This window comes from Haemaphysalis longicornis, unplaced genomic scaffold (genome assembly GCF_048455015.1).
Source record: "Haemaphysalis longicornis isolate Haplotype H1 unplaced genomic scaffold, Haemaphysalis longicornis Haplotype H1 scaffold_9, whole genome shotgun sequence".
NCBI classification, from domain to species: domain Eukaryota; kingdom Metazoa; phylum Arthropoda; class Arachnida; order Ixodida; family Ixodidae; genus Haemaphysalis; species Haemaphysalis longicornis.
The window spans coordinates 129,888,672-130,154,968 of NW_027526460.1; the positions used below are offsets into that span (position 1 = coordinate 129,888,672).

The 266,297-nt window shown below is 48.2% G+C and overlaps 2 protein-coding genes across 2 annotated transcripts; one reads left to right on the top strand and one right to left on the bottom strand.

The window, feature by feature from the left end:
* Positions 1-8,426: 8,426 nt before the first annotated feature.
* Positions 8,427-152,236, top strand: Mitf (transcription factor Mitf). Its single transcript, XM_077685539.1, has 7 exons — positions 8,427-8,798; positions 32,940-33,195; positions 36,960-37,166; positions 122,382-122,646; positions 133,096-133,171; positions 137,080-137,245; positions 146,123-152,236. The coding sequence occupies exons 1-7, from the start codon at positions 8,650-8,652 to the stop codon at positions 146,519-146,521; spliced, it is 1,518 nt and encodes a 505-aa protein (XP_077541665.1). The 5' UTR covers positions 8,427-8,649; the 3' UTR covers positions 146,522-152,236.
* Positions 151,632-162,367, bottom strand: LOC144153811 (uncharacterized). Its single transcript, XM_077685540.1, has 7 exons — positions 161,998-162,367; positions 155,376-155,446; positions 154,943-155,071; positions 154,205-154,291; positions 153,475-153,521; positions 152,990-153,077; positions 151,632-151,948 (listed from the first exon to the last, which is right to left on the bottom strand). Exons 1-6 carry the CDS (start codon positions 162,134-162,136, stop codon positions 153,041-153,043), a joined length of 510 nt encoding a protein of 169 aa, XP_077541666.1. The 5' UTR covers positions 162,137-162,367; the 3' UTR covers positions 151,632-151,948; positions 152,990-153,040.
* Positions 162,368-266,297: the final 103,930 nt, after the last annotated feature.

Genomic DNA, 266,297 nt, shown 5'->3' on the forward strand with positions numbered 1-266,297 from the left:
TTCTATACAAGCGGATGGGTTCTGCACCTCACGGTGTTTAAAACAATATGAACTGGCATAATTTATTACCAGCGGAGCTGTTTAAGCTTGATCTTGGTTCGGTACCGTTAGCAAAAATAACTAGAAAAAATTCACGCATCTCCACGAAGTGAATCATGACGAGTGGGCGAAGCACTGGGGATCGTTCTTACCGTAAATCACTCGTGAGGGTGCTTACTGCCGCTAAAACTATTTCCAATCCAATAGAATTCAATTTAATACAATCCAATCCAATGCTCCTCGCGCAGCACGGCTCTCCAGGAGCGCTCTCTCTCCCCCCCCTCTCTCTCTAACCTTCTGTGAACCTTTTACTTTGTTCTTGTTAGCCTTTCATGAACCTTTTGTTCACAGATGTTTCGATTCACACGGTGCTGCGCGTCTTTTCCTCTCCCTCTTCTCTGTCTCTAACCTTTTGTGAACCTTTTATTTTATTGTTGTTAACCTTTTGGAAACCGCTTGCTCACAGATGTTTTGATTTACACGGTGCTGTGCCGTAAGTACGGACGGTGGACGCTGGACGGACAAGCCTCGGCCTTAAGGTGCTTCGCCCCTAACAAGTGCGCCGCCTGTAAAGGCTGCACCACCGCATATAGGCTATTATAAAAGTGAAGCCGGCTTTCGTGACTGCCCCAGTGTGACAACAAGGGGCGCATGAGTATGAGCACCTCTTACTATACCATTTTAAAGGTTATAGTCCTTCGGGGGCTACTAAAACGCAAAAAAAAAAAATGCCGCAGCTTGCACTAGTGGTGCAAGGCTAGAGAAATAGAGGAGCTGTCACTGGATCTGCTTGGATCTGCTGTCAGTGTGGGGGGACACACTGGAACAGCCTTGTAAAATCTGGCTAAACTTGGCCTCACCGCTCAGCACCTAGCCTATTCTAGCAAGAACATTGCAAAACTTAACAAAACGTAGCGAAACCTAGAAAAATCTAGCAAAATCTAGCAACACTAAGAAGCTAGGTCGACTCCCAGCTCCCAGGTTTCTTTTTTTTTTTTGCAATTGTATCACACCTTTTCAACACCCTACAGAAAACCAAAAGTGTTGCAGTGGGGCAACACCCTTTCACAAAAAGGGTGTAAAGCTACTAGTTATCGATGTCGATTAAACGGTCCGTGCAGCCAGCGCTGCAGGTCTGGAGGGCAGGGTGGAGGTCGGTTGTACGAAGGTTCCGCAGTCGCAAGTCCTGGACGGGTCCACAGAAGATGCCGCATATTCCCGTTCAGTATGACGGAATCGCAGAATGCCGTATTCGCATGTTCATAACTCGTCCACGACTCTAACACGTAAGTAAGGTTAGTGGGGGAAATTAAAAAAAAATTACGTCGATAATATCCGGCAGATGAAAAAGCCATGACACCACGTGCCGGGCAGAAGACATTTTATTTGACGCACGCAACTGTACCAACGAAACTTCCTTGTTCTTCATAAACTTGCCTATCTAGCTCCTGCTGGCCTTACAACTCGAGTGACAACATTCCAATTGTTTGCGCCATCACCTTCATAATTTCAGGCATGATGGGCCATTGGGCCAGTCGCTGCACCTTCATGTCATTTGCCAGGATCCTTAAAGTTTTCGAAAACCTCCGTTCTCGCGGTCGTTGGAGCCGTGCATGAAAATATGGTTATGGTACGCCAAAATTTACTCACGATGGTGACAGATTGTTTTTAATTAGATAGAGTTGGATTTCGGGAGGAGTCAGTGTCCATGATGATGCTATATTGGCCTATTTAAAGTCGATTTCGGTTTTGAGCCCGATTGTATCGCGCACAAAAATCTAAAGGCTATTTTAGCGAAGTAAGGTGCGCGTTATAATCGTGCGAATACGTCAGACAGGTTGAGTCGTATGATCGCGGTACTGCGATGGCCCAGAGAAAGTCACAGGCGGTGTAAGGACCATCCCAGCGCATAGATAAACCGCAAATATTAGGGGCGAAGACACTTAGGGGCTGGGGCTGTTGGCGTTTCCTGTCGTCGTCGTCGTAAGCGCCGTCGTAATCGTCGCCTAATGTAGTCACAGTACTAAACCGCCTGGAAACTCGCTTACGCCTCGCGCTACAACGTAACGCGTACTAGAAAAACACCGGGACACGCGTTTACGCCTCGCGCTAGAGAGCTTCGTGCTTAAGAGATATGATACGCTTACAGCAAAGCTGTATACCTCTACCCCCCCCCCCCCCAATGGTTTCATCTCCGTTGAAAAAAAAAATGCCAAGGCGCCAAGAATGCACTTATACACTCCATGCATCGCCCCTCCCCAGGTTTCACGTTATAGTGGAGATGGCCCGGGATTTTTTCATACGCCCTCAACGCACTGTGGTTGGTGCACGAGAGACGTACTATACTGCAGCGCCCAGGTGAGACTTATACTACCAAACCACAGAATACGACATATGCCGGCTCCAAGCAACAACAAAAAAATCATGATCTATTCCCCTCTGTGAAGGTGGGTGACCAGTGAAGCTTTTTGGCGCACGACATAGAGGCGACGCGATATTTGGGCAAAAGGAGTGAGAAAAGTTTATTTACCTTGAGTGTTGACGGCGGTCATCCCCAAGAAAGAGTTTCCGTCTCGGACGCAATACATTCATGAAACCGTAGGCATAAATTTTCCCGCGGTTGAACGCGGTTAAACCAAGCTTGTCTAGCGGTGGCTCCGTCTTCGCGCCGAGAGCGCGCTGTGAACTCGCTGAGAATTTAACTCAAAGCGCAGACACTGCTCGGTACTGTAGGCGCGAACGCGCAGTGTATTGATGCAACCAGCGCCATTTTGTATCATTTTCTGGTGGCACGCGTCCTTGCTCTTTCCCTGTTTATTCCACTAGAATGAACGAGTGATTAGAAGCTTTCACTGCGCAACCCACGAGGTGCTGCCTTGACCTTGGGCCAGCTTGAAGGTCAGATTGACGTTACGAGGGACGAGCCGTTTGCGGGTTCGACCTGGAGTAATAAGTCTCCCTTAAAATCAGCCAGTGCAGATACAAGTTTTTTACAAGCCGACATATTCCTCACCATCTGTCCGACTTACTACTCACCGCGAGGAGAAGATGGGGGTTAAAACCATGCCGCTCATGCCGTCCATTCCCAGGTTTCGCACCTGTCAACAGGAGATGGCGCCAACGCATGCGCACATGACCGCCTAAAATTGTTTGACGACAGTTGTAATGAAGCTTTCGGCGTCAAGAAGTCCCATGGTTTCCAGCGCGGTGCCCTGGGCGCGGCCATGTTGGGGACATGATGTCATTCGCCATGGCTGCCCTTTTAGAACGCGTTTCTCGGCGTATTCTTCACTGGTGCTCGTACGCATGGCGAGCGGCGGCGCCGTTTCATGGAGGAATTTGACTTTTTTTGTGTGTGTTGCTGTCCAAAATAAAGCTGTCTGACGGCTCATGTTCCTTCTATTCTTGCGTAATTACAGCAGCAAAGCCCAAGGGATGTAACATCACTCAATATGACATTTCTTCGTGTATTAAAAATTCTTTAAAGCTTGTTTTGAAACTTCCCTTTCAAGTATATACGCTAGATATCATCGGCGGCGGATGCACGGGCTTATGACAAGCAACGGCTGAAAAAAAAAAAGCCCTGCATGAATATAGAAAATGAATGTTTTTCCTTTACCATTTCTTCGTGTTTCAACTTCCGGTGAGGAAAATGCTGCAGTGCTCAGCGTTAAGCGTCGGCTGCCGTACAGCTGTCGTGATCAGCCTTGTTACCCTTTTCGCGTTACCAGCTGCTGCCTGCTCGATGTGTGCGGTATCTCACGGATGTATCAGCACACATGTTGCCGCATATAGTGGACGGAGAAACCGTATATGAGTCTCAAATGATGATGTGAAGCGCATTCGTGCGCTAATCGCGGAAAAAAATATACTTGGAGCCTACAGTGAAGCTTCTAAACGCTCAAGTAGAGCGAAAAAGCTTTGTTAGCACATGGAAATCTTCCACGGAGCTGACACATAAGGCTGTTGACGTGAGCTTTTTTTTTCATTTTTGTTTGTGCATTACCGTACTGAACTGGCGGCATCATCACAACTTTTGGCCGCCCTTACGTTTTATATGCGAAGCATCTCAAGCTCGGGGCTGTCTCCCTCCCTCCCTCGTTGTCGTTGTCCGCCGCCCGCGCTTTACTGCGCATGCGCGTCTCTTCAGCCCCGCCAGCGTTTGGGCTGACGTCAGCGCAGTACACTATAAAAAGAAACAGTTAGGCGGCGCTCGGTTTCGATCTCACGACTCTCTCGTCGCAACGGGAGGTACGTGGCGCTCTTCCCACTGCGCTACAAACCGAGATGGGAGCATGTGCTACGAACGACCCTTACCTCCTTCACTCATTCAAACTACGTCAAGAAGCTACTGATACAACGAAGGCACGCGAAGCTGAACGTCAACGGAAACGACGAACTGAAAACTAATGGGAACTTCAGTCGCCTCTGTGGCTGCTTCGCATACTACTCCGGGTTCCCCTACGGGAAGATGGTGTAATTTTTAGGTTTTGTTAACGGCCGGACGGTCTCCGCGAGGCCCGCGCTCACGTGCGTGCACTCGGCAATTTCTTGGCATTTTCAAGTGCGGACACTAAAAATTACGATTTGCTGAACAGCGTCGCTGTTAAAAAACTTCCAAGTTGGAATGCTGTACACCGAGCCTCTTTAAAGTCGACTTCACTACACGCACGCTGTTGCGATGCCGCGAAGTCATTTTTAAGGCGCCATTTTCAAACGCTACAATTCTGCTACCTTAGTTTGCACTTTATTAAATGTCAACGGCGCCGAAATTTTCCCTGGGTCACATTTATGTTGAACGTGCAGTACTCACCACCAAATCAACTGAAGTTTTACTGTCTCCATGAACGTCCCCATCAATCGATTAGAAGTGTTCGAAATAGCTTCATAGCAGGCGCCGCTGCACCTGTCGGCGGATCTCGCAGTCATAAAGCGGAGATGACATTCCTGTCCAGTCTTAGCGTTTCTCACTAGCTTACCAAGAGTGGAAACCGCCGCTGCAATCGTGTGCCGTCACGGGGATTGCGGGTACCGTGTGAATTGGCGTTATAAGGCTAGGGACTGCGCCAGAAATTGGGCTTCTCTGAGGCTGTTTGATTCTGTTTCCGGTCTTCACCTGCGCGTCAGCAGTTGTATCTCCAAGGCATCAAAGCGTGCTTGCGAGTTCCCTGTCTTTTGAATTTTGAGTGATGGAGCTAATTTCCCAGTGTAGCGATGGGCACGGTAAATGCATCCCGGCAACGTACCGTATATGCACGATTCTAACGTAGGATCCAGCACGCCCGCCCGAAACCGCAAAAACAATTTTGGCGCCAATTTTGTCATTTGGCGCCAAATGACAAAATTGGCGCCAAATAATTTCATTAACAGACTCTTCAAAATTGCGCAAAATTGGACACAAAATTGCACGAAATCGGACATGCATCTGCCCACGCTGTGTGCAGGCAAAGCTATTCCGTTGAGCTTAGCACTTAAAAATGCTGTCATTTGTTTTTGCCACTCGCGAATACACGACTCCCGGATGCCTTATGCACGGACGCTACCCGGTTCCCTTCCGCTTCCGTCAAGATGACTAATTTGCGTTTAAACGAAGCCTGGATCATTCATCAAGCCGCTTCGTTTCGGTTTAGAGCGCCCAGTTTCGGTTTCGAGGTTTTTTTACTTTTGAGCCCGATTGTACCGCGCAGGTATTTTGGAACGCCTATTATCATAAAAATCGTGCAGTGTGCCGATTGCAGGCCTCGGTGAACGTTTATTTCATTTATTTGCTCCTTAAAGGCCCGAAGGCATTACATAAAAGGGGGGGGGGGAGCAGGGGGGCTTGTGCCAAGGTATAAGAATACACACAGTGAAAAAAGCAACAAGAAGAATAACACAACTGAAATCTACATCAATTAGGAATTGCGAAACTATTGCGAAACTCACATGATACCGGACAGGCTGCGTGGCTACGCATGGAGACTGGGTAACTTTTCTGCGGGGTTATGCTTCGAGCCTCTTCGGCGTGGTGTCGTCATTAGCCCCTCAAAGAGCAATGAACACTATGTTATTAAAGTATGTACAATGTACGCGAGCTTGAAATAACTCTGGATCTTCGCCGGTGTGATATATTGGACCGATCGTTGTCGCGTCCGTTCTCGAGTAGCTGCGCGGCGACCTTCACGCCACGGTTCCCTTCTTCAGGAGTTACGCTCTTCAGGAGTTACGCTGTCTGCAGACAGCGCGTGCTGCAGACGCCCAGTTGGCGACGCCAGTTGCCGCCCGTTCTAGCACCTGCTGATGCGTTATACTTTGGGAGAAATGTGAAAGCCTGCGGACAATACGAGCCGGGCCCGCCAGTCATGCACGAGGAAAACAACGATGTAGATGGGTATGACGATGACTACCACTACCACAGTGAAAAGCGACGGCGGTACATGTAAATAAACAATTTCAAACGTAATGAAACGCGTGGTGGTGTGTCCTTCAGTGCTTACATGGAAAGAAATCCACCGGCTTCGCTATGGTTCAAGCCTTGCGCGACTTAGTGCAAGCTTCGTCAATTTTTATACCTTAGCGTTCTTTGCCGAGTACCTCCACATCGATCCAGGACCGTCTATAACGACCTGCGAGATTTGCACGAAAATGCATAATTGGCCGAGTCAACACATTCAATCGTAATAACAGCGTAAATACAATCATTGGTCGAACGTAACTAAAAACAACAAAAAACAAGAGAAATGAAAAAAAAAAAATGAACGAAATACTGCAATGAAGGAACGAAATCAAAGACATGCATCTTATACATCCCCTCCAAACACGAAGACTAATTAAAAAAGAAAGCTCGGAAAAAGACGTTGGAAACACGAACAAAAATACCGATCGAAAACGGGCTAAAGCTGTCCAATTATTTAGACAAATATTTGGACAAATATGCATAATGGGCGGGAGTAACACAGTTATCGTTATAACAACGCAAATTAAGATGATTGGGCGAACAGAATTAAAAAAAAAAAAAACAAAACATGCGAAAAATAGAAAAAAGAATAATTTTATGAAAACGAACTAACGAAATCAAATATATGCATCTTAACCTCTTAACCCCAATTCCCAAAAAGAACGAAGACAAAAATAGAAAATCTCCAGAGAGAACGGCGGAAACAAACAAAAATATCGTGAAAACGGACCAACCGTGCCATTGCATCTACGCAAAAATAATACGAAATTGGCACGGTTGAGGCAGTTAGTCGCTGTAATGGCGTAAATTTACATTATGGGCAAGGAAGAAATTAGCGAAATTTTTAAAACAATACAACAAGCTAACGTATTTGGGTACTCATAACATAATCTAACTACAAAAGACCCCGATGAAGACAAGCAGCGTAAAAATTCTGCGTTTTATTAGACAATGTTTTGAATTTCTGAACAATTGTAATGATTAATTCTTCAATTAAAATGGTAAAACATGTGCATTTCCCGTCTTCTATTGTATTCTTGTTAGTGGGATGTTAGTTTCTGGTTAGTTTCTTGTTAGTGGGACTGAGCGCGCGGTCATTCCGTATTAATTAACTGCGCGACTAGGATTCCGTTTCTTACACAATGGTTTCCCATTATAAAGGAGCGGGATAAATTGTCCCATTACACCAAATGACGCGTTCTAAACCTAAGCGCTGTGTTATTTTTCAAATACTACGGAGTCAATGAAAAGTTCCGGTCTTCGGCTCTCCTGAATAGCTGCAAGAGAGCCTCCCGCCTCCGTTTTTTTTTTTTTTTTATTGCGTGTGGACCCTGAGATCTTCTTCAAATGCCCGCGAACGGTAAGAAATCACCGCGACCGTAGCTGCGCGTTGGGGATAAACGGCGAAGACATGAGCGGCCGCCGGCGTTTGGACTGAATGAGTCAGTGGTCTGTAGTAGAGAATAGTGTAACGAACGAGCCCGTTTGGACTGTCTAAAACGCGGCAGGGTCGAAAAGCACAGAAAGGAACCGGATAAAGCGAGCCCCCTATCTTTGCGACTTCCAGATCAACCCTGTTGCTTCTTGACCTGTTGCGCTTTTCCCGCGCTTTCCTATCAAAGGTGCAGTAGGCACACCAAACACGAATTGAGACGGTTGCTGCTCGCTTTCATTGGTCAGCTGTAGTGGAACAATGCGGTTGTGCTGCCATCCTTTGAGCACATTTGCAACCACAAAACAAAATAATTATCTGTTTTTTACTTTAATTTTAAGTTAAAAGAAAGGCGTCTTGCGTATTAGTTAATAGTTTTTAGTAAATATATTTATAAAAAAATTAGAAATTAAGTTGTAGGTAGTAGCTTTAATTTTGCTGCGCGAAACTATAAAGCTAACAATTTGCTACAGAAGATGGCACTACCATAGCTTCATGCCCACCCGCGTCTTGCATCAGCACAGCAGTTGCAGCGCAGATTTGTGCACAGGCTGCTATCGAGCGGTCACACTGAGCAGTTTAACTAGCCCAATGCCTCGAGGGGCTTGGGGACGTGCGAAGAAACGTCGCAACAGATGAAGTCCGTCAGAGAGGCGATTAGATTGAACGGTTTCGAGTGGGGCCCAGCCTTCGGTTCGATCATTACTTGGATGGTGCCGCGTTGACGACGAGCTCCTCGCACATGTCGCAGTTCTCCAAGGAGTCAGGTGTCGACCTGAACTTCGACGAAATCATGGCCTCTTCGCTGACGCTACAGGACACCACGCCGTACGGCTTCTATGAGGTGAAGCTTCGCACCGTCGGGTCGTCGCTGCAGTCCGAGTGCGCGAGGTAAGCGCGATAAGCCTAATACACGCGCCTGTTATTGCCAGCGTGCCTGTCAATCCCCCCCTTGTGCTTGCCGGGGAATAGACGGCGCCAGGTCGGGCGTTTTTTTTCTCCCGCGTGCCGTGGCGATCGGCACAACGGGCGCCTGGAGACAGCGGGGCAACCCCGGGTTGTGCGTGTCATGACGTGTTTGCTTTTATTCTTTGCGCCCGGGGCGGCGAGGAACCCCGCGACGTCTTCGCTCGCGCGTTGCGCAAGCCACGGCTAAGCGTCGCCGTCGTCATTGATGTTGTTTTGCTCACGACGCGGCTGGCCCATACAAACGTTTTGCGATCCTGCGAACCATGGTGGACAGTTAACAGCTGACCACTGGGCGCACGCCAGATTTTCGCTTTCCGTCGTGCTGTGCTGCGGTTTCACTGAGCGGCAGCAACGTGACGGTCGCTCGCCGCTGCTTCCGAGTCCGATGGAATGACTAATCGCGAATAATCGTGCCAGCGACCGACGTTGACGTGCGCTCGCCGCTACGTCCTGTGTGCGGTCGGCTCTGTTTCGCCGTAGTCGGTGCTGTGTGCGGAACGGAGATCGTGTGTGTTGTGTTCCGAGACCGCAACGCAGCGTCTTGTCGCGTTGCGCGTATACGCGGAATGTTTTTGCTGATTCGCTCAATGTTTGTATGGAAAGCCACCGATATGTTTCAGGAGCAAAAGATAATAACGCACTGAGCTAGCTGCCTTGCATATTTCAACGCTCGTTGCGTCGAAGGCCACCTTGTTCGCGAGGTGTTTCGGCAGAGGCCTGCGTGTTTGTTTCGTATTTGGGGGGAGAGGGGGTAAGTGCGAGGGGCGAGAGAAAGTGAACTTTCGTCAGGGGCGCTGTCTTCCGCGAAACAAACGGCAGAGGTGAACGATCTGCCGCTGACGCTGTATTTACATCCTGGCTAGCTTAAAAGGAGCGGGCATTAAAATTCCACGCAGCGAAGCTCTTCGGCGTTGTCAGTTGTCAGGCTAGTCTGTTTCTTGAGCCGTTTACCCAATGAGTTTTTTTTTTCTTTTCTCTTCCGTTTTGTAGAACCGGAACTCAGAGGCAGGTTGTGGTTGATTGTATGCGAAGATTGATGTGTAGGGATGCTTGATGAGTGGCTTTAAATAGCGAGCAAGCGGAACGTCTATACAAGGTCGTGTGAAATCATGAAAAACAGATTAAAAAAGTATTGTCGCCACGTGTGTCTTCCAGCTTCTGTGCATAAAGTGAAGCTGTTTGAGTGTATGACAAGATATGCTGCCATACAGAAACTAGCCTTTGGTGCATGTCGGTTCGTGCTAGCAAAAGGGAGAAAAAGTAAATGTTTATGTTGGGCAAATGGAGATTGTGCTCCTCAGTCCAGGTACCATCGGTCCTTCGATGCACCATGGCCACGGGTGACCAGGAGTACCGGATGGCCATCAGGTCCATCCACTGCTCACTAGAGGGGGTTGAGAGCTAAGGCGCGGAAACAAACCCATACTATGTGGTACATGGGGTCGAGAGTAGGCCGTTAGCAGCAGGCAAGGGGTAAAAAGATGGGGAGATGTTTTGTAAGATTGGCGTGTTGTAGGAATCGCTTGTTTGAAGGTGACGCCATGTGTGTGCTTCTTTCTCAGTCGATGTTTGATGTGGAGGCGGAGGGTGCATTCGATGGCGGTGGTAATGGCAGGGTATGCCGGTGTATCTTGAAAGTGCAGGGGCGGTTAGCGAAGGTTTGCCACCGAGAACTGCACCTATGGAAAGGGAGGCATGCGGAAAAGCGCGGCCGCGTCATCTATGCCAAGTGGGCTTCAGGGAGGGTGTGGGGAGAGGTTGGGAGCTTCAGCGGGGGGTCGAGGTGCATCCCATGGGTGAATCAGTTGTGATGGTGACATATTTGGAGCAGGCAATAGTGACGAAGGCAAGGGCTGTTCATTTGGCAGTGGAGGTATTGTTCGTGGGAACAGTGAGGGATCTGAGAAGAGAGCCCCGCGGTTGAATGAAAGCCAGGACAGTAGCTGAACGTGAGGAGTACTGGGATACATTAAGGGATTGGTGTTGGAGGGATTGTGGTATTCGAAGTGCTGGTGGGTCACTTAAATTTGTCTTCTGCCTTTGATGAAAGAACGTTGCAGACGATGTTTGAAGAAACTGGGATGCATGGATCGATGGGAGGGTTCGAGGCCGAGAGGGTTAGGAAGCATTGAGTAGTCCAGTGTTTGGAGAACGTGATGGCAGCTTGTAGGGGTCAGCCATATGCGAAGGAGTTGAGCTTCTAAAAGTTTGACGAGAGTATCGCGAATAACATATAATTATAAAAAGTGGGCAGTTGAGGCTGTGCATTTTTGGAATTGTGGCGCTTGTAATGTACGGTTGAGCTCGTGTTCTCAAAAAGAAAAAGAAAAAAGACTACCCATAGAGTAGTAGCACATGCCCACTCAAGGGGTATACGCCAACACGATAAAAATGACTAATCAAGTTATTCTAATCAGGCAAGCATAGTAATTTTAGTCGGTCAATAATCAATAATAGCTTCACCCTGTGATAACAGTGGTCGTCTCCCAAACATGCCCATAGAGTGGTCTTGTCAAATGCTTGATAACACACCAAACAAAAAAAGATTTCAATCAGCAGTGTCAATCGGTCAGCCAAAGTTTCAGCCAACCAGCAGTTTCAGTGAACAATGAATTCAGCTGAGCCCTGAAATTTGGGGCGCTCCTGTGTAGTCCTTAAAATGTTCAGTTTATACGTACGTAAGTAGTTGCGACATGCACATTGTTGTACACTTGTCTCTTTAACCCTGTGCATGTCTTTTGTGCTATGAGGATTTTTACTAGCCACCAACATATCATGCAGGGTGGATTTTTTTCTTCTTACGGGACAGATCACAAAGCTGATGGTTGTAGCTTCGGTAACTACAGATGGGATTACCAAGAAATTTGTATTGAACTTGTCAATGAGGATTGTGAGGAGGCATTCACTGAAGACGGTTGTTGTGTAAAAGGAATCGTCATTCCTTGCTGCAGCGCTTTAGCCCATCGTTCTTCTTTAATTCATTTTTGGCCGAACGAAAGCAGACTAACTGTCGCTGCATTCCTTTGCCCCGGTGACCCAATTTAGACAAGCTTGCCACATTGTTACTGCATCCTGCCCTCAGAAGAGGGGTAATTAATTTGCGTTCTTTTCGGCATGTTTCTCTGCTGCGCCTTCATTGCTCCCGGCCTACCTCAGCAGTCTTAAATTGCCGACAGGTTGTAGCCAAGGCATTAACATGCAAAAACGGACCAAGGCTTACCGCTTTCGGGAAAGGCTCCCTTTATCAGGAGCTGGTTTGTCGCATGTCAGTCGACCCCAAAAAATGATGACACACCTCATTAGGTCAAAGGGCAGCTGTTCTATTTTGGCAATTTGTGTTCAAGCACCCTAAGCGCCTTTTTGTTAACGCCGGGCTCGCGGTGTTCGTGGGGCCGAGTTGCTTTTGACACCTTCAAAGCACCTGCTGTGCTTCCTTTTATTTTTGCCGTGTTTTTTTTTTGTTTTTTGTTGGGAGAGGGCTTTGAACGTGCCAAGCAGATGTGGAGGAGGGTCCACCCCAAGTGTGCAGGCATACTTTGGAAGGTAACTGATTGTACTGACATTAGCAGTGATTGGCGTACGATGAGCAAGTGATGCATCTTGAACCGTATGAAATGGGGGACCTTGATGCCTCGGGTCAGGTTCTTGACCTTTCGGGTTCAATGAACTTTCGGCCTTGCCAAATTAAGTTCACCACCTGCTTGAAAAGTCCCCTACTTCAGTTTGTTCCCGTTTACTTAGGTTCTCAGCTCCCGTGGCTCTACCAGATAGTTCTGGTAAATGTTCCTCCATTTTGTAGATCTTTGTAATATAAGCCTGTCAGATAATCTCCACAGAAACATTCACTTTCACAGTAACTTTGCTCGCCTGTCGTTTTTCCCCGCTGAACCGTCAATGAACCCTTGGACATTTTTCTTTCCACCTCTGGCGGCACTTTGAAGATAACTGGCCACACCTTCAGACCTCTGAACGTTGTCGGAGTAGCTTAAATTGAGAAATGTAAATGAGGTCACAAACACTGCTTTTCCTTTTGCACTGCAGTCGACGTAACCGGGCGATTATTGTCTTGAAATTGCTACTTCAGCCATTTGTGGATTACTTGACTTGTTCGTATGAAAGGCATCTCGGCATACCGGTTGAGATCCCTTAATAGTGCTGCAGTGGCCTCGTAGAGTTCAAAGAAAAAGTACTCCCACGTTTGGTCTTGCCTGGTGATGAGCAACTTCCGTTGTTTCCGTTACATTGGCTGTATCGGTGCAGTTAAGTTTGGAAGTGGTAGTTTTAGTTTTTGTAATAGTGAAACTTCAGCTGTAGTAAAATTGGGTCTCCATTGAGCTTTTATGGCATCCTAGGCTTAAAGTTGGGGCTTTAAGCACATTACCTGGGCTACCACGTTTAAAATATTGAGAGACAGCCACACTGGTGATGCTAGTATCAGCGTTAAGTGTTAGATACTCTGCTCCTGCATGTCGTAGTCATTGCAGTGTTGAGTTGTATTTACAGTCTTCAATTCTCTTATTGATGCTGGATACCATAAAAATAGAACCAAACTTCTCCCTGAAAATTTTTGGTGTGGCAAGCCACGAAGACAAAGTTGCCCTGAACCTCAAAGTTGTGGGAAAGCTAGCGCTGCAGGCTCTTTTGTTATATTAACATCACATTAACTTGACCCTCCTCCCCTATAATGAATACATTCGCACGCTAAAAAACGGTCGCCATATACAGACTACGTATCAGCGTAGCCGTTACACCCACTCGAGGTTGCATGTAGAACCCAGAAGGATATGATTCAGGGGTAAGCAAAAACAGTGGCATTTTGCGTAAAGAAATCGCGGACTGAATAGCCACTGTGGCCAACTCCGCAGTAGCCTAGGTGGCCCTTCTCAGGATATAAAACCACTGGTTCTGAAGGTACTCTGGAATCTCTGGGAGAAAAAAAAGAAAGCATTGGACAGCCAAACAGATAAATTGCACTTGTAGGGCCAAAAATAGGTAGGTACATTACGAACAAAATAATCGCGCAAGAATATGTTAGCCATGTGTTATGCTGAGTATTTGAAAGCTGTTCATAAGTAATTTGTGGGGTGGCGAAACAATATTTGTTTTATTTTTATTGAACATTGACCGCAGGCCATCTACTCAAGGAGAGAAAACATGTTAAAAGATATCTGTAGTAATGAAAGCTCAGTGTGGGTGAGCTGGTACATGGTACAAGAAAACGGGGACACAAAAGAAACACATGCACCAACATGTTGTCGATTGGCGGTTGTTCTTGTACATGTTTCTTTTCTGCCCTTGTTTTCTTGAAGCATTGTTAGCCACAATAATAAAATATGCGAAGCAGTTCAGGGCGATTAGAAAGGCAACTGCGGAGAAAAAAAAAAGAAGAAAAGACTGAATGAAAACCAGCACTGGTTGCTATGTGCAACTAAACACTTGCTTCTAATTCAAATTTTTTTGGGGTTTAACATGGTAAAGCTACCCCAAGGCTTGGGGTGCACTGTAGTGAAGGTTTCTGGATAAATCTTGACCACCCGTTTAACATTCGCCAAAGTTTCGACACACAGGTGTTTTTGCTTTTTGTCTTCATCTGAAAATGAGGCAACTCAGCCAGGATCAAGCTCGCGGACTTAGACTCAGCAACACAATGCCTTAGCCACTGAATCATCCGAGCGCGTCTAAACATTTGCTTCCATCCATTCAAAAGACTAGAGACGTTGTTTCGGTAAACTGGGGCAATTTGTTGGAATTTTTGAATAGTTTTATTCACTGGATTCCTCAATAGGATTGTGCAGTATTTGATTTGCAATTCTAGACTTTTGAACGTTTGCCCACCCCTGGAGTTGATTCTCTATTGTTCAACATGCAGAGTAATGTTTTGGACACAGCAGTACCTCCTCAAAGAATCTTGGCAGCTTAAGAGTGCTCTGTTCTATTGATATTCCTTTCCTTCTTTCATGTGGTGAATGAGCCCATTGTTGAGCTGTGAAAGCGAGTCTGAGGTATATATAGGCAATCTGAGTTATAATATAAAATTTACAACAGGTACAGTGTGCTGGGAAAGAACAAACCTAGGCATTTTGAGCTTTGATGTTTCTTTTTTTTTTTAAGCTGTTTAGCGAATTGTTATTTTTCGTGTCCGCAGTTAAAAATACCACGAAAATGCTGGGCATACCCACTTAGGGAGATTGTCCAAGATTGGCCAAAACGAGCATACTCAAGTGGCCAAGATTGGCCAAAAAAACAAACAAATCCAGCATTCGCCGTAACTGTGGCAACGATTGCTCGGAACGAGAAAGATACGTCATAGCGTACGCCCCTCCAAGGTGACGTCCAATGATTATCACTTCCAAAGAAATGAAGGAAGCTCACACTTATAGCAACAATGTTGGAGTAAAGGTAGTTGCGGCCGCGAAAGAGAAGCAAATCGGCTGCAATCGTGGTTTTAAACAGTCGTGATTGTCGTGAAGGTTGTGTAACAGCCTCGCTACCTTCAAGTCTGGTGCGTAGTGTGAGCTTCCTTCATTTTTTGTTTCGTCAGGTCATTGTCACAGGCAGGCTTCAAATCATTTTACACATTCGTGTGAAATTAGTCTAGTCGTGGAGTTCATTTGCATGTTCTGGCAGCAGCTTGTTTGCAGTCACTTGTTGCGCACTAAGCAGACCCTCATTTGGCTGGGAAGCTTATCACCTTCTCGTAACAGGCACTATTAATGGAAGAAAGAAATGAGGCACTTGCCACAATCGTGAGGGATTTAGGCCGTCGTTGGTCATCTCTTCCGGGGGGCTGTTTCTTAGTGTGTGCATATCTCCGTCTCGAATGAACAGCTAGATAAAGATCCCTCAGGGGATTCAGGCCCTCTCATTAGTGAGAAGCAGGATTACATACCTCTATTTATTAATTGTTACAGGTCAATCCATAATCCTGCTTCTTATCTCATGGTTCAGCCCACTTATAAAAATACATGTTATGACAGTGTGTCTAGGGTCCTTTGTTTTTGTCTGAAACCAGATATTGCCTTCTGTCGTCCCTGAAAGTGATGTGTGTAAATCAGGTGTAAACCAATTTCTCCTTTAAAATTTTCTGTCTACATAAGCTTTTATGGTTTCAGAATGGGAATGTAGCCTGATGCACAATTTTTCTGATCCAGAAAGAACAGCTAAGAACATGAAGCACAGAGCTGCCCTTAAATCTTTAAGTTGAGCCTGTGCACAAACGTTTGAGGAAGGGAAAAAACCTTTGTTATTTCATTGACAGCCTGTGAAAGCCCGCATTGAAGTGATGTTTACAGGTGCGTGACTAAGGGAATGGCCTAAATCTAAGTGAAGTTGAGAGAGAGATAGTGAATCCACGCTTTGACTCTACTGTACAGGAAATGCTTCATGTGAAGCCTTAATTAGCCACCAGATGGTGCCATGCGGTTGTTATAGTAGCTTACATAGGTTGACGACATGCCAGGAACTGCTGCAGAGATTGTGCACAATGGAAAAGCGCTCTTCTTTTCTGTTACGAGTTGTTCTATGAGCATTTACTGGGTCGACGTATTTTTTGTTAACTTTGGAAAACTGGCTTGACTCAAAAAAGCAAAAACTATGCATGACTATTTGCTACGTACGTGGTTTGCGTTGTAACTGACGAGCTAAACAAAAGCAGGGCTAATAAACTAACTTCAAAGTATACTGTCAGTGCTGACGAGTATTTTTCTTGTTCGCTATTGAGAAGTACAAATGACCAGTGCTCATAGATGGTCATCCGATATATGGGCCACAAGGGTGGAAGTTTCAGGACATTTCTCCTCAGCGGGGTGGCTAATGTTAGTGTTCTGAAGGTTTAAACATTGGCGGTTAAACAAACATTTGCACATACACAGGAGTCAATGGGAGGGATGCAGTAATGAAAAGAATTTTCCTAAAACCGTCTGTAAACTTTTGCTGTAACTGTCTGTTTGTAACATGTTAGCTGTAACATGTGTGAGCTAAACAATTTACTCCACTACTCTGGTGACTTCAGTTTTTTTTATACGGGCTGTTTGCTTTGGAACAAAAACATTGGTGAACATTTTTAGAAACTGGCAGAAGTTCGTGAAAGTGCAAAAAAAGGAATGTCACTGTAAACATAGTGCAAGGGAAATTATGCATTTTTATTAAAATAAATTCTGATAAGTTTAGGGAAAGGAAATAAATGCTGAAAAGTCGATTCAGTAATAATTGCAGTTCGGGTGCCATCATTTGTTCTAAAGGCGTGATTATCTTATTAGCATTAGAATTTTCTGACACATGACAAGCAGGAAAATTCGGGGTGAATTCCTTTTTCGAAGGAGTTGATAGGAACACACTTCATGGTGGCAGGTATGTTCATAGATGCAGGCATGCGTGCCTGCACACTTTTTCAGTGCGGTATTTACATTAAGCGAGGGGCGCATGCAATTGAATGGGGAGGGAGCTACTAGCGTGCCATTTTACATCTTGAGCAGCGAGTGACGCATTCCAGCAGAATGAGGATTTATCTTGTCAGGAAGGACAATTGTGTATCATTGTACTGTAATATTCGCCCACCTTTTACTGTTGTAAGGAGATAGGTCAGAGGTCTCATTTCCACGTCCTGTTCCCCTTACCTTGGTGCAGTGGTTATCCCCCAGTTAGTGAGGCTGGTATCTGGGGTGAAGTGGTTCTCTGGTGCCAAGTAAATGTCTTGTTCCGTGAAAAAAATTTACTGGTAAGGAGTGGGGGTGGAAGTGTTGTTTATAAGAAACTTGTGCAGCACAAGCTTCAGCAGTCATTAATGCTTTGCAGCTTTAGGTGCTTCACCTGAACAAAAGTGTGTATAGAGAGATGAAATTGTGATTGAGGGTGTGTGCGTGTTCAGGTGAATTTTTTTGTCAGAGAAAGGCGGACCTCATACTCTGTTGAAAAGGAAAGAAAAATTAGTGGTCCCGAGTAAAACAATGCCGCGAGAGCTTCACATTAATGTTTGCACACGAAACATCTCCTTGGGGCTGCTTGCAAAGTTGTGATTGGCGAATAAAAGCAGGGCATTGGGCATTTCCTACCATTAGTGCCCATATTAGTATGAGTTACCGCCGTGTTTGCGTCATTACAGGATTCAGTCGGGGGGGGGGGGGGGGGGGGTGAAGTCAGTGTCAGACGACATGCAATATCACATGAATGCACGGGGTGTTGCGACGCTATCGCAGGCACTTCGAAAATGGCGTCCATGCAAAATGGCCGTCGGTTCGCGTTGGAAAATTTGCACTAAGGACGCGGAAAATGGTCTCCAGTGTACGTGGCGCTGTCGTTGACCCAAGGAGAAGCCAAAGCATGCCCTCAGCAGTGTGCGGAAGTGTGGGTGCCTTGGCAAACAGAAGTAAAAGCCACGGGCGGCAGCTTTTGCAGACAGGGCGCTATGCGCGGCCTGGCACAGATAGGAGGCGGCAAAAACAGCGCGGCCCTTATCCTGGGGGTTGCACCATACTGGTGGGCCTGTGCTGCTTGTTGTGAAACGTGCGCTTCTTCTTGTACACCCCGCTTGCTTGCGTTTTTGCCGTTTTGAGTGTCTTGGGTTCTTTGGCACCTGGCCATTTAAGCAGAGGGAAAGCTTGAGCCAGCGTTTCTGCCTGGGCGTTTTTTGAAGAAGCGTGACAATACCTTCGGGTAAGGAATCTGCTTTGGCAGCAACATCTTTCAGAAACATTTCTGTTTTAGTTTTGTAAAAAGATTACCAGAGAAAATGAGAACAATGAGAGGGGATTTTCGGGATAAGGAAACGATTTCCCTTAGAAGTGAAGGTTTAAGCTGCTAATTCATCGTAATCAGCACACAGTTTGGAAACTCGGGATTGCTTTAACCAGTCTGAGTGGGGTAATTCATTTCTGTGATGTTTCTTGAGCGAACAATCTGGAACTATTTTTGCCCGTAAGAAAGCTGGTGGCCGTGTGAGCTTATTGACCACCTTCGAAGTGGAGTGCCACCTCGGGCATCGAAGAAAAACACCGGATGTCTCCCTTGGGGAAAAGTTGTTCTAATTCATTTTCTAAATGTACTAGTAGGTAAGCGCCGTTGCCATTTTTGGTTCTAAACAAAATAGGCCACAAAATGTAACCTTCATGTAACGTGTGAGCGTGAACTTTGGAAATGCAGGTTTACCAAGGAAAACATTTTTATTTTTTTAACAATGCCGATTTATTGTCGTATTGTCCTGTATCTGGTGTGTTGCATTCTCGCTAGCACAAGTGCACCAAGGCGGGGCATAATCGGCATACTCGCTGCCGTTTTAGGAAAGAAAATCTGGTTGCCAAGGCAACCAGTGGCACGCAGGGGCAGAGATCAGAGGTCCCCGCACAAACGTTGACCACCGCAAAACGGACATGGCAGCGACGGGCGATAAAATGGAGCACTTATTGCTTTTGATAGCGGCGTGTGGGAGCCTAACAGTTAAGAGATTGTTTACAGCAAGGCTTCCGACCTCAATTTGTTGATACTGAGCTGCGAGAGCATTCCTGTGATTATTTCCCAGTAGCGTAGCAAGCCGGCTAAGCAACCCGACCCAGCCAGTGGGGTGGGAAAACATTAGCAAAGTGATAGCTGTTGGGTGTGGTCTCGCAGTATGCGCGCAGAAAAGCCCATTATTAGTACAGGAGGGCTGGGGAAAATGAGGTCATCCAGCTTTTGCGACATCCAAAGCAACAAGTTTTACAAGAAAAAAATGGACAGGTGGTTACAAATCCTTTGAGTGCCAGCTGCGTGAGTTGTTGGTAGAGGATAGATAAAGTATGTGTAAAAATTATGTTTGGCGCAGTGACTTACTTTGTGACCATTAAAATGGTTAGCGGTTTTCTGTTTTTTTTTTAAATCTGGTATGTCCCATTCGCGCTTATGCCAGCGTAAACCTGTACAGGGCCTTTTGTGTCTCCAATTCCAACCACATACTCAAGGATGCTGCTGTAATGCCCATTTCGATGGAAAGACTCACCGCATAGCCCTGTGTGCTGTACTGGAGTTCTTCATGTATCAGTCATCTTATCTGCATAAATAGTGTGTCAGGACAGAGCAGGAGCTCACTTAAATAGATTGCCACCCATTTACCCACTCACTTACTTACTACTTGGATTAGATTACATCTGGTTAGATTAGATTTGCCTCTGCTCAGTCGTCACCCTTTGTAGTGTCACGTGATGTTACGAGATGGCACTTCCCATCAACAGCTGTTGCTTTAAGTGTATTACAATGCCCTGCTTTAAATGCTTGAAATGCTTTACATGCCCTGCCGGGAAAGATTTCTCCCAGCGGGAAAGTCGTGAATAAATCGGAGAAGGATTAGTACAGAGATAAATTGGGCGTAGGATTCCGAGGAATTTGAAGAATCAGGATTAGTCAAGGTGCATAACATCAGCCTCTGTTTGATAAATAAACATTTATTCTCTCCCTCTCTTGGCAAAATTGATGAATTGGTTTATGTTGAGGAACAGTGGCAAGGGAAAATGGTAAATGCTACAAAAACTTGCCCGCTTCTACGAGGACAAGGAGTGAGTTGGAGGTTTGTGGTATTACTGATCCTTCTCAGCATTTTTGGGATCTTCAATATTGGTTCAAAACTTGCTAGTATGAGAACATGCTATGCTTCAGCATGAAAAGAAAATTGATAGTGCCGACATAATGTGCGGAATGACAGCCAATTAACACGGTGGTTGCACTTCGCAAACAACATCGAAATGGCTTTCCACTGAAATCTTTGCACTGCTCCTGTTTCAGTTTGTGGAACAGTAGCGTTAATAATGCTTAATGCCGGTTAGAAATTTAAATGCTCTGGAACTGGAATAAAAGGGAAAGAAAAAGAACAACAAACTGAAATATGCATTTGCATTTCCATGCTTGCGAGTGTTTGACACTGCCATTATTTATTCTGATTTGCTAAGTTTTCGGGGCTACAGCATGCCAAGCAGCTGGTGAGGCATATTCTGCATCATGCATTTTGATGTGCTTCCCGAATACTTGTAGTGCTCAAGAATATTCAGCTAAAACTGAATATTTGAAGACGTCGGGTATCAAATTGTCAAAACCAGTACAAATGAAGGGACGGATATTCAATCGGTATTCGAAATTTCAAAAAATTTGTAAAGCCTCTGTACACGACATTTAACTTATGAACGTGACCTGATTGGTGCAACCATTGGCGCCCAGAAAACTGACAGATGCCCTGTTCGCATAGGGATACAAACTTTTTTGTTGCTGCTCTTTCTGTGCGAGTGAAAGTGGTCATGACTGGTTATTGCTGTTACCGAAGGTATTGCTCTTTTGTTGCCCTACATTGTTTCCCTGCATTGTATCTCGTTTTTTTTTTCTGCCTTTCTTTTTTTTCTTCAAAACATATCTTTTACCCAGATGTGTCTGGCTGCTGTGTGTGGTCTTTTTTACGTGTATTGACGTATCCCTTGTATGAATAGTATCCCCCCGATGTAATTTGTCTCGGGGGCTTTTAGGGTACTCAAATAAATAAATAAATAAAAATATGAAGAGAGGAACTAGTGTGCGCTGCTCAACGCAGTTAACGGTGCATTTGAGAACAATTGTGTTTGTTATGTTTGAATTCGAAAATAACTGTCGCTTTGACATATGAGGCGACACAGGCTCAGGCAGTCTGGTGGCATTGTTTGCGCTTTCCAGTGCTTTCCAGACTCTTGCACTTTACGTTCAAGCTGTGAGCTCTGAGTTGTGAAAACCTGTGCTCGGGTAGGCACTCCCCTCGTAGTTCAGGTGCAGTTTCGGGGTGTTTTGTATCCTAATTAGGTACTTTGAACTTTAGCAGTGACCTCACTTAGCAATGCCTTGTTATTGTCCTGGGATTTGATGTATGCCCGGCTCTGAGCGAAATATTTTCTGCGGGTACATGCGTCACTACTGTCGTCAATATTGCAAAGAATGCCGACGGACATGGTGATGAGGATGGGTTGTGATATATGCACATATGTGCTCAAAATTGTCACGATGCATTGCCTGTATTATGATGGTGGTTCGTTGTGAGAATGGACATCTTGTTGTCTCGTCGTGATGGGTGGGTGTTCAGTTGAGAAAATGCTCCAATACAACTCCTGGGTAGTACAGTACGACTGAATTTAAAAAAAAAAAATTGCCAAGTTGAGTGAGGTTAGGAGAGCATAGCCCAAGGACGTGAGTTCGATCCCAGCCATGGCGGCCACTTTTCTGTGGAAGCAAAAACGCCCGTGTGTTCGAGATTTCAGCACACATTGAAGATCCCCAGGTGGGCAAAATCGATCTGGAGCCCTCCGCCTCATCGTTTGTGTAGCGTTGGCATGTTAAACATCACAATCAATCAATCAATCAATCAATCAATCAATCAATCAATCAATCAATCAATCAATCAATCAATCAGTCAGTCAAGGATTGGAGGTTGTTTTATTCCTATCCTAAAAAATGTGTGAAAAGGCTTCAAAAGGGTGTATATATGGTGCATGTGTGTTTTCATAATACATGAAGATATGTATTGCGTATCATTCTAAGCTGTTGCCGACTCCTTAGGAAAAATAATTCTTATGAAACTTTCACCAGACATGTAACAAGCACCATCCTAGTACCAAGGCTTTATTTTCCAAACTACACTCTAGTGGTGGGACGTAACCAAAAGTGCAAAAGCAGTAGTTTGGGAAAGAGCTAAGCTAAGCTAATAGGTTTTGAGTGGGGGGGGGGGGGGGGGGGGGAGAGAGAGAGAGAGAGAGAGAGAGAGAGAGAGAGATAGATAGATAGAGAGAGAGAGAGAGAGAGAGAGAGAGAGAGAGAGAGAGAGAGAGAGAGGGGGGGGGGGTGGGGGGGGGGGGGCGTCTGGCGTGGGGTGTCGACATCTTATCAGGCCCAACGGAAGAGCCTTTGAATATTGCCATTGTGGGTTGTCGACACTCGGTAGTAGCCACAGGGCAAGAAATAATACACCACAGTTGCGTTTAAAACTGAACTGCTGTGTTTAATCTGGCAGAAGTGGCGAAGCACTTATGTTTTGTTGTTTAATTAATGGCTTGCTAAGTGGAGCGTGTGCTTACAAGAAGAGTTGGAAAGTTTTCATTGAACTCCTTGTAATTTATCAAAGAGTTGCAGCACAATTTTCCTGGACGCTTGTGCAACGCAAGGATTACAGCTCGTGCTGCGCGATAAAGAGCACCATTCTTGTGCTGATCAGTGAGTTGCAGAGATTTCATGCACTCCTGCGCGACAAAAGGATGTGCCTGTATCTGATAAGGGGAGTCACCTCTTGAGAGCTGCTGTATCTTGTCGAATGAAATTCCTGATGTCACCCTAAGGCTACCTTTCCGTCTTGTGTCAAGGACGGCGTTCAGGAAATGGGGTTGCGATATCGTTGCAATGGAAATGTGATTATAGTGTTCTTGTCTCTACTGCAGGCACAGTGTTAATAGTTACCTCCTGTTCTTCTTGGAGGTCCTGGGCGTGTGTCTGCCGCTAGGCCTTTTTTTTTTTTTTAACCGAACACTGCTCAACCTACAGTGAGTGTGGGCAGTATAAGCTTAAAAAGAGTCCTACTTTGTTGTAAAAAAAAAAAAAAAAAGAGCACATTTGTATTCTTTCTCCAACCAATCTCTTAAAAGACCAGGCATGTCAAAATAGTGCACGCCACTTTTGAAATAAGGCTGAGCATCACACGCCTTCCTTTTTTTTTTTTTTTTATAAACGGGGCCTGGTTTTTGTCATCACATTTGTTTATAGATGCAGCATAAAAATGAAATAATGTGCTCTGTAATACCCTACTCATTCTTCACCTCACTTCACTATGCTGCTTGGTTGCGTAGCTCGTTCATTGGCACCTAAAAACTTTAATGTGTTGGTTCAACTCGATCAATTTTACGGTGTTTTGTACGGCGTCCAGGGGAGTGTTAGAACGGAAGACAGTAGATGTCGTGTTTGCAATTCCAGCTTGAGCACCAAACACCAGTGAGCTTAATTTTGCTACTCATGCTAATTGTGCTACTGACCGGCAATCTTAATGCGCAGGGATGGATACAGTAGCTTTCCTTTCCTCCATGAGTACCTAAGCGCGCGCCCATATTGAAATGTTATGTGCAGAGGGCTGAAGCAAATCAATACCAGATTTGAATGAAGAACAAGTTAAAGTTTACATTATTCGCAGTGTACGAAAAACAATCGGTTGCAATTTGGAATTGAAGCAATGTAGAATGCACGATACACAAAAAATTTGCCCCAAGCTTTTTATTGTGTGTTTGGTTGCTACCAAAGTATTGACAGCGACCTCTTTGGCATATTTATCCGAGTAATTTATGCACCTGCGACACATTGAATTATTTAGAGAGTTGTGGAGTATTGGTAATTAGACATAGAAATTTTTGAGTGCTGTCAGAAAGACACTTCTAGCATTGAAACGAGGAGACCGTGTCATTCATTCACTGCTGTGATATCAGTTAATGTGGAATTAATGCCCCTATCAGAAAAGGGTGATTCCCGGAACACATGGTTCCACATGCGACGTCCAGCTAATCTTGAACTGCTATCTCTCCGTTGCTGTACGGGAGCACTGAAGAGGAGTTCTCAGAAAAGACTCTTGCAGCCCTTTTGTTCCATTATTGCTGTACTCTACGCGAGTCGACATTCACAAAAGTGGTTCATCTCAAAAGCAAAAACGAAACAGGATGTGCCTGTCTTAAAAGAAGATATCTCTTCCATAAGCAGGTTGTTTGATATGCAGGATAAAGTGCAAGTTAAAAACTTCTTTTTTTTTGAAACACAGTGATCAATTTTCTTTCTCCGCACAGCCAGAATTGTTGGGACCAAGCTTGATGTAGTGCTTTCTTTCTTCTTTTTTTTCCAGGGCAGTGGCGTCTGCTACGTTCATTTACTGATTTAGAATGGTTACTTACAATTCGTTGGAGCTATGTATCTTGTCCACTGAGCTCTCAAATTGTTAATTGCACCACAAAAGTAGGAATTGGCACGCTTAGCAAAAAACACGCATTGAAAGCAGCGATGACATCTTTATATTTATTGGACGAAAATTTCCTCCCACTGAGTGAGGTTTCAGCTTGGAAACTGTAAGGAAACAGACACAGCCAAATATAAAAAATAGGGGGGGGGGAGGAGCCAGCTTAAGGGGGGACACGGCTCTCAAAACGGCTCCTTTTAATTTTTAAGCAAACTCTGTGAAACTTGTCAGCCTTGCCGCTTTTTTCCCCACTGATTTCAAATATGGCATTATTTTTTGAGTGAGTCAATTAGTTTACATGATAATTAGAGATAATTAGTCAGTTTTGGAGGAACAATAGACAAAACAGTGTTATTCATAAAACTGTAATCTTTATAATTTCCAATACTATGAACCCTGCCGAGTGCATAAGAGAATCGGTTTTTTGATGCACCGCTTGGAACTAATTTTACAGCTCATTAAGCTTTGGCTGCACCAGTGGCGAGGAAACATTTTGAGTGCCCATTTCAAACACTGAAGTTTAATGAGCTGTAACATTAGTTCCGAGCGGTGCATCAAAAAACCGATTCTCTTATTGCACTCGCCAGGGTTCATAGTATTAGCAATTATAAAAGATTACAGTTTTATGAATAACACTGTTTTGTCTATTGTTCCTCCAAAACTGACTAATTATCTCTAATTATCATGTAAACTAATTGACTCACTCAAAAAATAATGCCATTTTGAAATCAAAGGGGGGAAAAGCAGCAAGACTAGCAAGTTTCAGAGCTTATTTAAAAATTAAAAGGAGCTGTTTTGAGAGCAGTGTGCTTCCTTAAAGTCCAATTCATCCAATATTGGTAGCTGAAAGCCGAATTCGTGCACTGTTGACATTGTGTTGGTCAATTTTTCACACAGTGCTCTGGCTTGGTGAAAGAGCGCTTGCTTTCTTGTTAGCCAGTCTTGACTGTTTTTTTTTTTCTTTTCTTTTTTTCTGCTTAACACTGCTTTGTTTGTGTCTGCTTTGTTTAACACTGCAGAATAATAGTTGCCTGCTGTGCTTTTGCCATTCTGCCGGTAGTCAACAAGGGTTATTTCTTGGCTTTCACAAAAACCAGTGGCCATTACTTTCCTAGTTGACGAAATGCTGTTTGCTTTCTTTGGAGTGATTTAATTTTGTGTGCTCTTTCAGTTGAGATGCCTGAGGTATTGACAAGTGCGGCAAACTGTTATTTGGCAGTCCAGCATAACGGTTTCATGAAATAGTTTCTTCACACTGACCCTTTCGTAATTTTTTGCCGAACACCCTTCATGCTCAGTAAATGGCCATTGTAATTTCAAGCCCCTTTTCTTGGAGGCGCGAGTTTGTGCGTTCATCTCCGTTTTTAACCATACCGGAAGCCACTTTTTTCTTTCTTTTTTGCTTGGGCGGAACTTTGAATGATAAAAGTATTGACGTATTTACACTTATCGGCGGGCAAAGAAGAGGCGAGACGCAGGAATCCTTGGTGCTGTGGGTTCTTGAGGACTTGGCACGCATCCTCTCTTTCCTTCTGTTTGGAACGCGGGCCAAGGCAGCTATGTGATAAGTATGTGCATACCCCAGATCGGCCTTGCAAACAAAAGGAAGGAGCCTCCTCAGAATCTCCAGCCTGATCTTATCTTTATCTACAAACCCCCTCCCTTATCTTTCCACCTTGTGTCCAAGGACGAGAGCACGGGGGCATAGAGGCCTGAGCGTACCGCTTCATCTATTTCTCGCAGAGAATGTAATTGGCACTCTTGGTGGGAGCCTGGACAGCTAATGTTAGTAGTAACCTCTGATGTAGGCGAACGTGTTATTTTCTGTTTTAAGTGCAGAGCACTTTAGGGGCTCGCCTTGTCGTCGTAGCTCGCTCACTGGACCCAAGCAGAGCCACACGGCGTTCCGTCGTAGCGGCTGTTGTTGCGGCGTCCCGCAGAGGCTCCGAAAGCCAAGCGGTTTAATAGTCGTAACCGTTCGAACCTCGTGAACCGCTGGCGCTTGTCATGCATCTCCCCGTTGTTTGGCACAAAGGAAACTGCAGGTACATTTGGGGCAAAATATATGTAATTAACCGGCAGCGCCCGTGTTCATTTAGTTAGGAATGCTCGTTGGGCTGGTTTTTGCAACAGTAAGCAAAAAAAAAGTGGCAGTGCAACGCCGGCACGTGCTAGAGAAAAAGCAAGCACATAAAGAACAAAACTCCCCGCTCGCACAGTTTCAGGCAGGGGGCACGCGGGCACTGGAAGGCAGGAAATTTGAAATGCGTTGGACAAACCTCCGTTGAATTCATCAGGAGAGAAATGAGACAGGGTGGTTAAGAGCGTGATGGGTGGTAAGAGTGAGCGGATAATGGTGCTACAGCCCATTATGGCGAATCACTGCTCTGCACTTCCGACGGCTTTCACATTGAGTGGAACGGCTTTAATTTTTTTTTATATAAGAGAAGTGGAAAGTTCCCCTGGTTGTGGGTGTCAGGAAGGGCGTGAGATAAGGGTACACCATCTCATGGAAATGATTTATGCTATGTCTAGAAGGGTGTATTACGATGCTTGGTTGGAAGAGGCCAGGGATATGAGTGAATGGAAGATATCTGAGCCACTTGAGGTCTATCAGTAATATCGTCCTTTTCGTTGAATCGGGACGAGACATGCAAGGGATGCTTCAAGAACCGTACCGAGAAACGTGTTGTAGGATTAAACATGAATGCGAGTAAGATGAATGTAATGTTAAAAAAATATGCCAGAAGTGCCCCCTTCAGCCTAGGTAGTGGAGTACTGGAAAAGGTGAATTAATGTAACCAATTACCAAAGTAGCATCAACTAGGAAATGAGGTAAGAATTATTACAGGCTGGTGGGCATTTGACAAGCATTTTGAAGTAGTGAATAGTAGGCTGCCTCTGTCACTAGAAAGAAAGGTATACAATACACGCCTACTCACTGTGATGACTTAGGGTGCAGAATTTTTGGGACTTACCATACACGTGGAATGGAAACTTAGTTTGGCCCATTGAGCCATGGAAAGGGGAATGACAGGCGAAACGCGTATGGCTGGGGAACAAGCTAGTTAGATTAGAGCGTGAACTTGGTTGGATAACATCCTAGCTCACATTGAAAGAAGTTAATTGGTCAGTTTTATGGAAAATCCCCAAGGTGGGGTAAGTTTGTGTGAGGGGAACTTACTCCACCTTGGAGTAGGACAAATTTTTCCTCGACTGCGAAGTTTGGATAGCTTTCCTTTGTAGCCGTGCGGCTGCATTTCAGGCGCATGTCAAATGTACCTTCGCAATGAAGGAAGAAAAAAAGAAGTGGAATGCAATGCGGAGGACCAGCAACTGGTGTAGCACCTGCGTTACAGAGTGGCTACGAAAAGATGGGACTGGGAGTAGGGGAAGTCTATTAGTGCGTATTCGGTTGGCCGCTCCGGTCGTCTGGCTCGGAGTTGCCAGATGCCAAGGCGGCTCGCAATCAGAGCGCGAGAGGCAGCGTGCGGTACCAACCGAATGCATCGGTGATCTCGGAGCAGCGCGCCTGTAGCGTCACCGTGCATGGGAAGCCGCCAGTCCGGCCGTGGTAAACCGGGGCATTTTGTGTCACGTGACCCGTCCTCCCGGCCAAATCGCGCCACGCTCTCACTTCAAAGTCAGAGCGGTCGGGAACGCTCCGAAAGAACCAACCGAAGGTAGTTCGAGCGCTCGAATCCTACCAACCAAAGGCGCGGCCGCTTTTCAGTGCACTCCAGAGCGCTCGTAAATGCCCAACCGAATACGCCATTAGTTCGATGGAGGGATGAAACAAGAGAGAGGCAAAAAAAATGTGCTAAGACAGTACAAGACAGCAGCAGTCGGAAGGCCATGGGATGGGAGAGGCCTTCATTCTGCAGTGGACATAAAATCTACTGCTTAGGATGATGGATGACTTTGCCTCAGGGCATTTTTGATTGCAGTGCAGTTGCTGTGTTACTGCCATTTGCATTAACACTCTAGTCACTCTGCCGTATGTTAGCACTGGACCCACAGCTGTCTGGAGAAAGCATGCCATTGTGCGCGTCTCTGGTCCTCATGCTTCGAGAAAGCTTTGCCGCAAGTTGTGTGGAGTGCTTATCAAGTTGGGTGTGCGAGCGAGAGGAAAACATTACAGGCAGAACACAAAAATAACCGAACAAGTTTTGACGAATGGGAGGGCAGGTGAAGAAGGAGTGGAGAAGGGCTGAGAATAGGTTTGCCTCCTCGCTCCTGATGGCTGTGGTTGGGCATCCTTTTGTGATGATGAAACGTGGTGATGGAACACTAGGCCCAAGTTTTCGAAATTATGGTACAGCTTGTGCACGCCACTTTCACTTTTCGTAGCTCAAAATGTAGCCCCGTTGTCACTGCTGTTGAAACGACGTGCTTCTACGTCTCATTGTGCCGTGGGAAGCAGGAAAAAAAAAAAAAAAGAAAAGATGGGGGTTTTCCAGGAGGTTTTGTCTCGGCCGATTAACGCGCACCACATTGGGAGAGTGCGTGATGGGGAAGACCCCCTTTGTTGCTCGCTGTCTCTCCCGCTGAGGGGCCCGGCTTTGTTCCATTGTTCGCCGGAACAACCCGGAGAGCGGACTGCAGGCTGGGGAGCTTACGCACTCGCTCTGCTGACGTCACCGAGGGTTCAGAAAGGGAGTCTGGAGGGGGGAGATGGTTGGCACTCGACCAATTCTGGCACCGTCTGCACGTTTCCATTCATACTCCCCCCAATTGAGTCTTTCTTTTATTTTTTTCGTTCACTAGCTGGCACATGAAAACTCTCATTTGACAGTTTTGCTTGTTTTTCTTTTGGCTGTCATCGCCTCGTTAAGGTGAGAGAAAAAAAGAAGTTTTGGGAAAAAAAGTGTGCAGTTAGAATCGATGTATTGATCGCGGTGTTCATTCGCTGCGAGAGACATCTGCGACGCATGCGGCCGCATGGGGAAACGTTCGCTGTTGTGGCTCAGGCACATCTGTTATAGGATGTGGCACGTGGTTTGCACTGATGGTGCAAGCTTTCTGCTACCTCTGTTTTGATTTCAATCATCTCTGTGTTGTTGTTTATTTCCCGACCGATTAACGCATCAGATCCGCTTTGTTGATCCGACCCCTTTAAGGCACCAAACAGAGGCACGCCCCAGGGATCAATTATCTCGCCTCTTCTGTTCAACTTAACGATGATCAAAATTGCTAAGAAACTGGAAGGACGGGACAAAATTGGAAAAGGCATATATGCCGACGACATTACTATCTGGACGAAAAGCGGAACTTTACAATCTAAATTAGATCTGCTACAGGATGTTATCAACGACCTCCAAGATCCGATCATAAAAAATGGCTTGAAATGCGCTCCTGAAAAGTCTGAACTCATCAGGCTAAGATCGACGAAAAACATCCCTCCAGGCAGCATTATACTGGATGGACAGAACATCCCTTTCTGCCCCGCAATAAGAATACCAGGCATGGTCATTCAGGAAGACAATAAAGCCACAAATACTCTGAGCAAGCTTGGCAAGACGGCTCAACAGCTGGCCAGAGTAGTAAGAAGGATTACAAGAGCTAGGAAGGGCATAAGAGAGGAGGACACCCTCCGCTTTGTTCAAGCCCTCATAATGAGCCGCATTGTGTATAGCCTCCCCTTCCACCGGATGGATCACAAGCAAGAGGAAAGGGCCGATGCAATAATAAAAACAGCTCACAAGACCACTCTAGGCCTACCAATTTACACATCCAACGAAAAATTCCTGAAGCTCGGCGTACACAACACCTTCAGAGAAATCAAGACTACGCTATTAGATGCCCAGAAAGAACGCCTCCTCAAAACCAGAACAGGCAGAGAAATTCTCAGAAGATCTGGACAGGAGGTTCATGTAGCTTTCATTAATAGGATGGTCGATTTAACACCCGCTCAAAGACACTGTATGAAGACCGCTCCAATTCCCAAGAAAATGGACCCCACTCGCAATAAGGGCAGAAGATTGGCAAGAACTCGCTACATTCGAAAAACATATCAGGGCAATCCAAACTCAATCTACACTGATGCGGCAGTAAACAAGCAGGGCAATGCATATAGCTATACCAACGAACATGGGAAGATGCTGGATTTTATCATTACAAAACAACTAAATATTGAAGAAGCAGAAACTGCGGCCGTCATACTAGCAATCAGATGGGCTGAATTCAAGAATAAGGACTCAATAATTATCACTGACTCGACTAGGGCCATAAGGAACTTTATCTGCGGCATCGTCCCAAGGAATGCTGAGAGACTTCTTCCAAAAATTCTAAAACAGAACCACACACTTGTCTAGACTCCCACCCATCAGGGGCTAGAGGGTAACGAGACGGCTGATTCTCTTGCGAGGACTACCATAGACCGCAGAGACCCGGAACATTCGTAAGCCCTCCCAGCTTACTGTCAAGGCACAGACAAATTAACATCCTATAGGCTTCACCGAAGATCAATGCCTCCGCCACACCCCAGCCTAACTGCTGAAGAAGTGAGAAATCTTAGAAAAATACAGACGAACACTTAGTTACATAAGTCCAGACTATCACTTATGTTCCCAGCAAAGTATAATGAGAACTCCAAGCAGTGTCACCAGAAGGCCAATTTATTCCATACAGTCTGGAATTGCTGAATTACTTGGGACAGAAATAGCCACCAAACCTCATTAGAGTCCTGGGAGAAAGCCCTGTTCAGCTCGCACCCTGCACAGCAGCTTGCGCTGCTTAGTAGGGCCAGGGATGGCCAAATAGCTTCTGGGGTCCTGGAATTTGGATCCCACTCTTGATCTCTCCCCCTTTTCCCTCCCCCCCCCTTTTTTTTGTAGTGTAGTAGGCATTGTGTCCTGCCAGGTCCCAATCTGAAAGTGCTGGGGTGGATAAAACTTCGCCTTTTTGTTCATCTCCTTTTTGTGTGTGTCCGAGTTACGATGCCCTTTTGCTTTAAGTATTTCCTGTGGAAGCAGAATACAGCACGCTGAAACAAAAAAAAAGGGAGGGAGGAGGAACAAACGGAAAAGCACATAATCTGTTTTTCCCCCCCTTTACTTCACTTTGCATATATACTTTCGAGCAGACCTTTTTAATACAAGCACTGGGGGCATCTCTAGCACCTTGTGGTTTTCACTCTGGCTGCATTAAGTTTTTGAACTGAAACTTACACTCAAGTTTGCCAAATTTATTACAAATTACAGTTGGTTGGGTGAAAAAATGAGAGCTTCTGTAATCTGAACTTCACATGGCTTACAATTTTCAGCAGCCTACTCCTGTTGGTTCCCTGGTAAATTTTGCATGTATTTTTTTCATCATTTGCTCCAATGAAGTTTCCTTCTTGTGCAGCTACAGTGAGGCAGATTACGTAACCGGCTTGCTCATTTCTAGTGAGAGAACTTCTTTCATTTCCTTTGAAAGCAATTTGTGTCGTCAATGACGGGATGGGTTTGTCAGAAGGGGGTGCGGGAGCACCTATTGCAACTGGAGATGGTGGAGTCGTACAGCTTGACCACACAGGCTCGCTTTGAAACCACCCAGGGTGATTGTGTCCGTTCCGCTTGTTCACAGCTTCAACTGTTCGTATGGCTTGCACTCTCTTGTGGCTTAAAACCTTCGTGTCGTAGGTAAATATTTCAGGAACAGTTATGGCAATCGCCCCTTTCGACACTTATAAAAACATAGTCCGGATTGGGGCTGATCATGGTGGTTTGAAGATGTAAGTGTTTGTGAAAGAAATTTAGGCATCTGTCTTCCCCTGTGGCATCTATTGGGATGAGTGGGAGAGGACGCGGGTTCGATTCCCGGCCACGGCGGCCGCTTTTCTGATGGAGGCGGAAAGCAAAAACGCCCGTGTGCATGAGATTTCGGTGCACGTTAAAAATCCCCGGGTAGTCAAAATTAATCCCGGGCCCTCCACTGCGGCGCGCTTCATCGCCTGCGTTGCGTCGGCGCATTAAAACTTACAATCAAATCAAATGATTAGTGGGATACTGGTCCGGCGTTCATTCTTGCGAAGAGTGAATTAAAGGAATTGTATGTGTTGATGAGCTCCTGGAAAACGGGGCACTTTTTTGATCGAGGTGTGGCTGGGTGTGCTCTTTCTGCAGTGGTGGGAACCAGGGTGGCATTGTCGGCAATGGCGGCGGCAGTGGTGTCGCAATGGGGGGTGGGAGCCTGCCCGCCCGCACCCCGGTGAGCCGCACCAACCTGAAGCAGCAGCTGCAGCGGCACCAGGCGGAGCAGGAGGAGCGGCGTCTGCGCGAGATCCTGGGGACGCCCCCGCAGCCCTCGTCGGCCATCTGCGTCCCGGGCATCCCCGACACCATCCCCGACAACATCCAACTGCCCACCCAGGTGCTCCAGGTGGGTGCAGAGCAGGGTGAAGGGAGGGTAGGGAGGGGCGCTCGCGTCGATGCGACACTACCGCTTGGCTCTTAAAGCAACTTATTTTATTTTCTAAGTACATAAACGCTGTGAAACTTGTCAGTCTTGCTGCTTTTTTCCCTACTGATTTCGAATATGGCATTATTTTTGGAGTCAGTTCATTAGTTCCCGAGATAATTAGAGATAATTAGCCATGCTTAGAGGAACAATAGACAAAACAGTGTTAGCCATAAAGCTGTAACCTTTATGTTTCCCGATGGTATGCACCGCTTGGAACTAAAGTAACAGCTCATTAAACTTTGGTGGCACCAGTGGCAAGGGACCATTTCGAATTCTCATTTCAAACACCAAAGCTTAATGAGCTGTAAAATTAGTTCCAAGTGGTGCATCGAAAAAACAATTCTCTTATTGCACTCACCAGGGATCATAGTGTTGGAAATATAATGATTGCAGTTTTATGGCTAACATTGTTTTGCCTATTGTTCCTCCAAAAGTGGCTAATTGTCTCTAATTATCTTGGCAACTAATTGATTTACTCAAAAAAATGGTGCCATATTTGAAATCAGTGGAAGAAAAGTAGCAAGACTTGGAAGTTTCACGGAGTTCACTTAAAAATTAAAAGAAGTTGCTTTGAGAGCCATGTCCCCCTTTAAGTGCAGAATGAAGACAGCATACAGGTTGGGTCCATTAAGAAGACTGCTTTGTCTTTGTAATAATGATGCTGATTTTATCGCAAACTAATAAAAAATTAAGAAACTGAGAAAAATAGATGTAGAAGTGGCCACTCCCCAGCCACTTTCTGGCGATTTCTCAATGACATCACAGAATCTTGTTTGTGCAGCTAGCAACTGCCGACCAAAGCCACTGCCACGGAACGTGACTGGGCGGTTGCAGTGGGGCCTCTAGTTATGTTTTATTGTATCGCTTGAATGGTGACATGCGGTTAACACAGTGATAACTGCTTTTACTGCTGGTCCCTATAATATTGTCACTTCTGCCCATATCATCTCGCTGCAGTGCGAAATTTCAAAAAAAATTTCGGTTGACAAAGCGTCCATCTTGGCTGGAATGGAACTGACAAAGGCTAATTCTTTCAAATTGAACAAACTTGCATTTTGTCTTCATGTCCCCTTTAAGTGCAGTATGAAAGACCGAGAACAATAAAATAGCGCTGTGCCTGTTCACTGTTCTTGTTTTCTTCCTTGTCCTTTCACAGTGCATTTAGCGACGTCAAGGTTGTTGACTCTGAAAAACGACAACATGCTCTTCTCTAGCAACAAACAAAAGGGCAGTGTACGGAACTGTAAATACACAGTAGGCGACTATGTTGAAAAAATAAACCTTATACATTTAGGTTTAGGTAACTGTTTCCTAAAGCAGAAATACTCGTAAAACGCAAGATGCTTGTCGGTGTTGCTTGACCATAGCATTTCCTGAAGAGAGCGCAACGTTCAAGTCCATTTTCTGCTTGGGAACATGGGTGCTACTGTTATCTGCCGCCCTGCTGCAGTGAAAGTGTAGGGTATGGTAGAACCCGGTTGGTAGACTGCGAAGCACGATTGTCAGCTCGTTTCTGTTTGTAAACAAAGCGATATTCAGCTCAACTGGCCTTGGCTGTGCAATCTTGTGAACGTGTGAACCTATTTATCATGTTGAAGATGTGCTTCAGGGTCCTTTGAATGAAATATTTCCAGTTCCTCTGAAGGCGGCGTTCAGAATTTAGTCCATGTAGGGGTATTTCATATGGCACATATGTATCAATATGTTATTGTTACAGCAGCACAATTAACTGCGCTCTGGAGCAGCTCTACAGCTGTATTCAGGCTATTGTGCAATGCTTTATCAAAGCGAAAGCCTTGTTTTGTACCGTACAGCAAATACGCGTTCTGGGTAGCCTTAGGCTGTAATGAGGGCCTGAAAAACTGAGCGGCCATGAAGAAGGGCTGGCACAAAAAGCGCTCGAGCAGTGAGTTCCAGCCAGCAGCGCATGCGATGTGATGACGATGACTTGTATCACGACAAGCGTTCTCCTTTGTCACCGTCTTCGCTGCATAGCCCCAACCTTATTAAGCGTGTCCTCATTTACAATGCACATGGCAATATGTCTCATCCAATGCAAAAGACACCATCGCACCCTAACGTCAACATGAATGGTAAATAAAGTGGCTGCTGTTGTAAAGAGAAAATTAAAAAATTACAGCCGTTCCACTCAACGTGAAAACTGTCGGGAGTGCAGAGCAGTGATTTGCCATAATGGGCTGTGGCGCCGTTATCTGCTCACTGGTACCACCCAACGCATTTCAAATTTCCCGCCTTTGCATTGCTTGCACGCGCCCTGCCTGAAACTGCGCCAGCGGGAGTTCTGTTCTTTTTGTGCTTGCTTTTCATTCCACACGTGCCAGCACCCTACTACGCAGTTTGGGAGGCGGCATTTTTTTCTTGCACTGCCACTTTTTTCTTCTTATTATTGTAGAAACCAACCCAACGAGCGTTCCCAACTCAATGAATGCAGGGGCTGCCGGTTAATTATATATTTTTGCTTCAAATGTATCTACAGTTTTCTTCGCGCTAAACAAGGCGATCCCCTAAGGTGTTCTACACTTAAAACACATTTGGGTTCATGTAAGATGTGAACCAGGGTCTTTAGAGCAGGAGCCAAGCGCTAACCACTGCGCTAACTCTCCCCATTGCCGAAAGGGAACAAGAGTTGGCATGGTCCATTTCAACTTATGAATAATTAATTAACTATGAATACAGGTAATGACAAGTCAATTAATGATTGATTGGTAGTTGATACCACTGATTATTAAGGTGGGATGGTGGTGGAGTAAGATGTATTAAGGGCAGGGAAATTGCATGGTTGCTGTGTCAACTGGCAGGTATGTAAAAGGTACCCGACACAATAGTACACCAGGGTTTCAATTTTAAAGTGTGTATGTAAGCTTAAGAGCCTGATTATTATTTTTTTTTGACCCTGTAAAAACGGGCTGTACCCTTCCCCTTAACAATCTCATAGATGGACAGACATGCAGCTGTTCGGTGGTTGTCAAGCTCGAAGGAGGGGACCAGTATTGCAGAAGAGATGAGGACGCCATGGGAGATACAAGTGGGCATGTTGACTCAACATGTTGTCAGAGAAATTTGCTTTCGGCTCAGCTTGCCCTCCCACCAATGCAGTACACATCCCATTCTCTCACTGTGAGCTTTTCACTCTGCATCGGTGTTGTGCAAAAAAAACGAACTTAATGCACACTCTGCAGAGAATGCAAGAGTGCATGTGCCGCGTTTTTGCAATGCTGGAAAGCTTTAGTGTCATTGAAACTCAAGAGCAAACTAAGACAAGGACAGGAAAGAGGAGTGACACCAGTGTCGTCAGGGCCATAGCCAGAAAAATATGTTCAGAGGGGGGTAATCGGTTATCGGGAAGGAGTATTTTAACCGAAAGGAACGTGGAGTCTTGGCTTACGCACTCCTGAAAAAAAATTTCAGAAGCGATTCAAACCCCCCAAACCCCCCCTCTGACTACGTCCTTGAGTGTCGTGTTCTTTCCTGTCCTTGTCTTAGTTCGCTAGTGCGTTTCAACTATAGATACCTGCCAACCAGCTCGTATCTCCATTTTGCGAATGGTTTGTGAGCAGACAGAGAATTGGGGAGGCTTCCCTGGTGGCCTCTTCTTTGACCTTTCTTGGGAGCCACTGGGTTTTTAAGCTCTCCGTGCCTGCCTTATTGTGGTGAACTCACAGGTGCAGTCCCGCCTGGAGAACCCCACCCGCTACCACGTGGAGCAGAGCAAGCGCCGGCAGGTGAAGCAGTACCTGAGCGGCAGCCAGCTCTTGGCCAGGCCCCAGCTGCAGCACGTGGCCTCCTCCGTTCCCGGTGGGGACGCCTTCAGCCCCGACAGCCCCGCTTCGCTGCCCCGCAGCGGCTCAGCGGCGACCAGCAACTCCGAGGTCAGTCGTCTTTTATCTCTTACGTGCGCAGCTTGGCACATCACCACCTCAAATCGGGAAAGGGGGGAAGGCGTCGACTTGCATGCGGCCAACCTTGGCCCCAGCGGTCTATCACGCCATGGCTGCGTGCTGTGGCATGTGATTGTTTCAGGCTTTGCGTCGGTGTATGAACTGTGAACAAAAATGTGCTGGCTGTGGTGGGACTGAAATACTCTGCAGGGAGGATTGCCGGTGCGTTTCAGTTCACCACCAGCTGCACCAGATTGCGCTGTTGGGCAGTGCGATGGGGGCCACTTCCAGCCAAACCATGGCTGGAGCCACCTACTGAGTTGATGGATGATTACGGGCGGTAGCTCGCTACCTGTTGCTGTCCGGGCATGCAACCGCAGACTGAAACCAAAACAGTCTGACTGACATCTCCTTGAGGGAGTAATATTCCTCAGAGCTATCTCCATCAAAGCAAAAACATGCACACACTGTGGTGGAGAGGTCACAGTAATAATGAATGTTTATTCTTCAATCGGCTTGTAATCGCTGCCGTGACCGGAAGTGTAGCTCCTGCACCAAGAGAGGAAGTTCATCACCATCATGTGCCGGTCTTCGGTGCCGTGCTATTCCTTCCTTAATGGAAACACAGGTCTTGAAGCTGGACTCCTCGGCCATCTTCCCGTGGCACTCGGGTGAGTACCTGCTGGGGGGTTTGCTGTTATGACTGCTTCGCCGAAGTGGCATTTTAGGTGATGAACAACTCTGTTGTTGGATGAAGGGAGTCTGGAGATGTGCTCTCAGCCACGGCGCGTCAGGGGATATGCTTTCCATGGATAGCCTTTTTGTTTTAGCGGGTGGGTGTTGTTGGTTGAGCCCTGGTGAAGACTCCTCTCAGGACTGCCTTGACTGCACTGGAGTTGACGGGGGTGGCATTGCTTGGACAAGTTCCAGGCTCCTGCCTTTAATTGGCGTAGGCGGAAGCCAGTCTAACATCCCACTCGTTCTTCCATTCCTTTCCCCACGTGTTCACCTGGGACCAACAATGGTCTTGGTCCTGAGTGCTGGGCCCAGTTCACCTACGTCATAAGTGATGAGCTTGCGGGATACGACCGTGACGAAATAGAAGACAGGTGGCTGATGATATCCTGAATTAGACTGGTTCTGGTAGGATAACAAAAAATTGGTTGTTTGAAACATTTATTTCCACTAATTTTCTCGGTTTGTGCTATATGTGTTCTTGTACTGTCTGCTTCACATCGCTGCGTTGTTGCTTGCTCAAAGCTCACTTGTGGAGTGCCGTTTTGGTATTGATAGTCCTGATAAACCTTTCTGCCGCTCTGTTGGCCGCAATGTGGTTGGGTAGGGCTCTCGTATGTTTGATTCCATAATGCCGCGTGAACTTTTCTGAGTGGCATGTTGACTGGGGCGTGTTGTCAGTTACCTTTCCGTTCAAACAGCCCTGAGACGATGTACGTAGAAAAAGGGGGACAAAGGCCACGCTGTGTCGGGCTGAAAATTTATTATGCCAGAAAGACATGTATGTAGATGAGTGAAAAACGACAATTCACCCAGAGTGCACTTTTTTGCACATTAGTTGCAATCAAATACAGGAAAACGAAAGTTACGTGTGCGAAGTTCTCCAAACTGATTGAGGCCTGGCTGACAGGACTGTTTTTTTTTGAAGTGAAATGCTTTCACTATCTCTCGGTGAGCTGATCGCTATGTTTAAAAACCACCGTGACGCAAACATAACAGCTACTGCTTCCATTTCCCCTTGCGCATAGTTATGCTTGCTGCTTGCACGGGTGTGCGGTGCAAACACAATTGGAAACACACTTCCGTCTTTCGTTTCGTGGCAAATTATGACTCCGATACCGTAAACACGAGTTGCGGCCAAGTCCAATGGGTTTGGTAGCGTCGTAAAATGGCAGCGCTTGGCTCTGGACAATCAGTTTTATCGTTGTTTTGAATGCCTCTTTGCATTCTCTAACCTGCCCACACTCATACAGGGGCACTACCGTGGCTGCCAAGTTCCCCTAAAAGCTTCACATAGAAGTTGAGGACTTAAAGTAGGCTCTGAGGTCGGTGACATTTGTTGGCTGGCAAGCGTTCTGAATTGCTTTTGCTTGATTGTCTGCCGCGCATATTTCTTTTGTGGAGACCTTGGAAGTTGGAAATACCTTGGACTACCTTATTCATCGTGGCCCGGACATATTGCGGGCACGCTGGCTGTTCCAAAAGGAAGTCGTTGGAACTCATACATGCCTAGGTGTGTGCTAATCGTCAGCAACGGTTTTTATTTTGCACGGAGGAGTAATTGCTGATATGCCGAGTAAAGGTCTGGCACGCGAAAGACTTCTCCATCTGCGAGCATGAGATACAAATCCTCTGGAAGGAGCGGTGAGTTATAATCAATCTTCAAAACTTCGTATATGATCGTGTTGTAATCGCCACAAGTTCTGAACCTCCCTCCCTCCAGCTTTGGGTGCAGCTACGATAGGTGTCGCCCGCCCACTTCTTGGTACTCTTCTCACGGTGCCGTTAGCTTCCATTTTCCTTTAGTTTTTCACCGAAAGGGTTCTTATTGGCAAATGGAATGAGCCTGGTCTTGCATTACATTAGCTTGCCCTTGGTTCAAGGGCAATTTTGGGGTGCCCCTAAACATTTCAAAAAATTTTCCATTGGACACCCACTTGACTGGCCTCTGCAATGCTGCTTCTGGTTTTCCCATTTCCAATCGAGCTACAGCTTGTCTGACCAATCACATACTAGCAGTGTTGGCAAAGCCTTGCCTTGGTCTTCAACCATGAAACGAGAAAGTGCCTCCTTGCGCCTGTTATTTTATATGTTGACGACAACCGACCCCTCTAATTTAAAACCTCCTCCAGAGTAGGTTCGTAGAGCTGCCTTCGTTGGCTTGCATGTCTCCCGCGTGAAGCAATCATTGTACATTCTTTCCAACATCAAGGTGACGGCCGTGCCTGTCTCCAAGAGCGCAGAAGTTGGCTGCCCTTCGACGTTTATAGAAACCTTGTTGACGCACTTTTCGTCTATTGCACAAAGAATGACGCGATACACCGTGGACTCTTTGGAATCTTCCTCTGACATCTCAGCATTGTTTATCAAAGCGGTTTTCCCCTCCTGACGCATCACTTGCAAATGGCTTGTCTTGCCCTGTCCCGTTTTCGTCATTTAGCGTTGAAATAGCAACACCTGTGAGGCTCGTGCCCTTTTCCGTGATGGTAACAAATGGTTCTTTTCCGCTGGCGACCTTCTTTTCTTCCTTCTGGTGCATGCTTTTTTGTTTTCCCATTTTTTGCGCACAAATTTAATTTCGATCAGGGATGCCTTTTCTGACGGGCAGCTGTCTTGTTTGCCGCGCAGCCAGCTCTTTTTCGAGTGTTATTTTGCATGTGCTTTCGAAAGTAAAGTCTTCCGTGGCAGACGTCACTCGTCGAGTCTCCGGGTCGCATAATGCCAGCACGTGGAGGTCTGTCAAAGTGCTGTTTAGGAATGACCGGAAAATGTGAGAAACAGCGTGAACTAACAGGACGCAGAGTAGAAGACACACACACAGCGCTGACTGACATTTGTCACGTTGCCACTGTTGCAGCTGGCAACAGTGATGAATGCCTGTGAGGCTGTGCATATGCGAGGGCAATTCAGTAGAGGGGGCAAGCTGGCCTTGATGAATGCCTTTGAGGCTGTGCATGTGATTGCGTACTTTCTTGCAGGCAGCTTACTAGATGGCATAAGCGGCCTCAGGTGCATAGTTTGAACCTGACGCATAGGAATGCACCGTATGATAAGAGTGGTGCCATTGTCGGCGCTGTGGATTCTTCGTCGTTCCAGTTCAATTGCTCGCGTCGCACATTGTCAGGCGACACAGCAAAGCTTGGCCGAATGTGCCAGTTCACTCAGTGATGTTGGAAGAATCGCTTATGTGCCCCGTAGTTTTTTAACTCGCGGAGTGTTGTGGGACGTTGTTTGGGGTTTTCGCTCCCTGCGCTACAGGGGAGCCTTCAATTGACGCTTGACTACTCGTAAATGGGCCATATACAGGGTGTCCCAGCTATCATGCACCAAGATTTAAAAAAAGAGTAAGGGTGTAACTCGAAGAAAACCTAGTGCATAATGTTTGCAGTACTGGGGAGAAGCGGACAGTATTTTTTTCGTTAATGAGACTTAATGAATTTATTGTAATTAATTATCTAACTCGAGAAGTACTGTCCTAATCAATAAAGTGTCAATGAGGCACTTGTAGGTACCAACGAGGGGCATCTAACTGCGGTATTTTCAGCGACGGAACTAATTGCGTACTCATTTATTCTGTCTGATAAATAAAACCTGCGAAATATGAAAAATATCACGTGACGGCGCCTCCCCGCGCATCGTAAAGCAACGCCCTCAAGCAGGCTGCCTCTGAGTTAGCCAGAATGAAATAAACAAAAGAAAGAAAGAAGAAATCGCGACCGAGTTTGTGCCTTATCTGCACACGCGCCCCGCGAATCTTGCTGTTGCTGCTCCTTCCATGCATGCCATTATCAAGGTGATGCACTGTGTCTTCGGGCAGGTAACACGCAAAGCAGTTGCTTTCAATCAGCTTATTTGGGGACGCTGCTTTACAATGCGCGCAGAACCGCCGCCACGTGGTATTTTTTATATTTCGCGGGTTTTCTTTATCAGTCAGAGTAAATGAGTACGGAGTTAGTTCGTCGCTGAAAATACCACAGTTAGATGCCCCTCGTGGGTACCTACAAATGCCTCATTGACACTTCAGTGATTAGCACAGTAATTCTCGAGTTAAATAATTGATTACAATTAATTAGTTAAGTCTCATTAACGAAAAAAATACAGTCCGCTTCTTCACAGTACTGCAAACATTATGCACTAGGTGCTCTTCGAGTTACACCATTGCTGTTTTTTTAAATCCTGGTGCATGATAGCTGGGACACCTTGTATACATAGACCATGTCGCATTTGATAGACAGTGGAATTGAAGGCCTTTGGAAGGCCCTCAAAATGGCTGTATTGCAGAGTGTGGTAGTAACCAGTATCGGGCATGCTTCTTGGAAACACCACTACCGCTGGGTCACCATATTCACCTTAGTTTCACGGTAAACTGGTGTCGGGTTACCGCCGCAGTGGCTCAGTGGCTAACGCGTTGCGCTGCTGAGCCCAAGAATGCGGGTTCGATTCCCGGCCGCGGTGGTCGCTTTTTTGATCGAGGCAAAAAGTGAAATTGCCGGTGTGTTCAAGATTTCGGCGCACGTTAAAGATCCCCAGGTGGTCAAAAATAATCCAGAGCCCTCCACTACGGTGCACCTCATCACCTGTGTAGTGTCGGCGCGTTAAACCCCACAATCGACTCAAATCGACGTCGGGTTCCTCATGCGACAGGAAGTAGAAACAGCACCAAAACCAAAAAAAGCAGTAATAAAAAATAGGGAACAATGGGATGATAAGAGAAAAAATTAAAGCCATTCCACTCGATGTGAAAGCTGACGGAAGTGCAAAGCAGTGATTCGCCATAATGGGCTGTAGCGCCGTTATCTGCTCACTGCTACCACCCAATGCATTTCAAATGTTCCGCCTTCGCAGTGTTGCCTGAAACTGCACCAGCGGTAGTTCTGTTCTTTTTGTGCTTGCTTTTCCTTCCACACATGCCGGCGTTGCACTGCCACTTTTTTTCGCATACTACCGTAAAAACCCGCCCAACGATCGTTCCTAACTAAATGAATGCGGGCGCTGCTGGTTAATTATGTATGTTTTGCCTCAAATGTACCTAGTTTTCTTTGTGCTAAACAACTGGGAGATTTATTACAAGCGCCAGTGTTTCGCAAGTTTCGAACGCTTATGACTATATAAACTGCTTGGCTTTCAAAGCCTGCTTGAGCAAGCTGTCAAAGTTTCAAGCTCTCGTATCACATGAAGTCCTTGAAATGTTGGTGCGAGCACGATGCCAGTTTTGCTTTCTCTTTTCTAATCCTAAAGAACTCGGGAATACCTGGAAACTGAAGAGATCGCTTTCTAGGATGATAGGTTCACATGGGACTTTCACTTTCATCTTAATGAGCCTGTTTGCCCTGAGAAGTGCTGGCAAAACTAGCCATAGCGGCTGTCCTGCAAGACTTCATTTTTAGCAAAAGAACAAAAGACAAAGCTTTTGTCATTGCTGCCGACTTTTATACACTTCACAAACATAAACAGATTTGCAAATAATGCAGGGAGAAGTACCGTAATTACCCGATTCTAACGCGCACCTTTTTTCAGGAAAAATAGGTCGAAAAATCGCATGCGCGTTAGAATCGGATACAAAACCGAAACTGCCGAAACAACAGAAATTTCGTCTCGCCCATCGCCATCTCAAGATGTATCTCAAAGCTTTTAGCAACAATTTTTCGGACGCAGGAAGCATAGGCGCCCAGGCTTTTCTATCGGTGTTCACACAAATCGTCAAATCGTTCCACTTGCGCACTTGATAACAGCAATGGCAGCAGCGGCTCTCACGCATTCAAAACGAGTGGTCGGCTGAAGCGTGCGCCTCTGGAGAAGTTCGCAGGATGGGCGTGTGAGGCATGGGCCACGATCCTATCGATCATGGTTGAACGTTCGTTATGAAGTGTGGCATCGCGAACGCGCTTGACGGCACCAAGGCCGAGATGTTGTGGTCAGCGGAGAGCCACGAGGAGGGAGATGGGTGAGATTACTTCGAGAAATAAATCACCCGTTTATCTCGCATTCGTTTTTCTTGCTCACAAAGTTACGTGCACGTTACTATCGGAAGTGCAAGTTTATTTGTTTGTTTTTTTTTTGCCAGGAAAACAGGGTGCGTGTTAGAATCGGGTAATTACGGTACCCTAATTGCGGAAATCGGACCCCAGGTAGCTGCTCTGAAAGTGGAGTTCGGTGCCTCCGATTTGGGGCTGGTTGTGCTTTTCTGGTGCGTCTTTAGTTGCTCTTTGTTATCGAGAAGGACATATAAGGCGTGCTATATAAAACAGGGAAAGCTCCAATGCTTGCTGCGCAACGTTGGAAGCTGTGTTCCAAGACCTGAGGTTGGCACCTCAGCAGACATTGGTCAGCTTGATGAGTCTGAAAACAGGTTTAAGTTGACCGTTGGGACGTTGTGAAGATGACTGCACCTAAAGCTGCTGGTGAATGCCTTGCTTGATGTGCGGCATGTGCACGGCAGCTGATGAAGATACGATGACTTCGGAAGTGCACGAGTGAAAGCAGCGTCAATTTCAAGACCTGCGAAGAGCCAAATGTTTATGTTTATTCACCTTAAGTCTGTTTGAACAAAGCATCTTAGAAATGAAATATTGTAGTGGTACGTAAGGTTACCTTATTAAGTGGCTTGCTTCCATTTTTGGGTGCTTTGCCACGGCCCCTCAATTTGAAGCACCAGGCAGCACCGTTTGCCTGCAGTTGGAACCATAGACACAAAGCGCATCCTTTACACCTCCGGAGCAGCACGTGAAAGAGACCGTCATTCCTGCAGCACACCTGATGACAAGTTCTATAAAAGGTGCAACCATTCTCTCGCTGCACAAAAGTAAGATTTGCCACAATCTGCCAATGAGTTTTGCCACAAGCTGCCAATGAGTTAGCTACTATTTACGCAATGCGTTTACGTTGCATGCATGCTTACAGTTATGTCCCGACTGCTAAATAAAAATCCTTTTCGTTCTCTATAGCTGTTATAACTTTGTGAACAGCATGTTTTATTCTGGTTACCGTTTGCTCGTCGATATACACGCCACCGATGCATTTTGAATATGGAAAATGCCGTCAAATCATAAAACAGGCTGGGTTGATTAGCACGCACATTAATAAAACAACACCAAGAGCTGTTAACATTTGCGTTTTCTAGGGGAAATAGAGACAACTTTCACATAAACAGAATATTTCGGGACAGAGACTTGTGTGTATTCCTTGCTTATGGTTTCATGAATAAAAAAAAACAGCATTTGCATGCGCTGAACTTATGCAGGCTTATGCTTTGGGAGGCACCGCTGACTTGATTGCTGACTTGGTTTGCAATGAACAATGCAGTTTTATCATCCTCTTCAGCTGCCTCTAATACGTGTAGGAAGGCTTGAACAGGCTCATTGGCTTCGTTTTTTCGGGGCAGCTCTCTGCAATTGTCATACTTGCTTTGCAGTTTCTGCAAAGCGGCCTTCTGACGAGCAATTTTCGGTCTTAACCGGTGCTCTGTTTCTCCGTTTTTTGCTTCATTGGTGGCGAGAACGCAATCCACCGTTGCTTGGAACACCTGTTCAGCGAACCCATCGCTTTTGCACGATGCCGAGGCTTCGGCAGCGAACGCTTGCTCTACATCACAGTCGGATAGCACATGGGATTCTCTTGCGACAAAGCTTCCTTCTAAGCCTCCACATTCACGGCCTGTCTCACCCACCCCTCGATAATCGGAGCGACTTATTCGTGGTCGTTACCTTTTTGCTTGCCCATTTTCATTTAGCATGTACTGTGGATAGTTGGTTAACATGGTCGGTACTGCGGACAGAAGCAGTAGCCTCAACTTGACGTTCTTCCTGTAATCATCTTCTGTAAAATCAGGGAGCACACCAAAGATCGATCACATGGTTCCCACTTCATTCTTTTGCAGTGTCCCTGACGAGAAATGTTTTTGAGCCACGCTTCTCGACATTGCAAATCTGTCGGGACCTCGTTATAATGGAGACGTGGTCGTAAGCAGAATTTGCCACATTGATGAATTTGCTGGCAATCTAAGCACCTACTTAAAAGGACTTTCTTTTCTCTTGAATGTGGCTGAAGCGTTTCAAGAAAGCATCCAAAGTCTCTAAAATGGGCATTCAGGCAAAAGATGAATTAACATCTCTCGAAACTCGCCACCATATATTTTGTGTAGGTCGCACAATGTACGGAAATGCATGCACATCCTATGAGGCATCTAAGTAACTCTACAGCGTATTCATAACAACTTCTAGCACTCACCGTCATTCTTGCGTGGCCAAATGATAACCTAAGTGTTCTAAGGAAACAGGGCTCTTATAACACTACTCATAGCAAACCGCTGAAATGTGTTTTCCTCGACAGACTGCAGGGGTAGCATAGACCTGATAATATGCTTCTGTACAAGCATATCAAACTTATTTTGCTGTGGTTATTTCCCAGTCGTAGTAAAATAATTGTCCAGTTTTCCAGTTGTTTTGAGTACTTTCTTTCGTTTATTGTGTGTCCCAACTGTACTGCCCAGGCCCACAGATGCACGGCGTGAGTGTATTTTCTGTTAAGAAGTACCGTATTTTTGCGTGTATAACCCGCACCAAAAATGCGAAAATTTTAGTGGCAAAGTAGGGGTGCGGATAATACGCGGGACTTCTCCTTTAGTGCAGCGTCAGGGCAATGGACGTTGTGCCGTGAAGCTCCTATGCAGTAACACTGACTAAACCTTGAATGGCAGCGATCGCGCAATACATACAACGACAGGGAAGAAAAAACAAGGACGAGCGCACTCTAACAACTGAATTTTATGAGTCAATTGTGACTTTCGCCTTGCAGTCAGTATACTCTACTTCCTAATATACTCTCTTTCTGTCTACATAGTATGTGATGTGTTGCTTGAGCAGTAGCTTTAGTGCAGAGTCTTTCCTGTATCAAATGTGCGGGCACTACGCGAGGATTTTTTTTTTTCTTTTCCAGCGGGCTGAAAGTGGGGGTGCAGATTATATGCAGGTGCGAGTTATACATGCGAAAACACGGTATACAAGAAGAGCGAGAAAGGAGCGCACATTACTCAGAGGAATTAGCATGTATATCGACCAAAATAAAAGAAAAGTTTCTTTAAACTGAAATTGCGTTGTCACCTTTATATGTACCTTAAAGGGACAGACAACCGATTTTTGTCGAGTATATATTCTCTATCCCAAATGAAAGGGCATCACTTAAAGCACCTTGACGAGAAACGGTTTTGCTGATAACGCCCTAGAACTTTTTAAATCGAATTTTTTGATCTACGAGACGTATGTGTCCCTCTCAAAACGAATGCTGGCAACGATGACATAGAGTAGCTCGGCAACATACTTTTGTCTGTATGCGAAATAAAAAACGATATTTAAAAACTTGTTCCCAGCTAAAAAAGTTTGGATCGCAGGCTTTCCTGTTCCTTTATGTGCTTTTTTAATGCAACGGTCTATTTTGCACGCATGCGCCATCTGTTGGGATAGACGATAGGTAGAATCTGGCTTCACGTTGTGGAGGCGAGAAGTTCAATTCTCCCCGGGCGCGATGTTTTTTTTTTTTTTTAAGCTGCCGTAGGTTGGCGTATTTGGAGACTGAAATCAAATATATTGGCAGAACAAACGCCCCTGACTCAGACAGAATCGTCAAAGCTCCTTCGCTGGGTCTGTTTACTGAACGCTGCCGTTGATTCTGGGCATGGTGGCTCAGTTAGCCACACTGAGAGCAACCCAGCAGCGGCGGGCGGCGTGTCTTTAGAATTTTTAAAGTAATGTTTAGAAATACATATACTATTTAAACTTGTAAAAATACTTGTGTTAAAAGGTTTTCAATACGTAAATAAACGTTTCAGCAGTTACAGTAGCTGCTAGGTTTGCAGGTCACGTGACAGGGACACATATTGTAGTGTCAAGTTTCGACACTACGAACCGCCACCCTTCCGATTCCAGGAAGTTCGCTGCCAAATTAAAATTATTTCCGCCAGTTTGTTTAAAAATTGCTTGTGGTTACCCGGCTATATAAAACGTTGGCTTTCGTATGAGCTAGAGAACATATACGCGACAAAAATCGGTTGTCTGTCCCTTTAAAAATAGACATCGGTGCTCTTGGACACAAAGCTCCCTACTCTTCTACTCCTCCGCAATGCTCGCATTTCATTTTCGCATCTCTTCGTTGGCACCCATGGCAAGTACAAGGGTAGGGTTTTGTGTGCTATTCAGTTATATTACTGTTGAGGAATCGTGGTTAATGTGGCTGCATTCAGAGAGAGAGCTTCCTTTGGGAAGGTAGGATTCAAGCACTATTCGAGGAAAGAACAACGGGAGTAATAGGCGCACTATCAGTCGATAGTGTGCCTCGTTTTCGTCTTTATTCTTTTCTCTAGTTGTGCTTGGCACTTATAGGGGCCATGAAAACAGAATGAAAACATTAAGGGACAAGTGTAACATTAAGGGACAAGAAGAGAGCAGAGTGGATCAGGGAACAAACGCGTGTTAAGGACATGTTAGTAGAAATTAAGAAGAAGAAATGGACGTGGGCAGGGCATGTAATGCGAAGGCAAGATAACCGTTCGTCATTAAGGGTAACAGAGTGGATCCCTAGAGAAGGCAAGCGTGGCAGAGGGCGGCAGAAAGTTAGGTGGGCAGATGAGATCAGGAAGTTTGCGGGGATAAATTGGTCGCAGTTGGCACAGGACCAGGGTAATTGGAGATTAATGGGAGAGGCCTTTGCCCTGCAGTGGGCGTAGATAGGCTGATGATGATTATGATGATGATGATGAAAACAGAATACCACCTTTTTCAACTTTAAAGAACTGGCCCTTGGTAACTAACCCCCATTCCGGCCAGGAAAGGCGTTTTTCAACAACCAAAAAGGGCAAGAAATATAAAGAATGTTCTAATCGAATTTTGTGTTGCAGTAACGTAATACGGGCAGGAGTGACGTGATATGGGCCATCACTTAAAACATCAGTGTGTTCAACTGATGCGATGAAATGGAGCTAGAGGACCCACTAGAGCACCCAGCCACGTTTCCTTAGAGTTGCTTAGGTTGGTGGCCACTAATTGCACAAACAAGATGGCATGATTTTATAGAGAAATCACCAGAAAGTGGCACGGGAGTTACCACGGCGTCATGTTAAGTACAGGTCACTTTAGGGGCTCGCCTTGTCGTCGTAGCTCGCTGTAACGGTCGATGTCAAACGACTGCCGAAATCAGGTGGTGCTGCGAGATAACGGACCCAAGTAGAGCCCGGCGTTCCGTCGTAGGGCGTCCCGGAGAGGCTTTGAAAACCAAGTGGTTTAAATAGTCTTAACCGTTCGAAACTTGTGAACCACTGGCGCTCTCCATACACATCCCCGTTGTTTAGCACAAAAAATACTGCTGGTACATTTGACACAACATATGCGTAACTAACCGGCAGCGCCCGCATTCATTTGGTTCAAAACGCTTGTTGGGTTGGTTTGTACGATAGTAAGCAAAAAAAATTGGCCGCGTATCTGCTCTTTTCATTGCAAATGACGTCAAAAGACGATAGTCTTTATCGGCTTTTGCGAAGTAAATGCCTCCCTTCGCCTTACCGCTCACCTCTCATGTTGTTCCTCTTGCGTCGCGCTCCTCCCAAGGTAAAGACGCGAAATGTTTGCTTAAATCATTTTAAATGTCCCGCATTCCACTGCTCCAAACCGGGTGTCTCGATGCGAACGCTGCCGTACGACGAAGACGCGCGTTAATCGAGGCACCCTACTTCAACGTTTATAGAACCGCGTTTCCCTACTCCACGTGCGTTGCAAGCAGAACATGGAACCTATCTAGTGGAACCTTGCGTAACTGTTGCCGGTTGATTTCTTAAAATGGCGCCAGAAGCTATAGTGACGCGGGCGACAGCAGGCGACGGTGGAGTGAATTCTTTTTCTGCAGTTGATGAAGTATTTAATTTCGCAAAAGTCAGGCATGTTTGAATTTTTATAAAAGAACACTGCAAATATCATTTCTGTATTGATTTGTTGTCTCATATTTGCGTAATGTCTTGTTCTTCTTCAACAATGTTGACAAGTATGAACATTACACCGGACAAAGACAGGTAGATTTAGCTGTGACTATATAAGACTATTGCGCAGGCTTTTTTTTGCTTTGGCCGGGTGGCTGAATCGAATCACAGACAGACAGACAGACGGACAGACATACAGACAGACCAAAATTTCTGGGTTTAAGTAGCCCAAGAAAGACTATAGTCTTTAAAAAAGGTGGAAGGGCAACGCTGGCATGTGTAAAAGGAAAAGCAAGCACAAACAGAACAGAACTCCTGCTGGCACAGTTTCAGGCAGGGGGCACGCGAGCGCTGCGAAGGCGGGAAATTTGAATTGCTTTGGGTGGTAGCAGTGAGCAGATAACGACGCTACAGCCCATTAGGGCAAATCACTTTTCCTGCACTTCTGTGAGCTTTCATGTTGCGCAGAAGGGCTTTAATATTTTTTAATATTTGTTTGAAGTTTGCAATAAAAGTGGTAGCATTGTTATCGGGACAAAGCACTCTTTTTAAGGAACCATACTTGTATTTTGTCTTCATGGCCCTTTTAACTAAAATCCTGTCGTGAAGTATTAACTAGCCGGCCTGGACACCTTAATCCAGTTCCTTCAGGAACTGTGATGAAGGGCATTTTCCGGAGACCTCATTAAATGCAGCATGACGTATATCCGATTACAAAATGAGACCTTGTGTCCTCTGCAAGGTTCCGGGAGGGAGTTGGCGTACGATACATCGCGCAGCTGTGAAGCAGGAAACAAAATCACAACTGCATGCTCTCCAATCTGGCGCTGTTTTCAACAGATCAAACAGGCAGCTAAACACGAATGCCTTGTTGCGTGGAAATTGGCTGGCTTCAAAGTGAGTGCTTAGTGGAACCCTTGAAAGTTTAGGCTTCCGGGAATGTATTGTTTGAAAGCTTTGTATGAGGAAAAAAAAAGGGATTGGAAACACAAGTAGCGTAGGCACCAGCTGCACTTGCTTCCGGCTTTACGATGGCGTCAGCACTACTACGTCATTGTCGGTGCTGGCCTGGCCTTGCACTGTGGGTAAACATGTGGCGTATCAAGTGTTATCCTTGTTTTGTTAAAAGGAAATGTTTTGAAGCTCGTCAGCGAAAGTTCTCAGTACCTATTGAACTGAGCGGAATAAGCTCATCACAAATTTCTGGGGTGAGGGGTGACTCTAGTCAATGCTGGCAGTCAATCTTGTGTTCAATTCTTATACATGCAAAGCACGTCTTAGCACACCACCGAGCACTCATTTCAACTCATGAGCACTCTAACTGATGTATTTCTTCCCTTTAAATCTTCCTCGTTTTTTGTTTTTTTGTGCTTTTTTTTGTTTGTTTACGCCGAATGTTGCCAATGGGAAAATCGTGAATTGTGCCGTGATTGTGGAGGCGCACACGCACTGCGCAAGCATTTCAGCAAATCCAGCTTTGTTGCAAGAGTTGACGCTGGTGATCTGGTTTGTCCATCCTTGGTGATATTCGAGACTGGCACTGCCAATGTCAAAATCCAACATTTCAGTGAAATCTTTAAAGTGATGCCATCACACTTTCACAGTGTACACCGCTGTGCGGCATCATCTGCCCACAGCTACCATTTTTATCATTGGTCGAATTCGAAATAATAATAAAAAAATAGTTTCAAATTTTAGAAATTTAGAAGAAAGAAAACTGTTTTCATTGGTCGTGAATGGTCACAGCTTGAACAACCAAAGTCTGCTGCATTCCTTTCTAACCTATGAGAACTCGCGCAGAAGCTCCGCTATTCGGCACATTTTTTCGACGCTTTACGACTTTGTAATTGAAGGTCTTCGGCCATGGAAACTGCAGTCCTCCATTTGGTATCTTGAACTCCGGGGGAAATCAACCGTTATTAACACACACCTAGACTTCGGGAAAGAAACACCTCCAAATATCCTGAATTGTCTAACACAGAGAATGACTTTCATGATGAGAAAGCACAGTGCAGCCAATTGTTTTCGTGTTCACGTCCTCCCACTCTAGTCCATCTCTGTCTGTGTCTGTCTGTCTGTCTGTCTCTCTCTCTCTTTCTCTCCCTCTCCCATATATATATATATATATATATATATATATATATATATATATATATATATATATATATATATATATAGTTAATCAGAATGGGAAATGAGGGGCTCGTTGAACTAAGACGGAAATAAGGGTTGGCAGTCAAGAAAACGTCGGGAAGCAAAGGGGAGGATGTGGTATGTCATTGAAACAGATAAGGAATTTGGAAAGACAAAGGATAATGGAGAAAAAATGCCAGCCGGGTGGGATCCGAACCCACGACTTCCAGAATACGCGTCTGGTGCGATGACTGCTACAGTACCGGCGGGGCTATTTTCCCCTCTACTTTCTGGGGTATTTATATTAAGTTGTTTTAGTTTCCTGCGCTTGGGGGTAGTAGCCAGCGCCACTCGGACTACTCGGTGTGAAGGGGACCTTTTTTTAACCCCCGGGCCGTGACTCGAGTGTCTACGACATGTCGAGAGTGGTCGACCAGCGTTGAACCCTCTTAAGCTCCCTATGGCACCAAGGCTGCCAGAACAGAGGCCCTCGCTATGCACGTAGCGAATCAGAATGGGAAATGAGGGGCTCGTTGAATTAAGACAGAAATAAGGGTTTGCAGTCAAGAAAACCTCGGAAAGCAAAGCACTTTCTTTCTGTCTTTCCAAATTCTTTATCTGTTTCAATGACCTACTACATTCTTCCCTTTGCTTTCCGAGGTCTTCATCGGTGAAGACTGGTCCTTTAGTCGAAACGTTAGTAAACATTTTTGTTTTTTGTTGTTGTTGGACGTGAATCGGACTCTACTTTTTGATATTCCTTCTGGAACACTGGGAACTTTTATTCTTCGACCGTATATATATATATATATATATATATATATATCAGGGTTCGCACAGGTCCTTGAAAACCTTGAAAACCCTTGAATTCAGAAGTGTCAATTTCAAGGCCTGGAAAGTCCTGGAATTTTTAAATGGTCCTTGAAAACCCTTGATTTTTCCTGAGAGAATCAATGGCCCTGTTTTGTCACAAGAATTCAAAGTGTTTGTCATGGATTTTAGGTGTTAACAAATGTGGAGAAACATTGTAACAATCAAGTTTCAGTGTATTGCGTGAAATTAGAAGTTTGGTGGATTTTCGTTATTACAAGGCAACATTGGGAGCAGGCACTTGTCAATCCAATCCATATCACGACACAATCCAGTGAAAGCCAGCTTCTGTTCTCTATCTTGCATCTTCCATCTAGTCTGTGGACGCTTGCTCATTGCATGTTTGCTGTGCCTCATACTATATTCTAGTTCACTATACTCATACGCTCCATCTACGTTTGCTTTTACGTGCAAATGGTGGACGTGTACATAGTTCATCCTGCCTTGCAGCAACACCTGCTCGATTTAATTGCAGCTGATACTCTTGCTGACAAAGCAGGACATGCAGGCAACATTAACTAAGTTTAGAAATCAAACAGCCTCAGCAAAACACAAAGAAAAACCTCTAAATACCAGCCATGAAATAAAAAAATAAAGCTGGGGGAGCATATACGAACCCGTTAGCACCTATCTAAATGTGCACTAATGTGCTTATGTATTGTGCAATAAAAAACTTTTGCATTGTGTTGGAAAAGTTATAAATACAGTCTAGTCCACTTATAACGATATCCAAGTGCCAAGAAAATCCCATCGTTATAACCGATAATCGTTATAAGCGGGTCGAGAAAAAAAAGCCACAAGAGAGATCAAAACATTTTATTAGCATGCAAGTGAGGTAGTGCAACTACTCGTTTGCAGAAAAGCCATAGTCAGTCAGCTTTGACTGCTTCACGCGAAGCTGACGCACATCTTTTTCGAGAGCGTCTAATTGCTCCAGGCAATTAGATGCTCGCCGCAGCGCCGCAGGCGAATCGGCCATGACATCCGAACGTTCAGTCCGACTCCGCAGTGAAACTGGTGAAACGTTGAACGGAGGCAGATGCGGAGAAAAAAAAGCACTCAGTTCAGCGCGCAGAAAAGGCAAGGGAAACTTCCGAGTTGCGAGCATTGCGAGCCGAACTGGCCGAACCAGCCGAACGTTGGTTCGGCCGGACACGCGGACGAGGCCAAAGCAGCGGCTCCGGGAGGGGAGTCGGGAAGAAAAGCTGCTCCTCCTCTCGCTTGGCGCAGTCGACTCGTTTTCTGAGGGGTGGACGGGATGCAAGGCGCGTCGCGTGCTGTCGGCGCCGAGTGCCGGCGCCAGCGCCGGCGGCAGCTCGCATTTTCGGCGCGCGCGGTAAGCGGATTCAATCGCTATATCCGATATCGGGGTTCGGGAGCATCGTAATAAGCGGGTTATTTTACCATAGAAAGCATACAAAATTGGACGGTGCAATCGTTGTCCATCGTTATATCCGATATATCGTTATAAGCGGTATCGTTATAAGTGGATTCGACTGTAATCCCAGATAAAACATTAAATGGGGACCTTGAAAATGTGTTTTCTGGTCCTTGAAAGTCCCTGAAAACCCTTGAATTTTTGCATTTGAAGCCTGTACGAACCCTGATTGATATATATATATATATATATATATATATATATATATATATATATATATATATATATACTATCGGCTTGGGGACGTGCCTTTCCTTGTACTGATAATGTTATCACCTCTCGTGTCTGCTGACTGATAGAAATACAAAGCGCATGTCGGCAGCGGACTTTGCTGATAAGATAAGGCTAAATAAAGTTTCTTTATCTCTCTCTCTCTCTCTCTCTCTCTCTCTCTCTCTCTCTCTTGTTTCAGAAAAGCTTGCAAATCCTTTTTGATTGACCGACGAAACACAAATTAAAGAAAAATGGAGGGAGATTGTATCGCGCGGAAGTCATGGACCGTGTAGGAGGCGCGCCAAAGTTGAGGGCTCCGGATTAATTTAGTGTACCTGGTAATTTTGACGTGGGCCGAAATCTCGCCACGCGGGTGGTTTCGTTTTGCGCCTCCACCAGAAAGAAGGCCGCCTCTTCCAGGATCGAGCCCGCGTCCTTGGGCTCCGCAGCATAGCCAGTGAACGTCCGCGGCGGGTTCCATTGCCAAGCCGGGAAGGAAAAAATCGGCAGAATCCGGCTCTAAGCTTTTCATTGCGCCTTATTTCCTTTGCAACGTCTCTCGAATGTAATCATTCCTCTTGTTCAGCCCGGGTCGCGCGAGAAAGACGATTAAATACCGCCAATCAGTGGAGGCAGTGATAAAAAGACTCGATTACGGTGGCACCACTAGGGAAGCTTGAAAATAAACGTGTAAAATCAGAAAATTACTCCCACCTCCCCTCGCGGGAACCCCTGTGTAGATGCGACGCATAAAGGGTTCCGTTGTTGTTTCCGTTAGGTTGATTCTCCCATCGCGTGAAACGTGCCGTGAACCCCCTGCCGCGGCTATGACGCAACGTGGCGCGGCTATGACGCAACACAATCCACTTTAATCCAAATTCAATCCAATCGAATCGAATCCAATCCAATGCCCCTCGCGAGAGAGTGTTCGCTATCGGAGAGGAGAGGGGGTGAGCGGCGGAGAGCGCAGCTCGCGCGGCGAGGAGAATGGGGGAGGGGTGTGGACGGACAACGACAACGCCGTATGGAGGGACAAGGCGAGTGAATGAGATGCCGTCGCATCTAAAAGAAAACGAGCGAAAAACTCGCAAGCCGTTGCAAATGTTCGATATCCATTTTAGCTCGTTATAGAAAAAGATGAGTTGCCGGTCTCGATTGCGCGCTACTAACTTGACCGGTTTTACTACAGAATGCGCCCCCGTGTGCAAAATTGTAAAGACAGCTCTCAAGCGCGACGTCAAGGCCGCCATGGGTATGAAATTACGGAAAGCGCCAATTCGCTTGCGTCTCTGGGGGCGTTGCTGGCGCCTAAATATATGAAGGCGGCGCACTTCTGCAGACGATTTCAAAGGCGGCGTTGGAGGTTTCTGAGGGGCGATATTCCGTTGTGAGGTTGGTGCAAGTCCGGCACGTAGGCGCGATGGAAAACGTCTAATAACGTCAATGTAAGTTTTATTTGCATCGCCAAAAAGAACGATGTGGGCAGGCCCGGGTAAAAAGTTAAAAGACATTAAACCCAGTTCCACTCTCTAATCTGCTGTAACGGCGGAGCTGGGGTTCTCCTGTGCTGGCTCGAACGCTAACGGGCGCTCGCCCGAGAACGGCAGTGCCGTCGCCGCGCAAATTTACGTTTCAAGCAAAGGAATGGGCAGCTCGACGTCAGCTAAAGCGGGAGAGAGAAGAACCCGCCCCGCCGAGACCACTGCGCCCTCCGTCGGTGGTTCCGGGAACGTGCTCCCACCCTTGCGTAACGCACGACCTACAGCAGACGGACGAGAAGGCTCGACCTACAACAGCTCCGCTGTTAAAAATCACTTAAGGGGCGCCCAAGCCCCGCTGTTGATATATGCGGCACCCCGCCCTTAAACCGACCTACAAAATGCCAATATCAACAAAAGAATGCGTAGAATTGAGAGAAAACAATTTATAGTTAAAATAAGATGCGGGTCTTGGGGGAAAAACAAAGTTACCATTGCTTGGGCTCGAACCCAGGCCGTAGGCGCGAGAACCCGCGATTCTACCCCGCTGTTACTAAGGCCGAACAGTGGGGCTGTTTCAGCAGCTGGTTGGTGGTGCAGAAAAGCACTAATTTTGGCGTCAGTCACCCTGTCGTGCATTGGCACATTTTGGTGTCGTATGGTATGGTGAAAAGAATGGGACTGTGTTCCAAGCGAACCAGAAACCCGAAGCTAGAGCAACTCTGCGGGAAGTGTAACACCACATACCTTCCAGGTTTCCCGAATTTTCCGGGAGACTCCCGAATTTTCATGGTTCTGTACGATTGTACGACCGAAACAAAAATCTCCCGAAAACGCACCCGTCTTAGGCTTAATCCTTTTCCCAGTATGGCCACAATGCGCCGGAAGTATACCTGACAATCCAACCCGACACCAGTTGGCATCGTTATCAGTGAAGTGCTTAAAAAGCGTAGTCGGCCATGCGCAGACGGTGAACCTCTTCGTGCCATTGTTAGTTTACTGTTTATAGAAACGCAGCGCCGCTGCCGCTTTCATTTACGCATGAGCACGGCCGTTCTGAAGATTTAGCAAGTCTCCAGTGGTGTAGCTTGTTGTTAGTTTCGACGAAACAACAAAACAGTTCACTTCTTGCTGTTTTGTATTGCGCTTGCAGTACTATTTCCAGGACTTTCTGAAAAGGGCGGCGTTAGCAACGTCGAACATGTAAGTGGTGTAGCTTGTTGGTGGTTTGGGCGAAGAAACAGTTCATTTCCTGCTATCTTGTAAGTAAATACAAAAAAATGTGTGTAAAGTTACCCATTCTGTTGTTGCTACTACCGCCCCCGGTAAAATCTCCCTAATGCCATCCCGGCAAATCTGGCAGGTATGAAAAGGGGAAACCACCAAGCACCACACTGTGGGGAGGTGTCCGACACCTTCCACATGGTGTGGGCAAGCCAGAGCAACCCTGCGTTATCACCCAACCCTTCCACCACCAGAGAGGCATAAGGGGTGGGGGGGCAGCCTTGCTCAGTTGCTTGGGGCTGGAGTCTCAACGGGCTCTAGCTCAACGGGCGAGAGCGGTGGCCTTGACCAATGGGGTCCCGGAATAGGGACTGCACCGGTGCGGAGGTCCACAGGCCATAACTCTCTCTTATTCTTCTCATTAAATAAAGTTTCACTCCTCCTCCATCATCGTCGTCGTCAATGCTGGGCTTGTACCCATCCGGCAACGGAATTTTGCGTCTAAGGTATGTGATTGAAGGCAAATGTGCAAGTGTTTGCACCCATGCGTATGTTTGCGCTTCTTGCGTGCGGTGCCGATGACTATCACCCGCGGAATTTATTTTTATCGCAGGCACGTAGCTTCTTTTTTTTTTTCTTTTCGACATGTTGATGTTGCGCCAGGTGCATGGCCCACCAGGCGTGGTAAGCTCAGGTGAGACGGGCATACAGCTGGTTGCAGCTGCTTGCGTCAGCCTGCGGTGGCTTGCCTCGTTGCGTTAATCATGCGCGTGGCGTCTGCGTGGTTGCAACCGTTAATCATTGCGAACTTGCGCGTCTGCGGCCATTTATGGCTGAAATGCTCGGAATTCCCAAGTACTCCAACGGGCTCCGGAACGGGGAAGAGAGAGAGAGAGAGAGAGAGAGAGAGAGAGAGAGAGAGAGAGAGAGAGAGACTATATACAGGAACTCTAGACATCAGGAAGGAAAATATCTACGATAATTCCTAGACATTGCTTTGCTTTTTGAGGCTATTATGCGTGGTCTCCGGAAAATAAGCGAAACTATGCGGCACACGGCGTTAGAATGCGAGGGTATATCCAGATCTACTAGGGGTGAACATTGGGCTTCCAGAAGCCCTAGAATTTAAGGGCAGCACGGAGGGAGTTAACTTTAAAGGAGCCATGTAAAGAAAATGCAAGTTGGTTTTATTCGAAAGATTTCGTGTTTTATAGTGCCCCCAGCGCTTGTCCGGATACAAACGATGCTTTATTCACTGAGAAATTAAACAATTTAGGTTAAAATTTGAATTTTCCCGCTCAATCGTGCGTTTTTGTGGTCCGTGACATCACTGAAACCACAGAACAGGGAGTGCTGAAACCGACCGCTCTGCAGCCTAGAGTACCTTCATTCACGCATCCGCCGTACAGGGTAGAGACTCGTATACGCTGGCGCCGCCATTTTCGGTTGCTCGCTCGCCACCGAAGCAAGTCATTGTGTCAAAACCGCGCTAAAATTATCGCCGCAACGCGGTTTACTGAAGAAGTTTGAATCATATTGTCTGTTTCGCGTTGCTAGGTCTCGTGGGAAACGAAAAGAATAACGCGTTGAGCCCGTTGGCCCAATTGCGGCGGCACGGGACCATTCAAAGGTTGTCTCCACCCTGTACAGCGGTGTTGGTTTTGTTCCTGCGTTTCTTTACGTTCCGTAACCTAGATGGCGCCACCTTACCGTGGCAAGCGTTTGGTTTGTTGTTGCCCGCATTTAAACCTGGCTTGTTTTTGTTCTGAAAGAAAATATTCGTTCCCTGAAACAGTGCTCGCTCGACAAATGGGGTCACGTAAGACACCGTTGCTTGCGTCAATCGGCCAGTGTCGTCTGGGACAACCCCAAGCCCCGTAGTGCTGTGCAGCGAAACCAAGCATGCTGTGCGCAGTACGAACAGCAGAACGCATCAGTACTTCTATGTTTACATGTGCTTTCGTAACTTCCACTGTTTGTCCCATCATTCTTATTGCTTTGTAAAGAATGTGCCCTAAATTTAAGCGCAAATCGCTCGCTCGTCTAGTTTGTAAGTTCTACCTAATTTGCGTCTGCTTCTGCCAGCCTCCGCCAATCGCAGAGCTTAGCTCATGTGACGACATAGGTTCTGTTGCGGGAAATGAGCTGGTGGGTCGCATGACCATTCCCGTTTTTCCTAATTATGTAGCTTATTTGAGCGAAGTTTACGTTAAAACTGGTGTCAGTATGATTCTAACGAGACAATCTTTTGAATGAACCAAACTTGTGTTTTCTCTTCATGGCTCCTTTAAGGCTGTCGGGGCAACAAAAAGATTAGAATGCTGGTGGACGAAAAGCAGAGGGGGGGAATATTGCCTAAGTCAGTTACCACCTGTAACAGAAAAAAATAAGTATTTTGTGCGTAATGAGTTTTTTGTTCCTGCCCTAAGAGCAGCGCTAGTATTGAACGAAGAGTTGATTGATTGTGGGGTGTAACGCGCCGACGCAACGCAGGCGATGAGGCGCGCCCTAGTGGAGGGCTCCGGATTAATCTCGTACACACGGACGTTTTTGCTTTTCGCCTCCAAGAAAAACGGCCGCCGCGGCCGTGAATCGAACCCGCGACCTTGTGCTCAGCAGCGCAACGCCTTAGCCACTGAGCCACCGCGGCGGGTATTGAACGAAGAGTATAAACATTGGTATACAGGGTGCCGCGACGATAATTGGAACACTTTAATTTTTTTTTTTTTCCTGAGCGAACCGCCGCTCTGTTCTCGCTCAAACTTCACACGAAGGTCGCATTTTGTGGTCTATTTTGCTTGACACCGGGAACAACGACGGTACTTGCCTGTTTATCCTGAAAATAAATAAAAAAGATTTTTCGCCTATGGGAATTGACGGCTGATTTGGACGTGCGAGCCCGAAAACCGGGTTTGCTGATCATCTGCTGCACCATTTGGCTCCTTCCTACCGTGAATCCCAAACGTGCGTTTCGCTCTGCATACCCCAGGTGGTTCCGTCGTTCCAACATCAGCTTACGCTGGCTCGCTGCCGAGGTTAGCAGTGTCAGGCCGTCGATACGCAAAAAGTTCTAAATGCGTGCTTTGGGCGAGATCTTGGTAACGTTTCCACCGCGTGAATTCGAAGAGGAGGAGGGGGGGGGGGCATCGGCTTTCGTATTTATCAATATTTATTGAAAGCCGAAGGGACAGACAGGCGATCCATTTGGGAGTACACTTGTGGTATTTCGTACGCTGTGAAAATTGTTGTATGTATGTATGTATGTATGTATGTATGTATGTATGTATGTATATATATATATATATATATATATATATATATATATATATATATATATATATATATATATAGTTAAGAGAAAAGGTTCCTGGCTAAAAGTTTAACTGTACGATAGAGAAGTCACATTAAAAAGCATAACAATATTTATTCTAACGTTTCGACCGGGGGCCGGACTTTTTCAAAGATACAAATAGTGCAGATCAGTTGGGTGTAAATAAATTTCAGTTGTAGGCGGGGCAAGAAGATGTATCAAGCAAAAAACGTAGGCTCTACGCGACACAAAAGCATACGAAGCCGCAGAACGCAAGGGGTGGGGGAAAAAAAGGGGGGGGGGGGGGCGTTGGAGTGGTGCTGGGGAACAGAGGGGAAAGGGGGCCTAATCAAGGCAGGCGAGGCTATATGATAAGAGGAAAACATTGCAAGGTACTGAAGTCATGACGGGAAAGCAAGAAGGTGAGAACTAAGAAGGGGCTCGTTTCCTGCTCGTTTGTTGACCTTTTTCTGGCGGCAGGTGCCTAGTAGGGCAACCTTCAGGGTGTGGGAGTTTCAAAAATACAGAAAATATGCAAAGAACCAGAGGAAATGGACTGGTGAGGAGAAAAAGGTGGGAGAGCCCAGAGGTATAATTACGGATGCCTAGTGCAATTGAAATATATATATATTGTCAGGCTGTAGCCACTGCTGCAGGAACGCACGGTATTGGAATAGACGGGAATTTGGGTGCAAGTGTTCGAAGCCATTGTGCAAAGTGATTGTTCTGCTTATTCCTTATTGGTGGAGGAGGCCGTCGGAATTGTGCCCTGTGACGCATCTCTAAGCTTCCAGTAGTTGATTCGCTTCGCTGATAAGCACACGCTTAGCCCATCGCCAAAAGGCAGGCAGGCATCATAGTGTCAATCGTTTTTGCTTGCACCAACCACACGACAAAGGTCTGCCAAGCTTTACTTTTCCCACGAAACTGCAGATGGCTGCTAGTGGTGCTAATGACGTCGGCTTGCAAGCTCAAGTACGATTATGTGCCTCGCGAGGACACTGGGCGCCATTCTCGGGCATTTTGCTTTTATCTCTTCCGTTTACTGACGCACGCGCTATCGCCTGCCCTCACCGTCGGCTGATACGCGCGAGATACAATTTTGAGGCAGGCGGTGATTAGGCTGCCTTTGTTTCGGCACTGTTTGCTGACCGACCGAAACGATCCGCCGCGAAATGCGTGATACGGAGTTCGAAGTAATGGCGATGCGAATGTCTGTCCGTTAGAATTGAGAGAAAATGGCGGAAGCGAGGGGACGGAGGGCATTAAGGAAAAAATGACAATTACTTTCTTGAAGTTTTGCTGGTTTGTGCCGTGAGCGGCGAAAGGCGCTATTGGCTGGATATAAATCTGCGCGGCATCGTTGCTCTGCTGCACTTTTTTCTTCAAACGAGCGCAAAAATTGGGCGTCTTCGCACTGCGCGAATAGATGGCGCCACGAGTTAAGTCGTGCGCCGCGGCTTGGTTCGCCCCTTGTAGCGCTCGTTTGCTCAGCCGTGGAGCAGATGGCGGCACCGTCGCAGTCGCTCTGTTTGAGCACGTTGGGATGCCCACACACGAGCGGCGGGGTGTGCGGAAACCGAGGGCAGCGGCGTTCTGCGCTCCAAGCCCGGTGGTTTCGGTCTGGATAGACGAGCTGTCGAGAGTGCGCGCATGAACGCCGAGATGTCTTCAAGTTTTTGCGCGCGCGGAACCTGAAAAACCTCAGGCGCGGGATTTGTTTTTTTTTCGTGTGGTCCTCGGTGGTTATGACGTTGTGGTACCATGACGAGGCGCCGCTCGCAGCCTTCGTCGCCTACCGGCCTCCTGTTGGATTACAACGGCAAAGCAGCTCCTGGTCGCCGTGCGGGGAATAAGTGTTCTTCTAGCGGAACGCCGGCCAAGTCGTTCTCTCCCAAAACGCGTCGAAGTCGCAAAACTGCTTTGAAGAAGTCCTCTGTGGTCGTCGATGTCGCCCCGCCTTCGCCGGTTTCGAGTCTGGTGAGTGCTGGACGTTCGACTGGTCAGGACCAGCCCTGTCTGGGCGCTCCAATGGCCCAGATCAGCGCCGCCTTTGGTCGTCTTGTAAACATCCCTACCGAAAACAAAAAAATGCGAGTGGTCTAATTACGTAGGTTCCATTTTCGTGCCTTCGTTGTCCTCCGTTGGCACCAGCGATCTGCAAGATTCAATGTCGATGTACTGGAAGCTGAAGACACATACGTCCGGCTGGAAAACGTGCTGCTTTTGAATTGCTTTAACGTACAATTTACGCGAGCAGTGCTTGTTGTTATCGTTGATACAAACTGCCTAGCTGCAACAACAGTGCTGTTTACTGATGAGCGTTGTAACTAGCTTATCGGTTGCAGCCAAATGCTATATGACCCTTTTTTTGCCTTTGTCCACTTTTGTTTCGACATTTTGCTCTACTTCCACAGGGCTAGTGCATTCGTACAGCTGGGGCCTGTGAAAGGCCAGCAATTTGAAGTGATCGTTGAAGCCATAAACTCAGATCCTTTCTCAATGCACCCTAATAGGGGAGCCTTAACAACGAAACAGATAATGCCGCGTTCCGAGAGATATACCCCCCGTCGTAATTGTGATAGGCAGCCGTTTGTGCGGCTGTAAAACCGGCTACAAATGTGTGCCGTTGGGATCCTGCAAGGCGCCAGCCCCGGCTTAAGCGCAAACCATGCTTTTGCAAGTCATTAATTGCTGCAGCAAGTCGCGCTCCGTTTTTCAGGCGTCGTCAAACGCACACATCGTGTGTGCTTTATAGCCTTACTTGGAAGTATTCCCCGTTTGTTGCCCACGCCCTGTCACCCGTGCTTTATTCATTTTTCCAGTCGGCTATCTGTATTGTTTTTTTGTTTTTTTTTTTCCTTGGCGATCTGTGACGGCGCACTGTACTGCGCTCGCTTTGTGCAGCTGTTCTAAAATGTGCCGCGACGCTTCGCTGTCGAAATAGCTGCAACTTTGGGGGACGCCCGCGGAAGATCGGGGGCAAAAAGTGAGCGAAAATTGCGTGGCGCGTTCTGTGCTCTCCAATGCTGGGCTCCGTTCAAACCGTGGTGGAGCGGCGTTCGTTCGGATTTTCAACCAGTGCGTGAGGCCTTCGAGTTTGGGCAGTTACGCTTCTAACCGCGCAAAGCTCAATAAAGTGCTGCTCTCTCTCTCTCTCTCTCTCTCTCTCTCTCTCTCTCTCTCTCTCTCTCTCTCTCTCTCTCTCTCATGTACCCGCTGAAGCCGCAGTTGGTTACAAAATTCGCCCTTAGAGAACATACGCCCTGTAGCCGGTTTACCCTTTTTGGAGCGTAGCATACCTGCACGGGTGGTTTCCCATTACCCGGACAAAAAATGAATTTGTTTGGAGTAGCTTGCTGGGCGAATTTTTTGGGGATGGACGAGTTTCACGTTGTAAGCTAATCGAGGCTGACCTTGGCCATCTTGGAGGCACCGCATGAGGCGTTGATTTAATTTTGAGAATATTTTTTTAACAGTAGAGCTGTTTAAGACTTTATTTCCGCGGTCGAGCGTTACCGGAAAGGAATACCAAGAAAAATACCGAGCGCACGTTAGTTTCCGTCTCGTGAGGCGCGCCCGGCGTCGTCCAGGCTTGCGCGTGGGCTTCCGCAACGCGAGGAGCTCGCAAAAGAAACAAAAAAAAATTCCGATCGCCCGTGTGCGCCTCGTGAGGAGCGCCCGGCGTCGACCTGCGAGAAAACGCTGCCCAGCGTTCGTGGCGTAATATCTCGCGTGATGTTCTCCTCGCCAGTTCACCTGCGTTCGCGCCTGAAGTGGGGAGCACAGACGCCGTGTTCGCGAAGCCCGTTACCGAGGGTTCTAGCGCGTGTTGACGCGGTCCACTTTGGGAGAGATGTGCAAGGCTGCGGACAAGGCCATCCGGGCCTGCCAGTCATATGGAGAACTTTCAGCAGCAAGTTCGGAAATCCATGTGAGGTGCAACAGCCGGGTCTCCGACGAAGGGAGAGGGGGGCCGCCAGCTCTGCGGTTTCCGCAGCGTTGCACCACCGGTGCAAGCTGCGCCAATTTTTCTCCTTTTTTTGTTCACTTGGTAAAATTTTGGTAAACTTGCGGTGCTTTTTAACACACATAGCCTCTAGTCGATCAAAAAAAAAAAAAAAGAAACCGCGACTTCTGAGGTTGGTTTCAGAGTTTACGAAGCTTCGTCTTGTGCTGTTTTTTCTCGAAAAATCTAGGTCGCCGTGCTAACCGTTGAGCCGCCGTCGCGGTCGGTTCGTAAAAGCGTGGTCTTTTTGTCTCATTGTTATTGAACGCGAGAAACGCCGACCGGGAACCCCAAAACAGAGTTTAGCGAGAGCAATACCGGATAAGGCTCTCTCCCAGCCGTAAGCAGTAACACTGCATGCGCCGTGCACCGTTTTTTTATTTCTTCTTGCTTCGGAAAACAGAGCGCTGTGCTGCAAAGCGCACAATCTCCGCGCACGGATATTTTGGCCCGAATGGAGATAGGCGATGTTAGTCAACATAAAATTAGCAGTCGAATGGTAGTGCTCTTCCTATATCGGGCGGATCTTCTTGGTACGCGGAAGATCAGTACAGTCGAAGCCGGGTTTAGCGAATTCGGATATTGTGAATCATTGCTGGTGTCTAACAAACATCCCTTCAACTTCTTTTTCGTATACGCTATATATTTTGTTGTATGTCGAATTGTGGATTATAGCGAACCATTTTCACATCCGTTATTGGAAGTCGATAGGTCGAGGTTGGACTGCGTATCGAAGCTTCCCTTACATTGAAGTAATCTCTACACATGTTTTGCGTTGCTGCGTTGAAGCATCGCGGAAACTTGAGCAATATCGACAGGCAAATGCTCCGAAACGGCCCTTGAGGCGGGGACACGGAATCGCGTGGTTTTTAAAGCGAAGCTTTCGTGTCCTCTCTGAAGCCGTTGTACGCCAATACGCCCTGCAAACTTTGTCTAATGATGATGATTGTAAAACATCGTGGATGAAGTGAAAGAGAAAAAAAAAACGCTTCCCGTGTCCGGAATCCAACCTGGGTCCCCCGTGTTAAGATTGATCGTGTACGGTTTAACGCGCCGACGCGACGCAGGCGATGAGGCGCGCCGTAGTGGAGGGCTCCGGGTTAATTTTGACCGCCTGGGGATCTTTAACGTGCGCCGAGGCGATGAACAACATCTCGGGCAACGTTGGACAATTCCGAGTGTACCGCACAGTTCATGGCGCAGGCACTTAGAACACTCAACTCGCTCAATTTGTGCTGCTGAGCCCAAGGACGCAGGTTCGAGTCTGACTCCGCGGCGGCCGTTTTTCTAGTCTACGCGAAGGACGAAAACGCCCTTGTGTCGAAATTTCGGCCCTAACTACGGCGCGCCTAATTGCCGAGGTGTAGCGGTAGTAATTGTAATAGTAGACTTTATTGTGGAGAGCAGACTTGTTTTCCTCATTGAGTGGCGTTCCTCCTATAGTCCGTGATGCCATTGGCCGTGGCCGTCAAACCAGATATTTTTTTTAAAGCACAAATTAGGTTTGAAAAAGCGCTCCAGCCCGTTTTCCTCCTCGTTATCCTTTACCTTTTAGTGAGCTCATTACCCCCAGTGGAGGCGCGATCTCGGCTTTCGGCGGTAATCGACACTAACGGCACAGTTATCGGTGCCAAACCTTTGTTTGGTGTATCAGAATTCTGGGCGTAGGCGAAGCTTGATAACCGCATGCAGAAGTGTGGGGCGCTATTGAAAGTAATTGCCAGATTAATTTCCAGGGGCAGCAGAGAGCCTGCAAAATGCTCGCACCAAACTCGGATGGGAGGTACTTATATTCGCTCGTTAAAAGCCAGAATTGGTAAATTGTAAGTTATTGCACCACTAAAGGCTTGCGCTAATGCTTTTCGCTGGTGCGTCGATCTCCGGCCGTCGTTATGAGCGCGATTCCGTTCTAACCGGGCCGTTTGTCGTAGCTCGTTCGCTGTCACAATGTCTAGCGACTGCCGGAATCAGGCGGCGCAGCGAGATAACGGACCCAAGTAGAGCACCACGGCGTTACGGCGTAACGGCGTAAAACAGAGGCGTCGAAAACCAAGCAACCGTTTTAAACTCCTGAGCCGCTGACGCTTGTCATACATCTCCCCGTTGTTTAGCGCAAAGAAAACTGCAGGTACATTTGAGGTAAAATCTGTGTATATTACCAGCAGCCTCCGCGTCCATTTAGTTAGGAACGCCCGTTGGGTTGGTTCTGTAGCGTGAGCTACACTGGCCGAGGTTGAGCAGCTTCGCAAGGCTCCTGGAGAGCCGTGCTGCGCAAGCGCGGCACGTGGCGGCCCGGTCCACTTGATCATCATGCGAGCGGTGGCCGGGTGCGGAACCGATGGCTCGTGCGTCGCAGCAACACCGGCGTGCGCCTGTGGAACCAGCTTAGCTCTGGGGCGACTGGTGACGCTGCGCCGGAGCCGCTTGATCAGTATACATGTCACATAATGCGCATAGCGCGTGTGTCATTAAATTGCAGCAGTAAGCATGGTAGTCAAGCTAATCCTAGACAATCCGGAAAGCTAAGAATAACCAGCTGAACCTTAACTCACGCTACGTATATCCTGGCATAGCCGAGCTAAGCCACTGATAATTATTTTTATGATAGGAAGTGAAAAAAAAGGGGCCGCCAAAAAACTACGCGTTCCAAACTGCGCAGTAAGGCTCTGTCCGGCACGTGTAAGATGAAAGGAAGCTCAAAACGAACAGAATTCCCGCTCGCGCTGGTCGAGGCAGGGAGTGCGCGAGCACTGCGAAGGCGGGAAATTTGAATTGCATTGAACAAACTTCGACGCATCAGGCGAGGAGTGATACAGGTAGGCGAAGAGCGTGATGGGCGGTAGCAGTGAGCGGATAACGGTGCCACAGTCCATTATGGCGAATCACTGCTCTACATTTCGGACATCTTTCACGTTGATTGGAACGGCTCCAATATTTTTTTTATGGGAGGGGGGGGGGGGGGGGAGTGGTGGTCCTTATATCTTAAAAACATCGCCGTATTTCTCGGTGTACTTCGAAACTTTCTCTAAAGTATTGTTCCGACCGAAGGCTTTTTTAGATCGCTGTGCTGCGCATGCATCAGCGATTTCTTTCTGCGTTATTTTTTTTTATGATGGGGAAATTGCTGTGGTTTGAACAACTAGGAAATGCTAGTGTTCGGGTTACGCCTTACCGGTAGCGATAACTGCAGTCAACTTTTCTGATGGAGGCGAAAAGCAAAAACGCCCGTGTGTACGAGATTTCGGCGCACGATAAAGATCCCCAGGTGGTCAAAATTAATCCGGAGCCCTCCACTACGGCGCGCCTCATCGCCTGCGTTGCGTCGGCGCGTTAAACCCCACAATCAATCAATCAAGATAACTGCAGTCAAGGGGGGTTACTGTAATGCTTCTCCGAAATTTCATAAAACCAACGTCAGATGTGCCTGGGCGAAACATCCGATTAGTGACGGCTCCGGCGCTAGTAATTGTGACCGACGTCGTCCAGTAAGTGTGGATTGTGCTGAATGTTTAAGTTCTCGTTTATAAGAATTGATGGGCAGGTGCGGGGAAGGCTCTGACGAGGTTTATTTCGACAAAATTTTATAGACTCTGGACTTTGCGGGGTAGGCAGCTGGTTGTAATTTGCGATGAATGCCTGTTTGCCGGCGTTTTGCGAGTTTTCTTGCATAATAACGGCTGCTTGCTTTCTCCCTGCTGCTCAGAGCGCCGAAAAAGTACTCCGGTTCCCGGGGGAACTGATCGCTGAAGTTTGCTCAACTACGGCCACGTTAACAATAGCCGTAACCCACAACTGCTCGAGAGGGCATTGCCGTGTTTTCGTTCGTTTGCTTCATTTATTTCGTCTTTTCTTTTTTGCATGCTATAAACAAATCCGATGACGACTAATTGGTGGGTAAAACCCAATTTATAAAGACACCGATGCGTGTATGCTTTGTTTCCCACGCGGTGTAAATCACTTACACCAAAGCCCTATTATATAATATAGGGTGTACTGTAGCAAGTGCAAGCAGATAAGTAAATGATTGTATAGTTCTGTCTGACCTTGTTACTGTTTTTAAAATAAGATATGATTTTAAACTGTATCCTTCTTTCCTTCTTCCATGCGCAATATATATATATATATATATATATATATACATATATGGCCCTGAGGAAAGCAAGTTCGCTTTGCTGAAACGTAGGCCACAGTCGTGTTTTTACCTTGTTCGAAGTTTTTCTTCTCTTGTGTTCTCTACCATCTTCAAAGTTATATATATATACAGAAAGAAATGCCGGCAGTCTACAACGCCAAAGAAGGCATAGGGGAAGTTAGACGATTTATTACCGTTAGTGACCTTACATTATTTTTTATTTTATTATTGATGACGTGGGAAAGAAAGAAAGAAAAACACGCGCCCAGAGTGGGCGCGTTTCGACTGGAGGACTGGACTGGACTGGAGGACTGGAGGACTGGAGGACTGGTCGACTGGAGGACTGGTCCTCCAGTCGAAACGTCAGTAAACCACTGTTTTTGTTTTTATTCGTGAGTCAACCATTTTCTCAAAATATATATATATATATATATATATATATATATATATATATATATATATATATATATATATATATATATATATATATATAACACAGAAATAAGGGTTGGCAGTCGAGACCGGTATTCTGGAGGTCGTGGGTTCGGATCCCACCTGGCGGGCATTTTTTCTTCACTTTCTTTCTTTCTTTCCAAATTCTTAATCTGTTTCAATGATCTTCCACATCCTCCCCTTTGCTTTCCGAGGTTTTCTCGACTGCCAACCCTTATTTCTGTGTTATTCTCAACGAGCCCCTCATTTCCTATTCTGATTCGCTATATATATATATATATATATATATATATATATATATATATATATATATATATATATATATATATATATATATATATATATATATATATATATATATATAGAGAGAGAGAGAGAGAGAGAGAGAGAGAGAGAGAGAGGGAGGGGGGGAGGCAGAGAGGGAGAGATGAACTCGGACAGCGCAGCATAGGAGCAGTTTGAAGTCAGCGGGAGCGTCCTTCATCCTGCAGTGGACGTTAAATGGGCCGATGATGATGATGGTGGTGGAAAAGCAATTAGCCTCGTGTCACTGCCCCCGCCCGATCGACGGGGGGTCGTCCGACGTTATCGTTGTAGCCCGCTGCTGTCCAACCCTGTCAGTGTTTGCCAGAATGCCCCAACTGTGCATGCATGCTTCGTCAAGCCGGTTCAACGCAACGCGCGGAATGCAGCTGCTTTCGGCCTTGTTTCTCCTTTTGCCCCTCGTTGCGGCGGAGGAACGACTCCGGTTCTCATTTTCAGAGCATGCATGCTGCTTCGATTAAGAAAGCGTTGTTATTTCATTTTGATACTTGCGGTAATTTTGAAATTTCCCGGTGGGCGCGATTTTAGGAGAGAGAGAACGGTCATAGAAACAAAAACAAAAAAGAACGATTTTTCTACGTGTTAACAGCGCGAGGCTGTATGAACACTTGTCTCATCCGCCGCAATTGTTCTCCCGAAGGTGTTTGCCGGTCAATTGTTCTCGACAACCCACACAGTAAAAAAAAAGAAAAAAGAAAGATTGTCGTGCTGTTTTTATTTTCGCGTCTTTTTGTATGCTAGCGCTTATCTTTAACTCGGTGTATTGGCCTTAGCCACCGTCCGCAGCGCTGGCAGTGATTCGCGCTCGGTTTTTCCGCGAAATCCGAGCGCACATTTCGCACATTCAATATAGTTTCCAATTTTCCGGATTCAAGAATTTATAAATAACGTTGGGCGTACTTGTTCTTCCTTCGGCGGGAGAAGGGATGGGGTAGGGTAAAAACAAATGCAAAGGCAGAGAGGTTAACCAGGTGTAGAGCCCGGCATGCAACCGTGCACTGGGGAAGTGGGGTTCTGGGCGTATACCCTGCGGGGAGAGGAGTTGTTGTTTGCTAAATACCGGATCCCGATGTATGTAGTCTGTTGCTGGGTGCGGCACTTGATGCCCCAATTTTCATCGGCGTCCGCGCACCAACTGGACCCTGCGTAAGTTCAATCATTCCGTGAGATAGCGTGCTCTGGTAACACTCAGTAAAAACATTTCGAGCCTCTGTGGGGTCACCAACACTTCATATCAGGAGGAAAGCCCCTCTGCGGAAGCCCCGGGAAACCGCGGCACTCGCAAAAATCATCGATAAGCCACGTCGGACATAAGGACATGTGTGCAGTCACAGCGTTCGGCCTTTGTGTGCAATAAATTCACGCGGACATTTACAGAAACCGGCGAAGGTCGCCTATTGTGCTATGGTCGTTCAGCGCTTTAAACGGTGACCAATGTCCGTCAGGCAGTAGCATCCGTGCCTGAACAGCCATCCGTCGCATTAAGAATTGGCTGTAATATCTTTTAAGACAGCTCCAGGTTTTCTTAGTACCCGTTGCTGTGTTCTTACAAGGTTCCTAACTAGTGGAACATCGCCTCGAACCCGCGGTTCGTCCGCTGGTGTTCCAGCTGACCAGACGACCCCCATTGTGGTCTGCAGATATTTCTTCGGCGAAATACGGAACACTCCTGTCCACTCTTGTGATTGGATATCATTAAATAGACCACCGAGCGAAACGGCCGGCGTCTAGCGGCTCCGAAATTCCCATTGGCTGCGACACGCCGCATGGCGCGTGCGTCGAAAAAAAGAAACAAAAGCAGTGCGCCCTCCTGACGTCCGCATTTACTGCGAAGGCAATAAAGGTAGTGCGGAGTTGAAAATCTAGCTTTCGTCAACCGGTAGTCGCAGCTTGACGTACGATGTGTGGCGTTGCTAGGCGCGTCGTTAGGCCTAATATTACGGCTGCCAAACGTTAAGCCTTAATTCAGGCCTAACAATGGCGATTGGCGAACTGCTCTTTGTCGTAGTGACGGAAATGTCCTGACGAAAAGGATGAGGGTGATGAGAGGACACATTATTTCATCCCGCGCTACTCTCTGTCTCACCCAACGGCGCAACAGTCGCCAGCAATTCAGTGCGCTCTGCGCCGCGCACCGCCGCACTTCCCACTGGTGCTACGACCGTTTGTGTTCTTCTCTACGTCGAGGAACATGGCGGCGCCCATAATACCGCCATGTCAATTTGTTGCACGTATGGCTTTCGCATTCACATCCCGTAAGAAGTGCTTCGGTGTCCTCGACGTCCTGTCACAATTCCGGTCGGCAAAATTTTACACGGTCTGCGTTTGTATAGTAAGCTAAAAAAAGGAAGTGAGGAATCACTTGCGGAACACGAGAAACGAAGCCAGCGGCGATTCCGGAGCTCTTCGCAATTTCGTCGGCATACGGCGTAGCAGTTTAGATACCCCGTCTGTTTAACGGTACGTTGTGAGTCTGTTTGGTGTGTTATAGTGTCACTTTGCATTGCTTGGAGACAGGAAATGATACTTCGTGTTTCGAGGGTCTGAAGTTAGCGCTGTTTAACGCTATCGTACGACTACCAACTGTCCCACTGAACGTCCATGATGTTTCTTTTTGGGCAGCCGAATGCCGAACTTGGGACTCTGTGCTAAATGGCAGACCGTATATCTGGCGTCGAGGAACTTCCCATGCGGGCCGATAAAGGCTCGAGCGCAGAGCGGAAGGAACTGCGCGCGCTATGTTCGTCCCTGCAGTCTTTTTTGTGATAGAGCCAACGCGGGGTGCATGTCCGGCGCGTTCAAAGTCCAAGAGCCGAACGACATGCGTGGGCGAACATTTCCTTGCGCGGCGAGCGGGCCGCGGCTGTTAAAGAACCTTATCCGCTGGCATTGCTGACGGGGCCGTGAACCCGGGGGCCCCCTCGCTCAAGATGAGCTTTATCTTTAGTGCTGTGGTCACAGTGCCGGGCGCGTGTTCACACGTGACCGTCACGAGAGCGGAAACGCGTTCATTTCAGGTGGCTATAATTCGCCAAATGTCCTTAAAAACACGGGAGAGGTGGGGGCAACAAAATCATCTGGTCAAACCAGACGTGCTTTACATGATATGATTTTGTCATGAGCTGCAAAAAGGTGCAACTGACAATTACGATTAGGAAGTACAGTATTGGGACAACTTAACAATGTGAGACTTCTGCCCAGCCACACCCCGAACCCTAGAGCCACTTGATCATGTTTCAGAGTATCGACACTCTTTTCTTCTGTCATTGTTGTATGCCGCCGACAGCGGCCATTGGTCGAACCGCGTCACGTGACATTTGTTTACCCCGGATGGCCCGTGGGCGCTGACATTTTGGTGCCCCTGTGTTCCCGCGCTCTTCGATAAGCCACGATTTTCGGAGAGAAGTGTGGCTGTATGACACGTTGATAGCGAGTTTTTAAGCCCCCAGACAGAGTAGCGCTGCCGTGCTGGTCTGTACTCGGCTGTTTCACCGGCGGGGAGGTCGAAAACGCCTGCATCGCTTCCCGCTGGAAAAGAACGACAGTGGCCTAGCGTAACCCATAGGCACCTAAAAAGAGTAGCTTAATTCTACGCGAGCGTAACCGAGCCTGGCCCTACCGCAGCGGCGCGCTGATTTTAAAGGGACACTGCAGTGATTTGTAAACATTGCGGGAAAACGAGCGCAAATTGTAGTCCGGAGTCCCTAGGCCCTGTTTTGACATTCTTCTTTTTTTTTTTATAAGTGAACTTTTTCGTTTTCCGCAGATGTTTTCTGTGCTGAGTTCACCTTTTTTGGGACCGCAACGTTCATTGCTCCCAACGTTCATTGCTCACAGAACGCGCGCGGGCTGACACTGGCGCGCTAGCGAGTTCTCGTTGGTGTGCTGTTGCCATAAGCACCGACTGCTTGCGGGCAGTGGGCACAGGCCAGAATCAACAGACCCTTGGCCTGGTGCGACACGCTTTTTACGATACAGGCATGAGTGAGGCAAGCTCCAAATATGGGGGAAAAGCGCATGGCATTTGAGCGTCTGCGGGGACGCGGAGGGCGTTCATCCACTGCGTAGGCCTCGGCTAGTCATTGCTGCGATTCCAAGCCGTCCTAGGAGGCTTATCTTATGCATTTTACAGCCGACAACATGGCAGAAGCCCGGTACGACGATTACTGAGATATCGAGAATGCCCATCTAACGATGCCGTCGGATGTCAAGCGTGTTGCTTTACAGAACCCAAACCGAAACTTGCTTGAATGTTAACCATGAACATCGTCCAATCTAGGTGCATCTCCTCCCGTCGTCACAGCCTTTAGTTGGTGCGGCCGCCGCAGACCTCACATGGTAGTTTTTCTTCTTTCGCGATTAAAAAATAATTACCGACTTATCACCCGGATAAACGATGAAAAGTGTGGTAATTTGAGCCAGTCACGCAGTGCAAGCAAAGGCGGGAGCTTGACAAATTCACTTCAGTGTCCCCTTAAATCTATGAAAAGTAAACGCAGCTGTTATGGTTGCCAAACGGCGCCCGGACCAATTCCGCCCGTCAATGTCAGCCGCAGTAGGGCGCATAAAGTTGGCCACCCTGACGTCAGGCACCAAAATGGCTGCCGCCGTGCGACAGTGTCGATATAGTGCCTAGAATATAGTGTCGTTACTTCCAAGCGTAGCTTATTTAGTGGCTCTACCCGGACCCACAAACTACAGTAGCCGACCGATTTTTTCGGGCCTGTAGGGAAACGAAAAAAAAAAAATAGTCCGAATAAAAGAGCAGTCCGAAAATCCGCGAGTCGCAAAAACGAACTTTATTTTGTTGAAGTGGGACTGAAAAAGTCGCAATGGTTTCTTGCTTCAAATTCCTCCTTCGTGTGAGAACATCTGCTTGCATCCCTGCAAGCGTCAAGCTTTGTTCGTAAACATTGTACCACTACGCCAAAGCGTTGGCAATGTCTTGCGTTGACGGTTGCGGGCGGTCGGGAGTGTCGGGCCCACGTATGACCCGTTTCCGGCTTTCGAGATTGCTTCTGCCGCAGACTACATGGAAAATTATGTCCTACACGATCAGTTTGTAACTCTTGCGTGAATCAAGCCAATCCCTATCCAATCCGAAGCTAGCCAGGTGGCTTAGGATTCAAAATGGCGTCGTGCGTGAGTCGCACCGTGGCTCTGTCGCGGAAAGTGTTGTCCGGAAAAGAGACCTTTTGTCTTTATTTTGTCCGAAATATCTTTTTTTCATATACATTACTCCTATGGGATAACTTGCGGTTCCTCGGAAAAGTCCGGAATATCCAGCAAGTCCGAAATTTTGGAGTCCAAAAAAAAAAAAAAAACGGTCGGCTACTGTATCAGTAAACGGGGTGGCCGAAGCCGCACGGTTCGAAGGAATTCTGGCTGACGGCTAAGTGAGGTAAATCGCCCAGGACATCTAAATTTCAAAACGCATCTCGGGCACCAAAGTCCTCTCTCTCTCTCTCTTTTTCGGAGCGCCTAAATCTGCTTGCGGGCTCTGAACATGGAAGCAATGCGGTTTTAGTGCGCTTTCCTTAATAGTCTTCTATTGATACAAGACTGAAGGCCATTCGTAACTCGGGTCTGGGAAGCTGCGAACCTGTACTGTGGTAGCTTGATGGAGCCAGCATGACGGACACGCGGCGTAGTGGTAAAATGTCGCAAGGGGAAGCCCCAATGCATTCGCATTCAGAGCACGTAAGCAGGCTCTAGTACTACGAGGATTTTGTTTTTGTCCTCTTGGCACCTTCTTTTCGGCGCCTTCTCCTTAAAGTATTTTTTTAAGTACCTCGAACGCCATGCTCCGCGTAGCGTTGTCGGGGAGTAATGGTGAAGTCACTTGTCTGTCGCATGCGTGTCCCTGGGTTGATTCCCCGTCCATGCCATGGTTTCACAGCGGAGCTGTTACTCTGGTTGGCAAGTTTCCTTCTTTTCTTTTTTTTTCGTGTTGTTCTTGTGGGCAGAAAAGAAGGTGGAAGCGAGCCTGTCACCCACGCGTTCTGCCACGATTTCTTTTTAATTTTCAGTTCGAGTTCGGCGCGCACGTTTTTGTCACCGTCCGGTGCTCACAACGCCGGGTTTTTCATTTAACGGGGCACATATGCCTTACTCGTTATGAGTTCATTTTTCATTTGAAACGGGGTCCGCAACTGCCTTGCCCTGATTGATTGTCCTGTGTGCTGTGTAGTCGGAAAGTCACGAACGCACGCGCTTGGTTAGCGATGTAGTGTGAGCAATGCACGCTGTCTCCCTACTCGTCCTTGCATTCGCGTTGTAATAAATTAGCCTGGTCGGCACTGTTTGTGCGCGCAACCGAGCCTTGCACTCGGTCGTTCGTTCCCTGGTGGTTGTCGTAGCGCATGTTTTCTTATCGAAAAGTGAGAGCTGCCGGAAACGGTTAATCGCTTGCATTTTTTTTTAGAGAAGGAAGGGGAGGGAGCGCATTCATTTGTAGATAAACTTGTTTAGTCCTGTTGGGTGAATCCTGAGGATACCTACAAATAAGGCTCCAAGAATTTTACTGAGAACGCTTAGGTGTGTAAAAGGTCAGAAACCGAGTGTAAGTAATGTGAAATGGACACGCAGAAAGCGTCTTCTTCAGCCTCAGCCAGTGCACAATACATTGTGTATTGGCCACTTCTCGCCATTCGATTCTATTGGTCACTGTTTGCCAACAGAATGTTCGTCCCTATTCGGTTTGTCCCTTGTTAACTCGCCTTGTCCATCACCGCGGTGGCGTCATATTTGTCGGCACCGCTATCTACCCGATGCAAGCTAACGTGTTTTCCATGGTAACGTCCCTTTAAACGCGCGCAACGGGGGGGAATGGGGCGTGGCGAAAGCGCGCACTGATCTATCTTGCGCATGCGCAGCGAGCATTGTCCCGCACCTCGCAATTCCGTCCAGCGAGGCGAACTGAAAGGCCATGGCCTGGCGTTCTCGGAAGCACCATTAGAGAGAGGCTGGCGTTGCGTCCACTCCTCTGTTTGAACGACTTTACTCGGTGCTGTTGCTCAAGTTGTGTTTTTTCGACATCCGAATTGCAGCCACCGAGCTGTTCTGGGCCGAGGCTGGTCGCGTCGTTACCGCTTGCTGCTGCCCGCTACTGCTGAGGAGGGAATAATGGTGCGGAATTCCGTGGTTGACCCAGAACTGTAAGACCGAGTTGTTGGACTGAAGGTGTATCGCTGAACAAGCGCCTTTTGGGCCTCGGTAGTTTAGTCGCGAATGTTAAACGGGGCCAATATAAAAGAGGTGGTGTAGAAGTTTCTCATTTCCTTAAAGCAGCAATGAATTCTCCCTCTCGCCAGCCAAGAGTCGGAGTTCGCGATTGGCTTCCCACCGCGGGCACCTAGGGCTCGTATCGCGTTTGCCTGTATCGTTGTTATAGTTGATTGTTTGTGCTGCTGCATATTTCGCGTGGCGAAGTGTACACTGTGGAATGATGCTTTCCTGGGCACGAGGTATTACGGTAATTAAAAACGCAGTGTCTAGAGTGCCCTCCGACGTCATTCTAATTTTTAAGGTTAAATTAGACTGACATAGGACAGAGCTTCTGCTGTGGTGGTGTAGAGCTTCCGTCTTAACTTCGTGATATCAGTTGCGGTGGTTGGAGTCGGGCTAGTTGCCTCCTTTACTTTTTTTTACCTATTTGTTTCAATTATCATTGGTATGGCTTCGGTTAGTTTTCGGTGTTTTTAATGATTGATTTGTGTTCGTTCGGTATGTTAGGTTAGGTCACGTTGCGTTAGATTACGTTATAGGGAGAGCGAAATAGTGCCACAGCGGCTTTTGTGCGTGCGTGTGTGCGTGTGTGTGTGTGTGCGTGCGTGTGTGCGTGTGTGTGTGTGTGTGTGTGTGTGTGTGTGTGTGTGTGTGTGTGTGTGTGTGTGTGAGAGAGAGAGAGAGAGAGAGAGAGAGAGACGCAAGTAGACGTAGCTTTAGAGCAGCACCGTTAGACGGCACTGTAGACACAGCCAATTAAAAAGGGGGTGTGGTTGAGAGTGAGGAGCATTGAGATCGCGCATTCTTACGTGATCGGGAGGCTGGCGTTTAAATGTCATTTCTTTTGCTGTTGACCGCTGTCCGTACTTCGAGCGTAGGTGACCGGACGCGAAAACGCACTGCAGCAACGCCAACTTCCTCTGACGATGATGATGATCGTGGGCGAAGTGAAAGGTGGTTGAAACGCGAAGCCTTATCTGGTCGAAAGCCAATGTCTTCGAAGTCCTGAGTCAAAGCCCGAAATCCATACCGTTACTAATCCAGAAACCCACTCTGAGAGAGCCAACCTAAACAATGGGTTTCCACAAAGGAACAACATGCACAGGTGCACAGTCAACATCTTATCCCTGGCCAATCTCTCCAGAGGTGCGTGCCATTATCATCATGAGTCTAAAATCAGTCGAGAACGAACGAATCCCTCACGGGATTGGGCTTTTATTTGACTCGGTTTGCGGCAGAAGAAAGCTTCGTGTCTCAACCACCTTCGTCGTTAGACGAAGGGGCTTCGAAGTTTTATTTTGCCCTTCTTGCATCGCTTTATGCGAAGGTCATTTCATAATTTTTTGTAAGTTTGTACGAGATCTCGCAACAGTGGGGTGAAGCCATAGCAGGAAATTGCAATTAACTCGTTACTCTAGCTCAGGCGAGCGTTTATCAACAAGCGTGGGGTTATTTTCGTCCGAAATGGTTTCTTTTATAAGGCAGCTTGTTTTCATAAGGCAGTATTATTGAATGGGTCTGGGAATTAATACAAGTATTTGGACCGATCGTCTAAGGATGCAGTCCGCTTAGAGAAACGCGTTATTGGATTGCAAAACAAGGCAAATCGGTGAAAAACAAAACGCATGCGAATTATGTAACTGCAGAAAACTAAGCATGTTGATTATACAAGTAAAGCGCGTCAATTAAAAATTTCTTGCAAGTTTAGTTTCAATTGATAACAGATTCCATACTTTCGCACCAAAGAACTCAATGAACCGTTCACCATACACATTTTTGCAAACAGGAAGGTTGAAATTTGTCTTTAGCTTGTCTCGTCTTTAAGCCGGCAAAGAAAGCAAGATTAGGGCCAGGGGAGAGTTATAAGTTACTATGCTCTTGACCAAAAGGGCACTTTTGTAGTCATGGAGAGATGTAAAGGAGATCACTTGAAGTTTTTCAAATAATGTGCTACTTAGGTGGTCAAAGGAAGATTACGTGATTAGTCTTAAAGCTCTTTTTTGTAGTCTCTGAAGAGGAGTTAAATAGCTCGCATATGTTACCCCCCACGTTTCATTACAGTAACTTATATGGCAGTGTATAATAATGAGAAATATAGGCAGCGGAGAATGTTTAGAGGAAAGTGTTGACGGGCCTTCATTAGTGTTTAGCAACCAAAAGCGAATTTCCTACATGTGCTATCGATTTGCTCCGTCCAGTGCAGGTGTTGATCAAAAATAACTCGTAAGTACTTAGTCGAGGAGGAGGAGGAATAACTTTAATTGCACAGCATATCACGCTAAACGCGCTGGATGAGAGTGGATCCCTCTTCACAGGATTCCATACTTAGTCGAGGAGACGTTTTAAATTCTACAATTTTTTATAGGTTTTTTTATGTCAAAATCGAGGTGTTTTGATCTTGAATGAAAAATGACGTTTTGATTTATTAGTATTAATAGTTAATTTGGTATGCAAAAACCACTTTAAAAAGGCTGATAAATCCGCCATGATATTATTTCGAATGGTTGGCAAAGCTTCTCCAATTGCAACTAAACCAGTGTTGTCTGCGTACATTCGAGCTTCTGAAGAAGCAACAGACTCAAGAAGGTCACTTATGAAAATTGAAAATAAAATTGGCCCCAACACTGAGCCTTGAGGTACTCCACACGTGATTGCTACGTCAGGAAGATGGAAAGGCGCGACTTGCGTGCAGCGATGGAACACTTCAGTGCGCAAGCACCTTTTCGCCGACTACCCCAACGGAAACAGTCCTTGGAATGCATTGTGTCAGAATTCAAAGTTTTAAGTTCAGCGCACCGATGCTCTGAAGCGATCTGTGGTGGAGGGCTCCGGATTAATTTTGACCTCCTGGGGACCTTCACGGTGCGCCGAAACCTCGCCACACGGGCGTTTTTGCTTTTCGCCTCCATAAGGAAAGCGGCCACCGCGGCCGTGAATCGAACCCGCGTCCTCGGCATTAGCAGCACAGCGCCATGCCTTGTATATCCACGAAAATGCTTTAATTGGCGAAGTTGACACATTTAATCGTGATAATAGTCTAAGTGTAGATTGTTGTAAAAAAGAAAAGGAAGAATATAACCACACTCGGTAAACAGTCGCCCCATTTGGCTATGCTAGCCAAATCTAACAGCCGCAGTATGTCGCACCATCTTACACAGTTTTAATTCCGAAAGCGCAAAATGAACCAAAGCTGAAATCTGTAGACGGTTATCGGCCAGTATCTCTCTGCAATGTCAGTCGTCAGTCGCGAGTCAGTCGGGCCAAGGTTCAATTCCGACGGGGGCCACATACGCCCCCCCTCCCCCCTTGTTTTGTCATCTTGTTCTTTTCTTCGGCCAACGAGGGTTGACGCACAAATGCAATTACGCTGCACAGTTTGGCGTCAGGTTTAGCGGTGGGGGGTTCCTGCGTAATATAATGACGTCGGTATCTGGCGATGCGCGTTCAGCACTTTCTCTTCTCAGCGCGGATGCCGCCGTAGCCGCTGCTGAAGTTGGTCCCGCGGCTCGGAATCTTACACCAGGCTGTTCTGGAGAACTTGAGCGTCGCGTCATCGTGTTGCACCAACCTGAGCTTTGCGTTATTGAAATGCTCGAGTCGGGCTTATGGCTCAGTTTATCAGCACAGTATGCGGTCTTGCGGCAACCGACCGCGTCGGGGGCGCTTTGTTTCGCCTCCGAAGACATAAGAGGGCGCAGGCAAACAAGGAGAGGGAAAGGGAGAATGGTGTCGGCGTACTGTTTCGTGCGAGCTTTGTGATACGTGGCACCTGGCACGGCTTCTCCGGCGCCGCCAAAAAGGCCCCTCGACGGCTACTCGCTGATTGCTGCTGTGCTGGCGTACGCTTCGCTGCCTGCACACACTGTCGTCGGCGATGTTCGGTTGGAAATCCGCTCCTTTGACTTCGTGCGCTCTCAGATCAAGAGTCTTTGTGCCCGCCGGTAGTGTGTTCCGTAGGGGAACAGATGGGTTTTCAAGAAGGAAAGTAAATCCCCCCCCCCCCCCCCCTTTTCTGGAGTGTCGGAGTGTCGGCAGCGTCCTCCTAACGTCCTCGCCAGTCTCTTCGCGCCAATTCTTGCATGCTTTTTTTAGGGGTGAAGCCCCTTAGGGGCTCGGGCTGTTGGCATCTCCTGTCGTCGTCGTAATCGTCGTCTCATGAAGTCATGGTACTAAAACAGTTTACGCCTCGCGCTAGAACCCTTCGTGCTTCAAAGACACAAGACTTTTACAGCAAAGCTCTATACCTCTATCCCCAACGGTTTCATCTCCGTGGGCAAAAGCTCCAAGGCGCCAAGAGTACACTTATGCACTGCTTGCTTCGCCCCTCCCAGAATTTCACGTTAGTGGAGATGGCCCGGTATTTTTTTTTTAATTTTTCCGATATTTTCTCTTGTAGTAAATCGTCGCTGTGACAGCTAGTCGCTTTACTTGAAATTCATGGTCAGAAGCCATCTTGCGGGTTTGTCTGCTTTGCATATATCAATTGCTCATAACAAATTTCATTTGTTCTGTTGACTTTGGCATGTGTGCGTTTACTTCACTTTTAACGTCGATGGTGCTGGAATGCTCTTTATGGCAATTTTGCTGGCGTGCCAGCTCGATCGCGTGCTGCTCTGGTGCAATTCGAAAGTAACGAAAAAAAAAATACTTCAGGCAGACAGCGCCTTACGGAAAACCAGAGGGGTGTCGTGATAACTTAAGGTCATATCGCGCCGGTAATCGCTTACCTGCATCAATTGCCTCCCAACCTCGGTAGAGTACCCCGGCCATTGAGTTGTCAATATTGTAACGTAGTATTTTGGTCACATACTGCCGCTACTGTAGCATGAAGATCGGAAGGAAAAAGTCGAGGCGTCGAAGAAGTTTTAAGGTTAACTTGTTTACTTTACTGATGACATTGGTAACATTTAGCACCTACGAACTTGAAACAATTACACTTATTACATAGATGAAAAAGGCAGTCAAAAGATTCAGAGTACATAGCGGGACATAGTTGGCGGGCGAATGGCTCCCGGCGGGAGGGCACGACGACGAGCGGCAGAGTGCGGCTCTCCTGGTGTTGCTCGCCCTCGCTCCCCAGAGGGGCCGCGTTATATTTGCTTTGGGGGGACGCATTGGGGGAAAAAGCGCATCCTAGCGTGTGCGGACCGGGTGGGAAAAGGCTAAGGCACACCCGCAGCCAATCAGGAGGACGCTTCTTAGCTCCAATCAGACATGTCCCCGCCAAAGTGAAAAGGACCAAAAACACAGACACAAGGTTCCGACTCGAAAACGCGCGCTTGGAGAATTACGGGCGTAGAGCAAGTAGTTAGACAAAACGCACTAAAGTAAACAGGAGAAGAGACAGGAAGGTCGTCGTAAGAACACGGCGGCCGAAGGCGAGCAGCGCACACGCCACAGGGGGAATGGAACGCCGCGGCCGCGGTAATACAAGCCGAGGCGAGGGTTCGCTTCCCCCAACAGCCGTCGTCTCCCGGTCGGCCGACGGGCCGACACACGTGCCGGAGCCGTTTCTCAGAAAAATAGGGGGCCACCGCCCAGCCGCGTCCGAAGCGCTTTCGCACACAACATTTTGGAGGAAGAGCCCTGGCTGTGGGCAGAACTTAAAAAACAACCAGAAAACATCAAGAGATCTCCGCTTCGCGACAATATTCTTTTGTTCTCCATTGAAATGATATGGGGACGCCGGCCCACGTAGTTATCGTGAAACGTCAATACCTGCACGAACAAACGCGTGATAGCGCGTGTGGGTGTCGTGTATGAAAGTTTCTGTCGTGCGCGCAGACGCGTATCCGGCAAACCTTGTCGAAAGGCGATTGCTGCATCGAACTCCGTAAGGCCTTTTAATCAGCGCCTGGGAAAGACCGGGTGACTAAAAGTACTGGCACACGCTGTTGGCGTGAATTGTTAAGGAAGGTTAGAGAGTTATAGCAGAGCGGAGAACCGGTCCCGGTACGGTACCCGGTACACCTGCGCCTGCGCACAACCAGTTTTGTTGCCCCCGCGCATGCGCAGTAGTGCTGGTCGGCTACCGGGTACCGTACCGCATACAGTTTCATACTCATATATACTATACTCGGGAACAGGTTAAGAACGGTAATAGCTCACGCACGGTATCACTCCGCCTTAACGACGGACCAGGATGTCAACGGGCGCGCGCGTTTTGAAAGGAGATTGCTACGAATGCGTGAGCCATCGTCTGCCTTTTCTCGCGTAGTTTGTTTGTCATCGCTGCAGTACTTTATAAGCACGTCAAGTACACAAATTCACTGAAAATGATCGTGCCATGTTCAAAATGTTCACAGTAACGCACTACTTCCGGCGCGCGGAGCAACATCCGGTTGCGGTGATGAGGCACAGCGGAAACTTCCGTTGCCGTTCTTAAGTTGTCTGTCGCTGCAGTCGCGGGCCGCCGTGGGCGACGCCATTGCTGCTAACGACCTTCCTCGCCTACTTGGCTTAGCTAGCCACATGACTTTTTTTTTTTTTTGTCTCGAAGCCAAAATCATCAAAAAAGGTTAACATTTTTTTCTTGTTCATCGTGCCTGAAGCTTCTACATAATCACTGACAAATAAATCTTTTCGGAGGTTCAAGTTTGTAATAACAAAACAAATTTGATGAACCTTCTACAGTAAAATTGTTGGTTTTTTTTCGCAGCCACAGTCAACTTTTCTGCCTATTCGTGAGCCTTGCCAAGGACGAGTGGAACGTGCCTGCCCGGTACATGACTTCACGCTCGCCGAAGCGCAGCTCCCTTAGACAGTGGCGCCAGATTTCCGTCTTGTATACATATTAGTATGAAACTCTATGCCGTACCGGGACCGGTTCTTCGCTCTGCTATACCTCTCTAATAATTTTCCCAGTTTTTTTACCGAGGGGAATCGGTTGTTAAAGAGCAAATGCGTCCTCGCGGGACCCCGACATAATGTCACGCACCGTTATCAATCCCTGGTGGCTTTCATCTGGCTGACCCACCTGCCTTCACTTATCTAACTCTTTTAATCGGCTACTCTCGATAACCCTCCGCATTTTCTCTTTTCATTGCTCTATATGGTCACGGTTTCGGCCCTGAATCAAAAGGTCGTATCCATGCACACTTCCTGATTAGTCCAACGTTAGTTCTATCAACAATTCAGTCGATTCCCGGGGTAAATAGCTTGTTGTTGGAAAGCACCCATGGGTGATGGCCTATAGACTCGGTGCATGCAAAGACGCGCCTGTGTTGTGAGTGGGTGGTCACTCGGATCTTGTTTGTGTTATCACTTCTCCGCCCGGTAATTTTGTATGTATGACCTCGCTGGTATGTACTCAGCAATCGATGGAAGAATCCTGCGCCCGTTTGCCCGAACGCTATAAGTGCGGGAGTAAGTTCTCAACTACGACTTTAGCGCTGTCTAGGTAATAATTCGTTTGCCCGAAACTGATACAAGCGCTCGGGTAAGGTAGCGTTTCCGTCATGTTTTCTGACAACCGACTTATTTGCCGTGGCCGACTTCAAATTATTGGCGTCTTATTCGTAAGTGGGAACTTAATCGGGAACTTATGCGTACGGGCAAACGGGCCCTGGCTAGCTTCGTAAGCCTGTTTTCGTGGACAAATGGATCATTCGCGATTAAGATAACTGTTGGAGTGAAAAGTAAGAACAAAGTAGAGGAGACGCGGAGCTTCGTCGGGAGCGTGAAGGGGTAAATGGTGGCGGCTGATGTTGATTTCCCATGGTGGACTACTTGTCCCCCCCTCCGCGCCCAAATACGTAATCCCTCCCACAAGTAGCTCTCGGTGTAAAAACTGCGTCGTGCAAAGGCAATAGAAGTTGTAGAAGGGTCGGTCGCTCTGTTCAGTCACAGTTTCTGTCGTTGAATGAGCAAACGTTTTCTCGAAGGACACAGTTGAGGCAGTCCTTAAACTACTTCTTTTTTCTTTCTTGGTATAATCTTTGACCCTGCCGGGGCCTCTGCGCGAGAGTGAACGGCAGTCGATTCGGCGGTGTGGCTTTGTCCTTGGATATCTTCTCCATAAGGAGACGAGGAGGTCTCGGCATGTGGTCAACTTCCGGGCCAACGATGTGGGCCAGTATAGGGCCTCCTCGATTATCAATCACGGATCGTCCCCGCACTGCCCGAGACGCGATCCGGCGCTCGATTTTCCTGTGTATTCCTATGGGAGTTCCGGTCCGAACGCAGTCCTCGGACTCCCGCGGACCGTCCAGGACTGGTAAATCGAGGATGCCCATAGTAGGAAGATGATGCAGGCGCACTGAAACTGACGCTTCACCGGTGTACAAAATTGGTGCACTCACGAAACGGCACACTGCAACCGGTCGGAATTTTTCTGCTGTGTAGACGCGTGTTAGCTTCCTTTCCGGCCCCTGTCCACGTCGTTTCGCCAGTACTCCCCGCGGGCTGCCTTTACGGAGCGCAGAGAGAGCTTGAGGGTTGCGCGTCAGAAATTATCACCGACGTGTCGGCTCGACCTGGTGAGGCGGGCCCCGAATACCAGCCACAGCCGGAGGCACCTGAATCAATGACTCCCCCTCTCCCTGGTGCCCTCGGAACACGGAGCCAGCTTTGGCTTCAATAGTTTATTCAAGACAAGTCGAGCCAGCGTGCTCTCTACATAAATTCTCTCTCTAAGCGAAGTGCCGTGTAATGTTTCAGTAGTACAAACGGCGTCTAGGACTACGGTTGTGGTTTTTCATTCGCAGGGGCAGGTGTTCATCCGGCGGCAGCAGTCGCTTCCGTGGGCATACGACAGAGGGGCCGAGGCTGTGAAACGTACAGCGGGACGATTTATTCTTGTGACGGGGTGTAAAATAAGAGCTGCACATAGCTCTCGAACAGAGCGACCGCTATCCTTTTACGAGTCGTGTTACTCTACTGGGAAGACCGCTGGGTTGAAGCTACGAACGCGTGTCCAAGAGTGCTTGAAGGCCACGCCCCTCTCCTTTTCCTCTGCCAGGGAGGGGCCGCCGTTGTGGGTTTCGCATGTGCTTAGTTACATGCGAGACCAGGGGATGAGTTGTGTCCGTTAGGGAAAATGTCCATTTCGTTCATTTCAGTCGGGACGTAGTTGCTCTTGCGAGGCCACTGACCAATAGATGTGCTGCGTCACATCCGGTCGTCTGCTTTCGGCCAATCAGGGCTCTCTCGAAACACGTTTTGAAACGGACATGCAATGGACAAAATTGCGCCCACCTCCCCGCGAGGGGAACCCTGTGTAGATGCGACGCATCGTGGGGTTCACTTGGTGTTTCCGTTGGATTGATTCTGAAATCGCGGGAAACGTGTCGGGAACGCGTATGATTATTATGTTTTATGATTATTATTATGTTTTATTGGCCAATCTTGGTGAATCTCTCTAAGTGGTATGCTTGGGGCTTCGCTGTCGCAACGACCTTTACTCCATCATTGTTGCTGGAAGTGGGAGCTTCTTTTATTGCAAGTGTTAATCATTGCCCCATCATGCGTTGTGTCAGTAGCTTCTTGACATAGTTTGAATGAGTCAAGGATATAAGGCGCGTTCGTAGCATTTCATTCTGTCCCGGTTTTGTGGCGCAGTGGGAAGAGCACCATGTACCTCGCGTTCCGCCCACAGGGTCGTGGGATCGAAACCGGGCGCCGCTAACTATTATTTTTTATAGTGGAGGGGGAGGGGTGCGGACGACGCCGTATGGAGGGTCAAGGCGAGTGAATGAGATGCGTCGCATCTAAAACTGAGAATTCCCCCCCCTGTGCCGTCTGTTGAGAGGCAAAACTTCGCCGTGTGCGTTAACTGCCCTGAATAATCTCTCTCTCTCTCTCTCTCTCTCTCTCTCTCTCTCTCTCTCTCTCTCTCTCTCTCTCTCTCTCTCTCTCTCTCTCTCTCTCTCTCTCATTCCAACCGTTTCTTAACGTCCACAAATGCAAGAGAAAGGACACGGACGTCATCAATTGCAGTCTGAGTGAGGTCTGGCGCACCGGCGTTCTTGACCGCGCACCAGGTGGATTGCGGCAGGTGCGAGCCCAGGATCAGATTTGACAGTTGTGACGCGGCGCAGCAGTGCATTCCCCGCTCACAGGCAGCAGCGGGCAACGTGCCGAGGTCGGCGTCAGATCGCCCTCTGATCCTCTCGCGGGCTTAGTGTGCTCGCGGTTTTTTCGGGCCAAACACGTGCAGCTGTTTCTGGAGCGCCGCCGCAGAGCCGATATGCTGCGGGCGATGACGCGCATGTCTTGTGGCCTCTTGCCGTGCAGGTGCTGCGGGCGACCTCGAAACTCGGCGTTTGAGCAGCGTGGTGCGGAAAGCGGATTGAAACGCTTCCGAAGCGGAGGATAACGGAGAAAATGGGAAAACTGTAAAGGGAAAAACGAGGCAGAGCGGTTGTGCCAGGAATTAAAGCCGTTTCACTCAACGTGAAAGCTGTCGGAAGTGCAGAGCAGTGATTCGCCATAATGAGCTGTGGTGCCGTTATCCGCTCTTTGTTACCAGCCAATGCAATTCAAATTTCCCGCCTTCTCGGTGCTCGCGCGCCCCCTGCCGAAAACCGCGCCAGCCGGAGTTCTGTTGTTTTTGTGATCGCTTTTCCTGCCGCACGTGCCGGCGTTGGACTGCCACTTTTTTCGCCTGCTATCGTAAAAACCGGCCCAACGAGTGTTCCTAACTAAATGAACGTTGGCGCTGCGGGTTAATTACGCGTATTTTGCCTCAAATTTACCTGCAGTTTTCTTTGCGCTAAACAGCGGGGAGATGTAGGACAAGCGCGAGCGGTTCACGAGTTTCGAGCGCTTATGACTATATAAACCGCTTGGCTTTCGAAGCCTCTGTGGGACGCCGCGACGACAGAACGCCGCGTGGCTCTACATGGGTCCAGCGAGCGAGCTACGACAAGTTAAGTGCTCTGCACTTAAAAACATACCAAGCCCTTTGTGAAATGCTCGAAAGGCGTCGGGTATGAAATTCCTCTGACGTGCGGAAAAGACCTGTATTGGCCAAACTGGGCGCTGCGTGAATGATCGGGCAGGGGAGCATGAGCGCACATTGGGAGATAAAGATAGTTGAACTAACTTGACGGAGCATTGCAGAAATTGCGAAAAAAGCGGGGGCAGGTCACCACTGAACGAGATTAAGATTTTTGGCCCGGGCAGCAGCGATGTCGCGCGCGAGATTATGGAAGCCTTTTCGATAACGAATGCGGGCAATTGCGTTAGTGACACATCTTTGGCTTAAATTAAAAGCGAGTCAGAGTTGTTAGTCGTGCTTGTATACGGTGTGACGATGGATCATGTGTTCTAGGCATTTTGCATATGTATGCGGTCGGCGCATGCGCCAACTTTGTCTGATATTTCGGGGGCGTAAGCCCTTGAATAAATCAGTTTAGTTGCGCTCGTGCGGTTGTGTGGTGTCGTCCTTCTGCGCAATCCTCATGGCTTTTCAAGTACCAGACCAACTAGGCCCGTCAACAAAGCTTGCTGAAGGATAGATGTGGACGAGAGTTCACGGCGGTGGTGGGGAAAAACTTCTGTTGAAGGCAGAGTTTCCAGGCCGAGAATGGCCCTTTGCATAGGTGGAGTTCTTCTTACCCGTGCCCGTTGAATTAGAGCCCTTTGAGACTCCAGCCCGGAGTAATTGCTAATGACGGCCTCCCATATCTCTCTAGCGCGGCTTGAGGGCCACGACCCACTGGGCCTGTGTTTCCGAGTGTGACTGAGTCCGTTGCAAACGGCGAATTTGTTTGCATGCGATGCTGCTGTGGCTCACCGCTGGCACACAGGCGTCGGCGGGGAAGAAGGCGCAGAGGGGCGCGCAAAGACGATCCCGGTCCGAGAAAAGATGTTCCGAAACGTTGTTGGCGTTTCTGGCGCGGTGACGGAAAGGTGGCGGGTCGAAGTGGTAGCTGTCAGAGTTCGCACCTTTGCGCGCCAGTTGTGTTGTTCGGTTTTTACGATCTCGTGGGATATTCCACAGAGAGGGTGTTGATGACGGGATATTCGGATGTCGTTTGGCTCGCTTATTTTACAGAAGTTTGTGCATCTCCTTAACTGGCGGCCTTCTTACTTCAAGCTGAAGAGTCAACCTCCACGTGGACGCCAAGGAGTTTGTGGCATCAGGCATCGTTTACCCTGGAACTAAGGGTTTGGGCGAGTTGGTACATAGCGACTTCTCGAAGCGCAGCACAAGACGAGGGACAAAACACGGAAGAAGACGCACAGAGCGCGCTGTGTGTGTCTTCTGCTGTGTTTTTGTCCCTTGTCTTGTGCTGCGCTTCTACACGTCGCTATTTTCCCTTGAGGACCTTTTGGAGGACGTGTGAACGCCCGGTATGTGCACCTTTCGGGGCGACGTCCTGAGAGCGCTTTATGCGGCGGGCACATGACGTGCGTACGTTATCTGGACGGTGACGGCCGTTGCGCCGGTCCTTCCTATCTCCAGAAACCATAAACGGGCGGTGGAGGAGAAGGTCTTGTTTGTCGGGCGAAATCGTCGTGTTCCTGCATGCAGTCAGCCAAGCACGGTGCGAATCAGCCCCAGACAGCCAAGTATCGTCGTGGGGGCCGGCCAAGCTGTCTGCGATATGGTGCTCCTCCCGGCATCTTGGCGACCCGCGACCATTGCGCAGCTGAGGCATTGTTCGTGGTGTCCGGTTGCGATAACAATAATTACAGATCGCGTCATCAGCTCGACACCTTGCTCCTTTATTTCAGTGGAGAGAGAGAGAGAGAGAGAGAGAGAGAGAGAGAGAGAGAGAGAGAGAGAGAGAGAGAGAGAGAGAGAGAGAGAGAGAGAGAGAGAGAGAGAGAATAGGCGTTTATTGGAGCAAACGGGTGTGGTTGAGGCGCGCTTATGGTCACTAGATCCAATGGGTCATTAGATCCAACGAGTCAGGAGGTCCACTAGGTCACGTGATGCCCGAGTCAGAAGATCCAAAGAGTCACGAAATCCAACCCAACGCGTCAATAGATCCAACGAGTCAAGAGATCCATCCCAGTCCCTAGATCCAACGCGTCACTAGATCCAACGAGCCATTAGATCCACAGGGAGGAACCGCGCGTGCTTGTATTTCTTTGGATTGGGTGGTCGTTGTGTTCATCGGTTTGTTTTTAAATGCAGAGCATTTGTATAACTCACGATGTCACTCATGCGTCGGCGTCCGCAGCAGCCAGCCTCCCCCTACACTATAAAAAGAAATAACAGTTACTGGCGCCTGGTTTCGATCCCACGACCCTGCGAGCGGAACGCAAGGTACATGGTGCTCTACCCACTGCGCCACAAAACCGACACAGAATGAAAGGCTACGAACGCGCCTTATATCCTTGACTCATTCAAACTATGTCAAGAAGCTGCTGATACAACGCATTCACTACCTGTGGGCGGAACGCGAGGGACATGGGGCTCTTCCCACTGCGCCACAAAACCGACACAGAATCAAAGGCTACGAAGGCGCCTTATCTAGATCTAGAGAGAGAGAGAGAATGCTCTTTAATGTGAACTGGTGAGGTCAGCCCTGCTAGGGACAAGGCTTGCTACACCAGATGGGGGGTGACTACGTTGATGAGTGGTGCATATCAGACATCAGGGTTACAGTAGGAAGAAGACAAACATGAAGCGTTAAAAAAAATGAAAAAAAAGGACAAGAAAAACAAGAGATTGCTGCTAACAGAGTCCGGACAAAAAAATACAATTGAAAAGAAAATCGTTAATGGAAACGCTCAAACAAAATGAAAAGTAAACGACGGGAAAAAAAGTAACAACACCAACCCAAGAAAAATAAATAGATGAACGCCACAGTGCGAAAGAGAAGATATCGTGACACACTTGCTCTGTCTCTGATCTAGAGAGATTTGTCCAGTTCAGTCTCTCGTAGGAACTGGAGCAGTACTTTTGTACCTAAGGTACTGTCAGCACTATTGGCCCAAGGCCCAAGAAAATGAAAAAGTTCGAGGCTGCCTCCATGACGTACACGAGAGAGGGAGCTCGCTGCAGTTTTTCGCGCAGCAGCGTATCGAGGGCAGACGCAGAGCAAGTGATTTACAGTCTCGCGCACACTGCAAGTCCGGCACAGGGGGGAATCTTCCCAACCAATCTTAAACTTAAAACTCCGAGTAAACGCCACATTCAGGCGCAGTCGGTGCAGAACTCCTTCACACCGCTTGTTGAGGCCGCGTAGAAATCGGAAGTCACAATGCGGGTCAATAGCGTGCAGTGGCAGATACCTGCGGTGAGGGTCCTGCCACTCCGACCTTTGTGCAGCCCATCCACTTGCGAGGATAAGGGCGTTGCTGTCCTCTCGGGAGAAAGGAAGCTGGGTTGTGTTGCTCAGCAAGTGGCCTGCGGTGGCGGCTGCGTCGGATCTAATGTTGCCTTGTATGTCCGAGTGACCAGGTACCCACTGAAGAGTGATTTCATGGCCTTTGCGCACTGCCATTGTGTGAATTTCGGCAATTTCACATACAAGCTGACTGCGGTTGTTGACTAGATCTAGTGACTCGGAATCGTTGAGGCGCCACTGGGTGGGATGATTTGGCCCCAGTCCAGTATACCTTGGGCCTCGGCTGCAGCCCTTGCGCGGGTAACGAGAGAGATCTGGTCAGCGTGGTCATAGCTAGTCAGCAGCCCCCCTCCCCCACTGTTCGGGAGCATGGTTGAGCATTAAACGTGGCGGTTTTTCCGAGAAAGCCGTCGAGTATACAGGCAATGCACAAATGAACCTTCTACCTATTGTGAGCACGCAAGCGTAGAGAAAAGGGGGAAAAAGACAGTGTGCATTCCTGGCGTGCAGATTCCTATCGATTCCTTGTCAATCACCGGCATGCTCACACGTGTGCGCGCGTTTGACGCAATCTGTCGCGGGTTGGTGCCGCGGGTAGTTTAGCGTGGGTCTGAAACGACAACGGCGTGCTTTTAAGTGTGAATACACTTTATAAGCGACCCCAAACCATCCACCGCCGGCGGCGGCGTCGGCGTCCGCAGTGCTCCTCTATAAAGAAACAGCATCCGGCGCCAGGTTTCGATCCGCGGACTTTGCGGCCGCAGCGCGACGCTCTACCGATCAAGCCACGGACGCGACGGTGATATCAGTGTTGACGCGCCTTATATCTTTAACGCATTCAAACTACGTCGTCAGCGGCGTGCGTTGGCGACTCAGCGGCGTTATAGCGGCTTGATAACTGCGTGGTGTACACGTGATACTACAAACCCCATGGAAGAGATGGAAGAGAAGGCGGCGAGGCGGTGGGCTGCGGGGGCCGAGCGCAAGCGCCGCAAGCGGGCCGACAACCGTGCATTCGCACTTTCACATTCTCCCCCTCGGGGAAATGCGGGGGAATTTTTTTTTTTTTTTTTTTGTGTGTCTGGTTCTGTTTTTGGTGTTGCCGTTCAGTTTCGCCGAAATCATGAACCATCGAGGAACTTTAAATTCCGCTCCTCTTTACACCATTCTCCCGGCCGCGGCCGCTGCTTTTCTGATGGAGGCGAAAACGCCCGTGTGTACAAGATTTCGGCGCACGTTAAAGATTCCCAGGTGATCAAAATTAATCCGGAGTCCTCGCACTACGGCGCGCCTCATCGCCTGCGTTGCGTCGGCGCGTTAAAGCCTACACAAAATCAATCAATACCATTCCCACTTTGGAATTAGTGGGGGCGTGAGTTCGATCCCCGGATGTACACGCTGTTAAATGTGTTTCATTTTTCGGGCCAGGTATCCACAGGACCTGAAAGCATTTATTCTCGATAACAATGCACTGTTGAACCGGCTACGCCAAGTGCACACATGAGAAGAGTCCGATTCAGCCGCGAGCCTGGCACAGAGTTTTCCGCCCTAACGGGAGCTTTGAATAACACTGCTTATTTTTTTTTTTCTATTTGTTCCGACGCTTTTCTTTTTTTTTTTTTTTTTTGAACCGCAGAGTGCATCTGGTGCGGTCGTTGTTGTTTTGTGGCGGCCGCGAGCCTTTCGTGTGGGTGTTGTTGTTTCGCGGAATAAATCGAGCGCGCTGGCCTTGTCACTTGCTTCATGTGTCGTGACCATACGACTCGGGTGTTTGGACCGCCGCTTCGCTCGCCAAATCTCGGGAGATTAGAGCCGAACGCTCTAAGCTGTATAGAAAGATGTGCGCGGAGACGGGTGGTTTCCCCGGGAGTTGAGGCTGGCGTCTCGCACATTGGCCGCAATGACTTCGCGGTTGATGCTTTCGCCGCAACTCCCGTAAAACCCGGTGGTGTAATTGACTGTAGCGCACCAAGCGGATGGCGGGATAACTAACCCCTAACTTCTGATAAGCAAAGCTTTGACGGTGATTTCCGAAGACGCATTGGGCAAGCGCCTACTACGTCTTCGTCAACCACATTCGCTCAGTTCTGTCTTATTTCGCCCGGTTCCGACGTGCCCGACAACGCACTCTTCTGCCCTAACTTCCAGTTTCAGTTCCGTGAATACCTCCGTGCACTTGCAGTTCGACTGCTAGCATGGGTTGCTCTCGGCGATGGGCATGAGCTTGGAATTCCATGCATCTCTGTTGCTGGACCGCGTGCTGTAAGGGCAAAAGTGAACGTTTGTCGATTTTTCAAAATGCGATCGTCAGGGCTATTTATCGACTTTTGCTACCATTGTCCGCTCAACGTCTCGTTCAGGTATGCAAAGGAGACAGCTCATACAGATATATTTACTGCAAGGTGCCAAATGTAACGCCAAATTTAAACAGCAGCCGAACCGTGCGTCGCAAGCATGTTAACCAATGCAACACGGAATATAAGCAGAGAAGCGCATGTTGCGTGTTGTAAATGAACGTGTAACTAGTAACGCCAGCACAACCATGTACACAAATGAACAAATAAGCGATTTATTCTCCGTGGTAAAATAAAGAAAATGTATATCATCCCAAACAAATCTATCTTGTGCCGTTGTATCCGTGCCACGGCATGCTTAACACTCAGTATGCAGTTCCAATCGCGTACACAAATATCAAATACAAGAATATATGGACACTGGCTGCTTTACTGCTAGTCGCGCACCGAGATCAACACTGAACAACTCGCACAGCTTTCCGTTTTGGCACTATTACGTAGCGTGTCAGGGAAGAATTATATTCGCTTGCCGCTTACGAGAAAAAAAAAGACAAAAGAGGCTTTCGTATAGGTAGCCTTGCTTAACTGATGATCTACACTGCTGCAGGTAGTTCTTCTACTCATCAGTAGTGCTAATTGTTCGGGCAGAAAATGCATTTGTTCGGACATATAATAGCGGAACCCATAAGGATGTCAGGTGTCGAAAGTCAATTGTCCGTAACCGTGTAAACGAGATGACCTCACACGGGCTGTCGTCCCCGATAGAGGCCCAGCGCCATGCCCGGAAATTCCCATAGTAGCACCCGTTGTTTAACCGGGCATGTGCCTGGCGCCACATGGTGGCGCCACAGTGGGTGCTCAACTGAAAAAGAAATTCTCGCAGCGGTGCGCTTCTTGTGTACCGTAGACCTAATTGCCTACACCATGTGCTGTCCCATAAGCTGACGAAGCAGGTTTGAGGCCATAAGCCATATTTTCGCCAGTCCAATTGCGTACGCGCAGTTTAAATCTCCTGATTACTGTTGCAACGACGAATGGGCGTCTTTGCATATATATATATATATATATATATATATATATATATATATTAGAGAGAGAGAGAGAGAGTATGCTCGCAAGAAGCCGACGTTAACCAAAACTGCGCAGTACTCCGTGACTCCCTTACAAAGCAGAAATACCCGGCACAGATTATTGATGACGCAGTAAAACGCGCTAGCAAACTTGATCGGAACGAACTATTGCTCCCAACCAGGCCGCCTTTTTCCCAACCAACTACTAATCTGATTCTAAGTTATTCAGCATCAGCCCCAAAAGTTACTTCAATTCTTAAAAAACACCATAATATTCTCATGCAAAGCCAAAAACTTCAACGCGTTTTTCCACATCCGCCCCGCGTAGTCTATCGGCGTTCCACGAACCTACGAGATTCACTCATCTAAAACCACTCGCCCATCTTACATCGGTTGTCGGCCCTGCCAAAAACCGCGATGCCAAATTTGCCCCCATATGACGCCCACCACAACAGCCACTAGTACAGCTTCAAATTTTAAGCTTAATATCAAAGGAAATTTCACTTGTGACACAGAAATTGCTATTTATCTGCTAGAATGCGCGCAATGCCGACTTCAGTACATTGGCCAGACCGCCAACTCTTTCAGACTACGTTTCAACAATCATAAGTCACAGATTAGGACCCTTCCCAATCTGCCGTTATCCAAACATATAAACGCAGCTGGCCATTCGTTTGATAAAATTTAAGTGACAATTCTTGAATCCGGTTTCCGTTCGCACAATGATAGAGAAGTCAGAGAATCCTATCTTATTCATAAATTCAATCCATGACATCAGGCTTAAACGAAAACATCGGCGCGCTGACCTTTTTGGCGCACTCATAGTCGTCTGTGTGAACTTTCACATCTTGATTACACATCTTTGTGCATGGGCATTCGTTTATGATAATGCGCGCGTGCTCGCAGTGTCACTGGTATTTTAATGTTTTTACTCTATTATCAGTTTCTTTGGCCCCATCTTATATTGTCTAACAGTGACGCATTGGTCGAATGTCGCGGTTGCTTTTTCTGTTTTGCACTGTAATGTTCGCTACAGCCATGAATGACATGTTACTGTGAAAACCAGTTGTTTTGCTATTGCATCGCACATCATTTTTAAAGATTTATCAGTTGTTCTGACGTACCACGCAGCACGTGTGACCTTCTTTGCTGTGATTAGCCCTTGAAGCCTTATAAGCGTATGCTCGTGCGCTTGGGTTTTATTCTGACGAAGGCCTGTCCCAGGCCGGTCCCATTACATCATCTTCTGACGTACATATATATATATATATATATATATATATATATATATATATATATATATATATATATTGTGGTAGAATGTCTTGTTTGATTGCGCTCCAATCGGACACGAAGGTCGCGTTTTGGGATCTCTTGTAGCGGTAAAAGTATTGCCCTGTAGTTTTCTTGCTCCCGCCCCCCTCTTCCCCAAAAAGTTTTCGTCTTTGGGGGCAGATTAAGCCTCTTCAGGTTTCTTTTTTTGTTTTGTTTTGTTTACCTGTATTTGCACATGGATAATAGTTTTTTGGTCATCTTCTCTCCCAAATACGGAACGGAGGCTGGTTTTAGTCGATCGCTAAAGAAACCAGGGAAGTAGTGCCTTCGGTGATAATTCCAAACCAAATAGACCGTAAATGAACACCTTCGCTGCAAAATTCCAGGGCGAAGGATTCAGGGGTTTTTTAAATGACATTTTTTTTATATGGGCGGCTATTTATTGTAGCAAAAATGCGCGTTTTCGTCTACGCAACCCTTGCGTCGGCGGCTTTGTGGTCGTATGCAAGCTCGTACAGCTTGCACGGTAAATATACTATTCCGCTCTTCACGTTCAGGTCGGCCAGGTGTGGTTACTTCGCCGGGTTCGCCTGCGTCACCAGCACGCGTACCTCGGCGTAATCGGTAGTATCAAAAGCGAACGCAGCGTACTGTTTCGTCGTAACTTGGCTGTATTTTACCTTAATAAAAAGAGTTACGGGCTTCTCTCGTAACTCCTAGTGAACGTAAATCAAGCGCCGCGGCTACTGCGCTCACTGAACACGCCGTTAGTGTAGCGCCGGCCACTTCCGCACGCAACACGGCCACGTGCGTGTACCGCAGGCAGCCTTTATAAAACGGGAGAATTTACTGATATCGTTTTATGTTCGACAAGTATAAACGTTCCCATAAGCGTTTCCTACGCTCCTATTCAAAACTAGCCGTGATTTATTTGCTTATTTGGAGGCATACGCAGCGCGCTAAGCGTTTGAAGTACAAGGAAACAATTCCCAATGTCGACACCTCAAAAAAAGAAAGTGTCACATTTTATTGAAGACGTTAAAAGATGCAAGAAAAATGCAGAAGGGCAGAAGAGGGAGTACGAACTGAACAGGGCCGGCCGAGTACCAGCATTAAAGCAAATGAGGCAAAGGCAAAGGCAGTCACAAAACATTTTTATGAACTAAAAAGCAGCGCAGAGACGGGGACGGAAGGTGTGAGAAACTAGAGCGCTCTAGTTCGTCACTTCTTCCGTCTTCGTCTCTGCGCTTTTTTTAGTGTGAATAATGTACCCAACTCGCTCAACGTCAAGTCTTTGTATTTTTATGACAACTGTTGAAGCTGTTACACTCGTAAATATTTCTAGCCGAACAGGCAGCAAAATTTAACAACTATATAAAAGTATGACGCTGTGCGCCAACTTGGTTTGTAGTAATTTTTTTTTTTTTTACTGCTGGCTCCAAATTACATTTGGCTTAAAGGTTCGGTTCGCTTTCACGCGATCATGACAAACGTTTTGGAGCCCAATTTGCCGTATTGACTTATGTTTAAACGTTTTCTTACCTGCCACGGTGGCTCAGGGGCTGAGGTGTTGTACTGCTGCGCCGAAGGGCGCGGGGTCGATTCCCGGCCTCGGCGGGCGCTTTTCGGATGGACGTGAAAAGCGAAAACGCTTGTCGACATTTCGGCGCACATAAAGGGTACCCGTGCACGTGGTCGAAATTAACCCGCAGCACTCCACTACGGCGCACCTTATAGACCAGGTGTATCTTCTAACCCCTCGAAATTTTTGAACAGAAGTTTTTTTTTTCTTTTTTTTTTTTTCCGTGCTTTCGATGCGGCCGCTTGCATGGTGGCGACGAAGCGCTGACGTTGCCCTACGGTGGAATTCAGAACATTTGTTTATACCCGCCTGATCAGCGGACGAAATTTCGGTCCGCGGACTGTGCTTCACGTGATCGACTCTTCTCCGAAAACCGCCACTCAAAGGAACATTGCGCACGGGCTTTTTCGCATGTACTCTGGACAGCCAGTCTGCTATTACGCATACGCACGAAAACACTACAATGGGGAATTGTCGGATTTATTGATTGATTGCAGGATAAAAGTCACCGCGGCGTCGCTTAACGTTTTCCTTGGCCCGCTGAGAATTCTAAGTATGCATGAAACGACTGGTTCAGTGGCGAATTGGACAAGAGACACTGATTTGATTTATTGTAGGGTTTCACGCGCCGACGCAACGCAGGCGATGAGGCGCGCCGTAGTGGAGGGCTCCGGAGTAATTTTGACCACCTGGGGATCTTCAACGTGCGCCGAAATCTCGTACACGCGGCCGTTTTTGCTTTTCGCCTCCATCATAAAAGCGGCCGCCGCGCGCGGCCGAGAATCAAACCCGCGACCTCGTGCTCAGCAGCGCAACGCCTTGACTATCTGTGTTGCCAAATTACGCGCCTGTGTTAACGTCAGTTCACCGGCCGTATGAGATTAACGGGTCTTCAAATTTGATATCTGGTAAGTGTAAAAAGCACTTTGTAAAACTGCTAACGCTAGAAGTGCAGTATCGTTTTTGGCCTGCTCACCTGTTTGTTTTTGTTGTGTTTTTGTTTTCTCATTCCACCGGGGCTGATTAATATTTTTTGGGCCATATGAGAGGTCAGTGCGAAGGAAACGTCCTCATCCACCTGAAATGCGGCTGTACTCAAGTGCAAGTTAAGAACGGTAATAGCTTATGTAGCGTATCACTGCTCCGAAGCGACGGACCCGGATGTCAACGCGCGTGCGCGCGCGTTTCAAAACGAGATTGCTCTTAACGCGTAACATCGTGTGCTTTTTCACACCTAGTACTTTTGCAGTCGCTGCAGGAATTTAAAAAGCAGAATAAGCGCGAGAAATCACGAAGGCGACTCGGGTCACGTTCAAAATACTAGCATTAAGGTAGTATACTTCTTGCGCCGCGCGGAGTAACGCCGGCTGCGGTGATAAGGCGGAGGCGCAACTTCCGTTTCCGCTCCTAAGTTGTCCCCTAGCATAGCAAAGCTTTAAACCTTCTCAGAGAACCTAACGTTTGGCGCTCTTTTTTCCGGCGGCTACGGACAGGTATCGCGAGCACGTGTCAACCCTCGTAAATCCTCTTCCATACGTCGCCGGTAAAGGATGTCCGCGAGGGGCCTTGCGGCGCGCATTTCCGCGCCGCAGCGCGCGCTTGTGCGGGTTAATAGCCCGTGCGGTGCCCTAACGAGCTGTGTGACACCGCGTGTCGGCCGCATGCAGGTCACGCACACATTATGGCGTCGCCGCTTCCGTCGCTCACTGCGCAAGTGGCGCACAACGCGTGCCCGATTCCCGCTGCGCGCCGCTGATCGGTTGCACACGTGACCTCTGTCTGTTTAATGAATTAGAGCCGTTCCAGTCAATGTGAAAACTGTCGGAAGGGCATAGCAGTGGTTCGCCATGATGGGCTAGTGGTTCTTCATAATGGGCTGTAGCGCCGTTATCCGCTCACTGCTACCGCCCAATGCAATTCAAATTTCCCGCCTCCGCAGTGCTCGCGCGCCCCCTGCCGGAAACTGCGCCAGCGCCAGTTCTGTTTTTTTTTTTTTTTTTTTTTTTGCGCTTGCTTTTCTTCCCGCCCGTGCCGGCGTTGCACTGCCACTTTTTTTCGCTCACTATCGTAAAAACCAACCCGACGAGCATTCCTAAGTAAATGAACGCGGGCGCCGCCGGTTAATTAAGTATATCTTGCCTCAAAGGCACCTGCAGGTTTTATCTTTGCGCTAAAAAACTGGGAGATGTATGACAAGCGCCAGCGGTTCACGAGTTTGGAACGCTTATGGCTATATAAACCGCTTGGCTTTGGAATCCTCTGGGTTACGCCGCGACGACGGAACGCCGTGTGGCTCTACTTGGGTCCAGCGAGCGAGCTACGACGACAAGGCGGGGCCCTAAAGTGCTCTGCCCTTAATGTGCTTTCGTGCTTTGAGGGCTAAATCTTAGCTATTGTCAGACTTGATTTACCGGTAAATCATGTTTCCGTCTCCTCTCATTCGTTCCTTCGTCTTTCGATGCGAATTGCTCCGACAGGCGGCAATTGACGCGGCAGCGTCCCCACAGTCAGAGCTCGCCTCCGCGTGCGCCTCTTCTACTCACGTGTTGTCACGTTCAGCTGTCACGTGCCAGGCTAATTGTTGCACCCCGTCCGACAGGCTGCCCTGTTAGCGCAGTGGTTGGAGCACTTGAATCTAGCTGTGACGACCACGGCTCAAATCCCACACGAACCCAATTCCTTTTCTCTTTGCGACGGTGGCCTTTTCGGTGTCAATATTGACGGCGACGACACGGTCACTTTGTGCGCTCGACGAGACATCTAAACCTTTCGCCTTAAAGTACGGGTGTCCTGATGGAGGCAAAAAGCAAAAACGCCCGTGTGTACGAGATTTCGGCGCACGTTAAAGATCCTCAGGTGGTCAAAATTAATCCGGAGCCCTCCACTACGGCGCGCCTCATCGCCTGCGTTGCGTCGGTGCGTTAAACCCCCACAATCAATCAATAAAAATATGGGTGTCCGCCGTAACACTGAAGGCTTTCTCGCTGCAATGAACAGTGCAGCAAAGGACGAGGACAAGAAAGCGCAGGCTGTACCAGCGCTAATTATTTAAAAAAAAAAAGTCGTCCTGGCATCCAACGGAGCACTATTTTGTGCAGTTCTGTGCACCCGTTCAAATTGCAGACACCTTCGAACGATCGCTTGAAAGCAACGCAGTACCTGTGATTGTATACACACGCCTAATTGCTTGTGTTAAACGGGTAGACGTTAAACTAGTACGTTTTGTCTCGGCTCATTGTTTTCTGAAAACACGAATGCTTGCAAAACACTGTCGCCAGTGGCGGATGTAACCCATCAATCGTCATCCGCGTCGCGCAGTGAATATAACAGGTGCGTTTAATGTTTGCGAAAAGTTGTCGCAACTCCCGTTTCAATGAAGCCGTCCCATATATCGTTGTATACGTCACGGCTTCCAGCTGCAGTCATTTACCAACCGGGTGAAATTTGATTGAGATTACGCCCTCAAAAATGACCCGTTTAGTCTCATTTCGAGAACGCCTTCTTTCGCGTCGGGGCAGTCGCGTAGAGGTTGGTGCCCGCGCGCGCTAATATTTCCCTCTCGACACGTGCGCACGGAACGGTGGTGCACGGCCAACGTGCACGGTGTACGCACGTATATACACTGCGCTGTGCGAAGCGCGAGCCCTGCGGAGAACCAGGGACGACGTTGCACCGCTTGCTGACGTGGCAGAAAGAGGAGCGGAGATCTCCCGTCGTTTCTGTCGCATATGGAGTCACGGAAAGAAATCCGCGACGTTGTTAGGTGGGCATGTACAAAGATCAATTAAAGTCGACGCTCGAAGAAAATCTTTGAATAGAAAGAAAGGATAGGGCGAGTATAGAAGCAGTTAAAGGTCAATGGGAGATTCATTCATCCTACAGTTATGCGTAAGGATTATGGTGATATTAATAAACGCCGTCGCTGATGCTTTGATTCATGCTACCGTTGCGTTTCTGGCTTGAGGGAAGGTTTCGCTTAGACAGATCGGCAGAGGCGGTTGCCGTGTGTGTTTGCGTGTGCGGGCGTTAATTTTTGCTTACGCGCGTACGCGTTCTTGCTATCGTGTGCTCGCAGCGCAGGTGCTGGCTCTCCTATCGCGGAGAGCGTCAGAAAGAGAACTCTGGCTCTCCGACGGGTGGCCTGCTCGTATTTCGTGGCTCCTCATTTCGGCGCGCTCCCTTTGTCGTCTCCTGGGTAGACGCGAGGCCCCTCGGTACTTTCTTCATCTCTCGCGTGCGCTTGCGGCCGAGCCTTGTTGCCGCACCACCGTTGAGTGAAATAGAGCCGGGTTGCCTGGGCTACGTCGTTTTCATTATACCATGGGCCGCTTCCTTTCGTGTTTTGCGGGAGAGCCGAACGAGAAGACGCCAATGTTGCGTCTTGTCCGGTTGCGGGCTACCCCGGTGAAAAAAAAAAAAAAAAATTAGTAGTGGCTTAGGTCTGCTATGCCAGGATATACGTAGCGTGAGATAAGGTTCAGCAATCCAGTCCAATTCAGTCCAGTCCAGTCCTGTCCTGTCCACTCACTGCTCCTCGCGCATGCTCAGCACGGCTCTTCACGAGCCACGCGAAACGGCTATCAAGCGGCGCCGGTGCAGCGTCAGACTTGGCTACTGCGCAATTGAGGCGCACACCTGGGCACGCGCCGGCGCCAGTGCGTCTGCCGCGACTATGACGCAACACAATCCAATTCAAATCAATCCAGGTCAAGCCAAATCAATCCAAGCCAATCCAATCCAATGTCCATCGCGCTTGCCCAGAACGGCCCTTCACGGCACACGCGAAACTGCTCAACCTCGGCCAGTGTAGCTTACGCTACAAAAGTAGTTACTGATTGAACTAGAGCGACTACAATGATCAAGCAGTAGCGGCACCTGATTACGCAGCCGCACGTCGAACTGGACGCACGAGCGGAGAAGGACGCGCGTCTGCCGCTCCGAGAACCGGTTCGGCTGCCGGCGGACCCCGGATCGGCCGCACCCGCGCGCGTCCAACCTGCTATAGATACTTGCCGCGCCGCGTTGGAAACCGGACGGCTCAGACGCACGTGTGTCCGCCCCTTTAGCGAGGAATGCTGGTCGATTTATGGTTCTAAAACGAACGCTTCTGCACTTAAAGGGACAGTCAACCGATTTTTGTCGCGTATATGTTCTCTAGCTCATATGAAAGCCAGCGTTTTATATAGCCCGGTAACAACAAGCAATTTTTAAACAAACTGGCGGAAATAATTTTAATTTGGCAGCAAACTTCCTGAAATCGGAAGGGTGGCGGTTCGTAGTGTCGAAACTGGACACTACAATATGTGTCCCTGTCACGTGACCTGCAAACCTAGCAGCTACTGTAACTGCTGAAACGTTTATTTACGTATTGAAAACCTTTTAATACAAGTATTTGTACAAGCTTAAATAGTATATGTATTTCTAAACATTACTTTGAAAATTCTGAAGACACGCCGCCCGCCGCCGCTGGGTTGCTCTCAGTGTGGCTAACTGAGCCACCATGCCCAGAATCAACGGCAGCGTTCGGTAAACAGACCCAGCGAAGGAGCTTTGACGATTCTGTCTGAGTCAGGGGCGTTTGTTCTGCCAAAATAGTTGATTTTAGTCTCCAAATACGCCTACGGCAGCTTAAAAAAAGAAAAAGTCGCGCCCGGGGAGAATCGAACTTCCCGCCTCCACAACGTGAAGCCAGATTCTACCTATCGTCTACCCCAACAGATGGCGCATTCGTGCAAAATACACCCTTGCATTTAAAAAAACACATAAAGGAACAGGAAAGCCTGCGATTCACACTTTTTTAGCTGGGAACAAGTTTTTAGATGTCGTTTTTTATTTCGCATACAGACAAAAGTATGTTGCCGAGCTACTCTATATCATGGTTGCCAGCATTAGTTTTGGGAGGGACACATACGGCTCGTAGATCAGAAAATTCGATTTAAAAAGTTCTAGAGCGTTATGAGCAAAACCGTTTCTCGTCAAGGTGCTTTAAGTGATGCCCTTTCATTTGGGATAGAGAATATATACCCGACAAAAATCGGTTGTCTGTCCCTTTAAAATTGTATTTTTTTTTGCTCGCATTGCAGTTTTAGGTTCCTTTTTATGTGATTAGTTGGGTAGTTACTGTGGAATCGCTGCGCTTCCCTATAGAGGGGGAGTGTGTGAGAGAGTGTGACGGGAAGCCGCAACTTCGGAGCCATGGAGATGACGAAGAGGCGGCTGGAGGGGTGGTGGAAGAAAAGTAGGGAAGTGAGTGGAACGTAGGGAGAGTAGGATACCGAATTAGAATTTAGAACAGAAAGGGGGGGGGGGGGGAGTGATGGGAGTTTAAAATAGGGGGGTAGGGGGGCTAACCCATTATGTTACTCAAGGGTAGGACAAATAAGTAGGATAACGCAGGCAAGCCTGTTGGTGACAACCGACGTCCCAATACAAAGGGAGGGCCTCTATAATCATCATCATCATTATCAACAATCCACAACCTTCACGGCCTTGAACAAGAGCGTATAGTAGGCTTGTGGAACTTGTCTGAGGCGGGAGTTCTGTACTTCTGAGTTTTAGGGTCCAACCTACGGGGTCATTGTTTTGAGAGATCAGTGGACGGGCTTGGTTCCTACTAATAGTGGTAGCCTATTTCCTACGCGCAGTCGTTCCAACATTACAAAAAAAAAAAAAAACGAGTAGGCGGAGTGCCGGCAGTTGGACTAATAAATGACTGCAGGTACATCATTCAAACTCCACGTGTGCGCCCTCCGCTCAATAGTCGGACTCCCCGTTTGCTCAGGAGACTCGCGCAACGGCGGCGCGTTTTCTCTTTCGTTATTCCGTTCCTGCGCCCTCTTTTTCATTCCGGGGTAATAACGTCGGCATTGTCCGAGCGGAGGCACCGCCGACCCGTCGTTCCCCGGCAGAACTTGACCGCTTTCCGGGCGCGCGCATTCCGCACGTCGGCCTTGGCGGGGTCCATTTTCTGTGCCTAGTGTTGGCATCTTATTTTTTCGTACATTGCTAGCCCCTCCCCTCCCCCCCCCCCCTTTCATCTTAAGAGGCAAGACGTAAGATGCGGGGCTGCAAGCAAGAATTTGCCCGTGCGGGCGTTACGTCACAGCACAGCACACCCGGCGCCATCAGCGTCGTGGTGGAGAGCCGAGGGGAATCCTTCGGGCTTGTCGGGATGATCGGAGTTGGGCGAAGATGTCGGAGTGAGTGTTACGAAAGCAGTGCTGGAGAAAAGGTAGTTGGTGAAAGCAGAACAAGATTCTGCCCGTAGGGTGAAGGAACTTCCAGTTGTATGTTTATATAAAACGAAGTGGCCCACGTTCGCCCATCATGCGCCATCGCGTGCTGCGCTCTATTTATTTCTGTTTACAAGTACGCGTACTCACGCAATACTTTCGCCATGGGGTGAAGTCTCTGGCCCAGGGTATAAGTAGTGTACGGTTGTTGTTGCCGCAAGCACGTCGACTAATCGGAAGCGGAGCTACGTGACTAATGGCGTAAGAGGGTCGTGTGACGTCATAAGAGTCGGCGAAAAGCTTCAGTTGGGGCTCGCGGGAAACCGCGGTCGCCTTCTGGCGCCCCGCCAGGAGGCGCTGCATGGAAGAATAGGAGCGCCGCCTTCCAGTGACCACGCGAGTCGGAAAATACGCCCCTCAGTGGGAAAGAATGTTTTGATAGCGAGGCGGTGGCGTCTAGTAATGCCGCGCATTGCCGAACGAAACACACGCGTGCGCTGAAGTGTATTTTATGGGGTTGTTTTAGGCAGTCTTCAAATTAAAAAGCGGACGTTATTGCATGCTTTCCACGGGACAAGGGGCACCGACCTGTTTCGTGTAAACTCCTCCCTCTGTTCCCCATGTACTGACCATTTCAATCACATGCCTAATACACGAGGAGTGTTGTGGGATGAGCGGGTGGCATTTGAATGCAAAGCATGTCTTGGCTATACTGATGCCGGCTTCAAAGGCCCGGCCTTCTATCACCAGTGCACCCAATTGCATCATAACCGATGGCGCCAATTAGTGTGAGAACGGTGCAATACAATTCCGTGAAAGCAGGATGAATCTAATCTATCCAGGTCAAGAAGATAAGGTGGCAACGATCGAGTTCCTGCAGACCAGTTAGCTTACACAGGCTTGCAATTCGGGGCCCACAAGTCGGGGTTTTCATAATTATTTATAATTTATCGGGCGCGAATGAATTTAGGCCATGTCAGCTCTTGGAAAGGGGTAACGTTTGTATGCTTACACCATTACGTAGCTTTCAATTACTCAGTGTAGACCGCTATTGACTAGTTTTCCTGGACGTTAGGGAAGCTTACGATAACGTGCACCTCGAGTTTCCGCGGCCTACCCAGAGCAAGGTGTATATCGAGGCCCATTTCTGTGTATGTACAGTGCGGACGTTACAGCACACAGCGCGAACACAACTGGAATTAAAATTACGCGGGTGCGCCGAGGAGGCGTTACTGCGTGTTGCTGTCCGGCTTCCAGAGCCGTCAAATGCGGCTGGGCTGGCGGACTGCTACGTACTTGCCTGTCCGTTGGTCCACAATCCGTACCCCCCCTCCGTCTCATTGTAGCCCCACCGTGAGGCACACAAAGCCCACCGTGAGAAATAGCACACACAAAAATCTGCACGACAGGTAATCAGTCGTCAAAGTGTACAATCAGCGCCCGAAAGCAGCGACCACGGAACAACGCGGTAGCTCCACCGCTTCGACAGGAGCGCTGTGTCCCCCCGGGTTCGAACGTTGATCGGCTCTCCCGCGGCGCTTGTGCGCCGTGACTCAGCTTCGGGGACGACGAGATATCTGTTGTTGGGAGGGCATTTGTACGGGCCGCTGCTGCTGTACGGCATTCCACAGCCCCCTCCAGACTGGCAGTTAGTTTGAGGCTGCGGGCTCCGTGGGGCGAGGTTCGGGCAGCCACCCAAGCTCGGGGTGACGTCGACCCCTCCCCCGACTGGCGACGCGCGCAACGTGCGTCACCCCCGCGGGCTCTTTGTGGAGCACATCAACCTTAGCTTGTTTTGGCGGAAGCAGTGACAAAGTAGTGTTGCGTTTGTTGTGAAGTGCTTTTCTAAAGGAGGTGAGCGGCATACGGGCTTCTCTGAATTCGAAGCATCACTGCTGAAAGCAGTACAAACGAAAGGTCGTTTGTGTGTGCGTGCGCTCACTTGTGTTGTCTTCGGGTTTGATGCGCGGTCTAGTGTGCGTGCATTACGGGCACGCGGCGGGTCCAAGCTCCCGCTTTGGCTTTCGGTTTCGTGTTGTTTTTTTTTAACGATAACTGCCACTACATCGGAACACGTTTACCCGCGCGGTGGCCCCTGTGGCTGAGGCGTCGTGCTGCTGAGCTCAAGGACGCGGGTTCGATAACCGCCGCGGTGGCCGCCTTTCTGATGAAGGCGAAAAGCGAAAACGCCCGTATGTGGAGATTTCGGCGCTCGTTACAAATCCCTGGGTGGTCAAGATTAATCCGGAGCCCCTCCTTATGGTGCGCCTCGTAGCGCAAGGTTAGTTGGGGGACATACCAACCCTCCCCGAATTTTAATTTCCCCTCGCGGCACTTTTCGGATACTAGTGTCGGCTGCTTCGAATGCGAACTTTTTGTTGTAAAGCTTCGAACTTTTATATGTTCGTATGAGTGTGCCATTGGATGATAAACACGTCTGTGCGGTGCTACGGCTCGAAAATGCTAAAACTTTTTCTTAATAATGTACCAACTCGCCCAATCGTCCGTGTTAACTTTTCTGACTGTGGCTCAAGAAAAATAAACGGCCTGGTGTAGATTTACCGCGTTCTCCCTCCTGTAGTTTATATTCCTCGTTTTGTTGCTCCCCTCGTTTGTAACATTTCATTTTCTCGTATTTTAATGCTGCTATTGTGGGTCCCATTTTTGGATGCCGTCACGTCGTGTAAGCAAACCCTGTCTAGAAAAACTGACGTGTCCAGCTTATCATAGGGAGCTGCAGTGTCGCTATTGACCTCATTTTTGCGGCGGTGGTTCCGGAGTAGGACGGTCCGCTCATCGCTGCGAGTCAATTCGTTCACATCCACTCTGTTCTTGTGTCGACCGAGTGGAAAAATTGCACAGGCCCGCGCATGCACTGCATTGTACAGCTGGAAAAACACGCGCGCCGAATGGGGAGGTCGGCCCCGTTTTCTCTTTGCTGTCGTTTCGGCCGCATCTCATCCACCGTTCATGCATTCATGCAATGTGCGCGCGTTCTCTTGGTCCCCGCTCTGCCCCCGTTATGACCCGCCGGTGACGACAGGGTTGGACTGCGCGCGCACTGCGCATGCGTACTTTGGCACGCTGGAAACTGCCGCTGTGGCGCTTCAATCGCCCGCATTGTCGCCGTAATGGCGCAGCTCACCTTGGTAGCGCCTTCTGTGTTCACGAATCGTTCGTTATGCTGCGTCGCCCTTAGCCGCACCAGGACGTTGACCCGCCTGCCCGGAAAAATTGATGCAGTCGAACGTCGTTATAAAGTAGTAGTGTGGGGACACTAATTTATTTCGTTATATCCAGTATCCGTTGCGATAGTACAGTTGATTGATTGTGGGGTTTAACGCGCCGACGCAACGCAGGCGATGAGGCGCGCCGTAGTGGAGGGCTCCGGATTAATTTTGACCACCTGGGGATCTTTATCGTGCGCCGAAATCTCCTACACACGGGCGTTTTTGCTTTTCGCCTCCATCAGAAAAGCGGCCGCCGCGGCCGGGAATCGAACCCGCGACCTCGTGCTCAGCAGCGCAACGCCTTAGCCACTGAGCCACCGCGGCGGGTGGCGATAGTACAGTTAAAAATAAGCCCAGACCAATCGCCAATATGGCTGCCGCAAAAAAAAATTGTCTACACAAACACGAAATATTTTAATCTTCGAAGCCACTATAAACAAGGTAACCCACGTCACGTGGTATTTTTTATTTTTTGTATTTCGTGGGCAACTTCAATACGCTGAAAAACAGTGATACCTAATGGATATAACGACAGAAAGTGTTTTTTCTGAGGTTTTGAATACCGCTCTGCAATTTTCTAATTGGGAGTTTTTGCCTGGCTTCGTTGGTTCGAAAGTTGGCTAATTAAAATTGACTAATTACCTAATTAGGCAACATACTACAAATAGCGTGAGAAACTACATTGAAAAGGTAGCAACATGCATTTGCTTGCGTCGTCTTAGAGTGCATCGAAATATTTTTAAACTCTGGCTAAAGTTAGGTGAAACACCCGATATATATATACACACACATACAGTAAAAGAGAAGACTGAAGGGTAACGAACGAACATGTATTAACGTTTCGGCTTGGGGCAAGCCTTCAGAAGGCTTGCCCCAAGCCGAAACGTTAATACATGTTCGTTCGTTACCCTTACATTTTTACCGGCCCCATTGTACTTTATTCATACGCGTTATATATATATATATATATATATATATATATATATAATGTGTGTGTGTGTGTGTGTGTGTGTGTCAGGGCTCGTACAGGTCTACAGGTCCTTGAAAACCCTTGAGGGCAATAAAGCAGAGGCCCGGATATGTGACCTGCTTTTCATGGCTTATCATCGTGGCCCTGCACGCTCCCCATCAAAAGCATGGTTTTACGATTTCAAGCCAGCTAGGGAGTACAGGCAGGCTGCTTTATGCAAGGGCTCGTACAGAATGAAATCCCCGCATCGCACGAGGGGAAATTAACATAGGTCCTCTTCCCATGTTAGATGCATCCTGCATTGCCTTGTCCTGCTATTCATTTTGCACATCTCTTGTGTCCCACCGTAGCTATGTCCCACTACATTTCGAAAATGAACGGTGCTGACAACCCAGAATGACATAAAAAGGAGCACCGATAAGCAGTACTCTGAATGTGAATTTGAGAACATGGTGCATCTAGCTCCTAAGCTTTGGTGGAATATTTTATTTTTACATGTGTGATGGCCGGAAAAGTCAGACCTCACCCCCCCCCCCCCCCCCCCTTTGTTGATGAACAGACATTTAGGGGATGGCAGTGGCAGGAGGTATTAAGTATGTTCCTCGCTATCCGAGACTGTGAAAGCAGTTGCAGAGCTCGAAAACGTTCAAAATGGCATTTTTACCCGCCGCGGTGGCTCAGTGGCTAAGGCGTTGCGCTGCTGAGCACGAGGTCGCGGGTTCGATTCCCGGCCGCGGCGGCCGCTTTTCTGATGGAGGCGAAAAGCAAAAACGCCCGTGTGTACGAGATTTCGGCGCACGATAAAGATCCCGAGGTGGTCAAAATTAATCCGGAGCCCTCCACTACGGCGCGCCTCATCGCCTGCGTTGCGTCGGCGCGTTAAACCCCACAATCAAATCAAAAATCAAATCAAAATGGCATTTTTTTTTGTAAATCTCTGATTATTATTGCGGGACACTAAATTTTACCACTTCCAAAGGGTGGAGTTGTTCCACAGATTTTTCTCAAGGTCATTTTTTGTGATGTAAAGAAGCAAATGTATTGCGTGTGGGCAGCGTCCGCGAATGAAAGGGCTCTTTTTACTTCTGCAGTTTCGAACGCCGGGGTTTTTCCAAGCTGCTTTTTGACCTACTGGCCAATATTTCTTCGTCATATCCGATATCGCGCACGGCTCTCACGGTTTCAGTTTCGTTATAATAGAATTGGTGTCATTGAAACAAAGCGTGGCCAACCAGAGCTCGTATTTAGTTCGCTATAGCCGATAATTCGCTATATCAGTGTTCGTTATAACGAGGTACAATTGCAGTTTATTCCAGACGCGAGGAGGGCGCATCGTGGTGCTCAGTGGGTAGCAGAGAAGGATCTCGCGTCGTCTGTAGTACTGCTCAGTAAAATGATTTACACCCTAGAAGGGGAGTTTTCACCGTCTATAACACCCTTACAGCCTGAAAAAAAACTCAAGAAAACACCCTTTTGCAGTGTGTTGTGTAACCCTTTAAGGGGTACTCGCCTGTTAACATTCCTGGACTTCATGACTCACGGACATAAAAACTATCGTGCACCAATACGAAAAGCTTTACAAATACATATCAATGTTCAGAACCGCCCAGTTTGCTTATTTTAGAAATACGTGACTGCTGTACTGAAATAAATACCTCTTACTTGGTATTCAGGTAGCGCCATCTTGTGAAAACTGTATAAACCAAAATGCGTCCCTTGTTTACTTTTTTATCTGTGTAAAGATGGGCCATATGTTTAAAAGAAGCAAACTATAGGCCGTTGGCAACATTTCTATGAATTTTTAGAACATTTCTTATCGGTACACAATGCTTTTGAAGCCAGTGGGTCAGTCGGTAATAAGTCCCAGAGGAATGTGATGAGGTGAGTCCCTCTTAAGGAGTGTAAGGGTGTTGTGCGGGGTGTAAGGTGTAAGGGTGTTGTGACAGTAAAAGCGCTCCTTAAAAATGTAAATCATTTTGCGGTGTGGTTTGGTAGTTCAAACAGTCCGTTGTGCTGGGTGCCAATCTCTTGGCAGTTGGTAAACACTGCGAGGGGAATAACCGGCAGGAACCTTTATAATAAACTGCCGTTTTTGTGAGTGCGTGATGAAGCATCAGGTACGGTCACGCCCATACAGCCGTTTAAGAACGGGCATCGTCAGTTGTGCGTACTCGGTGGATTTATTGGCCCAGGAAGAATCATGTTTCTAGAGGGAAGTAAGCATGGCGGGGGACGAGACGCAGAACCGCCGTACGGATCTCTGCTTTCATTGCGAGGCTGAATTTCGAAGACGCTGACGGGGTCCAATGACTCCTGGCTGCCGCCTAAAAGGGGGAAGATGACAGAGGAGGGTCTCCAACCTCTTCCTTTTCCCACTACCTCATACCGGGCACACAATAAAGTTGTTCTATCTCTCTCGCGGCCCCTCTCCTGCTGTTTTTATTCCGTTGTCTTGGCGTCGCTTATTCGCAGACGGTATTAAGTGCACAGGTGGCGATGAGTGGCCGCCCTGGTGGCGCCTGCTCTCTTGAGGATGCTGCCCGACCGCGCTTGTGGAGTTTCGAGTTTCCGCCGATAGCGGCAGTGGGTTTCAAGCCTAAGGTCCGTGGATGCGATCCGAAAGCCTTCCTTAGTGCCGCAGGAGGTGTGAGGTAGGATGTCAGCGAGTATATTGCTGGTTCCCAACAGACAAACGACGGGCCTGCGGGTAGAAAAGGTATACGGGGAAACATGATGCTTACATCCAGAGCTTACCTTACATAAGTATAGTACGAACCTTGCAGTCGTGTGAAACGCTAAAAACTGTTTGCAGAGGTTCTCCGCTTCTCCGTTAGCGATCAAACTTTGCACGAAGGTCGTATTTCGGGGCTCGTTTTGTTTAACTCCAACAACAAGGACGTCACTTGCCGGCGTATTTAGAATATCAATAAAAACGATTTTCAACTACGGGAGCAGCCCTATGTGTGGGAGCGTAGCGGCCATCTTGGACCAGCCGGGAACGGCGGCGCCACCTGGAGTATGCAGAACGAAACGCGCGATGCGGGAGCCAAATGCTGCGGTAGACAAAAAAAAGAAACTCTTTTCGTCGCTAGCTCAGCATGGCAAATATTTACGTAAGATTTGAAACTAATCTTAAAGTATTAGGGGATTCGTAGTTACCAATACCAGTAAACGTTGAATATTTTTTAATGTGATTTCGGATTGTCTGTCGTCTGCTGTTCCAGGTAATTTGCTGGTAATTCCTGCTGTTCCAGGTAAAGGCTGTTCCAGGCCAAAGTTAACACTCGCGATTCTTTCTTCACAATACTGGGTGTGTTCTCGCTTTGCCTTTATCGTCGTGTGAGTGCCTGTCTGTACTTGCAGTGTGGCGCGCCGTTACAAGGTCTTTCACTACTCACGAACATGATCAAGGCGGGTTAAAAGAATTTAGAACACTCCTTACCTCAGCAAGGATTCCTCAAGAGCGGCTCGTCTTCCTTAGGTAAATTTTGGGGCCAAAGTTTGAGACGCTTCCTACCTTACGTGGTTTTCCTTCCTCAAATCTGTAGCCATTCATGCTTCCTTGACAATTTTTATAGCAGTACTGACACGTAATTTTCGTGTTACGCTTTTTTTTCGTGGCTATAGGTGCCTACGAGCCCACTAATCATTGAATGGCACATTAGATTGTCGAACGCAGAATAAATAATTACTTAAAGCTCCATTTATTCGTGGCAGTTTTGGTTTCGGTGAAGCGAACACCGAGGCAGCCGCCATGACGGGAAGGCGCATTTGACGTCACTTCTCGTCGCACGACATCCGATGCTGGTCTGGGCGCGTAGTCGCACGTGACGTCAGTCCCAGAAACTGTGACGTGTGATGGACAGCGCGGAAAAGCGCGCGCCAACAACACCGCGGCCGCGTCGATACGTGACGGGAGCCCTACGTCGGCCGTTTGGGTCGAAGCGCAGATGACGTCATGAGCTTGCTCGATGGCGCGGTTTAGCTTTCTCGTGCGCGCAAGGATTAAAATTGATTTAAAGTAGGTTCTACTGAACGGTTATGGTTTATACTTGTGAGGGGGTATTTGCATATAGTGCAAAGGAAGATTTTTACGTAGTTAGCTTTACAAATTTCGTGTCAGTGCTGCTTTAGAAATGATACCTTGGGAATTGACCAAATGGAGACGGACCGCTAGCTCTTCAGGTGTCCTTGCTGAGCTGAGAAGCGTTTCTAATTTGGCGCTAGTAATGTGTCTCCTACAGTTTTCGTGAGTGAATTAAATTTCTGGATGATCTAGCTCTAATATGCGCAACTCACACAGTTATTATGTGGCGCGTGTCGGCGAAAAGCAAGAACGCCCGTATGTTCGTTAAAAATCCCCAGGTGCTCAAAATTCGTTCATCTTACCGGGATGGTTCCTATACGCCTTTTGCCCGTCACGTTCGCCCCCCGTGGGGATCGCCGGCGAATGAAATCCACGATCATGGAACTGTCATGTGGGGCTTGTTTTAGGGCGAGGGTGGAGGATTGGCTGGTGCCCCGCCCTTAATTTCCTTCTCTCCCTGTCCTTGTGCTGTACACTCCGCGCAAGCACGCGGTGCTGCCGTAACGAGTGCTCTAAAATTCCTCAGAACATTCGCGCGCGGATTGAACGAAAGCACTCCTGGAAGGCATTGGGGGATCGTGGTGCGGCGTCCGGCTTATTTCAGCGAAAGATGAGTTCGCCTAGCCCACCTGACATCCGGCAGCTAATCGGGCACCTGCGCCTGATTTCCGATTTGGCTTGGCTTCCTTACTGGAGGGCAGATTGATTGGGGCGAGTATTTCCAGCCTTCAGAGCGCCCTTAATGAAACGCATGCCTCCTGTCTAAGCATGATAGCTGTTGTATCGGTTTCGTTGTTCGGCTTCGCTGTTCGCCGCGGGCCAGTGGGCGTTTTATCATTTTATCTCTGGAGTTAGTCTCGTAGTTGTCGTGCAATCATTACACCCTTTTCGTTCTACCGCAAAACGGTCCTGTGTTGAAACAGCGACGCGGCACAAGAGTACATATAAGCTGGGCACTTGAGCTTCGATGTGAAGAAAAATGTACCGTATTTTCGCGTGTATAACCCGCACCAAGAATGCGAAAATTTCGATCACTGATTGATTGTGGGGTTTAACGCGCCAACGCGACCCAGGCGATGAGCTCGAAATTAATCCCGAGCCCTCCACTATACGGCGCGCCTAGGCGCGCCGTATAGTGGAGGGCTCGGGATTAATTTCGACCTCCTGGGGATCTTTAATGTGCGCCGAAATCTTCTACGCACGAGTGTTTTTGCTTTTCGCCTCCATCAGAAAAGCGGCCGCCGCGGCCGGGAATCGAACCCGCGTCCTCGTGCTCAGCAAATGCGAAAATTTCAGTGGCAAAATAGGGGTGTGGATAATACGCGGTGTCTTTTCTTTAGTGCAGCTTTACGGCAATGCGCGTTGTGCCGTAAAGCTCCTATGCTGTAACACTGACTAAGCCTTCCGTGGCGGCGATTGCGCAAAACGTACAAGGGCAAGGAAGAAAAAACAAGGACGAACCTCTATCAACTGAACTTTACGCTTTTTCTGTTTACATAGTATGTGATGTGTTGCTTGAGCAGTAGCTTTGGTGCAGCCTTTCCTGTATGAAATGTGCGGGCAATACACGTTTTTTTTTTTTTTTTTCCGGCGGGCTTTTGAAAGTTTGGGTGCGGATTATATGCAGGGGCGGGTTATACGCGCGAAAATATGGTATGGAAATCGATTGCACTGTTTCCCGAACTCGCACGCTATACGAGAAACTCTCAGGACGACGCAAGCGAAGCGGGGGCGTATCTACATCTTCCCACCGGTTTTGTTTGCCATTTTCGCTCCTGGCCTCGTTGGTATGTGCGCCGAAATTTAAATTTGCGGGACTTGTCATAACAGGAGTGGCTGAGGTCATAGAGTTTCATACTAATATATACTAGAGGGAAATCTGGCGCTGCATTCGCGGGCCGCCGTGGGCGGCGCCATTGCAGCTAGCCACGTTCCTCGCGTCCTTGGCTTGGTTAGCCATATGGCTTCTTTTTCGTCTTGAAGTCAAAAGGGGTACCATTGTTTTTTGTTTATCTTCCATATCTTCCATAAAGCTTCTAAATAATCCCTGACATGTCTTTCTGGAGCTTTAATTTTATAATAACAAAACAAATTCGATTAATCTTCTGCAGTAATATTGTTGCATTTTTGCAGCCAAAGCCAACTTTTTGGACTGTTCGTGAGCCATGCCAAGGACAAGTGGAACGTACCCGCCCGGTACATGACGGCACGCTCGCTGAAGCGTGGCTCCCCTAGACAGTGGCGCCAGATTTCCCTCTAGTATATATTAGTATGAAACTCTATGGCTGAGGTGAAACCCTCCGGCTCATCAGGCTGCCGCGGCTTATCGATCTCGCTGCCAGTTTAATCGTGTTTTCACTTTCCCTTGCCTATCGCCCACGCCATGGAGGCGGATGCCCGATTTCCGCTGCCTCCCATCTTACGCCACATGCGCGCAGTTTTCGGCCAGCAACAGGCTCCTCAAGTGGATCGCGATAGCGAGGGGGGCAGCGTGCGTGACGCAAGTCCTCCCTCAACCTATCACTCGGGGCGTAACGTGCGTTCGAATGCACGGGTCCCGTTATCTCGACCAACGACCTCATTGTCTCACGTTCCTATCTCGGTGTGTGCCGGCCGGCGGCTCACAATGGCCCCTCCTTATCGGCTGGCCGCTAGTCAATTGACCGGGGGAGTGATTTCCATGGCCGGGCGTACACGGGGGTGTTTTACCGAAATCGCTCATATGCGCACACCCCTGCGTGTGCGGACATGACGAATAGCTGCACCTAACGAGCGCTAATTGCCTCCTCGCGTGCAACTTCGGATTTCTCGGGAAATAATACTTGCCGCACAGTCGAGTCGGTTACCCCGCCCCCTTTGTCTGAAACACGAGACTTAAAGCGGGTTTTCTACGTCCGGCAAGTCGGATCCAGCATGTCGGATCCGACTTGTCGGACCGACACGCGAGGCCATGTCGGGCGGCCGTTTTCTTTTGCATTCGGGAGCAGGACCCCGACAGCAGTGTCGGGCCAAACACGTCACTTGAATCAAGTATTGTGATTGGTTCATCCGAACTTATACTGCTTTTTTTACGCTCAACCGGCTACTGTGATAATTTGAGAAAATTTGAGTTTGTTTCTCTCAGCATATATGTATTTAGCTTGCCGATGGCGTGAATGTTTATATCGCTAGACGTAATGAGCCAGCAGCCGTAACGTTTATGTATGCACCAGTGCATCGGAGCGCTTCCCATAAACCGTTGCATATATGCCCGGCGAAGCTGCCGAGCAGTCCGGTTTCCGACGTGGCGCGTCAAATATCTAGCAGGTTGGATGCGTGCGGGAGAGGGCGATGCGGCTGATGCGACTGGTCATTCGGCAGCCAAACCGGTTCTCGGCGCGGAGACGCGTGCGAGAACGCATGCTTTTCCGCTCATGTGTTCTACTCTAGCGTACGTCTCTTGTCCGCTACCACGTCGCGTGTTTGGCGGTTCAGACGGTGCACCAGCTTTCTAGAGTGCGAAACACATGTCCGGAGAACGACGCGTTTCGGCACACGTTTTTCTTTCCCCTCTCCAAAGCCGGTCCTGCTGCTTTCACGCGTTTTAGATGCAACGCATCTCTTTAACTCTCCTTGTCCCGCGTTGCCGCGGCGTAGTCCGCATCCGTCCCCCATTCTCCTCGCCGCCGCAGCTGCGTGCTCCGCCGCTCTCACCGCAGCGCCATCTGTGCGTCAGCGCGGTCAGCGCGCAGCTTGCGCTCGGCTGCGCTCGCTCCCGTCGCCGTGCCAGCTGTGCGTTAGCGCGCAGCTTGCGCTCGGTTAAAAATTTACACCATCTTCCAGCGAGGGGAACCATGGGGTAGGTGCGACGCATCGGGGGTGAACATGCTGCGTAAATAGGATACACAACAACAGCAATCCACACGCTGACATCGCTAACATAACGGAAACGCAACGGCAACCCCCGATGCGTTGCATCTACCCCATGGTTCCCCTCGCGGGAAGATGGTGCAAATTTTTCTCACCGCTGCCTTACCGGCTTCCGGAGAGGGAAAACGCGTCGTTTCCCGCACGTGTGTTTCGCACTCCCATAAGCTGCTGTCGTGAGAGTATGGGTCACGGTATGAAAACGCGTGCTATTACACGTCGCCCATTATCGAAGTTAATCGAAAGCCTTCCTCGGTGTTTGCTTCAACAATTTCGAGCGGGGCTTTTAAAGGCGCAGAATGTTTCTTCTGTGCAATCAATCGACAGAGCAACAATAAGAAAGCAGATGCAAGATTTTGTAGAGTGTGCGCAAGATATTGCACCTTGAGGAACAAGCGCATGGCGAAGCACTCCGTTTCGTGTTTTGTGAAATTATTTTGCGCCTTAGGCTTGAGCCAGGCATGCAGGCGAACACCACAGATGTCCTCAAATAACGTTTCCGCGCGTGTGCTAGCAGTGACCTTCGCAGACCTCCGAAATGCCGTCGTTAATTCCAAAATGCGTGCAGGTTTTGCAGATCAGAACGTGGCATATAGCGAGTGTCTTCCGGCCACCAATACGACACGCTTGCCCTTGCAGACAGTATGTCACACTGGTTCGACACTTTCGTCGACAATTGCGCTCTTTGCGCATATTCGGCCTTGCGCCGTAAAAATCCAATCATCCTCATCATCATCATCCGTTTCATCGACGACGTACGTGGCCAGCGTGTGAGGTAAATGAACCTTCAGCAATCTTGTAAGCATGCGTGGAGGCCCAAGCTCCAGACGGATCGGTGCAAGTACGCCGCCTCTATAGCAAGGTCAAGATTAGCCTTTTTCGTGTATTTCAACAGCAACGGTATTTCAGAGTGAGGAATTTCATTGAAGGGTCCTCCCTCCCAGTGTAAGATGCAACGTCCTGCGGTCACCTCTGGTTTTACAAGTGCCGCCCTTACTGCGAACAAGGTTACTCGGTCGTACACTCTGCTCTTAAGCCTCGTATGGCTCTTATCTTTTATTACTCTTTCTCGAGATTAGCGCAAGGCGTCGTAGCCTTAGGTTCTCCCAGGTGTACAAGAGTAACGAGAGACGCCGAGGAATGGCATCGGGGCCCATAAAGTCGGTACAACAATGAGATCGCGAGAGGGGCGGCCATAAATGAGTTCTCCAGCTGGAATGCCGGCGATGCTCTTTTAATGCCCCTCGTGGCCCACATGCCACCACCGATACGCGCCCCACTTTCGCAGCGCTGTGAGGAAGGTTGTCTTGCAGCTGCAGGCTGTGGGTTGTACCTGTTCCCCGCTGCAGTGGAAATGTGCGAGGGGGGGGGATCGGGTACACAGCTGCCGTGTGCAGCTGGTGCAGCGTATAGTGGTAACACGTGCTGTTGTAGCCTTCAGGGAATCCACTGGAACAGCATGGCTAGATGTGCCTGTTTTTGCTTGAAACACTGTGCGTCGCCTCCATTTTTTCGAGATAGTTTTAGCATAGCGTTACCGTGTTTGCGTTACCGTCTTCCGTGTTTGCCGGAGTCGGCTGCGCATGCGCCAGAGTTACCGCGAACGCTAGCTTACCGGCACGGGCTTTACCGTCGCCAGCGAGCTTCCTAAGCAGACTAAGTGTACCCTCGCGTATTGATTACAGGCAAATGCAGTGCGCTCGGCACTTGATGCTTGGTACAGCCGATAAAAGAAATTCTCGCTTTTCTTGTTATATGATGCTCAGGAGCACAACAAGGCTGTTTTTTTTCTGAGATGGGCGAGCAAAATGGCCACCCCTACGCGTGCTAAGCCTCGCCCGCCTCAAATGGTTCAGATATGTTTGTGAGCACGCAAAGTGTGGGCTCGCCATCGAATGAGTACAGTAGGAATCAGGGTAAACTAGAATTTACGTCCGCGTTAAATATTTCGGCATGAAATGGGTAAAATATGTTGAAATAATTACTCAATAACCTAATAACCTACACTGCCTTGCCCAGCACAATTTTGGAGACGTAAAAGCGCTTTGCGAGCTCAGAAACCTATCTGAACTATTTGATGCGGGTGAGGAGGGGGCAGCCAATTTGCTCGCCCATCCGAAAAAAAAAAGTTTGTCGTATTCCTGAGCATCATTTAACGAGAAAAATGTAATTAACAACATTAACTGAGATTACTTTTATCTGCTGTACCAAGCAGCAAGCGCCGAGCGCAAGACGAGCGGGTACACTTCGTCTGCTCGGGGAGCGCGGTGGCGGCGGTAAAGGCTGTGCCGGAAAGTTAGTTCACGGGAACTCGTCGCGCGTGCGCAGTCGACCCCCGCAAAGCCGGTAAACTGTAACGCTAACACGGTAAAGACGTGCTAGGACTCTGTATTAGGCAGGTTTAGCATATCGTTACCGTGTTACCGGAAGCCGGAGTTTCTGGTTACCGCTGAAAACGGTAGGACATGTTTTAGCGCTCCGTTCGCGGTTTGCGTATCCCGGTCGCCGTGGCGCAGGTAGCGACGTCTGATGAATTAGTCTCAAAGCAAATCACGCATAATTTTGTTGCTCATATATATGTGCATTCGTTTAAATTAACTTGAATATTTCGCTTTTCGGGTGAAGCATTCACACTAACTGTAGTTTTGAGAATACTGTATGCATCACCTGTTGAGCTTTAAAAAGAAAACGTGTTGGTGGCGCCATCTACTGAGTACAGTTAGGATCAAGGTTAACTAGAATTTGCCCCGTACTAAATATTTAGGCAAGAAATGAGTAAGATATGTCGTAGTAATTGCTCAATAACAATAACCTACACTACCTTGCCCAGCACAATTTTGGAGGCCTAAAAGCACTTTGCGAGCTCAGAAACTCATCTGAACTATTTAGGCGGGCAAGGCTTAGCACGAGTAGGGGCGGCCATTTTGCTCGCCCATCTGAGAAAACTGGTCGTTTGTCGCTTTCCTGAGCATTATTTGACAAGAAACACGTAATAAACGGCATCAAGTAAAATTACTTTCATCGGCTGTACCAAGCATCAAGTGCCATTTGCTGTAATCAATACGCGACGGTACACTTCGTCTGCTCAGGAAGCTCGCTGGCGACGGTAAAGCCTGTGCCGGTAAGTTACCGTTCACGGTAACTCTCGCGCATGCGCAGTCGACTCCCGCTAACACGGCAAACGGTAACGTAAACACGGTAACGCTATGCTAAAACTCTCTGTCCTTATGTTACCTAGCGGGAGAGAACTTTACGTAAAATCGTGGTCGGAATAGCTGGGGAAACAAATTCATACCCTTAAACCCGAATGGGGGCCTCTGAAATTTTTTGAAGGAAGTATTAAAATTGAATTAACCGACGTCGAAACATCGTGAACCGGCCGTGTGTACTAATCTATAAAATTAATGCGTGTGTGTACTTGTACTATTATGAGCAATATGATAGGGAACACAGGAACGCGTAGAAAACACCCTCAGACCCAGCTATGAGTGATACGCAGCGGCCGCCGTCGGAAACAAAGTGGAAAGGGGGACGCTGTTCTAACAACTGTCCCCATTCCCGCCGTGCGTCTTATCGGCTATCGGACGACACCATATTAGTGGCGAACTGACGTAGCTGCTGCTTTGTAGAAATGCCAGCGCGGTGGGAGTGCCAGGAGTTAGTGGAAGGGCGCCCTCCTTTCCCCCCTTGGTTTTCACAGCGCCATCCGCGTATCGCTCTGAGTCTGTTTCGAGGCTGTTTGCCACGCGTTCCTGTGTTCCCTTTCATATTGCTCATAATAGTACATGTAGTTTTCGTGTTTGTATTGCCTTCTCCCGGCTACAAAAACCGCGCCCCTAACTATAGCGATTGCGTCGTGCAAGGGCGCTCTGCATGCTGCCGATTATCTTACTTACAGCCTCCTTGCGCTCTCATTATCTGCGCAGTAGCTTGAATTCTGCACTTATCGCTTCGAAAAGTATTATGTACATGTCTGACATGCCTCCGCTGAAGTCCGAAAGAACGTCGTCCTGCCCAAGTGTCAGTGCCAAGATGCGCGGCTTGCGCCACCTTACGGCACTCCAGGGAAATTCTGGGTCCCCCAGCTAGAACGGTGAATCGAGGTACCAATTTACGCGCCAGACGTGCATCTCCTGGTTTCTTTCACCGGGTATAATCCAAACACGAACTGCCGCCACTAAACCGCACGTGTCCTGTAGAAACGCATGAATGGCCGCGCGTCAATCATCAGTGTTCTGCGGCGAAGCTGCCTATGGATGGGTTCCGTGCATTTTAAGCGCAGCTTATATGGCTGAAGTGCCGTGCGTTTTTCGTTTCCGGGAACGAGAACTCCCGAAGCTCCAACTACGGGTCTTTGAAGCGCGAGACGTTGGATAACGAATGTCCCGGTGTGCGTAACTCACCAACAAAGTCGCACGCCATTCCAGACATGGTCTGTACCCCAAGCTTACGCATCTCATCACTTGGACGACTTTGGCCCCGAGCTTATAAACGTCTCATCACTTATATATGCATTTGGAATGGATTAGCGATTAATAGGTACAATTTTCACGATTAGTGGGGTCAAAATAAAAGTGTGCGCTTGGATATATGTGTCTTTCCTGAGATGGCCGCTGTTAGCAATTAAGAGAAATAAAATTTCCTCATGCCTTTCGCCTAAATTTTGTGTCACCTTTATTTTTATTATTTGCAATAATATATATTCCCATTGGCATAAAAGTGTCACCTGTATGTTGGGGGCTAAAAGGCTTCCCTGGTCATCCACCTTCATAGATTGTAATGGCTCATGTTTTTTTCTTCTGCATGTTTAAAATATATACGCCGGCTTTCGTAAACAAGCAACGTGGGCGTATAAGCGCTATCGAAAATAAGTGCAACTACCATCATGTCCCGTTTCTATTTATACACATTGCACCATTTGTACACCTTTCGCAAGGGGCGAATAGTCCGCCAAATCTGTATCTTTTAATAACGAACATATGGGAAGCGCTAGAGGATCTTTTCCCGCCCGCCCAATCTGTGTCCTTTCTGATACGTTTTTTTTTTTTTTTTTTTCCTGTCTCTGGTGTGTTATCTGATAGCCTTGGAGCGGCAGGGGCGGGCTTGTAACGGCGACGAAGACAGCACAACTCTGCGCGTTAGAAACATACAAGAAGCGCCCTGTCAGGACAGGCCTCTGAGTGCGAACAGCCGATCCGAGACTTGATTGCGGATGACTGCAGCTCGCCCAGCAAATTTTATTATATTGTGCAGCTTACAAAATAATTTACCGCGCACCTGTTGGCTTGTCGCGGGAAATTTACGAGTGTCAAAACCCACAGGTTGGCGGGTGCGCAAATGACTTCGTGCTTGCAATGTGAATGCAGGCGGTTATAATTTAGAGGAATAGCTGAGTGTAGTGAGGTGCAAACGAAAGTCATCCGATGTTCGTTTAGTATCCCTTAGAGTACGCCTTCAGAGAGCGGCACGCCGTGAACAGCACAGAACGATAACGCGCAGTAAGATAGCATGAATAACAAATTGTTGGTGTTAAAACGACATGCTTGGTCCTCGGAATAACTGCGTGCAAATTACGGCTTCAGCGGGGCTCTGTTGCGGAGCTAATGTCTTGCCGTGCGTGTGGGGGTCCTCATGGACGAGGTTTGTGGCTGGTGACCTTTTATGACCCCGCAGTTCTCCCAAAACGCTTTTTTTTTACTTGGTCACTGACCCGCACGTCACGTTTATTATGCTACCTGACCCGACGATATGCCGTCGACTTCGTCGACTTTCTCTCGTACAAGCGGAAATGTTCTTGTGTCCTGTGCAGTTCGAGGACGCCTTCGACGACATCTCGCACTTCGACGGCGAGGACTTCCTGAGCAGCATCGGCGCCGGGCATGGGGCGGGCCACGCGACTGTTCCCAGCTCGCTGGTGGACTTCGAGGAAGTGTGGCCGGGGTCCAAGGGGGGCGGGGCCCAGGGGGCCTCGTCGTGTCCTCCGGACCTCGCCCTGGTCAAGGAGGAGGAGCTGCTCGAGAACGACATCCGCGCCCTGCAGAAGGACCGTCAGAAGAAGGACAACCACAACATGAGTATGGCCTGTCTCCTCTCCTCCTCCTCCTCCTCCTCCTCAGCTGCTATGCGAAGAGTACTGAGGGATTCTTCCAGATGCGGTGCCTCTCCTCCCTGGATGCAATTTATCAGTAGAGGAAACTTAAAAAAAAAAATAACGCCGTTCCACTCAATGTGAAAAGCTGTCGGAAGCGCAGAGCAGTGATTCGCCATAATGGGCTGTACCGCCGTTATCCGCTCACTGCTACCACCCAATGAAAGTCAAATTTCCCACCTTCGCAGTGCCCGCGCGCCCCCTGCCTGAAACTGCGCCAGCGGGAGTTTCGTTCTTTCTGCACTCGCTTTTCCTCCCGTACGTGCCGGCGTTGCACTGCCACCTTTTTTTTTTTTTTTTTTTTTTTTTCTCTCGCTTACTACCGTAAAAAACAACCCAAAGAGCGTTTTTAACTAAATGAACGCGGGCGCTGCCGGTTAATTACGTATACTTTGTCTCAAATCCACCTGCAGTTTTCTGTGCGCTAAACATCGGGGAGATGTATGACAGGCGCCAGCGGTTCACGAGTTTCAAACGCTTATGACTATTGGCGGTGAGCGCGACCACGGGCGGCGCTGCGGAGCGTGCCTCCGTGACGTCGGCTTAGGGATTCTCGCATTTGTCGTCTGCTTCACTCGGGCTCGCTCTCTATGATGTTTCTTTGCGCGCGGTTGAGATTTTGTGCTTGTCCGCAGCAGATCTCGCGAATGCGGAACTTTTTTTTCGTAACAAAAGACTTAAAATAGCGTAAACTAGCTCAAGGCTGTGATTTTAAGTATAGTTTTTGATACCGCTCCGGAAAAAAAACATTGCCGGCGTCGCCCATGCATTGCTGCGAAGCTGGTCCTGTGCGGAGCGCGAAGAGGCGGAGCTAGGCGTCAGCCTCTGTGTTCAGCAGTCTTTCGAACAAAGGTAACAGCCGCAGGCTGTTACCTTTGACAACAGCGAAAATGGAAGACCACAACAAATTCCAGGCCTTCGGGGCTGTCGGTTTTGGCAGAAGGCATTACGATTCCAGCTAATCGCATGTAAGGTAAAACAGATTTGGCAACCTTGTCTAACACTCGAAACTATTGTATCAATCACTTTACGTTGTCACGGCATGAAAGTGTGCCGACATGCACTATGGGGCACAAATAATGTAGGTTGATTTCCAAATAACCTGCTGTGTGTATAGGCGCGTGCTGGTTTTCTACCTGGCTTCTAACCAGTATGCAGGCTTATTGAGCAAAACGAGTAACCTGTAAGGCAAACCATGGCCTCTTTTATGGGCAAACATACAGTAAGAATATGTTTTTTTCATATTTGGAGGGATATTTCGGTACATTTGCCACAACCATATCATCCCAATATTCAGACAGGCATTATAGTAAAACTGCACTGAAGAGGGGGAGGACCAGGAGGGGGAGAAAACAGTAAAATCGAGCTGGTTAGTGGGCAGGCTCCTCAGTCCAAGACGAGAGAGTAAGATTCATTCTTCAATTCACCGAACGTCATCCCGAGTAGGCCAGGACTTGTTCTTTGCGACTGAAGGGATTGCAAAACAGTAAAGAGCTGTCTGGACATATTCATTGGCTTCGAATTGTGTTATACTGAAAATTGGCATGTATACTATTTATTGCGTTAGTTAGCAAGTATATGAAGTTTTCAACACCGTAATCATGTCAGAACTTTTCGGGTTGAGATTGAGTTCGTTACGATATCGATGGTTGGATAGAAATTAGGTGCACAAAAGCCGCCTTCGAGTACTGTGGACAACGTTATCTGCGACGTAGCACAGATCTTATCGCATTGAATATTCACACGAACTTTGTGAGCCTCGCAAACATCCCCAAACCTCCTAGGACGTTTAGGACGGTGCAGAAAATGAATGCGTTGGGCACAGAAAAAAGCAAAAACAAAAAAAAAACGTTCATCTAACAACAACGAAAGAAAGAGAAAACACCCGTTTTATTTCCTGCTGTGCGACCCGCTGCTTGATGCGTAGCATTAGACTCTTGAGTCTTCATAAGAGCATCTCAGAAATAGTTAAGGGAAGCCTACGCATTTTGATTACTTATCGAGGAGCTCTGAGCGCTGAAACTCGCAAATACGCTAGATAGGACGAGGGCGAGTTACGTCTGAGCGATGCTCTCTGAAAGTCGTTCTCTCTCTCCTCGTGTGTTGTAAAATTGTGCGGGACAAAGCTTGAAATTATTCAGAGCCGTCAGAATCTGATTAAAAACACGCTTTTTAAAGCACCAAAGCATCAAAGCGGGCGATTTCTAGCAAAGGCACTGCTGCCAGTCAGAACCGGACGACCGCGGCGCGGGTGTAGCAGCGCGGCGAATGTAGCAGACGACAGCGGAGCGGGTCCCTAAGCTGACGTCAGATCCAGGGGGCGCCACTCAAACATCTCACCGCCAATATAAACCGCTGGGCTTTCGAAGCCTCTGGGTTACGCCGCGACGACGGAACGCCGTGTGGTTCTACTTGGGTCCAGCGAGCGAGCTACGACGACGAGGCGAGCCCCTAAAGTGCTCTGCACTGAAAATGTGCTCCGAACGCAAGCGGTCTTCGGTGCTTAATTTGGCCTTTCGAGCGGGAATCGTGTTGATGAATCGGTGACTACAGATTCGTTCGTTAAAACAGTTCAGCGAGATATTGTGACGGGTGGCATAGCCTGTTGTACTGCAGGCAGTAAGTAGCCTGTGAACCCCGCTTTCTCGCTAACGCGGTCGACGGCAGCGGCGGCGGAATTCTCAGTATGGTTCAAGGGCGTCAATTTTTATCGGCAGAAGCGCACGCAGGGTGATGCGGCACTTCCGGTTTCCGCTTCTTTGCGAACTTGGAGTAGTTCCTCTCTGGGGGTCTCTGAAAACGGGCACTTCTGAAGCGGGACTCGGAATTCCGCCCCTTGTTGGTAAATGCTTAAACCAGTGCATGTTTGTGCAACGGCACTTAGCAAAAGCAGTGTCACCACCGCTGGATGGGAGCGCACGCAAGGACGTCAGTGCGCCTTTCATCCAGCGGCCGTGGCAGTGTGACCGTACCATGCCTGCTGCGTGCGCATTCAATTTTTTCGGGTTAGCTTTTGTGGGAAGGTGCATCGTGTCGAGAGTACCAAATTGAACCTCGACACCGGCTGTAAGGCACCAGTCATACGCAGCCCAAAAGCAGTAGTGACAGCGGTGATGGGCTGTCAGTGGGACGTTTCCGATTTCGCGCCCGCTTTCAAATGGCTCGCATTTACATTTAGCTACATTGGATAAACCTGCCCGCTCACGTTATGCGCCAGAACTGGGGTTGCCAGTCCGTCCTCTGTTTTCGCAGTTTCGTCATTTAGGCGTAACTTCGAAACTGAAAATGAAAAAGTCTGCATTTATCCGCGATTTTGTGTGCGTGAGTGCGTGCCTGGAGTATGTCTAACGAAATTTGGGCGTCGTACGGTGTGCGCGTAAAGAAGTATTTTCGGCTCGCCTTAGGTTCGGCTGTGCCGCACCACGGTGGAACGTACGTACGTGACGCTTGAGTCATAGCTATCGCCTGCTCCGCGGTTTTAAGGTACCCTCACCGCCCAATTTAGAGCCCGGAAGTTAACAGAGCAGTAACGCACGGATTACGGTTTGCTCTCGCGCAAATTGGCTCCATCTTGTGTGCAGGAGTAGCTCGAGAGAGGTGCGGACGCGCGCGCTTATCTGCAACAAGAGCAAAGGTCCCGCTGGTGTGTGGTGCCGGTGGCCTCTCTGATCGTGGCGGTGATAGTGTTGATAGGCTTGGGCAGATAAGGAGCTCTTTTCACCAGAGCTAGGAGGGGGGGGGGGGGGGGGATAGTGGAGAGAGTAGCCAATCAATTTAACATTTTCTGCAATCGTTTTACACCGGAAGGGACTGTCGTTTCCTGGCAAGATTATCTCGGCTGTTCTTTTCTGCCTTAGTCAATTATTGGTGCCCTATAGGCGGGAGCTCCGGCAATCAGTCGACTGATACCAGTGTTGAGGGATTATTTTGGTTTGGTTTTCTTTTACTTTTTTTGCCCTGCGGAAGCCCTTTTCCTATTGTATTAAATGAGGTTCCGCACTGAAAGCAGCTTTTCCCAGTTATCTCAGATATCTTAATTCTCCCAATTATCGTCTCCGGACGATGTTTGCCGGGCGAGCGAAGCGCCAGCCGCGGCAGACCCGCGCAACTCTGGGTCGGTCCCGGCGCGTCGACCGGCTACAGCGCCTGTGAACGCACCCTCGTAAAAACGTGTGTCATAACGTGATTTGCGTGCATATGAACTAAATACGGCAATGAAGTCATGAAATGTTGTAGTAGTGGCAAGCCCCCAAAGAAAACTGGGCGCTGATAAAATTCTGCTGCTTTGCTGCTGAGCCGTAAGTTGACACGATTAAAAAGCCTGTGTTCACAGCTTTGCATTCTGCCGCAGATTCTTCTTCTGCTCTTTTTTTTTTTTCTGCAGATGCGAAGCCGTGCTTACTGCATCTTGAAAAACTTGCACTAATCAAGCGGATTACATGATGCTGTGATGTACGAGCAGCTTGTTGCAGGCTGGTTAAAAAGCTGGTTAGCAGACGGTAAATACACATGGGTTCGCATTAAATTTGTTAACAACGAGGGCAGCAAAACACATAGCGTAGTTTATCACCCTGCGGTTCTGCTCTTCGTCATCTAATATTTCATGTGCTTACATCGCCGTCATAAATACCTATCCACATATGGGGCGGACGATATGCCGTTAGGGATAGGGACAGACAACCGATTTTTGTCGAGTATATATTCTCTATCCCAAATGAAAGGGCATCACTTAAAGCACCTTAATGAGAAGCGGTTTTGCTGATAATACCCTAGAACTTTTTAAATCGGAATTTTTAGATCTACGAGCCATATGTGTCTTCCCAAAAATAATGCTGGCAACCATGACATACAGTAGCACGGCAACATACTTTTGTCTGTATGCGAAATGAAAAGCGATATTTAAAAACTTGTTCCGAGCTAAAAAAACTGAATCGCGGGCTTTCTTATTCCTTTATGTGTTTTTTAATTCACTAGTCTATTTTGCACGAAGGCGCCATCTGTTGGGATGCACGATACGTAGAATTTGGCTTCACGTTGTGGAAGTCAGAATTCGATTCTCCCCAGGCGCGTCCTTTTTTTTTTTTTTTTAAGGTGCCGTTGGCGTATTTGGAAACTGAAATAGAATATTTTAGCAGAGCAAATGCCCCTGAGTCAGGCAGAATCGTCAAAGCTGCTTCACTGGGTCTGTTTACTGAGCGCTGCCATTGATTCTGGGCATGGAGGCTGAGTTAGCCACACTGAGAGCCACCCAGCGACGGCGGGCGGCGTGTCTTAAAAATTTTCAAAGTAATGTTTAAAAGTACATATACAATTTAAACTTATACAAATACTTGTGTTAAAAGGTTTTCAGTAAGGGAATAAACGTTTCAGCAGTTACAGTAGCTGCTAGGTTTGCAGATCACGTGACAGGGACACATATTATAGTGTCAAGTTTCGATGCTACGAACCCGCCACCATTCCGATTTCAGAAAGTTTGCTGCGAAATTAAAATTATTTCCACCAATTTGTTTATAAATTGCTTATGGTTACCGGGTTATATAAAACGCTGGCTTTCATATGAGCTAGAGAACATATACGCGACAAAAATCGGTTGTCTGTCCCTTTGGCGGTCCGAAATGTTTCGTCGGCTTTTGGATAGCGTAAAATCATCGTCTCTTCTTGCAAAAAAAACTATGAAATGGTTGTCTAATCAACTGAAAAGCTAATAAAAATACATCCAGCAATAAAAGTTGGAAATATATGAATGCAGGGCGAAATTTTCGTCTTTGAGGAGGGGGAGGAGGAAAAATTTTATTCCATACGTTAGGATTGCAGTTACTTCGGACCAGTGAAGATTGTCCTCAGCGAACTAAATTTCTTTTTTGTCCGTGCTTTTTCGGCAAATTGTTTGACGGTAATAACAGCGCTGATATTTCTTTATTAACAGAGGTCTCGCGCCGGACCCGTTAGAGTAGCGAGAAAAAAAGAGCACCCAATATGAATATTCTGTAATTAATTATTCTGATATGCCTATATTAAATTATCTGCTTACCCCTTCCGCAACCTCCTCCCCGCACAATGGAGTTTCTTTCATAGCCTTCTCATGAAGAGTTTGTTTTTTCGGGGCGTGTTTTTATACAGCTTGCGCACTGGGCTACACCTGGAAGCCCAGAAAGTTTCTTGTTGGAGGGTGCAACATAGGCCAAAAGCTACCCATTTTCTCGTACCCATAAGGCTAGAAAGGGGGATATTATCTGTCTTGCATTGCTCCAGCGTAACCGAACGACGATACATAAAAAGCAGATGATACGTTGAGCCTGATAAACCTTGTAATATTTTGTTGATGTTATAATAGAAGTCATACATTCAAAATCAGCATTGGATTTCCATCCATGCCTCGAGACTTCGTATTCCATCGCAAGTTCCACTTGTTTGCGTATAGCGCTTCCGCTATACGCAAACAAAGGCAAATTCCGTGCTGTTACGTGTATGGAGCATCACATTCGAATAACGACAATGTGGTTTAGTTCTCAGTTCCGCAGTCCCAAGTGAACTCACACGGATGGAGTACCCCGCGCGGAAACATCGCACAACGTGATATATTTGCAAACAAAATCTCCTCTTTTGTGGAGTTTAAAAGTATAAATTACGTTTTCTCTTGAAGTAAAACATGCAAATCTTGAGGAAGTTGTGCCCGCAGGCAGGTAGGCTGCACAAGCGTTTCTCTTCTGGGCGTCGTGCCCATATGGCCTTTATTTGCCTTCCCACACCTGAGTTCAGCCAATTAAATCACTCTTTATTCACCTGCACTGTGTGGCACAATTACTGCGCAATCGCACACTTCATTTTAAACCCAAAAGGGGCGACTACTAGGCTTCATTCGCGCTGCAAAAAACAGGAGCGTGCCTTAGCCACAAGCGTGCTGCTTTGAGGGATCGACCCAGTGTTGCACATGTCTGGCGGTGGTGGTGCTGGATGTCGTGGGCTCCTCGTCGCTCTGTGGGCACTGTCCGGTGCCTATCTCAGACATGTCTATGATCCCCCACTCCCCATTACAAATAAAAAATTTTCCACTTACCTAGTTGTTGGTCATTGTCCATTATGCTCAACTTTTAGAGTACTGCGAATTTGCAGTTTGGTGGGGATGCTAGTGGGCATGCTGTTTGCCACTTGTTAATCACGTGGATGGAATTATATTAGTCTGGAGCCATCCAACATTCTACATGTCGTTCAAAGGCTCAATTCCCTGCGGGGTTTTAGCAGTTGAAGGAGTACTGGCACCAAATTCAGAAACTTGAAAAAAAAAATGACATGATTGGCTTTTCAGTAGTTTATAAAGGTGCCTTCCAGCCATTTTTGTAGCCAGCCATGCCGGGAAACGCATTGAAAATCAATTTTAAGGGGGGACACTGCCCTTAGAAAAAATTTTTAATTTGTAAGTAAACTCTGTGAAACTTGTCAGTTTTGCTGCTTTTTCCCCACTGATTTCAAATATGGCGTTATTTTTTTAGTTCGTCAATTAGTTCCCGAGATAAATAGAGGCAATTAACCATTTTTGGAGGAACAGTAGACAAAACTGCGGTGGTAATAAAACTAATGTTTACATTTTCCAACACTATGAACCCTGGTGAGTGCAATAAGAGAATCAGTTTTTTGATGCATCGCTTAGAACTGATTTTACAGCTCATTAAACCTTGGTGGCACCAGTGGCAAGGAACCATTTTGAGTGCCCATTTCAAACACTGACGTTTAATGAGCTGTAAAATCAGTTCCAGGCAATGCATCAAAAAACTTATTCTCTTTTTGAACTCACCTTGGTTGATAGTATTGGAAAATATAAAGATTTACAGTTTTATTACCAACGCAGTTTTGTCTATTGTTCCTCCAAGAATGGTACCTCTATTTATCTCGGGAACTAATTGACGAATTTCCCCACTGATTTCCAATATGGCATTTTTTTTTAGTTCGTCAATTAGTTCCCAAGATAAATAGAGGTAATTAACCATTCTTACAGTTTACTTAAAAATGAAAAAAAAAAAATAGTTTTAAGAGCCATGTCCCCCCTTATTTTAACTGTCCCGGCCGCTAGCTACGTCGGGTTGCCAGCACCAGCGAAATCTCCGTCAGTGTGACGAAAGACATGCCCTTTCTCGAAGTGGAAACACTCTTCTGCACTCCTGCTACCGCAGACAATGCGAAAAGCGCGCATGTGACGGCGCGGGGTTTTGATTGACGTCGCAACTTGCAGTTTTGCAGCCCAAATATCGTGCGACGTAATAACGTCCGGCATTGCCCAAAACTGCCTCTGTGCTGCCAGCGACTGAAACCGAAACTGGTCGAAATAAATGCGGCGTCACTGTAACTATGCTGACTGCTGATTGTTTTTTGCTTGACTTTCATAATTAGTTGGCAAAGAGGCATTGTTTGCAGCATAAAAATGAGGAAGCTAAAATTTGGTGCCAGTATTCGTTTAAGGTGGAACTGTATGTAGCTTGAGAAATACTTTGTGCCATAGGTGTTGACATGCACTGATTGGTGTTGCTCAGTTGCTGTGGGTGGAATAATGGAATAAGCAGACTTTTTGAGTGTAAAAGAAAAAAAAACATTGCACGAAATTTGGAAATGGGAACACAGGAAGTGAGGAGTCATTCAATCACACTGTGTCTGAGGTAAAAAAAAAAAAAACGTAGCAGTTGGCGGTATCTCACTTTTTCTCTTTGCCTAGTTGGGTTTGCGGATGCAGCTGCACACATCCTGGTAAGCAGGGCACAGATGTTGATACACGGCTCTAGAGTCCACCAGGGCAGCTGCCAGCAGCTTCTGGAGGGGGACGTGAACTGAGCCGTCCTCGACTGTAAATTTTAAAGGGTCACGAACACTTGTTTCAGATATTGCACACGTGTGCGCAATGGGGGAGAATTTGCAAAGTCGCTGAAGTCGTCACTCTTTAGATTGACATCGTCACTCTTTAGATTGAGATATTTGGAGTTCAACTCTTGAATTGGTCAAAGCTGGAGCCCAGTTTGCACCGGCAGTATCGGTGGGAGAACTTTGACGTGCAACCCAGTGCTTTGCCCACTCCACAACATGGGATGCTGGGGAGGAGCAATTCGCGTGTCCGTAGAAAGCTGTGGAGGCATTTTTTGTTGTTGTTGTTGTTGTTGTGCTACGGAACTTATAACCACTCACCAGTGCTGTTCTTGCAAATGGCAGGAATGCTGCATCTGTAGTGGTGTTCTGAGCGGGCTTTAGGATCCACGCTGAGGCCCAGCTTGTGTCGTTTACAACAGCATTTGTGTCTTTCTTGCTGGATGCATTTGGGGAAACGGGTGTTCAGTATCACAGTAATACCTCTGCCATGCGTACACAAAAAATGACATCAAGTGCTTTTTGGCTTAAGTTTTAATGACATTAGTTCACTGCTACACGCAAAAATTTAATGCCATTCGCTATAATGTCATTTCTGGTTTAAGGAGTTCTGCACAACTAATTCGCCTTCATGAACTCCTTAAATCTGCCTACTCTGGAGCGCGATGAGCACCAAATGAAACCAACAAAACTCTCAGCACCAGAGCGTTGACGCAGAAACATAGGTGAACTTCGAAATAAGATGATTTTTTGTTCCCTCTTTGTGGCAAAGTTCTGAAGAAAATGTGGTGTGAGGCATATAAGGGCATATGCTTTTGCGGTGCGCGCTGAATTGTTTTTATAAACTGGCGGAGTTCACAAAACAGCGGCAAAAGGCAAAACATCATGTTACTCGTATTGAATATTTTGGATTTGGCTACCGCTGACAAACGACGGCTGCTGCTGAAGCCACTTTTAGAAACGGCTCGCACCATTTTTAAGAAAACACTATTTCTCTTAATGTTTCCTTTCACAAAAAAACATATTGTTGTAAGACGTTTTTCTCTACATTAAAAACTTCTAAAATATGAGTGAAATTTCTCGTTCTGATCATTATTACCATCATGTCTAACACATTCAATGCCTTTGCGTTTTCGCGCGTAGCATGGCCCGCCCAATTAACGTCATTCGGTATCTTAAGGCCTTAAACACTTAATGTCATTTTTCGTGTACGTGTGGAACAGTATAAGAGATGATCATGGGCACTCTTTGGGTCGAGCAAAAGCAGCCTGAACACGCTCAAAATGAAAGAAATCGCACCATTTCTCTACAGTATTGAAGCCGCACAGTTGATGTGTTGTTTGAAGGCCATTTTCAAAGCCGGCGTTTCTTTGTACGACCTCGTAATCAGTCTCCTTTGCAGCATTGCCTCTGTGTTTGAATGTGGTGCCCTTGTACGGCTGTCCCAGATTGCAGGCAGATGACTGTGTTTAAGTATTGCGGTTGTGCTTGACAATGGCTTGCCCTGGCTTTCCCCTGTCTGGTGCAGTTGAGAGGCGGCGGAGGTTCAACATCAACGACCGCATCAAGGAGCTGGGCACCCTGCTCCCACGGACGAATGACAGGTACATTATAGATCCCCAGGTGGTCAAGATTAATCCGGAGCCCTCCACTACGGCGCACCTCATTGCCTGCGTTGCGTCGGCGCGTTAAACCTTACAATCAATCAGTCAATCAAATGACAGGTGGGCGTGCATGTCATTAGGGGGGGTCGGATTCTCGCCATTTGTCATCTGACAGTTGTTGGTTGTAGGCGGTGGGATCACTTTGGGACTGCATAAACGCAGTAGAGCCACAAATAATGAAGTTGGGCGCTTATTACGTCGAATCAAAATGCAGTACTAGTAACCAGAAACTACTCGTTGCAACCAACGAGTGTTCTTAGAGCGCTGCTGCAAAGGGGATGCAGTGCACTTAATCTCAAATGATACGATTGTAGTGTTTAGCTTGTGCCTGCTTTACCACTCGTTTTGCCGGTCCCGAGTGGAGTCAACAAGGCAGGTCTCTTTGCCATAAAAACTAGTTCTTTAAATTGGTTTCTTCATGAGAGTGGTAAGCGACATTTTAGTAGGCTTTGAATCTCACTTATGTGACGATCAAGAACCCAAGGTGGTGAAAGTTCAATCCAAGGGCCTGCTCAACATTAGGGCACGCTTTTGATTGTCGCCATACTGTGACAATCTGAGGGGTTTGAATCACCGTGCGGCTGGTGATGGAGCGACAGAGACAGTGGGCACTGGGTGATCCCGAGACTGAGTTGTTTTGCAGGAAATGAAGGCGGTGGTTTATGCCTCTTGTTGCAACCTGTCCTTCCTTCCCTTGTAACCTTGCTGGATCCACTTCTGCTTGTGGGTGAGGAAATCTGACCCTATTAGGCAGCTGCAATCATCCAGTCGGAACTGGCGCATCACCGTCACTTGGGGAACTAGAAGATTAACAGAACAGGTCAGCTAACTGGGCTCCACGGCTCTCCATGTAAACGAGCACCAAAGTTCAATAAAATACGGTTGCTTGATCAAAACCATTAGATCACAGTTTTGTACTGTCAGTGGTTAAAAATGGATAGTTTGGGCATGTGGTTGCCTTTATTGTTATGCACTGACGCAAGGCCATGCTGTGGCGCCACCGAGTTTTGGTGATTAAACGAAGCAGTCGGTCACTGTTGACACACTTGCTGTTCTGGCTCAGTGGTTGCATCTCTCATCTCTTTTCATTATTCCACGCCTACAGGGGATGATGATTGTGCGTGTTACAGGGACAAAAACAAGGTGGCCTGTATTGGTGGATTGCAGTGCTAAGTATGAATATACCACTCGCAGCAGTTGCTTATTAACCCAGAAAATGACAGAAGCGTTAAAATGACAGGTACTGCTGCCCCACACTTTCCTACATTACAGCTTGTGGCTGGTGGTAATATTGATTTTAGTTTTGGTTTCGGCCAGATGTTTTGAATTTTTTTTTGCAAATAGTCAGGAGATTTGTGCAAGTGAAGACAAGTTATTGCCCTTTGTTGATGCCTGTGTCTGTTTATGTGTAATAAGTTGCTACAAAAGTCTCTGATTACTGCCATGATCGACTGACCGACTGTGACCTGGCCTGTCATGGGCCGCTATGCTGGGGAATTGTGTGTGCGTTTTTTACTCCTCCTCCTACTGGACAGCACTGTCACCACCTATTAAATCACTTTGAAACTGAGTGTGAGGAATGCACATCACGTTGTGATGTGTGATATGCGGTTTTGCGCCACATTAAAGTGGTAGAAAGACAGAGAGAAAGGCCATCTTTCTTTCTTTATTTATAAACAAACTGTCATTTACCGCAGTTTCGGCTCTTGTCCAACAGCAGCGTGCCATCTTTTAGTTGAAACAGAGACTTGTCCAGAATTCAGTGTCCCCGTAAATGTTACTCGCTGCCAGAAAACTGGCATGTCTAGGTCAGGTGCAGTATGCCGCAGAATGGACTCAATTTACGGTGCAGTAATTTATTTAATTAGCATCTGCCATGATTGATTCATGAATGAACCGACTGAGAAATCTTAAAACAGCTGGACTTTTCTTTTTCTCTCAATTCGGAGAGCAACTGTCTGGGACAGCTCAAAGGCAGCAGCACTATCGCCAAAGATGAAAAGAGCCTGGCTATTCTGTGATCTATTGTTGTGTCAGAGGCAACCATTCATCTCAGGGGTACAGACGGTAGAACTTGATTTATTAGCTGTTCTGTGGTGGAAAAAACCTACTGTGTCCGTCATGTACATGTCCAGGCTGCCGGTTGAAGCCACCTGAGTATAGTTCCGTGATATGTGTATGTGTTACAACCAGAAATTTGTTTTCTATGAATTTATGTTCTTCCACTTCACACTGTTCCTATTACACTCCTCACATGATCTAGTTTATGCATAATTGATCTTTTCTTGCATAGAAGCAACTTCAAATAGAAGCGGAGCAAATGAGCCACCCACCATCTATCGTCAGGGTAGCAATGCCTCATCCTTGCACAATTTCTCGGAACGTTAAACTCTTGCACATTTAATGTTCAGCCGGGTTAAACAAAAATGAACTTGGTGCACAGTTATGCTGGTTGCATGCAGTTGACTTGACTTTACAGAGAAGCAGCTAGTATCTAACTACCTACCATTTTTACCTTTTGTAGAAATCGCTGCAGCAGGCGCGAAAATGCACTGCCAAATCTCGCCACCGACCTCTTGGTTGGCACGCTGCAGCCAGAGGGCTCTCTACGTCGATGATGGCACAACGTGTAGGAAAAATACAGAAGCCATTCAAACGGTTTAAAGGAGTACTGACACCAATTTTTGGTGTTAATATTGTTGCACAGTTCGCTTCCTTTGCTCAACAGAATACCCTGGCTGAAATATGAGTGGCCTGCGACGGGAAGAACATACTTCAATTGGATCTCATTTGTCGTGCCGATAGAACAGCACGTGGAGCGGCACTCAGCAAATGGACATCAGCGTGACATCACTCCAGGAGAGGAAAAAGAAGTGACGCGACAGCGCTGGTCAAAAACTCGTGACCTCACTTCAATCACGGCCCCTCAAACGGCGAGTGGGTGCCGGCGCATTCACAAACGGGGGCACGTAGCCAGAGCTACAGGCATAACCGCTGCCCAGAAAGGCACTGTTGCCAAAATAAAGTTCCACCCATGGCAAAGGAAGCGATAATATAGCCCGGAATCACAATAGAAATTGCCATCAAGACTTTTATTGAAAGCAGTCATCGAATTTCTGCCGCAATGGTAGGCCTAGCACCTTCAGGCAGCTCAGCCGTTCAGCTCCGGCGGCGGCGCGGTTGAAACAATGCCCCCACCGGCCCCCGCAGTGTTTTGACGTCCGCAGAAAGTGTGAGGTCATGCCGGGATTCTGTCATATGCACCTTTCGGGATGAAAGCGGGGGAAATTTTAACGAACGGTTTTCAGGCTGTTGAATGTAATTAATTATCGTGTGCTGAAGTATTTAAAGTGGTGTTTCGGGTTTGCCAGACCATTAAGCATCGATAAAAGCAATAAAAGTGAACATAAAATTTTCGTGTCAGTACTCCTTTAAGGCAGATAGCGAGGTGTCCCAAGCAGAAAGATTGCAGAGCCCTTCCACAATGCGAGGAGGAAGTAAGGCGTTTCAGGCATTCGTCTGGCTGTTAATGCTTTTCCATTTGCAACCCACGAAGTGCTGGGACCTTTTGAATTGGAGAGAATCTAACTGTCCTTCGGTTCGTCTCTGGACCGCTTGCGGAAGTTCTGAAGTTCGTCATAGAGACTGTACTGAATTACACCGTTAAATTAGCTCAGATGCACATTGCACCTGGCGTGCCAGTAATTGCAAAGCAACTGGTATTTCACGTTACATTTGTTTGTCCAAGGTGGCCATGGGTGTACGCAGGAGACGGGACTAACACCGACCGAGCCTTTGTTTAGGGGATGCGTGCGTTGAGCATTGTGGCCTCTGCCTGTTTGATGCAGGCACTACGAGCTGGTGCGGGACATCCGCCAGAACAAGGGGACGATCCTGAAGGCGACAGTGGACTACGTGCGCACCCTGAAGAAGGAGAACGACCGCATCCCCCTGGTGGAGGAGAAGCAGCGCACGCTCGAGCAGCATAACCGGCAGCTGCTGCTAAGGATACAGGTCTGCTCTCTCTCCTTCCTTCCCCCACCTGCCCCCATTTACGGAACAGTTCCCTAGGCAGTGGCCCATCGAAGGGACCAACCATGGGGAAGGGACTGCTGGACTGGCTGCAAGCTCCCTCAGTTATAGGAGTCTGATGAGAACTTCTAAGGCAGCTTTGGCTTGTTTCAACTGTACGAATGGCTGCGGAGGCGCAGTAATGAAGTGTTGGAGGCGTAGTAATGAAGTGTTGCATTGGTCCGCATTTAGGGGTGTGCGAATACTCGAATATTTGAATTTGAATTGAATAGTACCTCTGCGAATGATTGAAGTCGAGTGCATTTTCCGAATGTGCCCGGCTCTGTGAAAGTGAGATATCGGCCCACACTAACACACTGCTGGTACACCACCATCTGCTCGGAAAGTTTCATCCAAATTGCGCTTTCGATGAGCGCACGCCATAAATTTTATCCTGCTGCCCGGAGTAATTTGCGATTGCGTTGATCAGATCTTCCCGTTGTGCCGTCGCCTTCGACTGTGGCTGGATGTTAAATGTTAGGGCAGCTTCCGGTAAAGCAATCATCGCTGCTTTCTTGTTTTTGACGGCGCCTCGTTAATATAAAATCAAAAAAGGTTCTGGCTTTTTTTTTCACGCAGTTGGTGCATATTTATTGCATGATTTTTCTTTTGTTTGTTTTTTTCGACCACAGGTGTTAGCGCAGCACAGGCTCATGTATGGCAACTGTAGTGTGAGCTTTTCTGCCGCAATGCTGCTTCATGCTTCACGCTCCCAATGTGATTCCAAAGAAGTGCCTCATCGTGGTCCATGATTTGTGCCGTGTTTTCGTGTCTGTTCAAGCCTGCAAAGTGCTCACTTCGGAGTTGCGAGGTGCTGTATAGTCGTTGCCTTTGACTGCAGTACAGCAACTCTAGTGCAAGTTCCTTTTTTTTCTTCTTCTTCTTTTCTTTTAAATGTGTATTGTGCCGCTCGATTCCTGTAGTACCGCTGGTACCACCTCATAGTGGTTTGGCGACTGGACTGCTGTGAATGAGTTGAAAAGTGCGTTCATCGGGTCGAGAAAGAACGTCATTACTTCTGAACATGCGAAGTAGCTTCTGTTTTTGCACAACAACCTTGAAAAAATCGCAACATCTAAAAAAAATTGATATTCGGTATTTGATTTGACATTCAGCTTTCTTTTTTTCCGATACTCGATTCGGAAACACCTTTATTCATGTGATTCGAATCATTGGCTGTATACTTCAAACGGTTGTGGGAGTATTTTGAGAATTGCTAAAGCAGTTACGACTTGTTTTAGTGCATCTCAATTGATTTAGGCTGACCAGTATTTAATCAGTTATGATCCAACTAGCTCAGATCCTGCCTATTCTAATGCATCTCAGTCATGCTTGGAGTCTCGGGCTTACGAGTGGCTGTGGAGGTACTGTATTAAGTTTCCCACTGGTTTATGGGCATACTATATGTGGGGTGTAAAGTCAAACAAAGTTGGCATGATTTTTATTTTTTACATTTCCGGTTTCTATGTAGCGTTGATTCTGTGCATGTTCTATTAGTGTCATAATCCGTACTTCTCACTTTGTTGGCGGGAACTAAAAGAGGCGTTTGTGGCACTAAATGGAAGGAAGCTTTAATGCAGAATGGCCGTTAATAGCGCTGATACAGCAATTTTATTCTTTAAAGTGACATGCTTCAGGTCATTTGGGTTCACCAAAATTGCATAGACGCAAAACTTTTTGTGCAAAGGAACTGCTCTCCAAACTTTGCTCGTGTGATAATTTAGTATACCATGGCTTCAGAAATTAGGGGGAGGGCAGAAGAAAGAACTAGAATGGACTGTGCATTCCTCCATCTCCATCCGGTGGGAAGCCTTCCAACTTGTCCTGGCGTTCCTCAAGGAGACCGACCTCATCAAACAGCTGTAGCCCAATGCCTGCTGGCCAGCCTTACACACTGCTTATCTCTTTCTTTCTCTCCCACTTTCTCTGTCCTCATTCGTTCTCACCTATCCCCTTCATTCCCCTCTCCCCTTCCCCCGAACTAGGCTGTATCAAATGAGTTCAAAATATCCCCAGTCGACTTCTTTTCCACTTTCTATTTCAATAAATCACTCACTCACTCACTCTCTAGAAATTGCGGCCTTTGTGTCGTTAAAATTGTGCAAGGATAGATTTTGGTAAAGCAGTTGACTTTGAATCTCTGAAGTCTTTTATGCTAGTTTTGTAAATTGTTTTGCTTTCATGTGAACTTTAATTACTTGAAGAACAAAAGTTATTTTTTCAGCAAAAAGCTTTTCCTAATCGTAAAGCTTGTTTTGCCACGTTCATTCAGTTCCAAGCCAGTGCGTTTTGAAGAAGCAGGATCCAAAAGTCTGGGGTCAGATTAGATTCGAGTATTTATATTGCAATAAGACGAGTACTTGTCGAAGCTCAAAAAAAAGGCATCCAGTTGGCGGGGCTAAGAAGCTGCTCCGATACGAGACTATTTTATTCACTGACGTCTGTAGCCATGCTCAATCAAAACACAGGAAACAAGCCGCCTGTTTCACCACATCCATTGCGCCTTATCATATTACAGCAGAACCTTGTTACAAGAGACACTGTTACAAGAGACACTTGGTTATAAGAGACATTTGAGTGAAGACTGTTTGGTTAGTTTTCCCATGTTTGCCATGTTAGCAGCATCCCATATAAAAGACCTTGGTTACTAGAGACACATTTTTCGGGTCCCTTGGGTAACGAGGTTTTAGTCATTGTTGCGATGCTGCTGCATGCCAAGTGATGAGGAAGGAAAGGTTCTCGTGTGGCTTCGGGAAGAAATTGTCATTGCTTTGTTCTAGTTGCTGCAATGCTGGTATGCACCGCCCCCTAAACTTTATGTACATCTTGATTCCCATTTTCACCTCATCACATCTTCGACGATATAGGATGGTTCGCTGGGTACGCCCACTGGTTGCTGTCTACCTGGGGTTGGGGCGGCTGGCTCCTTGCGGTGTCGACAATATTACCTCTGCAAGTTTCACTACTGTGGTAGTGACACCAAGGAGGCGGCGTCATCACAGTGCTATCTTTGAAGGAAAAGTTGTGCTGGCAGGGGAGAACACGTCGGTGACATCCCAGCCTTATGGTAACTCGGCAGGGATGAATAACATACCGTATTTACTCGCGTAATCCTCACACTCGCATAATCCTCGCACCCCTACTGTGAGCCACCAAAACTTGGATTTTTTGGTTCCTCGCATAATCCTCGCACCCCCAACTTTGCAGCGGCGAAAGTTGCCCGCTCGCGAAACCCGCATGGTGCACGCGCTCTCCAACGCGCGCCCTCCCCCGCCGCCTCTCCGTACGGCGAAGAGCGCTGTGTATCCAAGGCCATCCAGGCGCCCTAACAACCTGCATGGCTACTCCCTAACAGGCGCTCTAACACGCTACTCACACTGTCCTTGAGCCGGTTTCGCGTGCGCGCAACTAGACGGCGTTCGCGCAGCCCACTGTCGTGTGGCCCATTGACCCAGGCACACTGTATGTTCATGCAGCGGAGTATCGTCATGTGGACGCTTTTGCCCTGGCAGTCATCAACTCACCCGATTCTCCCCCACTCACGACCCTCACCATCCGAACCCGTCACCCTCAAGTGGCGGAAGAGGCGGCGATAGCACTTGCACTCACACATAGGCCAACACCCCGATTCATATTCTCAGATTCGAAAACGGCCGTTCTAAACTACGCCAGAGGCCAGATCTCGCCTCAGGCCCACCAAATTCTTAATCAAAAACCACCTACTGATCCTGTAGAATTGATCTGGTTCCCTGCCCACATGGGTATTGGAGGCAATGAAGTGGCACACACCGCAGCCCGAGCTCTCGTCTCCCGGGCCTGTGATGCCAACACTGCCTCTCATGGAGCCAGATCAACCCGTGATAGTTTACTCACGTACAGAGAAATCACGGAACATCACCACCTCTCCCGCCGCAAATATCCTCCTGCCCACCCATCCCTATCAGTGGAAGAGGAACGCCTTTGGCGTCAGCTTCAAACTGAATCCCTCCCCTGTTTAGCCGTACTTCATCACATTCACCCCTCGCTGTACCCCACAACACTCTGCCAGCACTGCGGAGAACGGGCCACATTACATCACCATATCTGGGCCTGCAAGTACAATCCCTTCCCTCTCATAACCTCCCTCGACCAGTGGGAAGCAGCACTGGGATGCTCGAGCCTGGATCTCCAGAAGTTACTAACGGGTCGGGCAGCCGCAGTCGCCGAAGCTCTACGGTCTTTGGCCACCAAGCTGCGCTAACCCTTTGTTAAATAAAGTGTTATCTCTCGCTCTCTCTCTCTCTCGCTGTCGTGGTCCCGTCGTTGAGCAGCAGCAGTCAGTGAGTCACTCGCCTCAGTGGTGGATAGCTCACTGCCATTTTGAGAACTTTTTGATCTCTTTGTTTTGTGCTTGGTGCCGCTTTCAAATTGAAAGCGAAAGAGTACGCGATCGAACACGGCAACCGTGCCGCAGGCAGGCACTTCGGCGTCACCGACTTCAACGTGCGTTAGTGGAGGCGGCAACACGAGGAGCTGAAGGCGACGAAGAAGTCACGACGAGATAGGGCGCGCGCCAGAAAGCAAAGGCGGCAATTTCATGATCGCTGATCAACGGAAGACTGTTTACGTTGTAAATAATAAATTAAAAGAAATAGCTGCTGGTGGCAACACCGAGCTTACATATACAAATAACGACCGCTACATTTAGTGGGATTGGCAGAAGGCAAATCGGCAACACTGTGCACCGGATTTTTTTTCCCCGCATAATTCTCGCACCTCTAACTTCGCATTGACTTTTCCGAAAAAAAAAGTGCGAGGATAATGCGAGTAAATACGGTAATATCTTTGTTGTTGGAGGAGGCAACCGGGCAAGCCTGTGGCGGAATTGCGGGAAACCTAATCGCAGGCTTGTCGGAAAATTGCAGCATGGCAAATGCACTTCATGGCACAAAGATTGTGCACCGAACGAAAGTGGTAGTGGTGAGGGGGACAGTAACTGTGTGTGAAGCCAACGATGAAGACTGTGTTGAGTGATCCCTGGTGACTCTTCTGTTCATTGACGGGAAGTGTTAGTTGAAAAGCCCCGAAAAATCTGCGGGCATGAAACGCGTTGGTTCTCACTGTTCAATGAGGTGGGCAAACTGCCCTCTTGGGAGGGACACGAGGCCGTTGCAGGATAGCGCGCGGCAAACCAGAGACATACTTGAGCAGGATACATGCATATTTAGACAAAACAGGCCTATTTTTTGTGATAAGAAGCAAAGGCCGGCAGTATAAAAAACAATGGGAGAGGGTGAAATCTGGACAAGTTATACCGCATAAGTTTGCTGAGAAACTGAGCTTTCTGCTGTACATAATAAAGCCTCTACTATTAAAGGCCAACTGCACTCAACATTTTGACCCCTCGAAAACCTTATTTCCATACATTCTGCCTAAAGACTACAAGATCCAAAATAAGACAGCTGAAATACCCATATCAAAACTCGGCGATTTTGAAACCGAAATTGACAAGAGCACGGCCGTTAAAGCCAGGATGAAGTGACATTATAGCCAGCAAGCAGACAGCCAGCCGACCAGAGCAAACGTGTGTGCAATGCTTTGCCCTCACAGCAGCCCTCGGTGATGGGTGACCAGCAGAGCTCGACCAGTTTTCCTGGCTGGCCGGAGGAAAAGCACCCGGCCGGCCACAATGTCACTTCTGCTTCATGGAGGTTTGCGTGATCCACTGGCAGGTGTAGCGCTGGATTGTGGGTTGGCAGTGGCTTCTGCCTCATCCAGGAAGTGACTCTCGCTGCGCGCGGCAGTGGGAGGAGCCTGACCAGTTTCGCCAATGGGGAGGCGCGCACCCTATGGCGGGAGCTTCGAAGCACTCAGGGATGCCGGCTGGCCAGACGATTAGGCTTACCGCCACGGAGAATATTTGATGGGCGCTTTCATAAGCGGCGCGTATGATGTTTTACAGTGAAAATTTCGCCCACATTATCCGCTTTTTGTTTCGCTTGCCCCTTGAGATGCATTTCAGTGAGCAGTTAGAGGTGGTCGCTGGAGCTACCCACATCGTGCGGGTGGTCTCCACAGCTGCGTCAGCGCGCCTGTGGCTTGCGGGGCGCGTTTTTGCGGGAAGAAAACGCTCCAAGCGGTTCACGCTGATGCCCGCGTAGACGATTAAGCACCGATAGAAACAGAAACAGTGTGCCGGCCGTGTATGCGCGCCACGTTTTCTTTTTCAGGAAACGCTTCACGGGATAAACCCTTCATTATAACCGCGAATTTCAATGTAGCGAGATTTCAATGCAACGAAGTAAATTACGAATTTTACCGACTTTGTTACATCGAGGTTTAACTGTATTTGCGTAACGTCTGGCTCTTGTTCAACAATGTTGACAAGTATGAACATTAACACCAGACCTGGACGTTTAGATTTGGCTGTGGCTATATAAGACTATTGCGCAGCTTCTGTTTCACTTTGGCCAGGTGGCTGAATCGACATGGTAAAAAGCGCACTAGACGGGGACACAAGAAAAAGACAGTGACACGGGACGAGGGCTAATCCCGTGCTCGTAATTAGCGCTCGTCCCATGTCACTGTCTTTTGTGTCCCTGTCTAGTGCGCTTTTTACCATGTCGAAGTCGTATCACCAACTAGCCCAAATTTCTGCGTTGAATGGCTGAATCGAGTCAGACAGACAGACAGACCAAAATGTCGGTGTTTAAATAGCCGCAAAAAGACTATTGTCTTCAAAAGGTGAGGGGGGGGGGGGGGGGGGGGCTTATCCATGCTCAGCCAGGAAGCCTGCCCAACAGAATTATCAGGCAATGCTTTCTGTTTCCCTTGGCTATCATTGTCACGAAGAAGTTGTCCTCCCGAGTCAAATTTTTTGAAGTTGAGAGACTTTGTGTTGCAGCAGTTACTTTGTTATATCGAAATGAAATACCTATACATCGTTTCCAATGGGCATTAGGCTACTTATTTTTTGTAACTTCCTTATATCGAGGGTTTTGTTTTTTAGGTTTGTTGTATGAAGGTTTTTAACAGATGCTGGGCTCCACAAAGGGGTACGGGATGTTAAGGGGGCAGGCTTGGTGAGCATGCAAAAAGGCAGGCATGCACATACAAACAGTTGCCTCTTATATTTACGTCTGTTGCCGTAGGATCACTTCAACTCACTGGAAGTTGTGATTTTACACAGAGCTCCGTTGACCAATTACGTGAACAGGGCAACCTTGGAAGTAGTGTTTGATTTGGCCTTTGTTAGTCATTTTACAGCACATTAAACTTTCCAAAAAGTGGCTGTGGCGATTTGGCGGTTATCACCGAATGTAACGGTTATCACCGAATGCGGCGGTTATCACGATGTGGCAATTATCACCGAAACCATGCACTTACAGTATGGCATTCAATATATTGAATATACTGGTGGAGGGGAGTTCGATACGTGCATACAGCAGCACTATGCTTTAGCGTGTTATTTTGAAGCGGGTGTCCAGACTGTTTGATATATGCCGTAATTTGACATATACAGGTTTGACTGTGTGACACATCATCCCCTCCTCCCTTGAATGGAGAGGTTGCTCCCATGACACTGCTTACAAACTCGCTGCAAAGTATGTCGGCTACTATTCCTCAACCAAATAGCTAACAAAAAACAGGTATTAACCGCCAGACTTCTACTTACGTATCAAAAATGAGAGGCAATAGCAAGATCAGGGAAATTCATTGCCCCACCTCGCTCTTTAAATCGTCGTGTTTTTCCGCACACAATTGGCGATTGGAATAGGCTTCCGGAAACGTTGTTTGCCCATCTGGTGCTAGATTTGACACCTATGTAGAGTGTTATCTGCATGGTGACATTGAAAACGGTGTTACTTGAATTGCCGTGATCTTGTTCCTGTCTACCATTTGTTTTTGTATTTTATTATTATTATTATTGCTGCTGCATTGTGCTGCTCATTGCACTGCGACTCGTTTCATAGGATGTTCATATTTTTTTGTTTCGCCTTTCGTCTTGTTTTTCTGTATATTTATTTATTTATTTATTTATTTATTTTTGCCTTCGACTTTGCTGTTGTTTGGAGTTGTACAATGCTCTTGGCTGCAAGCTTTTAAAAAATGCCTGTGTTGATTTTTATTTTTGTATATTTTTCATTAGTACAATATTCATGATTCTGTTTCTGGACTGAGCATTTTTTATTCATCTCCTACAACAATGCCGTCTGGGCGAATGTAGTAATCTGAATAAATAAATAAGATAAAAAGTCACTCTTGCAGGTGCAAAATAGCTCCCCAGAATTTCCAAAGTTAATAGCCTGAGTAGCAGTCTCTCTCTCTTTTTTTTTTTTTTTTTTTTTTTTTTGAGATGAAAGGCGCTATTTGCGGTGCGAGGCCATGTGCCCTGAGAGCAAACAACATATTGTGCAGGGCTCATTGGTCACGCATGCATTGGGCTTCTTAGAACAAGAATGCGTGTTGGATTCTTATTGGTGGTGACCAATTTTTCTAATGAAAAAAAAAAAAGCAAATGCTTTTGTGTAAAAAAATTTCAGTGCATGTTGAAGTTCTCTCGGTGTCTGAAATCACAAATAGCCTCACTATGGTGTGCCTGTAGTAGCTTTAGTGTGTAAAAACTCTTTATAATAAATGCAGTACCAAGCTTGGGTCTTCATTGGTACTGGAATGCAGTCTGGAACCAAGTAACCAGCAATTGTCTGGAGAAATAAAATAAAATAAGCTAAAGTTGAAAGAAAGTGTGCAAGTGCTTTGTGCAAATTGGAGGTGTCAGGGACCACTTGGCCCCGGAGTTTCCCAAGGAGCTCCCCTAAGCCCCACATTCTTCACTCGCAGGAGCTGGAGCAGACGATGAGCATGCACGGCATCCCGCTGTCGAACCAGACGTGGCAGCCCACTTCTGAGTCGCAGCTGAGCGCGCTCATCAGTGAGGGCACTGCAGGGCTCTCCTTCAATGACCTCTACGACCTCAAGGGCACCGGGGACGACCTCAGGCCGGATGACTACCAGGGCGAGGAGTTCTCCAATGACCCCTACGGCATCAAGCACGAGGCGCCCAGCCCGAGCCCCAGCTCGGGCCTCAGCTCGGCTCCGAGTCCCGGCCACGCCCTGGGCCACTACGAGGACATCATGGACGACGACCCCATGGGCGGCGGCGGGGACCCCCTCCTCTCGGCGTCCCACCTGCCCCACGACAAGCTGAACTCTCCCGGCACAATGGACTACCACGGATAGGACTCCCCTCCTTCATGTGGGGGGATTGTCTTTGGGGGAGGGGGTGTGGTGTGTCAAGGTGCCATTGTATGCCACGTGATGGGCACTGCGCAATTTAGCTCTGGGGTGGAACACACGAATGCAGCCTGGAATTCCAAGCCAGCAGTCAAGCCCACCTGCAGCACCATCATCAACTGCGAGGATGTGTGAACAGTATGCATTAGCGAGCTCTGTGCCAATAGTGCATGCCTGTGTTGCAGATTCCGGAGTGACCTTTGTATGCAGCCATTGTTGCTAAGTGGCAAAGTGCCCCTGGCTCCAGAAATGCGGTGCATTTCTTGTTTCTTACTTGCTACCTGTGCTGTTGGAACATAGCCATCATGTTTAAAAGTTTCAAGAAAGCAGAAGTAGTGCAAGGCAGGGACCTAGGGGTGGAGTTCCACAGTGCAAATGCTTGCCTTCCAGAAATACACTGTATGATCGTACGGTCCTGCGTTGGTGCCACTTTGTTTACCTTGCAACTCAGCAGTGCAGTATTCATTTAGCGCCAAGCACTCGCAAGTGTGCTTTTTATTGGCAGTGTTTGGCCCCCATAATTTGTTTCAGAAGCAAATCCCGCTCAAGATTTTATTGCTCGACCAGCTTAGTCCTGAGTGTATCTACAGTGTCCACCAGCATGTAGCAAGTGCCCTTGTAGAAATGCTCGGGAGCTTGTCAACTGGTTCAAGTCTGTTGTCAGAGCCTAATGAGAGCAAAAACAAGTTTAGGAAACTGTAGTGGTCAGTTTTCGGCAAACGCACTCTTAGGATCTGTACGTGCACATGATTGGCTACTGGAACTCGCAGCATGGTTGGGGCTTTAGAACACTGCCTCACCATCACTCGCAGGTGGGCTTGACTGCATCTCTTCTGGTTGACAGGGTGGTGAACAGAACATCCACCGATTTGTGTGAAGAGGACAAAGATTTGATGTAAATGTTTTGCGGTGGTAGGCTAGTGTATTTATAGAGTTGCTCGGCACAGTCATGGAACTCTTTCTTCACGACCTTCATGTTTCGAAGGGCATTATTGTGTGGCAAAGCGGATGAGACCCATCAAGACGACGGCACGCTGAGGAAAAAGGGCGGGCAACAGCCTTCACGGAGCTGGCCAGCTTCCCTTGAAACAAGACTTCGGTCGGGTCTGCCGTGTTGAGAGAACGAATTTGTTGCGGGGAAGTGCTTGTACGACTGTGTTTGGGGTCGAGCATAGCCTTACCATTGTTGCCGAGCTCTGTGCCCGATGAGAGGAACTGTTTTTTAACCTACTTGTGCTCAAGTGTGTCGCCATCGCATCGTGTTCGGGAACGCCGAGTGCCAAGGGTGGTAGACGGCTGCACCATCCGCGTGCTTTAGTTTTTTCACTGGTCACTTTTACGCGCTCCGCATGAACCTGCATTGTGCATTGTTTCGCTGTGCGGACGCTCCCATTCCCCCAGTACCCCTGGATGGGTTGTCAGCTGTGTAAGCACTGTGCGTGTGTTTTCCGACTGTTGACTTTATCCACTGCGCCACCGTTCCTTTTTTTTTTTTTTTTTTTTTTTTGTTATTGTTTCTCGTTACACCTTGTGTTGACAGGTTGCGGGGCAATTAGTGTTTTTCCAGTTGTACATTTCAAAATACACAGTCATCACCAGTTGAACAGTACATGGGTACTGGCTGGTGCCTTTGTTTCTTTTTGTTTTTTACCTTTTGTTTTTGTGGGCTCCCGAAACGAAGTAGATTTCATAACAATGACAGCAGTCTGTGCCTCAAAGGCTGTCACTAGCTTCGAGAAGTCCCAAGTGCGAGACAGTGAAGCCCGCATTGCAACGAGGAAGCTCTACTTGTATTGTATTCTGTACCTTACGTGCCAGTCAGCTTTGTGCGTCTCTCTAGCATAGCAGAAGCCCTGCTCTGGCTTTTTGAGCTCTTTGGCCAAAATGTGCGCATTGTCGACTTGTCTGCACATAGTTTTATGCAACACTTCACAACTTCAGCTACGCTCAGTAATATGGTGTTGAAGTCAAGTTTTCTTACCAAACTTTTCACGTGGTGGAAAAAGTGGCCTTTGTTGGAAATTAAGTGAAACATCTAGAAGTTAGAAGGTTGATCTGTAACTGCATTATACATAGTGTTGCAGGAAGCGTGAGTGCGCGATAAAAGTTTTTACCTTGTGTATTGCTAGACATGTGCCCTTGCTAAACAACTCTGAGCTCGCTTTCTCGGTACGAGTTATAATCCGGAGTAACCTAGTTTTGGCTGTCTAGTCCCCACCCTCTTTTTTTTTTTTTTTTGACTCCGTGAAGAAATTTCAATCCCCGATCCAGTTGTGCTATGATGAAGTCTTCGCCGCACCCATACCTGTCGGCTCTGATGCCTTCATATCTGGCTCAGTGATACGGCCTCGCTCAAGCTCACATTATTATTCGCTTGGGCTTTTGGGAAACACATTTGCTCAACTAGACTTAGTCCTTACACTGAGTTCGGAAGAACTTGTTCTCCGAGGGCATGAAGTCATTTCGGAAAGAGTCTTGCAGGCTGAAAACAGGTCTGCTGTCAAGCCTGAGTGTTTGCCAAGTTGATGTTATTTCAGTTCAGTCTGTGCCATTTTGAGAGAAGCCGGTTTTCCTATGGAAGCATACCTTATTAGCACGGCCTGTGGTTGTGACGCAATAGCTGGTGCTCAAGCGCTCAATGTCCATGGCTTGCTAAGGCTGTTTAGAGCGCAGGAACTGTGTCATCTTTGCAAGCTATGCAAGTTTTCCAGCCTGCGCAACTTATGCTTCCAGATTCGGAACACCTTGTGACTGAGTGGGCACGGTCCATAACAACTCTACCTATTGAAACCAGCTAGCTTTGTCGGTTAAACTGCAGACGTAATGCAAAAAAGGAGCTCAGACTTCCTTTCATACCCTTCTTTCATTCCACGCTAAATCAGAGGCAATTTTAATACACGCGTATTCACTGTTTTTGTTTGAAATTCGTGTCTCGTGCTTTGTTCGAACTGTGTTGTGTGTGACATATCCATAAACAGATTTTCTGTATCGAAATGCAGTGTCAGATGGTTGCTTAAAGGGCATTAAGTAGCTGGGTTTCAGGCAAACTGCCTGCGAGATTTGTGTATGTTATTTGTACTTAAGTACACTACAGTCCCCTTATATAGTGCATAACAGAAGGATGGCGTTGTCTGCTGTTCAACTGCTGCTAGAATGAAGGAACGAAGGACAATTTTATAGTGGAAATGTGCACGTCTGCGAGCGCTCAAGTACACAACCCCGTGTATTTTGGTCAATTTTGCGAGCTTGAGTCATTGCCATGGTTTATCATGCTTTACAGCCACAAGTGTTGCTGTTGCCGATAACTTTGTGGTTGCCAAACGGCAGCATTTGTTGATAGTTGCCAAGTGCAAGACCTTTCTGCTGCTGTAGCTTTAGTCATTTGTTTTAACGAGCGTAGACTTGTTTGTTGCCTCGTGTTTTGGTCTTCCCGTGTTAAGGGGGAACTTCTGTTGCTAGCAGTTGAGCTCTGTTGCGTTAGCTTCCGTGTTTGTTGTATTTTGCACTCGCATGGCCTCGCTTTTTTACCGCTGCAAAGACTGTATCTCCGAGCCAGCCATCTTTTTTTCCTGCGTGAAAGCCACCTTGTGCGCATAGGTCGGCGACAGCACTGAGGAAGTGGTGCCGTGTGTACCGTAGCCTTTAAAGTGTGGTCGACAGCGGTTCCGCGCCTTTTCTGTGTTGGCGTGCTGGACTCCTTCATCGTCACTGGAGGCTTCGGACACTAGTCGAAAAAGCAGCGGCCGCAGCCGTTTCGAGATTTTGTATTTTGGCCACATGTGGCAAGCGACCTGCATTGTCCCCTCTTCTTTTGTACATAGATGTGCCTTCTTTGTTGTGTAAATAGCGACCCCCCCCATTCCTTTTGTCTCCATTTTGTTTTGTTTGTACATACTGAGATAGTGTTACCATTAGAGGGTAAGTGTTTTTTTGGCTGGACGGCCTAGTTGGCTGCCCATTGGGAGGCACTGCTAGTGAATTGTGCAAGATTATCTATTTTTACACAAGTGACTTTCAGATAAGTCCAGAGCGAGCCTTCGCTGCGCACTGGTTGAGCCAGTGCTCTGGATTCTTTGTTTTGTGTGCTAGTGTTGTGGAGTAAGTAGAGGTAGATAACTATGGGAGCCATATGCAAAAGTTGCCATGAAAGCTTGAGCTGCTGATGTAGTTCTCAAGGTACACCAAATGTGGGCTTTTCAAAACACTAAGTGCTCATTTGTAAGAGTAGTTTTACAGGAAATCAATAGCTACCTAAAAGGCATTAACATGTGGGTGTGTATGGTCAAAATTGTCTCTTCAATGTTTACACGAGTGGCTCGCATTAAGGCAACTGGTGAGCATTGAGGTGCAGTCTTTTTCTCTGCCTCCTTACTAGTTCCTGAACGGTGATGCTTTTCGTTAAGAAAACTAATTTGATTCGTTTTAAATTCCTAGTAACTTTGATGATTGGCGTTCTAAGGGCCTTTTGTACCAATAATGAATAATGAATTAGTTATTTTGTTAATTGTTGGGGCAGAATTTCAAAAAGTAACAGTCGAAACAGCAGAATGCCTGACATGGCCACTTGTACTTGCATTACGCGCATACTTGTAACATTTAGTGGATGAGTGCGAGATGTCATGATATAAAGGTCGTAATGCATACTTTGTGCCTTGTAGTCTCTACTGATTAAAAAAGAAATCTGCAGTTGCTAGGTTCTGCCCGTGTTTGTTGGTGGAAGCAGTTGTACAGGTCTGAAAGGAACGATGACTTGAGAAAACCTTGCATTGAAGTTCGAGCACTTCTGTGATCAAGTCGGTAATTTTGACAGGAGGTCTGTGGTGAATTTTCCAATAGCCTGTGCACTTGTAGACCTTTGACTTGTGTGAACAGCGTGGGGGCCAAATGTGTACAGTGTGTGTTGAGGGGTACCGCATAAGGTTATTGCCAAGTTCAAGGTAGTCACCTACTGTATTCACCAGAGTTAGGTGTGGTGCATTCCGAAGAATGTGTGTGCATAAAGTGCTACCAGAATAAGCGGCAGAACATTGCAAGGAACCCAGGAGACTGGTGCGCCTGCCTTTGTAACGTCACTTTAATTTACACGTCAGGAATGGCGGAGCACACCAGACACGCACGCACACACACTTGGCTTGAGGCTTGAAGAGAAGCTTTGGCTTGCGGCTCCCAGCTGCAGTGATGATGCTATTCGCAGCAACTCGACAAGCGGCATACGGTGGTACAGTTTAAATAATAAATAATGGGTAGGTGACTCGATGAGAGTATGTACAGGCGAAGGGTATGGCGTCCCGGTTTTCTTTTTGGCATGACTCTTATCGGCGACCGGCCGGTCGAAGCTCGGTCCCCTGCTGTTCACGGTGTGGTCTGGGACACCTGCGAAGGTAGAAGGGAAAAAAATGAAAAGGTTGTTACAGTGCTAGTCGTCTCTGCCTTGTCAAACAAAAGGGAAAAAAAAAGTGTCCTGGTGGCTTGCTAGCTTTTGCCGATATTGCATAATGTCAGTGGCAGCGTTATTTTGTATTGAGTGCTGCAGTTGCAATAAAAGTTCCTTCCGAGAAATGTTTGGTAGTTATAAGTTGAGATAGATTTTATGGCCCGGCCACACAGAGTCATTCATTATGTGACCTCCACAGCACTGAATAAAGAAAGTGTTCCAATGTGTTTCTTTGTGTCTAGTCAATATTATCCGTGGGTCTGGCGTGAAATTAGCACTGCCCTGGCTGACCTAGCTGTTATGTCATCGATACAACACTGCTGTGACCGAGTGTTCAACTTGTGCTGGGGCGTTAACACAACATTCCCAGCACCCGTATTGGTCTTCTGCTGGTACGATACCGCTAGCACATGCTGTGCGTTTGTAAACAGGGCCGCGAGTGTTTCCCCTTTGTAGCATAAAATTGCCTCAAATTTTTGGGGGAAAAATTCGCTCACCCGAAGTGCCCAAGCAATCGTAGCAAAAATAATTTTGCAGCAAGCCTATCTTGCAATCTCTGCTTGGGTAAAAGAAGTAAAGCAACGCAGTCCGCTGTTTTATCTGAATTTGGCAGCAGGTATTGCCTTGTAGGAAATATCTTGCTGTAAATCCTCTTAATGGTTGCATTAGCACATGAAAAGTTATGAATGCTGTGTGCATCCAAATTTGTAGCAGCAAAGAATTATGCTACTTCAAAAATGCCTTATTACTGATGCATATTATACTGCGGTCTTGCCTACGAAGCCCATTCAAATGATTTGAAACGGGCGCATTCAGCATACTGGTACGGCCTGAATGAACTTTCATGGTCCAGTTACTACTCTTCAGGTTGACCAGAATAGTTGCTGTGATTACAACTGACTCGTTTGTTCTGAATGCACATGCAAAGAATCGTTCGCTGCTGCATTCTTCCAAGACGGATACTATATGAGTGAACGCACCCGTGAGGATTTGTGAGGAACTCTTGACTGGTGATGATTAGCTGTGCTGACTCATTGCTTGGAGAGTAGGTATCTTGCAATGAACCACCTGAAAAGGTAAGAAAAGATGCGCAAGGTATAAATTTCGACTTCTCCCAAAGCGCCTTTTGGTTTCAGCGGTACTGCACTTTCTCACAAAAACTCAGTCTCCCAGAGTTTGCCTTCAAAAAACCACCAGCATAATGTTCGTGTTAAACATCACTCTTCAGAAAAAAACAGCTTATTGAAGTTCGTGTTAAAACTAACAAAGGAACGATGAGGCAAAAAAGGAAAGACCATACAGGACGAGCGCTAGTCCTGCAAGACCGCAAAGCACTACCGTTCATCCTTTGTAGTCTTATGCCTCCTTGCAGTGCTGCTTTAACTGCACTACTCTAGCAACCAACTCGCCCGCCATAATGCACTGACAAGTATTTCGCCAATTGAAATAAATTCTTGGTACTTACAGTGCTTTCTGTGACGCCAGCCAGTCCTCCTCTTTGGGGAAGCATTTCTGCAAAACATAGATAAGCCATATTAAGCGACCTGCTCTTAACACGGTGTCAGTGATCTTAAGGTAAACTTCCACACGGCTCTAACCTCCACGCCCCGTAAGGAATGTACTGCGGTGCGAAACATGAGTTTCTCGCTAGCTACATCGCACCAGGAGTCTGCGATAAAATAGTTCAAGAAACACTAAAAAAATTGGACCATCTGGTGCAGGTAGCGCGAAAGCACGTCGCTTTTGACTTACCTGCGTTATTACGTGCGCGTAAATAGGTCTTGTTTGCTCCCCTTAATGTCTTTAACTAACGAGTACACATTAGGCTGTCTTCTGCCTCTTCCGCCCTTTATTCCTAGCGGCGCAACGGCCTTTGCGCCATTGCTGAACGCGGAAGCCGGACTCAACACAACCGCACGCCGATCCACGCATGAGACCGCGCACCCCCACTGCGCATGCGCGGCGCGGGCTGCCATCACGCGTCTCCTTTCATCTCGCGGTACGTACGCCCGCTTTGCGGAGGCTTCAAATATGCGCATAGACCTCTATGATTGACCCTGCTCATGCTCGCGTACTAGAAGTAGTACACTGCGGATGGATCAGCACTTGGAATTCTTATTTGCTGCCGAATTGGCAACACGTGCATGCATCTGCGATCGTTTGAACCAGAAGGTGGGGAAGAGAATTGTACTTACAGAGAAACCAGACTGCCACCTCGGGATGTTGGCCTTGCTCTCGCCCATGATGCACATCATCTTCGTGAGACCGGAAATGCTGATGATCTGCGGGTGAGCATATTCTGCGTTAGTATTGCAATGGCCAGTGCAAGGCAAAGGCTAGGCTTGCACAATTAAGTCATTTATGCATCAGACAAGCATTTCCATCAAACAGCGGTGGCAGCAGAAAGGTGGTATTTTTTTTTTTTTAGTGTTGAAATCCCCATTAGGGAAGTTGCAAAAGTTACTCGCACAACTGTGCGCGAAAATGAAAAAAAAAAAAAAAAAAAAAAACTACATTAGACGAACGATCGCTCCTTGCTTTCTTTTCTTTTTTTTTTTTTTTTTTTCAGTATCGGTGCCGCAGTCTCCAGTAGTAATTATGACTGCGTTCCGCTGGCCCACAGTTCAAGCTCCTCTTCACCCAGTGGAAAGCGCCATTAGCCGTGAGAAAAGTTGGACAAAAAAAAAAAAAAAAAAACACGGCTGGTGCGGAATTCTGAGTTGTGTCCGTTCCAAGACGTGCCGTTGTTTCACTTGCGAGATCTTGCACCCGCACCACAGCGCATAAACGGACACTTTGCTTTACTTGTGCGTGGTCACAGGCGTGTCGTCTGCTCAGAGACAATCAGAGACACTTTGAAACTTGCATGAAAAGGACCAAACTCAGAATTCCGCCCCTCACGTGGCAAGACTGAAGAGCGGCGCAACACTCACCCCGGTGAGCGAGGGGGGCGGCAGGGCGTTCTTGACCTTCCAGGCCCCCACTTCGGTGTGCTGAGAGCAGAGCTCGACCAGGGGAGACTCCTTGACCGTCGACATGCACTTGCGGGCTGCAGCCACCGTCTGCGAGGTGGATGGAAGGGACACGGCATGTAGAGCAATACCCACGGTCACTTATATACTGAACAAAGTTTTTGCGACGCAAAATAACAGGTGAACGCCCTGTGCTGAATCTGCTGCCTTTAGAACCGTGATGTGCTGCACATTACTGTTGACCAACGGGATACAAAATCGCTCTAAACGTTAGGCTGTGTGCGTTCACGGAGGTGTTTGCGTTCCTGGACAATAAATCGTTTAGAAGCATTCGTCGGTTACGTGAAGGCTTGTTAGCTCAGCAACAGACGTCAACGTGATCACGAAGGCTCACCTCGCCACCCGTGCCGCCCAGGTAGTGGTCCATGCACTTGATGCCCACTTGTAAGTCAGCCGGGGGAGCAGCTGCGCAAAGACAAAAAGAACAACAAAAATGAGCTTAGGTAGTGCGCTTAGGTAGTTCGCCACACAAAACCGCCATTTTCAGTTCTACGCAATGTGAAGTATATCATCAGCGGTTTTGGCCGCTATTCGACGAGTTGGCTGGGACCATCGCCTGTTTGTTTCGTTTGATTAAGTGCCCCGTTTTCGTCCAAGCGCCCATAGTTTCGGAATACGTTTGGGGGCACAAATCAGCAACAGTTTAAAGTGGAAGTTTCGACTACGACAGGTACGGGCTATACGAGTTTTTGTGGCCTTACTGTCGCCGTTCCAGACTCACAAAGGAGCGAACTGCTGGAGAGAGAGAGAGAGAGAGAGAGAGAGAGAGAGAGAGAGAGAGAGAGAGAGAGAGACGTTGCATTGAAGAGATGCGCTACTGCTGCTCTCTCCGCCCCACTAATTTACCGCAGCGGGGACTTCAGCCACTTGCGCTCCTATGCTCTTTTTACTGGGCAGACCCCAAAATGTTCCTACGCCTTACACTTTCCGTTAACTGTAACTTTGAAATGCGTTCGCGTGAAAAGCAAAAAGCTGTATTTCCTAGCCATTCCTCCCATTATTGCTAACGCAACCGCGCATATAACCAGCGTCAACAAAGTTTGGCGACAATACAGCAGCAAAATAGATCGAAGTAGCAAAACAGTCAACGTTTCGGGCTAATGAACACGAAGTGTAGACGGTCCGCAGCTTTGGACGCAGAAAATCCAGGGTAGCCATCTAATTTAGCAACCCTTAGCAGAAAAACAGTTCTGGCTTGTAATTAATATCCCCCGTTTAGCATTAATTGTCCTTTCGTTTTGTTTTTAGCACTACTCCCTCACACAAATGGCCCCGGAGCTTGCTTTACTGACCCCCTCCAACTTTCATTTCGCTCTCATGGGAACTGCGTCCCCCATAATGTAGAAACAAAGTCACCCCAGAGCAACCAAATTGAAAGTCAGTTAAAAATAAATTGAAAGTGTTCATCCTGTAGAAACGTGGTTGTCGCTGAAAACTAGAACAAAACGCGCACTAATTATGGCTTTAAAATACGTCTATGCGAAACAGCTGGTGTGGATCGGAATGTATTTGCGAAATGTTTTTCAGCGAGAGGTTCTACCAAAGTGTTGCGAATAGCAGTTTGGGTTTTACATGTTCTCGAGCAATCCCTTAGCATTTTCCATTTGTATCTGTACAAAATTATTCATACAGGCAAGGTTATAGCTGATTTCACTTCCTAAAATAGCCATGTAACTTTGGAAACAAGCCAATCGATAGAATTGAATATTTTCATAAAAACCACGTTAGGAGCTCCGTTTGTTATTGAAGGGACTGAGTATTCCGAGTAAAAAAGAAAATAGGCTGAAGGATAACTTCGCGCTTTCGAAAAGGCTAAAGATATTAAAATGAGGCAGCGATGTGGCACTTTCAAGTGCGACGACCGTCGAGCCGTGTCGGAGAATTGCGCAATACGTCACAACCTTTTAGCGTTCGGAATTCCTGCGTCTCGCCGCCACGGTGAGATGTCGACAGGAAGGAAATAATGTGGGTCGTCGATTTGATGCATCTTATTGTCCCCGCACGTCGCCTCGCTTCCTCGTGAGCGGCGCACAACCTTCAAGTGCTCAGACGACGCAAACTTTCGCTCTCATTGCGCCGGAGTTCGTCTTCCTCTTTCGACTCGGCGGGGCTTACGACACACATCCATCCTCGGCATCCGTCAGGCACCGTTATCTGCTTCCGCGTATACGGCCCCACTCCTTGCGAACCGCGGTTCCTGCCTTCTGTCCTCTTCCGCGCGTCCTCCGCACCATTCTTCTGTCACCCCTTCCGTCATCGTCCCAGCGGACGGTAGCCAAAACCGGAAAACGCGACGGACGGAGGAAGCGCATCGCCCTTCCCTTCCACGAAGACAAACCTCCGACCGTTTTTGCGCGGAAAATGTTATTTGTTCCCCAAATCAGGCCTTGTAGGTACGTCCTTATGACCTCGGGTAGGTATAGCCGCATGCAAAAGTGGGTTGCATCCCCCACTTTTACCGGCTCAAGCAGGACCGAGAACAGGGCAAATAAGTACAGAGTCCTTTGCTGAGGTGGCGGAAAGAGAGAGGAAGAGGTTTCGTTCCGTGCCAGCGACTATATTTAGCAGCCGGTAGTGACGCGGTCAAACGGTTTTTCGCCCGGTGGCAGAAGAGGTGTTTTTATAGAAACGCCTCAACGTTAAGTACGCGAGCACACACTCCTGTCGCGCCACGACTTCCCGGCGTCCGAGAACGGAAAATCCGCTCGCCGAGGAAGAAGGGACACGCACAAACGAAGGTCGGTTCGGAAGTAGACGACCAAGGAACGAATGGAGAGGAGGGCATGCAATCGGCCGCCGCGTTTCCTCCCTCCGGCCTGCTTTACCGCGACTATTGGCAAGCGGTCAAGGTTCTGTCGCCATCGGCCCTTAATCGAGGGCATCCTGTTTTCTGGTCGCGTTGTACTGGGGGGCGGTGGGGTTCACTGCTTGAGCTTGTTAGCGTCGAGACGTGCGTTGACAGTGGTTTGGATCGGGCTAGGCGCAGCTGAGGCAGCCGATGATTCGCGCAAGGGCGCCCTTCCATCGCTCAAGCTATCGCGGAAGGCTACTGGGCGATGTTGAATTGGCGCAACGAACATTGTTAGTCCAAGGCCGAGAGGCGCGCGAAATATATTTGGTTACGCCCATCACCGCCGTCAAGCTCAATAACCACGGTTCAGACAAGCCCATGCATACCTAACCTAACATGCATACCTCGTGTGCCGGTGGCGCAATATCCTGCTTGACAGACGGGAGCTGTGACGTCTTGCGACAGCGAAGTTCTCAACTAAGTTCGCGCGCCAAACCGAAAGTACGTTCCATCGGCCGCTCTCGAACAAGCAGTGTGTGACCTCGCCTATTGGTTCGCTTGTCGAACTTGGAGACTGGCTCGCTTTACCGTAGTAAACGCGGCATGCGCTAACTGCAGTGACGCCGAGTGTCGGTTGAGACCATTGGATTCACCCATGCACATGCACACGTCATTGTACCATTAGTTACAGATATCGCACGTATGGGTGCTATCAGATGGCATACTTAGGATCATAGTTAACGGCAAAGCATCTAAATTAAGAGGAAAAGTGGTATTTGGCCGCGTATGTGACGCGGTGGCCGGTCAACAGGCGGGCCTCCTGTGTGCCGGCGGAAAACTCCATGGCAAAAAAAAAAAAAAAAAAGTGTTCCGGTAACACAGGAGTAGTTGGAGGCCTATACAGCGCACATTAGTATATATATACTAATGGTGCTCGAGGTGGTAATTCCTGACAGAGTTTTGTCTGAAATGAGAATGACGAAGTGCAGCTCTCGTTCGTCGATGTTAACGTAACCGCTTTTCAAAATCCTTCTACACACGCGCTTATTGCGGATTTTTATGCTATCTTCTGCTGGGGTCGACGCCGGCGCAGACAGCAGATGCGAGCAGAATTCGCGGTTTGTCTTATTGGTTCATGGCTCGAATCTATCTTACAACTGTACATCGCCTGGCTGGCGGTACGCAGCCAAAGGCCTCGAATATGAAATGTATGCGGCCTTCAAAGGTTTGACCTTTCGATATGCATTATCCTGCAGTAATCTGGCCTTTCGAATTAAATAGGTCAAAAAATGTCCTCCACCCGTTAGTATTTTTCTGTTCTTTCTTTTTCGCTGTTTGTGTGTGGTGCGTACGTGTGGTGTTGCTGAGATAAACAAGTGCCATAAACGAGCCGTCAAGTAAGTGATTTCGGAGCGAAGTAAACTTAACAAGAATCACAAATGCGAACACTTGAACGCGGCAGAGAGAGAAAGGCGCCTTTTTTAGAGGACTAGACGAAGGCCTACGTGCGCAGGAGCATGTATAGAGCCATCAATAACAGCGCAAAAACAGTGAACAGAAAAACGGAGCCTAAAACTCTTTACACTTTGTGATTGCTGAAAAAAGACTTTAACCAAAAATAAAAACAACGAAGGACACTTAGCAACCTTGAGACCCGCAGTACAGTTGTATAAGTCACGAACCATTTTAAGAAGTGGTATCTCATTGTGCAAGCAAGAGATTTTTTTTTTGGCACTTGTCTACCTCAACTGCTGAACTGATGTGGTTAACAAACACCTGCAGGGTGCTGATACGACTGCACGTGTTGCAAACGAAAGGTGAAGTGTGTCACCTTTACTGCTCGTTTTCTCGTGTAACGATCGTTTTGTGCACGAGAAGTTAAAACCACTCGCGGACAGCGACTCACATACTGGTTGCAAGTTCTATCCGAGCAGTCGCTTTTTCTTTTCTGAATTCTCTTTCGCAAATTTTCATCGTGGGCAGAATGTGGGCGTTGTTCTGCGCACGCGCAGGATTCGCCGTTGCTCCAACCTTAGCTCTGATTAATTATGACGCGTTCCACCGTATAATCTCATGGTCCACCGCATTCCCTCGTGCATTTGAGAAATAGAACCGAATTGACGCGCTCCAGGATGGAGTTACTGGAGTTAGCGAGCGTGCGGAAGTTACGGCTGAGCTAAATGCCCAGCTTGAACTGTTCAAGTCAGAGATGAACTATTTCGCTGCCATACGCGAACATAAAGCTTTTTCCTTCTAAACTTGAATACGCTTTTCTCCCTCTCTCTTTCTCCTTCGAGTCAGCTTCAAAAATCCACCATTCCCACCCCGCCTTCCTATTTATCCCGAACTACACTCTAACCACGTGGTGTTAATTGACCAGATTTAGGGGAAATGTCCAAGGTGGAGTAAGCTTCCGCGAAAGAAAATTTTTCTTCCCCCTGAAATGCAGCCGTACTGCCGTAAAGGAAGGGTATACAGCTTTCACAGAAACTTCGCAGTTGAAGAAAAATTTGTCCTGGTCCATGATCCTGGTACCGTCCTGGTACTTCATCCTGGTACCGATCCTGGACCAGGACGGTCGTGTTTCACCAGCGACGTTTCTGAGAAAGCTCTATACCCCAATTGTTTTTACAAGCCATACGGCTGCATTTCAGCTAGATGTCAAATTTTCCTTCGCATACACTCTCACCACTGCCCCCTATGTCATCAATACGCAGACCGAGTCACACTCGGTTTGGTCTTGCAGAGAGAAACCCTTCAAAGATGTGAAACAATTATCACATTTGATTCCAAAATGCGAGCAAGGAGCAGTGGGAGGCCGCGTCGCTCAGCACATGCCATTTGCCCAAGGCCTTGCTAGCCCGGGTGGTCGAAGCTAGCCCGGGGGACCTGTACAAACACCGCCGTCGTCGGAAGGACGCCGACGTCGACCTCAGAAAAGATTCAACGATAAAGTTTTGCTGATCTGATCTCATCTCCCCGCCCTCTCCCTCTCTCTCTCCTTTAATGAAAGCATCCTTGACTACGAGAACGAAGGCTCAGAGCTCAGATTTCGGTATTGTCCCGGAAACTGGGTCGGTGGAAGCCGGCAATGACCCAGATGTAGAGCTTTTTCGATTTGTGCCATGCGCCGGTCTATCCTTCTACCATCCCCATCGCGACCCCGGGACTAGCCGCACGCAAGCACTTTCTCCAGGATAGCTGCGGGCTGAGGATCATACAAAGCATTCGTCCCGTGCCAGTCAGAATGGCGTTTTCCTTTCTCAGAATGGTTGCATTTGCAAAAAAGATCATACTGTCAGATATCCAGTGAAAAGAAGCGGTCATGCGGCCCTTACACGATTGAACGCTTTCGTTTGGTGCCGCTGTTTCTAAGACAGCAAACACGTGACTACTAAACAACAATAATACGCACGCAACTCTGCTGTTTGATCTTCCGCTTTCGCACCTTTCGAAGCATTAGCATTGTGACTGCATACAGAATCTGTCACGCCATGGATCTGGGAGTAAATATTTATTTTAAAATAGCATGCACCCCTTTGTATAACGGCGACGATAGCTGAACGGGAAGCTTTCTCGTGGCCGATTCTGTAATTGACGTCTAGGTTTGGGCTGAGTTCCGAACATGCCGCAATGGAGCAATTCAATAAAGAAAAAAAAATGGAGCAGTTGGATAGACGCCAGCTTCATAACGCGGGACACCCAGGTGCAATTCCGGCCACGGAAGCGTTTTTTTTAATTTCACTTCACCCACGATCATTCATGTCAGAAAAATTTGACTTTCCTGGAGGGCGTTTTCACGTTACAGACGCCATCACTGGGAACACTAAAGGTTCGCTTTCAAAACAGGATACTTGAGGAACTTTTTTTTGGCGCCACTCTATATTTTGTTGTGCAATTTCGTAAAATCTCAACAACGATTTTTGTAATTTTCAAACACTTTAGATATTGCACTGGCAAGCTCTACCTGAGAAGACACAGATGTCATTAAATTATTTTTAAACTCTAGGAACACCGCACTGTTGCATTGGTGTCCGCCGACGACCATCAGTTACTCTTCCATAAGAGGCACATTCTCTTCAGCACAATCATTGCGGACTGCGCAGGTACTACCTACGTATTTCTCTGGCAAAGTACAATAAGAGGTAATTGCACGTTAACTCACAGCACATAGTGTAGATTAGCCGTAGCACGTCGTAGAGGTTTGTGTCCGCCGGGGAACGTGCGGTGCTGGCAGCAGAGCAGCTCAACACAAGTGATGCCAGAAGGGCAACTCGTAGGCAGCCAGACGTCTTCCAGGCCATCGTCGTCGCGTTGTATCGAGTCTCGAAGAAGGTTCGATCTCTCTCCGAGTTCCACACAGGAGCACGCGTCCTCGCGATCCAGACGACAACTGTCGTCTCAAAGCACAGAAGCACAAGACGCTAACGCCCGGCGAAGTGTAGACGGAGGAGCGGTCTTCTTCGCAAGGGCCGTCAGTGAACGCAATGATGAGGGTCGCCGGATGAACCGGTCCTTATATACCGGCGCGGCCACGCTGCGGTTTATTGTAAAGCCCTTTGCGGGGCCGGCGGCATCCTTTCATCGAAGCGGAAGCGCTCATCGGAGCGCAGGAAGTGACGCACGACGCGTCATCGCTGCGCCGGCGTGCGCAGACGCCTCGCGGCCGGAAAACACGCGCACGTCGACGCCGTGGTCTGCTTCGCCCGGCCGTTGGCTACCGGTCAGGTCAGGCTGAGAGCACGTAGCGCCGATCGTTGTCTGTGTAGGTGAGTGTGTGTGTTGTGTGTACGGACGGTCGGCTTCCCTCCATCTCCGACACGCGGGGGGCTTCGAGAGACGTTGCGTGCTGCTTCGTAGGAAGGCAGCGAGGGTGGAGGGCAAAAGGAAACGTGCACTGAGGCGGGAAAACACTTCGCCGCCGCCGACGGTTACGTAAAAGGGTCAGGAAAAGTGGCGCGTGCGACCGCACGCGAATGGCACTTTCAGAAGGGTGGATGCCGTGCGTCGTGAAGCGTTGATGCTTGCCAAGTCAGCTCCCGTGCACGAGGAAAGGACGTCGCGGGGGCGTCGATAATCGCGGCTCCGTCGCCACTTAGCGCTGCGGACACTGAGCATGAACAGCAAGTGTGCGTCAACCAAATAGCCCAAGCCGGCGTTTATTTTATGCAGGGCCCGACCTTGTTGCTGGGAGCTATAACAAAAGGCCAAGCGGGTCCAAGTTGCTCGAGGGAATTGCTTACAACAAACACTACATTAGAGAGGAAGTGTACTTCTGGCTACGATATGCCTGCAGTAGACTACCGATAAGATGAGGATGCGGGGAAGATGCTGATATTTTCAGTAATTTGTCCGACACCCTGTGTTTTTCTTGGGGCCGTTAAAAAGTAAACGTTAAATTTGAATCTGAATTTGAATTTGAATGTATTTGGTTACAAGATTGAAGCTGCGGTGCAGACTGATACTTCCTTGGTTGCAAGTGTTACGCAGACCGGCAAAGATATACCTGACAATTACCGGCGTTACCAAATGGCAATAGATTGGTACTAGTTGCAGAACATCGTGGATCCGGACTTGGTTGGTTGCAAAGTTAGAGCAGACCGGCAAAGATAGACCTAACAATGACCGGCATTACCAAATGGCAGTAGACTGGTACAAGTTGTGCAACCTTATAGCTGTGGACTTGATTGATTGCAAGTGTTACCGCAGACCTGCAAAAATGGACCTGACTATGACCGGTATCACCAAGTTACAATAAACTGCTACAAGTTGCAGAACCTTATAGCTGTGGTGGACTTCATTGATTGCAAGTGTTACCGCACATCTGCAAAGATGGACCTATGACCGGTATTGCCAAACGACAATAGAGTGGTACAGGTTGCAGAACCTTATAGCTGTGGGCTTGATTGATTGCAAGTGTTACAGCAGACCTGCAAAGATGGACCTGACAATGACTGGCATTACCAAATGACAATAGCCTGGTACAAGTTGCAGAACCTTATAGCTTTGGACTTGATTACAAGTGTTACCGCACATCTGCAAAGATGGACATATGACCGGAATTACCAAATTATAATAGACTGGTACAAGTTGCAGAACCTTGTAGCTCTGGGCTTGATTTTTTCAAGTGTTACCGCACATCTGCAAAGATGGACCTATGACCGGTATTACCAAATGACAATAGACTGGTACAAGTTGCAGAACCTTATAGCTCTGGGCTTGATAGATTGCAAGTGTCACCGCAGACCTGCAAAGATAGACCTCGCAATGACCGGCATTACCAAATGGAAATAGATTGGTACAAGTTGCAGAGCGTTATGGATCTGGACTTCACTGATTGCAAAGTTACAGCAGACCTGCAAAGATTGATCTGACAATGACTGGCATTACCAAATGGCAATAAATTGGTCCTAGTTAAATAACATTATGGATCTGGAACCTGACAATGACCGGCATTACCAAATGACAATACACTGGTACAAGTCGCAGAACCTTATAGCTGTGGACTTGATTGCAAGATTGCAAGTGTTGCCGCAGACCTGCAAAGATGGACCTGACTATGAACAGCATTACCAAATTACAATAGACTGGTACAAATTGCAGAACCTTATAGCTGTGGACTTGATTGATTACAAATGCTACCGCATACCTGCAAAAATGAACCTATGACCGGCATTACCAAATGACAATAGACTGGCACAAGTTGCAGAACTTCATAGCTCAGGACTTGATTGATTGCAAGTGTTACCCGCAAACCTGCAAAGATGGACCTGACTATGATCGACATTACGAAATGACCATAGACTGGTAGACGTTACACAACTTTATAGCTCTGGTGCTCGCGAAAGAAATGCCTTTTCCTACAGCTCGGAGTACTTACCCGGAGACACTAACGGAAGCTAGGCCAAGTATTTCTGGCCACCCAGGGACTACGATGATTACATCATGGCTCTCGGGGCTTTCACCGACGGCCTGGTTCCCGCAATCACTGAACGGGCAGGTGGTGCTTTCATGGGTCTTGAGTGCAAATTAGAGCGCATTATAAGTCTCTGGGATAATTGGAGGTCTATGGGAGAGGCCTTTGCTCTGGGCGTAGATAGGCTGATGATGATAAGTCCTGGAGACAACACGACTCCAAAGGTGGCTGAACCAACAGCGTTCACCGGGTTGTACGATGGCGAGAGACGCAGAAACGGTCCGAAGAATCAATGACCAACACCGATGCAGTCAACACGCTTACGACAGCTGAAACGACCAGATAAATGTTTTGAAGTTGTCGTGGGCAACGAGCCAGCCCATTGAGAGCACTCGGACGTCTTGTGGCCTTTTTCTGGATCCCTGCCCGCGCGCACATATCAAGAAATTGCAAGGTCTGTGCACTTACGCAACAAGCCGCCAGGGAACCGTCACCGGTGGAAAGTTACATCACGGCGCTTCGATGCCCTCATTTCAGCACAGAAATCCGATAGAGCCATCTGCTGTCATAGAGCCACAATTAAGGACAAGTCAACAAAGGAAACCCAGTACAGCAAAGCCCGGTGACGAGGCTACATCTGTGACCCAGGTCGTATACACCCGCCTCAAAAAAGGATGGCGTGCGCCTTTATGTGTGAAACGGCAGGACAGACCGCTTCATTGGGCGACAAGATGCAACATTATCGCTTGTATGATTCGGACTTGGTCGGATGTGCAACCGCGCTTTCGTGTTACAAGTTAAGGGACCCTAGGTGACCCTGGATGTTCATGTTCTTCGGTCAAATGATACTGCAAATACGCCGTGGAGATAGCTGCTTTGCCGAATACGGACTATAACGCTTTGAAAGGGCCAAGCCCGGCAGGTTGGCTTTAGCTACGCCCATCGAATTCATTGCCACCACGATCCTGCAACCACGGCGCAGCATTACTGGACGCCCTCTGTCGAAGTCATTTGCATATTTTCCACGGCGGCCATCTCAGCAGCGCAAAACAAGCGTTGCTTGAGAGAGGGCGAGATAACTTCATTAATCGTTCCTTCCACGCTGGTACCTCAGTACGAGGAGCCCTCATTGCCTGGTTGCGAAGAGCACCCAAGACTTCCTAAGGGTGCTTCCTGAACGTGCAAGCAATAATGCCCAATTGATCGAACGCCCGAAACGCTTTGCTTCCATCCTCCCCCCGCGTTTTTGAAGGACTTCGGCTTCGCCGTCAAGCCTCTTGAGCCGATCTGCTCCGCGATTCGCGTCCTCGTTACGCTTTTTAGCGGCTTCGATCGGTCTCCGACGGGTTGTGCCACTTCTAGTTCCTGCCGCCATGCATTGGTGGGGTTGACGATGGTGGTGGATGTCACTGTCGTCGGTGCCCTCGCAAGGCTGCGTTCTTACGCTCCCTTTATCTGCGGGGTACTGGTGGGGGCGGTCCCTTTTCAATGGTACCGAGTTCAATTGTGTGCAAAGGAGCACCTCGCGCTGCGGATTGCTTCTAAGACACGTGGTCTAGGAGCCGTACCGCTGTTATGGACGCCGAGCCCGGCTATTTCGCTCAATGGGCCATTTAATGCTATCGCATTAACACCGCCGGACACTATTGTTGGCGTTTACGCGTGGCCATACGAAGCGCGATCACACGTGGCACGAACGGAATGGGCCAGGCTGGCAGGTATGTCAGGATATGTGCGAGGGGGTAGCGCGCTGGTGTAAATTTCGCTGGCGACGCCGACAACTGGGGCCCGTCGGAGGCGTGCGTAAAAGCTCAGTGTAGTTGTTTTGAGATGAGAGCGTACGAGCCGGAGGGGAAGACGACGGGGACCCAGCAGCGTCGACATGACGCTCCCTAAAGTGGAGCTGACGTATGCGTTGCGGCTGCGCAGCCTGGCAGCACTGGCTGGCTGGTCGTTCGGTCGGTAGGTTAAGAAGTTGACCATGTAGTACCTAATTTTCATGAGTGGCACAGCTGTGGGTTCTTTTGTAGCGTTAGCTACACTGGTCGAGGTTGAGCGTTTTCGCGTGGGCCCTGAAGAGCCGTGCTGCGCAAGCGCGAGGAGCTTTGTATTAGATTGGATTTCGATTGGATTGGATTCGATTGAATTGTATTCCAATCCAATCCAATTGGAGTACGGGTGTGTAGAGAATTGGGTCTGCACATTCGCCGGTCTGCGCATTCCATAGGAGTGACGTTATAGCCTCGGCAGACGCTCTGGCGCCGGTGCGTGCCCAGCTGTGCGCCTCCGTTGCGCAGTAGCCAAGTTTGACGCTGCGCCGGAGCCGCTTGATAGCCGTTTCGCGTGGCTCTTGGAGAGCCGTGCTGTGCATGCCCGAGGAGCAGTGACTGTAATGGACCGGACCGGACTGTGTGTGTGTGTGTGTGTGGTCTGTGTGGTGTGTGTGTGTGTGTGTGTGTGTGTGTGTGTGGTGTGTGTGTGTGTGTGTGTGTGTGTGTGTGTGTGTGTGTGTGTGTGCGTGCGTGTGCGTGTGTGTGTGTGTGTGCGTGTGTTTGTGTGTTTGTGTGTATGTGTGTGTGTGTGTGATAGAGAGAGAGGGAGAAAGAGAGAATAAACGGTTATTCGAACAAATAGGGGGGGGGGGTTGAGCCGTCACTGGGGGGAGGCGGGAGAGGCTCAGTCCAGGCACCCTTGGGCCTTAACTGCCGCCATAGCACGGGTGACCAGATCTCAGCGTGTTGGGAGCTGTCCACCAGGGCGGACGGGGTTGATTGATATGTCCGTAGGTGGGAAGTGAGATGCGTCCATGTAGGATGTTGCGGCAGGCTTGCTGGAACTATTCCGTATTCGGAGAGTGTAATGTATTCGGAGCCAGGGGTAGCGGCGAGGGCAATTTCTTCGGCAGTAAGTTGATGTGGAGAGAGTGGTCAGGGACGTGGGGAGTGTGCCTTCAGAATTGACAACCGCCAGAGCATGAGCTCGTGGGACGGGAAAGGGGCGGCGTCTGTCTAGCGAGTAAGGGGGGGAAGGTGGAATTTGGATACAAGATGTTTCACCCGGGAACATCTTCTTTGGTTGAACCCTGGGTTAACATGGAATTTAATGGTTTAATAGAACATGCGACCGTGCGGATTGGTCAAGAAGCAGTCCACAAATGTCAGGTGGACTTGATTACCTCAGATGAGAAAAGCACAAGGAAAAAAAAAAAAACAACGAAAAATATATGCCGGAATATTGCAGTAGTCAGAAGGGAAAGACTAGGAATATCTGTCCAGCAGGAAAACCGGCCCGTCGCCGAAATGAAAGAATGAAGGACGGACATAACATTTCGGTGGCAAAATCCTAGCACAGAAGCGTCAAGGGAAAATAACAGCAAAAGTAGAAAACTGGAAGTGGAAATTTTAAAAAGAAAGTAGCCAATAGTTTCCGGTTCGGCGCAGAAAGGGCACCGGGAGAATGTAGCCAGGACAGATTTGTGCAAATGGAAATTTAAAGCGGGTATTCGTCATAGGAATATAGGGATTGTAACCTCGCATTTTCTAGATTCACGAAGAAGTCGCTTTTATGAAGACAAAGGTCGTTGAAATCAGAAAATGAAAGAAGGGGGGTCCTGCCGATGACATTCAAGGAGTTAAAAACGCCTCAATCTTGCCGTCGAAGGAAAAAAAAAACAGTCAACTGGACATGGGACGATAACGGGGTCACCCAGAGCCGATCAGCTTAAATAATCGGCCACTCCCGTTTTAGAGGTCCCTGCATGATCTGCAGGTCAAACGTGGAACGAGGCCTCCAATGCCACAGCCCGAGGTGTTCTCATCAAGGCCCCATGTACCATATGTATGCCGGTGTATCCCGATATGTGTCCCGGCTTTCTTGGCCATTGCGACCGTAACACTGACACTCACCAGAAGAAATTATTGACCATCGGACAAACGCGTCACTGCAGAAGAAGACCGCACTCTGAGGAGACTCACGGAGCAAGAATATATAGGAGGCGAAACGGCCCATCGCGATAAGCGCGGGCGAGCGACCCGATAACGTCTCAACGAAAACCAAGGTGGACTGCAAAGCTTCGTCGCTGCGACGATGAAGGAGAGGGTAGCGGCACCTGATGGACGAAATGATAGCGGCCGCACTTCTTTCCGTGGCTGTGCAGTGACCGCTGCAGCGACCGCAGTGAAACTGCGGGGCTGCCGAAAGCGGCAGCCCCGCAGTTTCTTCACCCGTGGCAGATGCCGCTAGCTTAACGTATGGCGAGCGCTTGTGACATTATCTGGCCGCGTTAGGAAGCCTCGTTTCCCCTGCTCCTATATTGTTCTTGCTCCGTGAGGAGACTGGAGACAGACACACTACCCACATTGGCTAAACTACGCTTCAGGTACCCCACGCTATGATTACCCTTTTGCCCGCACTGCCGGGATAGAGCGGGCTCTTACCGCACGGTATGGACATGCTTGTACACACCGACTATACCCCCAAATATCTTTACGCCAAGAGGGCAATGGAAGGCCACCCTGCGCCGCCATGGCTGTTAGAGAGAGCCCCAGCGGCGTTGGAGGTCAGGGAAATCCTAGAGTTAGTCATCATCATCAGCATCATCATCACCAGCCTATCTACGCCCACTGCAGGGCAAAGGCATCTCCCATTATTCTCCAATTATCTCGGTCCTGTGCCAACGGTGACCAATTTATCCCCGCAAACTTTTTGATTTCATCTGCCCATCTAACTTTCTGCCGCCCCCTGCAACGCTTGCCCTCTCTAGGGATCCACTCTGTTACCCTTAATGACCAGCGGTTATCTTGCCTTCGCATTACATGCCCTGCCCACGTCCATTTCTTCTTCTTAATTTCTACTAATATGTCTTTAACACCAGTTTGCTCCCTGACCCACTCCGCTCTCTTCTTGTCCCTTAATGTTACACCTATCATTTTCCGCTCCATTGCCCGCTGAGTCGTTCTCAATTTAAGTTGAACCCTCTTAGTGAGCCTCCAAGTTTCTGCCCCGTAGGTGAGTACCGGTAAGATGCAGCTGTCATACACTTTCTTCTTCAGCGACAATGGTAGGCTGCTATTCATTATCTGATAATGTCTGCCGTATGAACCCCACCCCATTCTGATCCTTCTAATTATCTCTGCCTCATGGTTGGGATCTGGGGTCACAACTTGGCCTAAGTAGATATATTCGCTTACCACTTCCACTGCCTCGCCACCTATCTCAAACTGCTGTGCTGTCCCGAGGTATAGCCACCTTATTTATAGCCTGGCTAGAGTTAGTATAGCCACCTTATTTCCTCCCTCTTTTAAACCGAGAGCTTTCTTAGTCGGACTGATAGCGTCCTGTGAAAAAACTAATGTATTTCCCCACAGACCGGTTGGTCGACCGAAAAGCCCTGTTAAGGTCTCCGGACACACGGCGCGTGCGTGAAGTCGGGCTTCCATTGAGTCAAGACGGTTACTTGACAATCGCGAAAAAGGAACGGTTCTAGACAAGACAATACCCCTGCCGGTCACTAAGACGTAGTACGATAGTATACCTTTATCTCATACACCACGCATCGGTATACATTTAGGTTGATCGTAGATGCGTTACTTAGTGCGCGAAAAATGGTCGCATGGGTTCGCTCTTCGTTCGCGATGTGGTTCTTTGGAGGTTTGGCGATCGACTGCACTCACTTTTAGCGAAGGTTTTGACGCACTTTCGACACAGTTTTGACGCGAGAAAGCTTTCGCGTTTCTCTCAACTTTCTTTTGGCAGGGACGGGGATTTTTTCGTAGCGTAAGCTACACTGGCCGAGGTTGAGCGGTGTCGCGTGTGCCGCGAAGGGCCGTTCTGCGCAAGCACGAGAAGCATTGGATTGGTTTGGATCGGATCGGATCGGATCGGCTTGGATTGAATTGGATTGACTTGGATTGCATTTGATTTGGATTGGATTGGATTAAATTGGATTGTGCTGGATTGAAATCCAATCCAATTGGAGTACGGGTGCTGAACCCTAGCTCACGGTACGTATATCCTGGCATAGCCGAGCTAAGCCACTGCTAATTTTTTTCAATCAATCAAATCCCCTCCCGCACTGTGTACCCCGGGGCTATGCGTACAGTAATATCCGCAGTGCGTGCTTCCCTTCTCATTCCTTTTCGACTCAGTAAAGAACAAACATACAAGACAACGCTGGGGGGGTTCACGACAGCAAGGGGTCATGCCCAGAAGGCACCGCTGACAGACGGTTGGAACTACGTCAGCAGAGCGGGCCGCCATCCTCGAACAGATGATCTGCCAAGACCGAGATTTCTGTCCGGGGGACGACATCAGTAGAAGCGTGTACAAACCCACCGGGAGTCGCCTGTCGAGTTCGTCATGCCAACTCGACGTCACTTCGGCCTCGCAAAATGCCTCTGCAAATGAAAGATTGCCATCTTCGCAACGCAGCGCCTCACTTTTGAAGGCGCAGTGTACGTGTTGGGACTCTGGAGAGTAGTCTGACCAGATAGGACTCTTTCAGAGACCCTAGGGTTTCGGGGCAGATGTTTTTGTATTGCGCTAGGTACTAGTGTATAATGTATAGTTTCGGCTTCAACTCCGCGTTTTGTGTTCTAGCGTTTGTGTCGTTATTTGGGTCTGCCATTGTTTTTTTGTCTGCTCTTGCTCATTCAATGAAGAACAGTTTGTAAAGGCTTTGCGTTCTCGTGTCCATTCCTATTGCGCCGGTCTAAAGGCCAGGCACCATCGCGCGACAAGGGCCATAATCTGGTAATATAACAGACAAGGACCAGTCGAGGAACTGGGAAAAAAATTCCGACCCCAGCGTTCCTATCCCTTTGCGAAGCATCGGTTGCAATAACGATGATCTTAGAAAAACCATTAGGAGCAAATCTGGCCGTCAACGGCTGCGCACTCGGCGGAAGAATGCGTCCAAAGTGACTTACACGGGAGACACGTTACTGGGAGAAGGAAGAAGCAAGGAGGGGTATGCATGAAGTTGCTGAAGGCACGTCCGCACGGTATCCAATTAGGGTACGCTGGAACCAGGGCAACCTTATTCTTCAAGCACGCCAGCAGCTCTTCCACCTTTGGCAGCAACGTCTTAAATATGAGGATGCCATATAAGTTGGTCATCCCAAATTGCACCCATATATTCAGCCAGAGGGGGGGGGGGGGACCAATGCAGCTTTGGTATACATAACTATATGCGGTCAGCAACGGGAACATTAAAACGGGAATTTCCAGATACTAGGTGCGAGAAGTAACGTGCTGAGTATATTATCCAGTATGACCAGATATCTTCGCACCACTTAAAAACTCATTCATGAATGTATCTATCTGACCAGGAAAAAAAAAACAATGTCAAAAGCAAACACAAAGTTAAAAATTAGTGCACCTTCACTGACCGAACCTCGCGAACGCTGGTGTTAAGAGCGATGCTGCCTGGCCTTCCCTAATCTCGAGGCTAAGTTAAGCTTCATAGAACTTCTCAAAGCCAGCAGATCGATACCCATTCGGGCTAGTTCCTTTCTGCCGCCGGTTCGTTCTCGCGCCTCGAACTGGAACCTTTTGCTACTTTTAGGGCGCAGCCTTTTGTGTGCCCGTCTCTGGGCTGAGCCGCGCAGCCGTCGTAACCGAGTGAACGATGGCAAAACCGAATAGTGAAAGAAAGCAAAGTAGGACAGTCTCGCGAAATTGTGAGGGGAAGGCGGTTCGCCGAGGCGGTGCGAGCGCTCTCAGAAAGTGTGCGGTAGGGGAGGGGGGCAGTATGCTGTGTTCGCACAAATGCTCGTCTGCGCCACGCTGGAGAAAACGTGACGGGGGCGTGCGCGTGACGATGGTGGCCGATCCCTGCCTAAGACGCGGGTCGCGGTGCCTTCCTGAGACGCACTTCGCGCCGCCGACGAAGAGACTCATCATCGCTGCCGTCGAGAGAACCCACGAGAGAGGAAGGAAGGAAAGAATAAAGGTAAAGGAAAGGCAGGAATGTCAACCAGGCTGTGGCCTAGTTTGCTATCCTACCCGTCGGGCAGTGGAACAATGGGGAAAAAGATGAAAACAGTAAAACCTACGAGTGAGTGCTGCATTGCTGCTGTGCCAAAATGTCCCATTAGGGAGTATCGTAATCGCCATCCCATTTTTTAAACTTTGTAAACTCCCACGAGAGGGCGCCGCGAGTGCTTTTCGTTTTTTACGGCGTATTTTTTATTTCCTGTCGCAACAATCAAGCAGACTTGTATTTATAATTAAAAGAACAATGAAGATATCGCTTATGTATCGATGTCATGCCTCAGATATGCTCAATGTTTTCTTTTTGTTCACCAATGTTGACAAGTATAAATGACGTCACCAGATTTAGTAGTTCAGAAAAACCTTACCTGTATAAGAGTCGCGTTCAAGCAATGTTTTAACTTGTTGCATGTGCACTTGGAGCTTGCTCTCCTCCTTGCCAGGCTATGCCCTCTCCACATAGCCGCGACCGTGTTCTTACATTTCTTCCCTGAAAGCCTCTTCCAAGAACAGCTTCTCTGTTAAAAAAAAAAATTGGCCGCGTATCTGCCCCTTTCGTTGCAAATGTCGCCAAAAGACGATAGTCTTTGTAGACAGTTGCCAAGGAAATGCCCCCTTTTGCTTTCCCGCTCACCTCTCATGCTGTTCCTGTACCGTCGCACTCATCCCAAGGTAAACACACTAAAGGTTTGTTCAAGGCGATTTGAATTTACCGCGTTCCACTGCTACAGGCCGGGTTCCTCGATGCCAGCGCTGCAGTACGGCGGTGACGCGCGTGCATCGAGGCGGCTGACTTCAAGGTTTATAGAAACGCGTGGCCGTGCTCCACGTGCGTTCCAAGCAGAGCGTCGAACCTAGCTAGTGGAACCTTTCGTTGCTGTTGCCGCGTGATTTTTCATATGCCGCCAGGAGGCGGCGGTTTTCTGCAGTAGATGTAGAATATCATTTGCTTTTGAAAAACCAAGCATCCATGAATTTTTTAATAAAGGAACACTGTAAATATCCCTCGTGTACTAATTTGCTGTCTTATAATTGCGTAATATCTTGTTCTTGTTTAACAAAGTTGACAAGTATGAACATATAAACCGGGCTTAGACGCTCACATTTGGCTGTGAGTATAAAAGACTACTGCGCAATATCAATTTTACTTTGGCCGGGTGGCTGAATCGAGTTACAGACAGACAGACGGACAGACAGACAGACAGACAGACCAAAATTTCTGGGTTTAAGTAGCCCAAGAAAGACTATCGTCTTTAAAAAACGAAGCAGCTTGCACTAGTTGTGCAAGGCAGGAATACAGAAGCCAGTGGCGGCCCCTCTTCCTTCGTCAGACACCGGGTTGTTGCATCTCTCATGACTTTCGAATTTGCCGCTGAAAGTTCTTCACGACTGGCAGCGCGGATTGTTTTACCGGTAGGCATTCACACCTCTCCCAAAGTGTACCATGTTAGCGCGAGCTAGAACCCGCGGCAACCGGCTTCGCGAACTCGGCGTCTGACACGGAACCTTGTTTGTGCGATTGGCGGCCGCCTAACTGACCTGTCGCGACGACACATGACTGGACGTCTGTAATGGGGCCTCTAGTTCCATTTGACCGCATCACTTGAATGCTAACGTGCAGTTAACGCACTGAAAATTATGTTTTATTGTTGGCCCGTATGACGTCATTCTTGCTCATAACACGTCACTGTGGCGCAAAATTTGAAAGTTTTTAAATACCGTAATTACAGGATTCTAAGGCGAACGTTTTTTCCGGAAAAATAGGTCGAAAAATCGCATGCGCGTTAGAATGGGATACGAAACCGAAACTGCCGAAACAACGGAAATTTCGTCTCGCCCATCGCCATCTCAAGATGGCGCCAAAGCTTTTAGCAACAATTTTTCGGACGCAGGAAGCATAGGCGCACAGGCTTTTCTATCGGCGTTCACACAAATCGTCAAATCGTTCCACTTGCGCACTTAATAACAGCAATAGCAGCAGCGGCTCTCACGCGTTCAAAACGAGTGGTCGGCTGAAGCGTGCGCCTCTGGAGAAGTTCGCAGGATGGGCGTGCGAGGCGTGGGCCTTGATCCCATCGACCATGGTTGAACGTTCGTTATGAAGTGTGCCATCGCGAACGCGCTTGACGGCACCGAGGACGAGATGTTGTGGTCAGCGGAGAGCTACGAGGAGTGAGATGGGTGAGATTACTTCGAGAAATAAATCGCCCGTTTATCTCGCATTCGTTTTTCTTGCTCACAAAGTTCCGTGCGCGTTACAATCGGAAGTGCAAGTTTTTTCGGTTTTTTTGCCAGGAAAATAGGGTGCGCGTTAGAATCGGGGGCGCGTTAGAATCGGTTAATTACGGTACTTCTTGCTTTTTTTCGTTAATAAACATCTTTTGTGGCTGTAATAGAGCTGAGTGAGATACTGAATCCTGGTTCTTTCAAATTAAACGAAGTTGTAGTTTCTCTACATGGCTCCTTTCAGGCGCGAACGCACTTGAACTGGCGAGGAGCACAGCACGCGATAGATCACGTCATGAACGCTGGGCAGGGTGTTCTCGAAGGTCGAGCTGGCCGACGCCGGGCGCTCCACACGAGGCGACTGCTCACGTGCGCTCGGTAATTTTCTTGGTGTTTTTAAGTGCGAATGCACTTTATAAGCGACCCCAAACCATCCACCGCCGGCGGCGTTGGCGTCCGCAGTGCTCCTCTATATTTGAAAAAGAAACAGCATCCGGCGCCAGGTTTCGATCCGAGGACTTTGCGGCCGCAGCGCGACGCTCTACCGACCAAGCCACGGACGCGACGCTGATATCAGTGTTAGTGACGCGCCTTATATCTTTAACGCATTCAAACTACGTCGTCAGCGGCGTGCGTTGGCGACTCAGCGGCGTTATAGCGGCTTGATAACTGCGTGGTGTACACGTGATACTACAAACCCGATGGAAGAGATGGAAGAGAAGGCGGCGAGGCGGTGGGCTGCGGGGGCCGAGCGCAAGCGCCGCAAGCGGGCCGACAACCGTGCATTCGCACTTTCACATTCTCCCCCTCGGGGAAATGCGGGGGAATTTTTTTGTGACTCCTCACGTGGCGGAAGCCCACGCGCAAGCCTGGCCGACGCTGGGCGCTCCTCATGAGGCACACGCGCACGTGCGCTCGGTATTTTCTCTTGGTATTTTTTTTCTGGTGACGCTGGACGGCGGAACTAAAACCTTTTACAGCTCTACTGTTAAAAAAAATCTGCAGAAATTTAGAGAATTGTGTACTAACGCTGCTTGTCTTATGCTTATGCCGCTTGTCCAGAGTGGGAGTTCTCTACAGGTGTTTTTTCTTTGTTTTTGTAAATTCTATACGACCAATGATCTCCATTTACGTCATATAACGATTATAGGTGTTACTTCCGCTAAATCTGCATTTTTTTTTGTGAAAGAAGGGCGTGACAGGGTTCGCCATTTTCGCTATTTTTTTTCTATTCTTACTTTGCGTTTTCTCTAAATTCTGTTCGACCAATTATCTGCATTTACGCTATTATAACGATTATAAGTGTTACTTCCGCCAAGTCTGCATTTTTGTTTGGTGTACACTTCTCGCCATTTTCGATATTTTTTCTATTTTTCTATTTTTTAGTTTTTAAAAATTCTATTTCACCAATGATCTCCATTTGCGCCATTATAACGAGGTGTTACTTTCTCCAAATCTGAATTTTCGGGGGAATGCAAGGTGTTACACGGTTCTCTATTTTCGCTATTCCCTCAACACCCTGTTGCTCTCCCTTCCCCTACCCCTGAGCAGAGGGAATTCGAGTTGACTAGCTCGGACCTGCAGGAGAAGCTGAGACTGATCCATGGAGCAAGAATATTTTCTTGCTCCGTTGCCTGATCCAGCGGGCCACGTGAGCAGCTGCGGCGCACGGCCTTCTGAACTGAGGAGGCCACACGCCGTTTTTCCGTTTTTTTTTTGCCTCCCGCTACTCCTCTTCATTTCTGATTTTTAAAAGACGATAGTCTTTCTTGGGCTACTTAAACCCAGAAATTTTGGTCGGTCTGTCTGTCTGCCTGTCTGTCTGTGACTCGATTCAGCCTCCCGGCCAAAGCAAAGTAGATATTGCGCAATAGTCGTATATACTCACAGCCGAAAGTAAACGTCTAAGCCCGGTTTATATGTTCATACTTGTCAACTTTGTTGAACAAGGACAAGACAGTACGCAAATATAACACAGGAAATTAGTACACAAGGGATGTTTACAGTGTTCCTTTATTAAAAAAATTCATGGATGCTTGGTTTTTCGATAGCAAATGATATTCTACATCTACTGGGGAAAACAGCCGCCTGCTGTTGCCCGGGCCACTTCCAGGCGGCATATGAAAAATTACGCGACAACAGCAACGAAAGATGATGATGATGATGTCCTCAAAGACTTTGGCACGCACCCACAAGGGGGGATTTGCCAGGGCTAAATCGGTTGTTCCACTAGCTAGGTTCCACGTTCTGCTTGGAACGCACGTGGAGCACGGCCACGCGTTTCTATAAACCTTGAAGTCGGCCGCCTCGATTCACGCGCGTCACCGTCGTACTGCAGCGCTGGCATCGAGGAACCCGGCCTGTACCAGTGGAACGCGGTAAATTCAAATCGCCTTGCGCAAACCCTTGGTGTGTTTACCTTGGGATGAGCGCAACGGTACAGGAACAGCATGAGAGGTGAGCGGGAAAGCAAAAGGGGGCATTTGCTTGGCAAATGTCTACAACGACTATCGTCTTTTGACGACATTTGCAACGAAAGGAGCAGATACGCGGTCAATTTTTCAATTCTGTTTGACGGACGATCTCTATTTACGCCATTATAACGAATATAGGTGTTACTTCCGCCAAATCTGCATTTTTGGGGGAATGCAGGGCGTTACGCGGTCCTGGCGGCACGGGGGCGGGGGGCTGGCGGCCTCTCTGCCTTCGTCCCACCCGCAAGCCTGGACGACGCGGCTGCACGCGAGCCTTTGTACCATGTGTTTTTGCTTGCTCAATGCGCTTGCTTGCTCAATGCGCACACTGCCTCTTTTAATTGTCCGCTAGACACAGGTGAAAAACAGCGAAGTACTTCCTTTTCCGCTGTGGCCACCGCGTTGATGCCGTTTTCGCCGTCGCCATGGGCACCGAAGAAACGAAACGGCGTAGAAGGTCAACCGCATCGACTGCCTGCGACGACGTTGGCACGTCGAACGTGTGTGCATGGGAGACCACGGCGTCTTCGTCGTCGCTTGCGTCGGTCTGTCCGGTGACATGTGCGACATCGTCGGTCGGCTCCTCCGTAGTGACTGCGTCAGCATCGGCGTTGAGGGTAACCACCGTGCGCTACTTTTCACTGCCATCACGTGGCCCGCCTGCCCGCTATGATAGCTCGCTAGGCCGCGTGTGGCGTACGTGGTTGCACAAAGCCCTACGGTCGACGCAGTGGTTTTAAAACTACCTCACTACCCGCCGCGGTGGCTCAGTGGCTAAGGCGTTGCGCTGCTGAGCGCGAGGTCGCTGGTTCGATTCCCGGCCGCGGCGGCCGCTTTTCTGATGGAGGCGAAAAGCAAAAACGTCCGTGTGTACGAGATTTCGGTGCGCGTTAAAGATCCCCGGGTGGTCAAATTAATCCGGAGCCCTCCACTAGGGCGCGCCTCATCGCCTGCGTTGCGTCGGCGCGTTAAAACCTACAATCAAAACAGCCTCACTCAGCGGAATACTTCCCGCACCGTGGTCGGATTTTTTTTTGAAGGAGGGGGGGGGGGGGGAGGAAAAGGAGACTGATATAGTTTGATATATCAGTTGACGGGTCAATTTTACTTCGCTATACAACGAGATTTTAAAGGCATGGTTCTCTATGGAGATTGTAAGGGGAATTTCATTTACGTCGTTATATTCATTAGTTCGTTACGTCCCGTTGCGCCATGACGAGGTTTGAGTATTACCGTGGCTTCAAAATCAAATGCGTCAAACATCTCCGATTCAAGGTTCTAATGTCCACGGTATTTTCTACGTCTCGGTTAATCGGGATCAAGCAATCGTTTTGTTCAGCCAAAGTTTTTAACGCATGAGTCAACTCACGTAGAGGTGGCAGCTCTATGAGGATAAAGCCTCCAATATTGCCGATCCCATCTGTCAGTTGCTCCAGGACGATCCGCCGTCTTTTGTATAGTGCCACCATGGTTCAGTCAAGGGTCACAGACATCGATAGGGATAGGGATCGGACTCACGGTACAAAGGTCAGCATGATCATACCGGCAGATACGCAGCCGCGAAGGCGCATCTCATATGTGTCGGCAAAGGCGAAACAGTATTGGGTCCGGCTCGTTTCTTCTTCTTAGGATGTCCCCAAGCTTTCTCAATGGGTTCGCTGAAACGGCGGCTTCATTCTTGTTCCCCAGAGTTGAGAAGGCGGTCGAAGACGAGACAAATCCGCTCGACGTGGCCCACCTCTGGGAGGTCCCTTGGTCCCGGGTTTCTTGCATCAAAATGTTGGGAAATTTTAAGGAAAGAGCCAGCAAGACCGATTTCGATGAAACTTTAATGGCGCGAGCTATGATGACGATGACGATGGACACAAGAAAGGTGAGGCGTCATCCTTTTTAACAAACGTCAGCGGCGGGAGGTACCTCAATTCCCTAGCGGGAGGGAGAGGAACCCACCCCTGCGAGACCACTGCGCCCTCTATCGGTGGGTCTGGGAACCGGTTTCTTCGCCGCCGCCTGCGTGACGCACGACCTACAGCAGACTCACGAAAGGGATGTACCCACGACAGCTCCGACGTTAAAAAGGCATTGCAGGATAAGGTATTTACCGGCAAGTTCGCAAGTTACGGTGATGTATGTCCGTCAAGTCCAAATAGCGCGAAGTTCTATGTGCCCCGTGACGAGAAAAAGCTGTCATTGTGGGCAGCTGATAGTCCCGAAATTCCACAAGCCCACGTGGAACACGTACCCGCAGTGTGGGATTGGCCAACCAAAGAATCCAGCACGAGAAAGCTTCGTGTTCAACCATCGTCGTTATTAGGCGGAGAGGTTCATGATTTTTGAAGTTTTTCCGTGTTTCTTCAGTTTTTTCGGTTTAAAAAAAGTGCGTCGTGGCTGGAATAGAGGTCAGCGAGTTATGAAAGTTTTTTTTTCTACGTGAACAAGGTTGTGTTTTGTCTCCACGGCCCTCTTAAGCCTGCACGGCGCTTGCATGTCAAGTGGGCCACCTCTTGCGAATTCATGTGACCACAAGCCAAAAACACTAAGCTTACTCTTTGTGGCTTGAGTCCAAAAATGTTGTCGCTGTAGGATAAAGAAAGTAGGCAAAAAATATTAAAAAAACTACCGGGATTCCCACTTGTTCCCACATAACTACAAACAACGTAAGCCTTTCACTAGTGGCGAAAGTTACGGGGTAAAGTTCACGATTAAAGTTCAAGACCGGCCTAAGACAGCTTATAATCAGCCGTTCTCAGCGGGCGTTCGGTCTCGCAGCACGCTTCTTTCTTTGTGCGTCGCAGAAGAAGTAAACAGGTTTATTTACCTGCGCTCAGGCGCGCGAGCAATCGGTGTTTGGCTTGTTGTTGCTGTGAGAACCACGTCAGTGGCACGCTGTCGGTCCTGTGCTTCTGCTTTTCGCTGCCTTGAACTAGCGCATAAAATCTACAATAAACGATTATACCTTGAAAACGGATGCTCTCCACACGAACTTCTTATTTCATGTTCCTGAAAGATTTCATTGCGCAGCGTCTTACGAGTTCACTACGATTTTAAGCTGTTTCTAACCGTTCTCGTGAAGCAGCCAAGGAAGAGCGCCAAGGGAGAACATACACGAGCGTTAGTGTATCCTTCTGTCCTCGTGCTTTCTGCGCTGTTTTCTACAGACGATAGTCTCTCTTGGGTGACTCAAACCCGAAGATTTCGTTCCGTCTGTCTGTCCGGGTGTCCCTCTATTCAGCCACCCGACCAAAACTTACCGGAGTTCCTGAACAAGAAGTTTATGTAGGCAAAACTTTTCCAGGCCACTAAATATGAAAACATAGTTCGTACTTGTCTACATTGTCGAGCAAGAAACAATACGTAAGTCATATATCTTTTGTTTTTGAAGCAAAACATCAATACACAACTGGTACTCGTAGTGTTCTTTTAACTGAACATGCATGCGCGCTTGCATATTTGCTATAGCAAATAAAATATTGAAAGCAATGTTTTGACCCAAAATACAAAAAATTACCCCACCTTCCCGCGAGGGGAACCCTGTGGAGATGCGACACATCATGGGGGTTCACTTGGTGTTTCCGTTGGGTTGATTCTCTAATTGCGTGAAACGTGTGAGGAACGCGTATGGTGTATTCTTTATTTAACACGCGGCGTAACGTTAACGATGACGGCGTTGTGGTCGCTGAAGTGTACAGGTAGTGGATGGTGAAGTAACGGGACCACCGTGAAATTTTCAGCGATCACTGATATCACAGTGATCGGTGCTTGTTACGGTTGCGCGGGCGATAGCAGACTTGTTAGGCTCCATTCAACGCATCGATGGAAATCGGAACGCCGGTGCTGGAACGACCGCGGCTATGACGCAACGTGGCGCGGCTATGACGCAGCACAATCCAACACAATCCACTTTAATCCAATCCAAATCTAAATCGAAATCCAATCCGATCCAAGCCAAGCCAAGCCAAGCCAAGCCAATTCAATCGGATCCAATCCAATGCCCCTCGCGAGAGAGTGTTCGCTATCGGAGAGGAGAGGGGGTGAGCGGCGGAGAGCGCAGCTCGCGCGGTGAGGAGAATGAGGGAGGGGTGTGGACGGACAACAAGGTAGTATGGAGGGACAAGGCGAGTGAATGAGATGCAGTCGCATCTAAAATAGTGCGCCCGAGCCTGTAGACCTCGTGGCGGTGTTCCAAGTTCAACAGTAACAAAATGTTCCAATAAATGGCGCGCGAGCATAGAACACAGGAAAATTGAACTGACTTCAGCAAACCTCCTCCGTGTTTATCGCGGTTGGAGCGGAACGGGAGGGAAAGAGCGTGAGAAGCGGGAGGGGGAGGTGAGAGGGGCAGTTACATGGCGGACAGGGCAGACAACTGTCATCTTTCAACTATCAAACGAGATAGTTGGCGCTCATTCATAACATCAATAAACTCCTACACAGCCACATGAAAAGTATGGACACGAATACGCAAACTCAAAGGACAATAAACACACAGCCTGCCTCTGGTCAGCACAACAGGGGACACACTCGAAGACCAGGCTGACACACTTGCACAACACTCCCAACACGTGACCAGTTCAGCACACTACTCGAACACTTTCATGAAACACAAACAATAATCCGAAAAGAAGCCTCTACGTGATAACCACACGTCAACAGCTTCTTTTAATGAGTTTCCGCTTCATGAGCTGACGGCTGCGCTGAGCACGTGAAAGCAGCTCCAGCGCAGACAACATCACATATACAATGATACAGCACCTACACGCAGACGCTCTTCTAACACTCCTCCACCTATATAACAAGATATGGCTTTCGGGGCACATTCCAAAGTGTTGGCACGAGGCCATAGTTGTAGCTTTCCTGAAAGAAGCGAAAGACCCTTTCTCTCCGGCCAGCTATCGACCCATAGCGCTTAAAAGCTGCCTGTGCAAGCTTCTAGAGAAGATGATCAACAGGAGACCCGTGTACTTTCTTGAGTGCAATGGTCTTCTCGAGAGCTGGCAGGCAGGCGTCAGGGTGGGGCGATCCACTAACGACCAACTTGTCGCTCTTGAATCATATACCAAGGATGCCTTCGTGCATAAACAGTTTTGCCTTACGGTGTTTTTCGGCATCGAGAAAGCCTATGACACCGCTTGGTGGCACGGCATCCTTAGTGACTTGAAGTTAATTGGTGTTTCGGGCAACATGTGTAACATCCTTTGTAGTTATGTGTCGGAGAGAACCTTTCGTATAAGAGTTGGTAATGCACTTTCCAAGGTTTACGTTCAAGGAAACGGCGTGCCTCAAGGCGGCGTTTTGAGCTTGCCACTCTTTTTAGTCAAGATAAACTCCCTTGGGAAGGAACGGCCACCTACACTCACTTATTCAATGTATGTAGACGACGTCCAAATATCTTTTAAATCTTGAAATATGTCAATCTGTGGACGTCAAGTCCAGCTTGGTGTCAACAAACTTTCTAGCTCGGCAGACAAGAATGGCTGTAAACTCAATCCTGGAAAAAGCTCTTGTGTTGTGTTCTCCAGGAAGCGTGCGGTCCACCCAGGCCCGGACATTACTTTTAACGGTGTGTCGATTCCTATGAACAAGGAGCACAAGTTTTTGGGCGTTTTATTCGACGAAAATCTGACATTCATCCCGCATATCGAACAGCTTAAATGCAAATGCTTAAAAACAATAAGGCTTCTGAACTCCAGGTCCCCCTGTCGGACGCGCACAAGACTACCATCAATAATTTCATTCCACCATGGCATCTACGTCCTGTATCATGCGACCTGTCATTCATGCAAGTAGAAAATAAATAGGGTATACCCAGGAGTGCAATTCTGCAGCACTTCCTGTTCCTGCAGGACAAGTACAGGGGTGCCTTTTTCAGCGACCCGTCGAAACTGCTTCTACTGTCCCTTGTGCAGCGCATGGACCAAATGTCAGCGTCAGTAAAACGATGAATTGTCATAACACTATTAACACGACAGAAGCATATGGCATCTTACTCGTTTCTAATCACATCATGAAACCCAAAATTCCCAAGTCCATCGAGCACACAGATTATCTAAGCGTTGTGCAGGCATTCTAATCTAGAAAAGCTTTTTAAGAACTCTGTGGTCAATCTTGTTTTAAAGAATATGAAAAAAATTTGAAATAACTATATGCTGGGTACCAGGGCACTGTGGAATACCTGGCAATGAGACTGCCGACCAAATGGCTGCTGCGACTGCCGTCATGAATACAGTCGACATACCAACAGTACCTTACGCCGTTCTCAAGACACACATCAGAAAACAGCTTCGCAACACATGGCAATCACACTGCAGTCAACAAACAGACAACAAACTACACGTAATGAAGCCACACTTTGAACTATACATAACTGACTCACACAACAGAGCACTGAAGTGACCTTCGGCTACGAATAGGCCACACACATGTAACGCACTTACACCTGCTCACTGGATGTTCAAGACCCCTGTTTAGCAGGTGTCTTGTGTCCTGTGTAGCAGGTGCCGTAGAGCCGGAGGCGGTTGTGTAGCCCACATGACGTTTTTGGTTGGTTGAGCATGGTCGTTGAGACGGGGAAGCACTGGGTAGATCTGAGGGAGGCGCCTTTGGCGGGCTTGACTCGGTCGGCGGAAACGACGTCTTGGTGGCCGTTAAAGAGAGTTTTAGCATTGCGGATACCGGAGGCTCACGCTATGCTGCGCTTACGCTATGCTGCGCTCTGGCTCACGACTGCGCATGCGCGCGCGGGGAGGGCGATGAGGTTGCCCCTCAGCGGAGCGAATGCGCGGGCATGGGGAAGGGCGGCCAGCGGAACTAATCCACCTTACGAATTGTCACCTTCCCAGTCGGGCCCCGCTATCCGCCGCCGTAGCGTTAGCGGACCCGCTATGCCGCTCGCCGTACGAGGAACGTGCGCAGACTTACTCTTTCTGCTCCCTCTCTCACGGGATTCTCTGTCAGCGTGGGAAGAAGCTATAGGTCGAACCGCAGCTCTGCTGTTTTTCGAGCCTTGCCCCACTAGTGCTAGCTGCGACATTTTTTTGTATAAAAAAGTTGGCCGCGTATCTGCTCCTTTCGTTGCAAATGCCGTCAAAAGACGATAGTCTTTATCGGCTTTTGCGAAGTAAATGCCTCCCTTCGCTTTCCCGCTCACCTCTCATGCTGTTCCTCTTGCGTCGCGCTCCTCCCAAGGTAAAGACGCCAAAGGTTTGCTTAACTCATTTTAAATTTCCCGCGTTCCACTGCTCCAAACCGGGTGTCTAGACCGCGCAATTACGGCTCGAGCAGTCAGTAGAGAAGACAGTCGCACATTTCTTCGCCATCCATGTACGAGGCGCCCCGATACGTTCAACTCGCTCATTGACGCAGGTTTATGCACATTGGATAAGGCGGTACTTACACGTGGCGGCAAGGGCGCGGCGTATGAGGGTGAAGGACGGTGCAACAACGGCCCCTTGTGTGAAGACCAAATTTCCTTCAAAGTTATGCTGTCTAATTTCATTCTTTGTTGGATAAGTTCCGGCTGCATTTTACGTCCAGACGTTTCAGAAACGAAGTTGTCGCAGCCTTTTTGATTGTCTGAAAAGCGCATGCGTTGCCCAACATCCAGCGGCGCTGCATTCAAATCGACCTTTCCCACTATCTTTATCTGCGCATGCGCCTGCAGTCGCTTCCATTAATTTGCGTGGCTTGCTCTTACTTGATTGTCCGCTGATGGAGGATGCGCTGGGCATGTCTGGCCCAACTTCAAACACATAACTTCAAATTCGGTGTGCACTGCAAAATCTCCCAGTCATCGGAAGGCTTCACACAGATAACTTAAAATTCAAACTTCAAATTCGGTGCGCACTGCCAAATCGTCAAGTAATCGGACGCTCAATTCCGGGCATTGGGAAAAACATTCAAACTCGTCACCGCCGCACCTAACAAGTGACCTTCGAGCATGTAGTTAAAAAAAAAAGGCGGAAAGCGATGTGCATGCCAAACAACCCTATCACCATGGCTATCACCATGGGTGCGGACCGTGATCAGCTATTAGGACAACGGCAACCGGGGTCGATAAGGGCACTAATTTTGGTTTTCGTGATAACCTCTCCTAGCACTTTTCTTGGCGTGGAAAAGGTCCAGCGTCGCTTACGAATACAAGACGTCCTTAGCATTTTTGCCGTCTCCTTTTGGACGTTGCGATTGTCGTTCATTGTATTGACGACTGTCTGCTTGTGCACCCTTTTTTGGTTTGTAAACTGTGCCTGAGTGTAGGTCGACCCCTGCATGAATCGAACACCAGCTTGTCGACCCCTCATGCCGAAAAAGGCGGCTTACACACTTATTTGCTTGTGAACCTGGCGATTATTAAAAGAAATGACGCAGCTTCCTGTAGCGGTGCAAGGCTGGAGAGGCAGCGGAGCCGGGGTTTGACTTAAAGCTTCTCCCCACACTGACAGCGGATCCCAGGAGAGAGAGAGAGAGAGAGAGAGAGAGAGAGAGAGAGAGAGAGAGAGAGAGAGAGAGAGAGAGAGAGAGAGAGAGAGAGAGAGAGAGAGAGAGAGAGAGAGAGAGAGAGAGAGAGAATTTTATTTTTAACCAAAAGAGGGGAAATGTTTCTGTCGGAGAGCTTCATGGAGTCTGGGTGCCTCCGCCCAGGCTCCCACTGATGGCCTTCTCTATGAAGTCCACCAGTCCACGTTGCTCGTCCTTGGTCTTCTTTGCGGCCAGCCACTCTATAGTGTAGTGTCGTCCAATGTGTGCATAAATGGGGCACTCCCATGTTGTTGGTTGGCGATCACATTACAGGTGCGGCATACGGGGGCTGTATCTGTCTTTCTACTTTGCATGAGGTGTTGTCTAGCGGGTGTGTGTAGTGTCAGACCCAGCAGTTCACAGCCGGTTTGGGCTGCACTGTAAAGCAGAGACCATTAAAGTACGCACAGTGTTTTATTCTGCACCTGCCGCGGTGCTCAGTGGCTATGGCGTTGTGCTGCTGAGCACAAGGACGTGGGTTCGATTCCCGGCCGTGGCGGCCGCTTTTCTGATGAAGGCGAAAAGAAAAAAAGGCACGTGTCTTCGATATTTCGTCTCACGCTAAAGATTCGCAGGTGGTCAAAATTAATCCGGAGCCATCCACTACTGCGCGCCTCATCGCCTGTGCAGCGTCTGCTTTAACCCTACAATCAATCAATGAATCAATGAATCAATCAATCAATCAATCAATCAATCAATCAATCAATCAATCAATCAATCAATCAATCAATCAATCAATCAATCAATCAATCAATCAATCAATCAGTGTTTTATTCAGTAGCTATCGTCATTCATTTCTATAGTCGTTGCATCGCGACCACCAGTGAGTGCATCGCCGGCTGCCGTCACGGGCAGACGACAACGAATGGATCCCTCACGAGATTGGACTTTGATTCGACTAGGTTTGCGGTGGAAGAAAGCTTTGCGTTTCAACCATCGTTGTCATTAGGTGAAGGGGCTTTGAATTTTTTGTTTATGTTCTATAGCTGCTTTCCACCAAGCTCTCCACTGCTAGTTTTCTTCTCTTCTATCGCTCTCTCTGCTCAGAGAGTGCCGTAGAAATCAACAGGGCGTCGCAGAAAGTTCGCCGACATGCCCATCTGTTGCTCACGTATTAATATGGCAATAGAAAGCCGCAAAAAAGGTCCATGAACGGCGCAGAATGAATGACAGGAGGCAACGCTGCCCTTGATTATTACTGGCTACACGCAACTAATTATAACCACGCGCGCTATTTGAACTTTTCGCCTGGCTAAAGTGAGGCGCAACGCCCTGTGTATAAATGGTGACCGGATACATACTACTACCACAGATTTTTAATAACCGTTGCACTATACCACTACGACCGCCTCCCTACGACCGCCACTGCTGCTTTTCTACGAAACAGCTAGGCTTACAAGTTGAAACATTAAAAAAAAAAAAAAAAAACGACCCAGCAGTGGGATACGGAGTTTTCACTGACCGAGATCACACGTGTGCTGAAGTATTACACCATCAAATATTTTGACACCTCGTTCAGGTAAATGGGTGCTGTGGTAGCAAATCGATTTTGTGACCACGTGCTCAAGCGTATCCATATCCAATTCGCTAATACGGCGTGTAACCTGGGATAGTCTTGATGAATACACTAAAATCTTCCTGGCCTTCACTGAGAGGCTCGGCATGTGCTTCTTTACGGCATTGAAAAAGAGAATACCGACGGGAACATTATCTAGGATTCATGTTTTTCAATGATTAATGTTTTTGATTTGACTGTATGAAGGCAAAATTAAATCGGAACACTACCACGACGGGCATCGTAGCTCAAAAGAAGCCTCGGCGCTTCTTTAATTTTTATTTGGACCTACCGCTTCACTGGTGGCCCGAGAACGGTATTTATGTTACGAGGAAGCTGCATCAAAGCGAAGGTTGGATAATCTTCGGAGCGTAAGAAATTTTCCGACATAAAGGTAAGTTTTTACTGCGAGTAATCGAGACAGTTGAGAATTAAAGTAAAGCAAATTACATCTTTATACGAATTTTAATCATTACACCATTACTGGATGAACGCCACTCACGGAGACCTAATGTATTATTCCTGGCACTTATGGCATGTAACAAAGTCGAGACCACTTGTTAAATGTCCAGACTTCGCTACCATCGCTTAGTTTTTACATGGAGTGTTCATAATGTGTACTCGCTGTATTTATTACGATAATACGCATAACGCTTGTCGCACCGTTATTGATTGATGTACCCTAAACTTTGGTAAGTCTGGAGCATTCCTAATATCACCCGAGGTATACCTTTACAAGGCCCTGCGGATTATGTTGTGAGTCTAAAATTTAGCCTCGGTTTCAGTCAAGCGGGCTGGTGATATAAAAGTTCCGCATATATGTGGCACCATGTGCCGGCAAAACTTTACACAGCTGCTTTTAAACGCCGGCAGAATGTGACTTGTTGTTTAAAACATGTGAACACCCGTTGGGATACAAAATGTGTATGATTCGGTAAATATCTGCATCTGAAAATAGCGTATAGTCGGGAAAAAAACTTTATCTCCGCCGAGGTTCTTCTTTTTTTTTTTGTCCATGCCATTTGTAATCTTCATTTGTCTTTCGTGTCTTATCGAAAGTGTAACCAACGGGCGCTTGAACCTTCTTGGCTGGACGGTTAGACATTGTGAATTTGAAAAACCGGGCCATCTCTACTAACGTGATAGCTGGGGAGGGGCGAAGCACGCAGTGTATAAGTGCATTCAAAGAGTGCAAGCCTCTCTCTTGCCACATGGCGCGCACTAATATGCGCGATATCCCAATTAGAAGACGGAGTAGAAGTGAAATTAGAAACGGAGAATTGCAAATTTTAAATTTAAAGCGAGTGCGGAGCGAAATAGCAAGCAAGCAACAAAGCGCAAACGAAAAACGACTGTACCGGTGTATTCTTCTAGTACGCGTTACGTTCTAGCGTGAGGCGTTGGAAAACGGGCGTCCCAGGGCTTTAGTACCGTGACTACATGAGAATACGACGACATGAGACGATAACGACATGAGACGCCGACAGCCCGAGATCCTAAGGTGCTTCGCCCCTAAAAGCAGAAAATGTTGTTTTTTTTTTTTTGGGGGGGGGGGGGGGGGGGAGCTCTATTTTGAACGCAGGAAATTCCTAGAGAATTCAGCGCTTAAAAGCAATCACCGATTGGACCAGGCGTCCATGTGCGAGTTAAAAGAGAGATAAAGTTTCTTTCATACACTAGAAAGTAATGTGGCGCGACAGTGTGACTCGCTCGAGGCTCTCCATGTCTCCGCGGGAATTACGGGAAGCGAACATACATGTTTCCATTTGCTTCGGGGGTGCTTCCGGCTGAAACGCACAGGGAATCACACCAAAGCACTTATTACCCACTTAGCATTAGGCGAGCAGCAAAGTGTGTCCTCTCTGAATGTAATCGAATTCGCTTCGCGTTGGAGTGCAGATATGTTCGAGCAACTGAAACAAGAAAAAGAGACACAACAGGTAAAGGATGACGGTGATAATGGGAGGACACGTGCACTTTCTGAAGTTTGACACCCTTGCTTTCGCAAACACTGCATCATACGGAGTGCTTCGGTGTCCTTTTTAAACGACTCAGGCGTATATGGTGGCTACATTTAACCTTGCGCCCTTCTGCGAGAAATAAAAAAGATGTATGAGTAAGAACCACAAGAGGAAATGCCTCGTTAAATCGTGCAGCATATGATCGCAGGCGACGGCATTAGGGGAAGCCTGCCGACCGCAACGCCAGCTGCACGCAATAGGCTGAGATCAGCGGCGATCGGAGTGTTGTATCCCTGTGCCTCTGGCGAAGTGACACCTCAATCTCTCCATCTCTCCATCTCTCCATCTTTCAATCGCTGAGATCCGTATTCGAGTCTGCGACTATCGGCGTATTGTGTTTATGTACCCACTGCATAATTATCCACAGGCAAGCCTGCGCGCGCGTTATCTTTTTTTTCTTGCTTTCAGGGTTTGCTGTTCTTTTTGCTTTTTATTTTTTCTTTTTGCTTTTGTCTGCCCAAAATAATGCTTGCTCCGCCATAAATGCGGAGTGACTGAGGAAAAAAAGGATATATAGTTGAAGCGAAGCCAAATCGGTTTATCATGTGATATCGCAAAAACAAGAGCAACGCGCGAACCAGTCACCGTGAAACGGAAGGACCAACTCGTGTTGGTCATGCCGCTAATCGATTTAGAAATGTTTTCTCTCGCCACGTGTAAGTCGTACATGAGAACGATCGTCGGCCCCACGCCGCCTCTTTTTCGTCTCTGGGAGTCAGTATTCTCATTATAAGCACAAGAGAGAGCCGGGGCCCTATTATTTCCTGCGTTGATTTTCCGCGAATTCGGTGCGTTGTTTACGCACGCCATCGGCGACGTATGCACCTCGGGCTTTGCCTGGACGCTGTGTAATTTATCGCTTACGCTACAAAAGGTGCCACAGCTGTGTAACTGACGACGTCACAAGAGGTGCCACGAAGCTGTGCAATATTGATAATTGTGATTTTTTTGGTGCTTTGGTCAATGGTTGCGAAAACATTCACACGTTCTCGTATTTCACCCCTAAGACAAGTTGATGGTGAAGGACTGAGTGGTGGTGACACATTAAAGACAGACACATGCGATGAATCCCCTCGAAGCGCGAACTTGGACACGTTGGCGGGACACGTCGGCCGCATTTGTACACGTTTTCTCCCGGTATTGGGGCTATTTTCACCTCCACATCGACACATCTGTCTTGCTCTTCTTCCAGCGTCACTATTTTACCGGCAACCGTTATTCCACGTCCACACAAATTTGTTTTGTCATCCGAATTTTCCATTGGATTCAGTCAGCCTGACTAGCCACGTTATTCAGCTATTTAATTACCCGCCTTAATTAGTCCGGTTATCCCCAATACTTGGTTTAGTCATCCCCTTAAATCGCTGAGTCATTCACTTTAATGCATAAGTCATCCATGATCTGTCTTTATTCGATGAGCCGTCCTATTTCATCGCTTAGTCATCCATCCTAAATTACTTTGATTCTCCTTAATTCACTTAGGAATCTACTTTTACCGCTTTGATTCACTTTGATTGCTAATTTTTTCCAAGATACACCGGAGTGCTAACCTGTCGGTTTGAATCATTTCCCGGTAATATGTAATGAATATTACCATTTTAGCGTCTTGAAGTTATTTGTGTGAATACATAATATGAAGGAAGGCTTGACATCCACCTCAATGCAGCCGTACGGCTACAAAGGAAAGCTCTACAGCTTCCTCTAAAACGTCGCAGTTGAAAAAAAAATTGGTCCCGGTACAGGATTCGAACCCGGGACCACCGCTTAACCGAAGCAGTCGCTTTACCAACTGAGCTAACCTGCAGCCTAGCAGTTTGTTGCGCGAGAGCGAATTGATCACGGACGTGGTGCACGCTGATCAATGATCAACAACTCGAAGTGATGGACGGGTGTAATCGACAAGATTCAGGGGAAATCCGCAAGGTAGAATAAGTTTCTACGAATTTTCTAAATAAATAAATTAAGAGAGGATGGTTGGCGTGGCCGTTTATTCCAACACTAGGGCCGAAAAGGGCCAAGCGCTGATGATGATTATTTACAGGTGATGAGGATGCCGAGCCCATCGGGGCTAGCACTGATGATAGTGGGTGATTATGGAGAATCGCCGGTAACATAACCCAAAGTACTGGGAGCCCAGTCGCAGAGTCTCACAAAATAAATAAATAAATAAATAAATAAATAAATAAATAAATAAATAAATAAATAAATAAATAAATAAATAAATAAATAAATAAATAAATAAATAAATAAATAAATAAATAAATAAATAAATAAATAAATGTGAACACTTGCACACTGCGCCAGAAATGAAAAGTGCCACAGGAGTGCGTGACCTCTGAGGCTCAGCAAAAGCTGTTATGGGGCAACATGAAACATCACTTATTCGAGACATGTTGAAAAACACCTGAGTGGAACATGCCATCTCCTCCCGACCGTGCACGTTCATAGCTCCAGGGGACGCAGAGACACGCATCGTGTTTCAAAAGCCGTGCTCTCTTGTTATCACCTTTCGCCTTTAGACGACTGTATGCAATGTATTTAGGCTTTGGACAATGTTCACATCTTGCAGATAATAATCTCATGAACCCCTGGCCCCAATGCTCTACACTTCAGAAGCACACTTCAGGTTGGACACACGTAGGGTAGTCCGGTTGGCTACCCTACGCATGGGAAGTGGGAAAGGAGGGATTTAAAGTGAAAGAACGGGTATTCAAAAGACGGGAAATAGAGCTTGAGGAGCAAGAAGAGAAAAATTAAAGGTTACAAAAACAAAACCACGGGCGACAATAAAGCGTAAACTCAACAGGTAAACTGACCAAATGGCGAATGAAAAATGGTACATGGTGTCTCTACAATTGTTCAGACAAGCCTGTGTCAGGTGGCATCATATATGCCTATTGGAGACGCGTCCGTCTTGGTCTAAATGCGGTTTCCGTACCGACATTTCCACAGCCAAAACGGGGGCGAACGTCAACGACGAGTTGCACAGTCTAAAATAGCGCATTTGGACTGGGAACGGAGGACTCGAGGGTCATGTAGAAGTAGTGAGGTCTTTATTTCTTCTATTAGGTCTCGATCGGCCATGCCCTGCGTTGTACGGCTTCGAAACACCACATTAGGCGTTCCAATGCATGAGAGCGCGTCTAAACGCCTTTCGAAGCCTTGCAAAGCCTTCTGAAGCCTTGCTAAGACTTGTAAAGCTCTGCACGACGTCGCGAAGCCTAACAAGCAGCCGTCATATACGCTCTGTACGTTTTTCTGAGATCCGCTGCGCTAGGTCACAGACGTTCGTTCTTACTACGTGGCAGGGTTAGTTCACTTCCTGTGTTTGAATACGTGCGTCGGGCTACGCGTCACACAAGTGCAGCTTTGTTGGCACTAGGAACGCTGTAGAATGGCGCGAAAAAAACACAAGGCAACGACTTCGGGCATTATAGTGCACTGAGCATGAAATGCTTTGTACAGCCTCCCAAATTTTTAATAATACAGCGGGAGCGACGACCGATCGGCATGTCAGCGCCTTATCACGGTGTTCACCGGCAAAAATAGGCGAGAGTACGTGCACGCGCACAGAACGATCTGTTGTGGGAGCGTCGTCTGCTCCGCAGTTCTCCTCAGGGCAACACACCCCCTGTTTTTCTTATCTTTCAGGGCCTTTTCGCTACCACCAAAGGTAGCTCAGCAGCGTGGGGCACAAGTTTGTATTTTTTTTTCAGATTTGTTATTTATCGCATTATAACGCGCAGCGGCGTAAAGCCATTCCGGCCATGACATTGGTCCTGTTCTACTTCTATTTCACTTTTCAGTGGCAATCCTCACGCTGTGCGGGGCAAGTGATCTGAAAGAAAAATCAAGCGCGCATTTGATATGCGCATGCGCTTCAAATAACCACGGTTTCTCGTGAACAAAGTCATTCATGTGCAGTAGCAGCTAGGGGGTATACCACTCTCAAGGTAACAGCGTAGCAGACGACACTCGTACAGCCGATGGCCCTATGCGCGTGCGTGTACTCGGGCCTATTTGGTTGCTGAACACCGTGATAAGGCGCTAACATGCCGATCGGTCGTCGCTCTCACTGTATTAATAAAAATTTGGGAGCCTGTACATGCACCTTAAATTGAGAACGACTCAGCGGGCAATGGAGCGCAAAATGATAGGTGTAACATTAAGGGACAAGAAGAGAGCGGAGTGGGTCAGGGAGCAAACTGGTGTTAAAGACATATTAGTAGAAATTAAGAAGAAGAAATGGACTTGGGCAGGGCATGTAATGCGAAGGCAAGATAACCGCTGGTCATTAAGGGTAACAGAGTGGATCCCTAGAGAAGGCAAGCGCTGCAGGGGGCGGCAGAAAGTTAGATGGGCAGATGAGATCAAGAAGTTTGCGGGGATAAATTGGTCACAGTTGGCACAGGACCGAGGTAATTGGAGAATAATGGGAGAGGCCTTTGCCCTGCAGTGGGCGTAGACAGGCTGGTGATGATGATGATGATGATGACATGCACCGGCAGATTCGGCCTGCCGAGAATATGGGTTGCCTAAGTGAGCGATGATACAGTGTGAGCGACGCAAGAGCAGAGGGCGAGAGACTTGAGTTGTGCCCTCCCTAAACGGTAGAAGGGGAGAAGGGGGCGGGGGGGCGGGGCGGGCGGATACACTTAGAGCATGTTTTAGATGCAAAGCATCTCTTAGTCGACCCTCCGTCGTCCCTCGGCGTCCGGAGTCCGCACCTATCCTCTCCGTCCCCCTCTCCACGCCAGCTGTGATAACGCCGCTCTCCTCCTCGCCGCTCGGCTCGTCTCGTGCCGGCTCAGGAAGACACCGGCAACACTGTCGCTCCAGGAGCCCTTAAAGGGGAAGCGTGCTCGTCTCGTGCCGGCCCAGGAAGACACCGGCGACACTGTCGCTCCAGGAGCCATCTCATGGTCGGGGCTATGTCCCTCCCTTGTTGTTGCGCCGTCCACACCCCCACTGCGCATGCGCGTCTCTCCTCCAGCTGTATAAAAGCAGGTGCGCGCGCTGCGCGGCGTTCAGTCTGCTCCGAGACACCGCCTGCGCCGGTTCTGCTCCGGTGTGGAACCTACACGGAACCCCCATGCTTTGATCACCACATAGTTCCCTTCGGGGAGATGGTGTAATTTTTTTATGAACCTATTAAATATAACTGCCCGCACAGCAACTGCTTCAAGGCCACAAGTAATCCATGTGTCAGGACCAATTTCTGTGTGGCAAGGGCTACACAGCCATGTGAAAATGACAATAGCAGTGACGGTGGCAATAGCAACACAGAAATCTTTGCCTTTTAGGAAATAGCAGTACTGCTGGAAAAAGTTCGTTTACTTGCAGCATAAATGAGCCTTTGGAGGCTGAGGACGGCATTGATTCTCGCAAAAATAAAATTTAGGCACCATCTAGAGTTTTTTTTTTATACCTTTACCGCTCTACTGTATAATGGTTTGTACAGCCACTGTGGTTTAAATGTTATTGTTTTGGTGCGTACCCGTGTTTTGCGGATGTTCAGTTTTCTTTAGGAGTTTGGTTTCAAAGCAGTGACACGTACGAGGGGCTGTTTTTTTCGCGGCGTAACGAGGATTTCGACGCTCCTTTGAACCCGTGGACAGAACAAAGGCAGCGCGAATTTTATGTTGTCGCTTGACATCTGTACAGTCAATGAGGCCGAGTCCTTACGCCGCCCACCTCGAAGAGTGCTACATGCAACGGTCGTGAGCGTCACAGGTGGCGCTCGCGATCAGTGCTGTACAATGACAGCTGAATAATACAGTGCTCGATCACGAGCACGTCGGGCTCGGTGTATGACGAAATGTTCCGCGTGACACGGGAAAAAACTCAAGAATGTTTATTGGTAAATGGCATTGGTATTTCTGGCCCCAGTACTTCACCGGTTATTGCAGAATGAATAGGCAGCCGCAGGAGCTTTATGAGGAGCCATCTTTGGGAGAAGATGCCAAGCACTGAAAAGGACATTGCAACACCTTTCCAACTTTTTCTGAATCTTAAATTCCTTCATAACGTAGTCAACAAACACATCCAGTGCTTAGAATAGGGGGTCACAATATAACTTAGCCCAAAATTACTGGCCTCTGCCCATAAGAGAACTGGGAAACCTGTTCAAATTTTTTTCTTTATTTCGCGAGTCTTGGCGTCCTTTTAGCGGTAGCATTATGTCATAACAGCGGTGTATCACATATTGGCTGGCTCTCTTTGAGTTGCAGCAATGAACGCATTCGACAGCCACTTAAAAAAGTCATCAAGACAGAGCAGCAGCGGAACGCGAATCTGCTGCGTCGAGCAAATTACGCAGTGCCGCTCCGTGCTGTTGATAACTAAAGCTTTGGCTACATAGTGTCGATAGATAAGGTTACAGAGTATCGGCCCTCTTTTCTCCTATTGTTCCGTGCCACCGCCATTATAATTGGTCATTTCGCGTCAGGGGAGATTTGTTTACATTTCGAAGGGCCAAGGCCGCCGCCATTTTGTCGTTTATGCGTTTCTGTCGGTGAACTCTGGTAGGCTTACCTTGTCCTCCCTGTTCTGCGGCTGCGCACCACTGACGTCGTTCTGAACGCGGTTCAAAGACCCAGTCGAAAAACACAACAGGAATTTCTGTCGCACAACAGAAATTTCTGTCGCACGACAGAAATTTCTGTCGCACGACAGGGATTTCTGTTGGGACTACAGGATGGTCTGTCGTGCGACAGGAAGTTCTGTAGTACAACTACAAAAAATTTGTCGTACGACAGGCATTTCTGTCGCACGACAGGAATTTCTGTTGGGACTACAGGGTGGCCTGTCGTGCGACAGAAATTTCTGTAGTACAACTACAGAAAATCTGCCGTACGACAGGCATTTCTGTCGCACAACAGGAATTTCTGTTGGGAATGCAGGATGGTCTGTTGTGAGACAGGAATCTCTGCAGAATGATGACAGAATGTCTGTCGTATGACAGAAATTTATGTAGTACAACAGACATATCTATCATGCGACCGACATTCTGCAGTCCCCACTACAAAAACCTTTGTAATAGAACTACAAAATTTCTGTCGCATGAGACATTTCTGTTGTACTACAGTTTTTGTGCAACACCCTGTAGGCACTACACAAACTTCTGTTGGCCCACAGACTGTCCTTCAGCCACTACATTCAGCATTCCGTAATTATCATTATTATCTGCCATGCAACAGATCATTTTGTAGTCCCTGCAGATTTTTATAGTGTGAAAGAGAAGTTTAGATCCATTGCGAAAGTGTCACATGGCAGACCGTTCAGTATTGCTACAAAATTTCTTGCTTACCCTGTCGGAAAACCCCGCGTTTTCCAGCATTAGGAGAGCGATGGAATAGCCCGGAAAGAACGGAATACATAGGAAAACGCCGCGCTGAACGACAGCAACGCGGGGAGGTTGCTGCAGAGCATCGAATAACATGGGGACATTGCCTTTGGGGACAGGGCTTTAGCCAATGCGAAGGGGATAGCACGAACGGGATAGTACGGGATGGTATGGTGCCGCTGCTTGGCTGGACACGGGAATGCCGCGCGCCGGTTAAGGGGTGGACGGGTTGTATTCCAGCGCCGCGATCGACGCAGATGCTCCGAAACTTGGTGTTTGCGGCCCGTGCGGTGCAGCAAAATCCCACTTTTTTAGCGTGCGCTGCACGGAAACAATGCTGCGTGCGAGTGACGGTCATCTCGTTCAATTGCATTGCAAGCGTCCGTTGTAATGAACGTTTGTTGCATTGCGGCCATTAGCATTCCGGCCGTGTTGGAAAAAACCTTCGCTACAAATTTGCAATTAACAACTCAACTTAGCACAAATCACACTAATGTTGGAGCATCTAAGCGTAGCCCCATAATAAAAAAAATGGAAACATAGAGAACTTCGGAAATTCCTCGGGTTCTTCGAGTGAATTGCAATTGCATATATTGTACTGTGGACAATGTTTGATAAAAGAATCAGGCAACAAGGGTAGCCCCTCGGCAAAACGGACGCATAAAAAACAAGCAAGATGTGCTTTTTGAAGACGTGGTGTAATAATTGCAGTGCACATTCTGACATGTATTTCTGGGTGTCTTTGAGAGCCCCATTGTTTCAATCTGCGTGCTGTTCTTTTGTTTTGTTTTTTTAGCGAGCAATTTGTTTATTTTAACGCGAAAGATGTGTCCAATCAAGCGAAATAGTTAAAACAAGATTTTAAAAACAGCGAACCAGTTGCCGCTACCTGTGTGAAAAAAAAAAAAAGAAACGGCGCCAGTGAACTCGCTGCATTGCCGAGATGTGTTAAAAAAATAAATGTAGAAAGAAAGAAAACGCGCGCCTTCCCTCTAGCCCGGCCCTCTGGAAGAAGTTCGGGGAAGCATCGTCACCACTGAAGGCATGTCGCGGCGCGACAGAACTCGCGGGACGGGGAGACCACAATACGAAGAATCGACAGGGGTCAGGAGGGGTCGCGAAACAACTTCTCGTGATCGGCCGGTTCCCTCCTTACCCTTCCTTTGTTCCCTCCTGCTTTGTTCCTTCCTGCTTTTCGTCTCCCGGTCAAAATTTGCGGTGGCTGCGTGGCCCAGTGGCTCGTTCACATTTCACATCGGCGCTTTGCCTAGTTGAAGTTAGGCTTAACTTTTTGTAAAAACGTGCATCTTATGTCTCCGCGGAGTGTCAGCAGCAACATTTGAAGCTTCGGAAGCTGTGGTAAAAGCAAGATCAGTGGTCCGGATTTCAAGCATCTCGATGTGAGGACTCCTCCAGCGACGACTAACCGGGGTGCTTGGGATAATTGGCACTTTAATGTGAGTGAATAAGACGAATCTCGCAGGCAGCGTGATTTGGAATACGTGCGATGTGCTTCGACAATCGACTGAACTTGCAACGATCCCTGCCTGACTTCGGCAGGTATCGTGTGTGCGTACTCTTCAAGATAGTGCAGCACCACAGAGACGTGCGCTTTTCGCCACAGGATACCCTTCCACGCCTTGCTGTGCGAATGCAACGGAACAAGGTTCACAAAGGCAAGCATTCCAGCTACAGATTGACTTTCCATTTTAATTTTCTCACGTTTTGCAGTGTAAAAGAAATATTTGTTCACTTGTGTTTTAATGGCCCTAACTAATATAAGGAACGAATTTTCGAACGGTTATTGTCGATGCTCGTTTAATATTTTTTTTTCTATCGGGGAGAATAAATTTGCTTTTATGAACAGGTTGAGCGTCATTGACGGAACGCGATGATGGGACGCGATTTGGCCCTGCTTCCGAAGCACGGCCAAATCAGCTGAAAAGTGCCCAAATGAGTCTGGATAAATTTTGTAGCGCTACTGAGGTTTCCCTGAAGGAATGACTTCTGTATTTCTTGTTAACAGCTACGCGGGTTTGCAATTACACGGCTATTAAAAAAAAAAAAAAAGGCAGAGCGCGAGCATCGGCCACGCTATTCGCTAGAGACGGCGTGGTCTCGGGCGTGTTCCAGCGTTACGTTCCAGCGGCTGCTGGATCCACGAGTTTCCGTGTCCGGCGTGTACCAGCGTCCAGGTTCCCGTGAATTTGCAGCAGGCGCAGTTTCGCATGACGTGCGGATGAAAGTTGTTTTGTACTAAAAGAAATTATAGTTCTGACCGTTTCCAAGTCAGCACGATCATGGAGCATACAAATAACGCGCCACATTTTGTTTTTATATTTGGCAATGAAATAAAAATTATTTGTTTGGTGTAACAGCAACATAAGAGGGCAGTAAAAGCCTCTCCATGACAAAAAGTGAAGCCCCGGTAGTGCCCAGGAACAGTGTTGTAAAAAGAGGAAAATAAAATGGATAAGCACCGCAAACTGCTTTTTTTTTTCGGACTGTGATCAGGCATGTGCAGTCTGCGTAACATCAAACTTTTGTATTGCATGCATGAATGTACCACTAGTTGCATTGCTTAAATGCCTTTTGGTACAGCTTTCTGAAATCAGTTATTCACTGAAAACAATTTCAAGCTTGTACCAGAAAGGCAAGAATGACCCCAAATGCTTATGTTTGTTGGTCATATTTTTATTGGAATTGTTATGCATATCCTGCATACTTCAGGTAATTAATAGAAAAAACATCACGGGAAGTAAATTTCTTATGCCAAACTAGTTGAAATTGGAGACATGACAGGATTTACTACGAAAACAGACATGACAGGATTTACTACAGACTACCGAACAGGATTTACTACAGACTACAGGGCAGGATTTACTACAGACTACAGGACAGGATTTACGACAGACTACAGGACAGGATTAACTACAGACTACAGGACAGGATTTACTACAGAATACAGAACAGGATTTACTACAGAATACAGGACAGGATTTACTACAGACTACAGGATGTCCCATTCCCTCACAGGATCATTCTGTCGTATTTTTCTGTTGTGTTTTTCGACTGGGGACAGCGCCTGTAGCAGAATTTCAGCAGCAGAAGTGGGTCTGAAGATGCCATTTTGCTGCATCTTCGGCAGTATTGATAACAAACGACCCGGCCGAAGTTAGCGGCGAGGCCTTATGGGACAATCTCGCAACACTGATAAACACCAAAATGGACGCCATTTCTGACTTGCGTGCGGAACTCTGATATTAATCTAGTGACAGAAGCTTTGACAATGCTTCCAGACACGAAGGAAAGAGTAAAGGCGTTTACCGGAAGTGTTGCAGAGTCCCTTTGAAAACTTTCACAAAAGTTTGTTTCTCTTTCCCGGACTTAGCGATGCCTAATTACGTCACCCGAGCAGCGTCCCGGCCATTGGCCTGCTTCGTTTTGGGCGCAGCAATGACCGAATTCGATAACCACTTCAAAGAAAACGAAAGCAAAGCACAAACAAAGCAAAGGCGTATCTGCTGCGATGAGCAGATCACGTAGTGCCGCTGCGGGCTGACGTGAAATATTGCTTTGGCAGGACTTCGAAGGACACAAAGGAAAGATTGAATGGCCTTGTCGGCAGTGTTGCAGGGCCGCTTAAAAGACTCCCCAATGGAAAGATTCTCATATGACTGCGTTGTTGCTCAGCGATAACTTTGAAGGAAACGCGAAGTGCTTAAAGTTGCGTAGCCGTAGATCTCGTCCTGTGGCGTAGGGCTGAAAGTGGTACGTGATGAAGGAATTCACATCCTGCTTGCAGGTGATGTTGCTGGCACAGATTCATCGCTGCACAGGTGAGTGTGGGTTCAATATTTTTGTCTTATGATCTGAGCGGCAAACGTTTTTAGGGCTGGAGCAGGAACGACCTGAGTGTGCGCAATTCCGGACGCTGCTATGCAGACTTTTGCAGGCGGAAACAGTCAGGCAGGCCTAGTTTGTGGTCCTGCTAGCAAATCGACGAAAATGCAGCGGTAAATGACCCCAACTTATGTAGCTGATCAAAGTACAAGAGAATGGCAGTCATCGGCTTACAGCCAGCGTTGCAGTAGCAGCTATCTTTGTGACATAAATACAGAGCCTAAACATTTGCGATTTTATTCTATCTAGAGTTCTGACGTTTCCTTTTGAGAGTGAACCATAACAGGGAGGAGGCCGGCCTTCGCGAACCACATTTTACAGCAGGAGAAGCGAGTGGTAGCAACCGCCGGTAAGTAAGCATGGGCTTATCATTTACGTAAGCTTGATAAGCTTGTAAACTTATCATTTAAATTTGGGGCGACCATGTCGGGAACCTGTCGAATCTTTCCCCCAGGAGCTTGTGAGTCGGGTGGCATGCCTTCCCGGGAGAAAGTAGGAGAAAGTAAAACTATCAAAAAAGAACTCAGCCTCACATAGGACAGTAATTTCCTATAAGACAGATTGCTTACAACTTAGTGGTATTGCGCTTTATGCAATCGAGAGCCCGCAGCACGAAATAGAACGCTTCGGAAAAGCAATCGTAACGCATTCGCGTGCGGTAGGTTCAGAATATCGCATTGCTTGCAATTGGTGCAACATCCGTCTGTTGCGTCGCGACCTCCATACGCACGCGTCGTCCACTTGCAATGAGATTTCGATTCTGCGGCAAGCTTCTTCTGGCGCACAATATCGCTGTTAAACAGCTTCTGGATTGGATAAATTTAGCTGGAATGCACTAGTTAGTCATCACGTAGAAAACATATGATTCAATGTTGCAGCAGAGAATATAGGTCAGTGTATCGAAGTTTCTAAGATGCAACTTAGAAGTAATACGATTTCACCGCCTGCATCATCACTTGAATCTGAAATACATTCAAGGGTTGATTGATTGATTGTCTGTTTATGGAAGGAGGTCATAAGACCCTGAAGGGGATGGGGTAGAGGGCGAAAAGGGAAGAGGTATGCAAATAAAAGTTATCAAAAACACATTTGCACTCCTTGTAACATTAGAAGGTCAGTTCGCACTTGTCACAGAATCACTGGCCGATACAGGGCTGAGTCAATCACGAATCAAATGGCTTTATAGAGACCAATCTGGAGAGAAAATTCTACAATTGCCTCTAATAGAGGGATCAGCGCGCATTTGACGAATATAGTCCTGTTCAACACACGGAATGGAGAATACTGTTAAAAGTCCCGATGGTCCTTGTGAAAAGGCAGAGCACATCCAGATAAGATGGTAAATATTGGATACGACTAGTTCCCCACAAAAATGTGCACTTTGGAGTATATGCTGAACGAGGATGGGTCCATTTAAAAAGAATGTCGGGATATACATTCAAGGGAAAAATACCGTGTATTTATATTCAAGATGCCACCTTTGATCCTCTTTCTGAAACCTGGTTGTTGATCATGCGTAGCCGGATACGGCTTTATTGCTTGTGTGTAAGAGAGGTCGAAGGCTCATATCATAATTATAAATGCACATCTGCCGCTATTGATGTCTGCATCCCATTACCCATAACTGCCACAGCGAGAGCCCCAACGCACCGGCCGGGATTACTTTCTTTGTGAATAATGAAAGCTTACACTCACAACAACAAATTAGACAACTGACAACATTCTGCGTGCAGAACAAACAATCGGCCACAAGTCCTTGCTTTAATAGAATAATGGCTGTTGGCCTTAGTATGGAATTTTAAAAGACTGTTAGGAAGCCCAGAACGTGGAAGAGTACTTAAACATAGTTTGTGCCTTGCTCCGACTGAAAACAACGTGCGCGAGCACTACATGGTGTACTACGTCCTTCTTTGGCTTACATCATTCTAGGTATACCGCAGGCAAGGTATATATATAATCAAATGGAAAGGAAAGGAAGCTACCCCAGGTCCAAATACACAATGTCTCCCATGGCCCTTGTCCATGTGTGGGAATAATAAAAAATGGCCGCGGCTTAGCTCAGATAACACTGGATATGCAAGCAAAAGCTTGGCTTAGTCTGATTGTGTCTTGGTTTCGCTTGGTCAACCTTTGATGTAGCTGTCTTGCCGACAACGGCTCAAAGCCATGCGGTCCCGTGCAACGCTCACAGAAGGAGGCGCGGCGAACGCGGCGTTCATTCACGGCGAACGCGCCGTTCTTCTTCGCCGGGCGCGAGACGAGTCACGTAGCCCGAGATGACCGAGCGGCGCATGCATGGGAGGCTGCGGGGGTGGTCGGCTGCCGATCAGCTGATCGGCTGCTACCGCGGCGGCGGCCGCCGCTCATATGAGCAGAACGACTGAAAACGAGGCCTTGTGCGCAGCGCCGAACGCGGGTTTGACGGATCACGCGATGCGCTTCGAGGGGTGTGTCGCCGGGGGCGTGTCTCCACTCAAAAGGCTAACTTGTGCACCCTCCGCGAAACCGTTGGACGAAAGTAGAAAAGCTTCGCTTTGAAAAATGGGTTGGACACCTCTAACTGTCAGCTTTTGTTCATGACTGTCAACGACACCCTGGGCCATTTCCTCGTCCTGCGGGAATGTAATTCATTTTCTATCGACGCCCTCGCTCAGCGAGGGCGTGATGATCGCGACATTGGTTTTTGCCCAGCACCTGAATATTTTTGGCCCTGTTCAGGTACCAAATACTGTGCCTAGCACAACAGCTTCTTCGGATCGATTTATTCATATATTTCAGATGGGTGTAATCGAGGTAAGGGTTTTTGTTCTCACAATTAAACCTAACGCACATCTATCCGTGCACCTTCCTTGTAAGATACGAAAATACCAAAATAAAACTCAGGACATTGGCTTGTTAAAAGCCGTTTTTCAAGCCACTTCAAACCTCTCTAGACCTCTGCACCACTTAGTGGTGCAGACAACAATCGTAGTACTCCTAAAGATCTGGCTGAAACAAATATAAAAAATACATTCGAGAAAAGAACAGGTATGAAATCTAGATATTTAATAGCCACAATTAAAAATATTCTGGTTTATATTCCAATAATGAAACATCTCTCGCAGCATATATGTGCGTGTAAAATTTGGTCAGTAATGCTCGCAGTATGAGAATACCGAGCAGAAGTGCGCACATATACATATACGTATACATATACACATATACATATACGTACATATCTGGTTTAATTTGTGAATGGATGTATCCAGTGGCTGCTGGGCTAATACTCCTTTCATTCGTGTGTTTACGCCATTTTTACTTATCTATGTATTACTTTCTGGGAGTACATCAAACTTAGACACAGCACAAGTTTACAAGTTTGATGGTACACTTTTATTCAGGCCCCGAAATGTGTACGTCGTTTTCAGTGCAGGGCATCTTATTTGCGCAGAAATGCACAAATTCTGGCGAATATCTCAGGCTAAAAGCTGTCTTAAACCAACTTGTCAAGGCTTGCTAACCCATTGCAAGGTAACAACTTTGGAAATGTTCAGAATCCATATTTTAATATCACAGAATCAAACACAAGAAGAAACTTAAAATTTCAAATTATACAATTAAAACACCGTACGTAGCTACAAATCATAAATTTAAAAGTGTACAAAGAACAAAAGCACACGAGCAATTTTACGTAAATTCTCCAAAAGGCTAACAATTTTTAGCACAAAACTAACCCATGAACTCTAAGAATCGAGCTACAAGAAATGGCGACAGATCGTTATTAGCCAACAAATGTCAAAAGACACTTATAACTCACAAAAGTTGTTCTCAGTTCTTTAAAGTTGCAGTTTATGAGATTTGTGCATTCATTATGATGATATATGGTATGTTGTACTGCACTACCTTAAATTTATAATTGTTACTAAATTTCGGTAGGAACCACATATTAGTATTTCGCCCGCATAATGGTTTTGTCCTCAGTGTTAGAGAGGTTTCGGCCGTCAAAAAATGTTTGAGGAAAGTAGGACTAAAGTAAAACGCGCGTAAAATTAGCAAACCATACACGTGTCTGACTTCGCCTAAGTTGAAGTTTTGAAAGACACATTAACTTAGTCAAAGTATAACACATATATGAATTGAATGCAAAGTTTTTTAAAGACACATTGCATCCAAGAGGAGTGTGCGAGGTTACCAATATGGCGTACCATATTTTTTGAAACACAAAGGTTTTGCTAATATTCATTTTCCCCGTGGTTGTTCAGACCAAACTGCAACAGTTACAACGCAACAAAAACAAAGTATGATAAATTTGCGCGTTTGTTTTTGTAGGCAACAACCGTGCACAACGAGATAGCACACTGGTAGTTAGAGCAAGTTTCGTTCATATAATTCTTACATCTGAATCCCTATACAGGTATGCAGCAAAAGAAATTCGACGAGCTTTGTGTTCATTCGTAATTCAAACTTCGTTTTTTATTTTCGTGTTGGAGAAAATGAAGTGGGACGGATTTACTCTTTTCTCGAAGTATAACTGTAACGAACTTGTTTTGTTCGAGTTTAATCATCGCCTCCAAATAAAGATTTTGTAAGTAATTCGTTGTAGTATGTCACGACTAAAACATTCACATATTGTGCGTAGCTTAACGCACTACTATCGTCTGCATTAATCGTACGTTTTACGGTAGCACCAATATTCACAATGACACAATACATTCCTTCATCGTCGAGGAAGTACATTGCTGGTCAGTGACTTCGGCCGGGGTTGCCGTTCGGCCTCGGTCCGTTTGCGTCCAACGTATCCCGTGAGCCAAGACGTCAGTCTGAGTATTGATTTTTTTTTGGCAACGGTACGCGGCTGACTCTACGCACTCTCGCTGTGCTCACGTATCATTTAGGATCGCAGCCATCGCCTTGAACTGAAGAAGCTTAAAAATAACTACCGCAGTAATTGCGTAAGCTCTAGCGGGAACAGTTACAGAAAGTAACGGGAATAAGGAGCCGAGATTGGTGGTTATGAAGAACGTTCACCAAACAGAAGAAGGTAAAAAAAAAAGTAGTCGTAAAGTGGTCTGAAGAACATTAGTATAACGGAATAATGAAGGGAACAAAGTGAGGGTGTTCAATTGCAGTAATTTGCCCGACGAACGGACTCCCCCCCCGCCGCCGTTTACCAATGACGACGTGGTCGTCATTTGATACTAGCGATAACAGCTCAGAAGGTCATACGGGCCTTTGATCCGACAACAAAATATTCATGAAGCGACTTGGCTGAGTTGGAGGGAAGGAGCGCCAGTGACATCAGCTGCGAATTACGGCGGTCAACGCAGGACGTATACGTCTCGGCGAAGAAGCCATCGACTTGCCAATCGAGCGTTGAGCGTCTATTTTTGTCCATCGCCCACTACCCACAGGAAACATCGAACTCCTAGCATCACGATAACGGTGTTTGTGCTCATATAGGGTTGCTTATTTCTTTTCTTGCCGCGTTACTTCGAAACATGCTACATCGAGCTGCCACAATATAATATTCAGTCCTAAACTACACAGCGCTATGCTATCCTGTAACCTCGTCGCGTCCGCCTTGTCATTTATTTTTGGCTGCTTTTCCTGATGAGGTTGCGAAGTGGGGGGAGAGGGGGCAGTAACTTTGGCAAAGCTAATGTTCTGTAATTGGCATTCAGTGTGCACAGGAGTGCCGTAACGTTTTCGTCGTTAACTGAGACGAGTGTTATTCTTCAGTCTGTCTGCAGTGTCTGCCACCCCCTCCCCCCATACGCACAAAAAGAAATTCAGGACATAGAAAAAAAGAATTAATAAAATATTCATTGGCGCGTTTTGTTAAAATTCGTGGGCACCAATTACATCTCCATCGCGAACGAGAGGCTCCGTCTGAGGCGCACGCCTTGCTCCGGCGTTAGAATTCCTCAGCACGGCGTTCCTCGCACGCCCCTCGCATACCGTGCCAACAGCGCTTTTTATAGATGGTGACATTTGCTAGCCTTAGCAGCGGCATTGCCGGCCTGTTACTCCTTTCGGTTGCCAACCAGTATCGGCATTTCGTCACTGTTATTGCCATCCCACCCTCTTTTGCCGCCTCGTCAGCCATGCAAAAACGGCCGCTCCAAATTGTGCCAGAGGCTAGATCTCGCCTCAGGCCTATCAAATTCTCAATCAACCTCCACCTTCTGACCCTGAAAAATTCATCTGGTTCCCGACTTACACGGGTATTGGAGGAAATGAAGTGACATATATTGCAGCCCGAGCTCTCTTCTCCCGGGCCTGTGATTCCAGCACGGCCTTCCATGGAGCTGCAGATCAACCCGTGATAAGTCCACTCACGCACAGAGACATCACGGAACATTACCGCATCTCCCGCCGTAAATATCCTCCTGCCCACCAAGCCCTATCAGTGGAAGAGGAACGCCTTTGGCGTCAGCTTCAAACAGAATCCCTCCCCTGTTGGACATACTTCATCACATTCACCCCTCACCATATCCCACAACACTCTGCCAGCACTGCGAAGAACAGGCTACAGTGCAACATCACATGTGGGCCTGCAAATCTGACCCCTTCTTCCTCATCATTTCCCTCAACCAGTGGGAAGCAGCGCTGGGTTGCTTCAGACCTGGATCTCCAGAAGCAGCTCACAGGTGGGGCAGTCGTGTTCGCCGAAGCACTACGGTATTCGGCCACCAAGCTGTACTATTCCTTGATTAAATAAAGTTTCATCTCTCTCTCTTGCGTCACGTTCCATTTTACAACGTGTACAAACCGTGACGGAACGCGTCGGAAAGGCGAACGGGCGCGTCGCGCAAGGCAGCAATGCGAACGAAGCGCCACCGCAGCCATTGCGTCGCCGGCGCGGGGCTCTGCTTGACGCCCCCCTTTTCACTCGCGCTCTGTCGTACTCCTTTCTTTTGTCGCTGCGTTTCCGCGGATCAACGGCGGAAATATTTGTCAGCATGCCCGACTATTGCTGATGCAGTAGAAATTCAGCAAGACGCTTAAGGCTACTTACGTGTAGGATTGCGAAAGCATTACATTTTATTGCAAGCTATGCTATCCTCTACATCGAATGGTAGGCCTGTCATGAATTAGTCATCTGTTTCGACAGCGTGTGCGTGTAGTAACTGTTGCGGTGATGTCGAGTGGCGGTGGTTTTGGATGCAGTTTTTGACATTTTTGCGTTCCCTTGCATCTCCTTGTGAGGCGTATTTCCGTAGGCGACAATGTTTTAAAGCTGCCACTTAGGTAGGCGCTTCAGAGAGACAGCACCGACAGCAAAAACGTGTCCACTGGGGCGATTGTGTCCTCTCATCGCCATTGTTATGATCCTTTTCCCTTTGCGTTGTTTTCTAACCCTCTCCAGGAAAAGGTGTGTTTGTGTTTTGGAATTTTTAGAAGTAGTGAGGGCACAGGCTATCTAACATCGTATAAACTCAAAAGAAGATCAATGCCTACGCCACAACCCAGCCTAAGTGCTAGAGAAGGAAGAAATATTAAAAAGAACTACTCCCATAAGTCCATGCTCTCACTTATGTTTCCAGAAAAGTATAATGAAGACTGCAGACAATGTTACCAGAAAACCGCTTTATTCCATACAGTTTGGGACTGCCCAGTTACTTGGGCGAAAATTGCTACAAAACATTATTAGACTCCTGGGAGGAAGCCCTGTCCAGCTAGGACACTCAACAGCAGTTTGCGCTACTTAGTAGGACCAGGGATGGCCAAATAGCTTCTGGGGTCCTGGAGTGATGATGATGATGATGATGTCCTCAAAAATTTTGGAACGTACCCACAAGGGGGGATTGGCCAGGGCTAAATCTGTTGTTAAATACGTGGGGACTTCAAAATACTAAATTATTTCCGGAAAGAGGCTGTAAAAGGAATCTTAGTTATGAATAAAACCAGAATTACCCATTAATTAGCGCCCTTCAGCAATTCAAACGACCTGAAACAGAAAGAAAATTTTGAATGCAATTATATATATCCCCTTTTGCAAACCCCAAATTTGATGCGCCAATAGATAATATAAGTGCAATCGAAAAAGTCAACCCCAAACGCTCAACTGGGCCCTTCAAAAACAGTTGTCTAGCTGTTGAGAAACGGCGGCAGTCGAGTGTGATCGCACCCTTGATCTCTCCCTCTTTCTCATCTTCGTTTTATCAACAAACGATTGTTACTACATGCTACTACTTCTAATCCTCTAATTTTCTTCTCTGCCCTGTTAGCCCTATACATACGCGGTATTAGCGTAATCGTACTACTTCTATAGTTAGCAAGCTCAGATTACTCCAGTAGGCCTCAGTCATGCATTTATAAGGCTAGGCCTGTATGAATAAGGGGACAACTTCCCGTGAAATCATCAAAGAGGAGGAGTCCACACAAAAAGAAGGGGGGCGTCAAAGAAGATGAAGTTGGAAAAAAGTGACTGGAAAATTTTAATAAAGGTTCTAGTTCCGTTTGATCGCACCACTTGGACACGAACGTGCAGTTAACATATTGATAACAATGTTTTTAGTGCGTGCCGTATCACGTCTCTCCTGCCCACATTGCGCCATTGTGGTGCGAAATTTGAAACTTTGTTAATATTTCGTGCGCTTTTTTGGTTAATAAAACGTGTTTCGTGGCTCGAGTGGAGCTGAGTGAGTTACCGAACGCTAGTTCTTTCAGATTGAGCAGACTGCCTAGGCAAGTGGGGCCGATGTGTGGACAGCAGTTTCAGGTTTAGTCATTGCAATTACGGCTAACAGTAAGGGGCAAAATTAACATTGGCTCATTACTGCCTACTCTTAATCCCTATATGAGAAGGAAAAGAAACCGGACAATGGCAGATCATAAATAGCAATTGAATGGCAGGATAACATACACAAAGCTTACTAAATCACATTCGGTTTTGTTGGCCGAAGCAGAGGCTAAGCGGTTAGCTGGTTCATTTGCCCAACCTGAGCTCGCCAGTATAGTAACTGTCGCGACACCTGTATCTGAGGAAAATTACATCAAACAAATTTTGCCAATTTTAAACTGCGTCGCCTAGTCGAAATCCATTCAGTTAGGTACCTTCGCCATGAAACGTGTCACAGGCCATCTGTATTCTCGGTCATTACTTGTGCTCGATCGTTACTCATTACTGCGTACTATCAAGCGCCCTATACAAGAGGCTCGGAAGCAGGGCTGTGGCTGAGCATAAATAGCATGTAATGGCAGTATAAAATGCACAAGACTTACTAAACCCATGCGATCGCTTTTATTGGCCTACGCAGAGACTAAGAAGCTGATTGATTCGCCCAGCACGAGCTCGCGAGTTCTCCTCATGGTTGTAGCATCTGTATTCGTGAAGAAAATGATACTTTCATAAAAGTACAACCGCGTTAAACAGCCTCGGCCAGTCGAAATTCATTAGGGTACTGTCACCGTTCTTCGTCTGCACGGCCAGTTGAAGTTAAAGGGACCCTGCAGCACTTTTTCAACTTTTTTAAAAATCTTAAATGCAAACACACCCAGTACTTAGATTAGTGGGTCGCAAAGTACCTCAGCCAAAAATTACTGCTCTATGCCCATCAGATAACTTGTAAACTCGCTCAAAAGTTTTTTTTTTCTTTTCCGGTCTTGACGCACTTCTACGGCCCGAATTACGTCACTAAGGCCATATAGCTACCTTTGGACGGTTTTCCTTCAGTTGCAGCAATGAACGCTTTTCGATAGCAACTTCAAAAATAAAGCCACAAAAACAAAGCAGAAATGGAAGGCGTATCTGGTGCGACGAACTAATCACGCAGTGCCGCTCCGTGCTGGCGATAACTATAGCTTTCGCAGTGGTTCCAGACGTGAAGGAAAGAGTGAAGGCGCTTATCGAAAGTGTTGCAGGGTCCATTTAAGCTGGCGAACCAGTGCTGCCGTATACTGGTGTTGTTTACTTGGAAAACGTGTTGAAGCTAAATATGCATTATAGGATAGTTTGCAAAACTGACAATCAAAGTATCAAGTAGGGGCGTCCTCCGAAAACGACAAAAACGCAATCGTCTTTCAATGCTAGGTGCAGAGAAGCGAGCAGGCTCCAATTTCGAAGTGGCGCTTGCCCGCTTAAAAGCTAAATGTGTTGTCAGCGACACAAAACCTGCATTTCGGAATTTTGCAAAGGAACGAATCCAGTCCCAGGCACTGATAATTCTTGTCGGCTTCAAAGACTAGAGAAAGGCCCAAATCGTATGGACGCCTGCACACTCTTCTCTTCCCGGTAACGAGAACGCTCACGACGCGGCTCGAGGTTTTTCTAACCGAGCCGATCACGTCGAGGAAACACCTGAGCCCTTCTCGTGGGCTGGGATGGGCAGCGACCCTGTGGTCTCGTAAAGAGACGTAATTATTCATTACAGATTGGGTCGGGTTAAATATCCCATCGCTCACTGTATCCTCAACAAACGGCAGTCTGTAGCATGGCGCCTCTTACAGACAAATACATACCCCAATCCGGTCATGTACAGTCATTGTTACCCCTGGCTCAACACGAGTGAATATAAACTATGTACGGGCAGGGCAGACGTACGCCATATTATTTGGGAACGCCCACAGAAGAAGAATTCGTTAGGTACTTTGTTATTAAGACCAAGGAGCAGTGGGAGACCGTTCTGCGCTGCTCCGACCCGGACGTACAGACCCGGGTGTCCAAATGGCCGAAGACGCCGCTTCTTATGGCCAAGGACTTCTGGCCGCCGTCTGAGGGGGGTGAACTCCGCCTTCTTCGCTTCGAAACCATGTTGGACAAACAAATGTTTCTCTGTCTCTTTCTCTCTCTCAAGTCGAGATGCTCACACTCAAACATTTATTCTAGGTCTAAACTTTACAAGAGCTCGTAGAAACGGGACCTGCGCGTGGAAGGGGCTCACCACTATAAACAAAACAAGAGCACTAGCCATTTCGCGCAGATAGAAAGCCACGACAGGCGCGCGAGCTGATTTCTTATGGTTGTTCACTTTAACCAGAGCCACAAGCTTGTCATCCGTATTTTACGCGCACTGCAGTGTCAGGCTTAGGCTTTAAATGGACTACGAAGGTGTCACAAAGTTTTTCTCAACTAGAGATATTTTGCAGCTCATGCCTCACAATAAGTGTGCTCGACGCGAGACCTCAACTTTCCCACCTCCTTCGCCATAACAGGGCATGTCGAGGTACGCCAGGAGCTGTGGTATGCAGCAGGACACAAAGTGCACTTTTTCGACGCCACCAAGCTAAAAAAAACAATTAAATCAGTTCCACTCACTGTGAAAGCTGTCGGAAGTCGAGAGTAGTGATTCGCCATAATGGGCTGTAGCGCTGTTATCCGCTCACTGCTACCATCCAATGCAATTCAAAATTGCCGCCTTCGCAGTGCTCGCGCGCTTCCTGCCTGAAACTGCGCCAGCAGGAGTTCCGTTCTTTATGCACTTGCTTTCCTTCCCGCACGTACCGGTGTTGCACTGTGTTACGAATCGGCCAGCGCCGCCGTATTTTCCCGCATCACTCCTCGGCTGGACGGCGAAGCCACCACGTGCACCTTTCTGCCGTCAGGGGCCAGCACGTCGGTGAGTCATACATTCACGCCTCGACATGCCCGGCCCAGTCGCTTCGCTTTCAACGCGCTTCAAACTTCGACGGTTGCCGGCCCGGCGAGGCATGTCTCAGCATGTTTCAAGGACACTCTCTCCCCTCTCTCGAACTCAACGTGCGCCGAGGCTACCGACGACTCACGAACTGTGGAAAGAGCGTTGTGTGTGTCTGTGACGTTCGTGGCGTGTTGCTACTTGTTGGCGTTTTGACCGTTGCTGCTTTTGGGTATAAATAGAAGCAGCCCAAGCGCTGTAATTCATTCCTGTTAGAGCAGAGAATCCATGCTGTCGCTCTGCTCGAGTCCTGTATTCTAACCTCGCCCGTCGGGGCATTGTTTTTTTTTTTTTTTTGGCTTCGGCTCACCTCTCGCTATGAAGTAAACAGTTACGCTAGCCTACGGCTTTTGGACTTCTTCACGGCTGCAACAGCGGCTGGCCGCTCGCATCATACACGCTACCACTCGTATGTCGGAGGCCATGGAGCTCGGATCGGGTGCCCCCGCCCGGTCGCAACAACTGGTGTCAGCGCTGGGATGACATGGTTGCAACAACTGCCACTTTTTTGCGCTTACTATCGTAAAAAACTAGCAGCGGCTTAGCTCGGCTATGCCAGGATATACGTAGCGTGAGCTAAGGTTTAGCTAGTTATTGTTAGCTTTCCTGGTTGTCGAGGGTTAGCTTGATTATCATGCTTACTGCTGCTTCGACGTCACACACACGGTATACGCATTATGTGACACGTGTATATTTACCAAGTGGCTCCGGCGCAGCGCCAACAATCGCCACAGAGCTCATTAAACTGGTTCCACAGGCGCACGCCGGTGTTGCTGCGACGCACAAGTCATCGGTTCCACACCCGGCCACCCCTCGCATGATCATCAAGTGGACCGGGCCGCTATGTGCGGAACGGATGTCGGCGAAGACGCTGGGCGCGTGGTGTGTGTGAGAGACGCCGGGCAGCGAGCAACGTTCTGTGCGCTGTGTGACGTCAGTGCTCCTCGCGCATGCACAGCACGGCTCTCCAGGAGCCACGCAAAACTTCTCAACCTCGGCCAGTGTAGCTCACGCTATAAAACGAACCCAAACGATCGAGCGTTCCTAACTAAATGAACGTGGACGCTGATGGTTAATTACGTATATTTTGCCTCAAATGTGCCTATAGTTTTCTTTACACAAAAACAACGGAGAGATGTATGACAAGCGCCAACGGTTCATGATTTTCGAATGCTTATGACTACATAAACAGCTTGGCTTTCGAAGCCTCTGGGTTACGCCTAGACGACAGCCGCTACGACGGAACGCTGTGTGGCTCTACTTGCGCCCAGCGAGTGAGCTACGACGACAAGTCGAGCCCCTAAAGTGCTCTGCACTTAAAACTGGTGATCAGTACGAACGATGTGGTAATCAGTGACTACCTAGTCGAGCTCAGAAAAAGTTAGCAACGGGTAGTTCATTAGAGGCGACCTTTTACCATGTATGGTGGAATGTCTGTCGCTTCTACTTTAGAATCAACACCGACAGCAGATGGCGCGACTTTTACCGAAGTATAAAAGTATTGCCCGCGTGGTGCTGTTGTCGTCGCGTCTAGGGAAATGGATGATGTGAGAGGGGCGAATAGAGAACTGGCTCAAGACCGCCTACTGCCTACATGTCAACTAAGACTGCCCATGCGAAAGAGCGAAATCACGTGTGAAATTTTTGTTGGCGATGGACTTTGCCGTTCCTTTGCTATTTTCTTGATTTCCTTCAGTGAAGGCATGTTTATTGTTTTTCGTAGACAATTTTAAGCATCTTTTGACTGTTCGTAACCTAATTCCCAGATAACAATCCTGAGTCATGCACTCTGAGGTTGACAGAACGAATGTCAATAGATAGAACACCGTACGTGACCAAACAGCTTTTTTGGCTCATAAAGCCAACGCCTAAATAAGGGCCTTCGCCTAACTCCCTAGTGGTGAAGTGCGAACGAAATTTATGTTGCATGCTAGTAGAGCGGCTGCAAGGGAATTTGTGGTAATGTTGTGATCGGGGAACATTCGTTGATGGCTTTAACTTCGCCAGAAAACACTTACTCATATCCATAGATGCGTCGGTTTGATTGCTTTTCGGAAAAAGAAGCAACCCAACATATTATTCGCGATGGTTGCTCTACAACAGAAGTTAAAGGGGTTAAAGGCTTAATGTATTCGCCAGCTAAAGTAACTACTTGAGTCACTAAACCGTACAGTTTGAAATGCTGAAGCAGGACCCAGCAGCTGAGCTAAATTAAGAGCAAAATGGTGCTGAAAAAACACGCCAGAGTTCACAAATACTTTGAAACTTATGCTGGTTGGTGCATAATCGTGTACGAATGTAAACAGCGCGACGAAAGGGACACAGGAAGAGGTACACACTTCCGCTCAGTGACATACATCAGCGGAAGTGTGCGTCTCTATATTCTTCAGTCCCATCCGTCGCGCTGTTGTTTTCATTCCTACGACTTCACCGGACTAGGGGATGCCGCAAGAGCGTCCTGTTTATTAAAACGAGCTGCAGCGCAGCACTAAATAGGCAAGCCTTCCGCCCCCGGCTACAGACACATTGTCCTCGGCCTCTAAGCAAATGTTGTAGTAGGCGCCGGTAAACATTTCCGTGCGGTCTTTTTCACGGCCACCGCGGGAACGAAGCTGCCGATGACAGCGATGGCCTTTAAATGGCCGCACACGTACGGGCGGAGGCCACTCCGCAAAGGCACTCGAATGACCAAGTTACAGGCGCTTTACTTTAAGGCAAGCTGGCACAATGCCGTCGGGTGGTACTGGGACAGAGTCGACGGTTCGAGACACTGCACAGCTGGGTCGACAACCTTGACTGATTCAATCTTAATGCACGCCTCCGCACGGCGACATCGTTGTATGAATGATGACAGTGTTTGCCCTCTTCTGACTGGCAGTGGTAGGAAGAAAAAAAGGAACGCCGCCCAGTTACGACCTAGGTAGCCTATCGCCTGGCAAAAAATAAAGAGAAGCAAGAAAACGGCGCAAGGGGCGATTTGTAAGGACTCCCCCTTGTCACCCCGTTATCTACAAGGCATTGCCTTTAGCTCGTAAGCTGGCGAGGCCAGACGGACCTGTCCTTCTTGTGGAACCCCCGCGCAAGGTATTATAATGGAGACACTGACGCATAATTCGGCTGGTCGTCTTCCACTCACATTATGAGGGTGATCGGGCAGAACAGGAATGGAAAATCAAGAAAGTGCGTATTATCCCATACAAAATAAAAAAAAAATGAAGGAAGCTCACACTTACGCCCAAGACTTGGAAGTAGCGAACCTGTACGCAACCTTCACGAGCATGACGAAGGTTTAAGTCCGCGATTGCAGCCGATTTGCTTCTTCTTCGCTGCCGTAACGACCTTCACTCGATTATTGTCGCTTTAAGTGCGAGCCTCTTTCATTTGTAAAGCAAAGCTTTCTACCTCTACTAGCCAACGGTTCTTTCGTGGTTCTGCGGGACAAGAAACTCCCAACGCGGCCGCGGAGGGAAGGGCGGTTTTCACACACGGAGCTCAGTGTAGATGGCGCGGGGGAATTTACCCAGCGTTCCCTGCGCGCTCATGCCGGCGGGCGCATCGGCGCGATCCAGCTTTGTCGTCTGCTTTAGCGACGGTTGTTTCGGGCCTGTTTAGGCGTAGCTTCACGTTTATTGCGCACTTCCTTCGCACGTCTTGATCAAATTGTTCGACAGTGCCTCTTCGGTAACCCGGACACGACGAAATGAAGTGGTCGTACAGCAAGGATACGTTGACGATTGGTTTGCAGGGCGGGAAAACCAAATGTAGAGACCACATACAGACATCTGGACGCTAAACAAACACTACATTTTGCGCGCTGCTTGCAACGAATGGGACTCCGTTTTCTAAATTGATGAATACCAATTCGGTTGTGTTTTAAGAGGTATTACAAAGGCGGAAGGAGCAACGGGTCCTGATAAATAGCGATTATAAAAGTTCCTTCAGCTTTCTACTGATTCTCAAACTTACTAAACTAACTAGTTTAAATCGGTATAAATTGGAATCACTAAGCTCACATGCCGAATTGTGTCGGTGTCCGCGCTTGTGTCGCGCGGTGATGTAGCCCCAAGATCAGGGTGGCTAGGTTCCACTGTCTCACCCTTTGAATGACGCTCCTCGCCGTTTTCTTTCTGCCGACGCACGTCCGGGCTACAGCGGCGGCGCCCACCACTCTAACCCGGCCGCGACCGACGCTTCTGCTTTCGGGACGCCGCCCCTGCGAATTCTAGGTAGAGGCAGCCAGAATCTCTGGTTTCACTCTTTGTAGAGCCACGTGTGTGAATTCAAGTGACTTCGCACGGGCAATTGTTATGGGTGTCGTTTACAGCTTTGCTTTCCAACCACCTTCACAGCGTGTATTGGAGCCAATTTTTTTTTTTCAAGTGATAATCATTGGACATTACCTTGGAGGGGCGTGCGCTGTGAAGTGTCTTTCTTGTTCCGAGCAAGTATTGACACAATTACGGCGAACGCTAGAGTCTTTCGTCTTCCGAGCAAGTGTTGCTACGATTGTGGCGAAGGTTTTTTTTTTTTTGCCAACTTGGCCAATCTCGCTAATTGGGTATGCTTGGGTTTACGAACGTGCGCAGGGGACGCTAGGCGGTCGTTGCGAAGTACGCAGACACCAGCGTAGGCATTTTGTTGGTATTGTTAACTGCCGGGTGGTCGCCGCGACGCCCGCGCTCACGTGCGGGAGCCCGACAATTTCGTGGTATTTTTAATTGCGGACACGAAAACGTACGATTTGCTAAACAGTTTCGCTTTTAAAAATGTCTAAGGGTTAACAATTCTAAAAGCGGTCATTACGAGCGAAAGCAAACACGATGCACACGGTGTTTCGTGATACTTTGCTTAAAATTTGCTTGAGATTTCGCAGCTTGCCGTCTAGCTATGCCTACTGGGTGATTGTGTTCAGGCTTTCGCTTGCGCTGAAGGAGACGCACAGACAGCCTAGATGGTGAGCCATCGATGGAGCGACCGAGGGAACAGGCGCCGGCGAAGCAGCCGCTAAATCCTCGCCTAATCGCATGGTTCGCTTGCCCTGAAACAATAGAGAGTTTTAGCATAGCGGCTCCCGTACGCTACGCTAAGGTTAGCGGGTAGCGGGACCGGACTGCGCATGCGCGCGCGGGGATTGCGAGGAGGTTGCCCCTCAGCGGAGGGAAAGAGCGGGCATGGCGAAGGCAGGCCGCACGGAACTAATCCACCCCACCGTGACGAATTTGCTCTCCCCAGTCGCGCCCCGCTACCCGCCGCCGTAGCGTTAGCGGACGGAGCACGCTATGCTAAAAGCGGCTCCCGTGCGCTACGCTAAGGTTAGCGGGTAGCGGGACCGGACTTCGCATGCGCGCGCGGGGAGTGCGAGGAGGTTGCCCCTCAGCGGAGGGAAAGAGCGGGCATGGCGAAGCCAGGCCGCGCGGAACTAATTCACCCCACCGTGACGAATTTGCTCTCCCCAGTCGCGCCCCGCTACCCGCCGCCGTAGCGTTAGCGGACGGAGCACGCTATGCTAAAAGCGGCTCCCGTGCGCTACGCTAAGGTTAGCGGGTAGCGGGACCGGACTTCGCATGCGCGCGCGGGGAGTGCGAGGAGGTTGCCCCTCAGCGGAGGGAAAGAGCGGGCATGGCGAAGCCAGGCCGCGCGGAACTAATTCACCCCACCGTGACGAATTTACTCTCCCCAGTTGCGCCCCGCTACCCGCCGCCGTAGCGTTAGCGGACGGAGCACGCTATGCTAAAAGCGGCTCCCGTGCGCTACGCTAAGGTTAGCGGGTAGCGGGACCGGACTTCGCATGCGCGCGCGGGGAGTGCGAGGAGGTTGCCCCTCAGCGGAGGGAAAGAGCGGGCATGGCGAAGCCAGGCCGCGCGGAACTAATTCACCCCACCGTGACGAATTTGCTCTCCCCAGTCGCGCCCCGCTACCCGCCGCCGTAGCGTTAGCGGACGGAGCACGCTATGCTAAAAGCGGCTCCCGTGCGCTACGCTAAGGTTAGCGGGTAGCGGGACCGGACTTCGCATGCGCGCGCGGGGAGTGCGAGGAGGTTGCCCCTCAGCGGAGGGAAAGAGCGGGCATGGCGAAGCCAGGCCGCCCGGAACTAATTCACCCCACCGTGACGAATTTGCTCTCCCCAGTCGCGCCCCGCTACCCGCCGCCGTAGCGTTAGCGGACGGAGCACGCTATGCTAAAAGCGGCTCCCGTGCGCTACGCTAAGGTTAGCGGGTAGCGGGACCGGACTTCGCATGCGCGCGCGGGGAGTGCGAGGAGGTTGCCCCTCAGCGGAGGGAAAGAGCGGGCATGGCGAAGCCAGGCCGCGCGGAACTAATTCACCCCACCGTGACGAATTTGCTCTCCCCAGTCGCGCCCCGCTACCCGCCGCCGTAGCGTTAGCGGACGGAGCACGCTATGCTAAAAGCGGCTCCCGTGCGCTACGCTAAGGTTAGCGGGTAGCGGGACCGGACTTCGCATGCGCGCGCGGGGAGTGCGAGGAGGTTGTCCCTCAGCGGAGGGAAAGAGCGGGCATGGCGAAGGCAGGCCGCGCGGAACTAATCCACCCCACCGTGACGAATTTGCTCTCCCCAGTCGCGCCCCGCTACCCGCCGCCGTAGCGTTAGCGGACGGAGCACGCTATGCTAAAAGCGGCTCCCGTGCGCTACGCTAAGGTTAGCGGGTAGCGGGACCGGACTTCGCATGCGCGCGCGGGGAGTGCGAGGAGGTTGCCCCTCAGCGGAGGGAAAGAGCGGGCATGGCGAAGCCAGGCCGCGCGGAACTAATTCACCCCACCGTGACGAATTTGCTCTCCCCAGTCGCGCCCCGCTACCCGCCGCCGTAGCGTTAGCGGACGGAGCACGCTATGCTAAAAGCGGCTCCCGTGCGCTACGCTAAGGTTAGCGGGTAGCGGGACCGGACTTCGCATGCGCGCGCGGGGAGTGCGAGGAGGTTGCCCCTCAGCGGAGGGAAAGAGCGGGCATGGCGAAGGCAGGCCGCGCGGAACTAATCCACCCCACCGTGACGAATTTGCTCTCCCCAGTCGCGCCCCGCTACCCGCCGCCGTAGCGTTAGCGGACGGAGCACGCTATGCTAAAAGCGGCTCCCGTGCGCTACGCTAAGGTTAGCGGGTAGCGGGACCGCACTTCGCATGCGCGCGCGGGGAGTGCGAGGAGGTTGCCCCTCAGCGGAGGGAAAGAGCGGGCATGGCGAAGCCAGGCCGCGCGGAACTAATTCACCCCACCGTGACGAATTTGCTCTCCCCAGTCCCGCCCCGCTACCCGCCGCCGTAGCGTTAGCGGACGGAGCACGCTATGCTAAAAGCGGCTCCCGTGCGCTACGCTAAGGTTAGCGGGTAGCGGGACCGTACTTCGCATGCGCGCGCGGGGAGTGCGAGGAGGTTGCCCCTCAGCGGAGGGAAAGAGCGGGCATGGCGAAGGCAGGCCGCGCGGAACTAATCCACCCCACCGTGACGAATTTGCTCTCCCCAGTCGCGCCCCGCTACCCGCCGCCGTAGCGTTAGCGGACGGAGCACGCTATGCTAAAACTCTCTAATAGAGAGTTTTAGCATAGCGGCTCCCGTACGCTACGCTAAGGTTAGCGGGTAGCGGGACCGGACTGCGCATGCGCGCGCGGGGAGTGCGAGGAGGTTGCCCCTCAGCGGAGGGAAAGAGCGGGCATGGCGAAGGCAGGCCGCGCGGAACTAATCCACCCCACCGTGACGAATTTGCTCTCCCCAGTCGCGCCCCGCTACCCGCCGCCGTAGCGTTAGCGGACGGAGCACGCTATGCTAAAACTCTCTAATAAGCGCCGGCGGGCGACGTTAACTTACGACGCAACGAATGACATTGAAAAAGAGATCGTAACTGTAATAAACAAATCTTTTGCTGTAATAAACAAATCTGAGAGCACTGAAGCCCTTTCTAAGTATTGCCGCGAACCGTACATTGGGTTTGTTTATTTGTGTTTTGCTTTTACCGCCCAGCTGCGCCGGTCTGCGTTATCTCTGCGCCAAGGGAAGCGCGTGTTCCATTCTTTCTTTCTGTGCCGCACGTGTTATCTGTTGTGATAGGGAGAGCATTCCGATCTAACGTGAACAGCCCAGAATAATCTTCTTGGATCTACTATGTTCTCGATGCGAATCGACGTTTCGAGAACCACGCGCGCCGAAAGATAAAAAGCCTGCAGTGCGGACGCCGGGGCATTCGATTCGACGACACTCGCCTGTGCAAGTCACTTTGTTGACCGCTGCTTCGCCGCCTCTGTATTCTTTTGAGTTGTTAGGGGAGCACAAGTTCGCTCCAATAAACGTATTTCTCATTCAAGACAACTGCTTCGTCCTTGTCTTCGTGACATCTGGTGGAGGTGCTGGGTACGCACCCTTCATGCCCGCTACAACCTCTGGAAGCCGCCAAGCCAGTCCAACAAGAGCCAGCCTCCGCGTGCAAGATTTACCACCCGAGTTCGGTCTACTACCGGAGAAGACGAAGAAGAAAGACGTCGCAACCAGCGCCATGCTCAACCAAGCCAATCCTCCTGTCGTTCTGCAGCAGCCACGGGAACCGCCATCATTCCGAGGAGCCCCCGCAGAAGACCCAGAAGAATGGTTAGAAAAACTGGAGCGCGTCCGGAAATTCAACAGGTGGGACGACGCAGAAACGTTCCGGCACGTTTTCTTTTACTTGGAAGATTCGGCTCGCACTTGGTTCGAGAACCACGAGAGCTCCTTGACAAACTGGGCTCAGTTCAAAAGCGAGTTCACTAAGACCTTCACTACCGTGGTCAGAAAAGAACGCGCAGCGCTTTTACTCGAAACTCGAACGCAGCACCCCAACGAAGGGGTAGTGATCTTTGTTGAGGAGATGAAGAGGTTGTTTCGACGTGCGGATCCGGAGATGACAGAAGAAAAGAAACTAAGGTTTCTCATGCGAGGGGTAAAGCAGGAGCTTTTTGCTTGCCTTGTCCGCAATCCTCCCAAGACGGTGGCCGAATTCGCGTCTGAGGCGGCCGCGATGGAGAAGACGCTGGAAGCTCGAACGAGGCAGTACGATCGCCCGGTCAACGTGATGGTTTCCGAGACGATCGGTGCCGGGGCTACAAGCTCCGACACACTGCGTGAGACCATCCGAGCTGTGGTCAGGGAGGAACTTCGGAAGCTTTTTCCGACGACGCCGCAACCTCAAGTGGCTTCCCTGACTGACGTCATCCGCGAAGAGGTTCAACACGCTTTGGGCACTTCTATGCCATCCGAGGCACCCCGCGAGCCACAGGCGATGACCTATTCTGCGGCTGTTCGTCGACCCCGCCCTGCTCCAACCCGTCTACAAGAAGCTCCACCGTACCGCCGTCCACTCTCGCCGCCGTCCCCACTCTCGCCGCCGTCGACCGTACCGCCGTACACAGCCCAAACCCAGACGCCGAGGAAGACTGACGTTTGGCGAACGCCAGATCATCGTCCGCTGTGCTACCATTGCGGGGAGGCCGATCACATCTATCGTCGCTGCCCGTACAGGAGACTCGGACTGCGTGGTTTCTCCGTCGACGCCCCACGCCCCCGACCCGGCCAGCGCCCTACTGAGATCGACGAATACCTGTCCAACACCAACCGAGGACCAGCCCGCTCACACCGATCGCCATCGCCCTACCCATACCAGTCGCCTAATCGCCGTAGCAATGCTGATTTCGCACGTGGAAGGTCCCCCAGCCCACGCGGGGGAAACTAAAAGCAGCAACTTCTGGAGGTGAAGTTGCTCTACGGCGAAATACTGGAAACCCTCCAACGACGCAAGGACGCACCGAAGACAGTGATTCACGACATGCCCTCATCCCGACGACCCGACCCAGCCCTGACGAGACTCCTGAACACGACGACAGCTACACGGCGCGACGCGTACCCGACCTGACCGAGACGTCCGTTGAGAAGACGACGACAACGACGATGCACAGTGCCCGACCGTCAACACGTACAAGCAGAGATACGACGCCCCGACGAACCCGGAACTCGAGGAAGACTGCATCTGACGTCAAGGTGTCCATCGACGGCTTTGACGTAGTCGCCCTCGTAGACACGGGAGCTGACTATTCGGTAATGAGCGGACCATTTGCGTCTAAACTGAAGAAAGTTATGACCAGATGGGACGGTCCGCATATACGCACAGCAGGAGGCCACCTCGTGACGCCAAGTGGAACGTGCACATCGCGCGTCACCATAGACGGCACGACGTACCCTGCCGCGTTCGTCATCTTGCCTAACTGCTCCCGCGACGTAATTCTCGGAATGGACTTTTTGATGGACAACGGCGCAATAATTGATCTGCAGACCAAGTCGATAACTTTTTCCTACTATCACTCCATGACGCCGGAACCGAACCCCGAACACCGTGCAGCTGTAAGGATAGCCGATGATCATGTCACCCTGCCACCCCGCGCAAGTTTGATGATCACCGTCTACTGTGAAGGTGCTGCTCCTGACGTTGACGCTATCGTGGAGAGTGACCAAAGGTTGCTTCTCGACCGCGGTGTGTCTGTCGCAAGAGGCATCGCGCGGTTTAAGCAGCGCAAATCCCACGTTTTGGTCACGAATTTCACCGAGGAGTACCAGCATTTAAACAAGGGCGCGACAATTGCATTCCTCGAAGAAACGCAAGAAGCAAGTGACGTGATCGCGGTCGCCGACTTTGAACGCACCCCCGTAGAAACCTTCAAGCTCCCGCAGCCCTTCGACGTGAATCCGGCGCTACCGCAAGAACACCGGAACAAATTATTGGCTTTGCTGCGTCGCTATAGCGAATGTTTTTCGTCGAGCGCAAAACTACGTCAGACCCCTCTAGCGAAGCACCGAATAATAACCGAAGATGGAGCCCGACCTACCCGACAGTCACCGTACCGCGTCTCTTCACACGAACGGGAAGCCATCCGGACTCAAGTCGACGACATGCTCAGCGACGACATTATACAGCCATCGAAAAGCCCCTGGGCTGCGCCCGTCGTACTCGTAAAGAAAAAAGACGGCACATTAAGGTTTTGTGTTGACTACCGACGACTGAACAAAATCACGAAAAAGGACGTGTACCCCCTCCCCCGAATCGACGACGCCCTCGACCACCTCTGCCACGCGAAGTACTTCTCATCGATGGACCTGAAGACCGGCTACTGGCAAATTGAAGTGGACGAGAGAGACCGAGAGAAGACTGCATTTATAACCCCAGATGGCCTATACGAGTTCAAGGTGATGCCGTTTGGGCTGTGCACAGCACCAGCGACGTTTCAAAGAGTCATGGACACTGTGCTAGCTGGCCTTAAGTGGCACACCTGCCTCGTATACCTCGACGACGTAGTGGTATTCGCCCGGACTTTCGACGAACACCTTGCAAGGTTGGAGTCTGTACTCGAGGCCATTCGTACGTCGGGGTTGACGCTGAAGCCTGAAAAGTGCCGTTTCGCATACGAGGAACTCAAGTTCTTGGGCCACGTCGTCAACGCCGCGGGAGTCCTACCTGACCCGGCAAAAACTTCAGCTATCGCGAACTTCCCTAGGCCGAAAGACAAGAAGGGCGTGCGAAGATTTCTCGGGCTGTGCGCATACTACCGGCGCTTCGTCGCAAACTTCGCACGCATTGCAGAGCCACTCACGCGCTTGACGAAAGACAGCACCCCTTTCAGCTGGGAAAACGACCAAGAAAAAGCATTCTGCGAGCTGCAAAAACGCCTGCAAAGCCCGCCCGTGCTCGCTCATTTCGACGAAAATGCCGAAACGGAAATGCACACGGACGCCAGTGATATAGGCTTGGGTGCCGTCCTTGTCCAAAAGCAAAGCGGCTGCGAAAGGGTAATCGCCTATGCCAGCCGTGGTCTGTCGAAGGAGGAGAAAAACTATTCTGCCTCTGAGAAAGAGTGCCTGGCTATTATATGGGCGATTTCAAAATTTCGCCCATACGTGTATGGAAGGCCATTCAAGGTTGTAACAGACCACAATGCGCTGTGTTGGCTCGCCAATTTGAAGGACCCCTCTGGCCGTCTTGGGCGGTGGAGCTTGCGCCTGCAGGAGTTCGACGTTACAGTCGTTTATAAATCCGGCAGGAAACACTCCGACGCCGACTGCCTGTCCCGCGCCCCCGTCGACCCACCACCACAAGACTCTGATGAAGACAGCGCGTTCTTCGGGATCGTGACGGAGAGCGACCTAGCCGCCCAGCAGCGTGCCGACCCCGACTTACGCGTCATAATCGAGTACCTCGAGGGATGCAACGTTGCCGTTCCTAGGACCTTCAAACGCAGCTTACCAGCATTCAGCCTGAGAACCTCCGTCCTCGTGAAGAAGAATTTCAGCCCCGGAACAAGAGCGAATTACCTTCTCGTCATCCCCGCGGACCTTCGTGACGAAATTTTGGAAGCGTGCCACGACGACCCGTCTTCCGGACATCTCGGCACAGCCCGCACTATTGGAAAAATCAAGGCGAGGTACTACTGGCCCGGCCTTACCTCTGACGTCACCCGCTACGTCCGGAGCTGCCGTGACTGCCAGCGACGAAAAACGCCGCCGACAAGACCCGCCGGACTTCTACAACCGATCGCCGTCCCATCGAGACCATTTCAACAGATTGGAATGGACCTTTTAGGCCCGTTCCCTACGTCACGATCACAGAACAAGTGGATTGTCGTAGCGACAGACTACATGACGCGCTACGCAGAGACCGCCGCTCTTCCGAGGGGGACTGCACAAGAAGTGGCAAAGTTTTTTATAAGCCAAGTTGTGCTGCGACATGGAGCCCCGGAAGTCCTAATCACAGACCGCGGAACGGCATTTACTGCGGAGCTGATGCAAGGAGTATTACGCTACAGCAACACGGATCACCGAAGAACGACGGCGTACCACCCCCAAACGAACGGACTAACAGAACGTCTGAACAAGACAATCGCAGATATGCTGTCAATGTACGTTGACGTTGAACATAAGACTTGGGACGAAGTGCTCCCGTATGTCACGTTTGCGTACAACACGGCTATCCAGGAGACGACGCAGCTGACGCCGTTCGAGCTTGTCTACGGTAGAAGGCCGACTACGATGCTCGACGCCATGCTTCCGCACGTAGAAGACGACGACCTCAACGCCGACGTCCACGGATATCTTCAACGTGCGGAGGAGGCCCGCCAGCTCGCTCGAGTTCGTATAACGGACCAGCAGCTGGTGGATGCGGGCCGCTACAACCTCCGACGCCGAGACGCCGAGTACCAACCAGGGGATCGTGTGTGGGTTTGGACTCCCATCCGACGACGCGGACTCAGTGAGAAGCTCCTGCGACGCTATTTCGGACCCTACCAGATTCTACGACGTGTTGGCCAACTTACCTACGAAGTGATCCCTGATGGTGACTCCGGCGCATCACGACAACGCAGGCGGCCTGAAGTCGTCCACGTGGTTCGCCTAAAACCTTTCTACGGACGATGACGAACTTTTATTTTCATTTGTTCGGACTGTCGCTTATTTTAGCATCGGGTCGATGCACTCTTAGAGGGGGGGTAATGCCGCGAACCATACATTGGGTTTGTTTATTTGTGTTTTGCTTTTACCGCCCAGCTGCGCCGGTCTGCGTTATCTCTGCGCCAAGGGAAGCGCGTGTTCCATTCTTTCTTTCTGTGCCGCACGTGTTATCTGTTGTGATAGGGAGAGCATTCCGATCTAACGTGAACAGCCCAGAATAATCTTCTTGGATCTACTATGTTCTCGATGCGAATCGACGTTTCGAGAACCACGCGCGCCGAAAGATAAAAAGCCTGCAGTGCGGACGCCGGGGCATTCGATTCGACGACACTCGCCTGTGCAAGTCACTTTGTTGACCGCTGCTTCGCCGCCTCTGTATTCTTTTGAGTTGTTAGGGGAGCACAAGTTCGCTCCAATAAACGTATTTCTCATTCAAGACAACTGCTTCGTCCTTGTCTTCGTGACAGTATCGTGAACACGAAAGATCAATCGAATCCCGTTGAGTGCTCCTTCGAGATTTCGGCACTGCGGGCTGTGTTTTCGAGTTTTGCGATTCAATTGGTGCGGGTCATTTTTTGTAGTTTCTGCGTTAGCATGTTGGCTGTAACCGGAATCATTTGGATGATATTGCTGAGAATTACACTGCAATGCACAGCTGCTCGGCTAGCACCGAGTCCACAGCCGCGGACAATGTAGATGATTCAGAATTCATACCGGCACACTGCGCAGTGTCCCACACAGCTGCCTGGCTTGCTCATTATTATTGCATTTCTAGGTGAGGCCAGTGAAGCGCGTGCATAAGAGGTGTCGCTACCCTTAGAGGTTGAACCCGAAGCCACACCCTGTTCCCACTTTCCACGTTGCTCGATCTGCGCTTGTCCAGGCGCAGCGCGGTTCTTTTCGTGTAGTTTATTAATGTGAAACACGTGCTCTGGAACGCATCCCATTTATAAGGGTTTCTAGGAGCCGTTGCACAGCTTCTGAGGCCTCTGACCCCGGTTGTTTTGCTCACTGGGCCATTTCATGGTTTCGCATTAAAATAATTCATAGGATTTCTCTATGTTACGGCTAACACGACTTCAAGGCGGAAGTCTTAGTGGCGATGCATAAGAGACGGTCGGATAGCTTACATTTTTGTACATTCGCCTTCGTTGTCGGCATATCTTTCTTCTTCTTTCGCCGTTGCTATTTTCCCGCTAACCCTTATATTGACGTCTACACAAAGTCGCTTCGTCAATTAATTAGGTGCAGGTATGTTCCTTCTCTCGGCTGTGTTCTTCCAGTACATTCGTCGGCGGTGTACTGGCGTGAACAGCCACCCCTCAGTGCTGTCAAACTTAAGCTCGCGATTTTGAACGCCCGGTACTATGGAACGCCTCATGCTATGGCACGTTTTTCTCAGTTCCGGACGAGGATCTGATTCATACGGTGGTTCACTCAAGGACGTTGAAGGTCGAATGAACGGAAATACAAAACTCGCCTTAATAAATAAATAAATAAATAAATAAATAAATAAATAAATAAATAAATAAATAAATAAATAAATAAATAAATAAATAAATAAATAAATAAAGTACCTCTTCTGTTTCTGTTTTCCACGGAGAAATCTGCTGGCTGTAGCCCCACACTCGTGTTTATTGTGCAGCAAAGAGGCTCAAAATAAGTACTCTAGGCCATTTGTTGGCTGTAAAACTGCCGTAATCTAAGAACTATTGCGGTACGGCGGGAAGCCACGCGCAGGCAAACCGAACCGTTACGTCAGCGGCGGAAGATTCCTGCTAAAAATACTGGACGTGCACGTCTGCTCCCCACCCTTCCCCCTATCGTCAGATACCACGACGGAAATACAACCCCGCAATATAATTGCTGGAAGCCATTTGTGCAGGTAAAATACAACGGTTGTTTGTCTTTGAGGGTGTTTTTCCTTCCAGTCTGTTGCAATGTGTTAGGTGCTGGGTTTTCTTCCGCGCGCAACTACCTCGTTACTTCTTCCCACGACGCGCGGTGCGCACGCTCGTGTTATTGCTTTACACATTGGGAACTTGGCACGAAGAATAAATTATCTAGAAGCGGTGTTCGTCGTTAACGTGTCCCTTATAAACATCACGCCTTAACTGTTGTAGCCCCGCAACACGTCGTGAACACAGCAGGAGCACACATCTGTGTTAGGGGAAGTACCCTGTACACCCGCAATAATTAGTGTGCGTCGAGGGCTCCATATAGAGAGAAAGCGAGGTAAACACGATATATATATGCATAAGTACGTGAAGTCAGCAGGATCACTCGTACATATACTCACTCACGGTAACGTTCACATGAAAGTGTCATAATAGTGTGCCTCAACACGTCCGGCTGGTGTGAGGGCAAGAGGCATAAATGAGCTTCAAAAATCTGTGATGTCGGGAGCCTGAAGTTCCCAGCGGTGAAAAAAAAAACAAAAAAAACAGACTTGATGCAACCATCAGGGCGAATTTAAGGACAGCAACAATTGGCTGCCCAAACAAGAATATTTACGGTTCCGCTACGTGATTGAATACGGCATGACAGAGCATGTACATTGCTGCATGCCACACTGGATGAAAGTGCTGAAGAATATTTCCGAGAAAATGGTACCGGTAGAAAATGGTACCGGTTATGCGCTGAGGATGCTGCAGCGTCCGCCTTCACATTTACAGTTATTCCACAATGGGCATGGCGTCACTGGAGTGTTATTTGATGGTGCGCCTGCAGAGATTGAAGATGCAAAGCATGTACGTCAAGCACAAGCTGATCTTTCGGGAAAGATGCCAAGCATTGCAGTGCAGCCCGTCAGTCCGTGAAGATGGCCCGAACGCGTGCAGGCTGCTCGATGATATGAGCCAAGGCCAACCGCAAAGCTGCAAGTTCGGTAGCCACAGACGAGGTTTCGTTGCTGAGCATGACCTTGTTGTGGTGCATGATGAAGGTACCCACACCGCGACAGTGCATGATGTGGATGACACCGATCCGTCAGTATACCGATGTGTGTGTACTCTGTATGGGCGGTAGATATATTCAAGAAAAAAAAAACGTAGAGTGGCAGGCGGAATATGCTCCTTGCGTGAAATTCCGGGCACCGTGGTCACTATTTTCATGGCCGGGAACGTCCAGGCCGGATGCAGAGTAGCAGCTTACGGCTGGTAATGCTGCGGCAAAAAGTCACGCACTTCAATGACCGAACTTCGCGCTAAAGGGTGATCGCTTATCTTTGCCACAATCCGCAGTTGCATGTGAAGAAGCTCTTGCGCACCGAGAGCCAAGGGTGACAGGTGTCGGCTTTACCGAAAGAAACTATATAGGCTTTAGGGAAAACGAAAAAAAATACTCAAATATTAGAATGCATTAGCAGTAGTCTCATGTAGAAATAAAGGTGAGGAGAGTATAAACAGAAGTAAAAAAGGTAAAAACACAAGTGCAAGAAACTTAGGAAGTAAGTATATAACGGAGAGAGCATGTGGTGCATACCAAGCAGTGAGCAAAACGCACGTTGGTTTGGCAGGGGAGTCCAGCAGGGCAACGTGACAGCTAGCACGGCAGACGACTTTATTCTACAAAGAAATAGTGCAACGCAGGGCAAAGATCCCCGTGGCAGAAGCCAAGTAATTCCGCCCGGAATGATAAATCTAGTGTAGTAGACAATGAGAGGTTTAGCCGGTTACGTGTGCCTTCTAAGTACCTTCGTCGTGTAGAGGAGAACCGTTGGCAGGAGAAGAAGAAATGTTCGATAGTTTCTGGTTCATTTCTGAATGCGCATGGCGGCGAAGGAGCCAGGTTACAGCAGTGCAAGGGAAAGTTTCAAATTGGCACACGGCAGCTAAAACTAGGGAGGGTGACTTCACAAGCTCGGGCTGGCTTATGCCGCACTTCCATGAGTACCGGAGGTGCTCGAGCTGTGAGTCTTCGTAAACAGAATCAGGCGTACTTCGAAGTAGGCATACGAAAGCGAGCCGAAGGGATGAGGTTAATTGGCGGCAGAACCTACACGATTGGACCGCCCAATGGCATTCCCGACAGAGCAGATCCGCTGACTCCTTAAGCCAGATACCTGCGTGTCCAGGCACCCGAACCAAATGAAGTTATCGGAGGGAGGAAAACGATAAAGAAGCAATAGCTCGACGTATCAGAGATGAGGTTGTAGAAGTAGGTGCAGAACAAACAGAAAATGAATCCGGAAGAATTGTTGCCCGTTACTTAGAAGAACCAAGCTTACGGAGGACTAAGACTATAGCGAGAAGTTCTGCGTGGAAAGAAGTAATAAAGCTAGGACACCGGATTGAAAAGGCCCAACCTAGACTGGGAGCAAAAGCACCCATGCCTGACTTCTTCTTCCGGACGGAGGCATCGATTGCAATAATGGCGTGGAAAGGAAAGCCGTTCAGATGATCCTGTAGGAGGCCTGCCAAAAGATTCAGTGGGAGTAATTTAGCATATTGGGGAAAAAATTCATCAAAAGCAATATCTAAGGATGATCGAGACTCTGTTAGGTACGGAAGCCGACAAGAGGGTCACATTTAATGGATCAAGTGGAGAGTGTACGAAGACCGCCTGTGGCTGTTTGAACGGCGGCCATGTACTACCGAAGAACCACGAAGGCCATGTAACGAAGGCAGTTTGCGGCCTGGATATGGGCGATTCGGTAAGCCGTAAAAATGCATCTACGGTGCGGGCATGCATGCGGAAGACTAATTGAGATATTCGGGCTTCCATGTATAAAACGTTGATTGCCACATAACGTGGAAGACCCAGAGATAACCTTAGAGCTCGTCTTTCGAGCATTATCAACGGGCGAAGTTTGTAGTGGGGGCTTCCGGAGAACAACACAAATTTAGATTTTAGAATTGGTTGGACGTACATTTTGTAAATCATTAGTAGTGTGTCACGATGCATGCAAGATCTCTTGTGACTTAGTCGCCTCAAGAATGAGACTGCCCGAGCCCCTTTAGTCGTAATATAATCTATGTTCGTTGATTATAAGAACATCGTCTTCTTCGCTGCTTCTAATCTGAACGGGGCCGGTCAAGCGGAAGCAGGCTGCTGTTAATCTTCGTTCGTTGCAGGACGCCCTTCAGTCAAAAAAGAACGCGTAGCCAATGTCCCACATCCAGTCTGATTAGTTATTTTCGCATACTTTGTTGTCACGGGTTGGCATCGCGGCCTTTTGCGGAAGAAGGGCGTTTAGATGTTGAAAGGAACTCATATCTGCAACGTTTTGTCCGGAAATTTTAGACCATTTTCCTTCTATAACCCGCACTCTCCTTTTCTTACTACTGGGGAGTAAGAAATACTTAAAAAATCCGCAACTACATATTTTTCTCAAAATGAGACACAAAATTCCAAAACCAACTACCACATACGTATAGCCCACAGGCTGTAGCTAGATATTAAACATTACGCTTTAGAAAATTCAGTTACAACTTTAGTAGGGGAGCGGAGCAAAATATTTTAATTTAATTCCTGAATGTGTGAGGTCACGGAGAAAAAATTAAAGCTGTTCCACTTAACGTGAAAACTGTCAAGTGCGGAGCAGTGATTCGCTAGAGCGGCTCTGGTGCCCTCTCTTGTCTAGTTTCATTATCAGCCTGGCATTGATACCTAAAGTAGTTAAGAGAGGGTGCCGCAGCCCCTGAAAAGGCCTATAAAGAGACACTGGATTGAGTTTTCATTAATTTGTGATCATTAATGCGTCAATTTACGATTTTATCGATGTTTTGTATTATTGAGTACTTATCTGGGGCCTAGCAACGGCAGCGTGCGTGGAAACGGCACAGCGCAAAGATTACCCTCAACGTTTTGCACGTAAGGAACGTTTGCGTCTGTGGCGCAATGGAAGTTACGTCGGCTTCGTAACGCGAGGGACTTGGGTTCGACCCCGTTTAGGGGAAGCGGTGATCACGCCGGACGAGCTAAATTGACAAGCCGGGCTCCTAAAGTGCTGTGCACTTAAAACGGAGTGGAGGAGGCCGAAGAATGTAAGCGTAAATACACATGTTCGAGGCCAAGATTTCGGGGCAGTTCAAAAGTCACCTGAAAATTTAAAACAAAATTAAAATAAAAATGTAAAATAAAATTAAAGCAGGACATATGTATAGATAAAGCACCACCGACAGAAATGCACCAAAGAAAGTAGACGACTTGGGGTTAATAGCGTAGGTGCCAACATTATAATTTAGCATAAAAGAACAAAGCATTGATATTGAAGTTGATGTCCTGTTCCACTGAATAATGTACCCAATCGTAATGAATCGCATTGTATGCTCTTTTACCAGCAGGAACATAAACATTATTGAGGAGTGCACAAAACGTCGCACGACGACAAAAAGAAAAATGCCCAGAGACAACCGTCAACTCGAAACTGTAGATACAGTTATTTGGCAGACGCACTCATTTGCGCGTTGCGAGCGCGCGTGTGGTTTGTTTGATAATACGCAAAGGACCCACTCGGCCTTTAGGTAATGAGCACGTTGTGTTTTGTTTTCCTTTACTTCTATTTTGCCATTATAAGTGTCCTTACACAGATATAGATAGCGTTTGTTTTGAACAGCGTATTGTATTTCCCTGCTGACAGCTGGCAACGAGCTTAAATACTGGTTGTCGAATAATCCTGCAGTTTCAAGTCAGCGCCTGTTGCGTCCTTCGCTTCTTACTGTGCTGTTAAACAACGAACATTCATGTGCTCGCCCAACTTCCAGATCTTCTCCATGAAAACAGCACGTAAGGCCTATCGGAGGCCGTGAGTCATGGGGATAGATCACGGAGGAATTTCGCGGCGACAGCGGAGCCTTGAAGGAGCGGCTGCCGTGAGGCGAATCACGGAGTATCGTTGTTTGTGTTTCGAACTGACTTCTGCCGCCCTTCCCGGGGACCTCGCCGGCGGGGGCGGTCCTTCCAGCGAACGGTTTCAAAATAACGGCACCTCGCATGTCCGTCGACTGCAAGGTCACCTTGAAAGACGCCTACGCGCCAGTGTAATTTAAACGTATCCGCTCCGCTTGACTACCTGCCGCGTCCGTGGCTCGTATTCACACCTCGTCGCGAACTGCCTGAGGTCGCGTTTCGGCTCGGTGCAAAGGAGCCACTAATCAAGCCGAACCATCTCCGCTCGATCGGCCGATAGATCGTCGTCGCTGATGCTTCGCTGAGCGGCTGATTTGGGCGTAGATATCTGAAACAGCGGGGCCGGCGCGGCTTTGACGGGTGACAGCCGCGTTAGAGGTTAGCAAAGGCGGTGTCCTAGCTCGAAGCGAGTCGGCCGCCGACACGAGTCAAGGATAAGCGCCTTGTGTGCCTCGTATAGCCCGACGTCGGCCTCCGTTAATCCCGCGCAATCTTGAGGGATTGAAAGCCCCTTGCCGTAAACTTCTGTGGTAGAGGAGCTGCTGGGGCCTTAAAAAGCGCTCTCTTTTTATTCTGCTACGCGCAGTCGAAGGCTGAGCGCCTACAACAGACCGTTTGCGAGGTGCCGTTTGTTATTGATCCTTCGTCGTCCCCCCAGTCGATTCATTTGGATTTGTCACTTTGGAGCCCAAAATCAACGAATGAAGTAAAAACGGATACACCGACCAAAAGAAACATTTAGAAACTTTAAAAGCAACAAAGAAGACGTTTCGGCTTCTTTACGGAAGCCTTGTTCGCAATGGGGGGAAGGGAAACATGAAACTTTCCTTCACCCCATTGTGAACAAGGCTTCCGTAGCGAAGCCGAAACGTCTTCTTTGTTGCTTTTAAAGTTTCTAATTGTTTCTTTTGGTCGGTGTATCCGTTTTTTTCTTCAACCTGTCTCCCGACCAGACGGACTTCCGTCAAAGCCTCTACGCCTTCGGCCATCATTGTCATCTGAATGTGCCCTACACGTGCAGTCGAATGTACTCTGCACAATCACATCGGGGATTGCGTTCTACAAATGGCTGCCGGCATGACGTGATCGAGTATTGACCGTCTCAGTTACGTCTTCAGAGACAGAAGACAATTGATTATTCAGCGGAGCAGACACGGAATACCGTGACAAAGTCGCCATCGAACCACAGATGTAATCACAGTGCGCAAAATTGCTGGTAAAGTGACTAGTGAAGCTGTGCATAGTTTTGCGAAAATGATCTACAATACATCGTTCGTTTTACGATAACCAGTTGAATTGTCCATAGTCTCACAATAGCTACCCATAGTCGCCATCTTCGAACGTGGAAGCAGCCCGCGCGCGCGGACTGTCGCCTTGAGCTTCGCTCATTGCTTTCATTTACACTTGTCTGGAGAGTGGGTACTCTCTCTCCCTTCTCTCTCTTCAGGCAACGTTGAAACTTGAAAGTATAAACGAATATAGTGGTGTCTGAAAGACAATGCGAAATGAACAGATACAAATAGCCATAACGAAATTTTCATATATATGAGCTTATGAGAAAGCAGTAGATTCTTTCCCCTTACATTCTATTGATTAAATATGAGGTTTAACGCACCGACGATGCACATCGCCAGGGTGCGCCGTAGTGGAAGGTTCCAGATGAATTTTGACCACCTGGGGATCTTTAACGTGCGCCGAAATCTCGTACACACGGACGTTTTCGCCTTTCGCCTCCATCAGAAAAGCCGCCTCCGTGGCCGGGAATTAAACCCGCATCCTTCGGCTCAGCAGGGCAATTCTTTAGCTACTGAGCCACCGCGGCGGGTTTTCTTACATTCCAGTGACCTCTTGAACCGAAGGACAGGCGCCGGGATTCCTGCTGTTCTGTAACGTTAGATCTTCAGGGGCGAAGTTATCCACCGAAGCGTTAGCCTTATAATCAGGACAACATGTGGTGAAAAGGGTTCCTAGCTTACCTGCAAGAGGTTAAAGACGACTCACTTTATTGATCGCACTCTGAAGTAGGCTAACGCAGTCAAACAGATTTTGCCAACCTAGCAAAAACGGGTCGAGAAAATGGCGCGCAGAATATCCGAAGATGGACGCTAAGGTTATCGGAGCCCTCCGGCTCTGTCTGCCTCCGCGAACAAAACAACGAGCTAAAATGAAGGTGAATAAATGTTTATCGATGGGACGGCGGTTTGGCCTACTTGAGAGCTAAAATAGGAGCGGGAAAACGGCGAGAGGACGTACAACGGGAGGGAGAGGACAGCAGCTTTCGCTTTTCGCTGACCTCCACAGCGGATAGCGCAAGCTCGAATCAATTATTCCCAGCTGTTTCGGGCGTTTGGCGCCAGATCCCTGACCCGCTTCCGCCAAGTGAACGCGCGCGTAACCCTGAACGGATTGGATACGCTCGCGGCTTCGGCGGGGTAGCCCCCGACGCTGGGAATTTTCCCGCGTTACAGCGCTGGCTCTCGGACGCACTTCACGTGACGCCATCGTGGGGTAATAAAAACGAAAACCGTAGAAAGTACCGACTATAAATCGGAACAGCATAACCATGAACGACCGATAATACCCCAACATTTAAGAGAACAAGGGGCAAGGTATTCGAGCTACGCAACGCAGGTCAATGCTGAAGCTATCTTGGGCCAACACGGAGAATACAATTAGGTGTTTCCAATTACGTTTCCCCCCTCTACCTCATTATATTGTGCCCATGGCCCAGATTTTCCAAGGAATGTAGACTGAAGCAACACAACTTCCCGTATAGACCTTCCTCGTAATGTTCGAGGGGTTATAAGGATTGCGAAGAACGTGAAAACCGGCCTGTTGCTTTGCTTATTGCTAAAAAATGCCGGTTCACACCGTGCCTTTTTTATAACTCATTTTCTCATAAAAAACACAGGCTAAATATAATATGATCTACATTTATATCCGATGAACTGATGTTATGACGTCCGCATGATCTCGATCGGTACAATGAACAAGACATTTCCGTTCGTTCCAGTGCGGCACAAGTTTATTTCGAGTTGGCAAACCTGATGAAATAAGTCGGGTATGTTTGATGAAAAGCCTACGGGGTGTTGATTTCTTTAAACGTAACTTTAATGACTGCTCGCTAACTGTAATTATATTTTTCTAACATTTCACTCATCATGAAGTGGACCCCCGGAGCGTGAGCTCCTCGCTTTGGTAACTTGGATATCATGCCTGAACGCCCACAGAAGCATGCCGGTTCTTTTGAAATCAACTGTTATCGTCCTAACGATAGCCTCACAGAGCTTGAGATGCAGCTCTAATAGATTTTACTGACAAAGCGCAGGGTCCGCGTACTATATCTACTGTCACATATTCGTAATTCGATCGAAAAGCTTTCTCCATGCCCCGCATTTCTTATCTGAGAGGCGTAACCACAATTTCATGGAATCTGTGGCACAAAATTATGTCCTCGTGTGAGTTTTCTTACAGATCATTAGTAGATGGAATGCTGTGCCTCCAACTATTGTTAATTTCCCGGCTGGAGAAATGTTCCGTGGTGATTCTTTTTAATGAAGATTGAGGCACATTTGCTTTTATTTAAATTGCTTGCAACTAGCGTTCTTAACTTGTATTTACACCTGTATTGTGCAGTTCTTTGAGGGAGTGCGTTGTTTTTATTTCTCCGTGGAACCAGTTAGGATGTAGTTCTTCGCAACCCTGTGCTATAATTCCTCCCCTGCGCAGCAAGTCGTTCTAAATAAATAAATAAATAAATAAATAAATAAATAAATAAATAAATAAATAAATAAATAACGAGTTCGGTCTTCGATGTCGGAGAAACTACCATGATTGCTCTATCCTTCGGCAATGCGGAAGTAACTCCTCCCCTCCTCTCCCGCCCCAGCTCCGTGGCTACGCCAGTCGATACCTCGGCCCTATATTTTCTCATTGGGGGCATTGGGAGGAAAGAGGAAAGGTGGAAGGAGCTCCCGGCTTGCCAAAGGAAAAAAACAACTCGGAAAACTACATTCGATATTAGCGCGTTGTGCGTCTACGACAACTGGTTCTTCGACAACAGGTGTTCGCCACAAACGATTGGGATGGATATGTAAGTAGTTTGTGCAGCATACAAATTCATTCAAGAAACTGATCTCTATACCGCATGGTTAGGGAAAGGCAGCTTGTTTACCTTCTGGTCTACTGCGAAACACCGCGTACAGTCAAACCCGGCTATAACGAACCCGGATAGAGCGAATTATGCTATATATCGAACAAAAATAATTCAGTTACGGAAATACATGGGAAACATACCCCTTATAACGAAGTTCACATCCGATATATCAAACTCTGGGCGCCTAGAATGGCCGCCGAAATGCATGATCTCGAGCGGCGATTGAGATGAGGATTGGCCACGACCACGGAGCAAGAGCCGCGCCTGAGACATTGCGCCTCGCACGGAGCGACGTGACGCCCAGTACTTTCCGTAACTGCTTCCGAAGCGCGGGACTCGCGACGGAACCCGCTTAGTCAGCGAGTTCGGACCAAGACAGCAGCATCGGTGAATGGTGGGAAGAGCTCGCCAACGTTCCCGATGATGTCGCGAGTGAAATCTGTCGGACGCTTATAATAAAGCGCTTTCGGCAGTCGATGTGCTCCGCCAATGCTTCTTAGATTTTTGAGGACGCGGACTCGAACTGGTGCAAACAATGTTTCGTGTAGAGAATGCCATGCTAGTTGAAGCCACGAAAATGAAAGTGAAGACAAAAATCACCGTTTTTTTTTTTTGCAACGTCGGCAGTTAAGGCGGAAAGTAGCTTTATGACTTGCAATAAATGGAATATTTTGGTATGGTAATGGCTAATGTACTGTGTTCGTTTCTGCATACGCGGATGGCGGAGTTGGGGAGGGGGCGGGGGCTCCCGCGGATTGCGAACTGGTAACAATAAGCTCGTTATAGGCGGGTTCGGGTATATCGAACTATTGGATATATCGAACTAATCGCGGTGCATATTGCAGTTCGCTATAAACGGGTTTGACTGTATAGCCGCCGCCGAGCTACACCATCCACGCACATAAGAGAATACGCGCGCAGTTTCGCAACCAGCTGCGGTGCAACGGGAGGCATGGCTACGTTGAACAGTACAAGAGACAGTACGGGGCTTTGAGGCACGCCTTACTACAAAAGAAAAGGTCCAATGCGTTCCTTGAGTTTGCGGGTGGTGGATAATCGACTAAAGGAAAGAAAAAGCCCCACAAAATGTCAGAGGTGTGTGGATTTCTCAAGATCTGCAGGAGTGTATATAGTACAGTTGAGGAATCGCGTACTCCTCCTTCTTTACTTACTCCGCCCACGTTTGTACAAAACATAACCTCAGCTGGGCAGTGCCGCACGTGTCGCGTGAGCGGCTGGAAAAGCTCGTAGCCGGCATGTGTTTGTTCTACGTGCCTACAGAGGGGCGATGTTGTTGCGATAGTGCGAAGGTTAATCAGCGGGTCAGGGGACTTCATTGCACCCAATGCCGCGTGGAGCAACAGACGCCGCTAGGCTTACAGCTTTGAGCTGTTGCTTGACTGTCCTTCCCTGAAACAAATTCCTAATACACCTTCAAGCTTATACAGGAAACCTAGGCTTAGGCCATGTGTATGACTACGTGTGGTTGTTTTTGCCAAGGAAAATTCTGTAACGCATGTATAAAGATTGGACCGTTTCGCCTTCTTCTGTAAGCTTTGCCACGCCCGGTAAAATGCCCAGCTGTAGCCGACGGGTTGCGCATAGGTGCATGAGAGTTTTTTTTTTTATTCATTTGTAATAAATGTTTCGTTGAAAACTTCGGCTAACTCGGTGGAGAAATTACTATCACGAATTAATAATGCAATAAGGGACACACGCACCCTGAGTGAACAACAACGAAACTGACTCATAAAATCGGGATTTTTTTTGTGGACTCACACGCTGTTAGGCTACATTTGTCTTCGAGAAACGGAAAGTGGGGACCCGCATGCAAGCGAGCCCCCATGGCGTTGAGCGCCTTAAAAGGGTCATGCAGACAAAATACAAGTTTGTTTCATCAGAAATATTACGTGTGTTGTAGTGCCCCCAGTGCTTGCCCGGCAGAAAACTATTTTCATTCATTGAGAAATTAGACAATTTAAAGGAGCCATGAAGAGAAAATGCAAGTTGGTTTTATTCGAAAGATTTCGTGTTTTATAGTGCCCCCAGCGCTTGTCCGGATACAAACGGTGCTTTATTCACTGAGAAATTAAACAATTTAGGTTAAAATTTTGATTTTCCCGCTCAATCGTGCGTTTTCGTGATCCCAAGTGACATCACAGGAACCGACCGCTCTGCAGCCTAGAGTACCTTCATTAACGCATCCGCCGTACACGGTAGAGACACGTATACGCTGGCGCCGCCATTTTCGGTTGCTCGCTCGCCGCCGAAGCAAGTCATTGTGTCAAAACCGCGCTAAAATTATCGCCGCAAGGCGGTTTACTGAAGAAGTTTGAATCATATTGTCTGTGTCGCGTTGCTAGGTCTCGTGGGAAACGAAAAGAATAACGCGTTGAGCCCGTTGACCCAATTGCGTAGGCAACCGACCGTTCAAAGGTTGTCTCCACCCTGTACAGCGGTGTTGGTTTGTTCCCGCGTTTCTTTACGTTCCGTAACCTAGATGGCGCCACCATACCGTGGCAAGCGTTTGGTTTGTTTTTGCCCGCATTTAAACCTGGCTTGTTTTTGTTCTGGGAGAAAATATTCGTTCCCTGAAACAGTGCTCGCTCGACAAATGGGGTCACGTAAGACACCGTTGCTTGCGTCAATCGGCCAGTGTCGTCTGAGACAACCCCAAGCCCCGTAGTGCTGTGCAGCTAAACCAAGCATGCTGTGCGCAGTACGAACAGCAGAACGCATCAGTACTTCTATGTTTACATGTGCTTTCGTAACTTCCACTGTTTGTCCCATCATTCTTATTGCTTTGTAAAGAATGTGCCCTAAATTTAAGCGCAAATCGCTCGTTCGTCTAGTTTGTAAGCTCTACCTAATTTGCGTCTGCTTCTGCCAGCCTCCGCCAATCGCAGAGCTTAGCTCATGTGACATCATAGGTTCTGTTGCGGGAAATGAGCTGGTGGGTCGCATGACCATTCCCGTTTTTCCTAATTATGTAGTTTATTTGAGCGAAGTTTACGTTAAAAGTGGTGTCAGTATGATTCTAACGAGACAATATTTTGAATGAACCAAACTTGTGTTTTCTCTTCATGGCTCCTTTAAGCCACAATTTTGATTCTTTCGCTAAATCGCGTGTTTCGTGATTTCCGTGATGACGTATCCAGAGCAGGTGTTCAAGCAAACGTTAGTTCACTGTTTATTCTTCAGCGAACTTAAAGACACGGCCTCCGCGATCGGCTGCCGGCGGCGCGCGCGCCGCCGGCAGCCGATCGCGGAGGCCGTGTTAAAGACAACTTGTTTACCGACAGTCCTCCTAGATGGCGCCACAATACCTCTGTCCGTCCTCGCTTTGTTTCTGACCGTATTTGCAACCTGTCTTGTTTTTGTGGCGATTGGTATTAATCGTTTCGTGAAACATTGGGTATGCTCGACAAGCAACGCTAGGAATGTCGCTTGCGCCAATCGGCCAGTGTCGTCTGAGACAACCACAAAGCGCCGGACTGCTGTGCAGCTATAACAAGCACAGGGCGCGCAGTACCAACAGCAGTGCGCACCGGTAGTTATACTTTCGTAACTTCCACTGTTTACCCCTACGAAATGTATATGCTTTACATTTAGGCGGAAATGGCTCGTTCTGCGAGCTTATCAGCTCTGCCTAACTTGCGTTTGCTTTTGCCGGCCTCAGCCAATCGTCCGTAATAAGTAGCAGGTTCTAGTGCGAGAAATGAGCTAGTGGGTCACGCAGCCATTCTCTTTTTTCTTAATTATGAAGCCTATTTGAGTGAAGTTTACGTTAAAAGTTGTGCCAGTGCAAAATCTCTTTGAAGAGGCCAAAGCCGCATCGACATCGACCGCCATAGGTCTGGTGTGGCCAGCCATTGTCTTGAAGGGACAGAGGTCAATCTCCCTGCGCTGGCATCATCGTCAAGTTTCGGGCCGCATGAGCGCACGCACTGTTTCATCCTCCTCACTTAGTTTCCTTCGACGTTCCATTAAATGTAGACCTTGATGGTCACTTCTCTCGCCCCTTGACGCATTTCAACGAGACAACCTTTAGAATGAACCAAGCTTGCGTTTCGCCAGCACGGCCCCTTTTTAAGGCGTGATCGGCATGTTTGTGTACTTCCGTACTTTGCCTCTGCGTCCCCACCGTGAACCGAAGTGCGCTTTGCCCCTCCCAAGTTCTTTGTCTCGCCAACTAAAATGCAGCCATTTCTGTTCCGGATGCCTGCGCAGCGGCCTTGTTTAAGTGAGAAGAAAACCCCAGAACTCATAAGCCATTATACACCGCGGTCAACACCAAACAACATTCGTTGTTTGAAACTAAAGAAACTCGGATTTCCAACACGCAGCAGAGCTCGAGCGTGGTCTTGTGATATATTTGCAAAGCTGCGAATTATACGTCGCTCACTTACACGTCGTTGAGGTATTATTTAATCTAGCTTGCTGTAATCTAAGATGGCATTGTGAGTCAGCAAACGCTTTCCGCGCCTCCAACACATGCGTTTCCCCGGAATCTCACGTCTGACAAACTGTTTGTTGTACTCCTGCCAGACGCGTCGTCGTTGACGACTCACGGCTACGCAATTACACGCGTACACATGAACGGCCATTGAGCAGTGGAAGTTGCTACGTCGTCTGCCGGACTCTTGAATAGTCGGTAATCCCCGGGAAATCGCAACCTGGGAAGATAGTAGCAAACATGCAACGTTAAAAGTTGTGCAACAAACCATTCACAATGTCTAATTCCTTGTCATTACGATGGTGGCTTTGCGAACGAAAACATTACTCGGAAGGATCGGAGGGATGTTCTCGACTCCGCCTTCTTGTTTGTCAGTAGTGAGCGACGATGATTCCTTCTTCGCTCCACGCTATCGCCATGAAGCGTGCTGGCGCCGCCGCGGCAAAATCAGAAAGAAAGTGAAGTATTGAGCACCACGCCGTTATTCGCCGAAATGATCCGTTCCAGGAGCTCGCAGACATCTGCACACAACACATTGCAGACGCCACGGGAATCCCCTGGAATCTGCAAAGACGAAAAAAACAATCTGCTTAATAAAACACGCACATGCGTTTTGCGCCATTATTTTTCTGCCTTCGCTCCCTTCCATTCACTTGTATTTTTCATACGTATAACTGAAACATTCATTGCAGAAGGTAGTAAGCATTTTGGTCACGACCACCGAAATCCGTCTGGTAAACTTGTAAAGTAAAATGGAAGTATCGGGTGTCACGGGGAAACATCTGTTGCGCCAACTTCGTTCCTGGTACCAGATGCACAGTTTTGTATTGTACATGCTGGGGAGACGGGATCGTCCACACACGAGTGAGGAAGACGTAGCCGACCGGCGCCAGTGGAGATGAAATATCTAAACGCTTTCAAGTTTTTGTTTCGTTAGAACGTGAGTGATGAGGTAGTAGAGCAGTTCTCAGAGTGCACGTCGAAAAACACATATACGCTCGGAACGTTTAGAGCGGCAGCAAGACCCAATGGACTCTAGGTGTTATCAGAAGTGGGCCGCATATCTGCTCGCTTCGCTCCACATATCGTTGAAAGACAACAGTCTTGTGACGCCCCTGCCATGGAACACCAGATCTCCTCTCCCCGCCACCCCCACGCTGTTCCTCTCCGCCTCCCTCCCTACATAATGGATGCCACTGAAGTTTCGCTCAATGCTTTATCATTTTTCCGGTTGCGCTAAGGTCCCCAGAACCTTAGCTTGCGCACTGCTCCCGCGTCAAATGTGCGGAACTTTTTTGAGTTTCCTTGGAACCATAGAATTTCATAATAATATATACTAGAGGGAAATCTGGCGCTAGTGTCTAAGCGAGACGCGGTTCAGCCAGCGTGCCGTCATGGATCCGGTAGGAACGTTCTACTTGTCCTTGGCATAGCTCATGAACAGGCTGAAAAGAAGCCTGTGGCGGCAAAAAAACAATATTGTCACGATGCCAAAGACGACACAGTTGTCTTCAAGCAAAAGAAGTTTATTGGAGCGAACTTGTGCTCCCATAACAACTCAAAAGATACACAGGCGGCGAAGCAGCAGCCAACAAAGTGACGTGCCCAAGCGAGCGTCCGAGAGTTCAATGCCGCGGCGTCTGTTCTGCGGGAATTTACCTTCGGGCCCGAGTGTTTCTCGAACCGTCGATTTCATCCGGAACACTGTAGATCAAGGAAGATTATTCTAGGCTGTTGACGTTAGTTCAAAACGTTCTCCCTATCAAAAGAGATAACATGTGCGGCATAAAAATAAATGAAACACGGGCTTCACTTGGCACACGGATAACACAGATAACACAGCCCGGCGCAGTCGGTCGGCAAAAACAAAACATAAACAAACCCAATGCATGGTTCGCAGCAATATTGTTGTAAAATATTATTTGAAGGTGTTTTATCAACAAGAAAACAGGAGCTCCAAAATATGTCTTTCAGGGATTTCGCAGAACGTTTTAAGGAAGAACAAGACAAGAAATTCGCCCATTTTGTCGATTTTGGCTTCTGGGACGAAAAGAAGCCACCTGGCAGACCAAGCCAAATGGGAGGCGCATGCTTCTAGCTGCAGCATGGTGGCGACACGTTTGCCTTTAGTATACATAAGCATGAAATTCTATTCTCGGAACAGTTCGGGGGGACATGTATTTAGTATAAATTACTTTTACATCCCCACTCTTCGTCACCGTTTTTATTTTGTTTTTATTAAAGCCAACTCTAATTCTATTTCTATTTATGAAAACGCTACTACTGTCGGTTACGTACTTGTGTTTTACTTCAAATGTGCGCCACGTTTTCGTTTTGCTCGACAGTGTTGATGTGCATGATGCACAACACCAGTTGCAGTGGAAGAGCTATGCGTGTGCATGCCGCTTATTCAACCATTCTTTCACCCTTTGGCCCAGGGGCTGACTCGAATGGCAGAAAGACAGACAGACCAAAATTGTCGCAGTTAGTTATCCAAAGAAAGATTAGGTAAATAAAAATTAATTGAAGATCTCCTCACGGAACAGTAAGAACGCGTGGCCATCTCGTCCCTTGCCTTCATGAACTTGAGGCTCGGCCCGATGCCCGCTCCTGGCTCCGGCTTCAGAAGTCCGCAACGCGGCGTTACTCGCACGTCCCTCCTACGCCGTACCAATCATGCTTACCGCTCTTGCCGCCTGAGCGGTCACGTGTGCTGCTGTCTGTCGCTCCTTTTGTTGCCCACTGGTATCGGAATGTCGTCACCCTCCTCTTTTCGCATTGTGCACTGGTTGCGTACTTCATTCCACAACAAGGCAAGTGGGGACAGGAGTCACAGGAGCCGTCGAGACGCGACGGCAGAGGCAGAGGGAGAGCCACGCTTCTACTTGTCTCACCTGGTGTGCTAAGAGCATCGTCTGTGGATGTGTCGGTCCGTTTGTTTCACCCTAACCCTTGTTTCAAGTCAATCATTCCACGCATAGACACAGAGTGTTCTGGCCTCCACGTCAACAGGCAGGAACCTATAGCTGTAGTTTGGCCTGGACACAGGTTGCCCGGTATCATCGAACCCTGGAGCCCGAAGGTGGAAGCGTGGTCCCTTGACTGCGGGTAGGGTTTGAACGCTAATCAAGCAATAAGAAAACGCCATAAATAAGTTAAAAGAAAACTCAGATGATATTCATGTTTATGAGGGCGTTTTTACGCGTAACCGGTAATTATAACAGTCGTTACTTTGAACATAAGCATTAGAAAGCGCGAGTTAATCACAGCGGGTAGTAGTGCTGAAATGCAGGGGAATATAATGAAGTAGAAAACTCGTGAGAATTGTGTCTTGCTGGCCCGTTCATTTCACTGTTTCACTCATCTGCCCACGAAAGTCTACAAGGTTTGCTGCAAATAGGGATGAGTATAGTGAGACAGAAAAACTAAAGATGAAAAAAAAAAACCGTTGCAGAAAGAAAAGTAACAAAAACGGACAATATACAGGCCAGAAGTTCCCCAGCTAACGCTTTTTAAGACATCGAGGTATTTTTGCAGTTTAGAAGCGCTTGAAAGTGCAACAAAACTCGTGTCCTTGGCTTTCACTTTTTCAGGCCGGTGTGCAAGAAAATGAAAAGAAAACCTCCATGCTCGCTCGAAGCAATTCCGCAATCGAATCGAACTCTCATTAAAAGTAGATTGTGGTTATCGGAAGGTAATTTATCCGCAACTTCGTGGCCTTCCTTAAACAAGATTTTGCTTCTCACGTTTTATGTTTGCACGTAAGAAATGCGGGCCAAGGCTCTGCTACAGTCAAATCTAATTACTACACAGATCCCACCTTAACGAATTTCTCAAATTTGCGAACATTCTGAAAACCCCCGCAAGATTGCCTATATTCTCAATGCAGAAAAAAATATTTCAGAACTACGAATTCTAGTACAGCACATATTTCAGAATAACGCGCGTAATTTAATTTTGTCCTTCATAGTCGAGGAACAACTGACCAGCATTACGAATTCGTGTAAAGTAACAGCGCTGCAACTCTCGCGTGAAACAGAAACTGCAGCTTCTGTGTGAGTTCCCCCAAGTGCAGTAGCTATCCTCATCACTATGATATGATGAGCGCCAATTGCTACCGCCACCACAAAGTTCTAGTTTAATGTGCAACAGCCTAGCCGCCTTTGCCCCTTTTCTCTCTCGTTGCTTTGGGTATCAGTCGGTGGCCGATCGGTGGGTCGGTCGGTCGTTTCTCCCGCTATTCACGTGTGCGGGCAGGTATTTTTTTGCTGCGAGTGATCCTGCAGCGAAGTTTGTCCGATATCCAACGGTGAATGCAGGTAGCGATGCAGCCAAGAAGAAGCGAAAGCAGTCACCATCCCGACGCGAACGAAGACGTCTGTGTGCACAAGACACAGAAGATAAGACAGTGTCGAAAATTTTCGTTTTAGTGCATATGAGCAAAGTTCACGCTTCAATCGCTCAGTGCAATGATGTACCCGATGAGGTATTGCACACAGTGAAATGCGTCATGCGTGTTGCACTCGCCAGAAGAAAAGAACTGATTTCTCCAAATAAAGCCGTTCTGAAGTGAGTAAAACATTTTGATTTGTTAGTTTTCTTGTCTGCACACGCGCATACTTCCAAGGTGCGTCGTCTCCACTCCTAGGTATGAGCACTGGCATATAGCCGCGAGCTTTTCATTACAAGGATATTTCAAAGTAACGAACGATTTTGGGCTGTCCCGCGTGATTCGTTATATCGAGATATGACTTTAGTCGGCTGCTTCACTTTTACGAATTGTGTGAACTTTTGCGCAGCCTGACGGTCGAACTTCTTCCCTGCGTTTTTATCTATTTATTTTTTATTTCATTTTGATCTATTTACATTACCACATCACCCAGTGCGCGTTATAGAATGGGGGCAGCATACAGCCGATATTGCACATTTGCAGACCTATAAAGGGTGGGATAGAAACTAAAAAAGAACACTAATAAGTGAAGATACAAGAGTTTTAAACATCATCTACCTATACACTTTTGCCCATGACGGCAGATAAAAAAGAACATCTGCTCGGTTCATTTTATAAGAGTGAACACAATACCCCATAGCGCTTAAGAACGAAAGTTTTGCGAAATAACGCTTCTGCGTTGAACATGGTACATACAACCGCTCTTTATGATGTACTTTGATTGCAAGTAGGTAGGTTTTTATTTAAAGTAAGCTTAGAGAGGATATACAGTACAGTATAGCGACTCACGAAGTATTTTGTGGGAAGCAAAGCATTTCAGATGACTCTCATGCCTCAGGTAACTTAGAGAGAGATTTCGAAGCAAACCAATAGCTGCAAAAAATACGTGCCATAACATGTAATAAATACTATGAGTGATCGTGTGTAGTTACGACAGTGTTTGCTCATAGTGATAAATTCCCTATACTAAATCGTTGAACTTCAACTATTGGTTTCCTCATCTAAGGTATCAATGGGAGAATTGTCATAGGCCTCGAAAAGCCGGTAGCAGACATTTTATTGCCTATAAGGTTTTCGTAGTTGCCCCCCCCCCCCCCCCCGCCTTCCATTTCCCGGAAAAAAAAAGAGAGAGTAACCGATACATATACGGGAAATGCGATAAATTATTCCGCGGAGTGCGCGTCCGGCGTCTTTCCGTTTTCCTACGTCTAAGAATGTGTCAAGGCCGTTGATCGACGGAATCCGCGCCGCAGCACGGCACGCGAATACCGGAGGAGTCGCGTGAGGAGGTTTTGTGGTAATAAAAAAAACAAACAAGAAAGGTCACGTGACCGCATGCGCGCATGCTGCTACTCAAGCGCCTTCCCTAGATCTGTGTCGTATCACACTATTCCTTACGCTAAAAGTGTCTGCCCCGACAGCCATTGAAAGAAGGCGTTAGCTGCTTGGTGCCAAGTTCCCGGGTTTTAAATGCATAGCATTTTAGTAACTCACAATGTCACGCGGCGTTGGCGTGCGCTGTCGTAGTCCGCATGCGCGCCTTGTCGTAGTCCGCATGCGCGCCTTGTCGTAGTCCGCAGCCAGGAAGAAATAACAGTTTCCGGCGCCCGGTTTCGAACCCATGACGCCGCGGGCGGAACGCATTTAGGGTTATGTTTATGTGTATGCCTGTTGTAGGCTGAGGCGAATTGATCCGTCCTTGGCGTCGTGCCCTTCGCGGAAGCGGCTTTTCCAGCTTCGGAAAGCCCATATAGGCCTGAACTTGTGCTTCATGGGACAATAATAAGCAGAATGCTCCATGCGTGGTACCACCGCTGCCATTCGGCATTCGGTGACGTAATATGGCCGGCAAGAGCTCTGTCTCACGCGTTACTAGCAGCTGGGCGCTGAAATGTCAGTGCTTCCCAAGTAATCTGCTGCTGTGAAAGCCCAGGATCGTCCGGTTTACTTCTTTGTCTTATTGCCTCCTGGTTATTTTTGCCCCTACAGTTTTTTCACCTCGAGAAAGCAGGAACTTCTGGCGGCAACCCTGTTGCAGTCGTTGTCCGAAGCAGCAAGGTTCGAGATCTGCCTTAAGCGTGAAGCTCTGTATTAAGCACGAATCTGCCATAAGCGTGAAGCTCTGTATTAAGCACGAATGGTGGAATTGTTTCTCTGTGAACACAATAATATGTTATACCACGTGGCCAACTGTTGAGTTAAAAAAAATGCACCCAAAACTCGCTTGGACGTGCTTCGGTGTGCGAGTGCGGATCTATGCCACATTTTCGCCCATTTCGTGGCTTGTTTTCAAACAACAACAACAACAACAAGAACAACACTCGAATTAATTGCGTAGTGGAGGTAATACCCGGTTGAGGGTCTTTTCACGGGCCTTTTCAGGGGCTTTGCAATTTGTTAATAAATTCGTTGGCGTTTAAACCAGCAATTAAAAGCGATAATTTGTAAACTACGACCTAACTTACGATATAAATACATGCAATGACGGATAATGCGCAGCAAAACGCATTGTTGGGCAGGTTGGTGCATGGTGGCCATAAAATTAGCGCGCGACTGAGACAACGATGAGAGAAGCACGACGGCACAATATAATGTGCAGTTAGTCCGATTTTGCTAGAGCGCTTGGTCATTAAAAAAAAAACGTAGGTCCAAGTCAGCTGTGGCATATCGTATATACTTTGGCACAACCGATGATATGCTTCCAGCCCGGCGTACATGAAACTGTCTTCAATAACGCCAGCACTGATGAAGGAACTGTGTATTTGCGATCACATCAATCTTTTATGCGACAACGAAAAGATTGGAGATAAAATAGTGCATCAGCGTGATGATGATGATAATAATGATGATGATTGATGTTTAGTGGCGCAAGGTTAGCGAGTGATGTAATCGTAAATTTTAAAGGCAGTGAGTGAAATTAAAAGTAACGCAAAACAAAAGACAATGGAGATGTGGGTTGTATAGGGCCTGGATAATTATGCGTGATAAAACAAGAGATGTAAAAAAATTATCTCTGCTAAGAACTTAAAAACACGTTGGACAGAAAAATATTGGTCCATCGGCTAAAATGTGCGATGGGTGCAGCGGAATGTGTCGTCTGTAGAGTTCGGGGAAATGTTTGTGTGAAATGTTCGCGTCAAAGCTCGCCTGGGAGCGTTTCATTCAGCTATTCATGTGTCGTGCCACAGCAAATGGTTTGTGGATCCGGAAGAAATGCGACACCTTATGACTCTTTCCTATCAAGGAAGGAGTGTGTACCTTTATTCTTTGTTGAGTGTCACCATTCCACAGTTGAAGGTAGAGATGAAAAAGCCAGCTCAGTGATTGCACCGCAAAAGAAACGTGCCCTGTTATTCCTTTCGGGACCAACAATAGCGACGAGGTATATGGTGGACTGGATTTGGCTACGAACTTAGCGTATGCACCACGAAGCGTGGCCTCCACTCGATACATGGCGTTTGATCGCAAGAGACCTGCAGCGTATCGCTCGCTTGGCATTGGCCCGAATAGCGGCGTTGCCTCCACACGGCTAACGAAGATCGACCTCGCGGAAAGAGCGGGCCCAGGTAACGCCACTGCCGGAGGTGCAGCTCGGAACTTAATTTACATGAAGTCGGACAACCTAGCCGCATGGAAGGAGAAGTGGCACGAGTGGCGTGATGCGGTGAGGTGACAAGACACTGCAGTGTCAATGTCGACTGGCACAATCTATGAGCAGCATAACCATGACCGTATATGTCTTGACGCTAGGAAATATCTTTGGTATGACATGCAGTGGAACCATCACGGATACAGATTTACAAATACTTAATTACAAATTACACGAAATTACAAATACTTAATGACATATGCGAGATCTTTCACAAGTGTCGCAGTGGGTATAACTTGTAGCGTATCGAATATTCTCGCGCAGAAATAGAAACCAACTCAGAAAACTCCCGAGGGGGGGGGGGGGGGACGCAATATATTTAAACTATGTATCAATCACCCCGCTTTTTTTAATGCTTGTTCTCCGTTTGATAACTCCATGCATCTACTCTATCCCTTAATAGAAAGAAAAAGAACATCGTCGTGACGGGCGACCTAAACATTAATCTTTTCGAAACCAGCACCCTTATCGCAATAATTACACACTTATTTTTATGTTTATGGGATTGATTCATCTAGAGACGTACCTGTTCAGTCGTCATGTTCCAACAGAAAGTTTAATAGATCACGCTTCGTCAAAAACTACTGCAAACAAGCGCAGAAAGCGAGGATTAGGAACCAAGAGTACACAACACGACCGTTGTGTTAGTCCGTATACCTTTGGCGCTTTTTTCTTGCTGGAGTCCCTGATGACCCAACTGATCCCACTTGAAATGTCAATTCGTCAAACGCGCTAACGCCACCTAAAGCCTTCATCGCACACAAGCCCATAACCGACCACTCGCTTGTAGCGTTTTGCTTTCCACTCATCCATACATGCGTACAGACCTGCTTTTCTTAACAATAACAAGCGTATCACGGAATGAACCTTTCGGTTTCACTGGTCCCGTTGTAACATCCCCTGCCGCTTCCAGATAGCCTTACGCCGAACTGCTATTAGTGATTACTTGGGTGTCAGCAGGGTGTCTGTTCGGCTTCAGGATTGGGCGGTTTGATTGCATTGCGGATGACTACAGGTTGGGTTGCATCAAGCAGCATAGCGGTTCGCGAACCGGTTCAGTAGGTATAAACTGATAACCAAGCGGGAAATACAAAACAGCAGGGCCTATTGTGACGTCCCATGCCGAGCGTGTAAAGGAGACGCCGTAGAGGAGTATATCGCCTAGAGCGGGCGTCGGCGCCTTTGTCATCAAAATACCGTTCGCGCCCACCAAGAGAAAACATATCCCCCTCCACACACACAATGGGAGAGGGGAAGGGTTAGAGAAATGGAGAGAGAGAGGGTGAGGTGAGCCAAATGCGCCAACAAGAGCAGCTTTCGTGGTGAGCCCGCCTTCTGGTAGCGACGATGCAAGAACGACTCACCTTTCACTCCACTGTGAAGGCGGACGCTAAGAGCCGCGTTCTTACGACGTGTTTCCGTCAAGGTATAGCTGAAACCACGGGAATTCATACCACATAAAGCACGTCAAAAGTACACGGTGCAGCCGGTACACAACAAGCGAATAATGCACGCGGACCCTGAGTGCCACGACGTGACTCCCCATACCTCTTTCACTTGGGAGACAATGATGTGACTTAAGATATTACTGCGAAGCAGCGCATATACCTCTACCAGCCAAGGACATTTTCGTGTCCGCTTCACCAGAAAATACCCAGGCTAAATCAAAGAACTTGCTGGCACCGCCAGGAATCGAACCTGGACCCGAATAGAGTAACGGAGCGGTAGCCCGTCGTCTTACCGACCAAGTTACGCCCACACGAGGAGACGGGGAGCTAGACGGTGTACTCAACGAGCACAGCGCCGGGTCTACCACTTGTGCTAATTCAAATACCTCGAGTGAAGGGCAAACCGCATAATGTAAGGTAACGGCGTTCACATGGTTTGTGGTAGCGGCGAACAGAACAGCTTCTGGGGAGGGGGAGGGTGCGGAGGGCGCTTTTTGGCGACGACGCATGAAACAACAGTTAGAGTGACGCAGTGAGAGAGACGACGCCATAGCCGTGTGTGCCTCCCTCCACCTCACCCGTCGTCAAGCGCCCCTCTCTGCTTTCTTTCCGCCGTCGCTGCGGCGTTCGGGAACCCGCTCCCGCGGAAGCCAGTAACGGCTTCCAGAGCCTCTTGTTTCACTCTTTGTAGAGCCACATGTGCGAATTCAAGTGACGTCTCATGAGTAATCGTTGTGGGTGTCGTTTGAAGGGCATATACCAAAAATACATATAAAACACAGCTGGTGCTTCCTAACGAGAACAGAGCTCATGATCCTCAGTTGCGAACGTGAAGTTTGTCTCACCTAAATATGACAGACATTTCTTTATTTCTAGAAGTATAATTCTTATTTCCACAAAAAAATCTCTTGAAAAAATGACAGTAAAGGGTGCGTTTACAGGGTATCCCGCAGGTTAAATGAAACCCAGGAGCCGCACTTTTTCCGTAGCTCCCCACTACGTGCGGGATACCCTATAAGCGTACCCTTTACAGTAATTTTTTTCGAGAGCTTTATTTGTGGAAATAAGAGTTACAATTTTAGAAATAAAGAAATGTCTGTCATATCTGAAACAAACTTCACGTTCGCAACTGAGTACCATGAGCTCTGTTCCCGTTGCGAAGCCCACGCTGTGCTTTATATATTTTTTTGGTATATGCCCGTTTAACCCTAACAAATTGCAGTGCCACTAGAATGAAGCCGCGATAACAACCTCTGACTTCGATATGAAGAAGACATGTTCAAATTTAAAAAGGCAGTGAAAACAGGACTGGCTGTAAATTTTGCTTGCGTGGTTTGAAGACTATCCTGCTTAGCGTACCGAGAATCTACGTTCAGTTGAACGTCATTCCTCTTGTGGTGCGAGGGCCGCATTAAGGAATAAAAATTACACCATCTTCCCGTAGGGGAACCCTGAGTAGTATGCGAAGCAGCCATGGGGTCGACGGAAGTTCCCATTAGTTTTCAGTTCGTCGTTTCTGTTGACGTTCAGCTTCGCGTGCCTTCGTTGTATCAGTAGCTTCTTGACGTAGTTTGAATGAGTGAAGGGCATAAGGCGCGTTCGTAGCCCATGCTCCCGTCTCGGTTTGCAGCGCAGTGGGAAGAGCGGCACGTGCCTCCCGTTGCGGCCAGAGAGTCGTGGGATCGAAACCGGGCGCCACCTAACTATTTCTTTTTATAGTGGACTGCGCTGACGTCAGCCCAAACGCTGACGAAGCTGAAGAGACGCGCATGCGCAGTAGAGTGCGGACGGCGGACAACGAAAGAGGGAGGGACACAGCCCCGAGCATGAGATGCTCCGCATCTAAAATGCTTTACCTAAAAGGTCGGCCTTTTTTCTCAACTAAATATTTACGTGAAGCGTCTTGAGTTGAGTTTTACATGCACGGGCACCGAGAAATACCACTCGATTGGCCGAAGATGAGGCTTGTGAAAGTCGGACGTACAGCTATACAAATTTCAGTATTCGTGCCACCTCGCGCATAACGCTTTCCGGGAGCAGGCGACTCCCCTTTCGCGCATCTCCCGCCTTGCATGCTTGACCTACAGCACGTTCAAAAACTTCGCAACGCCGAATTGTGCAGGGCGGCAGGTTTACCTCGACATATTGCTGCGCAATTTGCTTAAGAGTGGCCTCCGAGTAGGATAAGGCGTCATTTGTTTCAGCTCCAGGAAAATTTTCTTTTCTTAAGGGTGCTGGTTTGGGTCTCTTGGTAGAACATGACAAATAATTGAAGCGCAGGACAACGGGACGAGCGAGTCAACACACACAAGGCGATTCTCTGCGAGATCATCAATCCCGACTATAGACGGGTACGAAGCTTCACGAAAAAGCGTAAGAAACTGTGTTTGGGCGATACGCAGGGGAAGGGGGTGGAAGCATTTTATTCCTTCTTTTATAGCAAAATCTGCTTTGAAGTAAGGGGGTGACGTCCCAATGAAACATCTAGGAACAGTATTGAACTGTGTGCAAATCATTTGCCATGCAGGTTCGTGTCCTGCGCGGTTTATTTGAGAACTCAAGCTTATTTTACAGAGAAGCTGTTAATGTCTCTGGTTCTGAGGATTTTTTGCGTCCGTCAGAAACTCTCAGCTCATTGTTTAAAAACTCAGCTCCCGAACTTGGCATAAAAGCGGAAGGCGTTTCATGGTGCGGGGAGTTTGCGTTTGCGTTTGTGGGTTTGTTTGACTGTGTGCTTTCTTGCTTTTATTTGACGGCGCTCCCGCTTTAACTCGATAAGTCGCAGTTCTCCATTTTGAATTTCCCTTCTCTTCCACCGTCGAAATGGGGAGGCCGTGTATCGTCTGAACTCTTTGACGCCGTGCGGGACGTGTGAAGACTCTCTGATTAAGGGTGCCGTGTCCCGATTCTTTGAAGGTCTTGTAATAATAAAAAAAAAAAGAGACCGGAACTGTGACTTCCCGGGCCGATCTGAATCTGAATGGTACACATGATGCACATACCGTGAACGAGATATCCTTTTGCATCCACAGTTTCAGTCAAAGAAACATATGCGTGCAAACAACCTAGAGCATGGGTGCAGCATTTTGCTCATTGTGCCTGCCTTTTCAGAGACAACAGGCTGTGAACATCTGGAAAGCAACGACGGTAACGCACTAATCGTACTTTCGCCACAAGGCAAGCCCTCTAGAAGGCCTTGTTCTAATGAGACTGCACCTTGCGCGAACGACAATGTCATACTACCTTAATGGGTTTCTTCACCTTCGGACACCTTCCTGCTCGGTAAAGAGCAGTTGTTTATATATATTTTTGCAAACGCATCCGTGTTTTGATGATGGAAATCTTCTTGCAGGTGAGCGAGAACAGACGAACATCGTTAAAACGTGGGGATGTCCCCTTGTCGACCAAGGACGGAAACAACCGCACGTCATTCCAGGGCCAAGTGGTGGAGCTTGCAATGAGCCGCAGGTCATGCGTTCTTGAAGGAAAATGTCGTATAGATCGGATAAAGCAGAAAAGCTGGAAACACTTGCCTGAAATCACCCCATACGGAACACGGCTACGAGAGAGGCTACGTACGAAACGACTTTTTGCAGAGTCCCGTCTACTCGGAGTAACCGAAGGAAACACTATTGTAATGAAGAGGATTGGATCGCGAATGGTGTTCCAATACCTCCGCGGGTGTGTGTCATGGACAATTGGAGTAGACAACGACAGGTGAACAACCGTCGCCTAATTCGCGCGTGGCTATGCGCTGCGGACATGCAACAGCCATCATGAATGACTGTCCGTGTGTCCTAAAAAGGAGACTCCCGGCCGCGCGTTACCAAACGCTTCGCTGCACAGAGCGCCCACGTGACATGTGTGACGTCACTGCGCGGGCTATTCTTTTGAGCCCCTGCTAAAACGAGCTTGTAGTGTCGACGTAAAGTACTGAGTATCGGCGCTGACATCTAGGGTTCGAGGCGCAGCAGGTCTACCTGTTTTTTTTTCCATTACTTAATTTCATTTTCTAAATTTATTCTTTTGGTTCTAACCTCAAATCAATGCGTTGTTTTTGTTAATAATGGTGATTTGCTACGTTTTAGGTCACTGTAGGTTTGGGTCGCAGCCAATGACCGCGTCGAATGTATACCGTTCTCCATCGCGCGAACAGAAATGTCACGTGGGTGCTCTGTGCAACGAAGCGTTTGTAAATACGTCCCCTGGCCTGATCGCTTTCGAACAGAATTCTCGGGCCCGCCTCTCGCTTGGACAGCTCTGGTTTAATTAAACACTGTTGAATTATAACAAAAAATAAATTCAGCTCACAACTCCGAATTAAAGCCGACAATAAGTGTATGAGGGAAGGAAGAGAAATTTGAAATTATTTGGCTTGACTTTGTCGTAGGGAGCATGTATAAAGACGATCCCCATGTGGTAAAAATTAATCCGAAGCCCTCTACAGCACGGCGCGCATCATAGGCTAGGTGTTAGCTTTCTGATTAACCCTGCAGGGAACATGTCGCTTTCTGCTCTATGAAAATATGCATTCATTATGCTTGCAAAAATTTCCGTTTCGATTATTGCCTTCGGAGAACATTTGAGGATAGACGCTTGCAGGCTTTTCACGCTGGAGCCTATGTGTGCGAAGATTGTATGGAAAAAATCCGTAGAACGCGTTGCATAGTTCGATTGCGGACGGTAGCAGCCATCACGTGACGGTTCAAATTGGATTTGAACGCTGCAAGCTGGGAACACGGGCAATCTGTAAAGCAGTGCAGGATGTACAGGGCGCAACACCCTTGTATATAACACCGAGTTCGACTTCAACTTGTTACCTCTCAAAACGGCGGACTCAAACTTGCCACAAAAAACGTTGAGGTCAAAATATATGGTTAAAGGAGTACTGACGCGAAATTTTCGTGTTACGTTTTTTTCGCTGCTATGTGTGCCTACCAGCCCACTAATCATAGAATGACAGATTAGACGGTCGAGCGCAGCGTAAACATTCATTTACGGCGTCGTTTATTCGTGCCAGTTTCGGTTTCGACTGAAAAACGCTGAGCGGCCGCCATAACAGGATGTATCGCATGACGTCACCATTCTTGCCGCATCGCTGCCTCTCTGGAAGCGCGCGCGAGCGAGCGCACGCGCGCGCCCAGACCGGCCGAGGTATTCGCCGTCCCCACAGGCCCCCGCAGCATGACGTCAGTCCCAAAACCATGACGTGTACACACGCCCGAGCAGCGCGCGCCAACCACAGCCAGCGCGTCGGCTTTGTCACGGGAGCCCCGACGTCGGCAGTTTGGGGCAAGTAGCACATGATGTCATGTCGGCCCGCTCTGGGCTTTCTCGTGCGGGCGATGATTAAAATGGATTTTAAATATGTTTCACTGAACTATTGCTGTTGAAACTTGCTGGGAGATATCTCCTGATAAAAAGGAAGCGTTTTACATAGTTATCACAGCTTTGAAATTTCGTGTCAGTACTCCTTTAAGACTTCAGAATGACACAATAGTTTTCTTCAAATGCGTTTCGGCCTAGGCAAGATAAGGCTATAGGTATGAAACCTGTGTTATAGACAAGTGTGTTGCCCTCTGTACTTCAAGTTTCAAGTTTATTTGCAGACATGTAAATTACACGGCTGAGGAGGAGGGAAAAAGCCGCAGGTTAGCGGCTTGACAACGCTCCCTTCCCCTGAGCTACGTCGGCAACAAGGGTAGCGAACAGCAGGTAGCAAGGAACAAAGCAGCAATGCAGATTTTGGTGTAATCAAATGCAGTTGAATAATTATACGTAGCTCGTGTACCATTGAATGAATGAACGACTTTATTTAGAAATAGGCCTGAGGCCCTGGCGGGTTATTGGGAGATTAGGGAAGGGGAGTCGAAAGCCTCAATGAAAATCTCATGTACGCTATTAAACACAAATTGTCCGTTTGCAGGCCATACTAGGGCTGTCATACCGCTCTACACTGCTTTGTAAAGACCACTGGCAAGTGAATAAATTCCTACGCGTTCGAGAAGACTATCATCGGAACGCAGGCGCTCGAGGTGCTCCACATTCGTACGTGGTGGTGGGCAATTGGCTACCAGCTGTTCTCGGCCACTTTCGAATGTCGGATAAGACCATATTAGGTGAAACAAGTTCGGGAGGATATTAGTGGCACCGCAGAAATTGCACGTAGGTGCGGATGAAAGGGATGTGCTGCCGTGGTACCATTTGCGAACAATAATCTTACATAAGAATTCAACACAAATATATCCAACACAAGTAGTAACAAGAGCATGGCGAAAAGAATGGCAAAGGTTGGGCTAACAAGGAGACAATGGAACTACTGAACAATAGGCAACCAAAGTAATACATACTCTGAAAGCCCCTTATAAAAAGACTCGCACAGTGGTCGCACCATTCACGCTGGCAGCCCGTGAATCCAAGTTTTACACTCAAGCATCAAGAAGAAGACGGCTCATGCCCTGAGCATCGTTACTAACCCCAAGACAGCATTGCCACCAGCCGCGCCATCACGAGATGTCTCCACGCAGCGGCGCAACCCTCTACCACGCCTGCCTCCCAATAATTACACCGTGATCTGTCGCCCCCGATACGGCCTCGATCTTTCAGCCTGGTCGCCTCGCCTTCTCAAACAAAGCTTAGCGACGGCAAGCAACATTCCGCAGCAGGAATTTTTCTATCACGTCACAATTCAAATTCAGACACTCCAAAACCTCATTGTAGCTAGTACGCCGAGTGAAACTCACGCCCTAACCCTCAGCCGAATCTCCTCGGTTCAACTCAACTCTGTCCTGTACGAACTTCTCCCGTACCTGAAGCCTCCACCTGACAGCTGCCGTGGAGTCACTCACGGCCTAGACCCCGGCACCACGAACGAGCACTTCCCGGACCTCCTCATAGCTAATGAACCTCGCCTTCTTCACTCACACATGCTGGGTCGAACCGCGTCAGCCCTCCCCACATTTCAAGGCCCGCACGTCCCCTTCTATGTAAAGGTCGGCAGTCTCATCTACCGCTGCCGCCCGTTTCGAAGAGCTGTTCAGTTCTGCCGACTGTGCGGAGAAGTCGGCCATCGGCAGGGTGTCTGCCCACAACCCGACCAACAAGTCTGTGCCGGCTGTGGAACTCCTAATCCCACCGATGACCATCGATGCTCACCAAATTGCAAGCTGTGTGACCTTCCCCACATCACCGCTTCCAAGGACTGCCCCCAGCGCCTGATTCCAACGCCGCCCGTGGTCAAGCGGAAACATCTAATGCGGCCACCAGTCTCGAACTACAATAGCAAGTTTCCGGACACAACAAATCATGCTCGAACTACCAAACCGGTGAGCTGGTCACAGGCCGTTCCCAGCGCTCCCACTGCTCAACATGTTCCTCCCCTTCCACCCACGCCATCAAGCACTAGTACCCATACTACCGTCCACACACACACCACACCTGCCACCTCATCTTCGTCCGCCATCGATGGCCTCCTCACAGAACTACGCAATCAAAACGCGATGCTCCTACGACGCATAGAAGCCCTTGAACAAGAATCACGCACTCGCAGTAGCGATCGCGTTTGCCAGCACGATGGTCATGTTCAAGCTGAACAATGTGCGCCCTCATCTTCCCCGTCATCTCCTCCTCCCCACCCATCATCCCTGCTGAAGAGATTTCGGCGCTCATAGATAGGAAAATACAAGTAGCTCTTGTAGAAGTAAACCAAGCACTAGCCACAACTACCAAATAAATCGTCCAGCTCGCAGAAACCATCACAGCCCGAATTACAGCACTAGAGCAATCCCACTCCTCTATCGCCCAGATGATTCAATCACTTCATCTCCGTCTCGATTGCCTTGAACTCGAACAACCCCACAACCCCCCAAAGCCTAAAATCGATCAGAGCAGCCACGAGCAACTTGCCTCTATAACCCCCGTTCCAGATGACTAACGCCTACACTGTTACAATCTTCCAATGGAATTGCCGCTCTTTCCTCAGCAAACGTTTTCAACTCGGCCATCATACTCAGCAACACCAACCTGACATTTTGGTCTTACAAGAATCGGACACCCCTTCACCAAAACTCAGAGGCTACGAAGCATACACTCAAGATCCGAGTCACCGCACCGCCACGCTCGTATCCAAGACTCTCGCTGCCCAACTACACGATATTGCCTCGCCCATCGCTCATACCTTTCTGGAAATTCTGCCCTTCACCCGAAGAGCACAAGCCTGTTCATTCTCAACATCTACAGCCCTCCAACGCACTCCCTCACCATCATCGACCACCTCATCCACAACACAATGCGCACCTCTCGCACCGCTCCTCTCATCGTTTTAGGGGATTTCAACGCTCCGCACCCCGCATGGGACAATCATCACGCAACCGAAAAAGGGGCAACCTTACTCAACGCCACTCAGCAGCACGTTCTCACTCCCTGCAACGACTTTACCACCCCTACACGGCTGGGCAACAGTGTATCACGAGATACGAACCCCGACCTCACCTTTTCACATATTTCCTACCTGGAATGGCAGTGTCTTGAAGACACATTGGGCAGCGATCATCACATTATCAATATCACTATACCCCGCCTCACTTTCAAACCTCGCATCGGTCAAGCCACACTCACCGACTGGGAATCCTTTCGTAAAGATCCTGAACCCCTCCCAGACACTATCACCAACCTAGAAGAATGGACTTCACAATTAATCACGGCTGTCAAGAAGCATTCCAAGACAATTCCGCTGACGGTGGAGAATCCCTCAGTTGACTCCCATGTTCTCCATCTATGGGAGGCTCGCCGGGGCGTCGTTCGTCGATGGCGGAGGCAAAAATATAATAGATCCCTGAAACGTCGAATTGCTGCCCTGTCTCAAGAGTCCGCGATCTACGCTCACGCCCTTCCCAAACAAAACTGGGCTACCTTCTGCGACCAGCTCCAAGGAACACTCAGCAGTAAACGCACGTGGCACCTCCCTCCTCCGTAGTCTTCTTGGCTCGAAACCTGCCAAAGCTGCCACCCACAATCACGACCGCCGTCTTCTTCACAAGTATCCCCATTCGAATGATCAGCTACTAAAAGAGCTCAAGACCACCCTTTTTGGTACCCACAGCAATACCTCTCTTTTCTGCCACGCTGATTACACCGGCGCTCAGAATCCTGCCCTTGACGCTCCCTTTACGCTGCAAGAACTCGACCAAGCTATCTCTTGTCTCACTAAAAATACCACTCCCGGCCACGACCGTATAATTAGCAAAACTATCCGTAACTTGGGCAATGCCCCTCTATCCGCTTTACTAGATTTCTTCAACAACCATTGGACAAACGGCACCCTCCCTCCGCAATGGCGACACGCAGATGTATCACTAATTCCTAAGCCCAACAAGCCAATCCAGCTCTCCAACCTTCGCCCCATCTCCTTCACCTCCTGTCTCGGTAAACTCTTTGAACGCATGGTTTACACCCGCCTTACTACTCACCTTGAAGACAACGACCTTATTCCCTCACACCATGTTTGGCTTCCGCTCACACCTCTGAGCAAGTCATCGATCACCTCAGCAAAATTCATCCCAGTGCCATCTTAGCCCTCGACGTAAAGGGCGCTTTTGACAACGTCACACATCAGGCCATCTTAGAAGGACTTCGAGAAACCCAGTGCGGTGCGTGTACATACAACTACGTGCGGGCCTTTCTTACCGACCGAACTGCCACCCTTGGCATTAGACCACTTCGATCTCACACGCCGCCCGGTCAGTCCTGGCTCCCGAGCTGTGCGCCTTCCTCTCTTCCGGGTTCCGCTCTGCGCTCAGCCGCAGCAGCTTGAGGTCCGGCGTGGTGGCGTCGCTGGTGACGAAGTAGCTTCTCGTGGCTCGCCTGGCAAGCGAAGCAGGCCCGCGAACAACTCCACTCCCTCCTCCAGGTCCTCGTGGATAATGAATGGATAGTTAAACTGGTACAGCGCAAATAGACGAAGGACAAGAACAGCAGGAACTGCCGAGCATGCGGCTGCTCGCCGTGTTTATTTGATAGCGACATTTTGTGTACCCACAAAGGTCAGCTGACACACGAAGTTGTCGGATCCTATGGTATAAGCGAGGATGTAGGCATGTGTGCAAGCTAGCCTTCTCTGACGCAGTATTAAAGGGACCCTGCAACACTTTCGATAAGCGCTTTAAGTCTTTCCTTCGCGTCTGGAACAACTGCGAAAGCTACAGTTATCGCCACCACGGAGCGGCGCTGCGTGATTTGCTCGTCGCGCCAGATACGCCTTCCGTTTCTGCTTTGTTTTTCGGGGTTTTATTTTTAAAGTTGCTATCGAATAACGTTCATTGCTGCAACTGGAGGAAAACCGGCCAACAGCCGCTACATGGCCTCAGTGACGTAATTCGAGCCGTTAAAGAATGTCAAGACCGGGAAAGAGAGAAAAATCTTTTGAGCGAGTTTACAAGTTATCTGATGGACATAGAGCAGTAATTTGTAGTTGAGGTACTTTTCGACTCCCTTATCTAAGCACTGGGCGTGTTGGGTGACTACTGCTCCGCAAGCATTTCAGATTTCAAAAAAGTTAAATTAAGTGCTGCAGGGTCCCTTTAAGGAGACAAAGCGTTTCTAGACACGTCCTAGCCATGTGCGCGGTTCTGGTGCCTTCTATTTTGTTTTACTTCATGTTTCGATTTCGCTTGTATCTCCGTTACACCAGGTTGTGCGTGTAGGTTATATATTTGGGCTCGCTTCAATAGAATACTAGTTGCAAATAACAGACCCCGTCTTGTGCTTACTTCCTCAACCTTTCGTCTGTTTGGGCTGCACCACTTCAACATAAACAATGGGCGGTATCTTGGCAGAGTAGTAGCGCAGACGACACGTTTGCCGTCCTACTACTACTTTCGTTGAAGAACGACATGCCCGAACAGCTGCCAGTTGTCGCGTTGACACGAAGCTTTTTTTATTTAAATTGTAGGTTTTAACGCGCCGACGCAACGCAGGCGATGAGGCGCGCCGTAGTGGAGGGCTCCGGAATAATTTTGCCCACTTGGGCATCGTTAACGTGCGCCGAAATCTCATACACACGGGCGTTTTTGCTTTTCGCCTGTATCAGTAAAGCGGCCCCCGCAGCCGGGAATCGAACCCGCGTCCTTGTGTTCAGTAGAACAACGCCTTAGCCACTAAGCCACCGTGGCGGGTGACACGAAGCTTACTCAAGTAGCTTCCATGTACGCTACAAATAACACGTCGGAAACTTATATGCAAGCCCATATGAATCGTCATAAGCGTGGTTTCCGCAGAAAATCTATTTAACAGATTAAGAAATGGCAGAACTGCGTAATACGACTGACTGTTACCTTTTCACAAAATACTTCTACTAGTTAGTGTGAATACTAACCCTGCTGTTTCGGTTCGTTCTTCCTTTTGGTTGGTTCGTTGAAAACAAAACAACAAAAAAATTCACCAGCAATAGTGACCTCGGCCTAATTTCTAACAAGTACTTTAAAAAAACGTCCTGCTTCGACTAGCCCAACATTTCTCCTTTTTCCTCGACGTTGCTTCGTCGCAAGCCTGAGACGATGAAACGTACCGCGCTGTCTTTCCTTTCATGGTTATTGCTTCGCAGGCGGCACTCGTACGCCTTCACACCTGTCTGCAACCGGTGGCCGATGCACTTGATACGAGGCAGCAAACGTGCTTCGGTGTTCAAATTGACCTCAAGGAATCGGCTTTTCCCGCCTTGCATGGCGTTCTTGCTATCTTACGATTAGCTGTGCAAGTGGATTTTTCGGTAGATGCCCGGAACTGAGTTGAGTTCCTCAACGTGCTTCACAGGCAGCGGACGCATAAGATCGGTTCCAAGAGGCCTTTCATTTTCACGCGACATCAGCTAGCAGTACACATCTTCCGTCTTCGCTTCGTCTGTGTGAGCCTTCCTTCCTTCCCCACAAGCAGTGTATTTACATGAGTAACAGTATTTTACGGTTACAAAATAGTATTTACAAGAGTAACAGTGCGCCAATCCTCCCCGAGACAATTTGCAGGTCCCGCCGCCGTAGCCTAGAGTCGATGACGAAGAGCTGGTGGACGTCTACAATGCCGAGGATGACTTCGCATACACCACACGCCGCGGAGGAGACGACGGCATCTTCGATGCATATGCCGACGATTGCTAGCACCGTAACTATGCAAATAAACGATGATACTGAAACTTAAATATGTGTCCAGCAATGCTCACCTACAACAGCTTCGCCATTCGAGTCTCACACGTGAGTGCAGATTCCATGAATTTTTTTTAAAGAGCGGAGCTGTTTAACGTTGAGCCCTGTCCGGTGGCATCAGCAAAAAAAAAAAAAAATACCAAGGAAAAAGTTTCGGGGCATCTACGTTTAGGTCTTAAGCTGTAAGACGCGATAGCGTTACCTCGTCGTCAAGGGAGAGCTTCAAGGGAGAACTTGGAATCATCATTCGTGTTCTCCGAGCGCCGAAGTTTTACCTAACGAAACTAGCAACAACGGATTATTGTGGGAGAAGGAGCTTCACTGCGCAGAGGTGGCAATCGACGAAACCACGCATCCTATCTGTCCTCTGTTCAGCAGTATCATTGTTCGCAAGCCTACGGGCCTGCCTTCTCCTTTCCACATTCGGACTACGACCGATTACAGCTTCAGGCACGAACTCTCTTTTGGATGCGCAGATGTACTTCCCGTTTGAAGGGAACACAGTCTTGCGTGGTCGGTTCATGAGCATGGCTGTAACAGACAGCTTTTACGGAAAGTCGCCGAATGAGCCCAATAACGGTATCACGTCAACAATGGCTCATCGGTGCATGCACCAACGGCGGGAGAACGAACTCACTGCGCAGACGCGACGCTTAAAGGGACCCTGCAACACTTGCGATCGACTACAAGTAATGTACTTTGGGATAAAGTCTATTGTCCCAGAAATCTCCTCCCGCAAGAATTATGAAAATCCGTTCACAATTAACGAAACTACGCGCGATGAGAAATCGCGCATAATCGTTCCCTCTCAACTCGACCGCGGACAACGCGACGAAAGCTGCGCGCTCTCTCCCGGAGAGGGGGGCGGCTCGCGGCGTTCTCTTCGGCGGCCTTCGGCATATCACATGCCGGGTAGTTTTGTCCTTTTCTCCGCAACGCGGAGGGGCCTATTTCCGGTCTGGTGCCACAAAAAAGCAGGCATGGGTGCCTGCTCGCAAGTGCGCGCTCGGGCTCGTAGGGCGTTTTTGAAGCAATAAACGTTTGTAGTCGAGTGGTCCCGTTGAAAGGGAAGTATTGAGCTCATCACTCAAGCTCCGCGCGCACTCAAAACACAAAAGAAACGGCAAAACTGTGCCTACAGGTTCAGGCATAGAAGAGGTTCGTACACAGCGATGACGACGACGGAAATGGGAGAATCTAGCCGCGAAGTTGACCAGTGACAGCCGATCGTGCAGCCATGGCCTATGTGACGTCCCTTAGGCCATGCCAGGGGTTGCATAATGAGGACAACTGAAGGGAGAGCGGTTGGTTTTTCCGCGTCTTTCACATCGATTTGCGCGCTCACCGCTTCACGTGCACGTGTAATATTTGGCTCAGGTATTCCTGGCAGTGTAATCTAAACGTCGCGCAGGTTTACTTGCACTGCTAAAAGAGTGTTGCAGGGTCCTTTTAATGAATCGCCACGCACCATTTATGTCATAGCATACGCCGTAGCATCATTGCCCTGCTTCCCACCCTCCAGTTAACCTTTGAATGTGGCTGCCTCAGTCGTAGTTTCCGGTTGGCAGTGGTGACTTATTTCTGTGGACACTGGGTGAGCACGGCTGATAGCGGACGGCCATCGGGCACGGCAAAATCGAGAAATGAGCCTATAACGCCGTCGCGTTAAAAACTCCGGTTCGAAGCACCCGGCACGACCTTCGCGCAGCTGCGTAGGCGGAGTCTAGCCTCGCCTATCTATGATGTCACGGCTCCGATGCGGCCACACACAGACGTTGCTCGGCGCAGTCACCGGTGTAGGCCCGAACATGCACTGAAATTGGACGCAGCCAGAGGATCCTTGAATCACTTTCAGATAGCACGCCCCCTCACTCTTTCTCTATACCCCTGTCCGCACACCTCCGCTTGTAAAGAACGAGTGATCATACACACAGCGTCTCGTGACTCCACGCCGAGGACATCGTTTAGACGGCCACAATAGGCCGAAACAATTATGTATGTTACATGATGAAACGTGCAGCCAACTGCAATGACTTCCTGCAATGTGGTGCAGTATTTGGTAGTGTCTAACTGTTTGTGGCTTTACCTGGAGTCGAAGGTCACCCTATGCGTCTGTCTTTGACTGAAGGGTGGTGGTGGCCAATGTAACTGGGTAAAGTGGTGCTAGAGTCGTTGGGTTCCTGGAGAAGTAACGCTATAGGGGGAGTTCTTTGCAGGTGTAGGCAAAGTTCTGCCTTCCTTAGAGGTAAACTTCGACAGTTACATTGGAGAATCCACGTTGAATTCTGAGGGGGCAGCTGGTAGTCATTCATGATAGTTCGGCAGCCGGTGGGACTTGCAGTTGACACTGAAGAGTGCTACGGATGATGTAAGGCACGGAGGTTGTTACGTCAGAAACAGCCCGATGAACCTCGGCTGAGATGTATTGTTGGAGCTGTGGGATCATGTTTTGTTGCATCATTTGCATGACATGGTGCTGGATCTGGTTCGTTATTTCTTGCCGCAGAATGGAGATGACGTGTTCTTTGATGGCGGCAACAAGTGATGTTCGCAACGATGCAAAAACTCCTGCTTCAGGCTTTCTAAGTTGGGAAAAATCGGCTGGGCGGCTGGAGCTGGCTGGCTGTTCTTGAGTTGGTCTCCTATAGATGGAACTTGAGAGCTCGTTGATGGCGATGCCTGTTGACACGGAAATGGTGAAATTCATTGCTTGAAAACGACGGAACCGAGCTAACGTTTGGGCGTGGAGGCATTTCATGTCCAATTTGCGCATGGTGCTTGAGCCGTTTAAACGTTGCGTCCTGGGCTTGTTTACGAGCCGGGAATGTCGGATCAGTAGCGAGATGCGCACCTTTGAAATTGGTGCAGGATGGTGTAGTCGCACACTGGTGATTTTCCACTGCGGCCAGACCACATGTGGAACATTTGGGTGCTGTATGGTTCGGGCAAATGTCTTTTTTATGACCCATCTGGTGACAGGTGTCACATACAAGAGTGCGTGGCTTGTAAGGGAATACTCTTGTAACGACGCTGAAGAGACGAACAGTGCGCGGGAGTGATAGGGCATTGAATGTGACAAGTGCCAAGTTTGTTTTGCCTAGCGGACGAGCAGTGATGATTTCTGCGGCCGCGCAGCGCAGGTGTTGCTTCAGATCATTAGGTCCTGTATTCCGTGTATTACATCTCTGATATACCCGGCTGGAAAGGCCTCGTACCCGTTGACTGGAATGACGT

Excerpts from the sequence above, each read along its gene's own strand:
- Mitf (XM_077685539.1), top strand. The coding sequence starts at position 8,650 with ATGTCGCAGTTCTCCAAGGAGTCAGGTGTCGACCTGAACTTCGACGAA. Across the intron at positions 122,647-133,095 it reads GAAGGACAACCACAACATGA|TTGAGAGGCGGCGGAGGTTC; the intron begins GTATGGCCTGTC and ends TGTCTGGTGCAG. Across the intron at positions 133,172-137,079 it reads CTCCCACGGACGAATGACAG|GCACTACGAGCTGGTGCGGG; the intron begins GTACATTATAGA and ends TGTTTGATGCAG.
- LOC144153811 (XM_077685540.1), bottom strand. The coding sequence starts at position 162,136 with ATGGCCTGGAAGACGTCTGGCTGCCTACGAGTTGCCCTTCTGGCATCA. Across the intron at positions 155,072-155,375 it reads TGGGCGGCACGGGTGGCGAG|ACGGTGGCTGCAGCCCGCAA; the intron begins GTGAGCCTTCGT and ends TCCACCTCGCAG. Across the intron at positions 153,078-153,474 it reads CTGGCGTCACAGAAAGCACT|GTGGTTCATTGCAAGATACC; the intron begins GTAAGTACCAAG and ends TTACCTTTTCAG.